The 285,170-nt window shown below is 49.4% G+C and overlaps 7 protein-coding genes and 2 long non-coding RNA genes across 20 annotated transcripts; 3 read left to right on the top strand and 6 right to left on the bottom strand.

Annotated features, from left to right (window-relative positions):
- Nucleotides 1–10,534: 10,534 nt before the first annotated feature.
- LOC119245300 (uncharacterized) lies at nt 10,535–17,722 on the bottom strand. Its single transcript, XR_005125259.2, has 4 exons — nt 17,641–17,722; nt 16,926–17,326; nt 16,297–16,404; nt 10,535–10,909 (listed from the first exon to the last, which is right to left on the bottom strand). It is a non-coding gene; the product is annotated as an uncharacterized LOC119245300 (long non-coding RNA).
- Nucleotides 17,723–18,048: 326 nt separating this feature from the next.
- Nucleotides 18,049–23,287, top strand: FICD (FIC domain protein adenylyltransferase). Of its 2 annotated transcripts, none has more exons than XM_037511021.2 (3): nt 18,049–18,082; nt 19,391–19,755; nt 20,529–23,287. In XM_037511021.2, the coding sequence occupies exons 2-3, from the start codon at nt 19,455–19,457 to the stop codon at nt 21,602–21,604; spliced, it is 1,377 nt and encodes a 458-aa protein (XP_037366918.1). In that variant the 5' UTR covers nt 18,049–18,082; nt 19,391–19,454; the 3' UTR covers nt 21,605–23,287. The 2 variants fall into 2 exon arrangements, with proteins under 2 accessions (XP_037366918.1, XP_054551265.1); XM_054695290.1 differs by lacking the exon at nt 18,049–18,082 and adding an exon at nt 18,988–19,001 and having other exon boundaries at nt 19,415–19,755.
- Nucleotides 23,229–53,746, bottom strand: SART3 (spliceosome associated factor 3, U4/U6 recycling protein). 2 transcript variants are annotated; one of them, XM_054695289.1, is made up of 19 exons: nt 53,410–53,746; nt 49,056–49,182; nt 47,629–47,733; nt 44,477–44,661; nt 43,296–43,401; nt 42,048–42,172; nt 37,299–37,454; nt 35,836–35,974; nt 34,995–35,102; nt 34,207–34,284; nt 34,058–34,116; nt 32,966–33,075; nt 30,899–31,011; nt 30,513–30,589; nt 29,783–29,951; nt 27,822–28,276; nt 27,223–27,375; nt 26,236–26,426; nt 23,229–25,366 (listed from the first exon to the last, which is right to left on the bottom strand). In XM_054695289.1, exons 1-19 carry the CDS (start codon nt 53,719–53,721, stop codon nt 25,189–25,191), a joined length of 2,946 nt encoding a protein of 981 aa, XP_054551264.1. In that variant the 5' UTR covers nt 53,722–53,746; the 3' UTR covers nt 23,229–25,188. The 2 variants fall into 2 exon arrangements, with proteins under 2 accessions (XP_054551264.1, XP_037366917.1); XM_037511020.2 differs by having other exon boundaries at nt 43,296–43,347.
- A 1,415-nt stretch (nt 53,747–55,161) lies between these two features.
- Nucleotides 55,162–61,854, top strand: ISCU (iron-sulfur cluster assembly enzyme). Its single transcript, XM_037511018.2, has 5 exons — nt 55,162–55,306; nt 56,947–57,060; nt 58,044–58,154; nt 59,767–59,845; nt 61,328–61,854. The coding sequence occupies exons 1-5, from the start codon at nt 55,193–55,195 to the stop codon at nt 61,411–61,413; spliced, it is 504 nt and encodes a 167-aa protein (XP_037366915.1). The 5' UTR covers nt 55,162–55,192; the 3' UTR covers nt 61,414–61,854.
- A 16,363-nt stretch (nt 61,855–78,217) lies between these two features.
- Nucleotides 78,218–84,106, bottom strand: TMEM119 (transmembrane protein 119). The gene is made up of 2 exons (XM_037511017.2): nt 84,001–84,106; nt 78,218–80,373 (listed from the first exon to the last, which is right to left on the bottom strand). Exon 2 carries the CDS (start codon nt 80,359–80,361, stop codon nt 79,519–79,521), a length of 843 nt encoding a protein of 280 aa, XP_037366914.1. The 5' UTR covers nt 80,362–80,373; nt 84,001–84,106; the 3' UTR covers nt 78,218–79,518.
- A 14,407-nt stretch (nt 84,107–98,513) lies between these two features.
- On the bottom strand, nt 98,514–108,498 carry SELPLG (selectin P ligand). The gene is made up of 2 exons (XM_037509861.1): nt 108,284–108,498; nt 98,514–100,873 (listed from the first exon to the last, which is right to left on the bottom strand). The coding sequence occupies exon 2, from the start codon at nt 100,866–100,868 to the stop codon at nt 99,696–99,698; it is 1,173 nt and encodes a 390-aa protein (XP_037365758.1). The 5' UTR covers nt 100,869–100,873; nt 108,284–108,498; the 3' UTR covers nt 98,514–99,695.
- Nucleotides 108,499–121,092: 12,594 nt separating this feature from the next.
- CORO1C (coronin 1C) lies at nt 121,093–188,465 on the bottom strand. Of its 5 annotated transcripts, XM_054695287.1 has the most exons (12): nt 185,603–186,457; nt 184,522–184,578; nt 164,038–164,237; nt 145,007–145,129; nt 132,602–132,731; nt 130,017–130,198; nt 128,457–128,576; nt 127,573–127,677; nt 125,478–125,623; nt 123,636–123,693; nt 123,285–123,530; nt 121,093–121,987 (listed from the first exon to the last, which is right to left on the bottom strand). In XM_054695287.1, exons 2-12 carry the CDS (start codon nt 184,547–184,549, stop codon nt 121,868–121,870), a joined length of 1,458 nt encoding a protein of 485 aa, XP_054551262.1. In that variant the 5' UTR covers nt 184,550–184,578; nt 185,603–186,457; the 3' UTR covers nt 121,093–121,867. The 5 variants fall into 5 exon arrangements, with proteins under 5 accessions (XP_054551262.1, XP_054551263.1, XP_037366912.1 ...); XM_054695288.1 differs by lacking the exons at nt 184,522–184,578; nt 185,603–186,457 and adding an exon at nt 188,403–188,465; XM_037511015.1 differs by lacking the exons at nt 184,522–184,578; nt 185,603–186,457 and adding an exon at nt 187,451–187,537.
- On the top strand, nt 188,410–207,891 carry LOC129145800 (uncharacterized). Of its 2 annotated transcripts, XR_008551873.1 has the most exons (4): nt 188,410–188,454; nt 195,950–196,262; nt 206,851–207,092; nt 207,540–207,891. It is a non-coding gene; the product is annotated as an uncharacterized LOC129145800 (long non-coding RNA). The 2 variants fall into 2 exon arrangements; XR_008551874.1 differs by lacking the exon at nt 195,950–196,262.
- A 9,464-nt stretch (nt 207,892–217,355) lies between these two features.
- Nucleotides 217,356–274,136, bottom strand: SSH1 (slingshot protein phosphatase 1). Of its 5 annotated transcripts, XM_037511007.2 has the most exons (15): nt 274,068–274,136; nt 269,037–269,077; nt 247,623–247,726; nt 245,360–245,424; nt 244,798–244,919; nt 240,435–240,503; nt 239,736–239,801; nt 236,108–236,302; nt 234,811–234,904; nt 233,424–233,552; nt 231,010–231,056; nt 229,484–229,630; nt 227,944–228,144; nt 225,615–226,188; nt 217,356–222,570 (listed from the first exon to the last, which is right to left on the bottom strand). In XM_037511007.2, exons 1-15 carry the CDS (start codon nt 274,134–274,136, stop codon nt 221,341–221,343), a joined length of 3,153 nt encoding a protein of 1,050 aa, XP_037366904.1. In that variant the 3' UTR covers nt 217,356–221,340. The 5 variants fall into 5 exon arrangements, with proteins under 5 accessions (XP_037366904.1, XP_037366907.1, XP_037366905.1 ...); XM_037511010.2 differs by lacking the exons at nt 269,037–269,077; nt 274,068–274,136 and adding an exon at nt 252,424–254,442; XM_037511008.2 differs by lacking the exons at nt 269,037–269,077; nt 274,068–274,136 and adding an exon at nt 251,060–252,090.
- Between the last annotated feature and the right edge of the window lie 11,034 nt (nt 274,137–285,170).

Below are 285,170 nucleotides of genomic sequence, written 5' to 3'. Positions count from 1 at the left end.
GAACCGGCAACCACTAACTAGCCTGTCTCCCCGGGTGGCTGCCTTGCCACCCAAACCCACGAAGGCCTCACAAGAATGCAGGCCCAGGGCTGCCAACTCATCTAATTATGACAAAAAGCTGGAAATAGGCGTTGTTAAGTAAAAGTCCTATTTTCAAATTAGCCACTATTTAAATAGACCATGTTAAGCATATACAGGCCCCCAAAGTATAGCCTGAAGCAGGCCCCATGGCCAGGCCTGGATGTCCTAGCTCTGATTTCACATGCGGCATTTTGGGGGTCTCGGGCCAAACTTCAGCTTACAGATATTGTTTCACCATGGGTCAGAGGTCAGATATTTTTCAAAAAATGAAGGCTGGAGCAGTGACAGTCTTGTTTACTGCTGCTTGCCAGCTCAGAAAGGTCCTGGAACATAATATTGGCTAGAAGGAAGGAAAAGAAGGAAGGAGGAAAAGCTGAGGGGAAAGGGGGGGTGGAGAGGAGAAATTAACATTCATGGAGTATCTGCTGTGGATTATGCTGGCATTTTACACATGTTACAGACCAGATCGTGTTCTCCCCCGCCCCAAATTCATGTATTGAAACGGTAACCCCCAGGTGACTATATTTGGATACAGGGCCTTTAAGGTCCCGAAGGTTAAATGAGGCCATAAGGGCGGGGCCCTGATCAGACAGGACTGGTGTCCTTATAAGAAGAGATGCCAATTCTTGCTGTCCCCTCCCTCCCTCCCTCCCGCCCTCCTCTCTCTCCAACCCCCACCCTGCCTGTGTCCAGAGGAAAGTCAGCCAAGCTAACTAATACTATACATATGTTGAAGACTCAGCTAGAAGGCACCATCTGCAAACCAAGGCGAGAGGCCTCACCAGAAATCATCCCTGTCAGCACCTTGATCTTGGACTTTCCAGCCTCCAGAACAGTGACAAAGGAAATTTCTGTTGTCCGAGCCACCAATCTGATATTTTGGTAGAGCAACCCAGCTGACTAATCCAACACAGCCCCATCAAGTTTAAAATCTAGAACACAGACAGGAAATAAATAAATCACAACCCACATCTATGTGGTATTTTACAATTTACAAGCCCTGGAAGGGAAAGGCAAATAATTGCCTCCATTTTTTCAGAGAAAACCAGGGCTCAGAGAGGTTGAGAGACTTGCCCGGGGTCACACGGTGAGCAGAGACACCAAGTCAGTCCCAGATTCTGAGACCCCTTTCCAACATATCCCAGCATCTCCCACCTTGAATCACATCTGCACTGGATGACGCTGGTGCTCCACCCAGGTCGTATGGCCATAACCACCATCTCCCCGCCTTCCCTCCCACGACCAGAAGCTTTCAGTGATCTTTTGAGCACCAGTCTTGGCTGCTGGGGTGGGGGGGGGTCTCTGCTGGCGTTGCAGAAAGGCTGACGTGGCTGAGCTTCTCTACTCTGCCCCTACCACAGGCCCAGCTCCCCTTCCTGGGCATCGCAAACGCTGGGAGGTGACTGACATCCAGGCTCCACCTCGGGGTCGGGCTGAGGTGACCCTTCCTGGGACTTGGCCGAAGCTGTCCTTGTTTGGCTTCCTCCATTCCCTGGCCTGCCTCTCCCACTCCCTCTCTCCTCTCCCCTGGGACACACAAGTCCTGCCTCAGGATCTGGGAAACCCAGCCCAAGAAAGTGCCCTTGAGGACACACGCACACAGCCAGGCCCTTGGCGCACCGGGTCCTGGTGCAGCAGGAGGCAGGAGAGTCCACAGAGCCACACCTCTGGGGAGACCCCTTGGGAAGCAGCCCTGTGGCTTGGGGGTAAATGGGAGGGAGAAGGGGGCTGGACACTCCACAACAACAAGGAGGAACAGAAGAGAATCGGGCTCTTTGGCCCTCTTTGACCTTTATTATTTTATTGTTACACAATTTGCAGATGTTCCATATATAAAAACATGCTTTTTTAATTTATTTATTTTTAATTGAGCTAATATTTGGATACCCCCGTCAAACAAATGTTTCCAATGCAGATTTTTTTAAAAAGATCATCCAAAGATAGAATAAGCAGTAAGCGCATTGGGGTGTCTCCAGCCAGACTGTGTGTGTGCATCACAAACCCAGGGCCATCCCACGGAGTAATGGGGTACAGGAGAGGTGTTAGGAGAGGGGGCTCTGGATGCAGATCTTGACTCTACACTTAGTGGCTGTGTGACCTGAGGCAAATAACTTCACCTCTCTGAGATTCAGTCTCCTCATCTGCATGACAGGAGGATAATAACGTCTGCCTTAGCGGGTGGTGTCAGGGATGAATGAGCTAATGCATATAACGCACAGTCCCCTGCGGGCACAGTAACAGTATGTGCTCAGTAACAGTATGTGCTATCATCATCATCATCATCATCACCGCCTCGGCAGAGCTGTTGTAACTAGAAGCCATAAACCAGCAGCTACTGGCAGGATACAGCCTGCAGATGTGTTTTGTTTAGTCCAAATAATGTTTCCTAAATCTACCCAGTTGCCAACACTTTGAATTCCAGAGACTTCATGTCAAAAAGGCAGATTTCTGGCTTCTTGAGAAGTAAGAAGATTGGGCAACCCCTGGCCTGACAGTCACAGGCTAAAATCAGCTGGGGGCTGGGGGTCATGGCGCCCCAACAGGGAGGCACATAGGCCCCCTGTTTGCCTCGAAGAACGCTGTTCCCTCACAGACAGGCGAGTCCGCGGGCAATCTTGGGCGGAAGCCCTGTGCTTCTCAACCCACAGTGACCACGTCCAGCGAGTAACATGCACACAGCATTTCATAACTCCTGGACACTCTGGCCAGGGGCTCCAGCATCCCTTATTTCACAGGAGTCTTGCCATTGAACGTCAGGGTTATTTCACACACATAAACAACACTTTGATGACCATCCTGAGGTCTAAAACTTCCGGCATGCAGAAGGGGAGGCAAGAACCACTGCAGACACCGGGAGTTAGAAAGATTTAAGATCAGAAAAGACCACATAGTGGTGGTAACAACAGAAGGAACAGTGGTGATAAGGGGGCTGGGGGGGAGGGAGGGGTACAGAAATCCTCAAGCAGTTGGGGCTTCTGAGAGCCATTTCGTTGTTTGTTCATTTCAGGAGTGTTTAAAGAATCAAAACATTGATCACTAGGAGCTGGGTGGAAGGCACTGGGGCCAGATTCAGGGTCCTTGCTTCCAAATACAGGCAGAAGGTTCTAGCACCCAAGTTCTATGTAGAACTCATCAAATGGCCCAAGATAAATAGATGAATAAATCTCTTGATTTCACAGAACCTCTATTTCTCTTTCAATTAATTGAGGCAGAGACCCAAGTCTTCTACCCAAATGGCAACAGCCCTTTGCACTGTTGTGAGAGCTGAATAAAATATTATCTAAAATAAATTCTAGTTGAAATGCTTTAATAAAAAAAAAAAGCAAAGCTACATATATCCTACAAGAAAGGGCTGAAGAATAATTTTATAATTATAGAGTGGAGAAAGATTTTTTTAAGCATGATATAAAGTCCAGATGTGGAGAGAAAAACCCCGACATATTTCACCACATAAAACTTTATAAACTCCTAGCTGACAAAAATACATAAACAAACGAAACATCATGTAAAATAACAAACTGGGAAAAATATCTGCCACATACATGACATATGGATTAAAAAAACTAAGAGTGGGCCTCCCCGGTGGCGCAGTGGTTGAGCGCTGGGTTGCGAAGCTGCCCGCAGCCTCTGCAGCGCCGGTTCGATCCCCGGCTGCTCCCCGGCCACCGGAGGAGGGTCCCACATGGCGCGCAGACCTCTCCTGCCGCCCGCTGCTCCCCTCAGCAGTGTACTTCGGTCCTTCTGCCTGCTCTGCTCCCCGCTCTGGCTCTGGTGAATTCTCTCACCCTCCCGCGCTTCTGACTGTACCCAGTGCATGTATAAACAAACAAACAAAAAAAACCCAAACAAATAAATAAATTTTAAAAAAAAGCAAAACAAAACTAAGAGTTCCCACAGTCCAAAAGAAAACCTTAACCCTCCACCCGCAAATCGAGGCATGGACATCCACAGGCAATTTCAGAAGTAGATAGATGACCTTTAACGAATAATCAAAGATCTAAAAATTGCAACTACTAGAGTATTATTTTTCCCTCCTTCACTTGTCAGACATTTTAAAGGTTAATATTCAGCATCAGGGAAGCTACAGAGTGCAAAGGGCTGCAACCAAGGTGGGCAACTTAGCAACAGTCTCAAATTGGCCGAGGAGCAAGCCCTTCAGCCCAGCCACTATTCTTCAGAGAATTTATCCCCAGAACTATTTTCACAACCTAAAAAGTTTTAGGTCTGAGGAGATTCATTGCAGCATTTCATTATCGATGTGATGATTCATTTTATGTGTCAAATTGACTAACCACAGGATGCCCAGATTAAACATCATTTCTAGGTGTGTGTGTGTGGGAGGGTATTTCCAGGAGAGATTGCTATTTGAACATTTGAGGAGGGACTCATGAAAATCGGTTGCCCTCCCTGGTGCATCATCCAAACTGTTGAGGGTCTGAATAGAACAAAAGATAGAGAAAGGGGCAATTTGCCCCTTTCTGGAGTGGAAGAGCTCATCTCCTCTTCTCTCTGAACTGGGAGTTTATACCATTGGCTTCCCTGGTTCTGAGAACTTTGGACTCAGACTGAATTACACCAGCAGCTTTTCTGGGATTGTGTGGTTTCTCTGCCCCCATAATTGTGTAAGCCAGCTCTTCATGATGATGAGAGACAGACAGACAGGCAGGTAGAGAGGTAGATGATAAGAGTGATATAGGGATGGAGGTGGAAATTGCAAGCAATTTCAGTGTTTTTCCTCTGGGTACTTCATTCAGGGCCATGCACTCAGGGAGGAGAGCGAGGGAGTGGGGAGCAAATGGGAATGGTGGGGAGCCCACACCAGGATGCATTATCAAATTGGCCACAGCCAGCGTGAGCAGGGGCTTGCTCCTGCAGGATCCTCAACACAGCCCTAGGAACCATGTCTCAGAACTGTCCTAGGGGGAGAAGGGAGGACTCACTGACCCATCAGCTCCTACTCCCTCCTGAGAGCCCCACACCGCAGCATCAGAGAAGCCCTGAGCAGAGCTGGCCGAAGCTGCACAGAACTGGCTAGGACCACTGTGGTGAGAATATGTTCTCCATGGCCCCGTCATAGGCAGGATGGACCTGCCCTCCATGTTGACCTGCTCTTAGGCAGGGATGGCTGTGCAGTTTGTGGCTGGTCTTACCTCCATCTGATGGCTTGTCAACGAAGACGGTCCTAACCATGGGCAAGACCCTGCCATGGGGCGGGCTGCGGATCCTGCTGGTGGCTTCTCCCTCTCCCTCCTGCCCTGAGGCCCAGGTGCCACGCTGGGTTAATGGGCTGTGATTACATCTCTGCAACAGTGTCATTCAATTTCTTCTCTCCGAAGTGGCTTATCTTGTGTTCCACCAATTTTCTCTCATTTCCCAGACTACACAACACCATATGTTTTTAGGTTTCTCCTTTCTGCTCACCCAACAAGCATAAAATCCCTCTGCAAAAGGCCTCCCCAAGGTCTTCATGTTTGCTGATACCCTGGGAGGAGCTGGAGTGGACAACTGTGGCCCGGTCTTCCCAGAACACTCTTCCTGGGGCACCACCCTCCATTTTATGAGCTTCCAGTAGCTTCCACAACTTCCACAGCAACAGGTATGGTCTGAGACCAGGATGGTTCAGAGAGAAGCCTGGAGCTCAAGCTGGACAGATCTGAATTTTCCCCTGGGGACTTCTCATAGACCCACATTGTCTCTGGGGTCACAATGCTGAAGGGGTGAAAATACGGGTTTGCCAGTCACATGGTCCTGCTGCTCAAAATGAACCTGGATATGTAAAATGACACATGAAGAGAAACAGTCAAAAAGGGAAAGAGAGCGTCCCAGGAGCGCTGCTCGATCCCTGGCTTCAGCTATCCCTGTCCACATACCACTCCTGCCTTTCCCAGATACACACGCCAACCAAGCCCCCTTAGAGCACTAGCAAGTGTAGCCAAGTCATGTCACTTGCAACAAAAGGAGTTCTGGATTAAGCAGAAATAGCTTGGGGGTGTTGGACAATGAAAAGGAGGTGGACAAGATCTCAGGACCTCTTTACAATCTAATTCATATCTTTTGCTGATCTTCACAGACACACAGGGAGTTGGGCCTGAGTCCCTTCCCCTCACTCAGCTCAGCCCTCTGATTCAGTCTTGAGAGGAAACCCCCTTTTTTGTTTCATCTGTGAAAGTGAGATTACTGATCTCACTTCACTTGCAGCCCCACTATCACTCTTTTATACTCCCTTGTCATAGGGACAAATAACTAAGAATACAGTGGGACATTCCCTAAAGACTCAGGGAAAGTGACAGATAGCTCAGATGAAACTCCGTCTTCACACCATAAAGCCACTGGAGGGGCCTCCTGACAGCGTATCTGCTGACTTTAGGTACTATACTGGCTTGAGGATGGATTAAATCAAATTTCAACAACAATAGTGATAATGACAGACACTAACCTTTACGGAGCACTCACTATGTTATCAAGGACCACATGGTGTCTGACAGGTGCTACCACATTTGCAGCAAGGACCATTATTACTCCAGCAGTAGCATTCTGTGGGGCTGTGCCCCCTCTTTGGAAATAACCTCAGTCCTTATGGCCACAAGAGGAGCAACCCATTTACATGAGATCCTGCCCTCAGTCACAGCTGATTGGCCTAGGGGATGATCACCTGACCCGGCATAGGCCAATAATATCCTTCCCTGTGAATTTTGAAGGTAGAACCAACTCAAACAAGACTCTTTCGGGGTGGCTGGTGTGATTCTCATGTAAGCCCTGAAGAAACACAAAAGCCATGTTTTCCATGGTGTGGTCTGCAGAGCAGAGGACACTTAGAGACAGAAAAAAGAGATCCAAGTCACTGCCCAGAGAGAAGCAGGCAGTGAGGAAGAAGCAGCAGAGAGGAAGCCCTATTGGGTTCACCTGGACTCTGGCTGGTGGAATCCGCTGAGTTCCTGACCTTCCCCTGACTTGATTTCCACCCCGTCTTAATAAATTTCCTCTGTTACAGTTGCTTTTTTGTCACTCGAATTTTAAAAGTCCTAATGAATACAGTTCCCATTAGCCAAGAGAAACCGAAGCTCATAGTAGTTATGATTGTGGGAATGAATCCCACACATTCATTCAGAAGTGATGCTCTCAGCCCCAGAATCTTCCCTGAACATCATAAACATAAGAATTCTAGTCTTCCGAGAGAGCTGCTCACCATCCAAGAGGATGTTTAGAGATAGCCCAATGAGTAAGAACTCATCCCCCGTGGAGAGATTTTCATCAGAGAAGATGCTTTGGGGCCCTCTAGTGTCTCGCTGATTCGTTAGTGAACAGGGCCAGCTTCTAAGAGAACCCTCAGTAGATTTAACATGAAAACTGTCCCTTCCAGTGGTCATTTAAGGCAACAAAGCTTGATTCCTCCCTCTACTTCCCCATCCCACCCAAGTCCTGTTGGTTCTAGCTCCAAAGTGGACCACACCTATCCACATTCCTCTCCGGACATGATGCAGGCTACCTCCCCTCTGATCCTGCAGAAGCTTCTGCACTGGTCATTTGCCTGTTTGCATTCGACTGGGGATAGTTAAAGCCAAATGGGTTAGAGGCAGAGGGGCAGAAGCATTTATCCCCTTCCCACGCTCCTCCCCAACTGGTGAGGAACTTAAGGATCATACATTTCCAGAAAAATAGATTCTGCCAGGCCATGGCAGTTCAGCCATAGACACAGGTGCTGGATGTTGGGGGAGATGCACCCTGAGAGGCAGTGTGATCAGGAACAGGAAAGGGACCCAAGGACATAAGCAGGGAGCTGACTGTGATCCCTACAGAGGCTTTCAGAAATGTGCAGGGGGTGTTTTGTGGCTGGCAGTGATTGGGGGTTGTAGGGTAAGGTAAAAAGTATCAGGCTTTTCTGCCCTCCCACCATTAGGATAGATGATGAAACCCTGCGGTTCCGAACGCATGCCTGATGGCGGGCACCTGGAGTAGGGTGTGGGCCTATGTAGACGGGATTCACCTGGGCTAAGACTGGGCTTTTAAGGGCAGCGTCATGGGGATGCCTGCAGAAGCCAAGAGAAGAGAAGCAGGAGAAGCAGAGAAGCAGAGCAGCAGAGATCACCAGAGAGCTCAGAGTGAAGACTTGCTGGGGGCTGGGAGACCTGCCAGCCTCCTGGCCCCCCCGGCACCCCTACCTGCCATGTACCTGGTAAATCCCAACAAAAGCCTACAAAAGCCACTGAGGGCTCCTTTACCCCGTCTGCTGGATCAGAAAACCTGCTCCGTGGCCATTCCTGCCCCTACAGGGTGATGTTGGCATATGGTCCTCGGGGACCAGGAATGCTAAATGCTGTGCAATACCTCTCCCAGTCCCACACAACTGAAAGTTGTCCCATCCCAAATGTCAAAAGCACCCCCAAGATGAACACTATCTACTTCTAATGCCTCATTAGACAGATGAGATAATTGAGGCCCAGAGAAGGAAAGCGACTTGTCTAAGGCCACACAGCAAAAGTTTCGAGGCTACAATGCTGATGTCTTTACACCAGCCCCTGAGTATCCTCCCAACACCTGAAGGAGAACACCCTAAGCTCCAAGTGCAAAATCGCTTCTGGAATTCTAGAGGAAGGAGCCAATCCCATGTGCTCCTGGGGTGACAGGGTGGAGAACTCAAACTTGAAAACACCAGAGGTGAGTGCTGAAAGCAGATGAGCAAACAAAGATAAGAGAGACAGAGTTTCCTCCAGACAAATTCGCACCCTGCTCAGTTTAGACATTAAAATGAACTAACTTAATTTCATGCCATATGCAAATCCTTACCAGCTGTCAGCTCTGTAATCACAGGAGACTTAATGTAATAACTAAACAAGAACAAAAATGCAGCAAATACAGGCTCTGGGCAAGTCCATTGACAGCAGGTTTTGTGTTCCTGGGAACTCGGCAAGTGCAGAGCATTTACAGCGGACATCTGGAAGCCACGATGTGCCCAAGCTCCTGCCATCTCTTTCACAAAAATGCCGGCAGCAATAATAAATAATGGCTAAAGACTGATCCGAGCCCCCGTGGACTAAGAATCTCTCTCTCTCTAGACCCCACAGCTTCCCTCCAGTTGCTAAGGTTCAGCTCAGTCCAGCCAATTGGATAGAGAGCTCAGGAGAAGCCAAAAGATGTCCCAGACTCACTGCATTTGGGTCTCACCCCTACTTGGAACCAAAGGCTGGGAGGACAGCTGCTGAGAAACACGGAGGAGCAGCCGTCCAGTCCCAGGGCCCCGTGTTTCTCTGTCCAGACTAATAATCATCATAATAGCAAACATTTGTCAAAGACTCACATGGACCAGGAGCCAAGCACACCATCTCCTGCGAGTTCTTTTAACACTTCCCAAAGTGTGGAGGGTGACTGAGGGTTATTCATTCATTCCTTTATTCATTCAACAACCATTCATGAAGTACTTGTGATGTGCCAGGCACTGTGTTGGGGGAGCAGCAGTAAACAAAATACCCAAAAGTCCTTGGTCTTGTGAAGTTTAATTTCTAGTGGGATGAACATTTTTAAGAACAGTTACGATGTGTAGGGGGAAAAAAAGCCCTTTGAACATATAATGTCATTAAGGTTTTAGGGCAAAGCTTTATGTTTAAAAGTTGATTTAAAGAAAAATGTAACAATAAAACAGATGATTCACAAATGGGCAAAAAGTATGATGGGATATCTTTTCCCACACACCCCTGCTATAGGTATTACTGTTAATCCCATTTTATGGCAGGGGAAACTGAGCTCAGAGAGGTGAAGGCATTTGCCTGAGGGCACGCAGCTGGGACATGGTAGAGTTCAGATTTGAACTGGAGTCAGTCTTCAGAGCTGCTGTGTGAGCCAAGGCCATACATCAGATGGGCCATTTCATTCTAACACTCAGCTTCCAGTCACCAGCTACCAAAAGTCACTTTGTACGTGGCCTATTTGCCCTTGACAAAAATCCTGCCAAGAGTTAAGCAACTTTTGTTTGGTCCAATCTCAGGGTTAAGGAGGACTCGGGACAGCCTATTCAGATCTGTTTTGAAGTTCAGGGCCTAGACACTCACCAGCCTGATTCAGGGGCCAATGGAAACAGGGAACACCCCTGGTGACCCACAGCTACTTTCCTGGCCCCAATAGGACCCACCTCGGCTGTAGGGCTTATGACCATGTCTGCAACTGGATACTTCCCATCACCACTGGGATCATTCCCATTTCACAGATGAGAAAACAGGCAGGCTGAGAGAACCTGCCCAAGCCGTACAACTGCCCTGCAGCAGAGTGGGGTCTCCCGCCCCTGAAAGCCCAGCTCCAGAACCCAAGCTCTAAACCAGGGCCAGCAGACTTGCTCTTTTAAGGTGCCTTTGGATTTTGTGGGCCACCGCAATGGTTTAAAGCAGGAGTTGGCAACTACAACTTGTGGGCTGAATGCAGCCCAACACCTGTTTTTATAAATAAAGTTTTATTGAAAGACAGTCATACTCGCTTGCACTCTACAGGCACAGCAGAGTCAAGCAGCAGTCGAGGGCTCAAGAAGCAGAAATGCAGAGCAAAGCATCTACATGAAGTAAAAGAGGTGGGGTTTAAGTGGATCCCATAAAAAGATGGTTTTAATCCATGTGATGCTCCTGCTGCAGTGCCAGGAACCAGGTAAGAGTCCGATGATTGTCTCCCACACTCCAGCCTCCAAAAGGGGGTGTCATGGGAAGGGTGTCAAGCTGGTATGACATCTGGCCAGCTGTGCTTCAAAGGGGCCACTTCCCCCTCAATGGTCTCAGAGCAGGAAGGCTCAAGATAGAGCAGGAATGGTTATGGCCTCCAAGGAACCTGCTGCTTTCCTTCCATCTTGAACCTGTGGGCAAATTTGGCAACTGTGCACCAGGGCAATGAATTGCTCTCAAAGGAAACAGAGGCAGCATCTTCATTAGAGAAACTAATGAGCAGCTTAAGGAGGTAAAGAATAAAAATGCTGAAAGCAGTCAGGACAAAAGATCACAGATTGTATGATTCCACTTACAGGAAATGTCCAGAACAGAGAACTTTATGCAGATAGAAAATAGATTGTCAGGGGCTGAAGGAGAGAGTGGGGGAGGCATGGGGGATAGAATGGGAGGATGATAGAAATATTCTAAAATCGATTGTGGCCATGTGGATATACTAGAAACCTTTGACGTGTACGCTTTCAACAGTGTTATATACCAATCAAGCTGCTATTTAAAAATAAGTTGCCTCAGTTCTAAACATTTCTCTCATTCTCCTAAGATCTCCAAAGCCACCACCATCACTCTGATTAGGGTTGCACTCATTTTGCAATAATTTTTTTAAAGAGCATTTCTTCAACACCTGAAAAAGACCCTTTGATGTCTATCCAAAGCCCTCCCAGGAATTCTTATCATTTAAAAGAGAAATGTGTATTAAAAGCTTGGCTTTCTTAGCTAGGCAGGCACCTGTGTTAATTTCCTTGTCTCCATGTTACTATGGCAACAGAAAGCTTCCACTGAGAACTTGTGGGACACATCCAAACGGACTGCAATTGGGACACAGGATGGCCTGCAGTCCCTCTGCCCAGCAGGTCCCAGGTGCTGGTCACATAAAGGCTGCAGCCAGGGGTAGGCGGGAGTCAGTGAATAGAGAAGGGGAATGCAGGTGGTACCTCCTCCAGGTCTGCACTCCATGCTGCCCAAGTGGCCACAATGAGTCACCATTACCATTCAGAAAGAGAGGGTGTTAGTCACGTCTCCTAGAGACTGTCCTCTCCACCAGCATCCTCAGCACCTGAGCCAGTTTCCGTGTCAACACAGCCATATTTTTAGGTAGGAGTAGGAGTTTCCTGAGCCAATGAGAACAGGTTGGTCAAAAGGCTTTCATTAAACAGCTGCGGGAAAGGCAGTCAGCAACTGGGAACCACTGTTCTCACGGGGAAGTCTCAAGCCTGCAGAATCTGCCTCCTAGCAGGGGTCCTCATCTCCCTCCTGTGGGGCTGTTGGGCCAGAACCACAGGGAAAGAGGAGGGGCAGGCACAGGGGGAATAGCATAAGCAGATCCGTCCTTCTTTGTGAGCCTCCTGTAGCCCCCCCCCAGCCTGTACAAAAGTTGGTCTCTGTAGAGCTCAGCAGAAGACAGCTTTGGAAAAAGCCAGGCCATAAAAGACACTGTTCTTCTATCAACCATACTGGGGAAAGCCCGCCGCCATGTTGTGAGGACACTCAAGCAGCCCTGTGGAGCTGCCCACATGGACAGGAAGAGAAGCCCCTGACCACCAACCAGCACCAACTTGCAGGATGTGCGTGAGCCACCTTGTAAATGGGTCCCCAGTGCAGGCGACAGTAGCCTCACCCCACTGCGACCGCAGTCTTAAGAGCAGACCCTGAGTCGTAATAATCCAGCTAAGATGTTCCTGGATTCTTGATACACAAACTATGCAAATTGATAAATACTTATAGTCTTAGATTTGTGGCATGGCTCTCTCCTTGCCCTCTATCAACTCCAGTTTCCCCACCTAACAGCTAAAGTGTAACCTGTCAGCTCTGAAATCATAGGGTCTCATAGTGGTTAAAACCTTAAGGTTTTAGTCTGGAAGACCACTTGTGACCCTTGGCTCTGCCACTTGCTTGCTGTGTGACCTCAGGGTAATTACCTAACTTCTCTGAGTCTCAGCTTCACCTTCCATAAAGTGGGCTTAATGACACAGTTTTACTTTAATGGTTTCAGTTACCCTAGTCAAGGATGGTTCAAAAACATTCTGAACAATACACTATTTTGAGAGTCTACATTCACATAATCTTTAGAACAGTATATAATCATGCATTGCTTAACAATGGGTATACACTCTGACAAATGTGCCATTAGGCAATTTCATCTCTGTATGAACACAGCAATTACACAAACCTAGAAGGTCCAGCCTGCCACACCTAGACCCTGTGGAGGAATCACCGTGGTAAATGCAGACTGTGGTTGAACGATGGAAGGTTGTTGTGACTGTATTGTTACAACTGTTCATTTTATGACTATTGTTGTTAACCTCCTACTGTGCCTAATTTATAAGTTAAACTTTATCATAGGTAATGTGTACAAGAAAGAACATAGTATATATAGGCTTCAGTACTCTCCATGGTTTCAGACATCTGCTGGGGGCCCTGAATTCTATCTCCCCAAGGTTAAGGAGAAACTACTATATCTACTTCATGGCACTATTACCAAATTCCAGTAAAATAATATGAATCAATTACTTAGTATCCAGTAAGTACTTAACAAGCGTTAGTTACCACTCCCAAGAGTCAGATACCGTGGTAGGTACAATTATTACCATTATAGCTAAGATCCAGGAAGATCACAAAGGACTTTATTGGTCTGGAGCAGGCCCAGTTATGGGTTTGTTTTTTTAAAAAAGCTCCTCAGGTGATTCTTTTAGAAACTCTGCCCTAGAGAAACTTCTGCATGTGTGCCAAAAAAGCACACAGGAATTATACTGCAATACAGTTTTGTAACAGGGAAAGATTGGAAGTTATCCAAATGCCCATTAATGGGTACATGGGAAATAAATTATAAGTGGAGTAGCATGCAGTAATATAAAATGAATAACCTAGAACTTCTCTAAAGCATTGTGCTGAGACAAAAAACAACAACAAAAAAAAACACAGAAAGATGCATAGAACATTGTTATAAAGAAAATGACAGTCCCCAAATGAAGGTACTTGTCTTAAGCCCACCAAAATTTAATATCTAACCTAACTGTGATCCTCCCCTCTCAGGAATGTATTCTTAACTGATTAGTTAGACGTACATAGAAAAAAAACTAATATAATTGTGTATGGGTGATTTTTCTTCTTGTTTATTTGTGCCTTCTACTATATTTCTAACTATCCCATCTTGTTTTTTGGAAATAAAGTTATTGGTTATGTAACAAGAAAAAAGCAGTGATGTTTAAGTTTTTTGAGAAATGCATTTCTCAAATGACTTGCTCTAAAGATAATACTTATTTGCATGTCTGAGATCTAATTGGTGAAAATTAACTTGACCTGTATGGTATGAACAACATCCTGAGTCGGGCCTCCCTGGTGGAGCAAGGGGTTAAGACACAACCTATGAAGCTGTCCGCAGCCACTGCAGCATGAGTTCGATCCCCAGCCAAGGAGCAACCCACTTGGCACAGCAGATCTCTCCTGTCTCGCCCGCTACTCCCTTCAGCAGTGGATTTCCGTAGATTCACCTGTTCTGCTCCCTACCTTGTCACTGGTGAATCATTTCACCCCCTGCAGTTCTTCTATACAAAAATAAAATAAGAAGGAGATGAAGCAAGAATTGGGGGGAAGGGCCGCTGGATGTCCTCTTCTTCTGAAGCAACATGAAGTCAGGAGGAAAAAAAAAGTACCGAGGTGGGCTGGGAATTAGAGGAATCTGGGAGAGAGAATGGGTATGGTGTATTTTCTTCTAAATGAAGTGGAGTCATTCTGGAGCCTTCCCAATGCAATCTGGCCTTAAGTTGGGGAGTTTTGTGTTTCCTAAGCAAAAGAAGCTGCTTCTGCCAGCAAAAAAGTACTTGACTGCTGTTTCTTAAAGAGGCATAAGGTTGTTTTGTTTTGTTTTGCATAATGGACACATTTCCTGTGCAACCACTTTCAGGTTCTTTGTCAAGTGTCAAGGTACGCTTTTAGAAAACTTCTGCGTGGGCCACAGGGAGGCAATTTCCACCAAACACAGGATGGTTAAGATGGAGAAAGCCAACATTTGAATATCGCTTCAGGGACCATATTTTGTGCATTCAACACAACTGAATGCAGACAGCCTCCAGAAAGAAAATTGACTATAAACTCCTGACAAAGGAATTGATGGAGGGATGAGATGCCAGCTGAACTACTGCCCCCTGGTGTCCACAGACTGTGGTGCAATCATTTGCCAAGAGTCATTTGTGCTGGCCTCCTCCCATATTCCCTGCCTGTTCTCTGCAGACAGCTTCCAGAGACTAACAGGGATTACAACTTGGCAGCCCTTTGAAGGGAAGACAGGCCAACTGCTTAAAATCTGTATATTTTCCTTGAAAATCTAGGCCTGAATTTTCTTTTGAGAACTTGGAAAACCTGTCAATTTTTGAACTGTATCACAGCATAATAAATATAGGCTAGAGTTGAGAAGCTGCTGCCCACTTCAGACAAGGCAGGGGTTTCTCATATTCACCACATTCCACACCTCTCCCTATTGTCTCACACTCAGGTAGTTTTATTCATTAACAGTTCTTGTGTAGCACCTGGATTTGCTACCTGTGGCCAAAAGTCATTAAGGAGGTTACACTGAAATCCCAAGAAGGAGAGGAAAGAGGATAGTACCTTGAGAGAAAATTATTACATCACCAAATGTCTAAGAGGGACAGAGACCCACAAATTCTGATACCCTGCTCAGCAGGGTAAGTGACTTACTCCTAGTCACACAGTCAGGAAGCAGTGGGCCCTGCATTTGAACATACATCTGTCTGACCCCAGAGCTTTAGAGTTTTCCACCTCTCTCATGTGTCCGGAGCCGTCCGGAGTATGTGCCGTGTTGCATATGCGTGCCATGAGTTCGCTTTACCGTTTCGCCTTTGGAGAACCACAGGTTTTTCCTGTAAAGCACATGAGACTGGGAGGTATGGGGGGAGGAGCTACGAGGGTATAAGAGGAGAACGCGGGAGAGAGAGGGAGAAGAAGAAAAGAGATTTAAGAGGAGAACCACGAGAAAGGAGAGTTACTGCGAGAGGAGCAGAGAGAAGGCCAGGGAAGTAAGAAAGTCAGGGAAAAGGAAAACATGTAAAAGTAGGAAAAGGATAAAGGAAAAATAAAGAAGCAAACGCTAGCGTCAAGTTGTCAAGCCCCTCATTTCAATCCTCAGCCCTTCTCTTTCCGTGCCTCCGAATCCCGAGGGTCGGGACACTCATGATTAGCTGATAGTAGCCCTTCCTCAGGGGGGAGGTTTTAATAATGACATTACCACTTAGACAATCAAAAATGAAATTCAGGGGACTCTGAAAGAACAAGAATCAAAGTCTTTGTTCAAAAGATAGGAACAAGCAGTCCCAGAAATAACCACCATCCTGATTTTTGTTTCTTGAAAACTCCATGGTTTGTCCCACTTCAGCTATTTAATATTCAGATCAACAATACTTCTTGAGCATCTACTCCATGACACAGGTTGGGAGTTGGGGAAAAACAGGGGCTAGACAAGATATAAAAGGGCGCCCAACGGGCAAAAAGCTGTGTGGTCCCTCACCTCACATTGTTCCCCCGTGTTGTCCTTCATGATCACACATATCTCCCTGGACCTGGACACTTCATTTTGTGCTGTGGATCAGTAGCTTCCCTGGAATCTCACTGAAACCTGCAAAAGGACAAGGAAAGCAGAAAAGTCTTGGTGCAGGAATAATTGCAACATGGATGCTTATCAAGTGAATGCTCTCTGCCAAGATGTGTAGGATGTCACCTCACCCTACACAAAACCCTAGGAGGAGGTACTGTCATCATTGTCAGCCCCATTTTAGGAAAGCTGGGGATCAGGAAGATCAAGTGACTTGCTGAATGTAACTTAGTTTGCAGATGCAGAGCTTGGTTGGACAACCTGAACTTGGCTGGACAATCTGAGCTTGGCTGGACAACCACTGCCAGGCACTGGCTCCCAAGGGGAATGTGTGTCGTGGAGAAGGTGAAGTCCTGAAGTGATCAATTTTTTGCATATCCCAAACTAGAGGGCAAAGGAGAGGTAAGCTTTTTGTTCATTTTACAATGGGGAAACTGAGGCTTAGAATAACTTACCTAGGGTCATACAGCATAGGTGACAAAATCTGAATTTGAGCCCGGGTCTCTCTGACACCTTAAAGATGCTGCTGACATCTTAAAGCTTACCATTTCCGGGCACATCCTAGGTGCTGGGATTCAAAACTTGTGGACTAAGATGGAGGCTTCAGCGCTCAGCTTCAAGGGTTGACAATCTTCTCATAAGGACGACAAAATAACAGTCAGCCCCTTCTTAAGAGGATGAAAATGTAGGGCCTCCCCGGTGGCACAGTGGGTTGAGTGCAGCGTTGTGAAGGTGTCCGCAGCCTCTGCAGCGCAGGTTCGCTTCCCGGCCAGCCAGGGAGATACCCACATGGCGGGGCAGACCTCTCCTGCCTCGCCCGCTGCTCCCCTCAGCAGTGTATTTTAGTCAGTCTGCCTGTTCTGTTCCCCACTCTGCCTCTGGTGAATCCTCTCACCCTCCGGCGCCTCTGGCCTGTATCCCAGCTTTTGTATAAAAATAAATAAATCTAAAAAAAAAAAAGAGGATGAAAATGTAAAAGGGGGGGGGCTGGAATGCGAAAGAAGGAGAGAGAAAGTGTTAGGGGGAAAGGATGTCCTGAGCTAATCCCATACAGGCTTTGTGGACGCCACCCCCACTCCAGACCAAAGCCATCAGGACATTGGGAAAGACAAATCCCGTCACCCCCAAAGGGAAGGTGGCTGCCCTATAACGAAAGGACAGAGTGACCCCGCGGGGGCAAATGTGGAGGTTTGGAACTGGGGTGCGGGTAAGGGGCTGTGCAGTCAGATGAAGCGGCGGAGACGTGGAAGCCATCATAACCTCATCGCACGTCTAAGAAAACTGAGGCCCAGGACAGCGGCGCCGGGCCGAGTCGAGGGGACCCGAGGGAAGAGCGGCACGTTCCGGGGGGGGGCCCGACAGCGCCACAGGCCTCACCACACCGGCTTCTCCCGCCAGTCGCCCAGGCCCCGCCCCCCTCCGCCTATTGGCTGTTGCTGGCACGAGACCGTCCCCGGACCCAGCCAATGGGAGTGGCCCACGGCGCGTCTTTCCCGGGAAAGCAGACGCTGACGCGAGAACCCGGAAATGCGAGGGGCGGACGAGTTGGGGAAGCCAATCCGCGGAGACGAGGATGGCGGGCCGACCAATGGCGAGCCACGGGGGGCGGGGCTAGCCGGCCGGCGACCGCGGCGATCTGGGAGCCGGGGACCGGGAGCCTGCGGGTGCCGGGAGGCTGCGGGCGGCCCCGGCGCCGCGCGCGGTGAGAAGGGGCGAGCCCGCGGCCTCGGCGGGAGCCACCCCGGGTGGGTACGGCGGGACGGGGGCCAGGAGAGGGCCGGCTCCCCGAGCAACCTTAGACCGGTGCCGTCGCCTGTCTGGGCCTCAGTTTCCCCCTCCCTAGAGTGGGGTGAGTCGCGCCCCCGGAGCGCACCCCTTCCTGCCCCGCGACGCCGGCGAGCTCCGGGGCCCGGCCCCGGGACCCGCTCGGCCGTCGGCACGAAGCTGTCATCGCACCCGCCTCCGTGGCCCGCCGCGCCGAGGACCCTGTGAGGGAGAGGCCGAGCCCTGCCGTGCCCCCAGCTGGCGCCGGCAGAGACCTCGGGGCGCAGGCTGGGCCCCTCCAGGAGCCGCAGACCCTGCTTATGAGTGAGGCAGGGATTAAGACCGAGGCCCCCCGGACCCCGGCGCACTGGCCTTTTGTGGGCCTTCTGGAAACTGACTTCTCTGCTCCTTAGTGTCCCTCGTCTGAAATGGGAGCTGGGGGGAGCGTTCCGTGGTGAGGTGGTGAGGATTAGGAGAGATGAGGCTTGGCCAGCAGTCAGCTGGGTGCTCAGCACACCTCAGTTGCCCAATAAATGCTTATTATTATCAGCATAATGGCCTGCATCCCTGACCCCTCCTTTCCCCCGGCCACTCCCAAGTTCATGCCAGTGGGCACTGACAGACAGGCCAGTGGGTCACCGCCTCTCACCCAGAGCCTTACACACTTGTAATAGAATAGGCAGGACTCTGCAAGACATGCCAGGAAGAAAGGCCAGAATGGGGAACGGTGTTGTGGCTAGGAGGTGGCCACCCTGTGGCAATAATCCGAACTACCGAATAGCTGTGCTTACCAAAGGATGGGCCCCGGAACTACCTCGGCCAATCCAGATCTGTGTTATTTCCCAAACACCCAATGTGTAAGGTCAGAGGCCACAGATGTGTGAAGGGAGACCTAAGAGCTCACTGAGTGACTTTGGGCAAGGAACTTAACTGCTCTGGGCCTCCATTTCCTCATCTGGAGAATGGAGTGTGAAAGCATCAGCTCCTGGCGAAGATCACAAGAGAGGAGGTCCTTAACGCAGGACCTGGTACACAGCAAACACTCCATAAATGTTGGGCAGTAGTGGTGTTACTTCTTAGGGAGTCACACTACCCTACAGGCTGGCCTGTCCCCACTTACAGCCACTCCTTGTTATGCTCCCAGTGAATGAAGAGGCACGGGATCACCGTGCCCCGGCAGAAATCAGAAACCTATCCTGAATTACTCGATTCCCCTGCCTCATCTACAACTCTTGGTTCCTTGCAGATCACAGATCCTGCTCTCTCTTAGGTGACTGTGGATATGTGCAAGGGACTCGCCCAGAGTCCAGATGACACTCATGCCGATGGCTTCAGTGATGGCAGTGACCGAACCAAAATGGGTCTCAGTCTGTGGTCGTTTGCTATGGGCGGTGCTGCTGAGCGTGGTCCTGGGGTCCCTGCTGGCCATGCTGCTGCCGCTGGGGGCCATGGAGGATCAGTGTTTGGCCCTGCTCAAAGGCTTCTACCTGCTCAGGAGCAAGCTGGACAGGACGCAGCACACGGCCACCAAGTGCCCCAGCCCTTCCACAGAGCTCAGTCTCACCTCCAGGGATGCAGCACTGCTAGTGGTCAAGACCAAGGCCTCTGCTGGTAAGATGGATTGGCCATCTCTCCTCAGCACTTGTCAATTCCATAGGTTATTTAGAATTATGTCATGTGTGCAGGGCCCAGGGGTGTAGGTGAACAGGTCAGCCCTGAGCTCCCAGCCTAGACAAGCTAACAGGTGTCTGAACTATAGCCATCACCAGTGTAGTAGTAGAGAAGCAGAGTAGTAGAGGGGGCCACAGGAGCACACCAGGAAGGCTCCCTGAAGGAGGGGATGCCTGAGCTGAGACCTGAGAATAAGGAGTGATCCAAGGGAACATGAGGGGAGCGTGCTTTGTGGGACATCCTATGCATGGTAGGATGTTGAACATCCCTGGTCTCTACTTCTGGATGCCAGTAGTGCTGCACCCCCGTCTTCCCCTACCACATACACACATAGAACCAGCAGTTGTCTCCTGGGACAAAATCCCACACACATGCCTCCACCTAAATCACTAGGTTAAAAGAATTTAAGAAGAGCCCAGGGATGGGCCCCCAGACCCTTCCCTAGAGTGGAGGCCTAGCAGGAGCTGTGGCGCAGAGGAACTCAGCCACGCACTACAGAAGGCAGGGGCCAGGTGATGCCTCCCAGAGAATGACTCTGGGGACAGATGGACAGTGACCAGGACGCCAGCCCTCTGGGCTGTGGGGGACAGACTTGTCCATACATGTAGAGTGCTCCAGGGCACATGGCGGGGAGGTAAGCACAGGTGACAGCTCCCCTGAATGCCTTGGCCACTCCCCACCTTCCCTGACATGCTCCCTTGGCTCTCTTCTAGCTGGTAAGTTGGAAGCCAAAGCAGCTTTGAATCAAGCCCTGGAAATGAAGCGCCAGGGCAAGCGGGAGAAAGCCCACAAGCTCTTCCTGCACGCCCTCAAGATGGATCCGGGCTTCGTAGATGCGCTCAACGAGTTTGGCATCTTTTCGGAAGAAGACAAGGACATCATCCAGGCGGATTACTTATACACCAGGGCGCTGACCCTCTCGCCCTACCACGAGAAGGCGCTGGTCAACCGGGACCGGACGCTGCCGCTGGTGGAGGAGATCGACCAGAGGTACTTCAGCATCATCGACAGCAAAGTGAAGAAGGTCATGTCCATCCCCAAGGGCAACTCGGCGCTGCGCAGAGTCATGGAGGAAACGTACTACCATCACATCTACCACACCGTGGCGATCGAGGGCAACACCCTCACCCTCTCGGAAATCAGGCACATCCTGGAGACCCGCTATGCTGTCCCAGGGAAGAGCCTGGAAGAGCAGAATGAGGTCATCGGGATGCACGCTGCCATGAAGTACGTCAACACAACACTGGTCTCCCGCATTGGGTCCGTCACTATCAGTGACGTGTTGGAGATCCACAGGCGGGTGCTGGGGTACGTGGACCCGGTGGAGGCCGGCCGGTTCCGGACGACACACGTCCTTGTGGGCCACCACATCCCTCCCCACCCTCAAGAGGTGGAAAAGCAGATGCAGGAGTTCATACAGTGGCTCAACTCCGAGGACGCCATGAATCTGCACCCGGTGGAGTTTGCAGCCTTGGCCCATTATAAACTGGTTTACATCCACCCTTTCGTTGATGGCAATGGGAGGACCTCACGCCTGCTGATGAACCTCATCCTGATGCAGGCGGGCTACCCGCCCATCACCATCCGCAAGGAGCAGAGGTCCGAGTACTACCACGTACTGGAGGTCGCCAATGAAGGCGACGTGAGGCCATTCATCCGCTTCATTGCCAAGTGCACAGAGACCACCCTGGACACGCTGCTCTTTGCCACAGCAGAGTACCCAGTGGCGCTGCCAGAGGCCAAACCAAATCACTCTGGGTTCAAGGAGACACTGCCTCTGAAGCCCTGATCCTGTAAACCCCTCCTTGGTGAGAAGGGATGTTGGCAGGGGGAGGAAGGGGGTTAGGATCAGACTTAGCATTTCTAGAACGTCTCCCAAAGCAAAAGGAGGCAGATAAGGACCGTGAAACATTCTTTACCTCCAAATTTTTTTTAAAGGAAAAAACTAAATTATTAAGTTTTGTCTCTAAGATAACTTATAATTCAGCCAAGTTATTTATTTTCTTCTTTTGAGCTAGCAAATGTGTGGTGTCTGTTGTGTGTGCTGGTGGCCCCAATCTTGTGGCCCCAAAAGGTTTTGGGGGCACGGGTGCCCCTCGTGTGACCAGAACACAGGTTCTGGAGCAGAATTTGCACTAACGTGAGAGAGGCAGGAGCTGCGGGACGAGGTCCGGAGCCAGAGGATAACTCCTCCAAGTCTCTCTGAAACTGGCCCAAAAGGCTGTGACTTTACCTGGGAATTTACTCCTGGGGAGAAGCCAGCCCCAGTTTTGGGGAATGGTTGGAAGCTGTCTTAGAAGTTTTTGCTCCTTGGCACAGGCGACAGTGCTGGGACTAATTCTTACTGGTAGAGCAGACTTTTGAGATAAGAAATGACTGTTGAATGTTGATGGCACTTCTAGTCAGATAACCTTGCTTATTTCAAGAATTCTTGAGCCATAGTTAGTGTGCAAATCTAGTAGCAGAGGCTATTGTTTTCCAAATCTATTTTTCTAGTGAGGGATAAGGGAATGGCCGGCCTGGTTCTCCTGTGTATTGTTTCTCCCCCTTCATTTACAACAGCTCAGACCCGGTTTCAGTCTACAACTTGTCTGGGCTGATCTGCACCACCAGGCAGCAAACCAGGTGTCTTGCAAGTGGACTCACCTGCCCTTGCTCCCACTCCGAGTGTTTAACATGTCTCGGGAAGTGATGTTCAAGAACACACCTAACACTTTTGATAATGGATTAGCCAGCTTCTACTTTGACCACCTTTGGCCAAGGCATGTCCCTGCTGCCATGCAGTTTTACCTACTGTCTGACCAACCTGACCCCCTCCACAGCCAGTGTACCTGTGGACTGGCATCCCCTCAGGGAAGCAGAAGAGATGGCCCTGGAGTGGCCTTATTTTTCTAAAAGTGACTTGTAAAATGACCAAGTGTTGTAAGTCGTACAGCCAAGCTGTCATTCAATGGAAGCAGAATCTTCTCTTTCAATCACGTGTGGCACAAGTGCCAGCAAGACTGCTGCTACCGAGTCAGAATGGCCAAAATCACTGGGTTCCTTTCCCGGCACGGCCATGGTGTGGGCGCTGTCCTGCACCTCTCAGAGTACATATGACCTAGATGGAACGGTGTTGCCTCTGACTTGGGAATTCAGATCTAAGAGAACTGAGGTCAATGTTCTGATGTAGCCACTAGTTATTCAATTGTATAATCACATTCAGTTTTCTGGAAGATGAAGAAAAATAATGTATGGAATGGTCCCAAGTGATACTCAAAACCTTTCTAAGAGTATTTTCCTACTTGTATGCTGCCATTAAGGTATTAACTTGAACTCTGCTGTTTAGGTCTTGGTTTTATCAGTACACTGAGAAGCCTGACAGAAGTGCTTGCTTTGTACCATAGAAATTTGCACTTTAGTGACATGTGAAGGATACTAGTTTAACAATTACTGATTTTAATAAAGTATTTTATTACATAAAGGCCTGACTCTTTGCTGTCTTATTTAAGAGATATTCCCCATTTATCATAAGGAAAAGAAAGGATTCTCTCAGACCTTCAGCCCTATTTATATTGTTCTGGCAAAAGAACATTTCCAAGATGATAGAGGGGAAAACCTACAAGTATTAAAAGATTTAAGAGGTTTATCAACCAATCATAACTTTTGTGAGGAAAAATGGACATTTATGAAATTGGAAATCTAGATAAAGACACTGAGGTGCCACTGGAAATGGTTCTAGGAATAATGATACAATATGGCCTCTGTCCTCACCTCTGAGGGATACATGCTACATAGTACTGGGTGAGTGCTGTCTGGGGGTGTTGGGGGGAGGTCTTTCAATACAGCCAGGAAGGAGGCAAGGTTAGAGATGAAGGAAGACAGGCTGAGGGGAAGATGCTGATAGGAACACAGGGGTTTATTTTATTTTGTCTACTTTCTTAACTTTAAATTTCCCATTAACAATGCTGAGTGAAAAAATATAAAGCCTAACTGATGCATAATACTTAAAGAACAGAAAAGTGAACTAATTTCCATTACATATGAAAGGATTCAAGCCTCCCTGGCGGCCTAGGGGTTAAGTCTCAGCACTATCACTGCTACCGCTAAGTTCAGTCCCTGGCCAGGAAGCTGGACCCACATGACAAACAGCAGACCTCTCCTGTCTCACCTGCTGCTCCCCTCAGCAGTGTAATTTAGTAGATCCGCCTGTTCTGCTCTCCACTGTCTCTGGTGAATCCTTACACCCCCTGCACCCTATACCCCAGTTATACACAGGGGGAAAAAAAGAATTCCCTGATTTTATTTTCTACCCCCGGAGTACCTTTAAAGTCAATTTCCCTTGCTCAACTGGTGACAGTGCTTTCAAAGCATTAAGTATTTGGTAAAAGATGAGGGGTAAAAAACTTGAAAGCTAAAGTATCAAACTGCTGTAAACTGAAGCTTAAAAAAATTGAAGCTGCATCACAGCTGAAATGATTTAAATCCAGGACAACAGATGTTGACTTACAAAAGTTCTATTTACACATCTATTAGGTAAAGCAAGGTACACCCACCTCAAAATTCATCCATATTTGAATGTACATCTGAGTACCATGTGGCAAGAAATCTTTAAGAGAACCTCAGTTTCATAAACAAAGAGCTAAATGGGGAGAATTTAAATTTGCTCTTGGCATGGTATTTAAAGAAAACCGAAGGGCTGAAATGCAATGTTTCGACAAAGAACACAATCCACTAGTCACTAGGCAAAGAAAATGGTCCACAGCAGCTGGCGCACAGAATTCTCACACAAAACAAATGTCACAAACAGTTTGCTTTTAGGAAACATAAAACAGTGGGTTGACATGTCATTTACAAATACATAATATAAAAACGCACAGCCCCCTTGAACAAAAATCCATCAAATGTTTTATGTGTCTTCTGTTACCCCGCCCCCTCTTACCAAAATAGGCCATTCTGCTTAATTCCTAGCATCTGCCATTGTGTCTTTTAAACATTAAAAGAGTGGCGGGCACGTGTGCTGTGCAGGGTGTGGGAGAGGTGTCTTAGAAAAAGGGGCCAGAGCTGGCCGAAAACAACTGGACCAGTTTGGGTCCAAAAACTGTGTGTGCGAGCTTCACTTCTTTTTCTTACTCTTTAAAGACACAAAAATATCGCAGGAAACTACACCCTATGCCTGACCTGTAGAGTGATCCTTTTCCTCCTATTGCCCTCAATATGAGGGAGCTCTGAAGTTGCTTCACTCGGACAGCCTCTCCCTTTCTGCCTAAACCAGAGGAGGAACTGTGGAAGGGGGCGCGGCAGCGGGCCTTCCTCACCCAGGGTACAGTTGGGCACCCAATGGTCTTCGTGGCCAGCATGACGTAAGGCATTTCCCGACTCTCAGAGTCCTGTTCACTTTCTCAGAAGCAACTTGGCAAAATCTGCATTGGACATCTTGGGTGCCTCAGTGGCCGCTGAGGCGGTGACTGCGGGCCGTGGGCCAGGGCCATTCTCAGCCTGAGGAGCCGCAGTGGCCGGGCGTTGCAGGGCACGTGGCAGCAGAGAAAGCTGGGTCCTTCCCTTGCCCCGCCTGTAAGAGCAAACACAGAATGTACTCTCTCAAAGCGACAACTCCCAGCCCCTGGTTGGTCTGTGAAAATTAGCCACGGCAGTCTTAAACTGCCTAGGTAACAGGTAAAAAAGAAAACTCAAGAAGGGCAAGAAGAGCCCTGTCTCTTTGACTCTAGTTTTAAGGTAAAAATCACTTTAACAAACTTTTTCACAATTTTGGCAAGGGCCAAGCTGTGTGACAGTCATGAATAACCTGGCCATTCTGCAGATTCGGGCTATGGGCGGAGGGGGTCCTAGCTTCTCTGTTACTACAGAGAGAATGTAGCTGGCCAGGGTGGGGCTATCAGGTTTTGAATCTACACACATGGACTCAAATGGCAAAGAAAGGGGGCTTTAAAATAGTCACTGCCTTGGGCCTCCCCTGGTGGCACAGCGGTTGAGCGATGGGCTGCGAGGCTGTTAGCAGCCTCTACCGCGCCAGTTCGATCCCCGGCCTCCAGCGAGGGTCCCACATGGCACGCAGACCCCTCCTGCCGCACCCGCTGCTCCCCTTAGCAGTGTATTTCATCAGTCTGCCTGTTCTGTTCCCCACTCTGGTGAATCCTCTCGCCCTCCTACGCTTCTGACTGTGCCCAGTGCTTGTATAAATAAATAAATCTTAAAAAAAAAAAAATCACTGCCTTGAAATTTTTTAAACCTTAAACAAACCATGATCACAAGTTGGCATACACCAGGAAGAGTTCTGCTTCTGGCCTGCTGCAGACACCCAGCTGGCAGCTGGTCGGGAGCATCCCCAGTGGCACGGGCTTTCTGACTACCTCACTGAACCAACAGGAAATGGATTCATGGTGCAGCCGTGTCTGCACTGGTCAGCATGAAAACACTTACGCTCCGTATATCTGTCGTGGCATCATGGGGCCACCTGGTGTTCTCCTTGCCTCTGGCTTCTCTGGAACTTTCCTCTGAGGGGGATTACTAATGGCCACTTTGATGACGTTCTCTTTGATGGTCATGCCGTCCATCTTCATGACAGCCTGGGAAGCCTGGGACTCATTCTCGTACTCCACATAAGCCAGACCCTGAGAGGCAAAATCCAGAGCAGGGTCAGGTGCTGCAGAGTCAGGACACGCTTCCTCGCTCAGGCCCGGAGGCCAGTACAGGGCAGTCACCCAGCACGGGGCGGCCTTCCCCACAGCCACCATCCTTGGTCTTGGTTTGTTTCCCTACGCTACTACTCTCTGTCTCTGCAAACGACCGTCATTCAGGTAACCTTTTTAAGTTCAATATATCTTGTGCTTACTTGGGAGAGAGGGAAGGAATTTACACACAGACCAGTATAAAACTGGCGAACTGATCAGGTCTGGACATAGGGTAAGCAACCCAGGCAAGCCCTGTCTGCCTCCAGACAGGGGAGAAAGGGCAAGGGAAGTAATCCAAACTCGTGCTGACACCACCACTCAACATGCAGTGCATTTATTTCCCAAGAGCCGCAGGGTGTGGGGAGGACACAGAAACAGGCACTCGGGTGGAGGGAGCTGAAATGGTTAGAAGCCTAGTGGCTCCCTTCTGGCAAAGGCAGAAGACTTCGGGGGGACACCTCACTCCAGGTCCCACAGCCCATGGTCCACACTGTAGCCCCCTACTAATCCACTATAGTTCCCCACCAAATGTTTTATTCCTTTTAGTACAGTAGCTACAGATGAATCTGGCTCTGAGTGCAAGTAGTGTCACGTTACCTATCTTTACATCCACTTATCCTTTGTTTCTTAGCAGACAAACTAGGAACCTATCTGGAACCAGACAAACTCTAAACAAATGTGGAGCTGGGCTGGCCAGAGGCACGGGTGGCGAGGTGCCACCAGCTCAGATGCTGACCTTCGGTTTGCCAGCCCGGTTGGTCACCAGCCTGATGTCCTTCACGGTGCCGTGAGCCTTACAGATCTCTTCTAGTTCCTCTTTGGTGCAGGAAAAGGGCAGACCCGAGACAAACAGCTTGTGTTTCTCCAGGGCAGTGCTGTACCTGAACACCTATGGCAAGAAGGGAGGGAGGAGATCAGGACTTGAGGCCCACCAGCTCTCTACAGGCCCTGTCCCAGCCAGAGCCAGGGCTGGATGCTGCGAATTATTCACTGGGAAGCCTCGCTGTCTGCTCTGTAAAAATAGCACAAAAGAGGGCAGCCATTCTGTTTGGACAACGCTCCAATGAGGCGACAGGGAAACACTTCGCTCGACACCTGGTCACAGCCAAGCATTCAAGAGAAAGAGCCCTTCAGACCACTGCTGACTTTATTACCATTTGTCAACGGATGCAAAAGGGACTGTGCGTCAGACCTCAAACCAGCTAGACCAGACCCCAGTTAATGTGGAAACTTAGCTCTGAACAGAGTACAGAAATTGCCCTGACATTATAAATGCTAGTTGCTGCAGGAAAAAAGTGGCAGCACCCTGAAAGGCATTTTTTTCCACAAACATACCTTAAAATCGGGATTTTTGCTCTTATCCACACAGGGGGAAACAAACATCGGTCGCCCTTCTACATTCTTCCGATCCAACTGCAGCGCCTGTAGGGCCGACTTCTCTTCTTTAAACTCCACATAGCAGTAGCCTCGGAAATCGCCGCGGTTACTGAAGATGGGGCGGACCTGGACCACCTCCCCACAGGCCTCAAAGAGTGGCCGTAGCTTCGCTTCCGGCTCCCCCATGCTGTAGGGCAGGTTGCTGACGAAGACGGTGATGCTGTCCTTACTGCTGTCATGGAGCACCTTGGGCAGGTCCCTCTTCAGGGCGGCTGCCTTCTCCTTCTGCTTTGAAGGGGAGTCGGCATCTACGGGGGCACTTTTCCCAAAGAGTCCAGTTTCCGCTTCTAGGTCTTGTGCTTCTCCAGCTGCAGAAACGCTGTTCTCAAGCCTTCTGCGTTTGGGAGGCTGTTCTAGAGGTTGTCAGGAAGAAAGTAGCAGGATTAGCTGTTTCTTCTCTCCCCCACCTCACCAGCTGCGCCACAACAGCTGACACCTGCCCACCTCTCCACACTCAGAGGGGTGCACACCACACCCTCCATCCTGATCCACCCATTTTTCTTGCTGCTTTGTAGGCCCCGATTACATCTGGGTCAGTGGACTCCATCAAGGGCAACTGATAACACAAGTGCTCATCGTCCACTCTGAATTATATAAAAGGTCAATTCCAGGGCCCTCTCCAAGAAGCCCAGAGCAGCAAGGGAAAAGGTGCTGGGGACCTGCATTTAATAAAGCACCTGTAATGAAGCTGCAGTGTGTGCTGCACTTAGAACATGTTATAGAGTCTACAGTTCTAAGACATTCACCACTGTCTTATGTGAGCCAAGAGATAAACCCCAATATTCTACTCCAACTCACTCTCACCACTGCCACCGGAGCATCGGTACTGAAAAACAACTGGCAGTGACCCTCACTTCCAGACTTCTCCATCAATTGTCCATTGCCTTTCCGATGAAGTCTTAAAGTCCCACATGCGGCACTCAAATGAGCTGGGCACGGCCAGCTGGTCAGCCCCATGCTCCAGCCTCACCCACTTGCCACACAGAGTGGTTACCCAGCTGCTCGGAGAACATACCAGTCGGTTTTGTTTCTCACATTTTGCTGACATGGCTGCTCCTTCCCTCTGTATCCCTGACAGTCACTCACTCCCCATGCAGCGTTCCAAGGTGCGCTCACCCTACCCCATGAAGTCTTTCTTGCTGAGGCTGATCCACTAGAGACCTCCTCTCTGGCCTCTCCCATGATTCACATCAATATCCTCCACCCTCTTTACATGTCACATCTGCCCAACCCTCTAGACCAAGGGCCCTAAAGGGCAGTGAGCTACTCACAGTTATTTCTAAGGCCCCCAAAGATGCCCAAGAAAAGTCCCCTAACAATGGCTCAGTCACCATTTACCTCTGGCTGACAGTTTCAATGTCTAGAAATAATTCTTTAACTTCACTAAAATCAATCTGACCCACACTTGCCCACACCTAAAATCACAGGGGTGATGGAAACACTGGCTGGAAAATTCTATCAAGTCGAAACCACTAGGCAGTGGAGTATGGCAGGCAGGCAGGCAGGTAGCCATGCAAAGGACAGGGGGCAGGAGGTGGCAGCCTCAGCCAGAGTGGGATCGAGGGGGTGTGCAGGGGTATGGCAGCCGAGGGCTGAGGGGCACACACAGAAGGGCCATGGTGGCAACGGCACTGTGTGGGGGGTGGAGCCAGGTGGACAGGTAAGGGTGCTGATACAGGGTAGTGCCAAGGGTGCTGGGGCCCTCAGCACGGCAGGGAGGAAGGCGTGTGAGGAACCAGGGACAAGAGCATGTCTGGGTCTCACGCTGGCAACCACTGGCAAGAGGAAAAGTGCTCTGTGCTACTTGCATCTTCCCTAGAAGGGGGAGCTGGCCCTAAACAAACTGCTGGAAGCTCTACCTCCTTCGTCATCGCCCCACTCTTTCTCATCTTCCTCCTCTGCTTCCCGTTTGTCGGCTCCCCTGGCCTTTTTCTTCTTTTTTAACGCTTTCTTCTCAGCCCGGTTCCTCTTCCATTGTTCAGCCTTTTCTTCCTCTTGCTGGGCAAGGGCTGCTTCCTTCTCTGCGGCCTGGAAAATCAGGAACATGATCCCTGGATGCAGCAGCCACATTAACTGTACTGATGTTGAGGAGTGAGGCAGCAGGAGAGGGGGTGGAATTCGCTACCCGGTGAGGACGAGGAGGACATGTTCATAGCTTCTCCCTGCCAGAGCTTTTTCAGGTTTCTAAAGATGCTAGGTCTGAAGTCTACGTTACGTGTCACAGTATCCCCCATACTTACTCACCAAAAAAGGGGGGAAATTTATAAATCTGGGACAAGAATTAATTACAGGTGCTCATGTTCCAATCACTAGGTTGAGTCTCCTCTTTATTGTTTTTCCTCTAGTCTGGTAAGCTTTAGGGTACAAATTCCCTCACTACCTAGAACATTTACTGTTGGGGATAAAGCTCTAAGCCAATCTGAAAAACATACACAAGTCAGGTTTAAATATTGATTCAAGTTTCACAATTAACACTGAGTAAAAGACACTTCCTTAGAAGACCTCAAAGGTTTTGACAAATCTTCATACCCAAAACAGTCAAAATAGTGCTCAGAAGTTCTGAAGACTTTAAATAAACAGCATGATTACCTTTATTCTCTGCTCGTTAACACGAGCTAGCCGGGTTTCAGTTTTCTGGACAGCTATGTCCCAGTCTTCTAAAGTTCCTTGAGAGAAAGAGAAACAAATGTTCACCTCCTAGATTTCTGAAGGATACACCATAGAACTCTTAACTTCCCCACACCCCCTGAGGAGCTCTCTCCCATCAGATGTTAGGTACTGGAGCGTCAGCTCCCCATTTTCAGAAGCTCCAGAGTGCAGGCCTGAGGCCTCAGGACACACACAGTGCTTCCAGATGTGCTTAAAAGGTCGTTTATAAGAATCATTCTTTTAGAAAAGACTTTCAAACCAAAATAAGGCCTATGGGCGTTCCACGTAACAGACTCAAGGCAAAAGCAGAAGTCAAGTGTCTCCACCTTCTGTCCGCTCCATGGTGAGCAACACTTCACAGACGTGCTCTGGGTAGTCACTGGTGCACTGGACGGCCCGGTGCAGAGCCTTCCTGCAGTGCTGGGTGTCGCCGTGTGCCCTGGGTCAGAAAACAAAGTCACCACCACCAGGAGCAAAGCAGAAGGCACATGAGAAGGGGCAGTGTGTTCACAGGTAGTGCCAGAGGACTGGAAGCTCTGAAAGGGCTCTAGCTTCCAGAACAATCCACGGCTATTTGTACTATCACTACATTTGATTTTTTCCCTTTCCTTTATTCTTAAGAGTACCGACAGTCAAAAACTGAGGCTTTCTTCTAAACCAGTCTTCCCCCTAGTAGGTAGGTGCTCCTGGAATATGCACCTGGACAGTGGTTCTGCCTTTACTGCACTCGCATGTGCAGTGCATATGGGGGATCCGAGAGCTGTCTGTGACCTGACAAGCCTCCAGAGAAACTCTCCGATGCAGTCCTACTCAAGGCGAGTCATGAATCCAGGGGACTGTCAAGTTTCATGCTTACAATCAGACCTTTTGTAACAATATGGAAAGATATACTGTGCTAATCACGATAGTTATAAAACAATCTTCTGCTTATCATGACAGTCAGGAAACACTGTATTCTCTTTTGTTTAAAAAATATATTCAGGGGCCTCCCCGGTGGCACAGCGGTTGAGCGCTGGGTTGCAAAGCTACCCGCAGCCTCTGCAGCGCCGGTTCAATCCCCAGCCACTGGATGAGGGTCCCACATGGGCGCAGACCTCTCCTGCCGCCCGCTGCTCCCCTCAGCAGTGTACTTCATCAGTCTGCCTGCTCTGCTCTCCCCTCTGGCTCTGGTAAATTCTCTCACCCTCCCGCGCTTCTAACTATACCCAGTGCTTGCATAAATAAATAAATCTAAAAAAAGAAAAAAAAAGGCATTCTCTTAAAAAAAAGTTAAAAAATATGTTCAAATATACATAAATGTTGTAAATTCCTAGTAAGGCACTAGAAAAATTTTAGAGCAGTGGCTCTCAAAGTATGACCCAAGTACCTCTGAGGGTCTCTGAGACCCCTTTGCAGTGGGGAAAAACTAAGGATATTTACTAAAAATACAAAACCATGTGATTTTTCTCAATATTTTAGAGTTTGAAAATAATTATTTTTCATGAAAACGTTACTTACACTAAATGTAAATACTTTTTAGTGAATTTTTAAAATTTTTCTTTTTTAGTTTCAGTTTCTAAAATGGTAAATATTGATATAAATCATGTAAACAATAGTTCTCTGGGATTTTCAAATTTTAAGCATGTGACAGGGTCCTGAGACCAAAACATCTGAGAACCACTGATCTAGAGGAATATTCTTCCAGATGACTCTGAGGGGCAGGAATACAAGGAACTTTTATTTTCTATCACCTTCTTCATAAGCCCCACAACTCTTCTCATTAGAGCATGCATTATTTTTTAAATGGGGGAAAAAACAAAATATTCAAAACAGAAAAAAAGATAATGTAGAAATACATATTGTGTAATACTCAAGATATATTTGTAAAAAGCTAGTCATTCTTTTGGAGGCAGGTCATACTCTTTCTATCTTTCTCCATGTTATACTCATCAGCGAGCTTATCTTATTTAAAATAAACTTCGAAGTTTATAACCTGTATACTGTAACTGCATTTACAGTTTTTAAAAAAGTTAAGTATAGAAAAGTGCCAAATAATATACTCAAATCATTCACTAACAGGAGTTATGTCGAGATCTGTGACGGCAGATAACTTGGGTTTTTTTTCCTTGAACTGTTTAGTATTTTCTACTATTATGTACAAAGCACATATAACAACAAATAAATAGCTCTCAAATAAAAATTTATGTCCAAAAATCAAAGCCAACAGACCAAAATAACAAATGAAAGAAAGGCTGGCTGTCAGAGCAGCCCAGGCACAGAATCCTGTGTCTGGGAATCTAAGCCTGTCTAACTGCTAAGGGAGGGTGAAGGAGGAGCCCTCCACGGCAGGCTCAGCCAGGACTGTAGAAGCGTTACCCCTGATGAGCACCACCTCCCCTTCCCAGGAGGGTTACCTCTCCAAGTTGTAATACTCAAGCCACATGTTGGCAAACTTGGCGTTTCCTTTGGTCATGATGTTATCCCAGAGTTCCCGAGCTTTCTGCATATTATTGCACAGTCGAGCCTGAAATAAGCCAGCAGGCTTAGTTAGGAAGGGACACAAACCTTATGACATTGACACCCCTTACAAAACATGATTCAAACAGACATGCCTATACAGCCCCCCACGACTGTCCACATTCCATGATATACCCTCGGACCGCCTTCCAGTGGTAACAATTCCATCCTAATCATTCAGCTTCTCTGCAGCAACAAGTCTCAAGTGATCAGTCTGTCTAGACCTCTTGAAAGCAAAGAGCAGGAGACAGGCACACTTCTGACAGGCCTGGCTAGTTGGTTTTTTGTTTGTTTGTGTTTTTAATCAAGCTTAACCCCAAGTGTTTCGCTGAGAGGCAACGCCGAGACAGGCTAATAGCAGACAATGCCAGCTCTCCCACTGACTAAGGGACTTGGGCAATTATTAAACCTTGATATTCAGCTGCCTCATCTTTAAAAGGGTTACAACACAAACATTCCATCTAAAAACTGATAAATGTTAGTGTCTTTGACTGACCTCTCCTCAGAGCATAAAGCATGATTAGAATTTCATAATTGTATGAGCTGATCAAGGACAGGTCCCAAGTCCTACTGAGCTTGGGGTTCCTGGTCAAGTAGTAGCACCCAACTCATCATCCCCTCTGATTACATGTCAAGCAGCCTGTCTTCCACACTAGACTAAAGCCTGACAAGCGCAGCAGCCATGTCTATCTCATTCCCCAGCACCCAATAAAGTTTTAAGCTAATAGGACACCCTGGGTCACTCTCACAAACATGGCAACAGTGTGTGGGGTCAGAGTGGAGGCAGAGAGGAGTGAATGTCTGGCATTCAGATGTTTGCTACACAACTTCTAGCCGGGAGCTAATATTTTCATTAAGCAATAAAGAAATATCTAGCCAGGGATACAACATGAATCCTTACAGAGCAGACCATGACGCTCAGCCAACTGTTAGACAAAGGTCCTTCAAGGAGGGTGGATGAAACTGATGTATTTGTCAAAAACATTTACCTCAATCCTAGCCCAGTTCTGCATGATCATGCAGCTTGGATCTCCACTCTCGCTGAAACCTTAAAGAACAGAATTAGTTAAAATTAGATAGTAATTTAGAGACAAATAACCTCTGACTGAAAAGGTACATAGGCTGGAGCCACACTTACGCTCTTCCACTTCCTGTTTCAGATAATCCAAAGCACGAGTAAACGCAGACCTCAACTCTTCCAGCTCTTTACTGGAGTCTGTTAGAAATTGCAAAAAGGGTTTGGTTTTGGTTTGTGAAACCACCTAGCATGTTTTTAGTTTTTTTTTTAAATCCTACATCAAAATTCCTGGGAGTCTTTCATACTCCAGGCACAATCCTAGGGACAGAGAAATTAAACAGCCAATCCCTACTCTCATCACACAGTGGCAGAGAAAGGCACAGAACACAGCAGACAGACCGAGGACAAATGTGCGCACAGGGAGTGTGTGGGGGAATCAGAGCAGAGAGGGGTCTTCCCAGGCTGGGAGAATGGCTACAGGCTACCTGCATGAGCCAACACTGCCGTGAGTACACCCAAGTGAGTTAGAGATATTTCTGGTTGATATTTGGGAGGGTGGGGGTGAGATAGGCAAGATCATAAAGAAGCTCAAAGATTGAAAGGAAACACTGCAACCTTACTTAAAGGACTATTGAGCAGATAAAAGGGAAAGAAGAAATGAGAAGACTGAAAGGCCGGCAGGAACCAGCACACAACATAAGGATCGTTACCCACTTCCTTTATAATCAATAGCATGATTTAAAGATTTAATTAGCTAAAATTTCTGGGGGGTAAAGGTTACCCAAGTTACCCATGTCTGGTGTTTTTCATGTGCCCAATCAGCATGTATATGGGCAACTGGGACAATTCACCAAAAAATCTGCTAAGAAAAACCTCAGTTCTGAGGTGAAACACATGAACTTAAATACCTTGTTTGAAATCAACCCTTCTTCTCAGGTAGTCAAGGTAAGCCTGCCAAATCTCCACATAATCAGTGGCCTGAATGAAGCCAGCACTCAGAGCTTTCTCAAACGTCACTAGAATTGGGAAAAAAAAAAAAGGAATTTGTTGCCAATTCAAAAAGAAGCTATTATAAAAACCTCTGCTGACTCTAAAACACTGTAGTAAGCCTTTAAAAATTAGTAAAAGGAGGGCCTCCCTGGTGGCGCAGCGCTATCAAGCTACTGCCAACCACTAGAGCAAGAGTTCGATCCCTGGCCAGGGAGCAACCCACATGGCGCAGCAGATCTCTCCTGTCTCGCCAACTGCTCCCCTCAGCAGTGTATTTCAGTACATCTGCCTGTTCTGCTCCCCATTCTGTCTCTGGTGAATTTTCTCAACACCCACACCTCTGGCTTATACCCCAGTTCTTATAAGCATAAATAAAAATCTTTAAAAAAAAATTAGTAAAAGGATACCACAGGATGAAAGGCTCTAGAGAAAAATGCTCAGGATGAAAGGCTCTAGACAAAAATGCTCAAAAGAAACTGCCACAGCATCATACAAACTGTTCCAGAAAGGGCCAATTCCACAAGATGCTCAGCTTTAAGAGGCCTAGGCCAGGCAAGTTTGGAAAAAAGACCATGACTTCTTAGACAATTAAAATGAACCTTAATATGTCAAAAAGCTCTAAGAAGTCAAAAATCCAACCTATGTATCTCCAACACAGTCTGTTCTCTTACTAATCCTCAATATCCAAAAAACACCCTGCGAATTCTGATTGAATGATTAGGTCAAAAAGCTTAGAATTCTCCCCACAAAACACCGCACCAGAAATCACTCGATGCTCAATTCCGTGTCTTTCCATGGCCAAGAGGTACCGACTCCACAGCGCCACAGTCCAGGGGCAGTTCCGAACTGCACGGCTATGTACAGATAAAACCAAATCCTTTACTTTCAGCTGCCGATCCTGTGGTAAAGAAATCCAGGATTAAGAATTAACACTTTATTGTAAAGCTTCACTTTCCACTAGACACATTCAGCACAATTGATAAGAGAAATTTCCTTTAAAATGTCTCTTGCGGGCCTCCCCGGTGGCACAGCGGTTGAGCACTGGGTTGCGAAGCTGCCCGCAGCCTCTGCAGCACTGGTTTGATCCCCGGCTGCTCCCCGGCCACTGGAGGAGGGTCCTGCATGGCGCACAGACCTCTCCTACTGCCCACTGCTCCCCTCAGCAGTGTACTTCGGTCCTTCTGCCTGCTCTGCTCCCCGCTCTGGCTCTGGTGAATTCTCTCACCCTCCCGCGCTTCTGACTGTACCCACTGCTTATATAAATAAATAAATAAATAAATAAATAAATAAATCTTTAAAAAAATAAAATAAAACAAAATAAAATAAAATGTCTCTTGCAATGTTGGTTTCCTCAACAAAGAACTCCCAACAGGGAGCGGGAGAGAAGAGAGGTAAAAGAGGGCAAACCTTAGAAGCCACAGAAGACTTAGAAGACATCAGTCAAGGTATGGCTCTTTTGACTCCTGATTCAAGCCTTTTATACACACATATTGAAAGATTTACCAATAGAATGTGATTGCAGGACTTGCTTTACAACACCACCAAAGGGGCAGTAGGTGAGGATACAGACTCGCCCACACTAGTACCATTAGGTGTTGCAGCTGCGTGCTATGTGAGGTCTCCTTTTGCTAGTCTGTCTACATTCGTGTGTTCACACATTTTTCTCTGAGTAGCTAACAGAAAAAAAAATGAATGTAGTAGAAAAAACATGTCATGCTGGGGGCCTCCCTGATGGCGCAGTGGTTAAAGACACAGCACTACCAAGCTATGGCCAGCCACTGCAGCTCAAGTTCGATCCTCGGCCAGGGAGGTGACTCAAATGGCACAGCAGACCTCTCCTGTCTCACTGGCTGCTCCCCTCAGTGTATTTCAGTAGATCTGCCTGTTCTGCTCCCCACTCTCTCTGGCACCTCTGGCCTGTGCCCCAGTTCTTGTATGCATAAATAAATAAATAAATCTTTTTTTTTTAAAGTCATGCTAACTTCCTCAATAGTGAAACTATTAGCAATTTTTTTTTTTTTTACAGTGATCAGTTTAAAAAATTTCAAAACACTGGGAGAACTTTCTGAATGAGCCAGCAATGAGGGGAAAGGGAGGATGAAAGGGAAGAAAGCACAGCGAAGGGCTGCACGCAACTAACGCCGGCTTGCTTACTGATTTTCTTTCGATGTATTCTAAACTGGTGAAAACAAAATGAAATTAGAACAAGTGAGTGATCTTACAAGGTACTGACTGTAACGGATCCACAAGTCTGGGACAAGGCAGTTCTCCACCAAGGCGCGCTCAAAGATCAACTGGATGCGAGCAGGATCGCCGACTTTCATCTCGAAGTCGATGTAAGCTTGGTATTCTGCCAGCCTGGGGGCCTCCGCTTTTAACTGCGGCAAAGGAAAAATGCACTGAAGTTGATGTCAGCAACCTGCTACCTCAGGAAGCATCAACCCATCCTCAGATAAAGTAAGACGTGGCAAGACTGGCTGCACTCAGATAAGCACCACCAAGCCCCACTATGTGAACCTCTGTGTGTTCGGGGGCGACCCTTTGGTGGGGAGAATGTATCTTCCCGTCTGGTCCCAAGTGCCTCTTCACTTTTAGCCCTTTTCTAAATCCACTCCTAGAGGACAGAAGTTCACATCTCCCATCCATCGGGAACAGAAAGACAGGAAACACCTTTGCCACTGACCACTGTCAGCCAGCTGTCCAAAACGCAAGTCATTTTCCCGGCCCACTGAGTGGAAGGGAGGGAACCACTGGAGTAATTCAGTGCCTGGTGCTATTTCAAGTTTCTCATTCCAAATATCAGTGCCTGTCAAAGTTCAGGGAGACGAAGATGGAAGAGACTTTGCTGAATGCTTATTAAGCTGAAAATCAGTTCTTTCTAGACACTTTCGTTCAATTTGTTTGCTCTGCAGTCACACTGCTGATTGTACCACAAAACTAAGCCAACTGAAGATTTCATTAACGGGGCTGTATGAAACACAAATATTGACATGTGGAAAGAAAGGGGAGAGAGAGTGCAGGCCAGCATGACTGCACACGCTCTGTATAGAGAATGACGTTTTTGCGCCGCCATTTCTAGTAATTACAATAAATTATTTACCCAGTTATTGAAAAGAACTGAAGCACTGGATTAAATATATAAACATCTTAAATTCATCAACAAACTGGCAAACAAAGAAAATACTAGGGACAAAATCTAGGTGAAGGCAGTTAGCAAGTTAAGTGAAGGTTAAGTTTTTGCAAGCTAAAGGTATATTAAGAATTTGATCTTCACCTATTTGATCTTCAGATAACACCTCTGAGGCAGGTATTATTACTATTCCTCCTTACATTTAAGGCAACTGAAATACTGAGGAGGTTAAGTGCCAGTTCAAAATCAGAGAGTAGATGGCAGAGCTGGAATTCTACCTGAAGCAGCCTGGATCTCACAGTCTCACTATGCCACGCTTGTGCTGTGTTCAGTTACTACGCCAGGAAAGGTTCCAAAACCAGAGCCAAGAAGCCCAGTGAATCTCAAGCCAAACAGAATATATGCCCATCTGGACCCACTGAAATGAAACTACTGGACACTGAACCAAAACAGTGAGATCTTAAAGTCAACCAGAAAAGAAAAAAAAAATTAACTTTCAAAGACGCAAGAGTTAGACGGACAGCTAAGTTGGCACCAGCAACAATAGTAGCCAGAAGATACAAGTGTCAAAATCTAGAGTCTATATCCTGAGAAACTAACTTTTGAGACTAAAGACATTTTTCAAAGACTGAAGATCTGTTCCCAGCAAATGTCCAGAGCAGGAGACGCTGAAGGGTAGACATCCAACAAAAGAAAACTGATCCTAAGTGAAAGACCTAGGATGCAAGGAGGAAGGAAAAGCAAAGAAAGAGAGACGTGCATGTAGTAATGTAAACAACCTGCAGCAGTGTGACACACAATTAATGCCCTGGGAGTCAAAAAAAGAAAAAAAGAGAGAGTTTATGTGTGAGGTATGGGAAATAAAATAGTATTCTAAGGCCAAGAAAGGGAAAGAAAATGTCACAACCATTATCGTCAACACAGTTTTATTGTCAACACAGAAATTCAAAAGAATAATAATTTAGCAAGTTTGATAGATTAAAAGTAAGAAGGAATGAAAACCATTTAGTTGAGGAGGAAAATCAAAGTGTGAACAAGTAAGTGAGAACTACAGGTGGTCTCAGATTATCCCCAGTTAAATAAAAAACTTGCCCAACCTATGTAGAGAACACTGTGAGCTCAGGGATTTTGGATTCGGTTTATAATTCATATAATTGTCTTTAACTTGGTTTTAAAATAATGAAAGGGGGCTCCCTGGTGGCGCAAGGGGTTAAGCACCATGAAGCAATCTGCAGCCTCTGTAGCACGAGTCTGATCCCCAGATGGCCAGAAAGAAACCCACATGGCGCAGCAGACCTCTCCTGTCTTGCCCGCTGCTCCCCTGAGCATCGTATTTCAGTCAGTCTGCCTGTTCTGTTCCCCGCTCTGTCTCTGGTGAATCCTCTCACCACCACCACCACCGCCGCATCTCTGGCCTGTATCCCACCTCTTGTATACATAAATAAATCTTTAAAAAAATTGCAAAAAGATACTATTTTTAAAAAAAAATAAAAATAATGAAAAATATAGATATAAAAATAAATTACATTTTATTAACCAGAAAAGAAAATCTTTAAAAGAATACCATTTATAAGAACATCAAGCATCAGTTAGAAATACAAAAAATACTGACAAATATGTCCATGTCACCAGATAAATTTATAAATTTAAAAAACTGTATAAAAAGATAAGACCTTAATAGCACAGACCTGTACCATGTTCATAGATTGGAAGATTTGATGTTTAAAAGAATTTTCCTACATTGATTAACAGACAATGCAATTACAATAAAAAACTCTAGCTTTTTTATTTTTTATTTATTTATATATATTTTAAAGATTTATTTATTTATACAAGAGCTGGGGTACAGGCCAGAGTCGCAGGAGGGTGAGAGGATTCACCAGAGTCAGAGCAGGGAGCAGAACGCAGACAGACCAAAAGCACTGTTGAGGGGAGCAGGGAGTGAGGCAGGAGAGGTCCGCTGCACCATGTGGGAATCTCCCTGGCCAGCCAGGAATCAAATCCGCACTGCAGAGGCTGTGGACAGCTTCATAGTGCAGTGCTCAATCCGCTGCGCCACCAGGGCAGCCAAAAAAAATTCTAGTTTTTTTAAAAAAGAACCTGAAAAGCTGATCTAAATTCAATGACAGTATTAAGAGCTAAAGAAAGCCAGGACCCTAGTGAAGAGGAACAAGGTGGATGAGACTCAGACTACCTAAAATCAAAACATATAAAATCATTGTCACTCTGATGGCCTCATATAAGCCAGTAGGGCCGAGCAGAACTGCAGGTGAATGCAGAGCAGATAGATGGCAGACGCAGACCACACAGCAGTGAGGGGAGAACAGGTCATCAAAGTCAGTGCCAGAACTACTGGAAAAAGGAGCCTGGACCCTCTCTCACACCACAACATCAAAGCCAATTCTGTATGGAGATCTAAATATGAAATACAAAACTATAAACTTTCTAAAGCAAACACAGCTAGGTATGTTGACTTGGGTGATGGAGAGAATTTTGAAGCATAACAAAAAGCACAAACCATAAGAGAAAGAATGATAAACCCAAACAGATTTATAATTTAGAAATATTCACCACAAGGTGCTATTTTAAAAAAAGTGAAGAGGGCCACCCTGGTGGCGCAAGGGGTTAAGCAATGCACTATGAAGCAATTCGTAGCCTCTACAGCACGAGTTCGATCCCCGGCCAGCCAGGGAGCAGCCCACATGGCGCAGCAGACCTCTTCTGACTTGCATGTTGCTCCCCTCAGCAGTGTATTTCAGTCAGTCTGCCTGTTCTGTTCCCCATTCTGTCTCTGATGAATCCTCTCACCCCCCACATCTCTGGCCTGTACCCCAGCTCTTGTATGCATAAATAAATAAATCTTAAAAAAAAAAAGAAGTAAAGAAACAAGTCACCAACAAGGGGCAAGGGTTGTAAGACATAAAATAAGAACTAATACCAAAAATAAGGATTAAGATGATCCAGGACTCCCACAAATGAATTAGGAGGGAAAAAATGATACACCAAAAGAAAAATGAGTCACAAAAAAGGAAACCAGAATGATGTGAAAAGATGCTCAATTTCATTAGGAATCAGAAAAATGCAAATTAAAATTAGAATTTCAGACTCATCAGAAATACAGGTATGTCAATATCCCAAATTGGAAAGAAAAATGAGAAAACCTCAAGTTCTGTTACTGGGTGTAAATGAGTAACCTGCAACAGCTCAGCATTACCCTGTGATCCAGCGATCCCAACAGTTATGTGCTTAAAGAAATTCTTCGTGTGTACAGGAGACACAATGGCCAGAGCAAAGCTGCTCATCCTAGCAAAAAACTGGAAACGATCCAATTATCTAAGAACGTGGGTTAACAAATCATGATAACAACTCTATGGCACTGATAACAGAGGGGCTGTAACTGTATGTATCAACACGAGTAAAATCCAAAACAAATTGAATGAAAGAAAATACATCATGATTCAATTACATAAAACTTCAAAAACAAACAAAATTAAACAATATATTAAGGATACGTTCAAAGATATAAAACTATAAAGAAAAGCAAGGGAATGATTATCACGAAAGTCAGGAAAGTGATTACCTCTCGGGAGAGGGAGGAGGAGGCAATCGGACAGGGGCACATAGGAGACGTCTAAGGAAGGTACTGGCAATGCGCTATTTCTTAACCTGGGTGGTGGGTACATGATGTTCACTTTATTATTAGTATGTAAACTGTATGTATACATTTATACACTCTATAAATCTCAAAACAAGACATAATTTAAAGACATTGTTTCACTTTCAACTACTAATCAGGGAAAAATTGGTAGAAAAGTTTACTAGGAAAGAAGCTAACACTTACCAGTGACTCTTCATAGGGCTTGTATTTCTCCAACTGCTGTAGTGCTTTGTTATAGTTCTGAATTACTGACTCTGGTATAGGGTCTTCTGACCATTCTTCATACTCTGCAAATGTGGCCTCCATATCTATTGAAAGATGCATTTAGACCCATGGGTCTTGCCACTGGGTTTTATCAACTTGAACACAGATCGACCCATGAAACTCGGGCCACCAGTCCCTCCCACATCTGTGACCCAGTAGCTCTTACTGGTCGAATCCTGAGCTCTTACGCTGAGCTACAACTTGGCCTTAGACTCTGTCTCAAGCATGGTTCCAGGCAACCCTACTAACTAATTAAGTAGTTAATGAAACTAACATCAACCCCAACAACACTCTCCAAGGGCTTCCCATGGCTTAGCATTTCACATCTATTAACTCTTTCTGACCCTCACTACCCACTCTCATGAGGCGGGTGTATAATTTTTCTATAGTTTTGCAGAGCAAGGCTTTGAACCCAGGCTCAAGTGCACGTTCTACTCACTGTGCTATGCTGCCTCATGCTGGGCATGAGAAGGAATCTACAAACCAGCTCAGCTCTAACCTTGTCTGCATGTCACCCAAATATTCAACTGGAGAGTCATTTTATAATTTGTTAAACTGAACGCCAATAATCTATGAAATAAAAAGGGAAAGAGCATCCAGGCTCAGGTAAAGCTGCCCACAGGATCTGAGGGTGTGCAATGCATAACAAGCTAGATGGCAGCGCCAGACTCTTCCCAAACCCTTAGAAAAACTGCCAGTGTGCTCAGGCTTGCGCTCCAGAGCCTCATGAGCATGTCCTGCCAAAACATCCACCCAAAGGAGAATCCTTGCCAAATCCCATCTGAATATTTCCAATCAATGGTACCCCCAAAGCCAATCACTCCACCAAAGAATGATATAAGCACATGTGAAATGCCCACTCTTAGGTAAGAGGTCACTCCTGAAGAGATAATGGTTAAAATATATAAAGGGTCAGCCTCCCTATTCCTTTTAGAGACCTTGTCTACATGAGCGAGCTCAACCTGAAGTCAGGAAGCCTGGTGTCCAGTCCATCCCTGACTCTCATAACCATCTCGAGCATGAATAATTCAAGATAAGCTTTCCCTGGGGCCTCAAGGTGGTCATATCTGCCTCACAGGATGTTGGGAAAGTCCTAGTTACATGACATACCCTCACACATTTCAAAAACCATGAAGGGCTGGCTGCTGACACATCAGTTTCTCTTACCATAGAGTGGGATCGCCAGCTGTCGCCGGAACAGACTGTGGACTTTTTCAAGCTGTGAATCAAAGGTTTGTTCCCGGTCAGAAGGGGAAAGGAAGTCAGCTACAGGCTAAAGAAGCAAATCCGTAGTAAATGACAAACTTTGATTTTTCCTACCTCAAAAATTATTTCAACAATTTTTTAGTTCCAACTGAAAAAATGTGTGACTTTTTAAACATGAAGTATTGTGCCAAATGCTGGAATAGGTTCAAAACTAAATGTTATCTCTGCTTCTGCTTATGATAGGGAGAAAACAAGAAGGAATATAAGCAACAGAGCCAACTGATGATAATAAGGCCAGAAGCCAGGTATCACAGTATCAGGTGTTGGCGCTGAGATTTATGGTTATAAGGGAGGAAATCAGGAGACTCCTGGAGGAGCTGGCTTTTGGGATGCGCCTGCAGGCTCCCCAGGGCCAGTGAGAAAAGGAAATTGATGCCCAGTTGAAGGACCGGCCTAAGTAAAAGAGTTCAGAAAGTGCAAGAACATTGAGGGAACACGGGAGTAGCATCCATGCAGGGGTGAAGACTGATTCAAGACAGAGCCACACGCCAGGGGCACCAGAGTTAGCCTGATGCCTCAGTCAGGTTAAGATTTTTCAACAGGGACTTGGGCTACTTCCCAAGGGACAGGGCCACTTCCTCTCACAGGGCTCCGCGATGGACCAACAATTACTTGTGCACACACAGAAAAGCAAAGTGCAGAGGTGACACTGAGAGGGAGATGCTGTATGAGTTATGGCTTAAATTCTATAAATCAACCCAAAAATGCAATTATGGGGGGCATCAGATGATCTCTCACAGTCACAAAACAGAATTTTTTCTCTTGAAGTGGCATGGTTATTCCTGTACATTCTTGAGAGCGTCATCAACAAGCAACTCAATGCACCTGTACACCCCGATACTACCCACAGGTCCATGTAACCAAAGCAGTAGTATTTTCAAGTAGCACAAAGAAAGGACAGCATCACCTGCCTTTCAGTCAAAATCATTCTTGCCATTCCACAAAGACTACTGATTTTATTTGTTTAACTGCCCAGCCAGCCAGGGATCTATTTGGCTAAGACCATTAACTGTTCTCCCGGACCATCGACAAAAACCATCCTGACTGTTCAAGGGCAAGGTTGTGGGGCCAGAGGCACTCACCCGGGCAGCTTCCACGATCGCACTCTCAAACTCCCGGTAAGCCTCCCAGATGGCCAGTCCTTTGGTCATGTGCAAGCCGACAGACGAGAGGGCCCTTTCAAACACAGAGCGAACTTTTTCAAGGCCACCTTTCTGACCAATCCCACCGACTGAGTACTGGCCATATTCGAGCCAAATGTTAGGACCTACAAATGAGAAGAGTTATTCTATTAGTTCAGGACAGGAAATAACCAAACATCAAAACTGATGCATCACAGAAGGAATGTGCACATCCAGCGAGGACGCATTCATTCGTAAAGATGAGAGCATCATCAACAAGCAACTCAATGTACCTGTACACCCCAATATTGCCTACAGGCCTAACACTGGGGGGGGGGGGGGGAAAGGTACCTTGAGCAACATTCCTAAGTGTGATCACTGAGCCTTACTGCACAGTGTGTGTCACGTGGTAATATGTAACAGAAGCATGAGAATAAAGCTCATTAAACCTGAAAGGATCCCAGCAATGGATTTCAATGGAAATAGCCACAAATCTCACGCAGCCTTAAGGAAGACTAAAATTCAAAGCCTAGAGTTTTTTTATTTTTGAACCTTGGTTCACTTTTAAGCCTTCTGGTCAAAGTGATCAAAATTAAAAGCACCAATCTTGTTCCTAAAAATCTATTTTTAACGGGCCTCCCTGGTAGCGCAAGGGGTTAAGACGCAATCTATGAAGCTCACCTCAGCCACTGCAGCACGAGTTCCATCCCCGGCCAGGGAGGTGACCCACATGGCACAGCAGACCTCTCCTGACTTGCCCGCTGCTCCCCTCAGCCATGTGTTTCAGTCAGTTTGCCTGTTCTGCTCCCTACTCTGTCTCTGGTGAATCCTCTCAACCCCCAAAACTCTGGCCTGTACCCTGCTTCTTGTATGTATAAATACATAAATCTTTTAAATATGAAAAATAAATCTATTTTAACAATACCTATGCAAAAGGAAATCAGACTTGGCTGTCTTGTTTTACTTTCTTTTTAAGCTTCTCACATATTCCTATAGCTTTAAGATCAGATTAACAGGTTAAACTCTTCAGGAATGCAATCGGGTCTTACTGTGCACATTTTCCCTTTCAAGTCCCTTTTCAGAGATCTGAACATTTCAGAAGCCTATATACTAACTTTGCAAAATAAAAATACCAAAATGATAAAGAAGTAAATTTAAGAATTACTATATGTTTTCCTGACATTTGCTTTTTCACTGAAAAATCCATTTCAAATAAAGTCTGTTAGCTACTGTTTCTCTCACCAATTAGCTGCCATATGGGCAGCCAAGTAAAAGATGAGCTAGCTTTTAAAGCTGAAGCCCTTTTGAGAGTCAAGTTTGCAGATATCTAGGAAACTGCTCCTCCAAAGAGAAGAGACTTTTCAATCCATCACATCATTGGCATGGCTCTTCCCAACACTCAAACTAGAGTTAAAATCTCAGAGTATTTTAAACTCAGCAAATCCAAGCATGCAGAGACCATAACTACAAGAGGCAAACAAAAGAATGTGTCAGTAGACACCTGGGTTCCAAAAGAAGCACAAAGCCTCTAGATGTGGCTCCTCCAAAAACCCAGGAGCAAAAGGGACATAGCTACATTCTACTAGAAACCCAGTAAACACCCCCAGATATCACTACCGAGCACAGGCTGAGAAATAAAGGCGGTCCATGGGTTGTCTCTTCAAATATGCAAAGCAAAGCAAAACTGAGAAGCAGACAAGAGGTTTTTAACAGTCAAAACAAGCAGGGACCATTTGCCCACACTGAACTCCTAAAAACAATCCAAGAGCTCCTCAGGTCTTCATCCAGAACTAATGACGAGGCCTAATCTAAACGCAGTTATCTGGTTTCCTTACCACGGTAGCTTGGAGGGGGAAAGGGAAGCATCAGCACTGAGCCTGGCAGCAGGCTAGAAGCCTGAAGGCGGGAGCAGCTGGAAACCATAATAGACCAAAAAAGCAGTGTGAGGAGGGACAAAGCATTCTCAGAGAAAGCAAGTATGTGTTGGTAACTTGGGGACATGAGGGAAGGGTGACAGGGTCATCAGAGAACACGGGCCATCATGTGTCTGGAAAGAAGAGGCCACATGCAGAGGCACAATCCAGCTTTTAAAATCACTTTAATTATATTACTTTATATTAAGAAACACCTATTACTCTCATTATTCAGGTTTTATAAAAATCTGGTCAATTTTTCTTGGCTAGTTAAAAGACATAGACAGTACTCTCCCTTGAGGCAATATATCTTCTAAGACTTGCTGCATCTCACAAGGGGAAAGTCCCACAATGGGGAAGGAGGAAAATCAAATTGGGAAGAAGGAAGTTTAATTCAAGGGGAGTGGGAGGGAATGTCACATCCCCAGTGTATGTAGAAAAGGCATTTGGAAGATGGGAGCACAAACAGGAGAGAGGAAAAGGACCAGAAAGGAGGTAAGGCAGGTACACTTCACTTGCGCTGGTCACATGGCACCACCAGCAAGAGAGCTCTGTGGGGGGGAGGGTTCTGTATCTTGACTGCAGTGGTGACCAGTGAACCTCCATGTGGGATAAAATGTCAGAGAGGATGGAGACGATGGAGACGATGTCACCCAACTCTATTTGATAAAATTGATTGTAGTATACACTTACAATGGATGTGTTTTTACAAAATATAAATTGTACTTTAATAAAGTGATTATAAATTTTAAAAAAAATCACAGAGCCATACACACAGACGGAACCAAATTTCCTGGCTTTGATTTTGTGATCTCATATCTCAGAAAACTGGATGACATGAGTACAAAGGACTTCTCTGTGCTATTTTTGCCATTTTCTTTAAAGCTATATTTATTTCAAAATAAAAATGTTTTTCCTAAGATTTTTAATATTTAAAACAAAGCATACTGAAAACCCCTTCACTGTGTGGTAACCATTAGTCACCTCAAGTGGTAAAATCATGTAAGCTCCCCCTGGCGGGAGAGAGTTGCCGGGTGAGAGTTGTCAATTCCCTCTCTATAAATACTTCTACTTTTATTTTAAAAGCAAATACCCTCAACTGAAGATCCCAGACAAGAAGAATGAGTGAACTCCAGTTCAGAGACTGACGATGTTAAGCACCCGTTCCAGCCACCCCAGCACAGCCCTCGGGGAACTTACAGATGTAATCCTTCACGGCCTTCTCAAAGAGGTCGTACACATGCTCTCGGTCCAGGCCGTCCAGGGCCATGCTGATCTCGTCGTGCAGCCACTCCAGCCAGAGCTCTACAAGACAACAGCACCTCCCGCATTACCACTGCCCTCACCACAACATGCGTTAGCATTTCCTCCATCTTACACACTGGGCACAACTCCCAGAATGCAATTCTGCAAACCCGCACCAAGTACACAGAAGGTCTTATGCTTCCAACAAAGATCAAATCACCAAAATCGTAATAGCCTACACCCCTTGGGCATTTTATATTTTTGCAAGGTAGTTTCATAGATAATTTTCTCATTTGATCTTTGGGAAGATCCTGCAGGTAACAGTACCCTTACAACAAAGGCAACTCTGTAAGCATTACATTGCTTCAGTATCTCACAAGAATGCCTCATGCAACCCAGGCACTACCAGGCAAAAGCTCCTATTATTCCCACTTTTACTGCTGGGAAAACTGAGTCTTAGGATGTTTACATCATTTGCTTAAGGTCTCACAGGGAGTAAGACAGAAAAGAATGAATCTGGTTTCAGCTTCCATAGCCAGCAGGTGTGCTGGAGTGAGAGGGGAACAGAATTGGCTCCAGGACTAGTGTTTTCCGACTCCTCATCAAAACCTCAATTATTAATTCCTGAAAATTTAATTGCAAAGATACTCAATGCAATTATGTGCCAAGTAAGTAGAAATAACTTAAATGTTCAACTACTGTAGAATAAATGAGGTATGAAACATTTACAGTAAACATTGCTTCTAAGGACCTCCCTGGTGGCTCAGGGGTTAAGTCTCAGTGCTATCAAGCTATCACCAGCCACGACGGCCTGCATGTGTTCAATCCCTGGCCAGGGAACTACCCACATGACACAGCAGACCTCTCCTGTCTAGCCCACTGCCCCTCTCAGCAGTGTATTTCAGTAGATCCACCTGTTCTGCTCCCCACTCTGTCAATAGTGAATCCTTTCACCAGACCCTCCCTCCACTCGCACCTCTGGCCTATATCCCAGTTCTTCTATGAATAAATAAGAAATATATCTTAAAAAAAAATGCTTGTAAAAGCTTACTTATAATACATTAACAACTAGTTATAAGAGAACTGGTTAAATACATAAATATTAAAAAGGGAAAGAGAGAGAGAATAGGGATAGAAGTTTAATTACCTCGAAAGATTTTATCATAATGTTAAAATAAGGAAATCAGGATTCAAAATGTGAATCAGTGCTGCGTGATCGCAGCTGCATTTTCATAAACACCATACAACGATAAAAAACAGTCGACTCTGGATGATTTTCTTTTGCCCACTCTATGTTCCACATTCCTTCTAAGGCACGTAGCCCACTTTCAGCAATGAAAAGAACACACGCTCTCCACATGTCTGGCTTACACATGCATTACCTTCCGTCAAAGGGAAGATCTCACTCATTTTCTGACGGGCCATCCTCACTTTGGTGAGCTCCCCTTCCAGCCGCAGCAGCCTGATCAGGTCCACGTGGCAGTTGTAGTCATAGACGTTGATAGACAGCTGAAAGGAAAAGTGAAGCTGAAATTAAGATGCCATCATCAAATAACTTCATTTTTGTCACCGATGGCGACAACCCACAATTGCTTCGGACAAAATAAATGTGTTATGGGGGAGTCACTGAAAAACCAGCACTGACCCTTAGGGGGAAGACAAGTCAATGACAGAGGCCTTTTACAATAAGTAAAAGGATGAGAAAAGTATACCATGTAAACATTAATCCCCCAAAGCAGAAGTGGTTACAGCAGTACCTCAAAAAGTAGGCTTCAGAACAAAGAAAATACCAGACACAAAAGGGAAGATTACGGAATGATGAAAGGATTAACCTACCGGGAAGATTAAACAATCCTAAATGTGTATGTACCAAATAACAGCATCTCAGAATAAGTGAATCAAAATCTGATAAAGAAACAGACACATCCACAATTGCGCTGGAGGCCTCAACTCCCCCCACTTCAGAAGCAGGTAGTTCTTCTATTAGATACAATCAGGAAGGAGAAAAGAGCTCACCACCAACCGCCAAGGTGCTCTAACTGACATATACAGGTCACGCAACAATAATGAATATACATGCCTTTTGTCTAGTGTCCATGGAACATACATTAAGACCATTAAACAGGCCTCCCCGGTGGCGCAGCGGTTGAGCGCTGGGCTATGAAGCTACCCGCAGCCTCTGCAGCGCCAGTTTGATCCCCGGACGCCGGGCGAGGGTCCCACTGGTGCGCAGACCTCTCCTGCCGCCCGCTGCTCCCCTCGGCAGTGTACTTCGGTCCTTCTGCCAGCTCTGCTCCCCGCTCTGGCTCTGGTGAATTCTCTCACCCTCCCGCGCTTCTGACTGTACCCAGTGCTTGTATAAATAAATAATAAATAAATCTTAAAAAAAAAAAAAAAAAAAGACCATTAAACAAACCTCAACAAACTGAAAAGAAATACAGAATATGTCTTCTGACCTTCTGACCACATGGAATCAAACCAGAAATCTGTAACAGTAGAAAAATCTGAGTTAAACGCAAAGAAAATTTTGAAAATCACAGAAATGAATAAAAATGTAGAAAAAGAATTATATGCCATGACTAAATAGGACTCCAAGCACGCGTGTTCAATCTCTGAAAGCCAACCACTGTAACCCACTACATCAACAGGCTAAAGGACAAAAATGATGATTAGCAATTGTACAGAAAATGGTTTTGTCAAAATCCAACAACTGCTCATGGCAAAAAAGTGTCAGCAAGTTAGGACCCGATCAGAGTCAAAACCTTCTGTTCTGTAAAAAGACTCTGTTAAGAGAATGCAAAGACAAGCTACAAACTGGAAAAATTATTTGCAAACCACATATCTAAGAAAGGACTCACATCTAAAAGATTTAATTCCAAACTTAATAGTAAAAAATAAAACAATTAGAAAATGGGTAAAAAAAAACAAGCCAACATGTATATCCAAATAGATGCATACCCATTCACATATTTACTGATGGCAAATAAGGGACATCATATTCAGTATCATAAGTCACTGCAGAAATGCAAGCTAAAACCACAATGAGGGCCTCCCTGGTGGCCTAGGGGTTAAGTCTCAGCACTATCACCCCTATGGCCTGAGCTCGATCCCCCACCAGGGAGCAGACCCACATGGCTTAGCAGACCTCTCCTGTCTCACCCGCTGCTCCCCTCAGCAGTGTATTTCAATGAATCCACCTGTTCTGCTCCCACTGTCTCTGGTGAATCCTTCCACCTCCCCCTCCCGCACCCCACACACACACCTCTGGCCTACACCCCAGTTCTTGTATGCATAAGCAAATAAATCTTAAAAAAAATAAATAAATGAGACATTTCCAATGTCTCATGAGCACTAAGAAACAAGTGCGTATGTGGGTCTACTCTGGTCTCTGAACAAATTAACAAAAGATGCTCTAGAGAGATCTGTGAAATGTTTTCCTAAGCCCCTCACTCCAGGACCTGGAGCTGGAGGTGAGTGGAGACAGCAAGGAGGCCTGGTGGAAAGAATGCAACTGGTACAGCCATGGGAAAGGAGAGTGGAACAGGCCCTTTCGCATAGCACCTACTGAGTGCAAAACTGCCAGGAGCTTTCTGCACATAGTGTCACTTTAGCTTCACACAGGCCTATGAGGGAGGATTATTACAACCTTCATTTTATCAAATGGGACGCCAGGCTCAGAGAGCTGAAATAACTGTCCAAGGTCTTTCTACCACTGAGTAAAGGGTGTGAGCTCACACACAACTCTGTACTGCACCATGCTGCCAGGGCAGCTAGGGCCCCAGGAGGTACCACGAACAGTGTCAGTGCATTAACACAAATAATGGAAAAATCTTTGCTTTTGCTACACAGACAGAGAAAACAGAATTCTGAGATTCCTTAAAATACACTCAAGGATGAGAACTAGAATTCACAAATCTGGGAAAGCCAAGTTATTCACAGGCCTATGAGGAAGTCATTCATCATTATGTTCCACCACATAGCAATTACAGCACGAACTAGAGACTGTGGGATTAGGATGAGACAAGAGGGAGGTTTGGAAAAGTCCCATTTTCAAAACCCCAGAAAATGGGAGATAAAGTCAGAGGTTCTTTGGGTTCTTCAATTCACCATCACCTGCCAGGTCCCATCCTGGGCCAGTCTCAGAGACCTGAGGCAGGGCAGACAAAGCGCAGAGCACCTGTACCGGAGATGCCTCTGCCCTGGCCTCCTCCCTAGTAAGCTGTGTACCCACACCACTAAAATAAATGATTCTATTTCCACCACATCACAGAAGAGTAAGACTCAGTAAGCCAATGGCTACTCGAAAGGCCCAAGGCCAGAAGTCTGAAAGATAGGCAAGAAGTCCTCCCAAAAGGACGGGCACACAGTCAGCCTGGCACCTCCTGTCATGCCGCATTTGCTCGATGAATACAAGACTGAACACCAGCATACTTACCTATAACACCTGCCATGTCCAACTGGATCCTTTGAGAATCAGATGTGATGAACGGGACAAGGTACATCTATGGATGATATCACAACCTCACAACTTAAAAATATCACTGCCAGAGAGAACATTACAAGGAAACTCACACCCAGCAAGGTGATGTGGGTAACCTAGATTAACTACTTCACATCACTGAGTGATTTCACATCCCGTGTGGTCCAAAGACAACCTTGAAAAGTTCAAATGAATGACTATGAGCAAATCCTTCAATCATATGTTCTAAGCCCACTTCCTCATCTGTAAAATGAGAATGTGATCAATCCCTTCCATGAGGCGCCCCCATGTCTCTCTCCCTTCCAGGAGGTTTGCCCAGCAGAAGACACCAACAGATATCTGGAGAGAGGAAGAGAGGGAGGCCAGGGTATTTCCCCCAATCCCAATCCCTTGTGGGAAACTGGGCTGAACCCTTTCAACCAAAGGTTTCAAATCTTCTCATACAACTATTCAGGTAACAGGTCACTCCCCTCACCCCTTCAGGTCTAAGGGTGGACACAAGGTCCAGCAGTTACTAGTCCGAGGATATTAAATCTTTGCTCCTGATTTCCCAGCCCACACCCTTACAAGCAGGCAGTACCTTTATTGCCTTTATTGATCTTTTCTCAAATGATCCTAATTTCAAAGTGCCACCTATTCCTGCTGAACCCCTGAATGACACAGGAGTTAGAGATCACCTTACTCCTTAGGGGGGCAGGCACTGAGCTGGAAGGCGAGAATCACAAGTTAAGAAATTAATCCAAGCACACACAGGTGTGGAAACGCTAGAACTGGAGCCTTAGCCACTGGCCGCTGAAATCTCTCTCTTTTCATTTCTGTTATTGTCGACAGGGTCCGTACTTTCTCTACCACGCCACATTTTATCGTCATCCTTCCCACGGGAAAAATAACTGACAATTAAGACTGTATCCTTACTACTGACATAGTTTAAAGCCCTGGCTAAGAATGGAAGTTCTGCAGTTGGTTCAAAGTTCAAGGCCCAAATCGCCACCAGGAAATGTAATCTTAGGGCGGGGGGGACTTCCCTCCACTAGGAGACCCAGTAACCTCCCGTAAAACACTATTTCCTTCCCTGCCTCGTTGGGAGAGCTCGGGGAGACCAGGCTGGCAAAGCCCGGAGCCAGCAGTAAGCGCATCAATAGGAGCTGCGGTGGCTGATAGCGGTTTTGCCGTCTTGGCGGCTTTATTACCGCCAAGGGCCGGGGAGAACGGGCTGGACCTGGGGCGCACGGGAAAGAGCCAACGCCCCGGCGCACCTGCTCCTCCAGACGCTCGATCTCCAGCTGGTTCTTCTCCTCCTCCTCGTCGTACTCCCATTCGTACTCCCCGGGAGAGCTCTCCGCCGAGGAAGCCATGGCGTACTCATCTCCGTCGCTCTCACTCACGCCTTCCTCCTGCTGGTCCCACGCTGACCCCATGGTCTTGTACGTCGCAGAGGCCACGGCCCGAGATAACACCTTCCTCCTCGTTCTAGCTGCCTTCATCTCATCCTCCTCTCCCTCAGCCTTGGGCGCAGCCTTCGGCTCAGCCTCTGGTTCCGAAGCCGATGCAGCGGCCGCAGTCGCCATCTTGCACTTGCAGCGACTCTCGGGTCTTCACTGGGCCTCCGAAGACCGGCCGAGGTAGAGGCTGCCCGCGGCGCGCGCCTGACCAAAACCCCCCCACACCTGCCTCCTAAAGAACCCGTGAGCCTCAGATGAGGGGGAAACAGCGATATACCTGCGACGCACATTATCTTTAAATACTTAGGGGAGTCCCCGTTGAAATAAAAACTAAATTAACACCGCATGTGTTCCGTCACAACGTTGGACAGAAGTGGGGTCTTTGAACAGGAAGTGGAGGCCATTAGCGGAAGTCTTGGAGGGAGCGTGGTGACAGTAGTGACGGATTTGGCGCCATCTTGAGAAGGTCAAAATGATTCTTGGCATCAATGTCTTCGTTGCCTCCTAGTCTGAGCTGGAGCGTGATTCAGTTTGATGAGCCTCAAACGCAAAGAAAGCCCCAAGTTTTCAGGGAAGGATCGATTGCATCATTCATAAGAAAGCCCCACTTTCCAAAAGATTCCTCCCCTTTATATAGTAGCTGCTGCCTTCTAGGCGTCAACTACGTGGGTTTTCTGGTTTGCAAAATCATGTTCAGCAAACCAATATTATTAAACTACATTACTGAACATTTAGTTAGAAACTCCTGATTGCAAGGCATTTTCATGTAAATTGTGAGTTCGTTTTATATAAAAATAGGTACCAGGGATAGATACTTTTTTTTAATAATCAGGGCATGGTATTCGTTGCTTCTTAATTAAGCTCCCCAGGCTTTGAAGTAGTTAATTCCTGCTGGTTTTGTTCGTTGCTTTTGCTTTCATCAGCATGATGTTAATTACATCAGGAATTGTGTCTCTTTCTTTCCGTTGAATACTCAAACCCTAATTTAGCTGCTTGACACGTGGTAGGTGCTAACACATAACCTGCTCAATGGATGACTGAAGCATTGCCCGTTAGTTAGTCCAAAAGACAAGATCGAGGCTGAAAGAGCCCCACGCCAGGGATCACGCAGCCAGGAAGGTGCAGGACTGAGGTCCTAACCCATCATTGTCCGAATTCAAACCTCAGGTCAACCTCACTCGGGCAACCCTGGACAAGTTACTAAAGTGCTCTGAACCTCAACTTCCTCAGCTGCAAAATAATGTCAAGAAAGGACTGGGTGACCTTCTGCGCCGCATTCTGGCTGTGGGCTTTGAGACTGCGAACTTGAAAGCCCCGGTGGAGGCTGAGGTCTCGGGTCCAGAGCCCAGCACCGGGGAGAGCCCAGCACCGGGGAGAACCCGCCCTGCAGCAACTTCGGACCTTCCCGCTCCGCGCCCCGCCCGCCCCCGGGGGCGTGGCCCAGGCAGGCCCCAAAGGGCCCGTGCTAGGAGCAGGAGGGCGCAGGCGCGAAGTCGCGGTGACGTCAGAGGACGCGCGCTCGCAGCTGGGAGCCGACTAGCAGGCGCGCCCCGCCCCTGGGTCTCGCGCTCGGCCTGCGCAGGCGCAAGCCCGCAAGATGGCGGCGGCTGGAGCGGGCCGTCTGAGGAGGGCGGTTTCGACGCTGCTGCTCCGGAGTCCGCGCCTGCCGGCCAGGGAACTCTCAGCTCCGGCCCGCCTCTATCACAAAAAGGTAGGAGCGGGTCCGCGTCCGCGGGGAGCCGGGAGTGCGAGGAGCGCCGGGGGGGCCCAAGTGTGTCGGCGGCCGGCGGAGGCCTGGCCCCGGGAGAGGGGCCGCCGGGCTCTGCGCGGCCGGGGTCGGGGCCGGGGCCGGGGCCGGGGCGCTCGGCCCTGGACGGAGGCGCAGCCCGCGCCACGACTCTGCTCCGACTCTGCCCCTGACTCGCTTTGCCTCGTTACGCAGTAAGCCTAACCGCACGCTGAATAAAAATAAGAAGCGCGCGCTACAAGCTGACCCCGCTGTTGTCCGAGATTTCGTGCGTCCAACCTTTGAACTCTGGCAGCCCGAGGGGGTCTTGCGGGGACCTGCCAGCCGGGCTCCGGGGACGCGCGCCGGGCCCCCGCCCTCCCTGCCCTGGTGACCTTGGGCAAGGCTCTGCTTAGACCCCCGCACCCCCCCCCTTTTTTTTTGTAAACAAATGAGGCTCTTAGCCCCTTGCATGAGATAGTGTTTGTGGTAGAGCGGACACGGTGCCTAGTACACAGCACATTCATGGTGCTTGATGTTGTTGTTAGTCTTCTGAAAGCTTATAACCTCTGGGTGAAGTCACACACGTAACCAGCAGTCATCATGTTTTTGGTTTTTGGGGGGTTTTTTTGGTTTTGAGCCGGAGGGAGTGGGGGTAGAGGGATAGGGAGTAGAGATAAGTGCGTGGTTGGCAGTCCTGGCCTGCTGGAGGCGCAGAGTTCCCTGGGCCTGAGAGCCCTTCCCTTGGGAAACTACTGCTTAAAGGATGCAGTATGTCAGCCTGGATCAAAAAGTCCAGATTGGATATTGTCGTGCAGGGCCTTGGGCTTGGCGTCGAAGGCCGTGGTCGGATGCGTAGGGGAGGGGCGGGGGAAGGGGACAGGAGGATTGGGACAGTTACAGTTAGCTTGCATGCAGACCTCAAGGTTATCAAGCCATCTGTGTGCCAGTCTGAAGAGGGATTTAATTCTGTCCGGGCTTCGCCTTGGCGGAGCACGTCACCCCTCCCCGCCCACCTCAGGGGTGTGTTTTGTTGACAAGAACACGCTGTTTGAGTTTGAGCTCGCGACCTTTGTCAGCCACTAGGGCGCGCTGCTGTGCCAGGCTTGATTTCAGGGCCCTGAAGTCTGGGTACGGTGTTCTATTAGTGTATGTATTTTTTATTACTATTGTTATTGTGGACACATTCCATGCATTGCTCCTTCTCTGATAGTCTCCTTGAGGCTTCTGGGAACGCCTTCATTTCCTGGGCTGTAGTTATTTTTAGAATTTTTGATTAAGCCATTTTTTTTAATGGATTTTATTTGGAAATTACAATGTTTTTTGTCACTTAGGTAAAGGTCAAGTAACTACCTGATTTTAAAACATTATGGCACTAAGACGTGATTTTCCTACAGTATCTCAAACACTGCTCAAATCTCTGAAGATAGGTGGAGAAGAGATACAAAAAGATATGGGTCACAAATGGTTGTCATTGGCATGAGGGCAGGCCTTCCTACTCAGGTGAAACTTGGTATTTAACAGTTGTCTGCCAAGTACAGGTTGCTGACTGAAAAACTTGCCATCAAGTCAGGGGCACCAGTACCAAAAGAGAACTACGATTTCTTTTAACCCTCTCATTTCAGGTAGTGGATCATTATGAAAATCCCAGAAATGTGGGCTCCCTTGACAAGACATCTAAAAATGTCGGAACTGGCTTGGTGGGAGCTCCAGCATGTGGTGATGTGATGAAGTTACAGGTGCAACTGGTTTTCATCTTTATTTTTGCATAGAAGAGCTGGGATATGGGGGGGTGGGAGGGGGCAGATGAGAGGACTCACCAGGGATCGCACTCAGGCCATAGCAGTGATAGTGCTGAGACTTAACCCTTAGGCCACCAGGGAGTCCCCTGTTTTCATCTTTAATGGTAGTGATGATGATCCTTTTGCCTTTACACTGCTTACTAGTTTGTACAGAAATATTTCAGTCAAGGTTTCCATCTTGATTCCTGGGAAATGAGATGAGTCAGTGTTATAAGTGATTACAGCAGGGACTGAATCCTAGGTCTCTGTTACACTGTGCTTACCCTTCTGACATAGTAAACTGATCACACTTTTCTATGCACTGTGTCAGCTTACATTCCAACTTCAGTTAAACAAAAGGTTTTGTGAATTTTACTGATCAAAGGAAAGCCATAACTGTTCAGCTAGCAGTCCCCAGTGAAACAAGAAATACAGTAAGTAAAACCTTCCCCAAATTGGAGACAGCATGAAGGTGGTGACTGGCCCTTTGGGTAAACAGTAGCTTTAGCCACAGTCTACTTCATGTGGGTGGGCAGCTTTCCAGAGGTTTTCATGCCTGTCTTGGAAAACAGAAACAAGGCAAGAGGGAGCTACCAGTTGTAATTTGGTGCCCCAAAAAAGCATTAGGCAGAGACCTTTATTGCAGACCCTCCCGTGTTTATAGAATCACATCAACCCAGCAGCCATGAGCAAAAATATCGGGCAAAAAAAACAAACTAGAGTGGATTTACTAGGCCGGTATAATTCTCTGTACTTATTCTCATGTTTAACTTTTCGGCTCTAAACTCTTTGAATTAAAGTGAACTCAGTAGTTAATGCCAGGACTGAAAGACTTGGAAGCAAGACCAAAGCTCCTGGGGAGACTCGGTGACCCCTCCATGAGTGCCAGGCTCTGCAGGGAGCCACCAGGAATCACCACTTAACTCCTGTCTCTCTTCTAGATTCAAGTGGATGAAAATGGGAAGATTGTGGATGCCAGATTTAAGACATTTGGCTGTGGTTCTGCAATTGCCTCCAGCTCATTAGCCACTGAATGGGTGAAAGGGAAAACGGTAAGATTGCTTCCAAGTCTGACATTCCCCACAAACCTGGCTCCCAGTTCAAAGAAGGGCCCAGTAAGTGAGAAAAAAAAAAAAAAATCATAATTTTTTCAAAATAATTTTTTTTTTTAATTTTTCCTACCCAGATTTTTATTAAATTCTTCTTCACATTGGGAATTATGGATAATCTTGTTAAGTGATTTTTAGTTTGGAGGTGGTGGTTATTAATGATCATTTTTATTTGTTTGGAGGTTTTAGTGGCATTTTGTTTTTAATTAACTAGAAAAAAGATCCCTATCTCCCCCTATAATAAAGTAGAACTCAAAAAAGCTCTTTGACTTGCTAAAAGGTGCTGTGTTATTTCTCGGGAGTGTGGAGGTAAAATGGTTTGTTGGCTTGTTTTTTCTCTCCCCTCATGTTTCAGAAAAGATCATAGGTGGCTTCTGAGGATTCATGAAATTACAATCAGCCAGTGCTAAAATAGGGGCTAAAACATCCGAAACAACGAGGGTGGGGGCAAAGGGAGCAAACAGAGCAGAGCAGTGACGCAGGTGGCTGCCCAGCAGACCCTGTGAAGGTAGAGTTAAATAAAGCTGGAATGTCTTTTCCCTCCTGTTCTGTCAAAACCTCGTTTCCCAGCAGCTGCAGGGGTAGAAGGTGAAGGGAAACCTGGTAAAAAGCTGAACTCTAAATCCAGTCTTTACTCAGAAAAGCCACGTTGCAGGGTTCTCATCTCTGTGGCCCCAAGGGACCAAGTTCATGGAGCAGCATGCCTGGGGCACTGGGCCACTATAGCAGGGACTATGCCAGGCCACGTGCTGCCTGCTTTCCATGGCTCAGGCCTTCTTCCTGGCAAGGTTCCCTGTGCCCAGAAAGCATGAACCTGACCTGTTCCGGCAGGAGGCGGCTCTGGAGCGATTTGTCAAAAACTGTCCTCAGGGAGAGTGGAAATGAGGAGCCAGTTATCTGTGGCTCTATGAGAGGATGATGATCAGTGAGCAGAAGGGAGAAAGAGGGCCTTTCTTTGACCTTGAGAGCCTCATCTGAGTTTTCATGCAGGCAAAGAACTTCCTGCCCCAGGGTATGCCCTTAGACACTCAACTAAACCTTAGGTCCCTTTCAGTATGTCTGGAGGAGAGATTCTTCCTTGAGGACAGGAGGAACCCAATGAGAGCTCTATTTCCAGGTCTCAGGTGTGCCCCCGCCACCAGCCTGGAGTGACACCGGCCTGTGTGACATTTTTCCACCCTCCCCAGCACCATTCAGCACTAATTGAGGGGTTAGGTATTAGGACCTCAGAGAAACTGCTAATCCAAACACCAGCATAGGCCATAACTGCCTTTTTAAGGAAAACTCATATTGCTGGCCTCTAGTACATCCCTAAGAGATGCAGGTTCTCCTCTGGGCTTATAGAAATAGCTGCTGGCCTGCCTCGCCCACCAGACATGGGAGTGCATGCCTCAGACTGACAATCCCGGCTACAGCCTGACAAGCAGATGGGGGTCCCCTTGTTTGGGGTTCCTAAACAGAAGTCATCCCACCACCCTGCCCTGACGACCACTGGCGTTTTTTATTGTCTGTTGCTCAAGACACTAAAACTGCCTCTCTTTCCTGTGTCTCTCAGGTGGAGGAAGCCTTGACCATCAAAAACACAGATATCGCCAAGGAGCTCTGCCTCCCTCCGGTGAAGCTGCACTGCTCCAGTAAGTCTCCGCGCACAGTGTGCCAGCCAGCCGGACAGCTGGTAGTTATTTCATAATAGTGTCAGTGTGCATCGAGAGAGTGGCGATGAGTCATTTTGGTCACGGAGTCCATCTTTATAACCCACCAGGGTTAGAGCCACGGAGTCCATCTTCATAATCATTAGAATAGGGTGGTCCCAGCCATCTCCAGGAGCCTCAGGACAGGCATTGTGCTGGGCATTGGGCTGAGCTTGTCTTTGGCACCATTTCTAACGCTTAGAAGCGTCCTCCAGTCCATAGAAGGAGATATTCGGACATCTTGAGCCACGGAGGAAATTGGGGCACCCAGCCCTATGGCTCCCTGAACGGAAGGGCCAGGATTTAAGCCCCTGTCTGATTTCAGGATCTGTGCTGTGCCTACCCCTCTAGTAAAATCACAGCCTAGAGAGGAGGAAACTCAGCTTTCTCCTTAACCTATTCTGCGTGCCCTGTCACTTCCTGCCCAGCACTGCTGTGGTCGGGGTGCCTCTGGGTCTGTGGGTTAACCCCACCCTGCTGGGTAACAGCCTCTGCATTGTCTGAGGGCAAGCCCAGGTGCCGGAACTCTTGCACTTGGCTTTCCAGTTCTGCCTGTCTCTGAAGCTTCTCCCAACCTTTCCAAGGTAAAGAAGGAATGAGAAACAGTAACCTTAACTCATTGGCGGAGGTTGACTGGCCAAGGTAGTTCAAATCAGCAGCTGGGCCTCTTGCCAGGGTTAAGGCTCACAGGAGAAGTGCTGAGCACTGGGGCGGGTGATGCTGACGCAGTCCTAAGTCGGCTAAGCCCCAGCTTCTTTCCACTCGAGTTGAAATTTCAAGTCCCGGTGAACACAGACCACAGCTTGTAAACATTTTCAGGCCGTTTCCCAAAAACCCTGGACTTTCCATGAACCTGTTTTTTGCTAACATCTTCAGTGATGCTCCCTGCTGTTAGCTGGCTTTCCCGGATCTCCATTTTGATTTTCCCCCATTGCATCTTTTTTAATATTGACTCCAAAATAAAATTTTCAAACTTGGGGTCACTAGAGTGTGAAGTACCAGAGGCCATCAGGTCAACTAATCGGCATGACCTAAGTGAGGCCTGCTACCTTAACCAGCGTCCTGCATCTGTTCCTGACTTCCATGTAAGCAGATGAGAACTAACATTTGGTGTCCTTACTCCGTGTCAGACACTTTCTGTAAGTCCTCATGCTGCCCTAGCAGGAAAAGCATGAGATTGTCCCAGTTTGCAGAAGAGAAAGTAGATTCCAGGCAGCCAAGGCTCTGACCTAGAATCTCAGGTGTGTAGCCCTCTTCCCGTCTGTCTCTAGCTCCCCCGGCAGGAGTACTCTAGCTCCGGGACCGGCTGGCTCTAGGGCTTGCTGCTGCCCCCCAACATGGCTGCCCCCCAGCCCTCAGAGATGCTGTTCCTAGGGCTGTTTCTTCCAATCCTAGACACTCACACTTTCTTTCCACTACTTCCAGTGCTGGCCGAAGATGCCATCAAAGCCGCCCTGGCTGATTACAAGCTGAAACAGGAGCCCAAGAAGGGGGAGGCGGAGAAGAAATGAGCCTTCAGCAAAGCCCCTAGCAGGTCACTTGGCAGTTTGTCCACCCGCCTGCGAGCATAGATGTTCAGAAGCCCCTCGCGCTGCAATAAATAATAGCCCCCGCACTATGAGATGCGCACTGCTGTTCCTTCGTGGCTCTGTGCCGGCACAATACAGTCTGCTTGTTCTGAATCCTGTGGCCTCTGTGCGCCCACTTCTATCGCCTTACCCTAGTTCATGTATATTTTGAATGGTGGGGCCTCAAAACGGAATTGAACAAGTTTTGCTGGTCCATGAAATGCACAAATACCTAATTTGCCGGACTCTGTTTTGGAGAAGATTAAATCGGGTGCCCTGGCGTGAGTATTCGCGAGGGCTGGTTACTGTCCATCAGGCAGAGAAGCGTGTATGTGATAAATAAAAGAGTGAAGACAGTGTTCTCTGGTCAGCCTTGTCTCTTGGACCCTTGCCTCCAAGTGCCCAGAGCCCATTGGGGTGCTCAGATGCTGGGCCATGGTGACAGCTGCACACTTCTGAGCAAACTCAACAGTAAAGACTGCAGCTCTTCACAAAACCGAATGCGTGATGTGCTGCGGGACACGGGTGGGGGCGGGAGGGCCTGGCGTCTCGTTGCTCCATGAGGGCCAGAGGACTGAGACTCAGGGCCAGCCCAGTTACTGTGATTTCTCTGGTTTTTGAAATCTGAGAGCTCTTGGCTTAAGCGAGTCTGAAGCTGTAGATCAAATATGCTTCACCTGGGGAATCAGTTTTCATGCGCGCTGCACCCAGGTGTGGGCACCCCTGACTGCTGGCAGCCTCCTAGCAGATGAGCCGAGCCCCAGGGAAGACACTTGGGGTCTCTGCCCTACACAGGTTGGTGGTTAAGCAGTTCCTCCTGGCCTATCCGCGTGCACAGTGACCTTGAGTGGCTTAGAAACCACCATCCCTGGCCCAGCCACGAATAACGCTGGGATCACTGTCCTTCCTAACGCCTCTCCCACAGGCGGACAGGCAGGGCGTGCCATTCCGAGGTACCCACAGGCCTGCTCCGCTAAAATCCACTAAAGGAAGCGGGATTTTCTAGTGAAGCCAGGATGCTGAGATCTCTCTAATCGCCAACTCTTCCAAAGTAAGATGTGTCACTGTTTCTGATGGTGGTTTTTGGTTCAGGCACAGACTGACTGCCTCCTAAATATACCTTCCTTGTTAAAATGGCTTTAAATCCTCTGGGTTCTGGTGAAAGGCACAGAACTTCAAAGGCCATTCCCTCCACAGCCCGTGGAGACCACAGAGCAGTCCTTTATAAGAATCTCAAATTAGAGCCACCGGGTGGAACCCTGTCAAATTGTGCTGTGTGGCATGTTCTGTTTAATCCTCGGTCGTTCCAGGCTGAGCTTGTCTCTTCCCCATCTTTATTACATGTGGTAACGCAGCAATTCCCTACCACTGTCTCTGTGATTTTATAAAGGCAGCATTTTTGTCCAGTTGACATCCTTTCAGACTTGAACCTGAATCCTAACATCAGAAGCTTCTCGTAAACAGCCATGGCAATGCTACCAAGAATAGCCCAAGCCTCAGTGCGTGCTTGGACAACTGAAAGACACAGTTATTTGTAATTACGCTGAAGACGCTCCTTTGCCCAGTAAATCTAGTTTTAACCACATGAGGGCATCATGCGCCCTTCTGCAGCCTTGGAGTGGGTCTTAGCATCTCTTACTTAGCAGACCTTGGCATACAGTTTCCCACGTTCTACCGAGCACCCCTGCCCTGTGCCAGGCCCCCTCTCTGTCATCCCGCTGACTCTTGAGCGTGCTCTGTGGTACACATTTCAAACAAGGAAACTAGCTCAAAAGGTCAACCAATTTTGGCCTGCTGATCTGGGCTGCGTGACCCAAAGCCTGCACTTCCCCTGCCTCACATCCCGGCAGAACACACTGAAGGGTCTACCCGGGCCTCAGAGACTCACCTGGGTCCTGAGCATTCACATGAAGAGTGGGGACCAGCACAGGATGAGCCCCAATTCATTGTTTGGCCAACTGGCCACCAAAACCGTGGCCCTCACCCATGGCTGTGTGTCAGAAGCAGTGGGAGCCCAACTTAATCCCAACACCCAATTAAATTGATGGTCTGGGGCTGGGTCCTGGCACTGGTGCTATCTTAAAGCTCCCCAGGAGTTTCGAATGTACACCCGAGGCTATGAACCACGGTGACCACTGTGCCCTTGGCAAAGCAGTTTGCTAAACTATTTCGGTGGGTGCTCACGGTGATGTGTTACTTCCCATTTCCAACAGAGCTCTGAAGCCTGGGCCCTGCCGGGCCCCCAACCCTCCAGGCCCCACCACGACCCACCTCCAGCGTCTGTCTTATTCCTGGCCTTTATCATCCCTCGCTGGGCTCCTTGCCTCCAGCTTCGCTGTTTGGATCCGTTCCCCAAGGGTACAGAGGGGTCTTGCTAAGCAAAACTCTGGCCCTGTTGCTCCTTAAAATCTGTCCAGGGCTTCAGACAAATTACGAATTTCCCGCCATATGGATGGCTACGCCTCATTGCACCAAGCCTCACCTTCTGGCCTTTGCTCATACTGTTCCTCCTCCACTCAGCCTGGGGTTCTTGTACCAGGCATCACACTCTCGGGAGAACCTCCTCTGACTCCCCCAGGCTGAGCTAGGTGCCCCTCTCTGCTGCCACAGCCCCCTAATCCCATCAGTACTCCCCTAATCCCATGTATCGTGAGGTATTGAGTTTGCTATTGTCGTCCTATAGCATTACCCAGAGACTGGGTTGGGGGTTTTTTGGTATATTTTTGCTCAGTTTTAAACAGGACTATAGAAAAAAATCCCAACAGCATGAAGTCGAACAGAATAGGCATTTCCCAGCCACCCCTACTAACTCCCCGGACTCCCTCCTCAGAGCCAATGCCTGATACTTAGGTGCTCCATCAGAAATGTTCTAGGCGTATCCAAGTATGTTTAAATAAACTGCCCCCCTTTTGTCTTTCATACACAACTGGCATCATAGTGCACATCTTTTGCATCTTTTCATTTTCCTCGCAACCATATTTCTGAGGGTCATTCTATAGCAGTCCCCATAGATCTGCCTGGTTCTTACTAACAGCTGCACAGCATTCTATGTGTGGGGTCCATAATGTAGTCTCCTGTTGATGGCTGTGGACATTCTTTTCACTGCAATGTGTTAACTAGGGAAACCAGCATCTTAGTAGGGACTTCATGAAGGCTTATTGGATGGATGGATGGATGGATGGATGGATGGATGGATGGATGGACGGATGGATGGATGATAGATGATAGGCAGGTGTATGGGTAGATGGGTGAGTTTGTGAGTAGGTCATTGGGTGGGCTGGTGAGTGGTAGATGGATAGATGGGTGTGGGAGTGGATGGATGAGCCGGTGGGTGGGTGGGTCAGTGAGTGAGTGGGTAGGTGGGTAGGTGGATGGGTGGGTGGATGGATGGATGGATGGATGAATGGATGAGTTTATGGTTGAATGGGTGGATGGATCAATGGAAGGAAGGAGGGAGAGATGGTTGGAGGGACTAGAGGCCTAGAGAAGCCTCAGCTGACCCAGCTAGGCCAGAGCTCCAGCTGAAGTCGTCTTCCCACCTCCCACCCCCTTCAAATCACACCACAACTATGAATGCATCTCTAATTTCCTCAATGTTATTCTTGGATTTTGACTACCAGGGACCACATCAAAATGCACAGTTTTAGAACCTTATATTAAGCACTGTACTGTCCAACCTACTTATCTATCATGGAGTCTTCCTAAAAAGCCAGGCGAACAAGGGGTTATCTCTTGAGTCCCCTTGAAATTGAGGCTAGAGTGTATGCTCTGTCCCTCCTCGTAGCAGGACAGATGACTTCTAGGTCTCAGGGAGTCTTAGCTGTGCTAGGGAGACCCTGCAGATGAGCTCCAGCCCCAACACAGAGGGGGCGCACCCCTCATCTATAGCTTGCTTTCTCCACCCTCCAAGATGACATCAGCCAGTGCTCAAACGGCCACATCCCCAGAGAAGACCATCTCCACCCAGGGAGGCAGCAGCAGGGCAGAGCAGACTGAGCTTGGAGAGCTGGGGTCACCCTGGGTGGATTCTATCATGTGAACTTGAACTCAACCTCCCCAAACCTTGATTTATTCATCTGCAAGATGGGACAGATAACAGCACCTATCTGGTCAGCTGGACATGATGGTTAAATGAGATGATGCATGTGACGTATGTGGCTCATGAGAACCGTTCATCGTCGGCGTGGTCACGGTCAGGGTTACGTGGAACACCCAGCCCTCAGCTTAGACTTACCAGGCACATTGCTGGGAATTTTATAGAAAGGAGATCATTTAGTCCTCATGGAAAGCCTTAAATACTATGGTTACCCCATTCCACAGAGGAAGGAACTGGAAGGCAAAGTGATGTATCCAAGATCGCACAGCCAGGAAGTGGCAGAGGCAGGATTTTAGCTCAAGGTCATCTGGTCTGGAACCACTCTTGCGCTCTGCTTTCTGCTACTCTACTCTCTCCTCCCTACTGCTATTATTACTATTAGCACCGGGGATTATTACCATTAGTAATAGTAACCACTGAGGCTTGGTAGGGGACCCCTGCAGATTCCTGCAGTCCCTAAGCAGAACCATTAGCTGTCACTACTAATATTACTAGAACTGTTTCTTCCAAGCTATGGTGTCTTTGCCATGGATCAGCCCTTATAGGAAGGTCTCCAAAATTAGGCAAAGCTGTGGTCTGGCTGCACCCACGCAGGAGACACACAGACTTGACTTCTGTCACACATGGCTTGACAGGCAAGCTCACTCCCACGGTGCTTGGCCAACCATAGGGCACAGCTATTCCCCTGCCCAGCCTCAAATACTGCCACCACCACCATCCCTGCAGCTATCTTTGGAAATACCATGTTAGATGCACCAGTCCTTGGCCTCACCTCAGAGGAGCCCAACTCCCAGAATAACTGCAAAGGCCCCGGGCAGAGGACAACGCTCACTACTCAGGAGCTGCCGGCTGGCTGGGTGGGCAGTGGATGCATACCCCAGTCCATGGATGGGTGGGTCTTCCATCGTGCCCAGTGGGAAAATTTAGCTGGACCCCCTCTGCCCAAATACCTCCTGGACTCAGCTCTATGAGGACCTTTGAGCAGGACCTCAGGGCAGTAGGGGACAACCTTGGATAGGCACCCTGGGGTGTGGGTTCTTAACCCAGCTCTGCCATAATCTCTCCATGTGACCTTAAGCAGGTATTTCATCTCTCTGCACCTTGATTTCCTTTTCTGAATAACTAGTAGAATGCCAGCTTCTAAGTGCCAGACTTGTTGAGGAGTAAATGAATTATCACATGTAAAGTTTCATAAAGCAGTGCCAAGCACCCATTAAATGTTGACTGTGATTATCATCAATACCACCAAGAATACCATCACCGTCATTGTCATCATCCCACAGTCATCCTCAATACTGTCATGTCATCCTTGTCATCATCCTTGTCATCACCACCATCATCATCACCACCATCGTCACCACCCAGACCATCACTATCCTCATCACCACCATCATCACCACCATCCTACCACCACCACCATCATCCTGTCATCATCACCACCATCATATCTGCCACCGTCATGGTCATCATCATCCTCATTATCACCCTCATCACTGCTGTGACTAAATCGTGTCCCCCTAAGAGTCACATGTAGAACCCCTAACCCACAATGGATCTTTAGGAGGTGATCAGGATGACATGAGGTCATAAGGGCAGGGTCTTATAAGACGAAGTCTCTCCACACACACTCAGAGGAAAGGCCGTGTGAAGACGAAGAGGCTGCAGACAGGCCGAGAGCCCTCACCAGAAACAGCCCTGTGGGGACCGTGATCTCAGACTTTCCAGCCTCCAGAACAGTGAGAAAAGAAATTTCTCCTGTGGAAGTCATGCAGTTTGTGGGATTTTGCTCGGGCAGCCCGAGAAGTGTGTTACATCCACCACCCCACCATCATCCGCTTCTTCATCATCCTCATCAGCACCACCATCACCATCACCATCATGGCTACAGGTTGGATTCCCCAGGGGCCTGGCTCTGAGGTGAAATTAGCTGGCAGGGCACTGATTGGGGAGGGTTCTTGGCGTCAGCACCAGTGGAAGCGCCGTGGAGAGAGCAGGAGCAGGCGGAGGGAGGAGAAGAGCAGTGACGTCTCAGTCGACCCCATTGGCAGCTCTAAATCCGATGGCCCCTCTTGTGTACATTCTAGAAGAGTCATCACAATGTGACTTGAGACTTCATCTTCCCTTTTTCTGAAAGATTTGCATTTCACAGAAAAAGGCGCTGAGGCCAAGGGTGACTGACGCCTACCACCAGAGTCGTTCATGGTGGAATTTCAGGCATCTGGGGGGCAAAGGAGCTTTGTGGGAGCTTCTCACGCTGTCCCATTTGCCCTTCAGCCCCAGAATCTGGCTCACTTTCCCACAACAGCAAGTTCCCTGGGGACCATCTCCCTTCAAGTGGGTGCTCGTCCATTCTGACCCCAAAGACTAGGGACAGCGTGGCCCTGCTTCCCGGCAATACTTCTTGGGCGGTCTCCCCGGAATCTGAGTCTCCTCTCAACATTTCCCGCTCTGTTTCTTAGGGAGCCGAAGCAAGGGACGGTCTGCTGGTCTGCTCGTGTGGGCAAGTCCTTCTCTGGCTGAGTTAACAGAGCTGAAGGCCTAGAGGAGAAAGCCTGGGGCAGGGAAGCCTGGGGCAAGTCTCTGAGCAGCCGTGGGCAAGCGCAGGCCTCTCATCTGTCCTCCTGGGGACACCCTGAGGGGCTGTTGCTGGGTGAAATGAGGTCACATGGGCACGGCGCCAGGGATACCCCATGGGCGCTCACTGCATGCTCATTCACCCACAGCTTAGGCTGCCAGGAGGCACCACAGGCCAGAAAGAGTCAGGAGGGGGGATCAGGACCCCAATTTATACCAAGCCCAGTTTCTCATCAAACCTGTCTCTCTGGGCCCCAAGACGTGTCCAGCCCAGACTCTGCTCACCTCTCATGTCACTCAACCCTCTGCAGGACTGTCCTCTCTGCTGCCCCTCAAGCTCACAAGCTCATTCCCACCTCAGGGCCTTTGCGCTTGCTGGTCCCCCTGCCCACAGCCCTCCCCAGAGCTTCACGAGGCTGCCTCTTCCATTAGGTCTCACCTCAAATGTCATCTCCCCAGACAGGCCACCTGGCCACCCTGGCTTAAGTAGAAACCCACGTCCGCTCACTAAGTCATCACGCTGTTCTTTGTCTCCACAGCACATGTCATTCTGGACAGATGTTGCTCAGGGAGAGTCTGTGTGAGGGGTCGCCAGTAAGTCTCTGGTGCCTGGAACAGGCACCTGCTATACAGGAGGTGCCCCCCAGGCTTGTCCTGGCCACAGCTGCACCCACACCCTTCAGAGGGCCCCAGGGAACACAGTAGGCAAGAGACCAGTTCCTTATTCCCTGCGCGAATCTTTCTCTCTCTCTGCCTTTGCAGTTTCTCTGCAAAATGATGGGATTGGGCCCAATGAATCCATATTCCCTTCCAGCTCAAACAAAGAGATCCCACAGATTTAGACAACTTCTCATTTTAGCCAGTTACCAGCTCCTGCCAGAAGGTGATTCATCTCTGCCGAATTCGCCTAGCAAACAGCCAGCCCTTCTCCCCACACGCCAACCAACTCCCCGCTCAGGAAAATTCCTCCCCCACCGCACACCCTCCCCTCCCCCTGCATCCTAGAGAGGAATTCAAGTCTTCAAGATCCCCCCATCCGTCTGCCACCAGCATTTTAATGCAACCTCAAAATGTCTCGAGCTATGTCTGGAACAAGTTGGGGGGAAGCTGTCCCCCCAGCCCCCTGGGATTAGCACAGGAAACAGCAGCAGAAGTGAAGCCGGCAGAAAGCGCTGACCCAGCACAGGGAGAGCATGTCTGCCCTGAGGCCTGGCCCTCCCCTGCGCAGCTCCCAGACCCCAGCAGTGTCCGTGTGGTGGGGAGCGAGGAAGAGACAGAGAAGGTGAACCCCAAGGAGGGAGGTTTCCTGCTAGAGACAAGACCAGCTCAGATTGCTTGAAGGGTGTTTTCATCCAAACCCTGGTGAAAAAAAAGAATGATATCGTCTTAGTAGATACTTAAAAGCCTCTGATAAACTTTAATACCGTTTGCAACACAAATCTTGGCAACGCAGGAAGAGAAAGGAATCCCCTTCACTGGAGAAAGGATGTTTACAGCAAACGCGGTACCCACTGGAGAGCCTTGGGAGCATTCCCATCAGGAGGGAATGCCAGCTGCCACCACCACCATCTCTGCACTCATTTCTGCCAACCTCCACCTCCTGCATCACCTCCTGCATCACCTCTACCTCCTGCATCACCTCTAACTCCACCTCCTGCATCACCTCCACCTCCTGCATCACCCCCACCTCCTGCATCACCTCCACCTCCTGCATCACCCCCACCTCCTGCATCACCTCCACCTCCTGCATCACCCCCACCTCCCGCATCACCTCCACCTCCTGCATCACCTCCACCTCCCGCATCACCTCCACCTCCAGCACCTCCACTACCCACACACCTCCACCGTCACTTCTACTACTTCCTCCATCATTTCGACCTCCATCAATTCTACATCCACCTGCACCTCCGCCATCACGACCACGGCTATCACAGCCACCTCCAGCACCACAACCAGCTCTCGGTATGGAATTAGAAATTCCAGCCTTTGCAATAAGACGCAAAGGGGAAATGAAGTGCACACATGAAACGCCACCAACGCCTTGCTCATCTTCCTGAAGCCCCTTCTGGAAGGTGCACTGTCGAGGTTAGGTGACCTGGGCCGTAGCCCTGCCGTGGCCATTACCTTTCTGGGGGACTTTGGGTCTCAGTTTTTCTATTTGTAGTTTCAGCAGTAGGACAATGCCAATTGTTTGCACACTTTCCTCCACAGAGCCCCAGGGTCCATGCAGGGGACCAGTTCTTCTACACAAAAATAAATCAGATCTTTGAGCAAAAAAAAAAAAAGGGAGATGAACAGGTGCCCTCTGGGTATCCTGCACCCCCCCCCCCTAACGATGCCCCTTTACTTCCTTGGGCTGCTGTGCTGGCATTCCTAGTAAGAGTTTATTTGAACAAAGGTTTGTTCTAATGTTAACGGAGAAGAATGAAGACGGGCAATTCTCAGAGAGGAGCTTCGAAGGAAAGCCCTCGTCCCCCCAGCGGTCAAGATCTGAAAACAACCACGGGGTATCATTTCTTACCTATCTGATCAGACAAAAAGTCCCGAAAGCCAGCAGGTTGTTGAGAATATGGGGATAGAGGCACCCTCTTGGGCCACGAAGGGGACGGAAGGAGGTGGCGCCCTTGGGAAAGTGCCTGCCCGCTTTGACCTGGCAACGCCATGGGTGGGGGAGGGAGCTGGCAGGAGCTGCGCACACGCTGCTCAGATGCACAAAGCCCACCCTCGGACGCACGCCGTGACACGGGACCCTCAGCTGGGCACCTGACATCCCTTCAAGAACTCCCCCAGGGCCTGCTCTGCCCCCACCCCTGCCCCTGAGGAACCCTGAGCAGGCCCCATTCTAGAACACTCAAAGCAGGGGCAGAGGTGGGAAGCCTGGGCATGCACCCCAAACTGGTGATGTCCACGTGCTAGTCCCTCATTCAGCTGCCCCCCCCCCGGGGTGCTTCCCCTCGTGGAAGGAAGCCCACAGACTGCAAGGAGGTCCAGCTGCTGGCCAGCACTCTGCTGAGCCCTCTTCCCCTCTCTTCCTGTGTCCCCTCAGGCACCCCACATTCCGGGGAGGCCATACTTATCAACAAGTCATTTGGCGGGGAAGGGCTCCTCACCAGCTAAATGGAGCTGATCAAACTGATTTCAGAGCCACATGAAATTATTTGTGTGGCAAGCAAATTGGAAAATGCTGACGGTATTTACGTGGCAGAACCTTTGCCCACAGGGAATGATCTGGAAGAGCTCTCACTCGCTGCACCGCTGCACCGCTGTAGCACGGGTGGGCAGTGAGCAATTTCCTTCTTGCCATTGATTTCAGACATCACCTGTGCAAACACCCCTGGCCCTCATTCTCGGGCCACACACAGGGGTTTCTGTAGGCAGGTTCCAGAAAAGAATTCCTGGGGTACAGGGCAGGAACAGTTACCACGCGGGCAGACACTACCGTATCTTTCACTCCAGCTCAAAACCAGACATTGTGAAGATCAGATCTGGACAAAGACAAATGTTCTTATCTCACGAGAGGTCGTGGGAAACATCCAGAAGTGTTCTGACTTGGCCCCCCAGTGGCTGGCCCAGCCCCAGCCGGAGCTCCGTGCACCCAGCCGCCCTCACCCAGCCTGGGCAATGCGGGTCAGATGGAAGGAGGGGCTTCCTGGCAGTGCGGTCTGTGGGGGTGCTGGGGAGACACCAAAGGAGCTGGGCGATCCCTTCTAATGCCACTAAAAATCGCTTGCTCCAGGGAGGCCTAAAGGACAAGGAGGAAGCCAAGTTCTCCGAGACCTTCTTGTCCGAGAGGAAAGCGACTTATGTTTAGGGGAAAACAGCATCGTGTGGCCCGTTACTCCAGGGGTGGGGATAACGCCTCACCCAGGAACGCAGAGTTTGGGGCCCACCAGCTCACTGAAATCCCGAGCAAGCCTCGTTCTTCCCTTTGTCAAAGATGCAGGGACGGCACACCCGACCTCCACCCCAGAGCCCGAGACCCAGGGTCACCGCAGCCCTGGAGCCTCCACTGCCAAGTCTCAGGAGAGCTGCAGGGCGGTGGGCCTGGACCCCAGAGTGGTGGGCTCCCAGCATCTCCTCCATGCAGCATTCTGGGCAGGAGCAAGGGCCCTGGAGTCATCCACGGTCATGTGAACTTGGGCACCCGCCCCCCTTCTGTGAAGGCTGTAAATGTGGACAAAGGCAGCCTGGCAGGTGCTGGTGGAGGGGCTGGACTGCTGCCCTCCCGGAGCAAGGGCGTTTGCCCCCAAGCAAGCTGCCTGCGCTGCTGTTTGTGAGCAAGAAGGGCTTGCCCCGGGGGGCTGTGGTCAAAGCCCCTCTGCTGCCCTTTCCTGCCTAGCAGACCACAGGGACACAGGACTGGCAGCCATGACAACCCCCGCTGCTGCCAGCCGACCTGTGGGGCCCCGCGGAGGTTTGGACATGTTGGCCTTGGGCCTCCTCCCTCAACCTGTTCTCTTGCACTCATGCACTTAATCATTCAGCCGGGAATAGCCTCGCGGCCGACTACAGTGAAGGTTAGAGCAGGGGTCCTGGGGTCCAACATCCCAGCAGCCAGGTTCGGGCACCCTCCGGCTGTGTGGCCTTGGGCGAGTCACTTCTCTCTGAGCCTCCCTGTCTTCCTGTGCACCCCTCAGCTTGGTGACGGCCCGGTTACAGAAGTGCTGAGTCCTTAGTACACAGTAGGTGCTCATTAAGTGGTAGAAACAGGACCAGGTGGTGGGAGTTAAACACTGAAGGAGGGCAGAGGTGGGAGATTTGGGGTCAGGGGTTTCTCTGAGCCCCGACATCACAGCCTTCCCCAGAGCAGATGCAGAGACGTCCAGCCCCTGCCATGTCCCCTTCCCTCTGCTCCTCATGCTGGGCTCTCCTTGAAGAGAGCGCAACGCTCCCCACGGAGCACTCACTGAGCACCTACTAGGTACCCAGGGGAATACTATACTCTGAGCCACGGGGCCAGGAGGAGAGGCCAGGGAATATCAGACTTCAGAACTGCCCACAGCGCCCGCTTCAGAGCTTCCACAGCAGCAAGGGCAAGAGTAATGGCATCCTTTCTCTCTCCTGGACGCAGCGCCACGCTCCGGCGGTGGAACTCCAACACTGGGATTTGAACCCGAGTCTTTCAGGGTGCAGACCCTTGGTGGCCTCCCCCAGCCCCACCTGCACCTGCAGGCATTTCCTCCCAGAGTGGGTGCTGATAAAGGTTTGGCTTCTTATCAGCCAAAGATGGGAACACAACAGAGAGGGCTGGGGAGACCGTCCAGGTGGTCTGGCTACTAATCCCACTGGGACCCCTCCCACCCTTCACACCCCCAACTCCGGCGCCTGCCCCAGATGGACCCAAGTCCCTGGCTCCCCAACCCTGTGACTAGCCGTGTCTCCAGCCATGCTCACCCAGACAATGTCTAAGCCCTTGCAGGGGTCATCAACCCCCAGAGGGAGACAGGGAACAGCTGCTGCGTGACCCCTGGTCCCCACCAGGCGCCAAATCCCTGCAGAGGGGTGCACGGCGGGGGTGGCCCCCAAAGGGCAGCAGGAGCCTGTCTCCCTTCTGCAGCCACATCCCGGAGTTTATGGGACTTCCCTGGCACTGGCATCGCTTTGCTTTCTCCGACACTTCTAGGACGCTGCCCTGACCTCCAAGAAAATATCTTAAGACTCAAGTTTCAAGCACAGAAGAATAATTGAACTCACGATTCTGAACCTAAACCTGGAAAGAAGAGGCGACTCTCCGGACCACCAGGCAGTGGAGACAGACGTTTCCCCCTAGCACTTCACAGGCTACAGCTGACAGAAGTTCGCGTTCCTTGCGCAGCCAGGCCCTTGCGGTGAATGAGCGCACCTCCAGCCAGCCCTTCCACGCAGGTGCCGCCGTTTATCCCCTTTCACAGAGGAGGAAACTCAGGCCCAGGGAGGTCAGGTGTCTTACCCAAGGTCACACAGAGGGAAATGGCAGAGCTGGGATTCCAACCCAGGTCATCGGAAGCCTGCGCCCTAACCAGCGCGCACACCGCCCCGCGCTCGGTGAAGTGCGTTCTCCTCCACTCACCTGGACGCCTTCGGAGGAGGAGCGGGGAGTGGGGACAGGGCAAGGGCTTGATCCCGGCCCTCCCAGTTTACAAGGGGGAGGTAAAGCTCGAGAGGTAATCTGACTTACCCAAAGTCACACAGCTCTGGTCATTGAGTCTCCTTGGTCCATATCTGCATGTCCCACTACTGCCGTCTGCCTTGCTCCCCAGTTCTCAGCCCCTATGCCATACAGACCCTCCAGCTGAGTTCAGCCCCCCAAACTCTAAGGGAAAGGGTGGCCACCCTAAACCTGGACCCTCCAGCCTTCCAGGTGCAGGGCCCCAGCAGGCGGCGGGATGCCATTGCTGGGCAGCGGAGAGGCCTCTGGTGTCAGGAACCCTGGGAAATGAGAATTTACGAGCAAGACTATTTTATACTTTGCAGCTGCCACTGCCAACACTGGACCCATCTGAGCAAGAGGGAGCAGCTGTGGGGAAGCCTCCCAGGCCTGGAGCCATCACCAAATCCTTCCTGCTATTCCTGAGCAGCCAGAGGAATCCGAAATTAAACCTCCTGAAAATAAGGCAAATCCCTGTCCCATTCCAGACAGGCCGGGTCCGCCCCCCACCAGGGGAAGAGCCAGGATGAAGCAGAGCAGAGCTGGACACAGCACAAGGCTGCCCACCAGAGACCTGTATTCCTGCCCAGCTCTGGGTGGGTCCCAGCGCCTATCTCGTCCTCAAATGACCAAGTATAAAATGAGGAGCTTGTCTACATCAGGGTTCAGAGGTCCTCTGAACTTTAGAGGTCCCCCCTAAAGTCACCTAGCCCAAGTATTCCCCTGTTTAAGGTTCTGTGCCACAATTCCTGGCTATGTGACCACGGACAAGTTACTTAACCTCTCTGAGTCTCCCTTTTTCTCAGCTATAAAATGGAGAGAACTAACAACCACCTCGTTAAGAAAGTCGTAGGAGTAAAATAATATCAGTTCTTAGCAGCTTTATTCTCTACAACAAGAAACAACCTAAAAGGCCATCAGCAGGTGACTAGATTGTGGCACATCCCATGCAAAGGAATGCTACTCAGCAAGAGTAAGGAGGGACCTATCGAGTCATACAATAGCGTGAACAAATCTCAAAATATTGATGCTCGGCGAAAGAAACCAGACTCTCCTCCTCATCCCCCCAAAAAAGAATATGCACTGTATGGTTCCATTTATATGAAATTGAAGAAACTAAAACATGAATCATAGTGACAGAAAGCAGATCAATATTTACCTGGCGGTTTGGGGAGGGGGGGAGGGGAACAGTACGACGTTGCAAAGAAACTTTGGGAGATGACAGATATGTCCGTTATCTTGACTGTGGCCAGGGCTTTCTGAGTATATGCAGATGTCAAAATCACCAATTTGGACAGTCTAATGTGTGCTTTTTATTGTGCATCAACTATATTTCAGAAAAGCAATAAAAAGCCAAGCGCCGGACACATGCCCACTGAATCCACAAACACCAGCTATGCCATTATATCGTGGTTGCGGCTGGATCGTTGTTTGATTCATTTCCATCTCCTCCGAGCGAACACTGTTGCACGCACGGTGTGCCCCAGTCCCTGCACATAGCGGGCGACCGTCAAATAGTTATGGCTGGAAAACAAAGCCTATGAGCTGGCACTTGCTCCTGGGCCGCCTCGGAACGAGGGGTTGTTATCCCACAGGGAAGACTGGATAATTCCCAGGCTCCGTGAAGGAGACCCAAGAAGGGCCCCACAGCACTGGGGAGCCACTGTCAACACCCCGGGAGGCGGGAGGCGGAGGAGATGCACCAAGGGTCCTCTTGGGAAATGCAGTGACTGCAAAGCTCACATCTCCTTACCCCTCCCTCCCGCTCGCCTCCACCACCCCCTCTTTACCCGGATGGAAACAGAGGCCCAGAGAGGTGAGCTGACTTGCCCAAGGCCACACAGCTGGAAAGGGGTGGAGCTGGCATTCACCCAGGCAGTCTGACCCCAGGGCCTCTACCACCCTCCCCTGGGCAGAGGGCTTGGGCTGTGTCCCACACAGCGCCCGCCCAAGTGAGAGTTTCTCCTGCTCTGGACAGGAGCCCCAGTCAGGGAATGCCCAGCCTGTGGGGGCGAACAGAGCCCAGCACGACAGGGGAAAGAGGGGTCTTCACACCCCCAAACTCTTCACCAGAATCCCCCCTTCCACACTAGCTGCGGGGGGTTCATGTCCGGGCTGGTTTGCCCACCCTCCCCCTCTCCCTTTATGCCACAGCAGGCCCGGCCCAGGACAGACTCCCAGGCTGGGGGCAGCTGTGCTTTTACGAGCCCTGGGACAGTGGGGGCCTGTTTAGGCCCTGGCAGACTCCGGATCCCTGGGAAGAGTGGCAGCCCTTCCCCCACCCCCTCAAGCTTGGTTCTCACACCCCCTTCACCTGGCGCAGCCCACACAAGCCCCCAACCACTCTCTCCCTCCAAAGCTCACCCTCTGCTGGGCCAGTCAGATGTGTGTGCATGAAAGATGCCTCGGGGCACGCCATCGCTGGGTGGGAGCAGACTGGAGGGGCTCTAAGTGTGGGTGGGGTCCTGCTGTCCCCTCCCCCGCAGGATTCACACATGCATTTGCTCATTCATTCATCAGAAAAGCAGTGGAGTGTAGCAGAGAACTCAGACTGAAAGCAGAGGGCTGGGCTGCAATCCTGGCTGTGTGGCCTGGGCTGCACCTCTCTGGACCCGTGTCCTCGTGTGTGACCTGGTGCCCGCCGGTGGGGTTGAGAGTCTCCATGGGTCAGCGATGGCCAAAGTCACAGCCAGCAGTTCCCCTCAGGGTCCGCTCAGGGTCCAGCAGGTCTGCTCAGTTCCGCTCACGATGACCGTGAGCAGGGTCGTCGTCACTGGGCCCTGGGGACTGTGGAAGAGACAGGGCAGGGCTGTTGGAGAAGGGTCCCGGGAGGAGGGGACACCTAGGCCAGAAGCTGACGGATGAGGGGCAGTTAGCAGGCAAGGAGCGGAGTGGAAGAGTCCTAGTCAGAGGGAAGAGCAGCTGCAAAAGCTCAGAGGTGAGGGATAGGTTGATTTCTTAACTTCCCCCAACACACTCGCCAGTCCGAGGGAGACCAGCCATGGCTGAGCCCACACGCCCCATGTCCTCTGGGGGGCCCACCAGCCAAGCATTAAAGGGGAAGCACTGACCAGGAAACAGCTGATTGGGAAACTCCCCCCTGTCTGCTCCCTAAGGACCTCCAACCTCTGCTTCCATCTTCCATGGTCCTTGCCAGTCACGGGGAAGCTCAGTGCCCTTCCTGGCCATTCCCCAGCCCCTGAGGCCCCACGGGAGCTCAGGAAGGAGAACCTGGCACATCCAGAGAGGATGCGCGACGTGTCAGAGACGCACAGCATCGGGTATTGACATTCGGGTATTTGTATTCAGCTCTCCCTGTTCTTGGGCAGAGCCGGGCTGGGCGGAGCAAGGGAGGGCCCTTCCCCGCTGAGCCAGACAGAGGCCATTGTGTGTTATGAAACCCAAACCCTGGCCCTCTCCGGATGGATGTGGGTTCAGCAGAGGCAAGGGGCTGCAGGGGTCTGGCCTCCCTGCCCCCATCACACCCGAGGATCCAGCACATGCGCCCTGCTTGGCCACATCTGGATTCCAGCTGGCAGCCCAGGGCGGAGGGGGAGCAGTGCCTGGCAACTTGCAAAGGCCAGGAGGAGCTGGTGGGTGAGGGGACAAAGGCCAGGGCTGCCTCCAGCCCCGGAGCCAGCCAAGGGTGCGGTGAGGGTGAGCGAGGCCCAATCCAGGAGACCCAGTCCTGGGCCACTCCTGGGGGCGCAGGAGACTGACACCCCACGGGGAGCTCCCCCACTGCTGGCATTTCCTGGATCAGAGTGGGGTGGCTTTTCCAGGTCACAGCAAGCAGCAGAGCCGCAAGGAACCAGGTCTGTGGGCCAAGTCTGGGGCTGGTTTAACCCCCTCCCCGGGTTGCCCACCTCCCGCCATCCCATGCCAATGTCCCTCCTGCAGCATCTGGCCCACATGCCTCCCCCCCTCCCAGCAGACTCAGCTCCCTCAGAAAACAGGCGAGACTCAGCCTGATCAAGGTTTATTGTGAGCTTTGGGTATCTCAGCACCTGCAGAGCTGTGCAGAGGTTGGGGAGAGGGGTGGGGAATGAGACTCCTCAGAGCCTCCCCAAATCAAGACGGAGCTCAAGCTCCCTTGTCAACCACTAAGGAATGCTGTGAACACAGGCTGCTGTGTGAGCGCGAGGTGGGGGCCAGGGACCCCCGGCTCCAGGCTGGGTGTGGAAAGCCCTCCTGTCCCCTCAGACCCCCTCATAGTCAGGCGCCTCACATGCAGCCCTGAAGTTTCTGGGGGTCTGACAAGGAAGGCTGGAATCAGACTCCACCCAGCACATGGGAGGATGAGAAATTCACCCCTGGGCTGAGATGTTTGGGCAGCACTTGAGAGACCCCCACGCCCCACACCCTAACCCTGGACCAGAGAGTGGGGGGCCCCCTTGGGAGCACTTAGGGCACATATTTCCAGATCGTGCCCTGTAAGTTGTCATGCTGTAGCTGCAAAAATATTAGAAAATTGCACTCCACAATCCAAAGCAGTTTGAGAAAGGCTAAGCAAAGCCAGATTCCCAGCAGCCTTCACTGTGGGGTTGTCAGAATCCGGGGTTCTCTCAGGGGGGCACGGGGAGCAGAGAGGCTTATTCCCCCAACTCACTGACCCTCAAAATCTTTCTTCCACAGAGTTCCTCAGGGAAGCCAGTTTGGGAAATGCTCATTAAAGGGCTGTCCCTGGAAGTTTCCTGATTAATCAGGCCACTTCTGTGGCCGCTCTGGCCAAAGACACGGAGACATCAGCCGGGATGGGGGTCCAAAGAGTGGGCCCGCCAGCCGTCCTGAGATAGAGCCGCTGCTTCTCCTGTGCGTGCGGCACCAGCGGGCGCCCCGCCGAAGGCCTGCTTGCTCTGCTCTTGTCTTCTGGCTGCATGGAAACTCGTGAGGTTGCGCTGTCACGGGGACTAGACACATGTTTCGCAGTTGTGCGGCTGATTTTGTGGATCATTTTATGGAGGCTGGGAGGGGCCCCCCCTCCTTCACCATCCCCACCTCCACGTGGAGTTGTGTTGGTCTGTAGCCCTTTGGGGCTGCGGGGCAAATATTTCTGGAACTTGGTGAGGTTCCTGGGCCAGACGCGAGAGCACCATATCTGCCCATAGAAGGACCAGGACACGCTGGGATTTGCAGCAGGGGAGCAGCTGAGGAGGGGTGTCAGGGCACAGTGAAGGACCAAGGTCCTTTCCACACCCATGGGGGTGACCACGAGGGGTCTGACAGTCAGCACGGGCAGCCCCTGAGCCACTTAGACGCTGGGGGTGACACTGCTACAAGCACAGGGGCCTTCAGGGGGACCGTCTGCCCCCCCAGCCCCCTGGGCTAATGAAGGAGTCCCCTCTGGCCCCTCTTGGACTTCGCTGACCCCTGCGGCCACCTCCACCACCACTGCACAGGGGTCCTCTTGCATTGCTGCTTTCTCTGCTGCCACCCCAGCTCCCTGGGCTTCCTGCTCCACCTCTGGGCCGCTCTTGGCCTCTTCCTCTGACTTGCCCTCCAGCCTGGCTCCCTCGCCATTGCCTGTGGCCGCTCTGGCCGGAGACTTGAGGTTCTGGGTGGCCGCGAGGATGTCAGCCTGGAGCTGCTGGGAGGAATCCAGGGCCTCCTCGGACCGGCCGTCGGGAGCCCTGTCTGGGACCTCGCTGAAGGCCTGGGGGCCTCCAGCCCGGTCACTCTGGTCCACATACTTCTTCTTGGGGAAAGATGAGGGGTAGTAGGCCGAGGCCTTGTGCTTCTGGCGCGTGATGAGGGCAGCACAGACGATGAACATCAGCAGGAACGCCAGAGAGCCCACCACAGCGATGAGCATCACGTACTGGCGGAAGAAGTCCACGATCCCATCCAGGAAGTTGGTGGGGGGTTTGGGGCCCGCCAGGGGCGTGGGCGGGGGCCCCACCGATGTGGGGCTAAGTACCGGGGTCCGGGATGGCTGGAGGCTCGGGGAGGAAGCCGATGAGCCCTCAACCTCCCCGCTGCCCCCCAGGTCCTCCAGAAAGGCGGCCTGCATTGGCACGGAGTGGGCCGCCAACTGCAGGGCCCTCGGGAGCAGTAGCAAAGAGACGATGAGGCCAGACGCCACTGCAGAAACCATGTTGCCTGGCACCTACGGGGAACAGAGGCAGGAGAGAGGTCAGGGAGGGACCCGGGCCTAGGGGACCTCGAGGAGGTGCAGGGAACACAGAACATTTCTATGCTAGCAAGTCACTTCCCTTCCCAGGGTCTGAGCCTTCCACTGTTCAGGGGACCCTGATCATTCATATATGGGGTTCACACCTGGACCCCGACTTCACTTTAAGGTTCTAAGTGGCAAGGAACTGAACCTCATTTATTTTGGCATCCTCAGGCATTTGCATCAGACCTGGTATACAGCAAGTGCTCACTCAATGCATCCTGACTGAGTCAATAACTTACTCTTTTACTGTTTGCCAAGAGTCAGATCTATTAGTTTCTTACATGGAACCCTGAGATCCACTCAGTGGGGGAGGTACTATTATCCCCATTTTCCAGATGTGGAAACTGAGGCTCAGAGGGGGTTAGTTATTGGCCAAGAAGAGCTGAGGTCTGGGAGAAATGAGATTGGGGCTAAGTGAGAAACTGAAGGAACTGAGTCGTCCCCACCTCTAGAAGTCCTCCCAGCAGCTCCAGCCCCTCTGTAGACCATCGTCTTCTCTAGAAGATTTGTAGGTTTGGAAAACTCCACACTGAGCTCAGCCTGAATGCCAGAAACGCACTGAGAGGGTCTGCCCTGGGGCTGACCCTCCCTCCAGGCTCAAAGCAGGAGGAAACCCTCCTTCCTGCCTGCACCAGAGATGGAGTCTTCTGGCGCCTGAGTCCTGGGGACCACGACTAAGTGGAACCAGATGAACCCCCAGACCTCATCTGGCCCAGACAGCCCAACTAATTAATAAATTCCTCGTGGTCCATGTTGAAGGAGAAAACAGCTTCTGAAACACTAACTCTCCCAGCCCAGGTGAGAGGCCTGGGCGGGCAGACAAACCCAGGACCCCTTGATGTGCCCGCTGAGCGCCCAGCCTGGCTCAGGGGACAGCCCAGGATCCTGGACACTGGCTGGGGCTGGAAACTCCAAGACAGAAAAGTCTCAGGATGCCTCCTGAGGGGCTCTCCCCCTCGGCTCTGAGGGGACTGAGTTGGGAGACGGCTCAGGGATGGCAGGGGCGGACTTGAGGCCACACAGCAAGTTCCTGGGCTGGAGGAGGAAGCCAGCGCCCCTCAGGCCTATGCCGTGCTCTGCCAAGTAGGTGACAATGCTGATCTGGCAGGTGTCTGAGGTGATTTGGAAGCGGTAGGAGCAACACAGGGCCAATGAGTGACCAGGGCCTCTCAATTAAGTGTCATTTTTTGAAATGACTGTACTGACCTACATTTAGACAAACCCGATCAGATTTCAAAAAGCAAACGATAATTCCAGGACATGAAGGCAGAAGGATTGAGGTGAGCTGGTTACCCCAAAGTCCTTCTCTGAGGGTCCATCCCATAGGAGCTCTGGGGGCCGGGGCTAACATTGTGTCCACTTCACAGAGGAGGAAATACAGGCTGAGAGGTGGACAGTGATTTGCCCAAGGACACACAGCTGGTAAGTGTCAGAGCTGGGATTCGAACCTTCCTCAGTGTGACGCCAAATCTCTCTCTCGTGCTCATGCCCAGGGCTGGCCCGAGAATGGGCTCCTGCTCCCTGGGTGACATCCCCTGTCACACGGGGCAAGCCATGAACTTCCTTCCCAGCCACCCCCTCTGGTACTTGTTCCCGCAGACAGCTCGGTGTGGCCAGTCACTCCCTGCCCTGAGCCTCCAGTTCTGCCCAGAATTGCCCTCGGGGCAGTGCTAAAGCTTCTCATCACAGAGGGAACTCTGGCCAGTGGAGGCCGGAGAGCAGGGGGCTTTCCTGGGGGTCGGCTGTGAAATTCCCGTGGCCTCACTCTGAAGGCAGCTGATGGGGGGGCAGCTAGACTGGATTCAAATCTTCACTCCACAGACTCTAGCTCTGTGCTGGCGCCCCACTGGGCCTCACATTTCCCTTCTGTAAACTGGGGGGTGGGGTGGGAAGGTGACTGCAGGCCCTGGGTCACCCATGTGTAAATCTGCTCATTGCCTCCCCATCTCCAGGAAAAGAGCCACTTCTTACCCCGTTGAGGGAATTCTCAGCGCTGGCCACCGAGGAATCCAGGACCAGACACACACACACACACACACACACACACACACACACACACACACACACGGCAGTGAATTGGACAAAGGACACCTCCCTTCCCCCTGGAGCTTTGGGGTCAGGGTCAGTAGACAGGACAGATGATCACGAGCCATCGCAGGCTTTCAAAGGCCAAGAACCTGACTCACGACCTTTCCACACACCACCACCTTCCTGGCTCCCTGGGGAAGGTGGGGAGCCGGCCTGGCCTGGAAGGTGTTGGCTGTGTGACCCCGTGTCACGACCCCCCATCCCTCTCCCTGCTCTCATCCCCTCTGTAGCCTGGAAGCAGAGACCAGGACAGCTCTGGAATGAGCCTGCTGCCCATCGGCTGCCCCCATCTCCTGGGAGAAGGTCGACTTCGCCTGCTGGTGCAAATTTTTTCCAGGACTCAGAAACCCACAGGTCTTTAAAAGCAGGGGTCACCCCGCACCTTGTGCCTAAGAGGAAACTCCCCCCTGAGGCTGGAAATGGTTTGGGGGTGGGGGGAAGGGGGGTGACTAGGGTTGCACAGTCCCCAGGGGCTGAGCCCTGAACAGAGAGGCGGCACAGAGGACCCAGGAGGGGGAGGTGGCTCCCCAGCTGCATGTCCTGGGGCCCGGCATGTTACCTCTCGGATCCTCAGTTCCCACAGCAGCGCAGTGGGGATGAGGGCCACCTCCCTGGACAAGAAATAGCAAGGTCTACACATAGTAGGTGTCCATTAGTGGGCGCCACATGATAATCCAGGAGCTCAGCTGGGAGCCCTTTGGAGGCCTTTGGAGGCCATGACACTGGGGGCCTGTTGTTTTAAACCATGGTGGCCCCACCGAGGTTAGGAATATGCAGATGATGCAAACCCACCCTTAAGGCCTAGGTACCCCAAGACCTGAGGCTGAGGGGTCAGACACGATGCCCCACCCCCACCAGAGCCTAGCGACCAGAGGGGGAGGGGCAGCTCACAGAAACCTGGCTTCAATTAGTGGTCTTTGGGGGAGGGGGCTGAAGCCCTGCATCCTCTGCCCCAGGGCAGCATCCTCTGCTCTGAGGACAGAGATGGGGACCCTGGAGAAGAGGCTAGGGAGTTGAAGGGGGTCCTGGGGACTCAGAGTGTACACACATCCAGAGAGCAACAACAGTGCGGACACACAACATGGACACAAACACAAACACAGCAGCAGGAGCCCAGACCCCGCAGACACAACGGACTTATGCGGCTGCCCCCCCACCTCCCCGACATGAGTGCATCCGTCACCCCCAGACTGGACAGCCTGGTCCACACCACCCTCCCCCGGAGCAAGCACCCTGGCACCCGGCCTCCACCCACGCACACCCGCCACCCACCGGCCCAGCGCGCACCCAGGACCCTCAGACTCGCTCGCCTTCCCCCACCCTTCCCGGTCACACGGGGCAGGCTCGGCACATCGTGCCCTGGAGCTCCCTCACAGACAGGGACGCCCCCAAAGTGCTCACCCAGTCCCCATCCCTAAACTCCAAGAGGCGCCCAGTCTCCCCCCACAGAAGAGGGGACGCAGGACTCACCAGTCCCCCTGCGCACAGACGGGCTCCCACCAGGTGGAGCGAGAGTGTCCTCGCCGGTGCCCCAGCGGTCACTGCTCCGGGCTGGCGGCCCTGCCCTCCTGCTGTCCGCCCGCCTCCTCCTTCTCCTCCCGCCCAGGCTGCGGGGCCAGCTTGATTTCATTAGGAGAGTTTGGGGTGGGGACAGGGGAGGGGCGGGGCTGCTCTGGGCCACACACAGCCCCCCTCGCTCACACTCTGCCCAGCCCCTCCATGCTTGGGGAAGACCAGATGGGGCACTTCCTCCCCGACTGTGGGTCCCTAGGGCCGCTTGAGGCAGACAGACAGGGGCCCAGAAGGCAGGGGGGCTGGGGCCTGCCCCCCTTCTGAAGGGGCCGAGGTCAGGGAGGTTCAGAGGCCCCTGGAAGCGAGGAGAAAAATTCCCCGTCCTTGTTCCAGTGGTGACTCAGGTTTTCCAAGGCTCAGGGTGCAGAGTGGGAGCTGGGTGTGTGTAGGGGAGCGGATAGAGGAGTCCTGATGGAGGGTCCAGGTCTGCAGCCAGGGCCAGGGTCCTGACCTTCCCTTTTCCAGCCTTAGTTTCCCCATTTGCAGGGATGGGTGGTGGGGAAGATCTCTAGGCTCCCTTCTGGCTCTGACATCCTAAGATCTGTGGCCTTAAAAACCCCAAATGGAGAAGTTAGAGTAGAAGCCGTGACCCCATTTTGCAGATGGGGCAATAGGTGGGGTGAATTCAATGGCTCGGCCAGAGAATAGAGGGTAGTCAGCAGCAGGCCGGGAACCACAGGGTCTCTGGCTGACCTGGGGATCCAGTGGGTCCGTAACCCCTTGCATTCATTCATTCATTCATTCATTCATTCAGCAAGTGAGTAATGAACACCTGGAGTGGGCCAGGTCCTGTGCCAAGAAGGTTTCAGGGGTAAATCAGATACAGTCCAGGGCTCAGTTTGCGCAGACTTCCCGGGAGAAGGGAACCCTAGGATGGGAATAGGGAGAGAACCCTCCTGGAGGCCGTGGCTGTGAAGGAGCAGGTGTGAACAAGAGACCCAGGAGAGGCACTCCAGGAGAGGACAGCCCCGAGAAAGGCCTGTGGCTGGAGTGCCACAGGTGGGCGAGGGCCTCTGATGAGACCCTCTGGAGCATGAAGGGACAAGCAGTTACAGACTTGGAGAAGTCACAGGTGTGGGAGCACGCCACTGAAGGTTTGGGAGGTGTCGATCATCGGCAGTGCCCACCCATCTCTAGGAACCAGGACTATGGGTGACTGCCCCTTTCGATGGTCCTGGCAGGCCCTACTTACCTCTAAAGGAGACAGTTTTTGTTTGGAAAATAAAATCAACTTTTGAGATCACCCCAAACCCTGCATCCTAGAGGGGGGGCAGGGAACTGTTCCCTAGGAGACATACACACACTCACGCATACACACTCATACACTCATGCACACACACCCTCCCCCCCCAAGTCCACATGGCCTCCCACGACATGTTGCAGCAGCTGACCAGGGCATGTCGGGGGCAGACAGCAGGTGGGCAGGGGCAGCCAGACCTCCCCCTGCGCCCACTTCCCATTGATCTGAGGGCTGCAGGGAATCCAGGGGCACAGTCAACCCACATGGAACCTGTGTCCTGCACGTGGAGCCCAGAGGCCCCAGCACTTTGGGGGGAGGGGCGGGATCCAGTCTGTGTTTCTTCTTTTGGGGGCAGAGCAAACCCCACAAGGCCCCCTAGATCAGAGCCCAGTCGGTGCCCTGCCGGGACTGCTCTGTCCTCTGTGCGATGAGAACAGAGATCTCTACTGCTCACATGGCTGCTGGGAAAGACCAGAGGGGCAGGCGGGCGGGCCGGGCTGGATTAGAAATGCATCTGCCAGATGCCAAGTGGATGAGTTTCCTCTTGCTGCTGTAACAAATTGCAGCAGACTTAGTGGCTGAAAACAACACACATGGCTCGTCTTACAGTCCTGGCAGCAGAAGCCAGAGACGGGTCTCGGGGAGCTGACGTCAAGCTGCCAGCAGAGCTGCCTTCATCCCAGAGTCTGGGGGGGCAGGAAATCAGGGGGACCCCTTCTCACACTGCCATCCCTCTGGTTCTCTCCTGATCCCTTTCGCTTTAAGGACCCCGGTGATGACACTGGGCCCACCCTGGCCATCTGGGAATCTAAACTCTATAGCTTAATCATGCCTGCAGAGCCCCTTTGTCACATCAGGTGACCTCTTCACAGTCACAGGTCTCGGGATTAGGGCGTGTTGGGGAAGGGGCGTCTTCCTGTCCTCCACAGTGGCGGGACTCACGGCGGCCCCTCGCCGGTGACCGATGGGGACACTTTCTGAGACACGTGCCGCTAGATGGCCCCATCGTGTGGGGCTGTCACAGGGTGCACCACGTAGGCTGGTGACACAGCCTAGTCCCGTGGGCTCTGTGGCTCAGGGACCAGCTCATTAACCAAATGGTTAGGGACAAGGAGCAACCTGTTCCCTGGGGAGCTGGAACCTCCCACAGCGAGAGCCTTGGGCTGCCCTCCCATAGAGCCCACCTCTGTGCCTCACACCCAGCAGACGCCAGAAGCACTTGGGAGAGGCAGAGGAATGAGCCCATTTAACAGATGTGGAAACTGAGGTTCACGGCAGTGTGAACAGGTGGGGAGTCAGTGCTGATGTTCTTCTGCATCAACCCCGTGTCTGACCTGGACATGAGACTTCCAGGCCTTGGGTGCTCCCCTGCAAGGGGCCCACTCCCCACAGGCAGGCCATCTGCCATCTGCCCTGTTAAATGACTGTCAGACTATCACACACACACACACACACACACACACACACACACATGCTTTCCTTAAGCAAATATCCCAGCCCACAATCTGGGGACCAGGCAGCAAAAATGAGGTCACTGATGGGAATATAAAGACTCCCTGACTTCCAGGCCCAGCACAAGCCTCAGCTGTGGGTGACTGGGCAGATGACTGCCCCTCTCTCAGCTACAGCTAAATGCGGGTGGGCCGTGCTTGGCTCAAGCCTGCCAGTCCTCAGGTTCCAACACTCTCACATTCTGAATGTCATTCATCCTACAGGTCTTTCTTGAGCATTTACTTTACACCCAGCCCAGTAGTCAGGCCCTGGGAGACAATGATAAGCAAATAGGCGCAGAGCTTGCCGAGCAAACGGGAGACCTGCCTTAACAAACAAATGACTATGTAATTGCAAATGGAGCTCAGAGTTGGGATGGGCAGCTCAGAGGCTGTCGGAACAATTGTCAGGGGGGCCATTCTGGTCCCAGAGCTCATGGGGACCTCCATGAGGAGGTGATGATAGAGTTGCTGGTGAAGATGAAGAGAGGGGACTTAGGAAGGCAAGGATGCAAGAGGATTCCCAGCAGTGAGAAGGGTACGTGCAAAGGTCCTGAGGTTGATGGGAACCTGGCACCTTCCGGTAGATCCTGAAATTATTATCAAGTAAGAGTAGATGAACGAGGTCTGTGGGAACCAGGAACTTTGCCTGTCTGTGTACTGCCGTAACTCCAGCATCTAGGACAGAGCCTGGAACACAGTAGGTGTTCAATAAATGCTTCTTCAGCTGTGACTGACCTTTCTGACTTCCACTCTTGCATTCTCAGGTCTTGGTGAGCTACTGCTCCTCGCTCCTCATCCACCAGAGGGGCTCGCATTCTGCATCCTCCATTTCTAGAACCTGCTGTTGGGCCCGGCTCCAGGGAGCCCCGTGGACCACACCACCACACTCTGAGGGGCTCAAGCAGACCTGTGGTAAGGAGCAGGCTGGGCTGCCCACTAGCAACTTGTAATTTCAGAGGCAGAGAGCAGCACCCAGGCCCTCTGCCCAGCCTCAGAGTGATTCAGGGACCTCGCCCTGTGCCCACCGTGCAATTAGCAGCTGTGACCCCCGCCCTGTTGAACAGCCCTGCCCAAGGAGGCGGGAGGATGAGGAAAAACCTCCCCACCTCCAGTCTCTGCCAGGGCGCTTCCAGGCTGAGCCCAGGGCGGGCCGCCGGGCCCACCACAGCCCCCAGCTCCAGTCTCTAGTGGGCTCAGAGCCACTTCTAATTACACAGCCCCTGAGGACACTGGGCCTGCCCTCTGGGCAAAAAATATCCCAAGCTTTTCATGTGGCTGGAGAGGCATTGGGCTGTGGCCCCTCAGCACAGGCCTGGACTTTGGAGGGACACCCATGTAGGGGGCTCCTGTTGGACACTTGAGGAGGCAGGGTGGGCCTCGTCCAGGCAGGCCAGAGCTCCAGGTGTGCTTCTTATGTCTCATTTTCCCCATCTGTACACTAGAGATGTTCACTGTAAACATCTCCATGTTCACTGATGTGTTAACTCTTCACTGAGCCAGAAACTGTGCCTGCTGCAGAGAGCAGCAAACAAGACAGGCATTTGTACACCTTTGCTCAGGCTCAGGCTGTTCCCTCTGCCTAAAGCACTGTCTTGAACCCCCCCTTTACCTGACCACCCCCTGCATCTCTTATAGCTCAGTCATCTCTACCTCCACGAAGTCCTCCCTGAAGCCCCGCGGAGGGAGACCAGCAGCCTCCTCTGTGCTTGCACACTCCCAGAGCTCCCCACTCTTTTATTTTTTTAAGATTTATTTATTTATGCATACAAGAGCTGTGGTGTAGGGCCTCCCAGTGGTGCAGCGGTTGAGCGCTGGGCTGCGAAGCTGCCCGCAGCTTCTGCAGCACCGGTTGGATCCCTGACCACCCGTGAGTGTCCCACATGGCGCACAGACCTCTCCTGCTGCCCACTGCTCCCCTCAGCAGTGTACTTCGGTCCTTCTGCCTGCTCTGCTCCCCGCTCTGGCTCTGGTGAATTCTCTCACCCTCCAGCGCTTCTGGCTGTATCCAGTGCTTGTATAAATACATAAATAAATCTTAAAAAAAAAAGCTGTAGTGTAAGCCAGAGGTGCAGGAGGGTGGGTGAGAGGATTCACCAGAGACAGAGTGGAGAACAGAACAGGCAGACTGACTGAAATACACTGCTGAGGGGAGCAGCGGGCGAGTCAGGAGAGGTCTGCTTGCCATGTGGGTCAGATCCCTGGCTGGGAATCAAACTCATGCTGCAGTGGCTTAACCCTTGAGCCACCAGGGAGGCCCCTGTCTCTTGTAGAACCACATGTGCTGGGCTATAATGGCCTATTCACATGTGTCTCCAGATTGTCAGCTTCCTGGACTAGAACAAGGGCCTGTTCTGCCTCAATACCCCCAGCACTGGGGCCTGGAACCTAGCAGGTGCACAGTAAAGGCCCTTCCTTTACCTGACTCTAGTTCAAAACCCAAGTTACAGATGGGGAAACTGAGGCCGAGGGAGGGAGTATGCTGACTTTAGTTTGCTCTGTACCTGTTCATTCAGGGGAGCATGACAAGTCTGCCCCAGCTCAGGGAGCTCTTAAGGGGAAAAAGACAAGAAACAAGTTGCAAATCAGGAAGCTGGCACAACCCTGAGAAATACTATCAAGCAGATATAAAGGATGAGGAGACAGGGAATAACCTGGGAGGGGACGGGGGCTAGTTGTCTGGGCAGTTATTTTAGAAATTGTGGTTGGAAACAGCCTCTCTGAACTGATGCCTACAGGTTAAGAGGAACCAGGCATGTAATGTGCAGGAGGAAGAGTTTCCAAGGCTGGGGAAAGAGCAAATGCAAAGGTCCTGTGGTGAGTAAGGCCTGGCATCAGGCCTCCTCCAGAGAAGTATGCCTGGATGCTGAGAAGTTCTCACCAGGGAATAACTAGAGTTTGGGAATTAGGAGACGTATATTAACTCCTAGCTCTGTCCCTCACACACTTTGTGATCTGAGCCTCAGTTTCCCATTCTGTAGCAGGAAGGTCAGCAGGCTCCTCTAAGCTCTGTTGTAATTACAAGTAAATTTTCCTCTTATTTCCACTTTTTTGACCACCCCCAGCAAGCAACCCATGACTCACCCACTAATGATGGGAGAGAAAAAAGACACAAACACTTTGGAACATGGTTTGGTAGTTCTTAGAGTTAGCCATACACTTCCCAGATGACCCAGCTACCTCACTCCCAGGTATTTAGCCAAGAAAAAATGCAAACACATATCTGCACAGACAAACATGTCCATAGCAGCATTATCCATAGTAGCTAAAAACTGGAACCAGCCTAAATGTCCACCAACAGAAGAGTGGATAAACAGACTGCGGTACGTCCATACAGTGGAACACAGCTCAGCAATGAACATGAACAGAAGTGAGACATAGGACAAGTGGGATGAACCCCACAGACTCAATAGACTCAACAGAACCCCACAGACTCAACCCCTAAAGAATACACACCGGGTGCTTCGGGTTAAAGAAGTGCAAGAACAAAGGCAATACTGAGCTATGGCGACAGAAGTCAGAAGTGCAGTCCTTGGGGTCCTTCCTGGGTAGAGGTCCAGGGAAACTTCTGGGGCTGAGAACAGGCAATATGCACCTGGGTGGTGGTCACGTGCGGTGCACAGAGGAAAATCCAGATGCATACTTCAGATGTGTGTGTCTTATGTAGATTATGACAGCAAAGTTTTCTAAATAATCCTAATAAAGAACCCAGCACCCCCCTCTATTTTGGGGAGCATCGATGACGGCAGGCTCTCCGGCTCCCTGTGGCCGTGGCGGCCAGCTGCAACTCCCCTGTAAACATTTACATTCCCCAGGCCCGGTGCGAGCAGCGGTTTCCTCAGCGCCACATGGAAGCCATCTCGGCGGGCGGGAATGTAAACACGCCCTGTGCGCTGCGGGCCTGGCCACGGCTCCCTGCCCTGCCAGCTGCCCGCTGGGTGTCCTTGGGCACGCCACTCCCAGGACACCCCGCTGCCCCCACCCCACCCCAGCCCACATCTCGAGAAGGAATTGAGCTGAGGCTTCTGAACTGCCTTTGGGGTACTGCTGGAAATGGGGGTGCGCTGCCTGTCTTTGGGCAGAGGTAGGGCTGACCGAGAGTGAGGAATGGGGATGACCTGGACCTGAACTTTGGGTCCCCTGATACGCAGAGAGGTCATCTCACGTTTCTCCTGCTTCAGCCCCTCACTGTGCACAAAACCCTCCGCTGCTGCCCTCCTACCCCCCCCTTCCTGTCTCTCCCCCCCACACACCTGGTCATCCTCTCCACACGCACTTCTTGCACACACACCATATATGAGACCCTTTCCAAGCACCTGGGCCGCAGCAGAGAACACAGGGGTGAGCCCTGTCCTCGCAGAGCTTGCATTCTAGAGGGACAAGTCACGCAATTAACGCGCAAACTTGGTAGCACACACTCGAGTGGCAGGTGGTGTAAGTGCTAAGGAAAAGACTGACGCAGGGAATGCAAGTCTTCAAACACAGACTTGTAGGATGTGAGAGAGAGTCAGGGACACGGCCAGAGGGAGAGCAAGTGCAAAGGTCCTGAGGCAGAGGGTGCCTGGCATTTTCAGGAATGGGAAGGAAAAGCATCCGATGGGACTGGAACAGAGTGAACGAAGCGGGAGTAGGAAGACGAGAGGTCAGAGGTCACTAGGGCCAGACGGTGCAGGGCCTCTGCAGGCACTGATTCGGGCTTTTACTGAGGGGAGGAAGCCCGGCCATGGGTCCCTGTGTGAACACGTCACGACTTCTCTTCCGCTCCTTGCCTCAAGCCCGCCTCCTCCCCCCTACCCCGGGCACCACCTCCTGACTCAGTGGGGCCCAGAGATTTGACTCTCCGGGTCTCCTCATGAGGAGCAGCTGCGCCAGTCCATCATCCTCCCTGGGAACCTCACCGAATGCACCCGCACACCTGGAGGGTGGGCCTAGGGGTGGGGGCGAGGAGGTAACCCCCCCAGGATGAGCCAAGACCACCTGCCCTTCTGGGGCCTCAGGGCCCCCCTGCTTCAGAGCTGGGTGACCTTGGACTAGGTTCCTCCACCCCCCTGGGCTTGTTTCCTCATCTGTAAAATGGGGGTGATGAGAGCACCCACTTTTCTGGATTATTGTGCAGATGACGTGAGCCTGGGGGCCCGGCATGAAATAACTGCAAACGCTAGGACCAGCATCGCTTGACACCCAGGCCAGGGACGGCGCAGGGACGCCTGGCCGCACCTCTGGGCAGCGGGACACGGACACATAGGCCGCAGACCGCAGACGCCCCACGGGGGAAGGAGAGGGACAGAGCAAACAGCCACCCACCCATGCAGCTCAGTGAGCGAGAGGTGCCCTTCCGTCCTCAAGGGGTGTCCCCCCCTTAGCGGGGTGCCCTCACGGGCTCGATCCACTGCCCCCTCACCCCCCCACGGCCACGCAGCGTGCAGCTGACTGTCTCCTGGCCCAGCCGACCTCCCTGAGCTGGGACACACGAGGGCGCTGGCAGTGGGGGATGGGCCCCGACAGCTGGAAACATCTGGTTTGAATTGTCCCTTGGAAGCACCCGCCAGGCAGCCAAGGAATTTGTGAGCTAATTTTAGGCCAAAAGACAGAAAGCTCAGCAGGGCGGGACTTGCCCCCCAGGCCACAGGGCCGGGCCTTCGAGGCTTGGGGGGCAGACGTGCAGGCCTCCACGGCGCCCCTCAGAGCGTGCCCACCTGGCCCGGAGCCAGGCACTGTCTCTCCCGGGAGGAGCACTGGAGGGGCACGTGCAGCCTGCCAGGCGCGGGTGCTCACTCACCCTCCCAGCGCTGGGGGTAGCAATGACTCTTTTCCCCATTTCACAGGTGAGGAAGCGGAGGCACCCAGAGCTCCGGCTGCCCCACCTGTAAGCAGTGCAGTGGGATCCGAACCAGGCCCGCCTGGCTCCAGGCCTTACACCTGAGCCTCCCTAGACCTCCGCCCCTGGAATTATGTTTTTAGTCAGATGCGTTGCTTAGGTCCTCAGCCTGGTGCAAAGCTTCCCTTGCTCACTCATTCATTTATTCACTCAATGCTTCTGAGGCCCTACTGTGTGTCAGGCACTCGGTAGTGACAAAGAGAGAATGACAGACAGAGGCCCCACGGGCATGGCAAAAATTATATCAGCCCAGGGCTTCCCTGGTGGCGCAAGGGGTTAAATCTCATCACTATGAAGCTATCAGCAGCCACTGCAGCACAAGTTCCATCCCCGGCCAGGGAGCTACCCACATACGGCGCAGCAGACCTCTCCTGTCTCACCCGCTGCTGCCCTCAGCAGCGTATTTCAGTCATTCTGCCTGTTCTGCTCCCCACTCTGTCTCTGGTGAATCCTCTTACTTCCCCTCCCCTGCACCTCTGGCCTACACCCCAGCTCCTGTATGCATCAATAAATAAATATTTTTTAAAAATTGATAGCAGTCCAGTCATCAGGGCCTTGAAGGGAGAAAGGGGGTGTCACTAAGAATAACAGGGGACAGGGCTGCAGAAAATCCTCTCTGAGGAGGTGACATTCAAGCTGAGACCTGAAGGATAAGATGTCTTATCTGTATCCTGGACACCTGTGAGGAGAGACTCAGGCAACAGGAAGTCAAGTGCAAAGGTCCTGAGGCCGGAGCATGTGACAAAGGGGCGAGCCGGCTTGTGGAGCTATTACAGAAATGGGGAGGTGACAGGAGCTTGACTCATCCAAGCCAAGCGTTTGTCAACAAGTGACAAGGGGGTGCGAGCAAGGCAAGAGGTTGGGCTGTGGGGAACAGGGGACCCGCTGTCCTACATACTCACCTGTATTCCGGGATTCGCTGAGGCGAGGCTCAGCCTCCCCGGGAATCACTCGAAGCCCGTCCTGGAGGCTGGCACAAGGCCAGGCAGAGAGCCACCCAGAGCCAGCGCCCAAGCTGGAGGGAGCGTGGTCCCCTGCACGTGGTCGCTGGCGGGGTTCACAGGCTGGGGTCAGGGCTGTGTCTGCTGCTCGCTCTCTGTCGGGGGCCACTTCTCCCCACCCCATTCTTGGGAGGAGCAGCACCCGGGCTGCCCCACCTGAGCCCTGTTGACAGGCCAGACCCCTCATTTGCAGTGGGGGCCGCCCTGTGCCGCCTTAGAGGGTGTTGGCAGCATCTCGACCACCTGCTAGATGCCAGTAGCAGTCCCCCCAATAGTGACACCCCCAAATATCTCCAGATGAAACCACAATGGTCATGATGGCCATTTCCTATTTTTGCTTATCTTGCAAAAACCGCAGGACCAGCAGCAACATCGGGACAAAAATGGCCCTGCCACCCCCGCCCCCCATCCCTTGAGGGGATTTTTCTTTGTTCCTCATCCCCATAAATACTACCCAAAGCCCATTATCGCTTTTCTCACACCATGGACGTGAAGATGTCCACATGGGTCCGAGAGCATCTTTTCCAGCATGAAGGGGTGTCACGTTAGAAACAGCTCACCCCCTCTTCCAGGGAGTCCCACCATGGCTCGGTCCCCTAACCCCTACTTCTAGGCTCTCTTGCTCTCCTAAGGTGCCATCTCATGCGTCTGCTGGGGCCTCTCCCTGGAGTCACTTTTCACCACACCAGCCTGTCCAGTGCCCCCAAATCCATTTCTGGCTCCAGGGAGCTGTCCCTGCAGCAGGGAGCCCACCTGCTGGGTAATACAGGTTACCCACCCCCTTACAGAGGGAAAATTGGGCCCCAAGAGGGTGGCTGCACGCCCGGGGTCTCACAGAGCTGAGCATGAGGCTGGAGTTAAGGGGTCCATCTAACATGTGCCCATCTCTCCAGCTGGTGCAGGGAGGGCCGCAAGGATGGGCAGAGGCCAGTGCCTGCCCCCAGAGCCTGCCAGCACCTCCCACCCACCAGTGCGGTTGGCATGGGCACAGAACAGCCCCTAGAGAGGACGCCTCTCTGCTTGTGGAAAGTCAGGCCAAGGGCATGGCTTTGAGCTTGGAGATTTGGGGAGTTCCCAGCTCCTCCTCAAGGCACCAGTCCCTGGTGAGTGGTGTCCTCAGGAAATCTTACAAATTAAGACCCAGATCTGTGATTTTCAAGCGGTGTGACCTTGACCTAGTCACTGAACTTCTCTAAGCCTCAGTTTGTGCATCTGTGAAATGGGGTTAAAAAAGCACCTACCTTGCAGGGTGAGGGGTAAATGAGAAAATGACAGCAATGAGCTTGGCCCAGGGGGACCCACCAGCAGCGGGTGCGAGTGAGCTGCCGCTGCTGCTTCTGCGGCCTTTGTGAGGGTTCACCGCGCTTCGTCACTGTGCGGGGCGTAGGACAGGCCCCGGTGGCAGACGAGGGCCCCAGGCCCGGACAGGCGTGCAGCCAGGACAGCGGCAGGCACCACGCTGATGGCTTCTGTCTCCGGGAAGAAAACCCACGAGTGCCGAGTCGCGCGAGGGGGAAGGACAGTGAATGGCGGCCGCCCCGGGGTATGGCAGACACGCCGGCTCCCAGGTGGGGAGATGGAGGGCCCAGGGCGAGGACGAGTAACCTGGAGTCCCTCTCGGCACCCAGGGCTGGGGCAGGAAGAAGGGAGAGGGGATGAGCTAAGGGGGAGCTCGAAGGCATGGCGGCATCAAGCCCCAGCTCCCAAAGCTCCGAACCCTCGGGAGTGGCCAGCTGGTGGCAGGGGGCGAGGGCCAGGAGGCCCAGAGCGCGTGCGAGGAGGAACGAGGGGTCAGTCTGTCTGGACAGCGACACATTTACGCTAATGGTCGGTGAATGGCAAGGCTGGAAACTTCTTTTGGACTTGGGGACAACGGGGAGGCGCTGACGGTGCTGGATGGGGGCGCAGCCACTGCAGGTCAGAGGCTTGGACTCACGCAAGACAGAGAGGCGGGGGCCCCCCAGCTGGACTCCCAATTCTTCTGCCTTCGCCGGAGCAGACCTCTAGGCTCCAGGGCTCGTGCACCCACCTCTGCTGCTGCTTCGTGGACTTGCCCCTGGGGGGTCCTTCCCATCGCGCAGGCTAGAGCAGGTCCCCGAGGTCTGGCTAACGCCCCAAGGTCAAGACCAGCACGTTCCCATCACTCCGGTGTCTCTGAGCCTCCTCCTAATCGTCCCCCTCTACCGCTGGGGGAACCTCTGATTTGGTTTCTCTCTCCATGGATTGGGTGGGCCTCTCCCCGCACTTCCCAGACTCGGGCTCACACAGCCCTGCCCGCATGCACAGCCCCGTCTCCACCCAGCCGCCCGCGCCTGCCCTTTCCTTCAGCGCCCTTTGGAGCTTCCTCAGGCCTGTGCGCCCTGAGCGCTGCTCCCCTGCACGGACCTGTGCGGCTTACCCCGCGCAGAGAACCCCAGCGCCTGCCCCTGGGGCTCGGGCCGAGCCATCCTCTGATATTTTTATAGGCGATCATGTGATTCATCTGTGTCTCTCTAGAATACGAGCCGCAGCGGGTATCACAGTCCCTTCCTGCTCACCTCCCATCCTGGGGTCGAGCATGGCGCCTGCCAAGCTGTGGATGCTCCGAAACCATCGAATGATGTGGCTGGCGGAGTGGCCGATGGGGCGGGACATGGAGGGAGCGTTGGGGCTGGGGAGCCGCTGTGAGGATCAGAGACTGGACGAACCACCCATGGGGCTGGCAGGCCCAGTCATAAAGGAGAAGGGACCGGGAATAAACTCAGCAGGCCCCCAGCTCGCCACCCCCCACTTCCTGTCTACCTTCCTTCCTTCCCTGCCGCCAGAACCGCGTCAGCAGTCTGGTCTCTTAGAGGCACAAGGTGCTGGAGCCAGTGGTCCAGCTTTCTGGACCTCAGTTTCCTCAGCAGTAAAGTGGGGTCATTACTGTACCCACATGATGTGGTTGTGAGATCTGAGTGAGATCTTGCTGATAAAGGGTCTGGCAGGGGTCTGGGCACGCAGTCAGGGCCCAACCCCCGCCAGATCCTTGCTGCTGGCCACCTCCCTATGTCCTTGGCCCTGTTCTGCTGTGTCCTGCCCTCCCAAACCTGCCGCCTCCAGCAGCAAGCAGGGGTCCCCAGAGATGACTGGTGGGGGAATTCCAGATGCCAGGACGGGTCAGCAGTGAGAGCTGGGGGTTCCCCAGAACCCCTGTGACAGAGGACAGAGTATCAGAGGTGAGAGTAAGGCCTTCTGCTCCAGCCTGGGGCTCAATCTCACACATGACCTGGGCCAGGTGACTTCTTTCCCTGAGTCCTGGTTTCTTCTTCTGTAAAATGGGGGAGAAAATTACTTTTATTCCCAAGCTGTGGCGGGGATTGGTAGAGCTATGCAGATCTCTGCACGGATGAATGAGGTTCAGGCAGTGCTGTTAGGGGCAGGGGGCAGGCACGCTGGTGGTACGTACCCAGGAGTCAGCCTTGACAGTTGAAGTTTGAAAATTCAAATTTCCAGAATTTTGTGGGCCAGTTGTTTAATAAGTTACACGAAAAACCAAGACCTCAAAACTCAAAACTCATCATTTTCTTGTAATTTTTGTACCACCTTCTACTATCATCTGTGCCCTTGATGTTCACATTTGTTGTATCCTCTGCTCTCTAAACGCTCATTCAACACCGGCCACAGCCGGACATACCCGAGGGAAGCTGGCAAGGGCTACACATCATGGCTTGCACACATTTCCACCCAAGCTGCTAGATGTAAATTTACGGGCGCTCCACTGGTTTGGGGGGCCCTGGAGGAATGCTCTCCTTTGTCCTCAAAGAGGCTGAAGTGCTGGTGTCAAGCGCCCCCCGGTGGCTGCCTCAAGCACCCATGGTGTCCGACACTGACCTGTCCTGCACCTTGGGGACCAACTGCAGAGGGGAGGCCTTCTTCCTGCAGACAGACGGAAAAGCAGCCTGAGCAGCCACCCAGCATCCTCACAGAGGCCCTCTGGGGGCCCTCAGATGAATGTGGAGACCTGCTCCCTCCCAGAAGAAGGGGAGACCAGACCCCAAGGGGACTCACTGACCACATGTCCCTGTGGGTCCCCAAGTCTAGGATGTGGAGCCCCCCAGCTGGCTTCTCTGATCACTCCCAAAGGGGACCTTTCTCCTGACACATCAAGCTGCCTTCTCCAGAGTCTGCTGCCTTCTCCAGACCCATACAGATGCCCCTCTTCCACCAGCCCCCGCTCCACGTGCCTGAACAACCTTCTTGAGTATCAAGCTGATTCTAGAGCTTAGGGGAAGGGCAGCCAGTTCTGCACTTGTCACACTCTGTCCCCCCAGGCCTGCCATGTTCCTCCTGTCTGCCCAGGCCCTCTCTCCCCAGCTATAGTCAATACCTCCCAGACTCAACTCCCTCTCAATTCTTTTGCAGGTTAGACCCTGGAGTGGAAAGAGGCTGCTGGGGGGATTTTTCCCGAAGAGAAAAATAGCCCCCCACTAAGAGGAACTGTACCAGTGTGTACCAGTGTGCCCTTTGAACAGCTGTCTCCTTCTCCCTGAAGAAAATGACTAACAGGCATTGGGAGGCAGAAGGTCAAGGGTTTAAATCCCTCCTCCGCCACTTCACCTGGCTAAGCCTTGGCTTTCGGATATGAAAGGGTCACCGTGGGTTCCAATTGGGGCAAAGTGGTAAGTGCTGCTCACGTCAGGCACCCAGCTTCTTGGGGAGTTTTCCAACATACAGGACCTCCAGGGTGAAGATCAGGAAAGTCCTAGGCAAGTGGGACATCTGGTCACCCGACGCATCAGGGCTCAGCAAACTAACAGAGCCAAGTCCAGTGTGTCGTCTGTTTGTAAATAAAGCTTTATTAGAACTCAGCCACACCCCTTCATGTATGTGTGCCAGTCACCACCTTCACGTTCGGAGGACAGAGCTGACAAGCTGCCACAGAGAACTTGAGGCCTGACAAACCATAACTGCCCTTTAAGAAAAAGTTTGCTGCCCCCAGACTTTCAGGGGCAGCTAGTAAGTCCTCCTGTGGGTATCCCAAGGCCTGGAGGCTGCGGCTGTCCTCGTCCGTGGGGCTTTCATGGGAGACAAGCCTCTTGCAGAACTAAGAGCACCAGGTGGGCTCCTGGGAGGATGGCATTGACATTTAGAAGGGGTTTTAGTCTGAGCTTTGGAGGGCATCTAATTCTAAAGGACAGAACTGGGTCATGGGGACATGTGAATAAATTTCCCGATTTCTCCCTCAGAGCCCTAAACTTCCCCTGGCTGCTCCAGGATGTACCAAGATGCCCCCCGTGATGAAGACACAGCTCTGAAGTCAACCTTGCAGCTGGTGTGGGGCTTCCGGAGGGGCTGGGCCGGGGGGACTACCAAAGGCCCATTTTCCACCTCGCATTTTCTGGGTGCCTGTGCGGTCCCTGACCCCGGGCTGCGCAGTGCAGTCCTTCAGGACAAATGACCCTGCAGAGCCCACCCAGAAACGTGACACAAGGGGCGGGTGAGAGGGCAGGATGGGGGAAAGCCCCTGAGTATACGTGGTGCCCAGGAAGGTCTAGCCTGGGGCTCCCCAGGCCTGCCCCGGGCCCAAGGGCAGGGAACTCGGCCTGGTGCCCAAGCTGCCCAAAGGAGAGAGGCAGGAAACAGCCTCGGGGATGGGGCACTGCTGCCCGAGCGCCCCGCCTGTATGTGCCCGTGGCCACCGGAAGAAAATGGAAGGAGCGTGGAGGCTCCGAGTCCTCCCTGGAGCGAGGAGCAGGGCAGAGAGAGGCTGTCGAGGAAGCCCAGCCTTCGAGGGAGCCGGAGTCTGTGGGGGGGCAGGGAGGTGGGGCAGATGCGGCGGGAGGACAAGCTGCTGCTTGCCTCATGCCAAGTCCTGCTTGATGGCAGCACCTTGACCCCTATCCGTCCCCTGAGGGACAGCCAGTGTCCCTGCCCCAAGACCCCCGCCCCCCAGGGGACCGCGGGGAAGCCCGGGCCTGTGGGAGCTGGACACGGGGTCCCCTCAGCGGGCGGGCGGTGGGCGGCTAAGGGAGGAAGCTGTGCAGAGTGAGGTCGTCCCCGTCTCGGTCCGGCCCAGGCTCCGCCTTCCGGTCCTGGCTCTTGGCGTTGGGCAGGTCCCCATTGGTCGTGGTGGCCGTGGTGGCCGCGGGCCCCTCGCCCCCCTCAGGCAGCACCGCCGAGATGCAGACCATCTCGGTGGGGGAGTAGCTGCGCACGGGGTACATGTGGCGCTTGCGGGAGAGGCGGATGGCCAGCACCACGGTGCACACGAGGAAAACGGTGGCCACCAGGGCCAGGATGAGGATGGCCAGCAGGCACTGCTTCACGGGGATGTAGTCCTGGGCCCTGGTGGGGCTGGGGGTTGTAGGGATCTTAGGGAGGAGATTTTGCCTCTTTCTCCACGTGTCAGGTGACCTGCTGGCTGCCCTGGTGCTCAGACCGCTTGGGGGGGCAGGCTCTGTGGCGAGGGCCTGCATGGTGGCCGGATCCGTGGGCAGGGCCTCCGTGGTGGCGGGCTCTGTGGCTGGGGCTGCTGTGGCAGCTGGCCCTGTGCCCAGGGCCGTCATGACAGTGGCTTCCGCTGTGGCCAGGGCCTCCGTAGCTACAGGTGCCATGGCCAGGGCCTCTGTGTGAGTGGATTCTACGAACAAGGCTTCTGTGGTTGCAGGGAGCGTGCTCAGTGCCTCTGTGCTGGCCGGTCTCGAAGGCAAGACCTCCACGGTGGTCGGTGCTGCGGAGGGAGTGTCGGTGTGGGAAGGGACTGCAGTGGCCGGGTACTTGGTCAGGGGGCCCGGTGTGACGGGCATCCCTTGAGTAGTCAGTGCCCCTCTCTCATTCCCCACGGCAGGCCCTCCAGCCGAACCCACTGTGGCCACCTCCAAAGTGGCTGGCTCCGGTGTCCCAGGCCCTGCAGAACCGCTCTGTCCCGAGGTTCCCATCACCGCCAGGAGCTGGTGGAGGGGCGCTGCAGCCTCGGTGCTATTTTCAAGCGTTTCAGGATCATCCGTGCCTTCCGTGACATAGTCAAAGTCCACCTCTTCGCTTGTGTTCAAAGTCACCTGTCTGCGGTCCCGGGAGAGCAGGAGGCCTGGTGCTTCCATGGACCCATCTTCCCAGGCCTTCCACAGCTGGAGGCTGCTGCCAGGGCCCAGCAGCGTCAGCAGCAAGAGAAGTGGCGGGAGACGTGGCAGGATCATGGCACCTGGAGGGACATATGGACAGAGGGACATGAGGACCTCCTCCTCCGGGGTCTCCCGCACACCCTCCACTGCGACCCTGGACCACCTCAGTCAGCGTGTGTCTGATCTGGGGCAGGCACTAGGCTCAGTGGCCGCCTGGTGCAGAGCAAACACTCAGTGAACAGCCATTACTATTTATTCACAGTAATAAATCCATCCGGGGAGACTTCCAACTCTCTCTATAAGGTACAGAGAAACTTCATTTGCCTTTCTAGCAAAACTTTTGACTTGTGAGCAGCGCAATCCATTGGGGTATAGAAAGAAGGCATTGGAGCTTCTAGTTACAGTAACTAAGATGTCACCCCTTCTCAACTTCTATTTCTGCACATATCTAGCATATAGCGTGGGTCCAGAAAACCTGCACACAGTTCAGATGGATCCGGCACATACGTTGTCCGCTGAAGGGTGTCTACGAATGAGAGAGACCACAAGGGATGATCTTTCGGGGTGCTCTTTGAGGCTCCATGGAGGCTAGTCCTGACCCCTCTCTCCAGGTCCCTCTGTTCCATTTCCAATTATCTTGGCTCCCAGCCCACACAGCCTTGGCCTGCCCCTCGGAGTCTCGTCCCTTCTCAGTGTCTCGGCTTGGGCCAGCTCCTTTGGCTGTGCCCTTGCTCACATGGCGGGGACAACCTGTAGGCTACTATGAGGATAAGAAGAGGTGATGCCTGCAAGGACCTTAGACCTTTGCCTGATCACCAGCTCCAGCAGAGGGCCGCCACTTTGGTTTTGCAGTAAACTTATCGCGTAAGTCTGCAATGGCCCAGAGCTACTAGCTGCACTAGCAGGGGCCAGGAGAAAACTCAGTTCTTTCCAGAACAGCCCTGCTCCTCAGGGAACTGACAGTCATCTTGTAAAAACAGGGAGGGCCATTGTGCATCCTGGTGTCACCTTCAGCCTCCTGACCAGGCAACCAGGAAGGGCAGTGTCCCCCCTAGGCCCTCACTGACCTCCTTCTTGGCATTGTGAACACACATGTTTTCTTTCTCTGTACGTGCCCCCCTGGCACTGGATGGTGTTTGTGGGAGTCACAGAGTTGTAGACCCTGGTGGTGAATGACAGATGCGTTTTGGGGCGGGATTCCAGTGCTCCTGGGAGCCCAGCACATCATACCCTTTGGCAGGGTGCACCTAGCGTGGTGTCTAGGGCAGAGAGAGCCTCAACAGTCTCTCATCCTGTCCTCATTTCATGTGATCAGAAGACAGAGCAATGACTCACCTTTCCTTGAGTTACCGACTTACAGGCCCCTCAAGCTCAATCTCACCTTCTTCTCAAGTCAGCTGGATTTAGAATTTAGAATAGTCTAAAATGACAGCTTAGTCATCTCTGTGTCTTAAAGCAAAGAGTATGATATGTGGTCCAGACACAGTTGGCCTGCACACTGATCCTCATTTTACCGAGAAGGCATGAGGCTCAGAGAAGTGTGTGCCCAAAGACACACAGCTGGTGAGTGGCAGAGCTCAGATATGAATCAGTGACTTGGCATAACTGAGGGAACAGAAGGAGCAAAAGCTTGTGAGTGAGCGTAACTTCATGTGTGTGTGGCCATGGCTGGGGACCCAGTTGGAAGAGGGAGGTCAGGATAAGACTAAGGAGACCTTAAATGCCCAGAAAGATCAGCCCCATAGGTACCAGGTGCCACACAGGACACAGGAGGAAAAGCAGAGACCATGGGGGTCAGACAAAAAGATGCTGAAGTCCCAGCTCTGTCCCATACAAGCTGCCTGACCCTGACAAGGATCTTTGCCTTCTGAGTCAGTTTTCTCATCTGCAAAATGGGATAACAAACAGTGCCTGTCTCACAGGGCAACTGAGAGAGTGTAAAAAGATGATGGATTTGAAAGTTCCAGGCTCACAGTAGGTACTTCATAGATGTGTCACACACACACACACACACACACACACACACACACTTTGCCTCCTAACCTTCCTTACGTCCGCACATAAGCTTGCAGACATAAAGAGTCCCCAGCGGGAAGAGTGTAGGGCCCAAACGTGGCCCTTGGCTGTGCTTTCCTGGGTGGGCGGGGAGGGTGGGGCTTTAGAAAGAAACCACTCATTCAGAACCATATTTCATAATTATGACAAACCTCACACCCCTTTGGCCCGTTCTCAGTTCCTGGAAGGCAGAGCCCTCAGCACTTCCTGAAAGCAGAGAGGGAGGCCCCAAAACACAAGGCCCAGCCTACCCATTTCTTGGGGGGAGGGATCTGGTAGAGTCAGGCTGCTATGCTCCGCAGCCCAGAAGCTGGCTGGGCATTGAGGAGGGCACCAGGTCCCCTCCTAAGGGGGGCTCTCCTGTGGCTGCTGTGGCCTCTCCACCAGGAGACCTTCGTGGGTTGCCCAGACACTATGGGTCACTCCAATGTTCAAACACTTTCTAACGTTTGCTTACTTTCTAGACCTTCATTCCCCGCTGGCTGGCGCGCTGCAGGTGGGCGGGAAGCACAGAAGCCACGCCTCGCGGTGCTTGCTACATGCCGGGTTCGCACCCGTGTCCCCTGGTGCACAGGGGACAGACGCAGGGGTCTCTCCCTGCCTGGCTGGAGGAGAGACCAGCCCACGAAGAGACACTGAGCAGGTCCCTTCACCTCCCCAAGCCTCAGCCTCCTCATCTGTAAAATGGGCACCTCTGATTCCAAGAATGGCCAGGAGGATTGCGTCAGAGGCTGCGGAACGGCCCCCTGTGTTCGCATCCTACAGGGGGTGTGTACTTGGGGATCCTCGTGGGAGATGGTGACAGAGGAGCAGATTGAGGCAGGGAAGAGAGAGTGACCTCCCTACTTCCCTCCTATGCAGTAAGGGGAGCTGGGGCAGCTGTTCAGATAAAACGGGGTACACTGGGGAAGCCCAATGCTCCCTGCCTGGGCCTGGCGAGGGTGCCGAAAACCTACCTGGATGGTCCCCATGTCGGTGTCGAAAATCCCTGGTCCCCATAGACAGGGTGTGGGGTCACCCCAGCCTGATGCCTGCCATCCCATGGGCTTTGAGGGGCCACAGCAGCCTCGCACCAGGTCACCAGCCATTGATAGAAAGTGGACTGGCCCCGAGGCTCGGCGGCTCCGAGGGGCCCACACAGGAGGAGGGCAGAGGGTGTGCCATGTGGCCAGTGGGATAATAATCCTTAATGTTGCTCACATAAATGTAGTATGACAAAAGCGTGGTCTTCCAAAGCCCCAGGGAGGGTGGCTGGTTCCTGGTCCTCTGGGGGAGCCCTCATTCACCTCAGCTCGGGCCCCGCCTGCTAGGAGGCCTGGGCGCTGTTCAGGAAAGCAGTCAGGGTGCTGACGACACTTCCCGCGGGCCCCACCCTTCACCTCTTCTCTCCTTGGTGGCAGAAAACAGGCCTCCCCACGGCGGGGCCAGGCAGGGCCCACGAGGGGCAGTGGCCACATCCTATTTGTCTCACTTGCTTGCCCAACCGTGTAGGTCGGAGACCCGCTGCCCGTTTCCTGGCTTCCACCCTCAAACTACTCTGCTGCTTTTGAGCCCCACCCTTGTGGGTGGGGCCCGCGCCCCAGCTCCAGAGCCTGCGGCGTGGCCGCTGGGGCTGCTCAGGAAAGTCCTCCTAAGTTTGGGGCTCCTGCTCTCTTGGACCCGAGAGTCTCGGTGCTGAGGGTCCTGCAATCTTACAATCTCTTCTCTTTTTCAGAGACGTTGCTGCAACGCCACTGTGCAGAATGTGTTCTGAGATACGCGTGCATGTGTCCCCCGCACCCTGTCCCTAAGGGTCCCCCGCCCCTTTCTCCCTCCTGCCTCGCGTGAGCCCCAAAGCCCTCATTTCACTCCTGATCATTCGCTGGCTTTGGAAGGTATTTTGCCGTGGAGTGCGGCGTCTGCCGGGCTCCGCTAGGTGACTGTCCAGTATTTGCCTTTGTCACTCTGATTTGTTTCCCTGCACACCATTCCCTCCAGCTCCCTCCGTTTCGCTGAAAGCGTCAGCACCGCGTCTTCCCTTACGGCGGAGGGTCCCGCACAGGGGAAAGCCAGCATCCTCCCCTTCCGTCCTCTAAAGCACGGTTGGCTGCTTCCGTGGCCTCGCTGGGGGAAGCAGCACTGCGGGAATCTTAGCATCTTAGACTCAGCTGTCAGGGCGTGGCCTGAGCAGCCACCTCGAGAAGGAAGGAAGGAAGGAAGCCTCCAGTCAACAAGCAGGCTGCCGCCCGCCCCAGGGCACGTCTAAACAACAAGCCAGATCCAGCCCCAGCTCCGTGGCTCCAGGAGCTGAACTCCCCTCTGCGAGCCACGGGCTCCTCGTCTGGAACACACGGACAAGAGTGGCACCTGCCTCTCATGGGGTGGGTGCGGTTGAAGTGAAATGGTCCAGGCTGAGTGTTTAGTACACAGCAAGTGCTCAATAAAAGCAGCTGCGGTCATTGATATTCTGCATTTATGGCCAGGTCTCTGAAATAATCCCAGCCCTGGGGAGCTGGACATACCTCTGCCCTTGACAATCAGAGAGGGCCAGGCAGGGAGCCCTAGAAACTGTCTGCATGGTGAGCCCAGGGCAGGCGTGAGGTCTCGGCCTCGCTGGCTTGTGACCACAGGCATCGAGTGCAGAAGCCATGCCTGTCTACTGCCAGCCGCTCATGCCCCACAGCCTCCGCTTACGAACCTCATATGCAAGTGGGAAACTGAGGCCGACTTGGAGCCTGGGGTCACATGGCCAGTACGGGAGGGAGCAGGAATGTGAACTTGGGTGGTCTCACTGCAGAGCCCCCCATCATCATGACCCCCATCACCCGTGAGCAATACAGTGTCCATCCTCTAGACCAGAGCAGATGCCTCTTCCTCCAAGGAATTGTTCCCCCTGTTTAAACCTTTTTAAAGATTCATTTATTGTGCAGACAAAAGCTGGGGTACAGGCCAGAGGTGCTGGGGGGTGGGGGAGAGGATCCACCAGAGACAGAGTGGGGAGCAGAACAGGCAGACTGACTGAAATACACTGCTGAGGGGAGCAGCAGGTGAGACAGGAGAGGTCTCCTGTCAGCTCCCTGTGGGTCAGCTCCCTGGCCAGGGATCGAATTCATGTTGCAGTGGTTGCGGATAGCATTTTCCCACTAAAACTTAACCCCTGCACCACTAGGGAGGCCCCTGTTTAAACATTTTTAAATGTTAATTACATTAGAAAAATTCATTCCCACTGGCCCATGAACTCCAAGAAGTCTCACTGCTCCTGCTGGTTCCTGGGGCTCTGCAGATGGGGCGGCGTCGGTGGGTGCCAGGATGCTCCCCAAGGCCACACAGGCACTGTGACCCTCATGCTGCCCCACCAGACCCCAAGGTCTTGGAGGATGGCGCATCCACGGGGTCCCCAGCCCCCTTGGACCCTGCTGCAGCAGCAGAGGAGTGAGCGAGGCCCCAAGTCCAGCAGCCGTTGCACGGGGCCTTGTCTTCAGGCCCTTGGGCCATCCGTCACCCGGCCCATCCTCCCCCTCTCACCCCTCAGCCCCACCCAGGGTTCTCTTCAGGCTACTTTTTCTCCTAGTCACCACCTGCCCCCTTGAAATTTCACCACCGCAGAGCTACTGGCTCCCAGTTTCATGTTCTGTGGCCCTTTGCAGGGACACAAACAGGGTGGTGTCTAACAGTTTTTGCATGCCCCCCACCACCCCAAAAACGACTTTCTCCTGTTGGATCCTGAATTTGCTGGCCTGATATGAAGGAGATGAGGGACTTTGCACAAAAGAATTCAGTAAAACCGGGCCTCCCTGCTGGCGCGGCGGTTGAGCGCTGGCTGGGTTGTGAAACTGCCCGCAGCCTCTGCAGTGTCGGTTCAATCCCCGGCTGCTCCCCGGCCACTGAGGAGGGTCCCACGTGGCGCGCAGACCTCTCCTGCCGCCCGCTGCTCCCCTCAGCAGTGTACTTCGGTCCTTCTGCCTGCTCTGCTCCCCGCTCTGGCTCTGGTGAATTCTCTCACCCTCCCGCGCTTCTGACTGTACCCAGTGCTTGTATAAATAAATAAATAAATCTTAAAAAAGAAAGTCTTAAAAAAAAAAAAAAAGAATTCAGCAAAACCTACACCTGGTTATAGCATAACAACCAATGGTTTTCTGAGGACACCTGTAGACAAACTGTTGGATGAGCAGACAGACAGACAAGCACACCCCACACGTGCGCTGCCCAGCCGTCCTGCCTCCCTCCGCGAGGGCCCCCACTGCCGTCTTCCTGCTGAACCTCGGAGAAAGTGACCAAGGGATCCGGGTCTGCGGTCACTACGAGTTCCACAGGGTAAGTCCAAGCTCGGCCACCTCCCAGCCATGCCACCCTGGGCAGCTGCCTCTGCCCTCTGCCCCTGGGCTTTCCCAGCTGTCAAAAGGAGGCACTGTCCACCCGCCAGGATTCTCAGATGTCTCTTCAGCTCCTCTGAAGGCTCTGCTCCCCCTGGCCTGGCTGAGGTGCCCGGGAAATACCCTCTGGGTAGCCCAGCCCTTTTCACAAACCAAGTTTCAGTCTCCCCTGGTTGCCAGCCAGGTCTCATGAGGGAAGCATCTAACACGTAGGGTGTGGCCAGCCTGGGCAACCCCCTCAGGAAGCCACTTTTAGGCCCTGGACCGGGAGAACCACCCCTGAGTCGCCTACCCGCTGAGAGGCCTGATCGCCGGTACTAGAAGGCAGAGACGAGAAAGTATAGAATACAAGGGGTTCCCAAGAGAGGAAGCCCTGATCACTGCGTGTGGGTGTGTGTGTATGTGGGGGGGATGTGTGTGCATGGGGTGAGGCTCTGCTTTAACCATCAACCCCTCATCATTCTCCTTTCTGTTCCCAAGGCACCCTAAATTACAAATTATTAAGAGCATTCTAATTATTATTTTTATTATTATTTCCTCTCTTGCTCGCAACAGTATCCTAATCCTCATATTTCATCTGCTACAGACAAGTGTCATTTTTCTCTCTTATAAAAGACATGAACGCAGGTTTGGAAATGATATTTTTATGGATCCACAGCCTCTGTGGCTTCAGAACTACCCCGCAGCCCGCCCCAGTTCTGGAGTCCCCCAGCCCCAACACCAGTTCTGCTCCTGAGTAAATCCCTTCACCCCAATTTCCCATCTAGGAAAGAGGGGGACAGGATCATTTTCAGGGAAGCACTCGGGATTTATTTTTAATTCAGGATGCCCCAGCCAGCAGCTGCTGGCGAACCCAGGGGGGAGAATGATCCAAGTTGAGGAGAGCAGGGTCCGGAAGAGACAGCCGAGACAGGCCGCGCACTCCAGAGGGACCTCGGTCCCCAGCGCCCCAGCTTGGGCCTGCTCTCCCCGGGGACTGAGCACAGGAAGAGCCCCGGGTCCTGGCCCAGCCTATGCTTTCTGTCAGCCCTCGGGTCCCCAGGGGCCCAGCCACTCCCTGTGGTTTTGCCAGCCGGCACTTACCGTGCTCAGCGGAGCATGGGACACAGCTGCCTCGTGGGCCCCGGGGCGGCTTCTCTGCCGTAGCGAGGACCCAGCAGAGCTGAGACCAGACACTGCTGCGGCGCCCACTTCTGTGGTGCGGACCTGCCAACCCCCAACGGGCCGGTGGAAAGAAGGAAGCGAGAATGTGGTTACTCAGGGCCACGTGACAGGCCCACACCCCCTTGTTTGTAACAGCTTTGGTGAGAGTTGGTGGGGACTGAGCGGACGATGGGAGGCAGGGACCAGCCCACCCTGATGTCATCTTGCATTCCCGTAACCTTGAAAACACCAAGGCTGTGTGGAAACTTTCTTGGGGGAGGGTGTTGAGGGGACCCAGCGAAGAAAGGCTACCGCGTAACTCCACACATGTGCAGAGCGGGGTGAGGGGGACCTCGCCCTGAAAGAAGGGGTGACCACATGCTTCTTGGCCGAGAAGGGAGAGGGGGGTGAAGTACACAGACTGGGGCTTGCACAGATACTGGGGGTTCTTTCACGACCCAGCCATCTCTAGGCACTCGGGCAGGCCCTTCAGCCGCCGTCACTGGCCTCTGTCAGGAGCTAGACGGCCAGTTCCACCGGGGCCAGACCCGCTGCTTTTATTTCTTCTGATTTGTTCATTTAGCCAACGCTGGCACCCCAGCTTGGGGCCCTGAGATCCCCAGGCAGGTGCTCTGGCCCCCCTGAAGCTCTTCATCTGTTGGGAAGCCAGATGAAGCGGGTAAACACAGAAACAGACCGTTAGGGCACCCTGTGGCAATGACGCCCTGGGGTGAGCCGGAAGGGGTGTCAGAAGATCTTTCAAGGAGAAGTGATACCTGAGCCCACAGGCAGCACAGGCAGTGCAGAGAGCGTGGCATGGCCAGGACCAGGAGGCCCGAGGACACGGGGGACTCTTAAGGAGGTGAAGGTAGGGGTCCTCTCGTAGGGTCTGGGGGGTCATAGCAGAGAGGGGGTCATACCCTCCCCACTTTGCACTCTACCCCCAGGCCTTACTAAAATGACAGCCGGAGGCCCAGCGGGGGTTCTCTGTGACAGTCGCCTTAGGAAGCTACAGCTGGAAGGGGCCAAGTCTCACCAATCGGTACAGACAGGGAAACCGAGGACCCAGGAGGGAACAGGAGACTCTGGAAGCATCCTACCCTGTCCCCAGCAGCTTTGGGAACAGCCAGCCCTGAGGGGTAGGGGTTGGGAAGCCTGAGAACCCCAGGAGGATGCTGGAGGCCACGCCCCGTGACAGGCAGTCCAGAGGGGTCCTTGAGCCTGAGCCACAAGCACAAGGGGTGGGACACTGTCTCTGCTGGGGACTGCCCAGGGGCCCACCCCTCAACAGAGCCCAACACCTGACCGGCAGGTCGGAAGCTGACGAGGTCCCCAAGATGCAGAGGACGAAGGGGGAGTGCTGGCCTGAAGGCGGGGCCTGGGTGACCTCGGGGTGTCTCCCTCATCTTACCCGGGTTCTCTGTCTGTCAAACGGGAAGCCTCCGAAGATGGAAGGTTCTCCAAGAATTGGGGAGGACGCTGACGGCCAGTTCAGAGGGTCACTTGGAGGGGAGCTTTCAGGGAGTCACCGATTGGATGGGGAGGAGAGCAACCCCAACTTTGCAGCGGGAAAGACAAGTTGAGAGTGGGGTTCTCTGCTGAGTGAGACTCTGGCTCAGTTTACATGGAGGGTGAACAACTATCCCTGCTGCCTGGGACCGAGGGGGCTCCTGAGAGGCAGGACTTTCTGTGCTAAAACAGGGTAAACCTGGGCAAGCGGGGATGAGTTGGTCACCCTGGAGTGGGGACCTGTTCCAGCCAGACCGTGGGACCGGGGGACCTGGCCACTTCTTAAATTCCAAATGGGGTGTTGGAGGCTGTTCACTCCAACCCTGGGATCTGGGTGGAAGGACAGCTAGGAAGGTCCACTGAGGGTGGACACCGATCAGCACATCCCAGCAGCCTCCACCCTCCCTCCCTGATACAGCCACAGGCCACTTCTCAGGAGGGTTGGGCACAGCCTGGGGTAAGGTAACTGACTAACTGCCAAAAACCGGCCTCCAGGCCACATTGTCCTTCGAGTTTTGAAAAACATGCAGGGTTGGGGCCCTAAAGATGACAACTGGCAAAACCAGGAACCGAAGACAGGCCACTTAGGAGCTGTGTGATGTCAGGCAAGTCAAGACACTGACGCCTCAGTTTCCCCATCTGCAAAACCTCGCAATACAAATGCTTGGCATTTCCTGGGTCCCTGCTCTGTGCTAGACACTGTGCTTTGCATTTATTACTGTTTACAATCCTCAGAGTAGTTTCTGGAAATGAGGAAATTGAGGCTCAAAGTGTGTTCCTGCTTGAGGTCACACAGAGTATGTGGCAGAGCTGGGATGCAAATTCAGGCTGCCAGGAAAAAACCCTCAAGAGAGAGAGCCCCTACTTGGGGAGGTGTGGCTGGAAGTACGGACTTAGCTGCAGGTTGGCTATGTCAAGGCCCGGCTGGCTCAACTAGATGTGCCTTGTGGAGACACAAATACATAGTCCCTACATAAGTGAGTGGCTGTGGTCGTGTGTCCATAAAACTTTATTTACATAAAAACAGGCAGAGGGCCGGATTTGCTCCACAGGTTGCAGTTTGCAGCCTAGAAAAATGGGGGTCACTGGCCATAAGGAGAACCAGATTGGAGTAAGAAGTGACCCTCTCAGTTCCTCTAATGGACAGAATGAAACACAGATCAAGATGTGAGAGCAAGATGTAAGACTCCAGACCTGAAGACAACGCCGCTGCTGCACCGGCTGTAGCCACAAACAGGATACACCCTGTCCTAGCCCTCTTGGGGCCTACAGGTTAGTAAAAAGCCACCAGCCAGGACCACTCACATGGCCAGGTGAGGAACACAGGGCCGAGAAGAGGGAGACCTGGGTCCTTGCTTTGAGCTTGCTGTGTGGTTTTAGAGAATTCACTTGAGTCTCTGACACGGCCTAATCTGGAAAAAGGCTATCGAAACGCTTAGTGCCAAAAAATGCAAGGAAACAGCAACGGTCTGAGAACACCTTGGCCCACGGATGTAGGCAGAGGCCAGTCACCCGCCTCTGACCCTGAGTCCATCTCTCATAAAACTTGAAAGCAAAACTCGCTTACAAGTCTCGGGTGCCAGCCCCCATGTGAGAGAGCAAGCCCGTCCCAATTCCAGGTACAGGAACGCTCCCCCTATGCAGCATTCAATGGCTCCCCAGTGCTTTTAGAAAAAGACTCAAATCCCCAAAAAGGCCACATTGCCATGGACACCCCTTCTCCTCCAGCCTCATCTCACACCGTGTCCCCCTGTTCTCTGCACTGACTCCCTCTTTTAACTCCTCCTGTTTGCTCCCGACACAGGACATTTGCCTGTGCAGCCACTTCTGCCTGGAGCACTCTGGACTGCTCATCCTCCGGTAACTCTTTCTCTTCAGACTCAGCTCATGTGCCCCACCTCAGGCAAAGCCTTTCCTGACATCCTGCCCCAACTCTGTGAGCTCAGAACATGGCCCCTCTCCAGTGAGTTTGCAATGGCTAGGTCAAGCCTTCACTCCCTGGAATCTGCAGGAAAAAACCAGGGCTCTTTCGCTCACTGTTGCATCTCCCGGGCCAAGCACAGTGCTGGCCCAGGAATAACAACTGCTAACGTTTATCAGGTGCTTCCTCATGTCAGCACTCGTGTGTGTCGTCATATTAGCTGGCTGAGTGCTCACCATGGCCCCTTGAGGTAGCGCCTCTCAGTATTGCCACTCTGTGCATGGAAATAACCAGGACCCAGAAAGGTCAAGGAACTCACTGAAGGTCACACAGCAACTACACGGCAGAGCCAGGGTGCACACGCGGGCCGGCTGATTACAGAGCTGGTGTTCCGTTGTAATACATACTTGATGAATAAATGCATGCGCTGTCCCGGCTCCTCCTGGCTGACCTGCTGCTCTGGCCGTCCAACGCGGTGCAGTGCTCCTCACTGCTCCCCAACACCATGTGAACTGCGGGGTGCAGCAGGAACTGCCGTCAGCAGAGCCACTGGGGTGAGGTTCCCCTCGGTCCTGGAGCTCAGTCAGGGCTAGTGCAGGGATCAAGGACACTTATGGGGGCCTCCCCGGTGGCGCAGCGGTTGAGCGCTGGGTTGCGAAGCTGTCCACAACCTCTGCAGCGCTGGTTCGATAGCCAGCTGCTCCCCAGCCACCGGAGGAGGGTCCCACATGGCGTGCAGACCTCTCCTGCAGCCCGCTGCTCCCCTCAGCAGTGTACTTCGGTCCTTCTGCCTGTGTTGCTCCCCGCTCTGGCTCTGGTGAATTCTCTCACCCTCCCGTGCTTCTGACTGTACCCAGTGCTTGAATAAACAAACAAACAAATAAATAAATAAAAAACATGCCTCTAAAAAAAAAAAAAAAAAGGACACTTATGGACCTTGGGGGGTAAATGGGCCCCTTGGTGTGAACTGACACCTGCTGCTGCCAGAACAGCCCCGTCCTGAAGTGACCGGCTCGGTCCCTCCTGCCCCCACTTGGAAAAATGAAGCCATGGTGTGCACACCCCCCCCCCAAGCCCCCCACTGGACACTCCTGCTCGAGGGGCCCTGCTCCGAACGCAGCCTGCTCACACCAGCTGCTGGTGAGCGTGCCGGGGGCCGGGACCACCCTCTCCAGCAGCGGCCTCTCTGGCTGGAGCTTGCCCCTCTGCTCTGAGTGGGGAGCGGGCTGGGAACTCCTCACACCGGCCCAGCTCTAACGAAACCCAGCGCCGTGGAGACAAAGAGGAAGCACTAGGCGGCCAAAGCCAGCCTCAGCCTGGAATCCCCGGGCGCGCCTCGCCCACGGTGCCGTCAGTTATTGAGGGAAACGAGGGGAAAATAGAGACAAGCCCGTGCCGTCGTGGAAACGTGTGGCCGGGCAAGGACTGGGCCCGAGAGGCCGGGGGAGCTGGGACCTGGTCATCGGCCATCCCTGGGAGCTCGCCGCGGTCTCTCCTCCGGCCAGAGACCCGCCTTCTGTGTGACCCACTCCGTTCCCAGACAGGAGGAGGGCTGCAGGAAAACGGGGTGCCGCCTCACACAGATTCCTGCTGGCCCCCGTGGCCACTCTGCTCCCCCGGAAGCTGAGGCTCAGGGAAGGGCCCGTGCGGAGCCCGGGTCAGCCAGGACTCAGGCCGCTGCGTCCCCAGGCCCAGCCGGTGGAGCAGCCGGGGGCGGTGGTGCTCGAATCCCCCGCAGGGGAGGCTTTGCTCCCATGAAAGCCGGGTTCTCGTGGAACAGGGACAACAGAGCTGCCGTAATGAAAGGCCCAGCACAGAAGGAAGGGGGTTCCACCCAGCTGCCTGCCCACCCCTCACCACACACGTGTCACACCCCCGCTTTGATGGGGGGGGGCTCTCACAGACTTTGATTTGCAGCATCTGAAGGGGAAATGGCCACTAAGGAGCCCACCACAGCAGGGGCTCAATTCCCCTTCTCATGTGGGGCCCACGCTTCGGGGAGCCAGCCGCACACTTCGGCTTCCACCCTGGGTGACCCCAGAGCGGGCTTCTGGGTGGGAGACAGCAAGTGAAACTGCTCCAGAACAGCGGCGCCCCACGCTCATGGGCTCGGCTGCAGGAGGCCAGGGCTGGGGCTGGGCCCGGACCTGCAGGCCAGAGGGCGGATCTGGCAAGGTGCTCAGACTCAGAGGGTCGCGGCTGAGGCAACTGCTGCCTCCCACAGCCCCCCGAGGAGCTGGCCTGGCCGTGGCCCTAGCGCTGGAGCTCCCAGACCTCAAGGGGCTCGGATGGAGGAGACGGGCCGAGCCAAGGAAGGGGTCTCGCTTGCAGACAAACACAACTCAAACTGGCTTCGCGCAGTAGGATCCCTGGGGTATGGCGGGGAAGCCAGGGTCAGAGAGGACGCCGGGCCTTAGGCATGGACTTGGGGAGTGCGAGGCGCAGGGAGCCCTCTCTCCCTCCGTGCACACCTGCTCTGGCCCGCACGCCCAGGCCTTCGTGAAGGGACTCTCAGACTTGCGGCCACTGGAGATGACTCCTAGGGCCTATGGCCCCGGCCTGGGGGTGACTGGGGGGAAAGGAGGCGTGTTCCTAGAAGAAAAGCATTGCGGAGCAGACCATCGAATAGGCACCCCCATCCCAGATGTCGCTATCTTTACCTCACTCATGAAACATTTACTGACACACCGTCCCAGATCCTAGGGCAAGTCAACAAGCGGATCTTCAGGGAATAGCATGGCGGGGTGGGGGGTGGGGGCCTTTGCTGCGGGGTGCAGATCCTGGGGATGGAAAGGGTGGGCCGTCCAGAGAGAACAGCACGAGCGAAAGCCCGAGGCAGAGGCCTCCTCCGAAGCAGGAGGGCAGGAATATACAGGCCAGGTCGCCTCAACGAACCCAAGCGCCAAGATCTTGGCTTTTCCTGAGTAGCCATGAGGGCCACAGTGGGCTCTGTGGCGATGCAGCGGGGCGGCACGCTGCCTGTCAAAGGCCGGACTGTGACCGTTTTAGGCTTTGTGACCACAGGGTCTCTGGGGCGACTACGCCCCTCTGCAGGTGCGGGGAGAAGCAAAGATGACGCTTTAGATGACAGGTGTGCATGTTGCAATCCCCTTGGGATGCTAGAACATGCATTGCATGTAGTTTTTACTTCTCACTGTTCCGTTTATCCCCCAACCATTTGAAAAACTATTCTCAGTTTGTGGGCTCTACAGAAACTTCCAGCTGGCTGGATTTAGCAGTGGGCTTTAGTTTACCCAACCGTGAATGGCTATCTGAAAAAGCTCCTCTGGCTGCTGTGGGCATGGTGTGGCAGCATATATTCGAAGGCGTGTGATCCTACACCCCAAAACATACAGTGTTGTAAAGCAGTGTTAGCTCAATTTTAAAATGAAACCATGACAGAAAACAGAAAGAACCGACTAAGGTAGGGGACTCCCGAGAACACGATGTGGAAGTTGTGGTGATCTTTTGTGTCCATGTGACTGGGCTCCAGGGTGCACTGATATTTGGGCAAATATTATTCTGGGGTGTCTGTGAGCATGTGTTTGGATAAGACTAACATTGGAGTCAGACTGTGGAAAGCAGACTGTCCTCCCAACATGGGCCTCACTCAATCAGTTGAAGGCCAGAACAGAAAGACCTAGCAACAGGAACCTTCTTGCCTGGCTGCCTTCGAGAATCAGATTTTTGTTGCCTTTGGACTTGAACGGAAACATCTGTTCCTCTGGGTCTCCAGCTTGCTGACTGGCAATCTTTGGCCTTCTTGGCCTCAATGATCTTTTTTTTTTTAAAGATTTATTTTTTATTTATACAAGAGCCAGGGTACAGGCCAGAGGCACGGGAAGGTGAGAGGATTCACCAGAGACAGAGCGGGGAACAGAACAGGCAGACTGACGAAATACACTGCTGAGGGGGAGCAGCGGGCGAGACAGGAGAGGTCTGCCACGCCTTGTGGGACCCTCGCCAGCCAGCCGGGATCAAACCGGTGCTGCAGAGGCTGCGGACAGCTTCACAGCACTGTGCTCAACCCGCTGCGCCACCGGGGAAGCCCCGGCCTCAATAATCTTGTGAGCCAATTATCAAGCCAATAATCTTGGAGGTGCCAGTGGTGGTTGGATCAAGGAGGCATTTTTAAATGGCAGCCAGTGTGAGCAGCCTGCAGCCTCCGTGTGGGATAGAAGAGACAGGGATCAGGTTGAGGGGGAGGGGCGCCAAGTCGAGGCGGCTTTCATTGAAGACACAAGATGGGAATCATTTGTGTCGCCATCAGAGATCTTGACAGATTCTGTTTTAGAAAACATCACTCTGGAAGCAAAAAAGGGAACAGGTGGGTGGAAGTAGAGGAACCAATTCAAACTACGGTCTGGCGTTGCTCGTAAGGCGAGGTTTCTGGCAGGTGCCCATCTGCCCAGATGGGAAATCACCTGCCTGCTCTGTAACATCTTGATCCACTTCCTCTGGTAGAGACTGGCCTGGGTGATAAGAACTCATGTGTCATTTGGGGAAAGGTAGCTGAGGGCAGCAGTCAGCAGCCCAGGAGTTTGTTAACCATGAGGTGCTTATCTGCCTTCCACAACCAAACAGCATGTCAGCCCGGAAGTGAACCCGCAACAATTTCCTGTTATCTACGGGGCAACTTCCCAGTTGTCAGACCTGGCCAGTGCCACCCAGGAGCTTGGATTTTGTTGTTGAAATTGTGATGGTTGATTTCTCGACCCTCAGGGCACTGCTTTTTAGCCTGTTTTTCCTTGCTGACTACTGGGTGACCCACGCCAGTTTTCACAAGGACCCTTAGTTGCTCATTGCAAAAGCAAGGATTCACCCAGAGGATGCCCAGAAGAACAGAGTGTGCCTGGGGGGGACAACGAGACCGCAAAAGAATGACGGGAAAGCAGCAGGGCTCACACAAAGGCAAGGCCGCTCCTGGGGCACTGGGGAGGTGAGGCTGCACAAATGGGGTAGCCTGCCCCCCATTTTCTCCCCCACCCCAGCTTCTGTAGCACTGCAGGGCCCCCACCCTTTTTGCTGTAATTTCTTTGCGTCGCCGGGACTAGGGGACCACGAGGCGGGGAAAGTGCTGTTTGTATTTGGAGGTCTGGTGTGCAGGGGTGTGTGCACGTACACACACTTGGCACCTAGCACCAGGTGGGCACCTCTTCCCCTTTGAAACACCTGTGACTGCTGGTCTCTTTCAACCACAGCCTTCCCCATGCCTGCAACTGCCTGCCCGGCCTTTGTCTGAATCCCCTCTCCCAGGGCTGCGCCTAACCCACCCTTCTCATCCCTTCTGAAAACAGGCATGTAGCCTTCAGATCAGCGTAAGACGCCATTAAGAAAAAAAGCTGTTCCTCACCCAAACACGCCCCCGCAACCCCATTTACTAACAGGCTGTTAAAATCAGTGTTCGTACCCAGTTTCATTTCCATGCAATAAAGTAAAACTACACCGAATTTCAAAGATCCTGCCAACCTCTCTAAAACTTCTCTTTCTGCACATTTCAAAACCACCCACCCCACAAAATCAGCAGTGACCCGACCCTGGAGTACCTTGGGGTGTGGAGCAGTTTCTCATTCCCCATTTCTTCATTCCACCTGTTTCAGAAACTTGCAATTGAGGAACTTTGACAAAGCACATTATGACTAATGTCTCTTAGCATACTTCTTCCACCTCGTGGGCGTGTGATACACCATTTGCTGTGGACTCAATTCCTAGGGGCAGTCAGGGACAAGGAACACCACCAGCTGCTATCTTGGACTCAAAACTGGTCACCTCCACCAGGGAGGGACGATCACGTCCATTTCAAACAGAGGCGGAGGAAAGAGTTTAAGCAAATTCAAATATATTATTCCTTATACTATTGACATAGAATATATTTCCCAGTTTCCACAGCCTTCTATTGTTTTAACATATTACAGTCTCATGCAATTCAATTTTTATGTAGCCAGTCTCTTCCTTTGTGACTCATTCCATTGCTTTGGGATTTCGTATGTGTTCCCTAGTCTGGAGTCCAGATTAAAAAAAAAATGTTTTGTTCTCATTTTAATTCCTTTTCACGTAACTATTGACTATACTAAGAATCTATCTGGTGTCACCATGAGGTTCGGTGGAGTCCCTGCCCCAGTCACTTCATGTGACTTCACCTGTCCTTCCCCATGGTCAGATGATGCTTGTTTTAATAATGTCATCATCACTCACCCATGTTAATAACTTCTCTCCGCGTATACAAATATTTACAGGAAATTTATTCAGAAAAATCCAATAAAAGGACCCATAACTGCTATTTGGAAATAGCAACATTTGTGGCATTTATTCTACTCATAAATACACGCTTCTTATGCATGCAACCTTTAAGGTCAGTCTGTCGAAAATAATCTGCTCTGGGTAGGTTACCCCGCTTCATTGATATTCAGGGTCGTGGGGCAAAGCCTGAACTTTTGTCCAGAAATTCTGACCTGTTATGTTCTTGAGGTTTAGCGAGTTTTCTAGTGGACTTCACCGCCCCCCTAACTTTCTTTGGAAAATGTACTTTTGGAATTGACTACATTTTACAACCTATTTTTAAAATGTTTGCTATTTCATATCCTTTTAAAATCACTTTAAATAACTACAGTGTTTATAACACAAGTGTGGCAAATAAATTACTCATGCAACCCCCTGCAGCTGGACTAATTTTTATTCTTCTAATTCTTGGGTACCTGTCTGACTAGTTCCTGGGTGGGGCAAAATTCTCAAGAGGTCCAAAGGCCAAAAAGCAAGCCTCTCTCTGGAAAGGTCACACCAGTCTGCATGCACTCCCTCTGGCAGTACAGCCAAGGGCATTTTTTTTTTTTTAATGAAAAAAAAGGAAGAAAGGCCACCATCCTGGGCAGCAATTACAGCTCCTCTGAAGGAAAGGTGTGCGCTCCAATCCTGTGGTGACACAAAGATGGGCTTCGGGTCATCTATATGCTAGCTGGCAGAAAAGGGGCCACTTAGAGTTAACAGATTCCTAAGAGCCAACTGAAAGTTTTTCTGGACACAGAACTCCAAGTACAGTAAGGGAAGTTACTTTTTAAAAAAACGGGAAGTTTCCCCTGGCTGTCTGGGGCTACCATGGTGATTTTTAGGTCTTCTGGCAAAGCAGCAAGGCAGCCAAAGTAAGAAAACCAGCCAGTTGCAAACCCCCCACACCATGCGTCTCCCCGCTGACCGTGGGCACCGAGGGGCAGACAGTGTCTGCCAGCTTCTACTTCCTGCCACAACGGGCTGCCCACGGGCCCGGCGGCCGTTCTCAGGCCACAGCAACTTCAGGAGAAGGTATGGGAGTGGGGGAGCGCCCCAGCTGTTCATCATGTTTACAAATGTTTAGAAAAACCAAACGGTGGGAAATCTTTTGCTACAATCACTGAAACGTCATGAGAAAATGTTTTAGTGCAAAAATGTTTTAGCAGAAACAGAGGCCAGGTCACTCAAGGGACCCTGAAAACCTGCTGCTGGAAAGAAAATCACAGGCGAGAAGTTGCTTCTACTGGAGAAAACCACGTGGTCACAGGCCCTCTCCGAGAATCGGCTCACTGCAGTGACAATAGCACAGGGCAAGGCCGGCAAGGAGAGCTCTCTCACCTCAACTATACGAAATTCTCACCCTCTTTCAAGATTTAAAAGGCCCTCTGCCCAGGCCGCACCCTTAGCGGGGGCAGCGGACAGGCTGGACTCTGGGGCCGAAGCGCTCTGTTTGCTGGATACCCCGACTCCCCCTTTACTGCAGCCGAGCGGCTGACCCCTTCCCCCAGTACTTACCCTCGGAGAGGAAGTCACCTGGCTAGGTCTACGCCGCCAGAGACGCTGCATCAGGCAGAGCAGCGGGGGCTGCCCCTTGAGCCAGCGAGGGGTGAAATAAACACGGACACCGTTTTGTAATCAATGATCTTTTTATCTTTGAAAATGGAAGCAGGTGTTTTGACAGAATACTATGGCCGCTCTATAAGAGCCGATCTAGGAGTCATTCACTGGTTCTCCTCTGGGATAGCATGACTTAAAAAAAAAATAAAGACAAAACAGGAAAAACAATCCACAACGCTTCGGGCACCGGACTCTGAGCCTGGCTGGGCATCCGCTCATTAAATAAGTCACAAGCTACACAAGACGATCAGGACCGCCTCTCTTGCCCTCCCGCTGCTCCTTCTACCACATTCCCATGGTGTCTCACCACCATCCGCACTTTTTTTTTTTACTTAATTTGATATCAGAACCTTTAAAACATTTCTGACTCTTAAAAATGAAGGTCCTCAGCAGATTCCATTGAGCAAGAAACATGTACAGGTCTGAACACAAGTCACGGTAACTACTGCTTTCGTTACAGCTCATGATCCACTTCATTATTAAAATCACACACATGCACACGCACACACCACCACGTCACACGTTCCGATGCCCTGAAACCCTGGAGACAGCGACCCCGGTGTCGGTGAGGAACAGGTACCGTTCCCTGCAGACCGTCCCCCAGCCTGGCTGTCTTCCAGCCCACTGAGCTCATCCCGGTTCCCTGCACACACAGACGCGTCGGCCGGTCCAGCCCCACACCAGCGCGTGCGAGAGGCCCCGGGGGGCCCAGTGGCACTGCACGCTTCAAATTCTGTCCTAGACACTCCGTCCTTTCAGAACAGAGGCTCCTCACACCTTGTTCCACAAGCATGCAAAAGAAGAAAATGAAAGTGGACAGAAGTCCTCGCTAACCTAGATGGAACGGGGAAGCAGAGCTCGGTCTCGGCCCCCGGCCCCAAATCTGGTCTTGTGCTCTGACACAGCTCTGGTGAGCTGGAGGGGCAGCAGGCTGGCCCGTGCGGATGGCGAAAGGGTACATGGTCCGGACACACCGAAGCCACCACAGGGGTCTGCGCTCTTGGTCTCCCTTCACTCTGCACTACTCTCCTCAGTCTCAGCACCCAGAGCACCCTCGGCTCTCTCGTCTCAGCTGAATGCAGTTGGGGCGGACAGGCAGGAAGGCGAGAAGGGAGCCCTGAGAGGTGTCTGCATACGTGAGGGACAGGGAGGGCAGGAGCTGCGCTGGTGCGGGCCGAGCCCCTTCCTTCCCCAGTGCAGCCTGGGCCAGCAGGGGGCACGGGGAATCCCCTCCTGGGTCCCTAGTTTCTAGTCCCCCATTGGGCCGAGAGCTAGGCAAGCCGCAGGAACGGGCAAGAAGGAACACTCAACAGCACGGGTGTCATCCTGTCCCGGGCACCCTTGTCAAGTATTGACCAAAACCAGAAACGTGATGTTTAAAGTGATAACGCGATGGGTCCATGTGTTTAACAAAACTGCAGAAACACGTGCTAGTTTAGGTTAGATTATAATCATCTGAAGCACAAGGTAACCAAGAAGCAAAATTCCATTCTGATACAACCACCTAATTTCTAGAAATGAGAAAGGGAAGAAAGGCAACGACAGGATATGGACTTTTGGATCAAAGGAGAGGTGACAGGAACCCACGTGATCTTGCAAGCCCTCCTCCGTCAGTGCCGCCGAGCGCCCCGGGCGCGAGCTGCCCACGGCCTGGAGGCGGTGGCCGCGCGGATGGCGCGCAGATGGCTGCTTATACAAAATAACATCTTCATTTAGTTTATAAACATACACAGTGCTGTCCCTTTCAAATTAAAGAAAAAAAAAACCACACACAAATACTGCAAAGTAGCAAAATACAAAGAAAAAAAGCTACTTTTGGTTTTGGCAACATTAAAAAAGAAGAAATATAAAAAGCAATGTGGCATTGGTCCCTATTTAAAAAAAAAAAAGTACTTGGGCATGACACTGAATCAGAATTGGTTGGTGTTCTAAAATTGAGAATATCTGGGATTTTAAAAGTAGCACTTTTATCTTTTGAAAGTTCAACAAGTCACATAACACTTAAAACATCAAAAAAGCTTTCTGATAAAAAGCTCAGCTTTTAAATCACATTTTGTTTCTGTAAATTTGGGAGACGAATTGAGTTCTCACTGGAATGTGGCCTATCGCTGGCTGACAGATCTGAAATGGAATGTCTCCAATGGCAGTGCCTCCGGCTCGCCCTCCCGGGACCACACCAGCACCGGCTGCGAGCTCCCTGCGCGGGGTGGTCCTCAGGCTGCTATCTTCGCCATCTGCTGTTCTAACTTGGAAATGCGCTCGTCTTGATTGCAGATTGTGTCTTTAATAGATTTGATCTCTTTTAAAATCTCATCCAACTTGGCTTCATTTTGCTAAGGAAACAAAAAAGGTGGGGAAAAGATGGTTAAAAATCTGTAAACTGAGATGTAAAATGTAGTTTTCTATTTTTCAAATGGCCAGCTGCAGCCGCTGGGCCTTGTGAGGGCATAATTTGGCCCTGGGGCCTGCGTGCCTGCCTGACAGTCTCTGGAAACAGGTAAACGCAGGACAAGACTGACTCCTTCAGGGCCTCCCCGGTGGCGCAGCGGTTGAGCGCTGGGTTGCAAAGCTGCCCGCAGCCTCTGTAGCGCCGGTTCGATCCCCGGCTGCTCCCCGGCCACCAGAGGAAGGTCCCACATGGCGCGCAGACCTCTCCTGCCGCCCGCTGCTCCCCTCAGCAGTGTACTTCGGTCCTTCTGCCTGCTCTGCTCCCCGCTCTGGCTCTGGTGAATTCTCTCACCCTCCCGCGCTTCTGACTGTACCCAGTGCTTGTATAAACAAAACAAACAAATAAATAAATAAGTAAAACATGCGTCTATATAAAAAAAAAAAAAATTAAAAGACTGACTCCTTCAGAGCTTTCCTGCACCCCAAGAGCCCTAGTGAAAGCTCCACCAGGACTAACCTCTCTGACCAATGTGAGGGGCGACCTTCCAGAGCCCCCACCATCTCCAGGGAGGGTCCTGCTCAAGGGTTAATCCCCGGTCTTGCCACTAACCCTTCTTCAGAGGCCCAGGCTCTCGGAAACCTCAGTCACCGAAGTCCTCATGGGGCTGCCTCAGTTGTCATGGCCCAAATGCCGGTTCCTCCAGGCACTTCACCGCTTCATTCTGCTTACCTTCTCTGACAATTCACAGTGCTGGCCCCTAAAACACCCCACAGCCCACTGCCCACCAACGTCCTCCGGGGCTACCCAGCTCTTCAGTGCCAGGTTCCGTTCCCCTCACTCCACTGCCGCAGTCCCCGTGGAGATGCTATGGTCGCCTCTGCTGCTAAGGCCCACACTGCCAACACATGGCAGCATCACAGTCCTCTCACTCCCCTCCCTCCCTGGCGACTGTGACCACAGGCTCCCAGGCTCACTTCTTCCTCAAACAGTTTGAGGAAAGACAGTTTCAAAAACTCAAGAAGCCCTATTGACTCTCAGAGACAGTAGCAGAACCACTTCTATCCCAATCATCGTAAAAGTCAGAGTCAGAGGGCCAATGCGGCACCAAACATGAAGGTGACGTGCCTAGGAGGCTGGTGCAGACAGGACGCACCACTGTTCACTGAAAGCGCCGCTGGAGGACTGGCAAAGGGAATGAGGGGCACAGGCCAAGCACGCCCCTGACCTCCCACAGGTCTTACCACACTAGCCGTGTCCACGGTTTTCTTGGGGGCGTTGATCAGGTCGCACTTCTTGTTTGCGCTGGGCTTGCTATCCAGAATGTTCTTCTTAACAACCTTGAGATCCCTGTTTTTGCCTGGAATGTAACCGTGCCTCAAGGAGATGAGGATTGGGTCTGCGTTCTTCCCCTCAAACCACTCCTCTGCTTCCAGCGCGGCTTCGGGCCCCGCCGTGTCAGGATATAGGTCATCTTGGAAAAGGTCTGACTGCAAAAGACATTGTGGGGAAACCCTTAGGCAAGGAAGAAGAAAGTCAGGGGTTTAATTTTTATCTCTTCAACACATGGGCTGCCTAGAAAGTCAGGCACTTACCTTCCTGGGGACAGTCATGATAATAGGCTCACACTTTCTCTCATGGAGTTTGAAGAACCTTCAAAGGGAAAGTAAAGGCAAGGCTGCATTAGGCAAAAGAGGAGGCCAAGTAACAGTCACAGCAGCTCTTGTACAGTGCTGTGAGGCATGAAATGCTCTGCCTGTCACCTCATCTGACCCACCCGGGGAGCAGGCAGACTTAGCATTCCCATATCTCAGATGAGAGAGCGGAAGCAGGACTCGGCGGGCTGGAGGCAAGAACCAGGAGGAGAGAGGTCTCCCCGTCGTGGTAACAAATTCTGGCTATTTGGGGGCAAATCAAATGTGGTGGAAATGACACCTCCACCGACAGTGAGTCACTTGGGAAGAAGTCACTGAGTCAGTAGAAGGGAACACACGCCTACGTGTCAGATAATATCTGTGCTTGGATGCCAGGTCTGCCAACTTGAGGAGGCTGAACACTTGTAAGTGTAAATATGATCTTTAAAAAGGAAAACAACCCTAGGAATTAAAATTTTGGCTTCCAAGCAAAACACATCATGTCTAACACTCAAGAAAACATTTGGAATTATCCAAAGCACGGACAGAATAGAACACGAAGCACAAAGCCTCTGAAGCCAGCACACTGGCGGAAATGATCGAGCTGGGTTTGACTTGCACCCACCGCAGTGCCTGAGCATGTGACAGCTTCACCCAGCCCAGAGTTCCCCGCCAATGAAGTGGGGATAAAGAGAGCTCCCTCAGGCTGTCAGAGGGCAGAGGGGAATCCACACAGCTTCCAGCACAGTGCCTGACAGATGGTGAAAGGCTGAGGGAGGGGGCATCCTGACTGATTGTGCTTATTACAGTCTCTTAAACCTTGCGGCGGCGGGGGGGGGGGGGGGGGGGGGCAGTAAAATAAATGTGTTCCTGATATTGGGTGTAATCTTAAACTCAGCTTCAATCTGTTTTTAACCACAGCTTGTTAGTCTGGTTTAAACTACAATTTTGAATTATCTGTGACAGTTTTCCTTTATTACTCTCCAGCTATTACAGAGCTATGTATTAAAAAAAATCCATAGCGATTAATATAAAAAATACTCTTATTTTTATTAAGACAGAGATAGGTGTCCATTATTTCATTATGTGACCAGGGCAGACAGCCAGGATGATGTCTGGTGCAAGCACAGCATCACACAGATGTGTGCTCCAAGCTGGTGCCAACTAAGAGCTAATAGTGCTGACTCCTTCGCATTTAAAATGGCCAGTGGTCAGTGAGCCTCACTGATGACCTTTTGTTGACTACTGTGGGAAAAAAAAGGCCTGCCCCTCAGGGAGCCCATTTGCATCAGATGGGCCCATTTGCAAAATCAACAGACAGAGAGACAGGAACCAGATGACACCACAGATTCCCTAAGCCCAGCTAGCAGGAGAACAGGCTGAGCTGGACAGCACTAGCTACTCTAGTTCAGTTTAGCCTCCGTGGGGTCCACAAGCCAGTTTGGAATCTGGTTCACCCTCCTGCATTTCCATCCCAGGACAGCCTCGCCTCCTAGGGGACATGGCACAGTCTCAGTCTGAAGGATGGTGATCTCACTGTTTAAGAACGTGCATCTAACTGCAATCCTCGAAGGTATATAATCTGAAGAATGGAGAGGGACACAGTTGGATTAAAAGATTTTGAAAGTTCTTTACTGCTCTGAAACTCTTCTTTCCAAATGTGGGCAGGAAATGAGATATTAATTCTACACCACAGACAAGCAGAGAAAACTTGGGCACTGGAGAATTACTAGAAGCTGTATTGCTCTTCTACAACTCGGACAATAGAAATGATTTGAGTACCTTCCGACACGGATTCTTTACCTGGCAATCTCACATTTGTTGACATCAAGCCCCCTCTTGGACATGTACCCCATGCCTCTCTGAGGCTCCTTGCTGCTGAACGTATTGAGGTAGTGGACATAAGGGGATTCGTCTGTGATCTCAAAATAGCGGATGCTGCTGTCTCCCTACAAGAAATCAGAAAAGTTTACGTTTAATATCAACTGAAACATCTGGTGTGGATGTGTCACTTCCCTTAAAACCCAGAGTTAACTGGGACTCTGTCACAGTGGCCAACCTCGTCATCCTCTTTAAAAAAAAAAAAAAAAGGCCTGCCGACACCACATGAGTTAAGCTATCACCTAGCGGACCACGGGTGCTGTGCTTCTGAAGGCTAAACTCTGCCCCTCTGAGCCTGGACGCCAAGTCAAGAGTCAGGGCAAACAAAAGTTACCAACTCTGCCGACAAGTGTTCCCTTCCAAAATGGGAGAACACTAGAAGCTGTATTGCTTCTATTCAAGTCCAGCAGACAGACCAAGACCAGGAGGACAGCTGAGAGCGTGACTACGGACCCCACAGCACCATTGGGCTTGCAGAGCCGAGGGCACCACTGCCAGACAAGCAGATGCTGATGAAAAGTAAGACTTTTCTAATTAAGAAACAATTCCTTTCAGTGAGTATCCTCTAACTTCAGAAGGCAGTGCTGCCTCGTCACACATAAAATTCTATGACAACCTTGCTCACAACAGTCAGATTGTTTCTGGAGAGCTGAAGCTGATCCTGGTCTCCTTATGCACAAATAATCATCACACGGTTGCAAGCTGAACAGCGAAGGTGGCCCTGCCTGGCAGAGCGGGAGGCACGTGTATGCTCCATCTGTACCTCTGAGAAGTAGCCAAACCATACTGCATCCTAACATTCCTCTCAGTTCTTATGATGCGGTCTTGTTCAATGATTTATATATCTAAAGCAAACGGGAGGAAGCTAAACACATAGCAGTTGTTTTCTGCATATTCGAAATAATGTTCTACCTCGTGTGAATAATTTCTGGGGAGCCTCTGCTTGATGGTGTTGACGCAGCCATGGCAGCACTGGCCAGGGGAGGCCTGTGCACTCAACAGCTGTTAACATCAGAAGCAAGATGACTTTCAAGGAAACAGACAAGATCTTGGTTTCTAAGTAACTTTACATAAAAATGTAAAGCAGGTGCGCAGCATGCTCAACCAACTGTGAAAAAAGTGAAAACAGCCCCAGCTTGATCCAGCAAGGGGCAATCCTAACGGCTCTGAGGCAACACATCAAAGCTCCCTGGTTGTCAATTCAGCTGTCTGAACTACAAAAATTTCTGAGGAACACTGAACCTGTAAAAGAATATGGAATATTGAGGTCACCACCCATCAAAGGGGAATAACAACAACAAAGGCACCAACAGTTAGGCAGAGATCATGAGGCTGGAAAGGAGTGTTGAGTTCAGCACGGCCACGTCTTCCTGCAATAACTGTCACCTCTTGAAACGTTAGTCAGGCCACATATTTTAAGGTCCTGGAACAAGGACCTTCTAGAGAGTCGCTGAGGTCCTGAAAAGCTCCTCCACAAAGCCCTTCTCTCCTCACAAGTCCAGGCCACGCATAGTAAGTAACTTACTGCCAGTTGTAGGCTACCTGATCGATTTTAGCATGATATATGGCAAAGTGGTTATTTGTCCCTGGCACCAATTCAGAGCAGCCTAACACCATCAACCACACAGCACCTGTAGGTGAAAACACGTCAGCAGCCTGTACTCCTTCTCACTGAACTGAGTGACGATTCCCGTCAGCGTTTGCCCCAACACCCTGACCCAGCTTCCATCAAAAACACGGAGCACGGTACGTTATCACCACACAAGCGGCAGGCCACACACAGTCCAGTCTGAAGACCGAAAACTAAGCCATCTGCCCTTATTCTCGCGCCACACACACAAATAGATGAATTAAAATATTAAAATGCAGTGTTATAAACCAATGTTACCTCGTAAAAAATGATACAATTTAAAAACAATAATAAGAAAATGATTTAACATCCTGCTCATCTTCAAAAGCTCTGAAGGATAAACTCAGCTTCTTGAATTTAATGCCAACCATGAAAACCACTGTTTACCTTTCCACACAAGTAAATGATACTGGTGTCAGGGTCGTAGAAAGGCAGCAACACCCCATTGCTCGTGTCCATTTCATGAAGAGCAATCGGTTCCTGCATGTTTTTCTGGAGAAAAATTAAAATACAGATGGAGACATTTTTTAAAGATGAATTTCTATAACATTATTATACATTCTTTCATCCTGTTAAGTTAGCCATTTCCCTGGAATAATGGAAGTCTGGGCAATGCACATTAACATTCTGGCCTGTAAATAGCAACAGTGACATGAAATGGGCTCCAGCCCACTGAAAATCATGTTCACTGCACACGGTAATTACGGCAAATGTCACTGTGATTTCATGATGGAAATCAGAGAGGCCTTCTCCTTTATGACTCCTTTTTTAAATCTTTTTTCTTATTATAAAATAAATATGTTCTTTAAAAGATATAAGAAAAAAACAACAACAAAAATTCCATAATCCCCAGCACAGTGAGTAGCAGAAATAACTACCATTTTGGTCCGTTTGGATCTTAGTGTATCTAGTTCAGTATTTTTTATACTTATGCTGTTACGATCATTTTCCCAAGCATAACTATTTTGATGTCGACACTGGATCACATTCTTTATAAAAGAGAACCAAGTTCATTATTTTCCAAGTCTAAAACACACAATTCTTCCTGCATTCTTTTTAAAATATACAGTCAACACACACTGCTTAGGAGTACCAAGAATGTGTTTCTGAAATACACTTAGCAATGTTTCCAGTGAGAATAACAACTTCACATATCCAATTTAAGATATGCAGGAGTTCAAAAGAGTCAACCAAGAATCCTCACTCACCCAAAGACCCATCATAAAAGAGAAAGCGCAAGTGTGAGCAAGTGGGGGCTGGGGAGGACGTACCGGGTTCCAGAGAGCCAGCTGCCGCTCGCTCATGCGGCTGAAACCAGTGGTAAAGACATTCCCATCTGCCAGGAAGATGGCCCTCATGGGCCTTGCTCCTTCATGCGCCTTCTCCTTCTCCTGGGGGCAGGCACATTACACATATTCAAACAGCAAGAAGGAAAAGAGGGGGCTCACAAACTGAACCCAACCACACCCCACATGCCATTCATATGAAAGTGAACACACGTGTGAGCGTGCATGAGAGAGAGAGAGAGAACAGACCACTTCCCCTTCCCAGATGAGGAAACAGACACTAAGTGACTTGGTAAAGGCCCCTCAGTGAGTGAGCCAAGTAGCCAGGATTTCACTTAGAGTCTTACTCCTTCCACAAGGCCCTGCTGCCAAACTCAGTTCTTGCAATGCAAAAACAAACCAACCAACCAACCCACACACACGAATGAGCTCTGCCAAATGTCTGTATCCTAAGAGCATAACAACATGCAGGCTGGACACCCCTCCAGTTTCTAGCACAATTCCTACTTCCTAGGACAGAAAGTCTGGCTAAGCCCTCCCTCTGCCTCATCTGCTCAGTGATGGCACAGCAGAACCATCCTCAGAGGTTCCAATGGGAAAAGCACGTCGTTGTACGGGGCCAGGCATGATCCTGCTGTTCAACAAGCCCCAGACACGACTGGGCCCAAAATCTTGAGAGGCCACAGGGCAGAGAACCACCATATCTCAGGGAAGCAGGCTCAAGGGAAGCATTCTTGGCTTTAACACTTGTCATTTTAAGCCTGACTAAAGTTCCAAATGTCCACCTCCTGTCATGAAATGTGGTTTTGTTGTAGTCTAGTTTGGGGGCAGAAATTAAAGACATGGAGGGCCTCCCCTGGTGGCGCAGGCGGATGAGTGCCGCGCTGTGAAGCTGTCCGCAGCCTCTGCAGCGCCGGTTTGATCCCGGCCGGCCAGTGAGGGTCCCACATGGCGCAGCAGACCTCTTTGTCCCGCCTGCTGCTCCCCTCAGCAGTGTATTTCGTCTGTCTGCCTGTTCTGTTCCCCACTCTGTCTCTGGTGAATCCTCTCACCCTCCCGCGCATCTGGCCTGTACCCCGGCTCTTGCATGCATGCATGCATGCATGCATGCATAAATAAATAAATAAATATTTAAAAAAAAAAATTAAAGACACGGAGCTGCTGAGAGGACTTACGACATTCTCGTAAGGCATCTTAATGGTTTTTGGAACAGGGTGGGGAACCAATCGATATTCAGTACTTAAGTCAAGAGCTGATCTAAACGGCTAAACTCTTAAGGATTCTAGTGCACTGATAAAAACGTTTCTTTGTGAAAAAATGGTTACCATGTAAGAAATAGGACTTGGATACAGGCAAGAAACAAACATCCCTGAAAAGAACTGATTTGAGATAGTCAGAAGTCCCACAAGCCCTTCCCGATGCCGGTGTCTACACACCGAGGGTCCACTGGTGGCCGCCAGCCTCGCCCGCCCACCTTGATGCGTAGAAAGTTCACACTCACCAAAGTGCTACACATAGTCAGGGTTTTGGCCAAACAGTACTCACAGCGACAATTTCTTGTTTCCGAGGATCGATTACTCGCACTTTCTTGTCTTTGGAAGCTGTGCAGATCAGACTGCCATTCCTGTTCCAGCTGACGTTGTAGATCATGTCCGAGTGCATGTCGTCCAAGTTAATCAGGGCTTCCCCTGTTCCCACGTTCCAGATGATGATGGCATTATCACAGCCTGCAGCAAGCACAGCCCTCCAAGGTTAGAGACACGTATACGGCAACAGTCCTGAACACTACAGTCAGGCTGTGCACCGCCAAGAAAGGGCTGGGTGTCACAAACTGAAGTGATGAGCAGCAAAAGACACTGGTGTGAAAGAAATGCTTAGTATGGGCTCATGAAAGAAACAAAGAACTATCAGAAAATTAAATTCTGTGTTTAAGAGTTGGGGTTGGTGGACCCCAAGTGATTATATAAGTTTCTTTTTCTAGTAAAACAAGCATCAGATCAAATGAAGCTTATTTTCTTTTCTAGGGGAACCAAAACACCCGGGTTTCAGTAAGTGTTTAGGTTTAGGACACGCTACGAAAACGCCGGGTGGCCAGTTACTCAAGTCAGTGACACACTGCGGACCATAGGGCTGGATTAATGCAGGGAAAGCACACGGTGGAAGGAAGTGCTGCCAAGACTGGCCTCACCGCCTGCTCACAGCAGATCTTTATCTTTAAAGCGGGAGAAAAATGGGCCAAGACTGGCCTGATTTGAGAACCCAAACTGGAATCCAGCAGGCTTGTGGATTCAGAACCTGACCCAAGAAGAGGCCAGTATAGACACAGCCACAACCCCTCAGCTCATTAACTCCATTCTCCCTTCCTCCAAGTTCACAGGACCCTTTAAAAAGACATGCACTTGTTGTGCCAGGACACTAGTTCAAGTTGAAGCAAAACGAGGACGGACACTTGGAGAGTGAAATTCCCACCCATAAACCCATCTTGCAAGTACTGTAGGAAAATAAGCCACTAACATCCAGGGCACCTGTTACCTAAGATTAGAAGTAGGAAATTTGGGGAAAAAATTGAAACAAAAACACCTGCAAAAGGGTATGAAAAGATGGAGCAAAATTCTGGGATGGAGACGCGACCTTTCCTCTGCGTTGCTCATCACCAGCAAATGGTAACTTCAGTCACAGTGGATAGATCACATCGTCTTAAAATATGCAGAACCATGCGAGCCATCACTCTCCTCCACTTGTGAAGGGAGGAGAGTGAGGATCAGTCTCCTGATGAGACTTAATGTCTGACCTAGATGAGAAGGGGAGGAGGGAATTTTCCATGATGGAATTCCATCTCTGGAAGTTTTTTCTCTCCTTGTCAGATTGTGGTCTGAGGACATCATCTGAAGGATTCCCAGGTACAGCCAATTGGAATTTAAAAAGAATCCTAAGTAATATCCTTTTCGAAAAGTCGTCCCTGGTTTCAATAAGTTCCCTAGCATTTAAGATTTAACTTATATCATAAATACCCTCTATTTCCAGTTAAAAACTGACTGCACACTCTTCTTTTTTCTGGCGAGAAAAAAGACCTTAAAATCTACCACTAATGTTAGTGTTGCTTTTTTAATAAACCACTTTATTAAAGTGTAATTTACATAGAATGCAACGCACCCACTTGACGTATACATTGGGTAAGTTTTGACACATATACTCCCATAGAAACAGAACATTTCCATCACCTCAGAAAGCTCCCTCCTGCCCTTTGTGTTGCTTTTATAAAAGAAGATAAAAACCTTCAATTCTGACAAAGGCAAAGAATTGTCAGACAAAATCTGGAAACTCCTCTCGTGGAAAAGCAGTAAGAACACCAGGGGGTTCACAGCAGAGCTGTTTAATAGCAAAAAAATCAGAAACTTCAATGACTAGAACTAGGGATCTGATTAAATAAACTCAGGAACACAACGAACTCTAATGCAGTCATTAAAAATATCACAGGAAGAACATTCAAAGGTACACGAAAAGGACCACAATGTGTCACTAAGCGCAGAAAGCAGATGATGTGTAAAATGTCTGAACCCATCTTCCTGTATAAAATTATTTATGGATGTGCACAAAACTTGCTTCTGGAAAAAGCCATGGAAATGGCAGGAATGATGCTCCCTCTGGAAGGTGGGATTTTTATTTTCTTCCTTTTGTTTATATATACTCTCTGCAACACACATATACTGCTCGCTAAGGAGAAAAATGAAAGCATTTTTTTTTAAGGGTGGAGGATATTTGCCTAACACGATCACCCCAAATTGGAAACACCACCAGGGCAGGACCCAGAGCCTGGGTGCAACCCGTGTTCCTCCTACTATGTGAGGAATAACTGAGCCTCTAGCACGAATCAAGAGCCCTCAGGAACCAGGAATCTGCTGAAATCGCGGGCAATATGATCCTGCTCATTTTCCTCTGTAGGAGATCTATGTTTCAGTCGGATTATCAAAGCGCACTCGAACTCGAGGGTTAGGACACCACTCCCAGGATTCTTAATGATCTGCTTAAAACTGTAAAGTACACAATCAGAATGCGTTTGAAGGTCCCTCAACACAAAGGGAGGTGAGGACCAAAAGCCAGGGCCCAGGAGAGGAGTGCTTAGCTCTTACCTGCGCTAAGAAGCACGTTGCGGGCTGTCGGGTGCCAGGCCACGATACCAACTCTCTTTGAGTGGCCTTCTAAAATCACCACGGGTTCGGTCAGGGAAAGGGTGAGTCCATTTTCTGGGATCTGCCACACCTGTTGGAACAGGAAGACAGATAACCTGTGTGAATACTGTCACCTTTATCACAGCTACTGTGACCGTCCAGAATACGCGATGGTGCTTGGGTGAGGCAGCATATTGTGAAACAACTGTGTAAGTTTGTTTATAAGATATAAATAGGATATTAAAAGTCAGAATAACCATAAGCCTTTACACAACGTTACAGCTCCTCTGTTATTTAATATTAGTTGAGATTTTAAATTCCCCGATAAGTTCAAAACCAGCCAGTTAGAAGCATGCAAAAGACTGAAAGATTGAATGACGAAGTGCCCAGGCGAAGCAGCACTGGGTGAGAACTCCTAATTCAGTCCATGGTTCCTAAGAGAAGTGCAAACTCTACCCACCAAAAGCTCTTGAGGGATGCTGTTGTTTCTAACACATCAATATTTTCTACGACTTTAACTTGGAGAATAAAAATATACCTAATAGCTTTGTAACATGTAATATAGAAATCTCACAGAAGAAAAAATTAATTGAATCTGGTTGGAACTAAAAACGTTCGTGTTTCAAAGGACACTATCAAGAAAGGTAAAAGACAAGAATGTCTTTAGAATGAATTCAGAACAGAATGAGAAGAAATGGTTTGCAAATCACATGTGATCAGGTCCATTATCTAGAATATACTAAAAAAAAAATCTTGCAACTCAACAATAAAAGAACAAGTAACTCATTTAAAAAATGAGCAAGGGTTCTAAACAGACATTTTTTCAAGACATACAAGTAGCCAGAAAGCATATGAACATAAGCTCAACATTTCAGTGATTAGGGAAATATAAGTCAAAACCACAATAAAATAGGAGGTTGGAATCAAGGAGTCACATAACAAGTCCTGGTGAGGATGCAGAGAAACCAGAGTCCTCACACGCTGCCAGTGGGGATGCGAAGCCACCCCCTCTCCCCCAACACCCTTCCTCAGGGCTGCCAGCTGACCGGCAATACTGCCCCTGCATACCTACCCAAGAGAAACGAGAAAGCACTGCATGAAAACGTGTGCACACATGTTTTCAGCAGCATTATTCACAATAGCCCAAAGGTGGAAACAATTCAAATGTCTAGCAACTAAAGAGAAGATAAGCCCACTATGACAGGGACTATCTGGCTACAAAAGGAAATGGAGGACTGACACGTTACATCATGGCCTGGAAAGAGTACACTAAGGAAAAAGAAGCCAATCATACAAGACCACGTGCTGTAGGATTACATGTACATGAAATGTGCAGAACAGGAAAGCACACAGAGACAGAAAGAAGATTAGAGGTTGTGTAGTGCCTACTGCTGGGGACCAAGGGGGTGACAGCTGAAGAATATGGGGCTTCTTTCTGAGGTGGCGAAAATATCCTATAGCTATCTCTGGTGACGGCTGTACATGCATATTCAGCCAGTGATAGCTGAATATACTAAAAATCATTGAAATGTAAACTTTAAATGGGTGAACTAATTGGGAATATTTCAATAAAGCTATTTAAATCTTGATGACTCAAGAGAAGATTTACCATATCTTATCTGGGGATGTGCCTGGGTGGTGGGGAATGACAGGAATAGGAAAAGCAGCAGAGTGGGAGAAACAAGAGACTTCAAGGCTAACAATGCAAGACCAAGCCGGCTTCAAAAAATAAAAGGACCAGGTCTTAGCTAAGCCAACGAGCACCAAGAACCCTGTGGGAGGTCAGATACTGAGTAATGTTTAAAGTGATCATCTTCTTATATATGAAGATTACAGTATGTTAATTTCTTCTTATATATGAAGATTACAATCCATGAACTTACCCCCCACACACACACAAAAAAAAGATTTTAAAAACTACTTCATGAAAAATTTAGAGCTTGTCAGTGAAAAATCATGTTCAACAGTGGAACAAGTGAGAAACAGAATTTTCCTTTGTTGGGGTTTTTAAGAAGGAGACAAACAACTGTCTGTTTTCAATTGCTTGGTGGAAGGCAGAGATCTGGATTAGATGAGTGTTTACGGTTCAGTCAGTTCTGTTGTCCTGCAAAAAATTAGAATGAAAACTTTGCCATCCTGATAATGGGAAAAAGTCACGGATTTTTTATAGCTAAATTCTGCCCTGCTAAATATAACCCGCTAGGCAAATCGTGGCAAAAGGGAGCTGCCTCTTGAGGGTCCAAGTTTAGGGTATCACCTAATTTCCTCTGAGCCAGTCTCATCCTTCAGCAAGCATTACGCAAGGCAGATGGGAACAATCACAGAAGGCGCAGAAGGAAAACCTACCTGCCTCCTCCTGCCCCTCACCCGGACCAGTCTCGCTGGGAGCACAGGCAGCTGCTCCTCATCTCCCAGCATTACGTGTTTGCTTTCAACTTGACATGTGCTATTTTTATTCAAGGGTTTATGACAGTGAACAGCTCCAAATTGAACTTGGCTATATGCACATCAAGGAGGGCTGAAATTCTGAACAAAGGAACAGAAAGCAACTGCTGATAATGATCAAAGCGTGAATGAAGTCATCAGAGAAATAATTATGAAATGAGACCTTAGAGACTCAACAGGAAATGCACTTTGCACGGAGGTCTGACAGGCATAGAAGCGAAGAGCAGCAATACCACCCGCCATCTCCAGAGGGCACCATAACCATGGGGTGTGGCGGCGTCTTGCAAGGACTGTACAACCTTCTGTGCCTAACTCTGACAGGACCAAAGAGTGCATTTCCACACCGCCAGAGAGGCATGGTGTGATGGGAGGCTTTGGTTCCAATCAGCATTTCCAATCTTAAACAGTGTGAAAACAGAACTCCTAACAGAACTTCATCTTTCCCTTGGATGGCAATAAACTTTAATGATGAAGCAAAGTATTTATTGTATTGTTTTTTAAATGAGAAAAACTCTGTTCCTTTTTTATCTCATTTTTGGCAGATTCAATGGTTCCTTCAACGAGGTTTATGCATTTAATTCAGTCACTGAACCAACCGTTTTACTACCGTGGTTACTCATTCATGCTACATGTTTCTGAGCAGCCACTGTAAGGCAGGCACACTAGCAGGCAAGGAGGGAAACAAAAGTCTAGCAAACAGCAGGCCCTGCCTTCAAGGGGTGCACGGTCTAAAAAAAGGCAGAGACTTCTACTAGATTGAGAATCAAAGACAGCAAAGACAAGTGGTGTGACGCAGTGTGGGAGCATGCACTCTGGGGTCAAACTGACCCGTGCTCACCTCCCGCCCGGGACACTGACGTGAAGGTGCTGGGTAAAGAACCTGACATCACTGCACATAGGAAACGCCAGCCCTGTACTTTCTAGGGCTACTAGGGGGATTAAATGAATCAATAAGGCCCTCAGAACAGTATCTGACACAAGTCAGTGTCCCCCCAAAATGTAGTGACAGTACAGTGCAGTGGTTAAGACAATGGCTTTAAACTAGAACAGATTGTCCACTTCCTAATTTCACCGCCTGTCAGCTGCATGACCATGGGTCTGTTCACCTGAATTAAACCTGGGCCTTAAGTTTCCTCAACTATAAAATGGGAGTAATAATTGAATGCACCTTCATGGGGGTTGTCTTCAGGTCCAATGTAGCAATATGAAGCTGAAGCTTTTAGAACAGTGTTTGGCATATGGCAGGATTTGGGTGAGTGTGAGCTACAGTTAGTGCTGCATATTCACCAGGAATCCTCATGGCACGTGACCCGCACTATGCCAGCACAGAAGCTGAGCGCCCATGGCATTGCGAGTGCCACGAGATCGCATCCACGGCTCCATTGTGGTATGTTCGGGGAGGCTCCCCAAGGGCACCACCTCTGAGGATGAACAGGAGTTGGGTGACAGGTGGAAGGGAGAAAGGGATGAGGAGGAAGGAAATCAAGTATTCAGTTTCAAAATGAAAAACACAGATTCACAGAGCAATTTGCTAAAAAGCACAGCCCCAAAGAGGCTGGCTGAGGGACTGACAGGAAAAGGCACCCGAGGAAAAACGCCAACACAGGCAGGAGGATTTACGGTGAGAGGAGTAAGTGACCGGGAAAGTCTGTGAAACTAGTTGAAAAGACGACGGCTCTTTCTTGTCTTTGCTGGTAAATAAAGATGGTGTTGTTCTCCACTGTAGACTGTGCAGAGAGCTGGGAGATGTGTAAGCCTTTCCACACTGGGCAGACACACCCCCTGGCTGGTGCTGCTGCCCGCGCTCACAATGAGGCCCTCACTATTCGGCTCTCTGCCCCTCTTCGGGCTGGGTGCTCCTTCCGGGCGGCGGCTTTCCAGTGTGGACTCAAGGGGGCTTGCCTCCGTTTCAGCTCCAACAACAAGCGCCAGTCCTACTCGACACAAAGGAAGTTTCCTCTTCTTGTGCATAACCTGGGACATGCCCTGGTGTGGTGGGAAGGAGGCTGCCCTGGAGGTGGAAGACATGGGCTCCTGTCAGAGCTGGGACACATACTGGCCATGGCGGCCTAAAGAGCTCACTCTGGGGAGCTTCGACTTCCTTGTCTGACACAAAGGACAGCGTCAGCTCGGCTTGCTCGGGTCACTGGGAGGGTGAAATGAGCTCAGATGTTTTGTATGCACAAGCACTACACCACTGTGAACTCGGGAGAAGGACACGGGCTTTGGAGTTGCACAGACCTGGGTCCCACAGGGCCCTCATCCACTGTGTGCCCCTTGTCCCCTGGCCTGTTTCCCGGGCTGCATGATTAATATAACCAAGTACATTACGACTTAGAACACAGTCCTTGACACCCCCCCTCACCCCTTGCCAAAGTGATTACTCTATGTTCATGATTGTTTTTCTTGCTGTTACTATAACCTCTAGGACTCCGTATATAGGTCTATATATCAAGGCTTCTGAGTCTTATCTTTAAATATATTTAGCCCTGTACCCAGCTACCTAAATGGCATCATGTGTGTAAGTCTCCAGTTCATGCCTTGGCCAATGAGCACAAATGAGAACAGGTTTCCTCCCCCTGCAGGCCTGTCAGCTCTGCTCTGCTCCCTGGCTGCAGGTGAGGGAGAACTGTAGCAACTGCCTGCTTTTTCAAAACCATATATAGTGAGCAGAGAAGACGACAAGGAGCAGCATCTTCTGCTGTGCCTGAGCAGCTTCTCAGTGTGGCAGGAACGGCAAGTCACCTCCCCATGCACGCGCAATGTTTGTTTTTTTTTTAATGCTGCCATGCGGCTCCTGAAAATTTCTATTTGGAAAACACATCACTATGGCAATGTTTTGTTTTGAAAGGAAGGGGAAAAAGGCAATCAGTCCCAAGGCTTTCCAGATGAAAGAGTGAATCAATCAGTGAAAACCCATCGTGGTTCTGGAAAAAAAAATCAAAACAACTTGACGTTCGTGCTAGAACTACAGCATCGTGACATCGATCTGTGCGTGAAATTCTGGAATGTGGAAATTGGACGGCTCAAGAGAATAGTTCCAATGATGAAAAAGCGAGGAACATTAAGAAACTTGGGTTTCTTTCAAGTAAGTTTTAAATCCATTTGTCGGATGGTTTTGTTTCTCAAACAGAGAGAGCTAAAGACAAAGCATTTCCAGGCACCGCTTCCCTGTCCTAAGGGCCCATCATGAACTGGCTATCAGGTTGGGCACTCTCATTACAGCCACAAAAAGGGCCAAAACCCCTCTGCCCTGAAAGGTTTTATTTTTAAAGTGCTAAGGAAACCAATTCCAAAGGGAAAATGAAGGAAAGGGACGCTCTTAAGAGACAGGAAGAGGCATGAAGACCCTGAGCAGCTGCAGAAGAGCATGCTCTCTACGGAGGCCTTTGATCCCCCAAGCCAGGGGGGACAGCCAGGACATTCCCAAAGAGCCATGACATGTGTGAGTGACAAAACGTTTGGGGAAATCAAAAACCCAGTACTGGGTGCTGATCTGCTAAGGGCACAATACCCACGGGCACAGGGCCCAAATGCGAACTGCACAAGATGAAAACAACAAGTAGCCAGCACAGGACTGGAGGGACGAGAGCCTGAGGCACACACGCTCATCATCCACTACAAAGGCACTTTGGCTTTTATTTCAAGGCAAAACTGTATTAGGAAGTTTTACAATGGAAGCAAAAAAAAAAAAAAAAAAACCAGTGTAAAATCTGTAGTTTTTTTTTTTTTTCATTTGATTTCCATAGGAGGGCGAGGCTGAGCTGGGAGAAGAGAAAAGCATCCATTTAAAACTAATTTGATCATTATCCTCAGGCACAAGTTGATCACCACTCAATACCTGGACTGCTACTCTCTGTATTTTTAAAACACTTATTTACTTGGAGCTAAAATTTCCCCACATATATCTTAGTAGTCACAATCTCAAGAACTCTCTCTGAGAAGTATCCTGGAGGAGAAAGAACTCACAGTACCAAACGTTGGAAGACCTAGGAAGAGTACAGTTTCTGGGAAGAGAGTTTATATTAACTGTTATTTGCTGGTATAAAGTGGTGCTTCAAAAAATAGTAAAGGTAAACAATGCCAGTATAATTTACTTTGCAGCTGCTGAAAAGAGCCTGCCTGCTCTAAAAGATGAAGGCGCATACCATCGAGCTGGCACCCCCTCTCCGAAGACTGCAGTCCAAGTGACCTCACTGTCATGGGACGATGCTCAAAGTGAACAAGTCAATGCTGCATGCCTGGATCCCAAGAGAATTATAAATACAAAAAGCAGCTTCAAGTGAATTTAATCATTCTGCAGTTCCTTTGGTAAACGGGTTCTCCTGGAGTCTTTGCACTGATGGCTGCTAAGGCAACAATCCATTCTCGCTGCCATGACCCGCTCCACATGCACACCAGAAGTGGCAGAAATGTCGGCTCGTTACACATTTACACCTTCCTTGCCCCTCGCGACTAGGTTTTTGTTTCTGACATGTAAGGCACCTGAGGCTGAGGCCATTGAAGTGACCTGCATGTGCTCAGCCCTCCTAGCCTCAGTCTCCCTTTCTGTCCTCCAACTTGGCCTTGCTATGCTCTCTACTCTACCTCGTGTGCCACGACCAACACCCCAGAGTTGGGAAACTACAGAGAGCTTTCCTGTTTGGGGTTTTTTTTTTTTTTTTTTTTTTTTTTTTAAGGGAAGGAAGTAATGGGAGTGGAAGGAAATGGTGTTTAAAACCATTCAATCTACTGTACGGTGTTCTTTTACCTTCAGGAGAGCAATGTGAAAAATGAGGCATTAAGAAACAGGTGGGGTAAGAGAAAACCAAATATTTCTTTGAAACATTATTTTAATTGCTAAGCTATAAAAAGCTTCTTGTAATTACCCAATAATAATATGTGATTGGTGGAACATTAAGTGTTTAAAATATCAGTGCCAGCTTTAAGGGCTTTAAAAAAAGGTAACAAAACTAGGAGGAGGACTTACCCCAAAGCACTATTTAATTTCCAAGATGTTCAGTCTGGCAGCCCCAAAGAGGGCCGACATTAAAGGAACAGAGTAATGTCGATGGCAGCGGAGTGTTCAGATCTTCTCAAATTCCCTCCATAAAGATATAGAACAAGTGGGTAACAAAATAAAGACCCCGGGAGAATATTCACAGAAAACTAGGTGATTACCCCAAAAAGCAAGTAGGTGGAGGACAAACTAGCAGCCTAACCCAGCTATTACACCTCCAGGCATGGGGAACTCACAGGGCAGCCATCACCCTCAGGGACCAGGAAGGGCAGGCTCCCGCGGGAGCCAGGAGTGGGGGGCGGAAGCCCGCCCTCTCCAAAAGCAGGTGAGCTGGGGGCTGCTGCAATCTAGACCTCCATCCTCTAGAAGCCAACCAAGGATGTTTCCCTTACACCCCACAGAGAGGACCCATGTGAGGAAATATTCCAGGGGTTGGAATCAAATCTGAGCAGGGTAGAAATAAGAGGGACAAAGGAATGAAAAAGGCCAGGAACTCTCAGAAAGCAAGTCACTGTGTCTCCGAACACTGCCTGACAGTGACAGAAGGGGGAGCTCTGGGAAGCTGGAACAACTGTGAACCAAGTCAGCTTCTAAAAGCATAAAACTTGAAAACCATAGAATAAAAATGAGACATGAAAATTACTCCAAGGTGAAAAAGAGATGTGGCTCAAAAAAGTCATTACAAACAATACAAGAGTGTTAACAACAGATGCTCAAAAAAAGAGATAAAAATTCTATTTCAAAACAAGATAAAAGATATCAAGAAAATAATACAAGACAGGGAACATTATAAATCAGAATTTGAAAAACTCAAAACACAGAAGAGGCTAAGAAAAAGTTAGGATTAAAAGAAAAGTGACTACAGAACTGAACACTAGCCATGAAAGAACCCAAGGGCAAATAAACTTGACAAACAGTGCTCCCCACTCTCCAGGTAAAAAGCAGAAAACATTCCATCTATAAGAAATGAACTAGAAAAAAAAAGGTTTGGAGAGAATCTGACAAAGACTGAAGACAGGTGACGAGGATTAAGTGTATGGATAACAGGATTCCCTAAAGAAAAAAAAACCAGGGCCTCCCTGGTTGCGCCAGGGGTTAAGACGCAACCTACGAAGCTCTCCGCGGCGAGTTTGATCCGCCGGCCAGGGAGCAACCCTCACGGCGCAGCAGACCTCTCCAGTCTTGCCCGCTGCTCCCCTCAGCAGTGTATTTCAGTAGATCTGCCTGTTCTGCTCCCCACTCTGTCTCTGGTGACTCCTCTCACCCCCCACACCTCTGGCCTGTACCCCAGCTCTTGTATGCATAAGTAAATCAATCTTGGGAGGAAAAAAGAAAAAAAAAACAAGGCAAGGACACAGAAGAAATACTAAAACTTTAATTTGAGGCAACTTTCTGGAAAAATAAAAACAGGGCTTAAAACTATATTGAAAGAGCATACATTGAACCTAGGACTACCAACCCCAAATGACAATATTCTGGTAAAACTACTTTGTTTAGGGAAAGAAACCTCATGAACATCCGAGCGAAAGCAGCATCTGATTTGTACTGGAAAGAAAATTAAACTTATCATCTGAATTTTGTCAGCAACAGTTAATGCCGAAAAAAATATGGAAAAATATATTTAGATACTCAAATATAAAACCATGAGCCAAGGATTTTATCCCCAGAAAACCTCACCTTCAGAATAAGGGTCACACACAAGCTATTATTGGTACTAATTGACAAGCTCGGGTCACAGAGAAGAAATTTCAGAATATTGTTCCCATGAGCTTTTCCTAAGCAATCTGCAAACGGAGTTTCAGATGATTCAAGTGACTGCAGACCAGCAAAAGGGCTGACAGAGCACTCAGTGCGGTCACTTGTACACCAGGCTAGGAGAGGCTGTTAAGTAGGTACGTGACCTTGAAGAGAGATCCTGAAGAGCGAGACGCACATCATTTTAAAATAGAGGACAGAGATAACATAGGTTTACATGGGTCTTTAAGTAGTCATAATTAGTGATAACAGTATTTTTACTCTGAAACTATTGTAAAGTACACTATACTAAAGCAAATGAGATAAATCAGGATATGTTTATATCTTTTATATCTTCAGTCCTTGAGAACCAGGATTCTCAGTGGAAGGAGACAGATAAAATATTAAATAGGTTAAAACTCTAGACCTCAGTTTGAACTAGAAATATTAAGATAAAGCCTTAATATTACGAAGGCATTATATCTTTAAATATATATGTATATCCTAGCCCCTTTTATTGCAAATTCTTAAAAACATATTACACTGGAAGAGTATACCATGAACCTAGGACTACCAACTCCAAATGACAATATTCTCGCAAAATTGCTATGTTTAGGGAAAGAAACCTCACGAACATCCAAGCAAAAGGAGCAATGAACATTCCCAGCACCCAGACTAAGATCCAGAAATTCTATTTAAAAAAATATCATTTCTGAGAGAAAGGACTGGTCTGAGGTGTAGGACAAGGCTGTGCAGATGACCTGGGACACCACAGCACACCAGCTGGCGAGGAAGCTATAGGACCATGTCAAAATGGCTCCAGAACCTTAAAAGGCTCTCACTGACAGGCAGAATGATCTGAACTTTGAGAAAGGAACTGGATCAAAACCCATGGACTATGTTCAAATCCATAAACTCGCAATGAAATAAAGGGGGGAGGGGCACCTAATCGGTCACCTTCTGGGGCTGACAGAGAATCAACTCGCTGCCTTGAAAACTGGATAAAAGAAAGAGTCGAGCGTTACCCTGCTTGCCTCTAGCGCCGGTAAATAAGAGAGAGTATCCTCTTATAAAATTTTACCAGTTAAATACTGAAAACAATAGAATTCAATATCACCATTTTGTGACCCCTAAAGAATTGCAGGGTCTAGGTATTGAACATTAACAGCTACACAAATCAAAAGAATAAAAACCAGCTGTCCTGACATCCTATGCCTTGGACAGAAGAACCTAAGCCAGCTTCATTCAGTCTTGTCAGAGGAAAGGAACCTGAATCTGGTGGCCCTTCAGGATCCAGCTGCCCATTCACAGGGAATTCAGAGAAGAAAGGAGCATGCTGGACTGCACCACAGAGTGATCAGTAAAATCCAGATTGCTGAAAGATACAGGTGAAGGATCAGACTCCAACAGATACACTGCCAGGGACAAGACAGGAAGACAGGATGGAAGAGGAGCCCAGGGGTTAAGAAGAAAACTTAACAAAGGAATAGCCTCCGTCAACCCGAAACAAACCCGTGGACTCTGATGGCAGAGCTTAAGTTTCCAGGAGGGCACATGGGAGCACAGAGGAGGAACAAGTGTGGGTTACTGTGCTGTGGTGGGCACGGTGCGGTGACAGCCGCATCTGAAGAGATGTGGACCCATACTCCTAAAACTATATAGTGTTAAAAACCAATGTTACTGCAATAAAATCTACTTTGAAATTGACAAAACTCAGCTAGAGTGTCCAAAGATGCACAGAAAACCACAAAGAAAGGCAATGGTATATATATACTAAAGCCGTGGGGACACTGGTTAGCTTTAGAGGGAGCTAGAGGACAAGACAGGGCACACGAGGGTGTCGGCGGCCAGGAAAGTTCCATTTCTTGACCAGGTTGGTACAGGTCACTTTGTAATAAATCACTCAACTTCTTAATTAACATCTTTATGTAACTGTTTAGTGCGCTTTATAATACAGATTTTTTTTAAATGTTAATGCTGGAAACAAAGATTAAACCTGCATTTTCAAGAAAGGTTAAAAATGGAGTTGGCATCAATCTAACTAAGTAATGTTCCTTTTCCTTAGAAAAATATGTCTGCCACCATTAAAACGATCGATTTAGCAAGGCACATTAAATGGAACAATTCCTTTTAACAGCAGCATATTTCTTTAATATGCTTTGGCTGCCAAAATGATGAGATTACAGGAGTTATCCTCAGCCAAAAGTCCATGAGAAAAAATGGATAAATGTTTAAATGACATATTTCAGGAATTAATTTGTTTATGTAAAATAATTTTAATTAATCAAGCATTCCAAACAATGTTTTTCAGTTTGGTTCATTCCACAAAAAAATGAAAAGGGAAATAAAAAGCAGGGTAATCCCCCAAGCTGCCCACCTGTTGTGTGAGACTGCTGGCAAGTGCATTAGGGACCGACTTCACTTTTTCAGCACCCCAGTCTGTGCTGTGCCTAACCATTTCAACATATTTCAGGCTATGATTAAAAACTGATCTAAATGAATGATTACATTTTAAGGCTAAGAAGACGAGCAGCTTTTATATCAGAAAGTCACCCAAAGCCTGGTTTCACACACAGCTTGTTTTTGGAATCTAAACAAAGGAATGTAAAGAACTTAACTTTAAAAATCTTCAAGCTGTTCATGTACCTGCATGTAAGGGACTGTCTGAACCAGGGTCCACTAGACAGAACACACCTTCTGATGCAAGCTTGGAGATAAGCACTTACAAAAACTGGTCACTATCTCCGTATCAGTCACACATTCCATTTTATCTGTATAACCTTTGGCATCCTACCTCACTAATATACTATTCACGCGAGCAGTGTTTTTCTCTTTGGTGGTAGTGGTCTGTGGGGGTGGGGTAGGGAGAATATGGTCCCAGGGCATTCACAGAATTATTGGAAAAGTCCTTTTACTTTCCCTAAAATCTTCCCACAGAGTACATATTTCAACTGTCAAATAGCATGTACACACACACAGTAGAAAGATAATATAGTACCACTCAATGTAAGAGGTTATAGAAGGCTTGTCTGTAGTTAAACTTTAATGTTGATAAAATCCTTATACATTTCAATGGTCAATTGAAATTGCTATGATTTTCTGCTTTTCGAGTCTGTCCACATACACTCTGGAAAGCATCAGGCAGCCTCACTGGCCTGGTGCAACGCCCCCCAGCCCCGGGAGCTCACCATGACCGTGCAGTCCTCCGAGCCACTGGCGATGACCTGATCGTTGTGTGGGCACCAGTCTATATCCAGCACCGGTCCTGTGTGGCCACATACTGTCGGGTAGGATTTGTCGATACGGCCAGTCTGAAAGAGAGAACAGACCTATTACGCACATCAATGCCACAGAGTTTGTGTGTTTTCTCAGGCCCGTTTCTCCTGTATTCCCACCAAAACTCTTAGGCGTCCAATGTGGTGGCATTCATATTGGTCGATGTCAATTCTAAGAACTGTCACCTTTCATTTCTGGAAAGAGCTATTATTAAGCTCCACCAAGTTAAAAGGATCCAAATTTACAGAACCACTGTATTAATAGATATAGTAAAAGAGACTACAAAAGTTTTTTTTCCCCCAAATTCCATGATTATATTTTACATATGGCATGTTACAGTTGTTTTTACTATAAAAAAATTCATATTATAACGCAGCATTATAAGTCAATGTTATCTCAATAAAAAACAACTCAATGTAAAAAAAAATTGGTATTATTCAATATGTAAAATATAATTTGTAATACACTAATATCCTTAACTATATAAAATAACACTTCTGGAAATGAATGACACTGTGAACAAGCAAAGTTAAAGAAAAGTTTTAGCTATTGCTTAAAAGCTAAAGGATATTCTATATTTTAATCTGTTGGTCTCTACTGCCCTCGATTAACAAAAATGCCAGTCAGACCATGTGGTCAACACCCACTTTGATGTCAGTCATTATTCAGTTCCATATCTCATTAATACAGTTTTTATTGCTGGTGATAAGCAACCTTCAATTTGCTCGTGTTAAACATTTGACTCTAATAAGCCAATCTGGCTTATCAGAATAAGTGAGTCAAACAAAACAACTGCTATTGTCCAAGTGCACAAAGGCTACTTCCTCTTTTAAACAGGTTAGGGTCAGCTGATGCTCAGGTTCTATAAGCTCTAAAAGCAGGCCTACAGAAAGGCCCACTATACCACACCCCCAAGTCCATCTGTTGCTGCTGCTGCTCTCCTGTGATCTGTTGCTGCTGCTGCAAGTTGTCACACTGGGGTGTTTTCTGGCAATTTTTCAAGGTCAATAAATTCTATGATATTTCCACTTTGACTCAACTGTGGGAATCTCCAGGGAAGGAGCGTGCTAACATGCCACAATCACAGGCCCCAGAGCCAGAGAGTTATTGGTTTAAATTGCTTGAACAGTATGTGACCTTACAAAATCAGGTAATCTCTCTGAGCTTCAACTCATCATCTGTAAAATGACACTTCTCTCCCAGGAATAATGTGAAAACTAAAAAGAACATTTTTAGGCAAATCATAACTTAGTATTATAATTATTTGTATACCTGCATAAACAATTTAATCATAGGACTTAAAATGTAGTGAATACTCAATAAAAAACTCATTTATTATTCTTCTAGCATATATTAATTGACTTCATGATTAAGAACTAGCAAATATGTATTATTTGTGAACATTTACAAACTAGACACTGTGCTGAGTGGAGATAAGAAGTGAACGGGGTAGCCATGTGCTGGCTGAGCAAGGAATCTATTTCAACTGTCGGTTACACTGCAGCCTGAGACACGCTCTGCCAGCACAGGCACAGGAGTGGCGGGAAGACAGAAGGGCATGCGACCATGTTTCTGGGGCTCGTTGTCTTTGCGAGCTCTTTTGCTGAGAAAGGTTACATCTAAGCTGAGATATGAAGATGGTCCTATCTGGAGAACCGAGGCCTGAGGTTTTTCCACATGCTCCTTTTTCCCCTTGCAAAACTAATTAAAGTCAGCTTGGATCTCCTAATTTGCATCACTAGAAAAGGAATTAATAAAAAGAAAATGCCAATAAAACACAGTATCATATAGGATCCAGGTGTTATAAACAGGGGCAACACAGGTTATTTATAGGTGGTGAAGCACAAATCAAGGAGAACCAGCCTGTCTGGAGCTGAGTTTGTGCTGCTTTCTACAATAGCTAGGAAGCCCCTGCCAAATTACTGCATCTTTCAGCCTTAGCTCCTCAACTGTACAATGAGAACATTAGAGTTCATTTTTTAAGAGCTTATGTGAGAATTAATTGAGTCAATCAAGGTAAAACACCTGGTACAGGCCTAGCACTGGTTATGTTCAATAAGTGCTAGTGAAAAATTAACAACTTCTACAATCCACTCTACTATATCCTGATTATGTCTTTCCTTTAAAAAGGAACTGCTACTAAGCACCTAAGCTAGGTGACTTTACCTAGTTCTCTTACTTCATCCTTATAAAATTCAGGTGTGTACTCTACCCTGGAGCTAGTAACCCTGGTAATCTGTGATGGCTCAGCTGCTGTTGGTGAACCCATTTTATAATGATAATATTATAATATTATATAGTATATTGTTATAATGTTATATATTAATGTATATATTATACTATATTATTACTATCTAAACTATAGCTATACTCTTTTGAACATGTGCTATTTCATAATTTAAACCTGAAACAGGGAGGCCAAGATGAGGCCTGACATGCATTTAGATTGTTCTTTTTTTTTTTTTTTAATAGAGGCATGTTTTATTTATTTATTCATTTATTTGTTTGTTTTTTGTTTATACATGCACTGGGTACAGTCAGAAGCGCGGGAGGGTGAGAGAATTCACCAGAGTCAGAGCGGGGAGCAGAGCAGGCAGAAGGACCGAAGTACACTGCTGAGGGGAGCAGCGGGCGGCAGGAGAGATCTGCACGCCATGTGGGTCCCTCCTTCGGTGGCTGGGGAGCAGCCGGGGATCGAACCGGCGCCGGAGAGGCCGCGGGCAGCTTCGCAACCCTGCGCTCAACCGCTGCGCCACCGGGGAGGCCTCTGACATGCATTTAAATAGACGTTTTAGAAGGAGAAAATAAAGAGACTATAAGAGAACAAAAAACTGAGGGGACAGGGCCTCCCTGGTGGCGCAGTGGTTGAGCGCTGGGTTGCGAAGTTGCCCACAGCCTCTGCAGCGCCGGTTCAATCCCCAGCTGCTCCCCGGCCACAGGAGGAGGGTCCCACATGGCACGCAGACCTCTCCTGCCGCCCGCTGCTCCCCTCAGCAGTGTACTTCGGTCCTTCTGCCTGCTCTGCTCCCCGCTCTGGCTCTGGTGAATTCTCTCACCCTCCCGCGCTCCTGACTGTACCCAATGCTTGTATAAATAAATAAATAAATCTTAAAAAAAAAAAAAAAAAAAACTGAGGGTACAATGGTTAGGAAATTTTCCAGGTTCAACTAACGTCATAAATCTTCAAATTTAAAGAGGCACAGTATAAGGAAAAGTAAATCCACATCTATTAACATCCTGATGTAATTTAGAACACCTAGAGAAAAAAGAAAAGTCTCAAAAGCAACCAGGGAGAAAAGACAGATTACCCACAGAGAGAATAATTTGGCTGGCTGTGGGCAGACTTCTCAAAAGCAATTACAGAAACAAAGACTTAAGAGGAAATATTTCATAAATGCTAGGAAAAACCACCACCCTTGCGTTCCATACCCAGATAAACTATTATTCAAAAGTGATGGCCAAAAACAAACAAAAGATACTTCAAACAAAAAGAGAGAATTTATAGACTTTAAAGAAATAAAGGACTTATTTCAGGAAAAGAAAGTGAACTAGGGCCTCCCCAGTGGCACAGCGGTTGAGTGCTGGGTTGCGAAGCTGCCCACAGCCTCTGCAGCGCCGGTTCGATCCCCGGCTGCTCCCCGGCCACAAGAGGAGGGTCCCACATGGCGCGCAGACCTCTCCTGCCACCCACTGCTCCCCTCAGCAGTGTACTCTGGTCCTTCTGCCTGCTCTGCTCCCCGCTCTAGCTCTGGTGGGTTCTCTCACCCTCCTGCGCTTCTGACTGTACCCAGTGCTTGTATAAATAAATAAATAAATCTTAAAAAAAAAAAAAAGAAAGAAAAGAAAAAGAAGTTAAAAAAAAAAAAAAAAAAAGAAAGTGAACTAGAAGAACTGTGATACCAAAGCGACAGGGAACCAAAAAAGAACTGTAAATGAGGTTATTTAAGCAGGCTATATAAAATAGAGGGAATTATGACTAACTGGAGTACATGTAAAACAAAGCAGAACAAATTACTAATATGTAAGATAAGAGAGATAATCAGTGTTCAAAGGTTTCAGGGTCCTTCTCTAGAGAAAGGTAGAAAGATAGAACTGGCTTTAGATTAAGTCATGTGAGTATATTAAAATAAGAGTAAAAACACTAAAGGGAAAGACAATGTTTAACTTCTGAAAGCATGTGGAGTGAGCAGGAGGTAGGCAGAAATTACAGAGGGAAAAAAAACCTCATTCAACCCAATAGAAAGAAGAAATACATACATATGTATAAATATATACACATAGGTAGCTGTAGTAGAACAAATATACTTTTTTAAAGATTAATGTCACCGTGCATAAAGTTAAGCTTACAAAAAAAATTTAACATCACTCTATAACATTTACAGAAACAGTTCACCAGGCCCGCAAACCACCGAAGTGGACGACTAGCAAAGGTGTGAGCAGGGGAGTCCGGGGGGCACTGAAAGCTCAGCAGATACATGAAGAGCTAGCCATCTCTCTGGCAGCCGGGGAACTGCAAATGACACAGGTAACATTTTATAACTAAGAAAACTGGTGTAAAAAGTAGAAGTCCAAAGAAACAGAACACAAGTGGAGCTTGGAAAAGAGGAACTCAGAAAAAGCATTCATGGCAGACTACCCTGCTACAGCTTCTTTTCCGAGAAATCTGGAAGCAGAGGTGAGGATGCCCGCCCGCCCGCGGGCCTGTGGTCTGGTTAAGAGAAACTCTCCCACATTTTGCACCAGCTGGAGATTAATCACAGTTCTGTTGGGAATAGTGAGTGAAAAAAGCAGAAGCTAACTGTCCTTTGTTACGGGAATAAATATCACATGAAAGTTTCACACACCAAAGTAATAGTTTGTATTATAGATACAGATGTAGTAAGGACAAAAATATGATCTATACTCACTTCGAGAAAACAATTACCTCTGATGAAGGAGAGAAGGAAAGAGGGAATGGTATTTTAGCTACATCTGTTATGTCTTAGTGTTTTTGAAAAAGACAGATTATGAAACAAACACGGCAAAATATTAACATCTGTTTAATCTTGTGGGTGAGTACATGAGTGTCCTAGGTTTGATTTGTTTTTTCAATTTAATAAAGTTGAGAAACATCAATATGGTGTTACTAACCTTACATTTAAAAAGTCTTTGCTTCCAAGGGGAAAGGTTTTTCTGTCCGAATTGTTTTATTTTTTACTCTCCCCAGCAAACTTCATATGGCATTTCTTATGGTAAAGCACAGTCACTGAACTCTGAACTTCCCAGGACACCAAAGAATTGTGGTTTTTTGTTTTGTTTTTTGTTTCTTCCCCAATCTGGGCTAAGAAGAGCTTTTGCTCAGACATAAGGCAATTCTGAGGGGAATCTGGAAGTATTAATACTAGTTGTTCTGAATTACATACTGAGAGGCTTACTGCATGGTTTTCTCCTTAGGTTACAATTAAGCAACCCTGGCTAAAAGTTAATAGTTATTCATCAGTATTCTTCTGTCAAATAAGATATCTAACAATAGCAATCAGCAGTTCTGCCACTCAAGGGGCCCCCAAAAGTGTATGGCATGAAAGCACTACAATCAGAACATTTCCTTGGGCACATGAATGTCATTTAAAGGCAACTGTCACCTTCCCTTGCTCTGTATCAAAGACAAAAAAAATAACAATAGCACATACTTTTAGAGCCCTTACATTACATACTAGAAACTGCAGATCTTTTTATCTGCCTTCTCACTACTTTTATGATACAGCAACTTTATTATCTTCATTTTCTAAATAAACTGAGGTACAGAAAAATTCAAGAAGCAGAGATCTGAAATATCACTGACCATCCATACTAGATTTTCATAGGGAAATAAAATCTCCACTATGCCCCTGGGTCTGCATGAATGCCACAGAAAGTAATGTTGACATTATTGGCAGTTGGTCATGAGACACACAGAGTTAATAAAAAAAAATCTTGCAAACAGCTGCTTCCTTTGGCTGTGACATCATCACAAATCCTTACAACAAATCAAAACAGGGAGAGCAGCAGCATATTACAGTACAACAGAAAGGGACCAGCTAAATGTCTAGTAGTGACAAAGGAACAAAAAGGAGAAGAAAATGTGAGGGAAAATTAGAATTTAAATATACACTGATCGTTTGACACAGAGGATGCTCACAACACACAGTCAAGATCAGCAATCTTGCTTTCAAGGGCCCATACCTCCGATGTCTTCTTACCCACCACAAAATCAAATCAGAAGAAAGGCACAAAAACACATTTCACCCAAAGACTATATATTATTAAAAGGTAGGAAGTGAGCAATTACAAACGGCCGAGAGTTCAAATCCACTGAGACTGAAGGCGAGCATTCAACAACGACCTTGTGTGACTAAGACAAGGACACATCATTTCTGAAAGACTCTGCAGTAGGATCTAATGAGAATGAATTTCTCATTCATACCCAGGACATAGACTCATTTATCATCCAGTGAATAAACCAAGGAGTCCATAGCTGACCCTCTCAGCTGCGAGGGGGCCCTCAGAAAGAGCCACCAAGACCTGCTGCCACAAGGGGTACCTGTACCTCTAAGCAGCAAGGGTAGATGATGCTGAGGCTGGGAGGAAGAGTTACCAGCTTTTAATGCTGGTCTTTATGATCTTCGTTGACTAAACAGTGATTTAAGAACATTCATCAATTTTCAAGACTTATATACAGAATAATTTCATCTCTTAACAAGTCAGGCCATGGTTTCATTAAGGAAGTGCCACCTCACTTGCATCATGGGGAATGTTTCGACTTTTCTAGCATGGAACTGGAAGCTTAGCTGAGAACAATTAGCCATTTAGACTAAACTTTTAATTTATTGATTACTTACTAGTCCCGGTCACATGTCATGAAAGAGCTTTACTGTACTTCTCTAGCAAAAACTCCAAGTGGTGGGAATTACCTGCAAGTCAATACAAGTGCCGAAAATGGCCACCAGCAAGGTGCCCAAAGGTTCTGGCCTAGAGCTCAGTTCCTAAATGTGTTGGACTTTAGACAAACAGGTCAGGGCGCTGGCTCACAGGCATCATTATCTAAAATATCCAGTAGCTCGCCAGGGGCCAAGCAACATGAGCCAGGGGGATAACTCGGCCCCTGGGAGCATGTGCAGCTGGCACGAGAGACGTGACGGCACGATTTCCATGGGGTTGGTCTGCGCTGAGGTTGATGCTTTGACGTGATCCAGTTAGCCACCCTCTCGGAGGCAGAAAATCTCCTAGATATCAGCACTCTCATTTGCTTTGGGTTTGGGGAAAGTCCTCAAAAACTTCAAAGCAGCCAAAAATGCTTAGTTAAGCTCCTGAAGACTGAAGCTGCCACTAAACCCACAGAGGGAGGCAGCCCTTTCCTCCAGTGGGCAGGAGGTTGAGAGAGAGAGAGAATCAAAACATCGGTGAATACATAACTTTATCTAATTGCTCTAAAAAGGAAAGTTCATAATTTCAAATAACTATAAAAACACTCCTCCTTAAACAATTAAATTCAGTGAACTCTTATGAAATGACGTGTTTAGTTGTAAGGATATTTCTCAACAGTTTCAATGGAAACCACAACTGCTTCCACATCTAACAGTATCTTGTTTATTTCTCGCACCTCATTTTGAAAAGGAATCCCTATGTAAGAGGTGCATTCGCCCTACATGCAGAGGCAGTAAATACTATGCAATTAAAAAAAACAACTCTAAATATATACAAACAAATAGATACAGAACATTCCTCACAGATATGTTTCTACAAAGGGGTTCCACTCAGATATGCTTTTAGGGAACTAATGTTGTTGCAGGTGTACCTGGAGACATTTTCATCTTCCCAAACCCACAAAATTCACACTGAGATCCTGCCAGTATGACCTACATGTTAGATTCAAAATCATGCAGAATGACTGTTTCTTAATGTAAGAGTGGCCCCTTCATGCAGCTTCCTCAATATTAGGAGAAGGTGCTACTGGCCCTCGCTAAGGACTAACCTGGTCACCTGCTCACTCGCCTGTGAAGTCCCAGCCCTTCTTGCGCTTCCTCATATGCACCTTGTTTCCACAAAGTGAAACAATTTATCATTCAAAGCAAATGTTCCTTTTTTTTTTTTTTTTTTTTTTTATAGAGGCATGCTTTATTTATTTGTTTGCTGGTTTGTTTGTTTGTTTTGTTTATACATGCACTGGGTACAGTCAGAAGCGCGGGAGGGCGAGAGAATTCACCAGAGCCAGAGCGGGGAGCAGAGCAGGCAGAAGGACCGAAGCACACTGCTGAGGGGAGCAGCGGGCGGCAGGAGAGGTCTGCGCGCCATGTGGGACCCTCCTCTGGTGGCCGGGGAGCAGCCGGGGATCGAACCGGCGCCGCAGAGGCCGCGCGCAGCTTCGCAACCCAGCGCTCAACCGCTGCGCCACCGGGGAGGCCCTCCTTTTTTTTTTTTAAAGAGTTATTTATTTATTTATACAAGCACTGGGTACAGTCAGAAGCACGGGAGGGTGAGAGAATTCACCAGAGCCAGAGCGGGGAGCAGAACAGGCAGAAGGACCGAAGTACACTGCTGAGGGGAGCAGCGGGCGGCAGGAGAGGTCTGCGCGCCATGCGGGACCCTCCTCTGGTGGCCGGGGAGCAGCCAGGGATCGAACCGGCGCTGCAGAGGCTGTGGGCAGCTTCGCAACCCAGTTCCCCTTTAGGATGCTCAAGACAGTCCACATGTAATTTCTTTCCAATTTATATTCTGGAACCTAATCGGAGAGCCCAAACTCTTCTAGGACAGCAAGTTTCTATTGCTTACTGCGCGGTCTCCCCTATCCAGTGCAGCACAGCGGCTCCCCGCGGCTTTTTCAACTTCTAACCTGCAGCCATCGCAGTACAAAGCCATCTTCTAATCTCTATTAGAATCTGTACTTATTACCCAGCTGGTTACCCCACTCTCAGAGGTAAGAGCCTAAACAGCCCTCACCGCATCCTGACTCAAAGAACAAGGTATAGCTGAAGCCTTTCCTAACTGCTCACCCCTACTTCGTATTCAGACACATTTTCATTGGAGAAAGCACGCTCATGAAAATCACTTTGTCCAAGTTCAATGTGTTCATTATACGGTCCATAAATTAAAATATCTTTTTTACAGGCATTGATAATTCTTGACCTCTCAGCAAGAATGGCTAAGTTAAACATGTGCTTGGAAGCAAAGGAAAAGTTTTCAACCCAGGCATAAGGGCTCCATTCACACTGTGCACAGTTCAAAGACATCCGAAAAGGCTGAAGTGGGTTTTCCTTTTTTTGTTTTCAATGTCTTTTCCCTGCAGCGGTGCTATTTTGGCGACACATCTTTGCCGCTCCACAGGGAGGTGCTGTCGTGACTGCCCGCGGGTGGTGAGCGGGGCACAGATGCCCCGACCACGGATCCTGAGCAGCCAGAGACTGAAGCCCTGCGTGTGCCTTGATGGCAGGGTGGACACCGAGACTGAGGTTCAAGGCCCAGGACTAGAACATTCTGAGGTGGTTTTACTTTAAGGGAACCGAAACACCAAGCTGGGTGTAAGACAGGATCCGTGGAACAAGGAGGACAGATTGGATCACCTGCTTCTGTAAAGCCAGTGGCACGAAAGCTGCCGGGGAGAGGCCACATCGGGGAGAGGCAGCATCAGTCTGCACAGACCTCACCTGCCCGAGCGCAGAAGCGCAACAGACTCTCGGGGCACCAGGGGAAAAGCCAAGCTAATCATTCTGGTATCACAGGTTCCTCTTTAAAATCTGGGTTCCATGTCAAATTGACTATTTTTAAAGTCCAGTCAGAACCTGAGGAAAGTTACTGCAAAAATACGAATATTTTGTTATCAGAAAATAAAAAAGTGAGAGTTAACATTTTCTCACTGAAGTAAATGTAATAGCAACCAGAGAGACCATAATATTTCCGAACTTTCTGACTTAAAAAATTTACAAAGTAAAAATCTCATCAATACAGACAAGTAAGTCCATGTGATGCTTCTGGTGTCAGAACAAACAAAAATTGGGGACCTAAGATGAGGTAGAACCCAGTCAAAACAAAATTCAGCTTGACAGCAAAAACTGGAAACCAAAAGAGCTATAAATAATTGTGAGTGCAAATATAGGATATTAAAGCAAAGCATTGGATATCAAATCAGAAAGGAGTCACCGGTTGCTGAGCCCTTGTACACTGGAGGTTGCTCCCAGGTGGGCCCTCTGTGAATGAATCAGAGACACCCCCTCCAATCCCCGCTAACCTGATTTACCACAAGATTCAGAGTAAAAACCCACCCTCCTTGAAGTGGGGACGAAAAGCAAACTACTACAACATTTCTTTAGGTAAACGCCTTGGACTGCAGGACCTCGGCATCTCACATCTTGCGGAGGTTGTAAACAAGCGAGAGGACCAGGGGGTAGGTCCAATTCAGTAGCATATCATTTACCCAAGACTTAAGCTCAGCCAGCAAAGAAACCCAAGTCACCATTCCTCTGTGAAAGCCAACACGTGCTCTCGCTGCCCCCCCAGCTCAGCCCTCCCCCAGGTCGGCTCAGGCCCCACCCTAACCACACAGGCAGTCCAATGGATGGGAGCAGAAAATGCACAGAACAGGGTTCTAAGGCGAAATTCTCCAGCAATCTGTATTCAGAAGCCTTGTCTTTGCCACCTTTCCAGACGTGGGCCGTCAACGTTTATACACTGAGGGCCTGCAAGCACCTACCTGTGTGCTCAGTGAGACTCATGCTCCAGGAAACCAGGAAAGAGTTAAACGTTCTTTACACTTGACTCAGTGGCTTCCCTTCACCACACATTCCCAGATCCCACCATTCTCTGAGCTGTGCAGCCAATCAAAGCAAAGGAAGGAAATGATCCTGGCCGGCTGACAGCCCCAGAGCTCTGATGGCCATATATGGTAAAAACCACTGTCAGAGCCCTGTCAGGCCTGCGGGCCGGCTGCTGTGGACATATCAGTGAACTGCAGCAGCAGCAGAAGCTGGCCGAGGAAACGCACAAAGGACAGGGAGCCTGCTCATCTCCAAGGGGGAGGGGGAGGGAAGGGGGAGGGAAGGGCGTGTGGAAGCCATCATCTGCCAGGGCACACTCTGAGTCACAGCCACTGTAATCAAAAATAGCCCCGGGGTACATTGTGAGGTTCCTTCTGCCAGGACTTTGTGCTCCATTGTTAATTGGGGGTGAGTAGGGTGTCCCCCTCCCATCCCCCAGCAAAACTGTGGAGACACAGTCACTGGGAGAAAATGAAAAGGCCCTTCTGTGGCACTTCATGTGGTAATGAGGCCGTGCAGTGCTCGTGTGGCTGGCAGCTCGTGACATAATTTGGAAGTCATTGTTCTGCACCTGGTGCCCTCCCTCTGCACCCCCCCCACCCCCACCCTGCCTCCCAGTCTTTCATGGCCCATACAATTGACAGTTTAAGGTGCCAGGCATGGACTACAGCATCTATTTGAGGAGGTGGGGAGCAGCGTGCAGGGACGCATAGGACACTGGCACGGATTAAATCCCCGGCCCATAACACCCAAGCCACTATGTGCCAAATGTCCACATCTGTACAAAGGGCCACTGGCATGGCTCTGCTTGTCCGGCACGGAGCACCGCTACTTGTGGGAGGAGATCGCCTGTCAGCAGTGTACAGTAAGGGGGAGATGCAGCCAATGCAAATCCAGCAGGTGCTGGCAGTGACTGAGGGTCACAGAGAAAAGCACCATCGGGAGACTGCCATTCCTTTTGAACTAGTCCATGAAAGAAGGCACTTATCAGCACGGCGCCTGGCACTTAAAGGAAACCCTCAATGATGTGAACTGCTGCGATGCCACCATTGGCGCTGCCTCCTCACAAGGCATGGTATAGAGCAAGTACTTTGCAAGCCTGAAGACAATTCTCCAAGCTGACAGACTCAAAACCCTGACAAGCGAGTGTTTTTATTATTAAGCCTTCTAATCCAGAGAAAGAATGCAAAGGATTAAGTGTTGTCAATTAGACCACAGTTCTAAAACTTACACATTCAGTGGGGGTTGGGGGTTGTTAATCAAAAATACACATGCACAAATCAAATAAAGACTAAGAGACCTACGTTCTAATCCATGAAAGACCCCACAGCTCTGGGCAATCACCCCATCTGAGGTTCAATTCCTGCAAATGTAGGACAGCAACCTTATTGTGTACAAAAAATGGAGATTTCACTTAGAAGCGGACTCTCCAAGCAGATTCTGATGTCATTTTGGCATCTCATTTTTACCAATATGACATGAAGTCACTTTCTGGAAGATAAGCCAGAGAAAAGATCCAGTTATAGCAATAATCTGAAAATATAGAACGCTGCTCATACTGGTTCTTCTTCACCTAACAACCAAGGAAAGCACCAATTCTGCATGATACACAATGGAAGTGAACAGGGTGGGGAAGAGCGAAGAAATGTGATTTTCTACCAAACAGCTATTCTTCAGTTCATCAGAGACTCCATTCAATATCCCATCTCTCCAATAACAGAAAGTCATCTAAACTCCCAGAGACCCGCGAGTCTGAAGGGGCAACAAGGCTTCCACTTTTAGGAACACAGCGCCGCTTTCGACTCATTGGTGTGGTGAAATGGAGGCCCCTCTTCTGTCTCACCACTAGCTCCTACAGACAGGGGAAACCTCAACTGCAGTGGAACATTCTCTGTGATGTCTTGCATGACTGTAGAGCCTCCACTGGAACTTCTCTCTCACACAGTGGTGCCAGAGCACTTCAGGCACACACATCATGCCCCACTGGAGAGATTAAGGTCAACTGTTATCAGAGCTTTATAAGAGCAAAACCCAACAGAGGTCCTGGCACAGGGCAGGCACCCAATGGTCTAAGGAATGAGCATGTGAACAAAGGAACACGGTTTTTTAAATTTTAGATTTCACTAAAGCTTAATCAGCTCTTTATTATGCTTTGGTAGTATTACTAATAATGCTTTTTTAATATAATTTTTACATGTAATAAGTTGATTGTAAACAATTTAAGTACAGATAATTATAAAGAAGAAACTAAAACCACCTTTAGTCTCACCATCGATGCTAACATTGCAGGCTTTTCCAAAAAACCAGTAACATAATTTAAAGATACACATAAGATGGTGATTATGACCTCATAACATTTTTAGGCCATATGACAGTATCAGGAAAGACAGAATAACCGTATCTTGCCATTTCATTTAACTTTCTTTTGCTACTGTAGAGGATGCCTCAATTATTCATTTTAAGATTTATTTAAGGACGTTATACCTATATGAATTTGTATATCCACATAATTTTTTTAAAGGAGAGATGAAAGAATATTTAAAAACACCAGAAGACATTTTAAATGCTCTTCGTGAATTATTTATGAACTGTGTGACCTAAAATAATTAAGTTACTTTATTCTAAGAATACATGTATTACATGATTAGTTATCAACTGCAGCTTAACAAGCCACCCTGAAACAGTAAGTATATATATATATATATATATATATATATATATACTGCTTAAAACAATAAACATTATTATCTCACAGTTTCTGAGTTTCAAGAGTTCAAAAGCAACTTATCTGCACTGTCCTCACCCCAGGTGTCAGCTGGGGCTGTGAGGATCCACTTTTGGACTGGCTCGCTCACAGGCTAGTAAAGTGGTGCTAGCTGTTAGTGGGGGTTCCTACGGATCTCTCTGCAGAGTCATCTGAGTGCCCTCATAACATGGCAGTCTCAGAAGTCACATTCCATCGGTTCTACACAGGTCAAATTTCCTTAATGTGGGAGGGGCCCCAGAGAATCATGAATACAGTGAGATTCACAGGAGACCCTTTGGAGACTGCGTACCACACAAGGTCAGATTTTGGTACCAAGATTTTACCAGATTTGGTACAGACCCTGTCCCAAGAATCACAAATACCCATCCAGTTTGGTTCCTCCATCCAAGGGAAGAATGTCAAGAGATTAAGAGCACATCACTCTTATCTGTTAAGTGGCTAAAGATAATCATCATAATACAATGTGATTTGCAGCTTGTGGACTACAGACACATGGACAGGCAGCCAGAGGAACCCACAGGATGATTTCCTCTGTCTCAACAAGTCAAAGGGAACACAGACTGGATACCGAACGGTAAGAAGAGACATTTAAAATACTGACTCAAATAAATCAGGAATTTCTTTCTCAATAAATACAACTGAAAACACTCTGAAGCAGCTGTTGTCAACTCTGATTTCATAAATGAATTAAATCCTCAAGCCCTAAGGCAGTGACTGTGCATAAAGAATTAATTTCTCTCCTATGCATCTAAAAGGGAGAGCTATGTGCCATGATTTTCCACAGGGCTGAATTCTCTCACAGGACCCAAGCTGAGAAAGACGACAAAACTGAAAAGGTAGTTCACAGACATAAAGCAAAACTCCAAATGGTTCCAACACAGTTCCTGTAACAAATGGTAGAAATGCGACTGTGTAGAAAAAGGACTGTACAGCTATACCAGTGAAGCCAGGAGGAGGAGGGGGAAGCAGATAGTGACCCAAAGATTAACAGAGACCTGGCCACACCCATCCCATTAGGGCCCAGGGCAGAGATGTGCTCTCCAAGGCAATTACTGGCAGGATGAAATTAGCCATCACTCCAATACCCCAAAGGAAGGGCAGCCAAGGGAGAAAGCAACCAGAAGAGAAAGGACCCTCCAGTGTGTATCCTCCATCAAGAGAATGTTAAGAGATCAAGAGCATATACTCTAACCAACTCCCCCACCCTTATTGTTTAAATTAGGATTGATAGTTTCAGTGTGAGCTGACGTTTTGGAGTGTGTGCACATGCATATAAGCACCTACCCACAATCCCTGTGGGTGCTTGTGTGAGCCACCACCGTCATTCACAACAAGAATGGGGAGGCCTCAGCCTCACATCACGAGTGTGGCTAGTCTGCACAGAAGAGGCTTATTCACGCCCACGTGGTAGCCTGCACAGGGGGCTGAAATCAAGTGCAGTTGTGGGAAAGGAAAAAAAAGAATCCCTGGAGCCAAAACCACAAAGCCAACTTCTGCTCAGCAAGACTGCTATTATTCATCCTCTGAAAGACCAAAGAGTAAGAAAATGTTCTAAGCCACACCTTGAAAAATCATGACAGAACAGCATGCCACAGCTTGTGGGAGCAGCACAAAAGATCCTGAGTCACACCACCTCAGGGCGAAGTACTCCCCATATTCCTCTAGCAGTGATTTCTTAAAATCCCACTTTCTCTAATAAAGCCTTCCTAACAAAAACCTCATAAACCATACACTTAAAATATACACATTCCTTCCTGACTTACCTCCTGCTGTGTGTGTGCTTAATGTACTTGTCCCCACTCTCCTTCCACTTTCAATTCCAAGTCCTGGAAGACACAGACCATGACTGACCCAGAAACTAACCACAAGTCTCATGAGGCTGCACTAATAAGAGCTACTTACTGTGGACACTAGCTGGCTTTGAAAAGAAATTCATGGTAGGCCATGTTTGCAAATGGCAGCCTTACATCTTAAGGCATTATTCATATCTACAGAGCCCCCAAGTATCACCAAGACAAACCTGCCAGAAAGAAAAACGGGAGGGGGGAAGTACTACAGAAGTCTCTGATGTAGTCCTTTAAAAACCAGCCAAATCTCCTACAGTTCATGTTTGAAGTAATCCCAGACCGCTTGTAACACATGCTGGGGTCTAACACACACCTAGAGCGTTGCCTCCTGCAATCTGATTTCAAGCATCACTTTATATCATATCATATGTGGGAATAAGGCTTTTTTTTTTTTTTTTGCATTTAAGCAAAAGCAGGATATTATTATAAAACTATTTCAAAGTTGCCAAGACACTGAAGTTGTAGAAATTTCTTTTCCAGGACACAGTCTTGTATTAGGATTAATGGGTTCACCATGTACTTAGAACACCTATCACATTTCTCTTTCAAGGCAGCGCTTAAAGAGGAGACAAACACCTCAGTCCCGCAGTCTTCTGGGGTAGATTGGGAAATGACCGCAACAAAAACTAGAAGCAAGCGCTCTTGGAGGCAGAGACCCACCCGGCAGACCCAGCACCTCCAGAGGAGCGAGCCGCCTGACCACATGCCAACAGTAGGAGAACAATGAAGACTTGTATGTACAATATCACCTGTAAAAATGTAAAACTTATAATCCTTATCAAATAGTCTTGGTAATACCACAACCATGAGGCAGACGCAAACACAGGCTTCTTGACAATGGAGAACGTGGTTCTATTTTCTAGAAGTTACCGATGCCCAGCCTAGGTAGTAACTAGTCAAGAGACAGAGTCCCAGGAAGAAAAGAAACAGGAGTGTCACCTGTCACTCCAGAGGTTACGGGCTTCAGGCCCTCCCACCACACCAGGTCCTCCCAAGAGCTTCGCAGGCACAGAACTGCCTAGATGGGCCACAAGACCCCCTCATTCCCTTCCTGGGCAGGGCTCAGCCTTGACCTTGGTGGAAAAGCAGCCATGAGTAAAAACTTTCCAAAGTTATGTACTGGCACTAAGGAAGGAAAAACTAGAATGACAGTATTTCCTTTGCTGAATTTTGGGTACCAAACCAGCTGCACTAGAAGTCATTTTATAATTAAGAATCATAGAAGATGAAAGATATTTCTGAGATATCCAATATTTCCAAGGCAGAAACTCACTTTAATATTCCACCTCTAGAGCAAGGGGAGAGAGTGACACATAAATGTCCCACTACTGATCAGTGACTCAACCAGAACTGAACATCGCAGGCTCCCCAACTCCTAAACCCAAGTTCTTTCCTCTATGCTACACTGACCCTCAGGACTACATACACACATTTTACAACCCCACACAGTATATGTCAACCTGTCGATTAAAAAAGCCAACCGCCCCACATTTTGACCTTTTTTCCAATGGGTGTAACCTAGTTTATACGCCAAGGTCACCTCCAAAACAAATTAGTATTTAAGGAGCAAAGTCACACAGACAGGATGCAGCCCAGGAAAGACAGCCCGTGGGGCAACTCAAACACCAGTACTTTATCCAAACATGATTACATTTAAAGCAACTTACTCTACCCGAGTTCCTGCACAGCTGGTTAAAGAACAGAATGCTAAAATCTATTGTCTGCAGGCCACTTAGTGTGAGTGAAAACCAAATCATAAGATCCAGTTAGCTTGGGGTCTCCCTTAAATGGTATAAATGAAACTCAAAAGTTTCCCAGGGTTTGTAACAGCAAAGATGGACTCCCACAGCCTTTTGTGGAAGTGGAACTTGAAGAGAACTGTCTGAACTCAGAGATTAGCCATTCAAATGTTTATTTTGGGCTTCTTAATTGACTTGTTCCATGTCTTTGAAGAAAAAAGGTCTTAAATTTATCCCTCAGTCTATAAAAAGGGGGAATAAAGACAACTCCAAAACAGATCACAGTGCTCCAGTGCCTGGTCTTGGCTGACAAGCTGAGGCGCCTTGTCAGTCATAAAAACCCACCACTAAAAAGTCAGTTTTCCATATGCTCTTTGCTCTTGATAACAAACTACAGAGTTGTGGGAAACAAATACAACAGGCATTAAATTCAAGCTCCCACTCCAAAATCAGGTAAACACAGCTATTATAGTGTAATGTATTATTCTAAGAGCATTTTTCTCCACAGACATAAAAGTATCCAAGTAGAAAATTAAATTTCAATTTAAAAATGATCAACAACTTTATCAGTAAGATGGCACATTTGAAAACACTTATCAAATGTGTTCCTTGAAGGCCTCCACCTCCCATTTCTACAACGAGATGGTTCTATTGTGTAATATCACGTGAATCCGGCCACTAGAGTAAAAATCAGATGCTAAATTAAAACAAGTTAGTCGTGAGCATCTGAGAAGAAAGAAAAGTACAAGAGAATTGGAAGTTTTCCCAGTGAGAGCTTTCCTAAGGAAAACACACCAAAATATAATGGGAAACAATACTCTGACAGAAATTCACTTTATTGTAATCCCTTTCAGAATCACATGGTCCCATTATGACAAGACGCACCCTAATATGCATGGCTCGGCTGCAGGGGCCCCACCGTTCTCAGCAGATTGGAAACGGCTAGAACATGACCCAACATCTGCATCCTCACCAGCGCTGAGCCCTTATCACTAATTAGCACTCAGGACTCACTCAACTCATTTTCCTCCTAAAAACTAATGAGAAAGTGACTCTTTTCAGATCTCTTCACAGCCCCTCACCCCCATTATCCGCAATTCTGGGATTTCCTTTTGAAGTAACTACAGTTTTCATCTACAACATTCAAGAACAGTCAGAAAACCACAGATTTCCCATCTTCTCCCCCATTTGGAGAGGGCGGTCTAGAAGGCTAACATTGGGAGGAGGCCTCGAGGATTGGGAAGTCTATGAAGTTGACGGTCACAAGGAACCACTTTCAGTAAGCTCCTTAATTTCGACCACTTGCTGACACTCCTTAGGTCCCACGCTGGAACTTACTATTGTCCGGGCTAGAAGCGTGCATTGTTTTGGAACATTTTCTTGAGCTCTTGCCCTATTTACCATTCAAAAAACCAAAAAGTCTCAGTTCTCATGACTTCACCAACAGAGAGATTATATTACATATTTCTGCCCATTTAAAAACATAACTTTTTAAAATTGCACATTTTGGGAAAACTTTGTGAAAACTGGAAGATTACTAGCCAAATCATGTGTGCTTGCTCATGCTCACAGCATCATTCTAAGAGTCTTTTTCATCCACAGAGGACATGCCCAGAACAGAGCTCACCATTCTGTTTACTGATCGCTGTTACAGAAAAACCGATGTGGTTAGTAAGGTGTGTGGGACTTAACCTCAGTTACATCAGAGTCTGACGGTCTGGGCGTCACCGAGTTCTCAGCGAGCTATCAGTCGCCAAACTCAATCTATGAAGGAGCAAACAGAGACAACAGATGTCCAACAGGATGGAAAGTCAGATTACTTACCTTGTGCAAAGGGAGCACAAGGAACGCTCCTCCCCCACTCGCTTCTATGATTATGGCAACAAATCTGGGATTGACAGCGCAAAAGGAACTATCCCAGGTCACACGCGAAACCCGGATGTCATCATAACACTGGTCATTTTTCACCGCTTGTCCAAAGACATGCCGAAACTTGCTCTGTCGTACCACTCGCCTCATCGTGTCTGTAGAAGAGCAAAGATTACATTAAAATTATACACCTACCTGCAAGCTTTACTTTTACAAATGAAAAGCTCAAAGTAGGAAAAAACAGAATGCAATGGCATTTTGTCTGCTCTCCTAAAAAGTAGCCAAATAACAAATCCCAATTTCCTTTAGCAGTGCATACCCAGAGAAAACTACAAAATGCGTCAGGGAAAGAATTACAGGGAAATGAGAAATTCCTAATTCAAGATTCAGAAACAGTTCATCAGTTTTAATTTCAGGAATAAGATCAAGGCAAAAATTAGCCCCTAAAGGTAGGGTGGGAACTGAAAGATGATTCACTTCAACCCTTCCCACTCCGCGTACAGATAAGAAAATTCCAAGGTGAAGTTATATGGGAGATGTGAAACTAAAGAAAATCCCCATGCAAGTTATGAAACAGTGGCTTTTTCCTGTCTGCCAAGGTAATTTCTCTGTTTTTAGACATTTTCCCCAGACATCAGCACTCTGCCTGAGCACTGTGCCTGCTCACAAGCGTATCCACAAGCCCAACTAACAACATGTCGCAGAGAACCCAAGGGGAGAAGCTAAAAGTGAGGCACAGAGAGGCCGTGACGACCACGGCAACAGCAGCTAGACAGTGGGAAGAAGAGCTTAGAAGGGGGACAAAACCAGGATGGGGGTCATGAGAGAGCTGCTCATTCTCCACAGTTACTTTCCAAGTAAACCAGGGAACCTGGGGCGGGGGGTAGCGGGGTGACACTGAACTGATGCTACCTGGGCTTCCTCAAAGGTCATTTCAGAATAGTCCACTAGATTGTCTGATACCCACAGGCAATGAAAGCTTCGTGCTTTGGGTAACCAGGCCCCACCTGACGGAGGTTTCCTAGACTGTGCTCGCTGTCATTTGCCTGTCTGCTAAAGCAGGACATCTCTGCTCACACTGACTAGGAGGGAGGGACCTGGAGAAAACATAGGTGAAAAGGAAATCTGGTCAAACCTTGATGACTCAGCTGAACGAACTCCAGTCCTTCTGACCCTGTGTGCAGCAGAGAGCTAACACCTGTCCACTCACGCCAATGGGACATATGGTGGACTGCTGCCAATTCTCTGATTTACTTCCTCATGGCCCTGAGCCTATTGCTAAATGCAAAGGGAAAGAATTTATTTTTGCCAGAACCTCCTTCTTCCCTTCCAAGACATGTGCTAAAGTGGCCTCTCTGCAACCCTGGGGCATGTGGCTGGGCTGAGGCAACAGACCCTTGGCAGGCAGAGCTCCTAGCCCAGCTGCCAGACCTTTCCAGCTGACTGTCAGGACCATACATGCAGAGTACTAGGTACAGAGATGCCTGCACTTGGCCGGGGTCCTGCATTTGTTAAACAGTATGAATACCTCCCAAGCACAGTAGGCAAGGCAGCTCCCACGAAGTGGGGAAAGTCAAAAGGAAAGCACATCCATATACAAGCCAATGTACAGCCAGTAGTCTCAGGACCCCTTTCCTCACACAACCATCTGCGGGAGTTAGCAAAAGCTACAATCTCCACTAGTGAGTGTTTCAAAAGTAAGTTAACACAGAAGAAGAAAGGACTGTATCATATACCAAACAGTTAATATCCTGTATATACAAAAAGTTTTACAAATTCAAAGCATGAAAAACCCCATGAGAAAATTACAAGAAGGACATGAAGAGGTAATTTACATATGAAATCCAGCGTGTATCTCCACTCTACCTTGAAACCCTAGTTAAATGACTGCAAAGGAATAAAAACAGGTATCAATACCAAAGGACAAAAGAAAACGGCCTAGAAAGAAGCCTGCAAGAGAGCAAATGTAACAACAAAGTCTGGAAGACTTATAGCCACAGTGTCTGCGTATGTGTGACTGTCCTGTCTGAAGCGTGAGCGTTTACCCGTTCGGTTCACAAAGGATGGCCAGGCCTACTGTGAAACCCCAAGCGCTGAGCAGAGAAACTCTCCGAAGACAAGGACGTGGGAGAGGGGCTGCAGAGAACTGACTGAAAGCTGAATTAGGAGCAGTTGACATGCAGGTCCCCTCCTCCAGTGTTGCACAATCAGGAGACTACCAACACCTTCCCAGAAGCCACACCAAAGGGCCCCTATACAAGACAACACCCAGCACAGGTGAGCACAGGTATAAGCAGGTGCCACAGTAACCACCTGGTTCTGTAAAATGGAACCTCCAGGCCCCTTGCTCCCAGGGCTCCCAGAGCACTGACTGCAGGCCTAGATGCCACCCACCCACCCTGCAGGAGATCAGACCTCACTGCCCTCTCTGAGGTCCACCATTCGACCAGTCACCTCCACTCACACAGGGATCATGCTGGCTTTCTGCACCTCACTTCTAATTGCGAGTGGACATTTGCGGCTAGCTTCTAACTTGAAAATGAGAAAAATTTTCCTCTTCATTCAAATAGGCTAGATAATATGTAATCTCACCAACAATATGAATATTAACATAAACTTGTAAAGAACTTTGAGAGTCTTCAATGATCACACAAATTACTGGCTCATTTATACACAAAAATAGTGTTTTTTTAAGCATTTCCATGTTACACCTAGTGAGAACTTATTTTCCTCCTAACTGCATGGGGTCAGAATGATAGGCCCTGATGCTACACCCATGGAGTAGGGTGCCCACTGCAGAGCAGAGCGGTGAGAAAGGCCAGTGCTTCTACGGCACTGTGCTTGCTGAGCAGGGATGTCCAAGTGGAGCTGGAAAGGCAGTGTGAGACCATTCAACTCCAAAGTGGAACCTGATCTGGGCTTAGATGACTACGTGTGACCTCTGCTTTGGCTACACAGTGTCTTAGGTTCTCCAGGTACACAACAGGGAAAAGCAATTAAGAGGGCAGGTTCGAGAGTCAGGCTGCCTCATGAGTGAGTGAGTAAGTGATTGAGAAGCACAGCCGGGCCCTTTACTTCTGGGCCATGGTTCAGTAGGGCGAGTCACTGATTCTCCATTTAGTGTTGGATTCTCTGCCTGAAAATGGGTACAATACACATAAAGCTCAAGTAATCATTAAATGAGCACTTCGTGATGCGATTATGGCAGGTTAATATGCTGAAGCTTGTATGGTTAGAAACATAACAAATCACACAATAAAGTCAGCTACTGTTACCCTAGTACTTGACATAAGGTAATCTATCTGGGTTCAAATCCAGCTCTCCAAGGGGCCTCCATGGTGGCGCAGGCGGTTGAGCATGGCACTGTGAAGCTGTCCACAGCCTCTGCAGCACAGGTTCGATCCTGGCCGGCCTGCGAGAATCCCACATGGTGAAGCAGACCTCTCCTGTCTTGCCCACTGCTCCCCTCAGCAGTGTATTTCAACAGTCTGCCAGTTCTGTTCCCAACTCTGTCTCAGGTGAATCCTCTCACCCTCCTGCACATCTGGCCTGTACCCCAGTTCTTGTATAAAAATAAATAAATCTTTGGGCCTCCCCGGTGGTGCAGCAGTTGAGCACTGGGTTGCGAAGCTGCCCGCAGCCTCTGCAAAGCCAGTTCAATTCCCAGCTGCCGGGCGAGGGTCCCACATGGCGCGCAGACCTCTCCTGCCGCTCACTGCTCCCCTCAGCAGTGTACTTCGTCAGTCTGCCTGTTCTGTTCCCCATTCTGGCTCTGGTGAATTCTCTCACCCTCCCTCACTTCTGACTGTACCCAGTGCTTGTATAAATAAATAAATAAATCTTAAAAAAATTTTTTTCTGAAAATAAATAAATCTTTAAAAAAATAAAATAAAATCTTATAAAAAAACAAAAAAACAAAAATCCTAGCTCTCCCATGTTTTAGCAAATTATTTAATCTTTCTGACTCTCAGCTTCATCATGTATAAAATGAGAAAAATGATACCTATAATAAAAATTAAAAACAGATGGCTTCACCACTAAAGTCTAGTAAACATTAAAAGAATGTCAATTCTTCATATTCTCCCAAATATTAAAAGAGGAAGACACATTTCCAAACTAACTTTATGAAGTATTACTGATACCAAGATCAAAAGACATCACAAGAAAACGAGGCCTATATCACTAATGAAAAGATGCAAAAATCTTTAACAAAATACTAACAGACCAAAATTAGCAACATAATCAAACGAATTATACACCATGAGCAAGTGAACTTACCCTAGGAATACAAGGTTGGTTCAATATCTGAAAATCAACAATGCAACATATTAAATAAAAACACAAAAATCGCATAATCATCTCACACACAGAAAAGGCATGACAAAATCCAACACTCTCATGATAGAGAACATTCAACAAACTAGGAAGAGAAGTGAATTTCTTCAACCTGATTATGAAAAAACAATTCCAAATAACACACTATTCAGTGGTGAAAGATGCTTTCTCCCTAAGATCAGAAGCTAGACAAGGATTATGTTCTTGCCATTTCTATTCAGCAATGTACTACAGATTCTAGCAAGAATTAGGCAAGAAAAATACATGAAAGACACTCATATTGGAAAGAAAGAAGTAAAACTATCTCTGACTGCAGATGAAATGATCTTCCATTTCTATAGAAAAGACCAAGGAATCCACTAAAAAACTGTAATAAACAAGTTCAGCAAGGTTGCAAGAGATCATTATGCAAGAATGATATATGTATATTTATAGCAAGTAATATGAAACTAAAATAATTCTATTTATAGTAGTATAAAAAGCATAGAATACTTAATATAAAAAAGTCAATTACTAGTCAAGAAGATGAAACAGTTCTACAGTAAAAACTATAAAATAAATAAATGAAAGACCTTTGTGGTCATGAATCAGAAGACTTACTAGTAATATGACAATACTCCCCAAACTGAGCTACAGAATTAATGCAACCCCTGTCAGACTCCCAGCTGATTTCTCATGAAAACTGACAAACTGATTCTAAATTCATATGGAATTATAAGGGATACAAAATTAGCCAGAATAACCTTGAAAAAGAAGAACTGGTTAAGAAGATTCATGCTTCCTGATTTCAACTCTCAGCACAAATCAATGGTGATCAAGACATGGAGGCTCCTGGACCAGGATAGATATATAGATGAATGGAATAGAACTGAAAGTCCAAAAATAAACTCATACATCTTTAGTCAAGCAATTTTCAAAAGGGGCACTTAACCCATTCAATGGGGGAAAAAACAGAATTTTCAACAAATTCTACTGGGACCACTGGATAGATAGTCCACATGCAAAAGAAGTTGAACCTTGATCTCACACCATACAAAAAATTAACTCAAAATAGATCAAGACTTAACTGTAACAGCTAAAACTATAAAATTCTTGGAATAAATCTTCTTGACCTAGGATCTGGCACAGGGTTCTTAGGATACCAAAAGTATGAGCAACAAAAATAGATAAACTGGACATCATCAAATTTAGAAAGGATACCAAAAGCCCAAGTGATAAAAGTAAATAAATTAGACATCATTATCAAAATGAAACTTTTGTGCTTCAAAGGTCACCATCAGGAGAAAAGGACATCCCACAGATGAAAGAAAATTTTTGCAAATCATTTATCTGATAAGGCACCTGTATCTAGAATATATAAAAAAAGTCTTACACCTCAATAATAAAAAGACCAGTAATCCAGGGCCTCCCTGGTGGTGCAGCGGGTTGAGCACAGTGCTTTGAAGCTGTCTGCAGCCTCTGCAGTCCAGATTTGATTCCCGGCCGGCCAGGGAGAAACCCACATGGTGCAGCAGACCTCTCCTGCCTCGCCCACTGCTCCCTTCAGCAGTATCTTTTGTCCATCTGCCTGTTTTGCTCACCACTCTGTCTCTGGTGAATTCTCTCACCCTCCAGTGCCTCTGACTGTACCCCAGTTCTTGTATAAATAAATAAATCTTAAAAAAAAAGTCCAATAAGTACATGAGAAGAAGCTGGACATCATAGATCTTCAGGGAAATGTCAATCAAAACCATAGTGACATACTATCACACCCACAAGGATGGCTAGAAAAAATCAAAAGGTTGGAGAATAACAAGTGTTGATGAGGATGCTGAGATATCAGACCCCTGCACACTGCTAGTGGGAATATAAAATGATGCAGCTGCTTTGGAAAGCATCCTGGCAGATCCTGAAAGGATTAAACACAGAGTTACCATACGTCCCAGCAATTCCATTCCATCCAGGAATAGAAAATAGGTATTCAAACAAATACTTATAAGTGAATGTTCACAGCAGCATATTCACAATAACTCAAGGTGGAACCAATCTATATAAGTTATCCAAGGGCATTCATCCAATATCCAAGCAGATATATCCAATGGATATTCACTGGATGAACAGATTTTTAAAATGTGATACATCTATACAGTGGAATATTATTTGGCAATAAAAAGGAATGAAGTACTAATATATAGTACTACTTGAATGAATCTTGAAAATAGTATACTTACAGAAGCCAATCACAAGTCTATGATTCTAGTCATAAGAAAGTCCAGAAAAGGTTAATCTATGGACATGGAAAGTAGATCAGTTGTTGCTGAGGGGGAGGGGAAAGAGAACAGGAGGTTACTGCACAAGAAGACAGGGCTTCCTTAGGACGTAATGAAAATGTCCTAAAATTGACTGTGGTATTGCACATATATGTGAATATACTAAAAACCACCAAACTGTATACTTTAAATGGGTGAATAGCATGGTATATGAATTATATCTCAATAACTCTGTTTCTAAAAACCTACAAGGCGCCTAGAATAAAATCTCTCCAATAAATGTTAGCAATTATTATTTAATAAGAGTCCACTAATAGGTAGATTTCTTTATCTACTCAGAAGGGAGGGGGGAACAAATCAAATCCCTACTTACTATGGGACAAGAACATAATTTTCACATGAGAGAACCAGCATCAAAAACCCTTACTATCAAGGACCTTTTACAAAAGTTTATGTTCTCGCATCTCAGCACAGTACTTACTACACTTCATATCCCCTCAAAGGGAAAACCTGGAACTATCCCAAACAGAAAAACTCTTCTCAAGAGAATTGCCTGCATTATTAAATGGATTATTTTCATGAATTTAGTTCATTTATAAATTTTCAAATTAAGATGTCACATCAAACTTTGTTCTTTTATTAAATAAACCAAAGCATTCCCCCAAATTAAAGCATTTTATAAATAAATGTAATTCAATAATATTTTTAAAAGCAAATGAAAAAATTCTAAACTAATAAACAGACCGAAGTGGATGAAAATACTAGGTACACCTTTAAAAGTCCTGTCAGAGTTCAACTCTGGAGAAGCTGTCTGCTCATTAGGTCTTTCAAGAACAAATTCTTAACACTGCATAGGGCCTTTTATTTGCAATTATAGAATCACCTCTGTAGTAAAAAAGCGAGATAATGTAGAATAAGTCATTCACTAGGCAAATTAAAGAACTGTTTATAAATTTCAAAATAAACTGACTTTAGATGGGAGAAAATGCAACATGCTCTTTAATTTCCACAAATTGTGGGAATAACAAACCTTACCTAAGCCTCAAAAGATGTCTACCAGACGGCAACTACTGCAGGATGGTTTTTAGAATAAGAAAAACCGACACAGGTGCAACCATGAAACCCTCTTTCTGGGGTTTTATTTTACTTTTTTAATTTTATAAACATGGACAGCCATGGCCCTTGCCCAAGTTTCCAGGTGATATTGAAGGTCCCCCCCCAAAAAGATGAAAGTTTCAATCTTAACTTTCCAGAACCATAATAAATTTCTAATTTATAGATAATATGCTCCAGTTGTTAACTTCAAATATTCAAATAAAGAAAATCTAAAAGTTGGGCCTCCCCTGGTGGCACAGCGGTTGAGCGCTGGGTTGCGAAGCTGCCCGCAGCCTCTGCAGTGCCGGTTCGATCCCTGGCCCCCGGCGAGGGTCCCACATGGCACGGACAGACCTCTCCTGCCGTGCCCGCTGCTCCCCTCAGCAGTGTATTTCGTCAGTCTGCCTGTTGTGTTCCCCGCTCTGGCTCTGGTGAATTCTCTCACCCTCCCGCGCTTCTGACTGTACCCAGTGCTTCTATAAATAAATTAATTTAAAAAAAAAAAAGAACAAACAAAAAAAAAAGAAAGAAAAGGCTGCTCTCAGAATAGAAGCTCCATCTCACAGTCAATCAACAATCCTCGACCTCTAGGAGAGCATGTAGTTTGTTTCTTATGGAACTGCTATATAGAAAATTTATTTCATAGGGCATGCAAGATATGTGCTGGGGTCTTAGGAGGAAAAAATGTAGACAAGACAGTGTGTTTACACAGCAATGGCACCAAATAAAATACACTCAAAACACCTGAGTAAATGTTACTACATTTTCTCTATTCTGTCTACTTCCATCAATCTCATTAAAAATGACCACAATTTTGACATTTTCCTGTTTGTTGAGAAGTTATCTGTTTAAAGATTCCAGCATATGGTTCATACGAAAGGAAACACATCCTGCTGGAACACATACAGGAAAACCCCTACTAGTAGCAAAATCCTGCTCGGCACATTTGCTGAGTCTGTTCCAGAGCGTCAGTCACTCAGAGTGCTCAGTAACTAAGAACAGTCTCTCAGTCAGCAGCCACCACAGGAAGACTCCAGAATGTCCCAACAGGGAAAGAACATGTTCCCTCTAAGTTGCTGCCTTTGTGGCAGGCATTTTTTAATGTGGAAGGATTTTATGCATTATTTAATAGAAAATGGTAAGGAAGATGGCAGATGAGGAAACAAATGTCCTCAAATCATCTGTTTAAATAGCAACGCCAACTGTTAAAAGCTTATTTTAAGAAGCTGGAAATGTATGTAATGTATAAGCCTACCTAGAATACATGTTCACAAGATCAGATACCCAAGGTAAATGGGGGGTGGGGGGGGTAAATCTAATTAAATCAAAAATTCCACATTCATCAGTTCTGACTGAGATGCTAAGTTTTGAATTTTTAAAAATAAAACCTACCAGTGACACTGAAAGAGTTCACCTAACAAATCATGTTCACTGCATCCAAGTCCTTAATGGACAGATTCATACATGGGATACTCTTTAAAAAAAAAAAAAAAAAAAAAGATGTATTTATGCATACAAGAGCTGGGGTACAGGCCAGAGGTGCGGGGGGTGAGAGGACTCACCAGACACAGAGTGGGAAGCAGAACAGGCAGACTGACTGAAATACACTGCTGAGGGGAGCAGCAGGCGACACAGGAGAGGTCTACTGCGCCATGTGGGTTGCTCCCTGGCTGGCCGGGGATGGAACTCGTGCTGCGGATTGCTTCATAGTGTGGTGTTTAACCCCTTGCACCACCAGGGAGGTCCCTGAAAACCCTTAGGTTTAAGCCAGAGAACAATGTGCTAAACTGCACAAGGAGAGAACAGCATGAAAGGACAGAAATAAAACATTGGAAAAACATATCAAGGACAATTTCTCAGAGGTGAGGCATAATGAATAGATTTATGCTTTTTAAAGCTTTTTAAGAAGACAACTCCCACTTATACATTGGGCAATTTTGTACCCCGTATAGCAACTTGTTACAAAGAGAAGTGGGGACCGCCTGGGGACACCAGCAGGAGCATTCGCTGATGGCTGAGAGTAGACTGCGAGGCTATGAAAACGATTGCTAAGAAGGAGCCTGACAGGAAATGAAATGCCCTCTCCATAAATCAAACCATCACAATGTACACTTTAAATATTTTACAATTTTGTGTCAATTATATCTCCATAAAGCTGAATATTTTTAAAGAAACAAAATAAACATGATATAAATAGCAAAACAGCAACATACAAAGATCCCAAGTACAAAAGATTAAAATATTCAAATTAACTCTCACACTTGTATTAAAGAGACCCTTCATAACTAAAAGATGCCTAAGATGACCCATAACTCATTTTAATTATAATAAGGTGGGCAGTAAGTTTTGCAGTTACTAAAACATGAGATTATAAGATTTAAGGGGTGATCTCTAGCTCTTCAAGACAGAAATACATAATTTTATTACACTACCAAAATAAGAACAAAATCTTCCCGAGATGATATACAAGGATGACACGTTTACAATCTCTTGTGGCTGCCAATTTACTGCTTATCACACCACCATCTTCATAAACACAACCACATCTACCCATCCCTGGAGATATGAAAAGACATTGCTGAAGAAACCTCAATCGTGAAGACAGAGGCAGGCACCACAGAACACTGTGGAACCACGTAAAGTCGTCAGAGGCTGGAGTCATCTCCCTGGAGTGCCACCACAGGAGACCAGGTTCAGAAGCTGAACGCTGCCAAATTAATCCCAAGAGTTTTCATACAACTGCAGAACTTTTACAGACATTACTGACCCAACAATCTCACTTAAAAGTTAATGATGACTGTGTTTATAAACATGTTTTCTGAACAGATGACCTACTTTTCTTATCAACAACTGGTTAAAAAAAAAAAAAAGCACACCATGTATGACTGTTCAAGCTTGCTAAATCTGTTTCCACTATTTAGTCAGGTGGAGTGTCTCTTAGAATAAAATTTTAATACTTCTTTGGCAATATTCTTATACCAGGAAGTGAAATTACTGTATTCCCAGGTCTTTCTGCTTTTAACGCAAATATTTTTATGACCCTCATAAGGATAGTCACTGATAAAACTAGCAATGTCAAAAATCAAAGTAATCACCTTCAACTGAAGAATTTCATTCTTCCTTTTTGAATATCCTCTACCTAGGCAAGCAGTGATTAAATAAACATAAACTGCTGGCAGCATGCAAAGGAACATGAGGCAGAGTAGGAAAAACTCTGGCTTGGATGTCAGACACAACTTTATCCTGACAGTCACCTACCCACGACATCATTTTGGTCCCATGGTTGTTGGTTTCTTCATCGATAAAATGTGAGAACTAAAATAAATGGTTTCTAGAGTCCTATTATAATCTAAAGCCTACTAGTCTACAGGGAATACTTCTTTCACTGGGATCTTGTCCACGACTACCCAATAAAATACACACAATCCATGGAGTACTTACTGAATTAGCCACCAGCACTCTCAGAATTATACATACAACACACAAACTCAACTGTGAACGCTGCTGAGATCTTTAATCCAACTCATTCATCATTCATCTACCCAGTGACTATTTATTGAGCTTTGACCGTGGCTGGCATCATGCTAGATGCAGCAGACATAGTGGTGAGCAAGCCAGCTTAGCCCTGTCCTTGCCCAGTTTAGTCTACTGAGGAGACACACCAAACATAAATAGTCACACAAACACTAATGAGCTGCTGTGACAAATGTTGGGGTGCAGAACTACACAGGGGAAAGAAAAAACTATACAACAAGCAGGGCAAAGAACTACCTCTTAGCAGTAGCACCAAATAACCTTCTCTTTACAAGTACAGTGTCTGAAAACAGCCTAAAACTTTGGGGAAATAATTACTGACTGTATCTTTTCTGATTAATAACTGAATCTTTGACTTTAAAATTAAGGTGTTTTGCCTTAGGTGCCCAGTTTTGAAGGTAAACAGACATGCTGAGCATGCTACTTAAAAATAAAACATAGATTAGAATAAAAATCTTCCTATGTTTCCAGAATTTTCAGACATCCCAAAGAAACAGTAGATCTCAAAATCTTATTGCACCTTATGACAAATCATCTTGACTGTCTGATCCTTTTTGGTAAAATTTTAATTTCCTTAGTAACACATCTCTCCTCAGAGGAGGAAAAATCAGAATATCAGTATCTACAACAGAGTACAAGAAGCTGTAAGAATGCAGCTCACTGGGGAAGAAGTAACTACCATGAATACTTTACCACCGTTAGCTTCCAAAGGTCTCAGGTCTTTAGAAAGTAAACACCATGCATCCTATTTTGCCAATAAAATGAAAATACCTCTACCTCTATAGAGCCAAAGACACACGGTCCACTTTTAGGAGGAAACATCTGGGTTAAGTATTTGGGGAGTGAAAGTTTTCACCAGCCTTATCTACTAAATCTGTAGCCCTAACCATTCCTAATCCATTTTCTTTCCAAACTATGATGATTTGAAAAGAAAATCTTAAGTCCTTATATCAACTGGACTGCACAACAGTAATTAAAATAGAAATTCTATAGGCCTCAAATGAAAGTAGGAAGAAGCTTTTAATTTTTCTTTTAAAGATTTATTTTATTTATGTATACCAGAATTGGGGTGTTACCAGAGGTGTGGGGGGTGAGCGGATTCACCAGAGACAGAGTGGGGAACAGAATAGGTGGATTTACTGAAAGACACGGAGGAAGGGAGCAGCGGGCAAGACAGGAGAGGTCTGCTGCGCCATATGCATAGCTTCCTGGCGGCCAGGGATCGAACTCATGCTGCAGTGGTTGCGGATAGCTTCATGTGCTGAGACTTAACCCCTTGCACCACCAGGGAGACCCACTACAGTCAGCCTTAAAGGACAAGAAATTCCAAAAGAGAAAGACAGTAAAGGGAAACTCAGCTTTTCCAATGGCTACCTTAACTTTAAATCCTTACTTTGATACAAATTATGTTTCTCCCTTTATTTGTTGTGACAAAATTCTCAAGATGAAAGCATGCTTTCCCCTTAAGGATGTTACTTTATTGACTCTTTCTGAAGAAAAAGTTGCTAATCAGACTACGAAACAAGAGTAGTAAGGACCCCATGCCAGTATGTGCAATTTAGTCAAGAAGTCAGGTAAGGATATATGAAATGTAACATCACACTGCTTTTTGGACAAAATAGGTTAAATAACCACAAGTCCAAAATTGCTTTACAAATAAAACATGTTTCATTAATTGGATGTATCCATATGTGTGCAGGCACACCCCCCCCAACATTTATGAAGAAAATTATGAGGTTAGCTTACCATAAGATAATAAGCAAATGTTTATGACAGTCATTCTATACCAAGCAATTTCCTCCTAATCCTTTCATCTTCTGGGAAAATGGGAAGGCTGATCATCTATCACAAGTATATCAGGTAAAACTAATTCAGTTATTTAACTAACATTTATTAAGCACCTACTGTGTTCCAGGAAATATACTGAGAAAAGAAGGCACAAAAAAATTGGAAACATCTCTGCCTTCAAGGAACACAGAATATAGCAGTACTGGTGTACGCTTCACACACTGGAAAGCATGAATCCATACTTACACTTCATTTTAAATGTTTAACCATTGAACCCAAAACATAATTACATAATTACAAAGAGATCATTAACACTATGATACCCACAAGTTCCACTTTCATTTACCTTTATTACTCCACATCTAAACTATACATGTTACTCAAGTACATTGTATAACTGGATAGTCTATTACCATAACCTTCCACAGCCTAGGCCTTCTCACCTACTCACCTTATACTGCTCTGCCCCAATCACTCCTGGGCTGAGTCAGCCCAGTGCTCTCAGGCACACCCCTAGGCAGGGCCTCATCCTCAGTGGCCCACAGACATGGACTCTCAATGCCCTGTCCTCTCTGCTCCCACCGAGCTCAGCCTCAACACACAATTCAGCATCAGGAATTATATACTTGAGGGCCTCACTGGTGGCCCAGCACTAGCACCGTGAAAGCCTATCACAATGGCCTCAGTTTGATTATCCGGCCAGGGAGTTAACCCACATGGCGCAGCAGACCTTTCCTGTTTCGCCCACTGCTCCCCTCAGCAGTGTGTTTCAGTGAAACTGCTTGTGTCTATTCCCTACTCTGTGCCTGGTGAATTCTCTCACCACCCCCCGCCCCCACCTCTGGCCCACATCTCAGTTCTACACAAAATAAATAAAAATCTCACAATATCACAATAAAGGAATAATCCTTTTTAAAAAATGAATTATACACTTGCAAGCTAGAGGGACTTCGTAATGTATGTGTATGTTTTTTTTTAACTACTGCACATTTTAAAAGTAAATTGAAACATTAAGCCTGCCATTAACACTTTGTGAAGACTTTATAAACCAGGAAAATCAAGTCTCTAGTCATAAAACGTTTGAATGAGAAGAGTTCTTGAAAACCAGATAGTCTAAACTCTTCAAAGAAGCAATAACAAAAAGAGAGAGAGAGAGAGAGAGAGAGAGGCTGATTATTTCCCAGTGCCTGAGGGGGAAAAAGGGGCTTTTCGGTAAAAGTCTATAAGGAAATAGAAATAAGATGGCCATGAGCACCTGGCTCGACCAGTACAAGCTGCTGTCCCAATTTATAACCACTAGTTTGTCCTGATCCACTTCTCAAAGGTCAGAGGAACCAAGTCACTTTGATAAAACCTAAGATCCTTCAAGCTATGGTTTCCAAATGGAAAGAGGAGGGAAAAAAAGGATCATGAATAGTTTGCAGGGGGAGGGGAGCCTTGACAGATTCACTGTTTGGGAGATGACAGGAAAACCCGGTCAGGCTTCTCCCTGACCCCAGGTGCCAGGGGCTACTCCTCATATGGCTCTGCCTTATCTACCCCAGTGCCTTTGCTTCCACTTTCCCCTTGAAATCCTGTTAGGCTAGCTGAATGCCAAAATTTCACAAAGAAAATCTGTTTATCAGTAAGGAACCTCCTTTTAAAATATATTAATATTATACCTCTAAAAGAGTTAAGGGATGTTAGCGAAGTAAGATAATATCAATAAAGTCCACAGTCGCCCTAGCACTAAACAACAGTGATAGTCTTCAATTGTCATCAACCAGGCACACAGCAGTGGAAACGAATTTGAACCATTTGCTTTGCTACCGCTATTTAAAGGAGATCAGCTTAACCAGGAGAGTACAAGCTTCAAATTAAGAGAGAACAAGGAGGAAGAACTTGGTGGGCTGCTGTGGCACGAGGCCACTGGGTGCCACAAGGCAGGCTGCCTAGCAGTACTTGGGGACAGAGCATATGGTCCCTTATGTTTTACTTCCAAACACCCAGCATTCTGCTATCACCATTAACAAGTTTCAAAAGTTATTCTGTAAATTAAACAGATCTCTTCAGTATAGGCTGGGAACTCTCCCACCACTTACAATAACGAATCTATGCCCACCCTCCCAAAATGCCATCTGAGTTCCAAATAACTAAGTTAGACTTTGGAGCACAATTCATTCCTGAGTTGGGGCTGAATGTACACAATGTCTCCAAAACAGAACCTGTGGTTCACTTGTAGAGACCCACACAGCTCACAACTATTCATTGTGGGGAAGGTGTCCCACTTGACATCATCTGTCCCACTTGACAATGCAGCCCACCCAGAGCACGCAAATGTCTATCCTCCATAAAAAGATCACGCCAGGAACCTTATGGTAAAATTTTTTTTTTTTAAAAAAGCCTTCCAGTTCTCTTTCTCTACTGCAGCACTGTAAAGCAGTCCAACACACAAGAGCCTAAAGGACAGTCACTCAATTTCTAAAACAGACAACACCCATCTTATTAAATATCACCCCAAAGAGCTGTGGCCAGCACTTGTTGGCTCCGGGCTCTCTCTTGCCGGCCAAGAAAAACTAGGATGACAATGTTAAGCTAAAGACACAACTAACCACAAAATTATTTCACCATCTAGCTTATAAAGTGACTAGTTTCCTAATAAATCCTTCTGCTTACCAGAGACGATAGCTCAAGTTTGCATGTGTTTCTCAGTCACCACTTGAGCAGCATTTGAGTTTTTAATAATAAATCAGCCTCAATTCTTTAAGTTTCTAAGAATGAAAAGAATTAGAATCTTTAACCAGAAAAGAATGCTTGACCATTATGAAAAGGAATTTAAGTATCTTTTATGTGAAGTAAGCAAATAATGGAGATTAAACATTTGTCCCAAGGAGAAGGTTCTTGTGAGTTTTGTCAAGAACCCCTACAATATCAAGAGTAGAAAATACATGCCCCTCCCCTCACAACAGTTTAACTCCCCCCAACACTTCCTTTCTCACTTGTTTATGGCCTCTCATGAAAATGGAAAACTACAGCTTTATTCATCCAGGAGGAAGATATCAGCAGTTGTTGGAACATGGGGGTGGGGGAGGGGAAACACATCTGATGCCTGATGGGGAAAAGAGGCTCATACACCAAACTGCCAAGCACCCAAATGCTGGGTCTGTCTCAGTTCCCAGAGATGGAAAGACCATACTGCGCAGCAACGATCAATTTCCGCTAATGCTAAGGGGTTTCGTTTAGCACCATCTACGCAGTTTCAGGGCTGGACTGGGGTTGTTCACGTCAAACTCAGTGTGTTCATATACAGACGGCTGAGAGTGCCAATGATGATGGCAAGACGCAATTCTAGCGGCACCTCTGCAAGATTCATGAGTCTTTAATACTTAGAGCCACAGCTTATATTAACAGATAACAAGACTGAGGGAAATAAAAAGAGATTGATAAAATATGATCAAGGAACTTTACATTAGAATAGGAACAGAAGTCTCCCAAGGCTTATCTAAGAGATTCCCTGGATTTGCAAGTGTCCCAAAAATGCAGTCTAAAAAACCTTCTGAGGGCTTCCCTGGTGGTGCAAGAGGTTAAGACACAACCTATGAAGCTGTCTGCTGCCTCTGCGGCACGAGTTCTAAGCTCGGCCAGGGAGATAACCACATGGCACAGCAGACCTCTCCTGACTCGCCAGCTGCTCCCCTCAGCAGTGTATTTCAGTCAATTCGCCTGTTCTGCTCCCCACTCTGTCTCTGGTGGATCCTCTCATCCCCCCCCCACACTGCTGGCCTGTACCCCAGTTCTTATATGCATAAACAAATCTTTTTTTTTTAAACTTTTTTTTTTAATAGAGGCATGTTTTTATTTATTTATTTATTTGTTTGTTTGTTTTGTTTATACAAGCACTGGGTACAGTCAGAAGTGCGGGAGGGTGAGAGAATTCACCAGAGTCAGAGCGGGGAGCAGAGCAGGCAGAAGGACCGAAGCACACTGCTGAGGGGAGCAGCGGGCGGCAGGAGAGGTCTGCGCACCATGTGGGACCCTCCTCCAGTGGCCTGGGAGCAGCCGGGGATCGAACTGGCGCCGCAGAGGCCAAGGGTAGCCTCGCAACCCAGCGCTCAACCGCTGCACCACTGGGGAGGCCCGCATAAACAAATCTTAAAAAAAACAAAAATAAAAAATCTTCTGAAAATATGGATCAAATTTCAGTTTAATACATGCATAATTTGAAGATGTGAGAAAAACAAACAAATATAGGTACTAACTACCAATTGTGGTGATGAACTGAAGATACACGCTATGGAAGTAGGCTCAGTTTATAGATCTGGCAAGAGACCACGGTGTAAGGTTAGGAGAAAACTGCTGCATTGGGTAAAGGACTAAAAAGAGAAAGTTCTATCAGGTTCACACTGTAAAAAATTAAAAATAATTTTTTTTAATCCACACAACACTATAAATCCACATCAACAAATAGGAGAAGGTGAAGGGGGTTGGGCGAGGAGGGAAGGAAGGACCCTAACTCCTGGGACCACAGTCCCCTCATCTAGAAGGCAGGTACTCCCAGCCTGGCTGAGGCTCAGTCACCCTGGAGCTCAAGCCCAGCTAGTATTTATAAAGGTCTCCAGCTGATCCTCAGGGACTTCAAGAATGAGGATCTCTGAATCAGAGATATCACCTCCCAATCCCCCTAAAATGAAATGTACTTTTAAAAGTTGGTGAGACGCTGGTGCTATGATCCATTATTCGTTAATTTTGTAAAAAAGTAATGTGGATAACTGCGTGACCTAAGGGTGAAAAATTAAATGTATATTGTGAAATCACTGCTTTCAGTCACAAAATATAAGCCTTCCTACTCCCATTTACAAGCCAGCTTCTTTCTCATTCTGACCTTTGAATTAATTTAATTTCTCTTTTCTGTGGCAAACAGGAGGAACCATTTTTGTTATTAATTAATGTAAGCCTCAAATGACGGGCCCAACTGAACATCCCAGGAAGCTGCTTTTCCCACACAGTGTGTCACACCTGACCACAAAGCTGCCACGCATGTCACAACCAGATGACCATCTCGGGCACTGCAGTGCAATCTCCCTTCAAATCCTAAAAAGATTAATTTTTCCCCCCTGGACACTAAACCTTTTTCTTTAAGATAGACCAACAGATTGAATACAAGGATCACGCCTGATTAAGAGAAGCATGTCTGAACAGATAGCTCCAATTTAGATAAGTGGCAAAGAAGTGCCTCATTTTTTGCCAACACCTCTCTATCCTAAAATTAGACATTTTTTCCTTTTCAGTGATTCAACTTTGATTCAAAGTCTAAAATGCTGTGGTAAGAGTGGGACTCCATACATTATTTCTAATGTTAAGCTATCACATAAAATCACTTTATGGGATCTTCTGCAGTTCCTCTCTTTACACAGTGAGGGGTGAAAAGCAAGAGCTTACATATTTAGCCAGAGCCTACTCATTATTAGGCATGTTACATATTTTTTCTCATTTAATTTTGACAGTAATGCAGCAAATGCAGCGATGACCACTAGCAGCACCATGCTACACTGGGGGAAACTGAGGCTCCAGGAGATGAAGTAATTAATTGGAAGCAAGAGTAACACCCCGCCTAGTCCGGTTCTGAGGGTTTCACTACCTTGGTTTTTCTAAACACTAAATTCCCTGAGAGCAAGAAACTACATACGGTAAGGATAGCTCATTAAGCCTAATGAGACAAAAAAAGAAATCTGATGTTTATTTTTTCTTCTCTTCTTTACTATCTTGCCACAAGTCAACCACTTTAATGAGCACAAAAAAAAAGGAAAACGTTCCCAAAATGGCCAAGTGATTTCTTTCAATTCTCAGGAAGATACTTAGTTTAGCATTTTTAATTAAAGTATTAAAAGTGAACATAAGAACACAAATTATAACTAAAGTATACTACTTGAGTCAGAGGCTCCAGGAGAAGAAAGAGAGCATGCCCAAAAGAACGAATAGGAAGTATTCACCCTTAAAATCCAATTTCCCCCCCATTATCAGATGTGCATAGGGGTGGCTCCAGTAGTGGCTGATTGATAACATCAATACCATGACCAGCCCGCTGTGTCTGGTGTGGCTAAATCCTACCAAACTAAATATGCTTCCTGGCCACCAACCCCACAGAGAGGGCTGTGTGCCAGCCGCTGCTGTAGATTAAGGCGAAAGAACCTGAATGAGAATGTTCTTTCAGACTGTAATATCAAAGTCAGGTCCAGTTCCTTACAGCAGTGATGAATGTAGGATGTCCGAGGACAGGACAGGTATGAGGACAAGGCAGGGCTCGTGGAAGATCTCAAAGAACAGAGGGATTCAACTCTTAGAGAGATGGCAGAGTAACAAGTGCATCACCGAAGATCTAAGGCAGGGAAGCTTCAGGAAGCGGCAATGGAGATGAAAACATAGGAAAGAAAGTACTGACAAATGAGGCAAGTTGAAATCAGAGACTTCTTGCTTCACCACTCCATTAAGAAGTCTGAACTTGAACTGCAGACAATGGGGCAGGACACCACCCGAGGATGACTTGCTCCTGGATGTATACTTTTGGATCTCGAGCTAATTCCAATCCTTCCCTAACTCTTTCACATTTGGCTTTTAATTTATGTAACTAAAATACTGGCGAAGACATGATTTAAGGTCTAAATAATTTCCAACTCCATTATTATCAATTTCAACTTTACTATGCATAAATTAGACTTCACCAAAATTCAAAATTTCTGTGCTTCAAAGGACACTATCAAGAAAGTGAAAAACAACTCACAGAATGTGATTTTTTGCAAATCTCTTATCTGATAAGGCATTTGTATCTAGAATATATAAATAACTCAATAACATTAAAAAGATAACCCAATTTTAAAATGAGAAAAGCACCTACATAGGTCTTTCTCCAAAGAAAATATACAACTGTCCACTAATCACATAAGATTGTGCTAGACTTCCCTAGTCATTAGGGAACTGCAAATCAAAGCCACAATAGGATACCACATCACACCCACTAGGATGGCTAGAATCAAAAAGTCAGCAAATAACTAGCTTGGCTCAGGATATAGGGAAAATTTAAACCTTTATACATGGCCAGTAGGGATGCAAAATGTTACAACTGCTTCAGAAAATAGTGTAGCTGTCCCTCAAAAGGTGAAACAGAGTTACCATATGACCCAGCAATTTGATTCCTAGGTCTATACCCAAGAGAAATGAAAACATATGTCCACACAGAAACCAGTACACATGCTCAGAACAGCATTGTTTAATAATTGGCCGAAAGGGAAACACCGAGATATCATAATTGATGGTTAAACAAAACATGGTATATGATACAATGAAATATTAAATACACATATAACAAAACACCTATCAATGGTACTACATAGATAAATCCTGAAAACATTATACTTAACAAGACATATCCACAAAAGATCACATACTTAACGATTCTATTTACCTGAAATGTCGAAAACATGCAAATCCATAGAAACAGGAAGTAGACTGGAGCCTAAAGCTGGGGTGGGAAGAGCATAGTTGGGTTGGGGGTGGGGAGGAGGACCTGCTAATGGGTGTGGGGGTTTTTTGTGACTGATTTAAATGTCCTAAAATTGTGGTGATGGCTGCACAAATCTGAATATGCTAAAAACCTCTGAATTGCACACTCTAAATGGGTGAATTGGATAGTGTGTGAATTATAGCTCAATAACATCGTTATAAAACAGAAAAGATTCCATTATGCACTGTTGGAAGACAAAATAAGCTGGCAAAAGGGAGTACAGAATCTTGTTCCCTCACTTTAGAGCATCCAAACTAGGGCACTGAAAACCCAGAGAGATTCTATTACTTAACATTCTAGGTACTAGGTCATACTGAAATATTCATGAGGATTTCCATGTTTTAATACAGAAAAGGCATCTTAAGTTTAAAAAGACAAACCCACAAATGTCAGGAAAGAGTAGGATAACAAAGGGAAGTCATTAAATGAAAACAAATATGTATTTGTACCCTGAATAAGAAAGTAGCACCCAAATTTATTACTGTTCCACTTCTGAAATAGTCAAAGGGGAAAAGACCAGTTAAAATGTTTTTAAGGCACAGTATTAAGAACTAAGTATTTTACCATCATAAAGAACTGAATTTCCACATTTCCAGTTATATAACTGAGAACCAATAATTTATCCTTTTGAACATTCCATTTCAAAGGCATTAGAATGACTTTCCTCCTCATAGCTGGATCCGAAAGTAAGAGATGCATTAAACATAAAACTTTAGTTGAAAAAAATCTAATAATGTTTTAAAAATGCTATTTGTGAACTCTAGTTCTAAACTACATATCAAGTAATATACGTAAATACTGATTAGCACAACCTACAAGGCAAAGCAACAACTGATGGTGAAAAATTCAATACTGTGTGCAGTGATATCTCATTGGTATTTGTCTGTTAAAATTCATCAGGCTTTAAGATAACTTCCACAAATATCCAAAAGCAAATAGAAACAAGGCACATTCCAAATTTGTCAAAAAGGTGTGTACTGACCTTTACACCAATCTTTGTTCAATCCTCAGTACACATGACTATCACCTATCACAAAATATTGTGCCCTGAAACCTAACCTACAACACAATTCCCAGTTTATTTCATATTCTTTTCCGATAAATGCAACTTCTCAGACCCAACGATCACTCTAAGGCTTCATATCCAAACACTGTGACTCTGAAATTTACTTCCAAGGCAAAAATATTAGTAGTCTGAAACATACAGAATCAATTCCAAAATAGATTTCCCCACTTCTTCAGTTTTACAAGGAACGTAAAAGTGAAATAGTATAAACAGATAATAGTATAAACTATTTGCCTTCACCACTGAAAAGACGGTATAAAGCAACTGCTTAAACTTAATCGTGTTTCTTTCTGTCTATTCTAGCTCGCCCTGGTGTCAGGATAGAGTTCTGCCAGATAAGGACAATGAAATGCATTATGATATAGAGTGACTGAGAGTTCCACAAATACTGTTTTAGAATGCAACCGAGCAGGAAGGCTGCAGGGTAAAAGGACCTAATATTTGGGGAAAACTGTTTCCAGAAGTAAATATCCTCACCACCCAGTACTAGTTAAAAAAAAAAACAAAAACACGCACTATAGTCAATTCTTTTTAAATGCTATATAGGAAAGAAAGGCCTTTTATTATCTTGCTTTCCTGGGGGAAATGAACAACTTGCAATTTGCTTCTCACTCGGAATCCCACGTTTGCAACATGTAGAGCAAGGACTTCAGACACCACAAAACAAGGGCAGCCTCCATGAAGGCCAAATATAGGGTGCGATTCTAAACCATGATGCAGTAAAGGCTACGTTTCCTTTTCCAGCAATCAAAACCCTTTGAGCACTCCCAAAAAAGGACGGCAGGGCCAGCGCCTCTCTCTAAGAGGAAGCCCCTTTCTTCTTGGCTCTCCCAGCAGCCAGCCTGCCACTTCCCCCAGCGCATTCAGATCGCTGGAGAGACCGAGAGCTCGTGTGTGCGCCTGTGTGGACCCGCGGGCGGGCTCGGCTCCTGCATTTCCAGCCTCAACATCTGACCTCATCCTCAGTCATCTGGGCGCTGCGGAGCCCCACCTGCACCTCTCCTTTTCCCTGCGCCCCCGTCCAGCCGCTCCGCAAATCGGGGAGCACCTCTCGGGACCACCCCGTTCACGCTGCCCTCCAGGCCCCCGGCCCTGCAGGGTCCCCGCTCGGCCCTGCCCCTGCCGGCCCCGCCAGCCCCAGCCCTGCGCGCCCCCGGCGGGGCTCATCTTCCTTCCGAGCCGCCCCCCACCCCCGGCGCTCCAGCTCCAGCTCCGCCCCGCCCTGCCCGGCCCGCACCCCAGATCTCCCGGGCCCCGAGCTGGCACCGCACTCGGAGCCCGGCGGCCCCGGGGCCGGCGGCCGCCCGCGCCCCTCCCCGCGGGCCCAGCGCGCCGGCCGCACGTGAGCGGCCCCGGCCCGCCCCGACCCCCGCCGCCGGCTCCCCGGGCGGCTCAGACCGCGCCCCCGGGCCCGGCGCCCCGGCCCGCAGCGCCCCTTCCCGCCCCGCGCCGCACCCCGCGCCCCGAGACCCCCGGGGCAGCCCCGACCCCGCGCGACCCCGGCTCCTGCGCGGCCAGGAGGGATCGGAGCCCGGGCGCCTCCCCGGGCCGCCGCCTCCCACGGGGACCCCGGCTCGCCCGCGCCCGGACAAGGGCGCCGCCCGGAGCCCCGACCCCGCGCCCCGCAGCGGCCCGGACCCAGCCCCGCACCCCGCGCCGCCCCGCACGGCGCCCGCCCGCCTGTCAGCCGGCGCCGGCACGCGGAGGGCACCGGCCCTCCCGCCGCTCGGCCCCGCGCGGTCCCGCCCGGCGCGCGCCGCTCACCAGGGCCGAGGTGCCTGTGGCGCCGCCGAAGTCCCCGCTGCACAGCCCGGCGAAGCTCCAACCGCTGCCGCCTCCCGCCTGGCACTGAGCGCCGCGCGGGGGAGGGGCGCGGGCCGCCGCCCCCGCCCCCGCCGCCGCACGCAGGCCCCGCCCCGCGCCGCGCCGCGCCCAACCAGCGCCCCGCGCGCCGCGCGCCACGCCCACTTCCGGAAGGGGAAGCCCGCTTCCCACTCTCCGTCCGTCCGCGCCGCGCGCTCCCTAGCGCCGCCTCTGGCCGCGCGGGGCGACGCAGGGAGCCGCGAGGAAGGCGGTGCCCGAGCGCACGCGTCGCCCACTCGTCGGCTGACCGGCCCGCGCCACGCCCACCGCTCGTCGGAGCCCGGGGCGGGATTCCTGGGGCTCCACCAGCGGACCACCTGGGACCTGCAGGGCCGCGCCCCCGACTCCTCAGAGGGGCCCTCAGGGCCCCTTAAAAGCGGAACATGAGCTCCTGCGAGCCCACCCTCTGCCCACCCAAGTCCTCAGTCAGCCTCCCGGCTCCCTGGCCCGGAATCCCCTCTCGAGGCTTCAGAACGGACCCACCCGCACCACAAAGCCCCGCCCCGACTTCTAGAAGCCCCGCCCCCGGGCCGACCTCAAGCCCCGCCGAGCGCTTGTACCCCAGGCCCCGCCCCCATCCTGGAATCCCGCCTCCGGCCGAGGCCCCGCCCCTGTGGGCCTCCTCCCCAGGGGCTCGAGGCCCCGCCCCCACCCTGGAATCCCGCCTCCGGCCGAGGCCCCGCCCCCACCCTGGAATCCCGCCTCCCGCCCGAGGCCCCGCCCCCACCCTGGAATCCCGCCTCCGGCCGAGGCCCCGCCCCCGCGGGCCTCCTCCCGAGGGACTCGAGGCCCCGCCCCCTCACGGCCCGGGCCGCCTTCCCACAGCCGCGGCTGCGCGTGGGCCGGGCCGCACCCGCGAGTCACCACCACGCGGCCGGCGGGGCTCGCCTGGCCCCCGTTCGCAGGTGAGGAAATGGAGGCTACGGCGCCCTCCCTGCTTCTCCGTCCGGAGCCCCTCGGCGTCGGCCTAACAACCGGCCTGAGTCGGCGGCCTCTGACGTCACAGACTGCCCGGGGCTCCCGTCCCCGCCCCGCTTCTCCCGGGCCCGGCCCGGGGGGGCCCCGGTGGCCGCTGTCCCCTCCGAGATGCCGCGGTTTGGGTAACTGGGCGTGAGAAGCCGAACTAACAGCTGGGAGCGGGGCCCGGGCGGCGATGTCTCCTCGGAAAGCACCTTTGCAACTCACAGGGGGGTTTCCGTGTTCAACGCCAGCCTCAGAAGTGTTTTATGTAAATCGAGGTCCCCCTGAATCCAGGCAGCTCTCAGGATGAATTCATCTTGTGTAGGCCTCAGTTTCTTAATCTGTGAAAGAGGGATGGTAGCAGCTACCCCTCAGTCCTTCCCCTCAGGGGTCCCCCGAGTTCTTGGGAACTGGGGCGCCTTGGGTCTGAGAGCTGCCCCTGGTGCTGCTGCTGCTGCGGGGATGATATGGCAGGAGCCCTGGTTTGGTTTTGCCTCCAAGCAGCCACCGCTGAGAGCAGGGACTGAGCGTCCTTTCACAGCAAGACCTTGGCACTCATTACATGTAAATGAGGCTTGGGGGTGAAGTGCCTGCAGTGTCCCCCATTTGGTGATTTACAAAAGACTGGCCATTATTAGGATTCTGAAAGATGGGCTCCCACGGAGATGTTCAGAACAGACCCCCCCAGATCTGCCGCTTTGACATAGGGATTGTTTCCAGCTGAGGTCCATGGAGGGCCTGCAAGCTCTTGAGAAACTTCTCCCTTAACAACCTGAAAGAATGAAAACTAGTGGGGGGTGGCCTTACCCAGAACTAGGTTTTAGCAGAATTAGGTTTTTATTTGAAAAACCTAACCTATATGGCAGGGCAGACATCTAATTACAGAATACCTGTCCTTCTTCATGTGAATCAGCCTGTGGTCCGCCTGTGAGTTCCTCTCCCCTGGAAGCCCCGGGTTCCTATCCCATTCCAGAGCCCAGCGTGTTCCTCACACTCCCTTATGTCTATATGGGCACTTATGGACAAATTTAAATCTGTATTTTTATTTCCTGTTATTAACCTGTCTGATATTAATTTGTTTGCCCAAGCTGAGAAGAACCCAGAGGGGTAGAGGGAAATTCCCCTTCCCCTCCCCACAATTCCTATCTTTAATTAAGCAGGGCATTGACAGCATCAAGCTCTGAGTGGTTGCGAAAAAATTAAAGTGCTTGGAGATGGAACTGAAAATCAAGTGGCCCTTACTTCTTGGAAACAAATTAATGCTGACTTTTATCCATTGTTTATTGGCCAGGCACACACTGAGTGCTTTGCAGACAAAAATCTCCTGAAATCCCTGACCACAGAAACAATTCTTAATCCCCTCTATAGAAAAATGAAGAAACCGAGACTCAGAGAAGTTAAATCACTTGCCCACAGTCACACAGCTCGGACAACCCCCATCCATCTAACTGCAGTCTGCGCTCTTAACCAATTAGTCATTACAGGAAACTGCCTCTGGACTTTGGATTCTGAAAGATTTGGCTTTAAATTCCGACTCCACTAAGTAGCAGTTGTGTGTCCTTAAGGGCAAATCTCCCTTCTCTGAGCCCTGCTGTTCTCATTTAGATAGTGGGGTTCATCCAAATACTTAATTCAGTGAGTGGTTTTGAAGATTCAGGAATGTAGATTCAACACATTAAGGCATAACAAAGCATCCAACATCATCCCTGGCAAATGGTAGGTCTGTGAAACATGTGATTCCCTTCTCCCAATGTAAATGATGTAATTTGAAGTAAAATTCCCCATGATTTCCCCTGGATGACACTACCATAGAGAAGCCATGGACTGCTCTGGGGTGGGGGCTGGCAGGGGTGCGGGAGGCAGATCTCAAAGCCACCTCTTTCCAGTTGCCTGTTTCCGCTTCCCAGTTTTATCCCTGGGCAGGGGGAGGGGAGTCTTTCACAGGAAGCATGGAACACCAGAAGCAATGCCATCTCAGCATCCCACCCCACACCTGCCCCAAATGTGGTCAGCTGAGAGCAGCTACTCCCAGAAGTATCAGGAAAAATTACAAAACCCTTTGCAGGAAGAGAAGTTCTGCAATCTCACTGTTTTCCGATCCACAGCAACTCCTTCATGGGCCCAGAGGAAACCTTGGTTTTGTCCAAATTAGCCCTAAATGGAAAGATTCAGGTCCAGAAAAAATGCTGGATTTGAGTCTTTTCTTGTTTTCAAAAGCCAGTAATTTCTGAAATGACCTAAAATAGATGCTAGATGAAGAGGAATTTAATGATCAGGAAAAATAAAGAGTTATTCCAAATCCAATGATGCAGATGCCAGGAAGAGGAAGAAAAAAATTGTGGGACCTGTATTCAGAGGCTTCTAAGCAAATCATTTTTCTAATTTCTCTTAGTAGCAAGTGGGGACATTAGTCTTAGGTTGCCAGGGCAACCTGAAAGCTGAGTGAATTCACCCTGTGGAAGCATTAACAAATAATAATAGTGATAAATAGATGAAAGACCGGAAGCCCCTAGAATAATCTCAGTAGACCCCCTAATTGAATGACAGAAGAGGACAAAGCTAGGAGAATATTATTAACATTCAGCCTTACATTGGCAAATCTTGATTCTCTTTATTCTCACTATTTTGACTGCTTCTTTCTACAAAGTAGGAACTGGAAATGATTGATCAACTATAGACAGGATTCCCTTTTTTAATTAATCTTTTAACTTTGAGAGATAATCATAGATTCACAAGCAAGAAGAATAGAACTCATAATAGAAACTCATCTATCCTATATCCAGTTGGCAACATCTTGCAAAACTCTACTACAATATAACTGATGTTGACATTGATACAGTCAAGATACAAAATATTTCCATCACCCAGGACCTCTCACATTGCTTTTTTTCTTAGCGGAGTCCATGTCCCTTCCTTAACTCCTGGCAACCATTCATCTGTTCTCAATTTCTATAGTTTTGTCATTTCAATAATGACAAGTGAGATCATTGGGGATTGGCTCTCTGTTCAGTATAATCTCTGGAGGTTGTTGCACTTGGAAGAGTGTTTCTTATTATTGCTGAGTAGTATTCCATGGCATGTAACACCAGCAGATTTAACCATTTACCCACTGAAAGAAATTAGATTTGTTTCCAATGTAAGGCACTTTGTTATTAAAAAGAAAGAAAGAAACCTACTGGGGCCTCCCTGGTGGCGCAGGGGGTTAAGACACAGCACTATAAAGCAACCCAAGTTCGATTCCCAGCCAGGGAGGTGACCCACATGGCGCAGCAGACCTCTCCTGTCTCACCCGCTGCTCCCCTCAGCAGTGTATTTCAGTAGATCTGCATGTTCTGCTCCCCACTCTCTCTCTCTGGTGAATCCTCTCACCCCCTGCATCTCTAGCCTGCACCCCAGCTCTTGTATGCATAAATAAATAAAAATAAATCTTTAAAAAAAAACCCAATCTGCTACAAACATTGTGACCTTTGAACTACAGATAATTGTGTGAACATAGGTCTTCATTTCTCTCTGAAAAAAATGCCCCCAAGTGCTAGGTCATATGGTAGTTAGGTATTTAGAATTTTAAGAAGTTGCTAAACACTCTCCAGAGCAACAGTATCATTTTACATCCCCAACGACCCATAATCTATGAGTGATCCAGTTTCTCCAGATCTTCACCAGCATTTGGTGGTGTCACTAACTTTTTATAGTCATTTTGATATGTATATATTATCTTGTTTTAATTTGCATTTTCCTGCTGACTAATGACGTTGAAAATCTTTTTTTTTTTTGCCATCTGTATGTCTTTTGCACATTTTAATAATAATAATAATTAATAAGTTAACAACTATTATTTAAAAGACTATAGTTGAATTTTTAATCTATTTCTCTACATTCTACATACTAACTCATGGGTGGATATGTGGTTTTCAAATATTTTTCCCAGTCTGTCGTTTGTTTTGTCATGCTCTTACTAGAGTCCTTCACAGAGAAATGTTTTTAATTTTGATCAAGCCCAGTTTATTAATTTTTCCTTCTATGGATTATGTTTTGGAATTAGATCTAAGAATTCAGTTATATCCAAAAGAGTTTCTCCTATGCTTTTACTAAAAAGTTTATAGTTTTACTTTTCACATCTAAGTTTTGTGATCCATGTTGAATTAATTTTTTATGAAGTTTGACATTTGCATGAGGTTCATTTTTTTGTCTGCCAATAAACACTTGCTTCAGTATAATTTGTTGAAAAGGCCATCTCTATTGAATTATTTTTACAACTTTGTCAAAAGATTGGCACATTTATGTGGATCTATTTTAGAGTACTCTATTCTGTTGCACTGGTCTACATGCCTGTCTTCTGCAGTTACCAGCTGTGATTATTGTATTTATATAATAAATCTTGAAATTCGGTAGATTGTTTCTTCTCACTTCGTTCTTTTTAAAATTGTATTCAGGGGCCTCCCCGGTGGCGCAGCGGTTGAGCGCTGGGTTGCAAAGCTGCCCGCAGCCTCTGAAGCGCCGGTTCGATCCCCGGCTGCTGGGCAAGGGTCCCACATGGCACACAGACCTCTCCTGCCGCCCGCTGCTCCCCTCAGCAGTGTATTTCGTTAGTCTGCCTGCTCTGCTCCCCACTCTGACTCTGGTGAATTCTCTCACCCTCCCGCGTCTCTGACTGTACCCAGTGCTTGTATAAATAAATAAATCTTTAAAAAAAAAATTGTATTCAGGGGCCTCCCTGGTGGCGCAGCGGTTGAGTACCGCAGCGGTTGAGTACGACGCTGCGAAGCTGTCCATTGCCTCTGCAGCGCCGGTTCAATTCCCCGCCGGCCAGGGGGAACCCACATGGCGCAGCAGACCTCTCCTGCCTCGCCCGCTGATCCCCTCAGCAGTGTCTTCAGTTGCTCTGTTCCTCTGCTCCCCACTCTGGCTCTGGTGAATTCTCTCACCCTCCCTTGCTTCTGACCTGTGCCCCAGTTCTTGTATAAAATAAATAAATAAATCTTTTTAAAAAATTGTTTTCAGCTATCCTAGCTTCTTTGCTTTGCCATTAAATATTACAATATTCTTGTCTGTATCTGCAAAAAAATCTTTCTGAGATTTTAAAGGAATTGTGTTAGATCTATCCTTCAATTTGAGTAGAATTGATAGATTTATTATGCTGTCTTCTAATCCATGAACATTATGTCTGTTTAGATCTTGTTTGAGTTTTTTATTGTATTGTGTTTTACAAGTTTTATTAGGCTTACATCCTTTTTTCCAGCAATTATAAATAGGATTATATTTTAAAATTTTTGAGTTTATTGCTAATACATTGAAATACAATTGATTTTTGTTTACATAGCCTATATCATTTTGTATCCTCAAACCCTGCTGAAAATATTTGTTCTAGGACATGTTTTATAAATTTCTTGGGGTTTACTATGTGGACAATCATGTTATCTGTAAATGGAACAGTTTTATTTCTCCCGCTCCAATCTTTATGCCCTTATTTCCTTTTCTTACCATATTACACTAGCTAGAACTTCTAGCATGGTGTTGAATAAGTAGTAAGTGCAAATATCCTTGCCCTGTTCCTGACTTTGGAGGGGGAAGGGTTCTTTCTTTTATCATTAACAATAACATTAAATATAGACATTTCATTTTGCTCTTTATCAAGTTATAGAAGTTCCCTTTATTCCTATTTTCCTAAAAGCTTTTATCGTGAATGGGTATTGAACACTGTCAAATATGTTTTCCACATCAAGTGATATAATCATGACATTTTTCTTCTTTATTCTGTTATTATGGAAGATTACATTGATTGACTTTTGAAGATTGAGCCAATTTTGTATCTCTGGGATAAACCCCAATTAGTTGGGATATATAATTCTTTTTTATATGTTAAATTCTATTTGCTAATATATTGCTAAATATTTTTGTTGCTAAACTAATGAGAGATATTGTTTTGTAGTTCCCTTTTTTGCATGTCTTTGGTTTTGATGTCAAAGAAACACTGTTCATAAAATAAGTTGGGAAGTACTTCCTTCCTCTATTTTCTGGAAGAGATTGTGTGGATTGTTGTTGATGCTTTAAATGTTTTGTAGGCTTCTCCAGTGAACCACCTAGCAATTTCTTTGGGGGGAGCTGTTAAATTACAAATTCAATTTCCTTAATAGTTATATTGCTATTGAAATTACTCCAATTTGCATGAGTTTTGGTAGTTTGTGTTTTTAAAGGAATTGGTCCATTTCACTGAGTTTGTCAAATTTCTGTGAATGGAATTGTTTGTAGAGCCTCTTATTATCTTTTTTAAAAAAATATTTATTTATTTATGCATACAAGAACTGCGGTACAGGCCTGAGGTGCAGTGGGTGAGAGGACTCACCAGAGACAGAGTGGGGAGCAGAACAGGCAGACTGACTGAAATACACTGCTGAGGGGAGCAGCGGGTGAGACAGGAGAGGTCTGCTGCGCCATGTGGGCTGCTCCCTGGCTGGCCGGGGATCACACTCATGCTGCAGAGGCTGCGGACAGCTTCACAGTGCTGGCGTAACCCCTAGTGCCACCAGGGAGGCCCACTTATTATCTTTTGATATATCTGCAGAGTCTGTAGTGATAGATCCTGTCTTACCAGTATCAGGAGATACTGGTAATTCGTGACTTTTTCTCTTAGACTTAGATTTGTCAATTGTGGTGATCTTTTCAAAGATGATGGTTTCATTGATTTTTTTCATTGTTTTCAGTTTTAGTGATTTGTGCTCTTACCTTTATCATTCCCTTCCTTCTGTTTGTTTTAGGTTTGTTTTGCTCTTCTTGTTCTATACTTTTGAAGTAGGAGATTATTGATGTGAGACTTCTTTTCTCATATATGCATTTAGTGCTATTGATTTTTTTTTAAATGAAATGTATTTGCTTTTACATTTATACTTTTTTAAAAGAACTGGGGTGTTAAAAAATAAAAAATAAAAAAAAAATAAAAGAACTGGGGTGTTGGCCAGAGGTGTGAGAGTTGAGAGGATTCACCAGAGACAGAATGGGGAACAGAACAGGCAGACTGACTGAAATACACTGCTGAGGGGAGCAGCGGAACAGGCCTGAGGTGTGGGGGGTGAGAGGACTCACCAGAGACAGAGTAGGGAGCAGAACAGGCAGACTGACTGAAATACACTGCTGAGGGGAGCAGCGGGCGAGACAGGAGAGGTCTGCTGCTCCATATGTGGGTTAGCTCCCTGGTCAAGGATTGAACTCAGGCCATAGCAGAGATAGTGCTGAGACTTAAGCCCTTGGTCACCAGAGAGGCCCTGGTGCTATAGAGCTCCCTTTCAAAACTGCTTCAGATAAGTCTATTTATATCTATCTATATCTATACCTATATATCTATATATATAGATATATACAATCTACTGTTACCATTTTACCAGTTCAAGTGAGGTTCAGCAATCTATTTCTCCTTAAGACCTTTGTAATATAATTGTCTTACAGATTTCTTCTGCATCCATTTAGAGCCATACTGGACATATTTTAGCTTCAGCTGTCAATCACTATGGTACAAATGTGTCCTCCTCTGACAGCAGAGTAAGGTGTCCTCAGACAGTGTGAATGTCCTGACTCTCCAGTGTATCTCCTTTGATGCCAGCCTAGAAGAGACAGAGAAAAGCCTTTCACTTCTGCTGGGTGGGGTGGAAATTCCCTGCTCCCTACTCAGCTTTCTTTGATACTTCCTCATGGTGGAATGGGTGTATCCGTGATGAAATGCAAGCTGCATTCTTGGCTCAAGGACCAGCATCTTCTGGAGGTTTGTAAAAATAAGCCCCGCTACAAAAACTGACACTTCCACCCCCCAGCTCTGAGATCTTGAGTGAGTCACATCACCATTCTGGGGCTCAGCTTATCTCATCAGTGGATAGAGATGATACTCACCTCAGATTGTGTTTGTGAGCTCACCTGCCACAGATCCTCACCTGCCACAGATCCAGATAAATACTGTGATGGAAACTGACTATTAAGCATATACTGCTCCCCAGGCTTAGTGTTACCAATAAATTCTCATGCTAAGCCAATAAAAAATAGTATGCCCTTTTTAATCCCAATTTTACAGAGAAGAAAACTGAGGGTCAAAGAAGTGAAGCTGCTTCCCCAAGGCCACACTGTTGGCCAGCTGTGTAGGGCCTACTTCCTGCTTGACTATGCTGCCAATGCCATGTCTCTGTGTTAGCAAGGATCAGTGAGAGGCCCTTTGGCTCTTGGAGGGAGATTCTGTTTGCAGAAACATTCCCAAGTCTTCCTCCCTCCCTGTAGCCATGCCCTGTGCAGTGTGATTTTGCAGTTCTTTTCAAGAGCTGGAGTCTATTCTTGAATCTGGATTTGGTCTTGCTTTGATCAACAGGATGCCACAGAAATGATTTTTGTGACAGCTGTAGACCCAGATCTTAAGTAGACTTGACCATTTCCACTCAGTCTTCTGGAACTCTGATGCTGCCACAGGGACAAATAGAGGCAAATTTCCGGAGGATGGGAAATATTAACCCTCACCTGTAAGAGAGGTCGTCCTAGGCCAGCCAGCCCCGACCCATCCACCATCAGACCATACACATCTGCAAACTCAACAGAAACCTGCGGAGCTTTATCCCAATCAACAAAACCAGCTACCCCCTAAACTTGTAAGAAATAAAAAGTGCTATTATTTCAAGCCACTGAGCTGGAGAGAGGTTTGTTTCATAGCAAAACCGATACAAGACTCCAAAGAGGTATTCTACTTGGACCCAATTAATTTTGTTTCCAGGAATTTATTCTAAGGCAATAATCATGATCACATGCAAAGAAATGCATTGATTCTTCTTATGTGCAGTAGTCATGTTCTATAAAGTAGTCATATTCTGTAAGTCATTCATTTTGTCAACTGAATTAATCATAGTCACTGCTCCTAGGCCCTAGGAGAAATATAAGGTTAGCTTCCTGCAAAGCTCTGGTCACATTTTTATCAACATTTTATCAACACATTTTGGTCACATTTTATCAACATTTTTATCTTGTCTTATGTGTGCTTCTGTTTAAAGACACCACATTGTATAGACACACACATATTTATATAATATATAAATATATATATTTATATATTTGATTCATTAACACTGAACTCACAGCCAACAGCCCCATGACTCATGCCTGAAGGAAACTTACTGAACACATGTATTTCTTAGGAACATTAGACATGACACCACGTCAGCATGACATTTGGGAGCCATTGTAAATAGCAAAATCATGCCTAAAAAGCACTTGCATGCTAAAAATGTGCAACTAAATATACCATGAAAGGACACGTGTTCACAGTACGAGGGAAACAAGAGGGCAGAGCTTCCTTTCGCTGGACCTCAGCTGGGAATGCGAGCATCGTACGGGTCAAATGTTTCACCTCTCTATGCATGCGCATGCCCACGACTGCCCACCAGAGCACCACAAATGTCTCTTTTGGAGTTACAAACAAACGTTAATGGTGGAGTTTGAAATATGGCATCCACAAGTAATGAGGATGGAATGCCTATGTGTAAGGACGTTTATCATGGCACTCTTTGGGTTGGAAATGGCCCCTGATAAAAATGACAAGAGGAAATGAGTAAATATATTCCAGAGCAGTAACTGGAAAGAATTCTATAAATGACGGATACAGTCAGAAAAACAGACTGAGGCTGGGCACTGGAGAGAAAGAGCAGCAGCCAACAACATCTGCGCGTCATCCTGGAGGCAGGAGTGACTCCCCAAACCCCGTCTCTGCCCTCTCCCTCATAAGGCCTGTGGTCCCAGCCTCCCGTGCCCGGGTAACACCTGTAAGGGACTGTGCTTCAACACAAACCGTGGGCTGCAAGATACATTGGCCTCAGCCAGTTCCCCTTGTGAAGTCTGACTGCTCCCAGGCCTTCGGAAGCCACAGAAGGTTTTCAAGCAGGAAAAATAAGAGAATTTTGTGAAAGAATATTTGTTGCTTAATGATATGTAAAGATGTTCCAGATGTGCTGTTAGATGAAAAGGGAAGGTCAGAAAATGGTATGTTCCCTTTTAAAAACACATACACATTCACACACCCATATAGTGTAATAGAAACATATTATAATAGAAATTCTCTCTGAGTGATAGGGTTTGAGTTCTGGGCTTCCTCTTTATATATTTCCTGTTCTGTGTTTTATAATGTTTCTGCAAAACACAGTCTATGGCTTCAAATTGTATTTATATTTATTTATGTATGTATGTTTTTATGTATGTATGTATACAAGAACTGGGGTATAGAACAGAGGTGCAGGGGGTGAGAAGAATCACCAGAGACAGAGTGGGGAGCAGAACAGGCAGATCCACTGAAATACACTGCTGAGGGGAGCAGAGGGTGAGACAGGAGAGGTCTGCTGTGCCATGTGGGTCACCTCCCAGGCTGAGGATCGAACTCGTGCTGCAGTGGCTGCAGATAGCTTCAGAGTGCTGAGATTTAACCCCTTGCACCACCAGGGAGGCCCAATGGCTTCAAATCTTAAAAGGCACCTTTTGCAGGAGAAGGGAGTCTCTAAATTCAAGGCATTATATCAAGACCTCGGGCCTCCCCAGTTGCGTAGTGGGTTGAGCACAGCACTGCGAAGCTGTCGTAGCCTCTGCAGCGTGGGTTCAATTCCCGGCCGGCCAAGGAGATACCCACATGGCACGGCAGACCTCTCCTGTCTCGCCCACTGCTACCCTCAGCAGTGCTTTCAGTCTGTCTGCCCGCTCTGTCTCTGGTGAATTCTCTCACCCTTCTGTGCCTCTGGCCTGTGCTCCAGCTCTTGTAAAAAATAAATCTTGTAAAAAAAGAAAAAAAAACCTCATGTCCAAAGTCATCCTGGGACATCCTCAACAGAACCCCAGCTAGAAAAATTTCCAGACAATCCTCCTGGGAAGATTTTTCAAAATTTCAACATAAATCTTAGCCCCCAAAGCACTTACTCATCATGACAATCTCATTATTGAGGAATTAAGCCTTGCGGCTTCCCATTGACCGTGCCACCCACTGCAGGCCCTGGGGCAACCTCCAAAGCCTGACCCAGCCAGAGCTCCCTTTGACAGGCACCTCGGTCTCATAGGAGAAGGGAATCATTGTTAAGTAATAACAATCCAGACTGTCCAGTGGTTCTCTACTGGGGGCAATTTTACACCCCACCCCTACTCCAGGGGAGCTTTGATTACCTGGAGACATTTCAGGTTGAAACAACCAGGATCTTCTCTGGGGAAAAGCAACGCTGATGGTGGCTCTGAGCCAGCGCTGTAAAGGAAAAGGGAATGAATCCAGCTACCTGAGATGGGAGGTGGGTGCAATTTATCACGGCCAGTGCAGGACTCTCGGTTCTGCAGGAAACCCTGACGCCCACGAGGTGTCACGTGCCGCCCTGGACCCGTGGAGGCAGCTGAGGTGGGTTTCCTCACTTCTCATTATGTCTGGAAGTTTCCACAAATCATAGGATCCAGTGATTCCACTCCTAGGAATCTACACAAAACACTAATTTGAAAGGAAACCTGCACCCCTACGTTTGTTGCAGCATGTAAGGGGCAGGAATGGGCACTGAGCAGGATCTCTGTGATCTGAGTAGACAGGGTAAGGGGAAGAGAGAGTCCTGGAGCCCTCAGCGGCTTTTCAGGCTTTCATTGGGATTTACCAGGTGCACGGCAGGCAGGGGTGCTGGGGGGCCGGGAGGCTGGCAGGCCTCCCAGCCCCCAGCAAGTCTTTGCTCTTTCTGGGCTCTCTGGTGTTCTCTGGAGTTCTCTCTGCTTCTCTCGTGGTTCTTTTCTCTGCTCTCCCATTCGTTCTTCTTCTGCTGGTGTCCCCGTGACGCCGCCCTTGAAAGCCCAGTCTCAGCCCAGGTGAATCCCATCTACCTAGGCCCACACCCTGCTCCAGGTGCCCGCCATCAGGCATGCGTTCAGGACCGCAGGGTTCCGTCATCTATCCTGATGGCGGGAGGGCAGAAAAGCCTGATGCTTTTTATTTACCCTACACAGCACTATTCACAACAGCTAAGATATGGAAACAACCTAAATGTCCCAGGACACGTGAATGCATCAAGAAGATGTGGGCGATATGGGATACTGCAGGGTAAGGTAAAAAGTATCAGGCTTTTCTGCCTTTTACCTTACCCTACAGATAGGAACAGGGCACTGAGCAGGTTTTCTGATCCAGCAGACCGGGTAAAGGAGGAGTCAGAGTCCTCAGTGGCTTTTGCCACTGGGGTTCACCAGGCATATGGCAGGCAGGGGTGCTGGGGGGCCGGGAGGCTGGCAGTCCTCCTAGCCCCCAGCAAATCCTCACTCTATCTGGGCTCTCCGGCGTTCTCTCTGCTTCTCCTCTTCTTTTGGCTTCCGTTCATTCTTAGCTTCTGCTGGTGTCCCCGTGACACCGCCCTTAAAAGCCTAGTCTTAGCCCAGGTGAGCTCCCTTTGACAGCAGCACCTTCTGGCCCCCCAGCACCCCTGCCTGCCATGTACCTGGTAATCTAAATAAAAAACCTGCAAAAGCCACCGAGGGCTCCAGGACTCCTCCTTTACCCGGTCTGCTGGATCAGAAAACCTGCTCCATGTCCTTCCAACACCCGCCCCCCCCACACACACCCCCCTCAGTGATCAAAAAAGATTTGCCATCGGCAGCAACATGGATGGAGCTAGAAGGGATTATGCTCAATGAAATAAGTCAGAAGAAAAAGAAAAATATCGGATGGTTTCACTTACAGGAGGGAAACTGAACAAAGGGTCAGGAAAAAGACAAAATTTGCAAACCCATGGTAGATCTGAGGCATCCAGCAGGGGAGGGGGCCAAAGCAGGGCAGGGAAGAGCCCAGGACTGTGGTGACGGAGTGAAGGGAATGTGGGGGGGGGGAAGGGGGGGAATACACCTGAGGGAAGAACTCAAATGTTGCACAAAAATGAGCAATGACGTAAGAAAATAAATAAATAAATTTAAAATGAAAAACAAACCCATACTTGAAACTTACTTAATGTTATAATGCAGCGTCATTTTAATTTTCAAAAGAGTAACCCAGCAGCTGGGGCTTGGAGCGTGGGGAGGGGCCTGCGCAGGCTCTGAAGTCAGGAGGGTGACGTGACCCTGATTCTGCAAGCTCCGGCTCTGCCGTCTCAAGCCCCTTCCCACCCCACCCTCAGTTTCCTTTCCCGTAAATTGGGCCTCTGAGCAGGCCACTGTGAGAATCAAATGGGATCTCTAGCTTTAGCTCCCAGTCCAGTAAGGCTCCCTGTGTGTGAGTGAGGGCTCCTCAACCTTGCTACTGGGGGACATCTGGGACCACAGGGCAGCATGGAGACTGTGCACTGTAGGATGCTGGGCAGCTACTCTCGCCTGTGTCCACTAGATGCCAGGAGTGCCACTAGCTGCCACTCTATCCTTGGTGCTACAAATGGCAAATCTTTTTTGATCACTGAGTTGTATTCCAGTGTGTGTGTGTGTATCCCATATCTTTTTTTTTTTTAAAGATTTATTTATACATACAAGAGCTGGGGTGCAGGCCAGAGATGCGGGGGGAAGGGTTGTGTGAGAGGATTCACCAGAGACAGTGTGGGGAACAGAACAGGCAGATCGACCAAAATACACTGCTGAGGGGAGCAGCGGACAAGGCGGGAGAGGGCTGCTTTACCATGTGGGTTGCTCCCTGGCCGGCCAGGGATCGAACTCGTGCTGCAGAGGGTGCGGATTGCTTCATAGTGCGGTGCTTAACCCCTTGCTCCACCAGGGAGGCCCCCACATCTTCTTGATGCATTCATTTGTCCTGGGACATTTAGGTTGCTTCCATATCTTAGCTATTGTGAATAGTGCTGCAACAAACGTAGGGGTGCAGGTTTCCTTTCAAATTAGTGTTTTGCGTAGATTCCTAGAAGTGAAATCACTGGATCCTATGATTTGTGGAAACTTCCAGACATAATGAAAAGTGAGGAAACTCACCTTAGGGGCCTCCACGGGTCCAGGGCGGCGCGTGACACCTCGTGGGCGTCAGGGTTTCCTGCAGAACCGAGAGTCCTGCACTGGCCGTGATAAATCGCACCTACCTCCCATCTCAGGTAGTTGGATTGAGTCCCTTTTCCTTTACAGGGCTGGCTCAGAGCCACCGTCAGCGTTGCTTTTCCCCAGAGAAGAGTGAGGTGTAAGGTCATCTGTGCTCTCTGTCCCCCAGGAAGCGTCACCTTTTTTTCTGAGATACAAGAAAATAGCTTTTCCCCAAGGAAAACTGAGACAGGAGAACGAAAATTGTTTGCAACAGGCAGGAACTATTTGCGATGTGCTCTCCCTCCTCGTCTGCACGCATGCATAAACTCTTATGGGTGGAGGTGACAATATCTTTTATTCAAACAAATGCTCTCTGGGGCCTGCTTTGTGCCAGGCTAGACTGCGTTCAACCTGGAACAACAGATGACAAAGTCAGCTGGCTTCAAATGAGGCCAGAACTTCATGGTGGGATGAGAAAAACTGGGTTTGTAACCCAGATAGAAGCTTCTATTAGTCCCCGTTAATGTTTGAGCTGAAACGGTGGGAGAGCAGCAGAAGGGTTTGAGCTGAAAGGCAGGGAGAGCTGATTCCAAAGCTCACAACAGTGCATGTGAGCTTTGGAATCAGACAGCCCTGGGTTCAGAGTCCAGCGCTTTCACCAACTAGCTGTGTGATCCTAGGGAAGTGATTCAACCTCTCTGAACTTCTCCTTGACCTCACAAGTGAAGGCTCTTCATTCAACATGTTTTGATCAGCTCCTATTATGAGCTGATCAGTGATTTCTATTATTTTAATTACTCCTTAGAACCGATGACCACAAATAATTGATTTCCATCTGGTCATGCCCTTGGAGTTGCTCGCCACTCTGATCTGGCCTTGACCGTGTGACTGGTCTTGGTCAGCGGACACCAGCAAACATGAGGCCAGTGTGTGGGCTTGTGCTCTGTTGCTGTACTAGTCCCCGTCACCATGGACAAGCAGACGACACATGAAGAGCACCTGTAGTCCTGTCTCACCCCATTCCGCCGTCACAGCTGCCACCACCAGACATGCGTGCGTGAGGACATCCTATTAGTCCCTATTAGCTGACCAGGAGCTGACCACAAAGGCAAGAGCAAACCCATAGCCAGGCCAGCTCCCAAATGGTTATATTGTTTGAAGCCACCAACATTTTGAGGAGCAGCACGTAACTGCGATAGATCCCTCTACTCTCTCTTTATAGACAAAGAAATTGAGGCCCAGAGAAGCTTACCCTGGTCACAGAGGCAAAGCTGTCTCTTTCCCCTACTCTGTGCAGTGCGGAGCCTCTGACGCCCCCAGCCCCTGAAGCAGGGTCAGTTGCTGGTAAGACAGGGTGAGGGCTGTGCTCCCTGCCTCAGCTCAGTGACCTGCTTGGAGACCCTGGCCTTGCCCTTGGCCTCATTAGCCTGGCTGACTGTAATTGGCTGCTCAGGGAGCTGTGGAGCTTCTGGTACATGAGGCGGAGACCCATACGGTGAGTTAGAGGAGGCAGGCTCTGTGAAAACTCGCCACTCACTGGAACACTCAAATGGCCATCAGTCCCTTGCCAGTGCTGACCATCTGCTGTGTATCTGATGGCCAGCACTGGGGGGAATGACCTTTCTAAAATATGTATGAGTGTAAAAACACTCTTCAGGGATAAGGTGGATCAAGAATAGCAAGAAGTAGCCAGTAGCTCCCTTTACGGAGCACATTGGTACACCCTGTACAGCAGACTCTGAGTTCAGCACTTTACAAGTGTTATCTGATTTTATTCTCCTCCAGATCCCATCACATGAACAGAAAGCTGCAGTTAAAAGTTCAGAGCACTGGCTGGGGATTCGACTGGCTGGGTTTAAATCCTGAGCTGGCCATTTACTAGCAAGTGACCCCCTGCCATGACTTACCCTTCTGTAAAATGGGACTTTGATAACAGTACTTCTTCACGTATGAATACTAAGTGAGCTAACAAATGTCAAGAGCTTCAGCAAGGCCCAGCAGGTAGCTGGGACTCAGGGCATAACAACTGTCCTCACTGACACTACTTTCCAGATGAAGACACAGAGGTTTAAAGAGGTGACTGCTTTGATTCATTTTACTTAGCTAAGTTGGTGGTAGAGCCAAATTCTGGGCCCTAGCCTGAAAGGCTCTTAGTAACAACCCACCACTCCTAGAAGTTCCAGGACAATCTGTTCACAGGACACAGGGTCCTCCTGCCTCTGCGGTCAGAGTTCCTGACCCAGCATCAAATGAGGACTTGCTTAGGCGGATCCTAGCACACAATGGATTGCAGGCTGGCTCCCCGCAAATTACATCCAGACCTCAAACAGTGAAGACATTCTCTGTAGCGTTTATTCCACTGTATTGTAATTTTCTACTTTTCTGATCATCTTTCCTATGAATGGAAGCAGCTCCTGTGATTTGTGGGTCTGCTGCGTGCTGAGCTAGCATCCACTTGCCTACCCTGCCCTTCTCAACCTGCACAACCACCCAGCAAGGTAGATGGATTAAGACTCAGAGGGCTGAAGGTATTGGATGAGTGGCACACACTTGGGATTCAGCTTCCGTTCGTGTTATTTTGTGATGTGCCGCATCAGAAGCGTCATGGGACCTTTAACGCTAACAATAAGCTCAACGGTTGGTAAACAGGCTCTAGGCCCAGTACTATCTCTACGTAGCTCTCAGTTAATCCTCCAAGCATCACAAGTGGGAGATACTATTATTATCTTCTCCTTTTAAAGGAAGCAGGTTCAGAGAGGCACAGAAACCTGTCCTGGGTCCACAGCTTGTAGGGGGTGTAGCTGGGATTTGAACTTAGTAAAACAACATCTGTGGCCTTTTTTCTCCATTTGCAGCCTCTGGGAACCACCTCAAATACAAAGACCATGATTTACACTCCTCTGGATTTTCACAAGGCCCAGCCAATTCCAGGATGCTGACTAAATATTCATTGACTGTATTAAAGCTCGAGTAGACGTTTCGTTTCTCCAAGTGCCCACGCGGATTCCCTCAATCTGTGCATCACGTGGGGGATCTTTTGAGCGTGTGAGCCAGAGAAATGGAAACTGACCCTCTCACCATAACCCTGACCCTGGGCATGTGGCCTCTGATGAAATATTCATTCTAAAGTCAGATTTTTTGCTTGTACTCCTAAAAAACTTGTTGAGAATGCAGAGAGAAAAGGAGCAATTAACTTACAAAAGTCTGGGCTTTCTCTGCTGCCAGCGTGGTTATTAGATGGTTGAGCTGGGCACAGAAGCAACTGTGAACCGCTCTCCCTGGAAGGGTTCACTGCCACAAATCAAAACCCAATCTTCCTGTGGGAAGAGCATGGAAAGGGCTTTCCAAATAGACTCCACGCCCCCAAGCCCAGAGCAGCTCCTAAGAGGAAGTCATCTTAGATCATCAGGCCGGTTCCATGAAGAGGAAAGGTGGCATCTCCATCCCAAGTCCTAAGAATGCTCTGGTCTCTGACCCAGTGTGCATGTTATCTATGGCTTTGAAACGTGCTGCTTTGAAACAACACAATCATTGACGGTCACTTGTGGGTCAGGAATCTGGGAGTAGCTGGGCTGAGGATTGGGGATCCAGGCCTCTGGTGAGGTTGAGGGCAGATGAAGGCTCGGGCTGCCATCATGGATGAGATCCACTTCCTCTCCAAGTTGGTATCTCAAGAGACCCAGGCAAAGCTGCAATGCCTTGGATGACTGAATCTCCCATGTCACACACTGTCCCACGGTCATTGTACGCGACTGTCAGCTCAGCCCCGATTCGGTGAGGAAGGTGAATACAGAAGGTTGTGAACATTAGGGGGTGTGGATCACCAGGCACCCCTTGGAGGTAGGCTGCCATTTCTGGGAATCCTGTCAAGGGAAAGATGCCAGGTGCTACAAATGCATTAGGCACAGAGAGGTTCCTCACAGTGTGTTAATCATAGTAAGAAACTGGAAATAACCTCTAGGTCCTTCTGAGATTGAATGAGTCGACTCTAGCACAGCCACCCAACAGAAAAATGATGAGAAAAAAGTGGAAAATCATCATCACACTTTGAACAGTGGTTATTTCTGTGGACAGCAATGAGTTTGAGTAGTTCATGTTGAAAATTGAGGTGCAGGGCCTCCCTGGTGGTGCAGGGGTGAAAGACAGCGCTATCAAGCTATTGCCAGCCACTGCAGCATGAGTTCGATCCCCAGCCAGGGAGCTACCCACATGGCACAGCCGACCTCTCCTGTCTCACCCGCTGCTCCCCTCAGCAGTGCGTTTCAGTAGACCAGCCTGTTCTGCTCCCCACCCTGTCTCTGGTGAATCCTCTCACCCCCCCGCATCTCTGGTCTACGCCCCAGTTTTGTATGCATAAGTAAATAATCTTTTTTTTTTAAAAGGAAAGAAAATTGAGATGCAGAGTGTCCCAAGGTGGAGCCAAATGAAGGAGCGACAGAAGTTGACTCTGTAAATCCATCTGGCTGCTTTGTCCTCAGCACCTCCAGAAAACTGAAGCTGAGCACTTCTGATTTCTGAGGGCCCACGTTGAGACATCCCTCGAAGCAGGCTGTGTCTTTTCAAGCCAGAGGCTCTGCAGCCACCTGTGAGGTTGGATTCCAAGTCGTAGCTGGCGCAGCTACAGGTCAGGGATCAGCTTCCATCTGCCTCTCTAATCCTCTCTGCCACCTCCACCAATGAGGACACCGAGGTCCTCTCCAGCACCCAGGGCTGGGCAGGGCCGCGGGGCACTCCTGCTCCTGTTAATTAGAAACAGACGTTTATCCCCTGCCCCCTTCCCCGCCACCAGTTCAGTGGGAAGTGACCAGCCATTTTCTTGACCCCAACACATTAATTATCCAGGGATTGCAAAGAAAATGAAACCGTTTCTGGAAGAAATCTATGGTCCCATCTGTCGCTCTTTCCCTAAGGCTCCCAGGTCTCAAGAAGCTTTTAGTAGATGCAAATACAGGTTTCTCCCTGCAGATTAAACTAAGACCTTTCCCAGGGCCTGGGACAATGATACCCTTAAGGGAGAACAGGCTAACTGGGTGAGAAAATTGGATGCTAATTCTTCCTCTGTCTCCCTCAGAGAGTGGGAGATGACGAGAAAAAAGAAGGCCGCTTTTCTGCTATCATTTTAACACCGATGAAGCAGTTTGGCAGAGGAACACAGACTTTGGTAACAAATAGATTCTATTTTGATCTCCATCTATCCCAGAGCTTTGCTGTGTGGCCTCGGGCAAGTCACGTTGCTTCTCTGGGGCTCCATGTCCTCTCTGTCAAAAGGGGACAGTAATAAGGCCTACCTGTCCTGGTTGCTGAGGGGTTTACCCCTGGGAGGTTAAATTCTTTTTTATTTTATTTTATTTTTATATTCCCCATATAATTGCAACCCCCTTATTTTGACCCCTATCCTGCCTTTCCCCGCCTCCCCCATAAAGTGTCTCTGGTTTACAGTTGTTTGTTGATTTTGATTTTTTCTTTCTTAAAGTTATTCTTTTTCCTGGTCCCTTATTTAAGTTTTCTAGATTCCTGCTATGAGTGAGACCATCCGGTATTTTTCTTTTTCTTTCTGGCTTATTTCGCTGAGCATGATCCCTTCCAGCGCCATCCATGTTGCTGCAAATTGCATGTGTTTACCTTTTTTGAATGCTGAGTAATATTCCATGGTGTATATGTACCACATCTTCTTGATCCAGTCATCTATTTTTGGGCATTTGGGTTGTTTCCATAGCTTAGCTATTGTAAACAGTGCTGCTATAAACATAGGGGTGCAGGTGCCCTTTGGAATTACTGTTTCTGTGTCCTTTGGGTAAATCCCTAGGAGTGGAATTGCTGGATCCTATGGAAGCTCTATGTTTAGTAGGTCCAGAAATCTCCACACAGCTCACCACAGTGGTTGGACCAGTCTGCACTCCCACCAACAGTGCACAAGAGTTCCTTTTTCTCCACACCCTCGCCAACATTTGTTGTTGCTACTTTTTAAAATATGTGCCATTCTCACTGGTGTGAGATGGTATCTCACGGTAGTTTTGATTTGCATTTTCCTGATTGCAAGTGATGTTGTCTTAACCCCTTGCGCCACCAGGGCATCTTTACCATTTTATGGAAGAAATTTCTTTCCCCTCTGCCGCATCTCCTTCAGCCCTGAACCCTTTCACCAACAAGCCCTTCAGGAGCTACAGCCACAGCTGCCTCCTCTCCTCATGTCCAGTCTGCCTGGCCAGCCGTTCGTAGCTGCTTCTGCTCCCCATCCCGCGTCTGCTCTTTCCAAGGTCACTGACAGCATCCCCCGGTGGCACCCGGGCCCTTCCCGTGACGCTGTCTCTAGCACCTCTGCTTGCTCCTGGTTTGCTCCTGCTCCTCTGGCCATCTCTCCAATGAGAGTGTCCCCAGGCATACTCCTGCACCCCTTCTTCTTGATCTACACCCTCTCCTGCGTGCACCCACCTGTTTCCGAATCTCTGCTCAGCCCATACCTCACAGCCGACCTGTAGGGACCAAGACCCAGTCGCCTCCTGGGCTTCTCCATGTGGCCCCTGCACCTCAGACTGTAGCTCATTTCCTCCCCACACCCACCCGCCTCCCTCGTGGGTTCCCACCTGAGGTGACGTCCTCCTCATCCACTCAGCTGCTCGCTGCAGAGCTGAGGTGCCTCCCTTGACTCTTCAGCCCATCAAGTCAGTCTCCTGAGGTGCTCCCAGGTCAACCTCCAACCCAGGCCAGTCACCCTTCAGCTGTCCATCGCGGAGCACCCACTGTGCATGGGCACACAGTAGGTGCTGGCCTTCGCACCTGGATCTCTGGCACCCCATCTTTAGTGGTCTCATCCACGAACACTTTCCGCCAGACCCTGGGTGATCTCTCCAACACAATGTTGTCCACGGAACTTTCTGCCATGATGGAAACCAACACTGTGCCATCCAGCAGGGCGGCCACACAAGGCTGTGGAGCACCTGGAAGGTGGCGGTGGGACTGGGGTGCTGAATTTTTTATTTCATCTATTTAATGATGTGTACATTAGCTTGAGCGACCACAATGAAATGCTACACTGGGTGGCTGGAATGAAAGAAGCTGATTTTCTCACAGTTCTGGAAGCTGGAAAGTACAGTAAGGTGCCAGGCTGTTGGGTTCTTGGTGAGAACCCTCTTCCTGGCTTGTTGAGGGTGTTCCTCACATGGGGGGACAGCAAAAGGGGGGCAGGAGGGAGACAAAGGACTCACTGGTGTCTCTCTTCTTAGAAGGGCATCAGCCATATAGGGTTAGGGTCCTACCTTATGACCTCACTTAACCTTTGTCACGCCTCACATTTGCAAACATTGCCTCACCTTGGAGTTAGGATGTCAGCTTAGGGCTCGGTGGGGGATGCAAACCTTCAGCTCCTAGCAGCGTGGCCTCCCTATTGGGGAGCAAGGAGCCATGTGGCTACTGCAGCCCTAGAGGGAAAAGCTGACCGTGTCCCTCCACAGTTCGCAGGCTTTGCAAGGCTCCGATGCCCTCAGCGAGGACAGGCACCCCTGCCACTCTCTGAGACACCAGCCTTTGTGGGGTTCGAGGGAATGATCTAAGGGGGTAGCATTTTTTGTGGAAAGAACACGAGGTTTTGAAGTCAGACAAGGTAGGGGAGCTCAAGCTCCATTTCCACAACTCTCACACTTTCATCTATGACCCTCAGTTTTGGCATCAATCAGATGGGGTCACAGCACCTCCCTGGGCCGGTTACTGTGAGAACGAGATCTTGTGCCGCTCTGGCGGCTCCAGATGGGAAGTCTGGGGAGGCGAGGGAGGCTCCTACAGACGAGACACTCTGGCTGCCACCCCACAGGTAGGGACTTCCTCTCACAGAAGCCAGTCTTTGAGTTTTGGGGGTGGAAGATCAAAGTCCCTCCCATGGTAGCAGGGAGAAGAAACGGACGGTGAGCAAGGCCCAGAGTTATCCTGTCACTGGGCAAAGGGCAGCAGCACTGGCAATGTGGGTCTGCAGACACCCCAGGGAGACTCCGCCCCACAACTGGCAGTTCCCGCAGTGGGGAGGGAGACCCCCAAAGATGGCGGGTTCTGCCTACTTCCTGTGAGTCTTTGGGACTAGCAGGTCCTTCATCTGGAATTGGAGTCTGAGGTGCCTCCCAGCCTCCCCTGGGGGGTATGCCCAAGATGGCGTAGCTGGAGGTCCGCAGGAGGCTCAGAGGGCTCGCACTCAGCACCGGGTGGGTGCCAGGTCATAGGGGTATCGCCTACATTCATTCATTCTTTCACTCAACACAATGGTAGGCATAGGGCGAACCACAATAAACCTGACCCAGTCCTGGCCCTGAGGGGGCTGGGAGTCTTGAGCATGCCCTTGGGGTACCCACACTAAGCAGCCATCTCATCCAGATTGGGGCGGTGCTGGGGTGCTTTCTTGGACTTAGTTCTGTAATTCTATCCACCTTCCAGGCCGCCCGGCCAGGGATTCCTATAACTTCTGAGCCTCTGGGCCGAGAGGGAGAGATGTGATGGCCCTGGAGGAGACGGGAGGCCCTGGGAGGGGACATGCAGAGTGCAGGGAGCTGCGCTGAGCCCACAGTCCAGGGAGACAGTGCAAGGAACGCCCAAGCCTCAGGCAGGGTGTGGTTCGCTGAGCCTCCAGCCAGAACTGTGACCTCAGTCAGACCCCGGAAGCCTCCAGCAGGAACGAAGCCTGGGCTTGGGGGGCTGTGACCCAAAGAGAGGAAGGCATCTGGAGAGGCAGGCAAGAGCTAAGAGAAGCAGCAGCAAAGGGGGCCATGGTGGGAGAAGATTTTGAGCTTCTACTTCCAGAGCTGGTGAAACTTGAGTTCAAATCCAGGTGGGATGTGCATGGGGATCTTCAGCAGGTGATGTCAATTCTTGGGGCCTCGGTTTCTAGAAAACCTGTCACTAACACTTTTAGGTGACTTGAACAACTACCAAACACGCACAGCACTTGCACAGGCAATCTGCTCCCAGGACTTGATGTGCGGGTGTGTTTTTTTTTTTTTTTTTAATTTTTTTTTTTAAGATTTATTTATTTATTTATACAGGCACTGGGTACAGTCAGAAGCGCGGGAGGGTGAAAGAATCCACCAGAGCCAGAGCGGGGAGCAGAGCAGGCAGAAGGACCGAAGTACACTGCTGAGGGGAGCAGCGGGCGGCAGGAGAGGTCTGCGCGCCATGTGGGACCCTCCTCCAGTGGGCGGGGAGCAGCCGGGGATCGAACCTGCGTCGCAGAGGCCGCGGGCAGCTTCGCAACCCAGCGCTCAGCCGCTGCGCCACCGGGGAGGGTGTTTTTAATGAGAGGTGTGTGGCACTGGCTCGGCCAGCACCCGGGAGCAGCACACCAGCTCCTGCGCTTGCCGCTTTGTTACAGTGACTGTTTCACTTTCTAATCAGGAATAGCAACCACAGTAACAATCAGCAGAGTGAATTCCATTTTGGGAGCTGGATGGCTCTGGATAGCCTGGGAGCTTGGCTGTGAGCTAGACTAGGAGGACGGTTCAGGAGGGTCTGGTCCTGTGGGGGCTGTGCCTTTGGGATTTTCTCCCAGAACCCCCAGGAAGAAAACCGAGAATTAGAACTCCCTATGGGAGATCTGGGTGTGTGATGTGTGTGTGCCTGCGTTTGTATGTACATGTGCTGGCATTTGTTGCATGCGCTTGCATTTGAGTGTGTGAGTTTGTGCGTGTGCGTGTGTGTGTGTGTGTGCACGGAGCGGGTCTGTGGGGATGGTTCAGAGAAGGTCTCTCACATCACAGTCCTGCTCAAGTCTCTTGTGCACGCTCCATCCCAGCCTCCCCGGCCTGTCCAGGCCCTCCACCGTCCAAGCCCAAGCCCCGCTGCCAGCCTCCAGCCTCAGCGTCTGTTGTGGCAGATGTTTGGCTGTGCCATGGCAACACCAGAACAGGATGTACCTCTGGATTGCAGCAGGGACAAGCCCACGCTCAGGGCCCGCCCACACTGCTCCCCTCCCCAAAGGCTGGTCGGAAGGATCTCTAGGGCCCAGGTCCAGGACAAATGGTGTTTGTGTCTACAGAGAGGCAGAGCCAGCCAGAGCACTCTGGCGGGTGGATAGTGCAGGGGAGAGGGGCCCATGTGCACATCCCATGTGCATCCTGGCTCCAGCGAGCTTGTGTTTGCTTCCCTCTGCCCTTCAGAACAATTAATGGTGGGGTGAGGAGCTGCCAGCAGCAGAGACCAGTCTGCGAGTGGCCGCCCACTCTTACAGGGGCTGCTCACCCCAGGGTAACTTTGAGCCCAGGTGTGTGCTGAGTAGTTTATCTGACAAGCAATATCCAAAAAAATGCCAGGGCAATATTTTGTGCTATTTACACTATGCTAGCCTTTATGATAACATTGTGAAGTTATTCCTGCTTTTCAAATGCAGAAACTGAGGCAGAGAGGTTGTCACCTGCTCACAGGTGTTGGGCATAGAGTTGGGCAAGCTAGAGAAGCAGACCCAGGGCTGTCTGGCTCCAAAGCTCCTGATCTGTGGTTCCAGGCCCGGCTACCTAATTTGCAGCATGAGAAACACAAAGGATAGACCCTTGTTAAAGAGTTATTAGGGAGGTCCTCCCCGGGTGGCGCAGCGATTGAGCAGTGGGCTGCAAGGCTGCCCGCAGCCTCTGCAGCGCTGGTTCGTTCCCAGCCGCCAGCGAGGGTCCCACAAAAAGGAAAAAAAAAGTTATTAGGGATTTCAAGATAGCTACAGCACTCGCCCGGTCCCAGGGCCCTGGCAAGTTCAGAGTCCTGTGCACCAGGCGTGCGGCCAGCCCGGAGGCTGCACTTCCATCATTATACCACTGGCTCCACTGCCATCCCCTAAGATGCTCAGAAGGGTGGGCGCGAGCACCCCGGGCAACTCACTGCTCAGGATAGGAGCCCCTGCCTGGCACCCCAGAGCCACAGAGTTCTGAGAGCTGTCCTCGTTTCGTGGAGCCAGGCTACCCCATCACAGGCGAGAGCTGCTGAGTTCCCTTGAGTGATGTGCCTGGAAGCTTAGACTTGCGAGTTTTAGCTCAATTTCCATTTACCAGTTTTATTATGTGAGAGCTTTTGGGATGTGGGTAAAAGGCAGGGGAGGGAGGATGGAAAGCTCAGATCTGACCGGCCTACCCCACTGTGTTAGCAGGTGTTGTACTTTCTTGCCTTTTACAGAAGGACTTCCTGTCAGGACCCTCGCGGATGAAATGGGCGGCCCATTCTGTGTCCCAGTGCGCACGGGTGCATGTTGTCAAGAGACAGGCTTGGATGGCCTTTCAGACTCTTTTGGATTCTGGAAAAAATTCAGGAGTCTTAGATTTATGGCAAATACTTGGTGTTGACCTGGGTTTCTGTCCAATGTCCCAGAGGTGACAGACTCAGGCCTGCCTCACAGGAACACAGTTAGGTAGTCATGGGTCTCCCCAAACGCTCTAAGCCCTGATGAATGAAACAAACTTATTTTTGTGGCGTATTTTACCCACTCACTCCTTCACTCCCTCATCAAATGTTTATTGAGCACCTACTGCATGCTAAGCACGGCACTAAATACATTAAGGGTTATTTTCTTTGGGATGAAGGTTATGGGGTAAAAAAGTGCATGAATTTTGAGTCATGCACCCTGGGCCTTTGTCCCTTCCTGGCTGTGTGCCCTTATCGAGGTTGCCTAACCTCTCTGTGCTTCCAACTCTTCCTTTGCAAAACAATCACGTCTGCTGTGAGGATCAACTTGTTAATATATGTGTACACTTGGAACTAGTAGATGCTCAGTAGAGTCTACTTCCGTTACTGCCCCCCAATCTCTCCTGCTGGTACCCACATTAACAGCCACCACTGATTGAGTACTGGTAATTTTCTGGGCTTTGCACACATTATCAGCTAATTCTCAAATAATTGGCCCCAGGAGGTAGTCAGCATTGTCCTTAGCCCGTTCTGATATCAAATATCACCTCCAACTACCACTTGTGGGGGAATTTCTCATGCATCCTCTTCTGGGCTGGAGGATATGCACAGGTACGCCAACATTTTGTTTGCTCAAGCAGTTTACAAAAATAAAAGAACTTCAGGCTGAAACAGGACCCTATGCAAACATACTTCAGGGAGGAGGAGCATTTCCCTTTAGAGGTGAAACACGGGAGCATGGTTGGGGGAGACACCTTGCCTGGTGGGAGTAGCCTCTGGAGCATGATGTGCTGCATTTCCCAGGGGCTGGCGGCTTCAATCATCTCTATTTCCTTGCTGATGCCTCAAGGGAGACCAGACACACCTTCAGCTTGTTTCCTCCTGCCTCTGGGTGAGAGACGGCTCTGGGAAGGGCACAGGTGGGGAAGGAGTTGCCCCAACCTGGCTGCCCCATTTTTTAGGAGTAACCTTGGGCCAGAGACTTCATACTCTGCAGGCCAGTTTCTCCATCTGTAAGCTGAGGATAACGTCCCCAGGGCCGTTTGGAGGACTCGAGGGGATGTAAAGTGCCAGTGCACAAGGCAGGAGGTATAGAAATGCTCCCTGCTGTGGGGGTGGCGAAGGGGATAATGGTGTTTTCTGGGCAGGTCTTGCTTTGTGCACTGCTGTGACCAGCCCCTTTAGACAGGGCTTCCCTACCAGGAAGTGAATCTTCCCGATATGCCCAGTCTTCCTCCCAGCTCTACTTTCCGGAGCATCTTCCAAGCATCTTGCCAAGAAGACTTTCCCAGGCAAACACATGCACGTGGGTCCTCCCCTGCAAATCACCCCCACTGGAGGTGCATCAGGATCACACTCAACCTCGGGGTTGCTACCCAGCACGAAACCAGGGTAAAAGCAGGAACATTCTCCCAGGGCCCTGTGTAAGCATGTATCTGCCAAATTTTGGGAACACCCATATTCTATTAGGCTGATGTGGGTGTTGTCTCCAGAAAGCATGTGTGGAATGTGATCGTAACTAGCAGAGAGGAAGCCTACTTGATTGCATCACATTCTTTTTTGGATGGTCTCTAAACTTGGCTATCAGAATCCCCAGGGAATTCATCAGAACCACTGTGGGCTGAGCCCCAGCCCCTGGCTGATTCATGTTTGCATCCTGAAGAGTTTGTTGGGTGTCCCTGCCAGGTGTCCCTGGCAGCAAAGCCATCCTGAACTGTGACCCTCAGTGGGTCAGCTTCAAAACATCTTTCAGCAAGGGCTGTGTGACAGCCAGTCAGCTCTCACCACAGGATTATCCCACTACCTTGGCTTTGACCTCATACTCAATAAGCAGCCCACAACCATAATTGGGCTTCAGGCGTAGATTTATCTGGAAAAACTCAATGCACTATTGGGCAAGGATGAGTAAGCTGGACTGCTCGCCTGTTCTAATTCCCGTGTAAAGGGAAACACTTGCATCTCGCTTTATCCATCAGTTTCCCGTGAGTCCAGGTGAGACACAGCAAGCCTAGGTGAGCTGTTCTGGATCCACAGGAACTGGCCTGTAGTGTTCACCCAAGGCACCTGAGTCAGTGTGTGCTCACCACACTGGGTGCACCCAACAGGTCCCGGGCCCCCTGGCGGCTGGGGCGGGGCCGTGTGACTCAGCTCCCATTGGAAGATGAGGTGTGGGAGGGATGGAAGAGAGAACATGAGCCGCACTCTCCTTCCCGACTGCATAGGTGGGAGAAAGCCAAGATGGCAGGGTTTGGGATGCAGCAGCTTGGCCTCCTAGCCACCGAGGAAGGGAGCGGAAGCTACCTGACCTGCAGATGGTGACCGAGCACCAGCTAGTTTCTGATCCTTTTCTGTGGATCCCCCCTGGAAGATGCTTTAGACTTGGGGCAGGCTTTGGGGCCTTGCTCTGGGCCAATCCTGCTTGGGTGGACTTTTACCCACGTGGGGACGGGGAACTTTGGGTGCTGGATTTAGAAACTAGATTCCTTGCCTTTCCCGCATTGTTTCCTAGTTGTATTAAAGTTCCTTCCCATTAAAGTCTCCTATGTTTTGTGTTGATGTGGCGGATGGCAGAACCCATTTAGAGCAGGCAGGTTTGCGGGGTCTGGGCTGCCCCTCTCCCTGCCCTGTAAGATTCTTGATCAGGTGCAGCGACTGACACTCCCCAGAATCCCTGTCCTGGCGTGGCCATAAGCAGCCCCACAGCCCCCTTCTCCCACCGGGTCGGGTATGAACAGCACAGGTGGCCTCTCCAGCTTTTACGTGGCATGGGGGGGGGTTCACCCCGGGGCCATGTCCCACCCCCGTGAACAGGAGACAAGCGGGCCTGCCCTTCCTCACGGTCAGAGCCAGGAGGGAAGATGACTCCTGGCGGGAGCTGACATTTGCTCCCTCGGCTTTTCCTCTGGGGTCCTTCATCCACGCTTTTCGCCTGGGCTTAGCCCACGGAAGTTGCTCAGAAAAGACCGGCCGTGAAGCGGAGGAGGAGGAGGAGGAAGGGGCATCCCACTGGCTCCACAAGGGTGGAAGAGGCAGCTTCCTTTCGCACAGACTCGCCGGTCGTCAGGCACTTATAAACGAAAGGTTTATTTCCGTCACAAGAAGCACAGACTATATACAGTACACATCAACCAAAGTAAAAAAAAAAAAAAAAAAGTGCGTTATGCATCTTCTACTGCAAATTCACAGTACAAAAGATACTGCCTTTTAAATATATAATATAAAAACGAAAAAAATTAAAAAATATGGGTATCATAACGCAACACACTGGATCTCACTGGCAGCTTCTGAAAACCAAAGGGCAGTTTGCCTCGGGGCGCCAGGGGCTGTACCTGCATTCTGCTGCAAAGAGCTCAGGCCCCCAACAGGAGAGAGAAAAGGGTGGCCGAGGGGGTAATAAAATCTCTATTAAACGAGAGTAGACGGTGTGATGAAGGGGGCGGGGCCCGGACGGCGCGCCCAGCTTGCCCGCAGACCAGAGGCCCTGGGACGCAGCGAGCAGGCTCCGGCGGGGCGCCCGGGCCGCGGGCGCACTCAGGACGGCGTGGCCAGGACCACAAGCAAGGGCCGGGGCTCGAGCCCTCACACCAACCACCACTGCCAAGGCAAGGGATCCAATCACAGAAGGTGAGAGCTTAACAGTTTCCCATAAATACACAGTATTTGTAAACTATTATTAAGGCACTCAATTGTAAAACAATAATTACAGTGTAGGAGGGAGGGAGGAAGCAGCCATCTTCTCGGGCGGCAGGGCCAGCAGAAAGGACAGCAGAGGACTGGCCGCCTGGTTAAAAAGACTCCTGTTTAGGAGGCGGAATGAAGCCGGGGCCGCAGCAGCTACTGCAGGACAAAACCAAGGCAGATCTACGGAGGGAGCGTCAGCTCCTGGTGGTTCCCGGGGACCGGCTTCGAGGTTTGGGTACCACAGCGGGCATGTGGATGCCGGACAGGGGAGGCGTGTGATTGTTGGGCTCAAGTCAGGTGGGTGTCTGTGCAGAGCGCACTCATGCTCATAGGTTTTCCATTGCAGAGCAGACGGATGAAAAACCAAGCGGCTAAACACAGGGCTCAATGGACCGTGCTCGGGGGCACCGGCCTCGGCCAGACACCCAGCTCGGCAGCCCGGACGCACCTACTTCCAGCCTCGCCCGGCGCCCTTTGTGTGCGTCTGGGGAAGCCCTGCGAGGAGCAGGACGCATTCCGACTGCAAGCATTTCCCGTCAGTGGGCAGCAAGTCCTTCTTTGGGCACCTAGGCCAGGTTACTTACATGATCTGACCACATGACGCAGCACTTTTTCCCATGAGGGAGAACTGGCCCCTGGGGAGCAGGGGAGTCACCGGCCTTCTGGGACCCGCCTGTGCAGGAGAGAAGACTACGGAGGCTAGCACTGCTCTGAAGGTGTTCATTCTATTGCCTGGCTCCATCCTGAGGCTGCCTGGTGGCTTCTCGGCAGGGGGAGGACTTCAGAATGGACTGGAATGCTCTTTAGCTGAAGAGGGTGCAGAACTGGGGTGGGGGGGGGCAGGAGAAAAGGCAGTCCTCTGTGAGCCCTGGCGAGTCTGCATGCCCAGTGGTCAGTGGCACTGTCCAGCAGAGCGCTGCTCAGGAGCCAGGAGATCGACATGTGTTCCCTCACTGAGCCCACGGAGACAGGGAAGACCAGAGAAGAAACCTTGCTCTGACGCTCCCCCGGGGAGGGGTGCTGCTCTGAGACCCTGAAGTTGCTACAAGACAGAGAAATGGAAACGGGCATCGCTCAATCATGATCAGGCCACAGGGCATCCCTTTGCTCCACGGCCAGTCTCCCCCTTACACTTATCACTTACACTTATCACAAAAAAGGGGGGACCAGAAGGTGTCCCTGTGTCCATGCAAGACGAAGATCTAGTTCGCTCTACCTCCAGCCTGCCGCGTGACCCCAGCGACGGCTCAGCGCCGCCGAGCCCTGGGGTATGAGGAGTGCCAGGAAGGTGTGTTTTCTCCTAATTCAACACAAACACCCCATGAAAATGGCAGTTACCAAACCACGGCTGGCCCGGCAGACCCCTCCCTCACATTTGTGCCGCTCACGCTCGGGATTTCCCCCGCAGGCCAAGATTCCGAAGCACACCTCAAAATAGGGCGTATCACGGAGGAGGCCCTCTCCTCGGACACCAGCATGAGTCTGTCCTGCCAGGGTGCCAAGGAGCCTGTCTGGTCAGTGTAACATTTTGAGCAGCAATTCACCTGATCTGGGTCACAAAGAAAAATCACCCTTTTCTCCAGGCCGGAGGGTTAACCTGCACCTCAAAAACACTTTGTTTTGCGCTGCTGATGAGGACCTGGGCCCTGGTCTGTCTCCGTGTTGATACGCTAGCTGTGCTGCTGAAAATGAATGGGTAAGTTTGCCAAAAGCCGAATAACCACTCATATTTGCAATTTTCCTCCCACCCTTTAACTGGATAAGAAAAATTATGGCTTTCAAAATTAAAGTTTTCAAAAATGTGTCACCTCATACACAGACATGGTTTAAAAACCAACAGAAGCCTGTCATCACCAAATCTGAAGGATTATTTTGACACAAAAATTGATCTACCACATGAAATTTAATTTGGCAAAACATATTGAACTTGGTATTTTTTTTGAAGACTCTGCTTTTCTTGGCGGAGGGGCAGGGGAAACCCATAAGGGTTTCGGAATAAGTGGATAATCACCTTTTAAGGTGATTTCAATTGACAGTGGTAGGAAAACAAAATGCTTTAAAGAAAAATACTGTATATTAAAAAAAAAAAAAAAAAAAGGTGGTCAGGGAGAAAAAGTTCCTGGAGAGAGGTTTTTGCAAAAACTCTGCCCACTGGTAAAATATGGAACGGCCTGTCCCTAAAAACCCTGCCGGGGGAGCACTTGGCAGGGGCGGTGGGCAGTGCTGACCAATGTAAGATGGCAACCCATTCACCTGCTTCCAGAGCCCATCTGGCCCTTGAAGGACTCCTAGTCCTTTCACTGAATTCATCTGGCTGACCCCGCTGAGGGCAGCGGCTACTGGGGAAGCCTCAGCCCCTCCTCGCACGCAGCTGCCCTGCCCTGCCCTGCACAAGACCCCGGCCGGGGCTGCGCTGGCGAAGTCTGGGTGGGAGGAGGGAAGGGCTTGCCTGGGGTGTCTAACAGGGGGCTCTTCAGATGGGGCCAGCTTTGTTTAGAGGGCCCTGAGCCGCCCGTGTTGTCAAATAAAGCCAGGAGTCAGCTGGCTTTTTCTATGGCGTATTAGTTGATTTTTAAAACAGCCCCTTGAAAATGATCTTAGCTCATTAAAATAACATTTTTTAGGTCATGGGGCCATACACTGTCATTACTAACCCCTGAGTTAAACCCTCTGCCCTCTTCTAAGCCTCTTCTCTTGCTTCAAAATATTTTAATGTCTTCTGGCTGCTGGAAACCAGGCGAGTCCCTCTACTCGGGCCCAGAGCCCAGGGCAATGTGCCTCCCAGAGGGCCCGGGTTCCTGACTCGGCTGCCCATGGAGTTCAGCTGGGGAGACCAGCTCAGCCCATGGAGACCTGCCTCTCCTTGGGGAGAGCCAGAAAGAAGCAGGAAGCAGTGTTTTCAGCGGAGGAAGGGGCCACTGTAAACATCTGTGACGCTTATCAACAGTCTCGTTTCCCTTGGAGAGGCTGCCACGGAGCTGCTCCTGCAGAGACTGATAAGAGCTCACTGCTGAAACCTCCTTTTCCTCCCCGAATATGCATGGACGGGAGCTAAAGAACCTGAGTTCGGAACCACTGCCAGACCCACCAGGTCCTCCAGCGCTTTCAGATCCTAAACACAACCTCTGTGGGGGCAGCAGCAGATGAGACCCAGAGGTGCACCGGGCAACACAAACTTCTCATCAGCAAAACTAGGACCCCCATACACAGCGCCCCCACCCCACCCCATGCCGGCCAGACACAGGCCGCGCGGCGGCCACGACACAGGCCAGAGACCTGGCGGCACAGGGGTCCAGGCAGCGCCCGACGCCCGCGTGGAAGGTTTCCCAGCGGTTCTCGGCGCAGCTGGCTTCGAAGTCCTTACACCTGTTGGGGGGCCCAACCCAAACAAAACAATTCTTCTTTTGGAAAACCCTTTCCCGACACAGCTTGATTCCCTGGAATGAGCCTTGGTCATGACTGTATTAAAAAAAAAAAAAAGCAGAGCAAGAACAGAGGTAGGACTTCTATTGCCATTCAAGCGTTTCCGCGACGTGTGTGCGTGTCCGCTGCGCTCTTCCCCAGACTGGATCCTCCCTGACCACACGACTTGGGGACTGAGTTGTGTCTCCTGGCCGACAGCTTCTGGGTCGCGCAGGCCACACAGTGAAGCCCCCTCTCTCCTCGCGCTGCCCGTCCTCAGTCTTGCTTCCCCTCCTCACTCCGGCAGGCGGGGGGCAGTCCGGAGGCCGCCAGCTGTCTGAGACACCTGAAGGAATAGGGGCGACCAAAACCCACCGTGCAGTGCTGGGCGGGTCGGGTGAACGTGGAGGCTAAAGGCAGCAGAAGGCGGGTCAGCTCTTGCTCATCCACAAGGGGCTTTTCAAGTTTTCTGGGGCAGTTTTCCCTGACGGTTGAGAGGGGGCGGCTGGGACTTTCGGGGTGGCCTGGTGCTCCTGCAAGAAGGAAGACTCGCCCGTCCTGGCGTCCTGGGAGTCGGCGATGGTGGACACGTCGGCTTCGCTGGCCAGGTCTTCTGTGGAGAAGTCGAGGCTTCCGAGCTTGGCGAGAGAGTGCGAGCGCTTCAGCGGGGATGAGATGGTGAGGCCCGCCAGCCGCAGACGGGTCTCGATCTCCTGCGTGCGCTGCTTCACCAGCCCCGGCTTCCCGCGGACGCTGTGGATGCTGTCGCTGCTGGAGCTCCGGGTCAGGTTGGAGCTCATGGAGGACGAGGTGGGGGTGTAGCAGATGGTCTTCAGAAAGTCTTTTGAGAAATGAGTGGTGTGGTCCAGGCGGCAGAGGAAAGCAGGGGGGCTCCTGAGCGAGGCTCCTTCCGATGGAGGGGGGGCGGCCTCCACCTTCTCATCGCCCCTGGCTTGGCCAGGCAGAGCCGGGTCCTGGCTCTCCTCAGGGATGCTGGCCTCCAGCCTGCCGGCGGGGCCGTCCCTGCATGGAGATGCGGGGTCTGTGGGCGCGCCCTTCAGCCTCTCGAGCTCTTTGGTGTGCTTGCGGACCAAGCCCGCCTTCTGCAGCTGAATGATGGATTCCTGGTGCTGCATCAAGTAGCTGCTGGCTGTGGGCTTCTCAGACTCTTTGCTGAACAGAAGCCGGAGGTCCTTGGCTGGCTTCAGGTCTTTCTTGGGTGGTGATTCTTCCTTCACTACCTCCATGCTGGGAGGGTTCTTATCACAGTGAGAATTCTTCAAAAGGAGTGACTTTGGCAGGGTGACTTTTGGGGTCTCTCTGGAAGATTCCAAAAGGCTGGCTGGTAGCTCAGGGGCAGCCCCGGCCCCAGAGCCACCGGTGTCTGACCTCCGGGAGCCTGCTGGTGGTAGGAACGGGGCAGTTTCGGTTGGGCCCGAGGCCAGTTTTTCCAAAGCTCGGGACCTGCTGGACATGTGGGCCACAGGGGAAGATGTGAGGTGGGGCAGGAAGGTCGGCTGGGTGCAGATGGCAGGAGCACTGGGGTTCTGGCATCGCTCCCCCGAGGCCTCAGGAGCCCCGCCAGCTGCAGGGTACATGCAGTCAGCACAGGATTTGTAGGAAGGTTTCACTTTGTTAAGGATCCCAAAGATAGCGTCATGCTGAAAGGGGACAAGAACAGGGTCAGAGTGTCATCACGAGCCAAAGACGGGAGGGGCGGCGGCTGGGCAGGCCAAGGGGTGTGGGCTCCTCTCTGTGCCCACCTGACCGTGGGTAACATCAGCTAGAGGAGATGCTCAGCCAAACTTTCCACCCGTGACGTGCCCCAGAGCCACGGCAAGCCTCCCTCGGCCACATGGCTGCTGCTGGCCACGGCTGGCCAGGAGCAGGACCTCCCTTTCACCCTCCTGCGCTCTGGGGTCCTTTCTGAGTCTTGGGCTCATCAAGAAAGGAGGAGACTCACCCTTGTGGCCCTGTGAGAATGAAATGAACCCGCATGTCTGGCACGCAGGTGCTTCTCCCTTCTTTCCCTTTGGGAAGAAGCTGCATTTGGGGAGGCAGCAGCCTGCACAAGACCCCATCCCGTCTGGCACGAACAGCTTGGCTCCAGAGAAGCATCGTTGAGCTGTGGTCTCCCAAGGGATGGCAGAGGTGGAAATGGCTTTGGAAAGACTTGAGTACAGCCCCCACCAGGGGTGCCACGGCCCTGATGAGGGAATCCAGGCGGAGGGGGGCTTATCTATCAATGGGAACTGCCTGCCTCTGTCACTGGGTGGGGGAGGGGGCCAGAGAGGGTGGAGGCTTGAAATGAATTGGAGCCTCTATACCCCCACCTCTGAGGACACGTCCCTTCTATGCCAGCCAGGTGCCGGGGGTGCCCTCTGGGCTGACACTGGGTGGAGAACAGCACGAGTGCAGGCAAGGGGGTCGGCCACCCCCAGAGCTGTTCTGCCGTGAGTCCTAACACGGAGCCTCTGTGCACAAGGCTGATGTGGTAGGTTGCTCCAGCCAAGTGAAACCTGGGGGATCCCCTGACCTTGACTGTCAGAGATTAACAGCATCTTGTGCGGCTGACTTAGTTTCCCCCAAAGTAAGGCGTCGTGGGCCGTCCAGAGCTGGAAGAGCCCAGAGGAGACTCAGCAGTATTCCGGGAGCCGCGGGCCAGCGTGTCAGGAGCACGCGCTGCGGGAGGCAGGAGGCCCGGGCCTGAGGAATCTTATCATAGTCAGGATTCCTGGGCTGGCTTCCAGCTGGACCAGTGAAACAGGTCACCCTCGTGGTAAGGTCTGAACTCTTGACACAGAAACTTTCTGAACTCTGACCACACCGTCTGCATTTCATTTCTTGTAAAACCTTTAGAACCTAAAGTCCTGAAATATGCTGAAGTTACCGCAGCAGGAGGCTTGAGAGCACCTTCCAGAGCCTGCGGGCCAGCCTGGTGGGAGGGGATCCTGCTCGAGTTCAGGGAGCCTCTCCGGGCTGGGATGTGCACCTGCCCCCAGGAGGCCACCCCACTGGTGGGAACAGGTCAGGAAATCGTGCACAGAGCTCAAAGCCCACACAAGGGAAGGCCTCCTGGAGGAATCACACCTCTTCTGAGGTCTCAGGGACAAGCAGGCGAGGAGGCATAGGAGGAGAGAAGAGCCCACACACAGGGGTACATGGTGTGCAGGACAAGGCAGGAGGGGTGGTGGGCTCTGCTCTGCATGAACCCCAAGCTGTGCATTTCTGTCCTTACCTGTGCTCACTCCACCTGCCTGCCTGCAACCCCAGCCAAGGGCCTTGTCAGCCCCTCCCCCAGTGCCCTCCCATGGCCTAGTACCTCTGGGACAACAGGCAGAGCCCCGCCAGCCATCATGCTGGGGGGCCTTGCAGGCCCTGATCACCTGTCCAAGCACACCTGGGCCCACCACCCCACCACCATGGGGCTAGCTTCCGTCCTTCTCCCCACTCTTCAAGCTGTTCTCTCCAGCGTCACACTGAGCACCATCTGCCTGGTTTTGTTAGGTTTGGTGTCTACCCTCGGCCTCCATGCACTGAGACTCCCTGCACTGAGTTATCCACAGCTGGACCCCCTCACCAACCCGGCCCCACAGCTAATAAATACGAGCCAACGCCCGTCTAAGGTCCCGCTCCCTACATGCTGTCCCCGTGGCAGCTGGGGCCAGGAAGGAAGGCTGTGGGCTCCAGCTACCTGCTCATCCCCGCTTCTCTCGGGCTTCTCGTCCTACAGCTCGCGGCTTTACCATTTCAGACTAAGGAAGGCACCACTGTCCTCACTTAGGGGTTTTGCATCACTTATCTCCACAGGTATTTACTCCTCGAGGGAGGGGTGTGTGGGTGAAGTCATGAAATTAGTATTTGCTTTGGAACATGTTTCAGATCTAATTTGCAGTTTTGCCCGCATTATCACAAGACAAAGAAGCCCTCTGCGTGGCTCAGATTGTATCTGCTGAGGCTTCTCACTTGAGAATGGCAGCTGCAGGGAGATGGGGGCAGGGGTAGTGGAGGGGATAGGGAGAGCCTTGGCCGAGGCCACGGTGGGCCAGGGCAGAGCAGGTGGCACAGCCTCCACCCTGGGCCATCCCCTGGCAGGAAGGAGGCGGCCAATGAAATAATGCTTTTATGAATATGTGCCAGACTGCGGCTAAGGCCTTGCTGCAGATCATCGACCAGATACGACAGCTGTAAGGGACAAATGGGGTGAAGCATTAGAATCTGAATTCAAATCCAGACACTGGATGATGCTGAGGAATTACTGTCAGCTTTTCAAAGCTGTCAATGGCCCTGTGTTATGTGAGCTCTGAGAGCGCGCGCGTGGACGGCAGGGTACATGTGGGATTTGGTTCGAGATAATCCAGGGTGTGGGACAGTGGGCGAGGGGTGAGATGAATTAAGAACAGCCTCATAGTGATAAATGCTGAAGCCAGGGGGATACGCTGGAGGCTTGATGTCTCACAGGAGACCGAAGAGCTGGAGTTCCCGCCTGAATAGGAACAAGGTACGTGGGGAGACGGCAGCTCTTCCCTGGGGGACCCCGACCCACTGTGTCCACCTTCCCTGGTGCCTGCAGAGTAGGTCCCGGAAAGAACCTGGCCGCGGGGGTGGGAAGGGCTGAGCAGAGGCGGCCAGGGGCGGGGTGGGGGTGCTCCTCCAGTGGGGCCACAGGGCGTGGACTGCTGCCCCACAAGGCTCCCGCGCCTACCTCCAAGTCTTCGGGACAGCTCCTCTTGCTGTTGTTGTTATTGAGGTTCTCCCGGTTGATCGGGCTCTGCTCGAGCTGGCTTGGAGGCCGCCCCCAGCACTCTGCTCCGGGGGCCTCCTCCCTTCCGCTCTCCTCCACCGGCGCCTGCGGCAAGGAGCGGCTCTGGGCCTTGGGGCTGCCGAACTCAAGTTTCTTCTTCACCTCCTTCTCGCAGGGCGCAGGGCCCTCCTGGAGATGTCTGGCTGGCCTGTGCACTTCTGCTGGCTGGGCGACCTCCTCCAACAGGGCATCCCTCTCCAGGTCCTCCAGCTGGACTGGGTTGCCAGTTCCATCGCTGGGGGAATGCAGGAAGGGGTCCGAAAGACGCCGGAAACAGCAGGGGAGGCTGGGTCCACCCGTGGCCCTGCCGCCTGGGAGCGAGGGCTGGGTGGGGTCACTCAAGCAGGGCAAACGAGGTTCTGGGGTGTCGTCCAGCGTCTCTGGCAAGGAGTCCCCAGGTCCCACGGGGTCACCCAAGGGCTGCTGGAGGCAGTGCTCGGTCTGCTGGCGCCACAGCTTGTTGTGCCGTTGTTTGCTGTGGGGAAGAAGGGCAGAGGGGGGTCAGCAGAGGCCGGCCTGTGGGTCCTGGGACAGCGAGCCAGCCAGGTGTGGCCCAAGGCTTGGTGGACATCAGGATCTCACTGAGGCAAAGCCAGGTCTGTTGATTTGTCCCCAAGAAACTCCAGGATGAGAGGAGCAGCCTAGGAGCCTCAATCCCCACGGCTCGCCAGCAAGGCCTCCGGGGACCCCGTCCTGGGCGGCGCCGGGGCAGACCCGCGCAAGGACGCCAGCCTGGAACCCTGGCCGTGGGCCCGGAGGCTGGCGCGTCTGTGAACGCGGTCAGGCCACTGACTGTTCCCTCTCTCAGCTTCTCCGTTGTCAGCTCAGAATGACCATCCTCTCCTAATCACGCCTAGGGAGCAAAGGGGATCAAAGCGGCGCGTCGGTGAAGATCCACGCGCCGCGACGCTGCCACGTGAATGTGTGTCGCGCCGAATTCAGTTGGGAAGACCCCGAGAATTGGAAATGGTTCAGGTCAGAGATTCCAGGTTAGTTTTAAAGTGTCTGTCGTGCCACGGCTACTTTCATGACGCAGTTTGAAACCACGCCGAGAGAGAGAAACGCGGAAGGGCTATCAGGGACAAGGCCAGTCAGCCAGCAGCCCGCGAACCGCCGGGCAGCACCAACAGGGTGGGCTTGCGAGGGCGATGGAGGGAGGCGGCGGCTCGCGCTCTACGAGGCAGAACCACACGCCTTCAGCGCTGGCTCCAAGGGCACGACCCAGGTAGGCCACGAGGGCACTTGCGTGGGGCTCATTTCAAGGTGAACGCCGTGCTGCTGTGAGCCCAGTCTGGAAGCCCCTGATGGCGGCAGTGAGTGCAGGGCTGAGGAGAGGAGAGCAGGATGGCAATCTTCCTGTCCTCAGCCCTGCAGCTGCCCTCTGGTTGACAGTGAAGGGGTCCAGGGTGTCCAGAGCTGCTCTCCAGATGCCATTCAGCCCTCCAGGGGCGCTCGTGCCCTCCCAAACTTAAGTTAGGGAGCGGGTGGATTTAGCTTGTGGCTTTTTCACACCAGCCAGAAATGGTCCAGCCGGGCCTCATCCAAACTGAACAGAAAGGGGACAAGGAGCAGGTGGTCCCGACACCAGTGGGGACGCCCTCCCTTCCGTGGCCTGCCGGCTGTGTGGCGTGGGTAAAGTCATCGCCAATGGGGGTGACGGGTACTTTGCACACCTTTTCCAGGTGGGGTTTGAGAATTACAAGGCAGCTATGTTATTATTTGCTGTAAGCAAGGACTAGCAAAGCCCCTGTAAAAGTATGTAAATCTCACCACAACCCACTAGGTGGGTGTTCTCAACTCAGACGAGGAAGCTGAGACGGGCCCCAGGTTGCCCAGCTCCTGGCTCTGCCTCTGCAGTCCTTGGAACTTCCCTGCAACGAAGTCTGGCACCAGCTCAGCACAAAGCAGATGCCTGGGAATGGGGCATCCACGTGCCCAAGCCGAAGCTGTGCCCCGGATTAGAAGTTAGGCACCATTCCCTCCGGCAGCAAAATAGCTTTCTGTGTGTGCCAACAAAATCAAAACAGATCCCTTCTGGAAACCACTAATCAAACCTCAAACAATAGTTGTTTTTTCAAAACGGCTCCCCCAAGCAAGGCACGGTTATGGCCGTGGGAGCCCCCTGCCAGGCCAAGGCGGGCAGGTCTGAGATGCAGACTGCGCCGGCCAGCTTGGGGGGCAGGGTTCTCCAGCTCAGTCCTGCCAACCTGCCCTCCAGACGGTCACCCACCTGGCGTCCAAGATGCCTTCATACTCAGACAGCTGCCTCATAAAGCCCGCGTTGGGCCGCGTGATGCTGCGCCTTTGCTTCACGTAGTTATACGCTTTCTCCAGCGGCCAGCCAAATTCCTTCATCGCATAGGCTATGACCGTGGAGGCGGATCGGCTGACGCCCATTTTGCAATGTACCAGGCACTTGGAACGGTTCCTCCTACCAGGGCAGGAGAGAGTGAAAAAGCTTCAACAACTTCATTTTCTCAGGTTTTACCCAAGGGATTTTTTTTTAAACCCGAGTTATCTCATAGCCCAGATCCTCCCATGTCCTGGTGTTTATGCAGCAGATGTCCACACACCCTCTAAAGGAAATACTTTGGCTGCAAAATCAATTAGCACACAATGGGAAATCGAGATAAATCTGTCTCCTTGTCCAGCCAAGTTTTGCAGGGAGAGCCCCCAAATTGGGCTGCCTTTGGGGACAAAGTGGTAGTCCTTCCACACCCTGGGATAGGCCAGGAGTCTAAGAACTCTTTTGCCTGAGGCAACTGAGTCAAGGAAGGGATAGCTGTTGAAACCACTAGCCGTTCCAGCATAGGGTGACAGCGGAGGGTGCCTGTAAAAATAAAATGGGCTCAGCAAACCTAACGCTGCAAGGCCCGGGGAGAACAAGATACTTGGAGACAGCAGGGTCCAGGAGTCCAACTTGGCCACAAGAAAGAGAAGCCTGGGAAGACAGGCTGAGCCGTCACAGGAACAGCAGCCGGCAGAGGCAGCACCTGCGAGACTTTATTTGCACAGGAGGTAGACGCCTGCCTGTTTACACCAGATGCAGCCTGCCCACCAGGTGGGAGCAGACTCACTTCTTATACCCCATGCTTAAAACGCACCCCCAGTCACAGAGCTCCCTCTCCACAACGCCTGATCTGAGTATATTCCCTGGGAATGCAAACAAAGATTTGTAAGGACATGTTATGTGGCTTTGACCTGGAGGGGTGCAAAGCCAACAATGGTGTTTCTCTTGATTGCATTGCCAAAGGTTATCTCTGTCTTGATTTCAATAAGGCAGAGTTGTTCTACAGGAGAGTAGGGTGAGGACCAAATGGGGGGGAGTCTGGGACAGGCTCAGGGGCAGGGGACCTCTGATGGTCTGTCCCTTTCCATTCAAACAGGAACACTGCACAAGTCAGGCAAGAAGGCAAGTCATGGGCAGGCCCCTCTGGGGAGCAAAGGTGCTCTGAATGCCAGGCCCTTCCTCTTCCTCCTTCAGCTCAGCAACTCCCAAGAGTGTCCACTTGGGGTCAGATTCTCACCTGCAACCAGTGTTGATGGCAAAACGGGGTGTCAAATGTCACAATAAGCTCATTTGTGGCCCCCACGCGGAGAAGATCAACAACCTGACCCCTCTGGTGTTTGCGGTGCTGGGGTCTAAAATAAGGGCCATCAGACATCAAAGCCTCCTCAAGCCAGGAGCCTTGTCTGGGACTGCCATTAATTTCTGCCCTCCCGGCATCTGCCAGTTTTTCCCTGTGTCTTTGGTTTCTCCTCCCACTTACTTGGCTTTGTTTATAAAATGGTACGCTTCGTTCCAGTGGGCAAGGAGGTCTGTTGTTTCTTCATCGTAGACTCGGATGTTATGATATGCAAATAGGCCAGGAAAAAAATTGTCTATTTCTCTAGTGACATTTAAAATGTAGTCAACACTGTGATGGGAAAAAAAGAAAGAACAAATCTGGAGAATGAGAACAAGGAACTACAAGAAACGAGTGACAAAAAAAGTTGGGTAGAGAAAAATTAAGTCCACATTAACAGACTACATGGTTATAGTGGGACTTTCATTTTTCCTAATAATATATTTTGTGTATATTCTAAATGTCCTCTATATGGTGAGAATAGCAAATTTATAATTAAAAAAAACCACTTGAGACGTTTTCTTTCTAAAAGAAAACTCGGTTCAAATGTTGTTAAGCAGTGTCAATTTTGGAAAGTAAATGTAAATATCAAATGCACCTTCAAATTTGCTTAAAGTTTCAAAATTCATAACTATTATGAGTATACAGAGGCTTGAGAAATCAAAGTCTCCACTTTTAAATAGTTAAAGAGCAAAATATAGCCATTCATTATTTATGCCCTTGGGAAGTGACTTAAATCCTTGTTGAAACAAGGAAGACTGTAAACAAATATTTGAGAGGGTCTGCTAACCCAGGTTCTGTAGTTCTCTAAACTTAATATTTATATTCCTGGAAGACCATTTAAGGAGTTATAAAATACCTCAAATAGAGTTCATAGAATACTTAAAAATGCTTTTGAAATAAGTACTTTTAAAAATTATTTCCAGCACAAGAGAAAGCATCAGACAGTAGCACCCTACATTTTAAGAATACTTTCTGTTGGAAGAACACATCTTAACCAGTAGTTCTAAAGATATATTTTAAGATTTGTTTAGTCTTGACTTTCAAATGCAGTAATTCAAGAATGCCAACATGTCAGATTCACAGAATGGTGATTTTGTGGTTGTATTGGTTTAAAAAAAATGTCCAGACATCTGTTCTTGAAGGTCTAGATTTAAACATTTTTTTTTTTTTTAATTCCTGTTGCTGAGTATTTCTCAGACTAAGGAAGCCATATGTTTCTGGCCAACACTGAGGATTTGGCTGCAAGACTCCCACCAGGCTCACAAGTATCATCTCAGGTAGAACCGGGCTAGTCCGGGGATCAGAGCTGCTGCCTGCCCAGAAGGTAGGACACGTGTCCCCAGGACTCTGTCAGCTCTACAGGGCAGGGGGCAGTGGGAGGGGCTTGTGGCCCTAGCAGCACCGGGCTGTCCTATACCATTTGAGTGTGATTTTAAATCATTCTCCCTAACACAAGCCATCACACAAAACCCCAGAAAATCTAAAACTCCATGAATTATTCAGGATGTGGCATTTTGAAGCACATCTGTTTAGTTATGCAAATCAGCCGGGCAGCAGCCCCAGGGTGCTGGCGGTCACAGGCAGGCTGCAGGAGGGCTTGCTTGCTCGGAACTGGGGGTTTCTATGCTGCCGGAAAGGAAGAGGGAAGACAAGGGGCGCAGACTCACCCTGAGCCCTGCAGTTCCTCCAGATTGGATGCATTCCATTCAGAGCCCTGGGGGACAGATCACACAAACCCCATAAGTGTCACATGTTAGCCTCAGCTGCTCACTGAATGCAGTGTGCCCTAGGCCTGATGTTGATGGTTAGTCTGAGGTGCTTGGCCACAGAGAAGTGGATATCAAAGCCAGCTCCCAAGGCATTCACACTATGTCGGCATTGGTGTGGAGGCCCTCACCAGCCCCCTGGCCTCCGGGGAGGAGTAAGTTCCAGAAAACCTGCTCTCTGTCTCAGCTCTTCCTTTCCTAAGACCCCAGTAGGGTCCTGTAAGCAGGGCCAGTGACCTCTGACCTCCCACACAGGAGAGGACACTTTCACTCGAATTAAAGCAGATACCAAGCGACTTCTGTGGCTTCCCTTTCAGCGATATTAGAAAAGTTGCCACCCTCTGACCTAGCAATTCTACTTTCAAAAAGCCACCCTGAGGAAGTACCCAGAATTTGCAAAGGGATTTGTGTACAAGGATATTTGTGGCTATTTATGGGAACAAAACTGGAAACAGCTCAAAGATCCAACAAGAAATTGGTAAAATAAATGATGGTGGATCCATAAGATAAATTGTACTTTTGGAGGTTCTTGAATGACACGGGGAAACATCACATAATGAAAAAGACTTTTCTTAAAACAGCAGAACACAATCTATATACCCAACATACAGATAACTATACATGTGTAACTACATATAACTATATATAAACCATATATATAGTATATGTAACTAAATTTATATAAGCTATATATATATATGGTTTCTTTCCTTTTTAAGAAGCTATAGACTCATTAAAAAAAGCAGATGGGAAAATACCATCTGAACACACCAACATATTAACATTTGACAACTTCTAGATTTGTGAAGCTGGGAATGCTTTTATTTTCTTCTTGAGACTCACTTTTATATTCTTTTAACTTCTCATAGCATGTTTTTAAATGTTATTAAAAAAATGACAAAAAATTTTCTGGGCATGCGAACAACACAGGAAGGGAAAAAACGGAAGAAACAATATTGCTTTGCACTTAGGACATGCAAACGAAGACTCACCAAGAGCACTGACCCCTGCCTAAGTGTCCCCATACACTCCCTTTCCTGAGAGGGGACCCCTGGATGCAGTGACTACAGGGGCCCTGACGCAGCTGGCAGTGCGGGTGCGAGCTGGATTTTCATACTTGAGGGAGAGGCTCAAACATAAAAATTCCTTTAGTATCTCTCATGGAAAAAGTGACATAAAGCACCAAACCATACTGAAAACATAAGGACAGCGCCACTAAGGCTGTGACCACCACCTAGTGGAGAGACAGACAGGAAAGTTGTTCCCACACAGCTTCCTCTAGATAGACTTCACTCATCTCTGCATACGCTTCCCCTAGATGGGTTTCACCCACCTCTGCATATGCGTGCATGCATGTTAGATAATATATGCACACATGTGGATTGATAAGTGGAAATGCATTAAATATATATTTATGTCCTCTCTTTAGCATGTTAAAAACCTATCATGACGTCTTGGAGAATTACCAATGACTTCCAACAAAAATTGGAAGAAACAAGATCGTCATGCCTTCAGCAGCAGACGCATTTGCTCAACTTTCCCAGCAAGTGATTTCTGCTCTGATGAGGACCCCCATTATTAGTGCCTCGGAAACTGCACCCAGTGCTTAAAGACATACTGTACTTAATCCTCGCCATCACTCCAGGAGGGATCAGGTGACTCATCCAAAGAAGAGAAGACAAAGACTCGCTCTAGTCACGCTGCTGGCTGGGCTGGGGAGCGGGGACTTGGCCTGGTGGGTCTGATTTCCATCACACCATGCTACCTCTCTAATTTTAGTAACATGCCTGCCTTGATAGTCTTTGACTTTGAAACCTTGCCAGTTGCCTTCTATGGTGATTTACAGCATTCAGAAAATCTGAGCGAGAGATGGAGAGACCTGCGTGGCCTGCTCGCAGCTGCAGCATCAGGACGATTCCTGCCAGGCCCTGGGGGCCCTGACATAAGCAGCAGCTGCCGGAACAAGCTCGGAGGCTGCATTTCAGGTGAGGGATCTGTTTCAGGATGCCCAGGCATAGTGGATTTTAGCCCACGTGGAGGTAACTGGATGGGACTTCAGGTGTTCGGGACTGAAGGTGACAAAGGCCGGGGGAGAGTCTGAAAATGCTGCCAGTGATAATGCCGAAGAGCTTTCAAACAACTCCCCTCGGTTCAGCTGGGAGCCACATCACAGAGAGAAGGGGGTCAAGAGGGGAGTCCCCGTGAAGAGTCAGGCTGTAAAATTCAAGTGTTCCCTCTCTGACTTACAAGCTTTAAACAACCGAGTCTGACTTATGTTCCCCAAACCAGACCCTGCCACATGCTGAGCCTCTTACGAGATAGAGGTGATCGAAGATAAGGGAGGGCTTGTCCATCTGTCCCAAGATAAGCAGCATCTCGTTGTCTATGAATTCCTTGAATTCTTTCAAGTTACAGTTCATCTGTTTTTCTAATTCATTACGGATCTGTGGAATGGAAAATATTAGGAAATATGATCTGTTAAAGAGAACAGCTGTCAACTGCAAAGTAGTCACATCACAACATAAATTCCCCATGTTTTCAAAAAAGGTCCCTTCCCCCAGCCCCCGAATAAGCACATGTCCATTAAGACACAGAACAGAAGTGCAGGTGGCTGGACCCAGTCTCAAAGGCAATTCGACTGGGGGAAGCTTATTATTATTATTTCAAATCCAAAGCTGACTTCCACGGGACCTTTCCTACTGAGTCTAAAGCACTCACCCTTTTACAATTATGTATCAAACATACCACAGTGAAAAGCTAAAATTGCTTTGGAAGTAAAAAGCTAAAATCACACCACAGTATTTTCTAAGTGCATAAATAAATAAAACAATTGCATATGACTTTTCAACTGACAATTTCAACCTCCTAGATCTACCTAGTTTAGGCTGTTACAATTCTTTGCTTGAAAAGGAACCAAATCAAGAAAAAAAAAAAAGTGATTCAGAGAAATATGAAAAGGCAGGTGAAAGACAGTCCAGGGTTAATAACATGCTTGTAAGTTATGATCCGAGAGAAGTAAGAAATTTTCGCATTTCGATTAAAACACATGGCAAGGTGGGGCTAGCAGGCAATCTATGGGTCACCTGCAATTCTCAGCAAAGGTCTTACAGGCTCAGAGAGGTCAGGAAAGTTGTCCCAGGCCACACAACTGGTAGGCAAATGGGATCCAAAGGAGATTCTGACTCTAAGGCCCACGCTTTTTTTGGCCAAGTCCCACTGCTATTTAAAAAGGAGGCAAGCTCCCCGGTGGCGCAGCGGTTGAACGCTGGGTTGCGAAGCTGCCCGCGGCCTCTGCGGCGCCGGTTCGATCCCCGGCTGCTCCCCGGCCACCGGAGGAGGGTCCCACATGGCGCGCGGACCTCTCCTGCCGCCCGCTGCTCCCCTCAGCAGTGTACTTCGGTCCTTCTGCCTGCTCTGTTCTCCGCTCTGGCTCTGGTGAATTCTCTCGCCCTCCCGCGCTTCTGACTGTACCCAGTGCATGTATAAACAAAAACAAAAAAAACAAATAAAGAAAGAAAGAAAGAAAACATGCCTCTATATAAAAAAAAAAAAATAAAAAGGAGGCAAGGAAAAGGCTGGGAGCAGGTGAGCCCAGTGATGAAGAACAGCAGGTGCTGGGCCTGTGCCCGTTAAGCTTTGGGCAGCAGGACAAGTGACTGCCTTGTGGCCTGTGGCCTGCTGAGAAGGCTAGAGTTATCTTACTTCTTTGGAGGTCACGTTTTCTAGGTCCTGGCTCATCATGATGCTCCGGAGTTTAGCTTTGATGAGGCGCTCGGTCCTCTCCCCTTCGGTTGGCCTGGAGAAAATCGCATTTAGGGAAACACAGGGCTCTCAGAAGCCTGAGATCAGAGCTGACCGAAACACCAGATGCTTCTGGGTTAAACGGAACCCCACTTGAGCACAGAGCTCACTTGGACGTGTTCTCAGCGGGAAGGGGAGTCCTGCTCTGTGTCTAGAACCCCCAGGAGTCAGCAAAGTGGAGAGTGGATCATAAGGACAAACACTGGTTGGCAAGCATGTCCCTCACTGTGGACCTGCAGAGTACCAGATCCCAGGGTGGGATGCCCGAAGGGCCAGCAGGCCTGGCAATCTCTGTCAAGGATGTTCCTGCAGCCGCAAGGCCCAGCTCCCAGGACCTCCCAACACCAAAGCCCTCTCTATGTATTCTCCCTCCCTCCTATCTATGTAAACTCCCTTCCACCCACCTCAGCTTCTGAACATCAGCCCTAGTTCTCACTGGAGGCCACATGGACTAGGATGACCCTTCTTCCACAGTTCCCCTTCACATCCTCAAAGGCGACCAGCATTTCTCCCCAGCTGGCTTGTAATTTCTGAGGCCCTGCAGCATGTGGCTTCTGGTCCTCTTCTGGCTCAGGCTGCTCCCCTCTGCCTGTGGCCCTCTTCGTGTGCTGTGTCCCTAAATACCACACTCTGAAGGTGAGTCCCAACCACAAGAGAAGTGGGGAGCTGTCCCCTTTATCTGGAAGCATACTTTAATTCAGCGCGGCCTCAGGCCCGTGAGTTCTGCTGGGGCCACAGGACAAGTGCGGGTAGGTGCCCTTGGTCTGTGTTGGTGCAGTTGTGTTTTGGGATCCAAAGGACCAGGGAACATGTCCATGACACTCCTAAGGGTACCGGGAGAGGTTCTGGAAGCTAAGTCTTTGGCAACCTCAAGGGGACAGGCCAGACCACAGAGCCCTGCTCAAGAGCCAAAGAAGTAATGGGTCACATCTTCCACTGAGAATCTGATAGAAGTTGGGCCCTTTCCTTGGAAATGCAAGACACCCACATTTGTCAGTATTTTTAAAAGGGAGCAGTGGTCACAGACCCTCCCCCTACCAAAAAGACCATACAAGGGCAGCAGCTTAGGAGCCCCTGCTTGAGATGCTGAAACAAACCCATGGGAGAGGCAGCCCTCAGCCAGAGGAGCACAGGGGGCCTGTGGCCCTGTGTGGGGCGAGGTGGGGGAGGCATGTGGGTGAGGAGGCACTGTACTTACTTGTCCACAAACAGGGCCGGGGAGTCGGGCCGCGTGGACTCCAGGTCCTGCATGGCGTTCCACTCGTTGAGGCAGCTCTGCTCCGAGCTGATGCAGCTCTCGTAGTAGGTGGCCCAGATGAGGGCCACACCCCCGGGGAAGTAGTTGTGCCTCCGAGCGACTTCACAGGCCTTGTGAAGGACCTGCAGGGCAGACCTGGGGTGAGGAGGGGGAGAGGGTCAGGCCTGGGGGGCACAAGGATGCTTGCTGGGCTGCCCTAAAAAAGGGTTTACCAAGGGGGCAGGGGGAGGGTGGTTCAGAGACCTTCCACAGAAGGTTATGTGGGGGGCATGAGGCAGCCTGGAACTGACAGCCACCAGGCAGCAGTTACTCTCTGAAAGGCGCTCTGAGCCCAAGAGTGGACAGAACAGCCTTCACCATTGCAGAGAGGGACACCAAACAGCTTCCTAACCATCAGGCTAGCTCAGTCCTTTGCCATTCCACTGAGAACCCTGTTAAGGTTTACTTCTGTGAACAGAGGAACCACGATTAAGCCCAGCAAAGAAAAGCACCAGAAACACTTTTTGGCATGCTGAATACTCAATTTCTGACCCCCTCATCAACTCTGAAAGAGCTTAGATGCTTAGATTTCCTAAGGAAATGAGTTCTAGAAACTCATTTTAATACAGGCTGCGGGGACGGCAGGGAGCGGGGGGTGGGGGGGGGTGATGCGGGGAGGGCAGGTATGGCAGAAGAAACAATATTGAAAACATATATGGTCATGGCCAACCTAGTCATTTTTTACTTCCTTTTACAAAAATACAGACTGAAATTTCTCAGTGAATGGGCTGAGTCAGAATCAAGAAAGGGTGGAGGAACGAAGCCTTGGACAGAGCTAGAGCTGTGGAGACGGGGAGCCACGTCACGGCTCCCAATTGTACATATTTGTCCTATCTCTACGCTGGCTGAGGGAATGAAGTTACACTGAGCGTTTACTAAATTTAGCTCTGGTTCTGAAGTTTTAGAAAAACATGTGGACCTATTTTTTTATTTGCCTGTAGAGAGGGAGATAGCAAATTACCCAGGGACACGAAGAAACAATCTGAAACATGGACAGAATGATAATTTCACGATTTTCCCCAAAATGATCCAGAATTGACTGCAGTGTGCAGTGACAGAGGAGGGGGAATGGAGGGCAGTGTCAACGTATGGTCCCTGGGAGAACGCTGCAGAAGTCTCGCTGTCCCAGAGAAATGAACATTTATTTTGAAACACTGGGTGGAACTCAGTCTTTTCAGGAATCACAGCTTCCTCCTGAGTCTTTTCCAGATTACTTTCAAGATGGCTGTGTCTGTTCTTTGTCTCCCAGGTGCTCAATGCCCTGCAGAACCCAGTGCTTTCAGGGAGCAGAGGGCCTGCTGTGCCCTGGCACAAGCAAGGGAACTGGTGCCAGAATGACATTTTTACATTGTAGATATGTAAAGACAAAGTACTTTCAACAAAAACAACCCACTTAAAAGCTGACCAAAGGACTTGAAAAGACAATTCTCCAAAGAAAATACAGAAATGGCCTATTAATAAGCACATGAAATGATGCTTGACATTAATTAATTGGGGAAATGCAAATCAAAACCATGATAATAGCGCTCACACCCATTACAATGGCTATTACTTTAAAAGAAAAAAAAGGACAAACACAAGCTTTGAGGAGGCTATGGATAAACCAGAACCCTCACGCACTGCAGGTGAGGATCTAAAATGGGGCGGCTGCTATGGAAAAGTTTAGTGGCTCCTCTGAAAGTTAAATGCAGAATTTCCATGTGATCTAGAAATCCTACTTTTAGAAGTAGGATTTCTCAAAATATTAAAATATTAATATATTAATATTAAAATATTAAAAATATTAAAAATAGATGTGACACGTGATCCAGCAATTCCACCCTTCGGTATCTACCCAAAGAACTACCCACTAGTTCAAAGGGGTATATACACCCCTATGTTGGCTGTAGCACAATTTACAATAAACAAGCTATGGAAATAACCTAAGTTTGCAATGACAGATTTGTGGAATAAGATGTGACATATGCACACAAATGGAATAATGCTCAGCTATGAAAAAAGATGAACTCTTGCCATTTGTGACAACATGGATGGAACTGGAAGGGATTATGTCAAAAATGTCAAAAAGAAAAAGACAAGGGCCTCCCCGGTGGCGCAGCGGTTGAGCGCTGGGTTGCGAAGCTGCCCGCAGCCTCTGAGGCGCTGGTTCGATCCCCGGCTGCTCCCCGGCCACCGGAGGAGGGTCCCACATGGCGCGCAGACCTCTCCTGCCGCCCGCTGCTCCCCTCAGCAGTGTACTTCGGTCCTTCTGCCTGCTCTGCTCCCCGCTCTGGCTCTGGTGAATTCTCTCACCCTCCCGGGCTTCTGACTATACCCAGTGCTTGTATAAATAAATAAATAAATAAATAAATAAATAAATCTTTAAAAAAAAAGAAAAGAAAAAGACAAATACTGAATGATTTCACTCATGTGGAATAAAGAGAAATAAAACAAAGGAATAGGCAAAACTAAATCAAAACAAGCCCTAGACTATGACTGCAGAATTGAGGCTACTAAAGGGGAAGTCTGGGTTAGGACAGAAAGGGGAGAAGGAGCCCCAAGGGTTATGGTGACCTGGTAGTAGGTGTGGTAACACCCACCTGAAGAGGTGTGAACCTACACCTCTGTGATGCAAAAATAATAAAAAACTTCCACTTTTAGTGATATACCTAAAAGGACAGAAAGCAGGGACTCAAACAGATACTTTATTCCCCAGGGTTCATAGCAGCCAAAAGGTGGAAACACCCCAATGTCCATGGACAGATGAAAAGATGAAAACAAACATGGTTTATCCACACAATGGAATATTATTCAGCTTTAGAAAGGAATGAAACTCTGGCACGTGGTACAACACAGGTGACTCCTGAACGCATGATGCCAAGTGAAAGGACCCAGACAGAAATGATTCTAATCACAAGCAGTATCTAGAATAGGCAACTTCATAGAGACAGGAAGCAGAACAGAGGTTACCAGAGGCTGTGGGGAGGGGAAAAGGGAAGTTATTGTTTCACAAGTACAGCATTTCTGCTTGGAATAATGAAAAAGTTCCGGAAGGACAGTGGTGATGGCTGTATTACATCATGAATATACTTAATGCCCCTGCATGGTACACTTAAAAATGGAAAAATAGGGGCCTCCCTGGTGGCACAAGGGGTTAAGATGCAACCTATGAAGCTATCCGTAGCCACTGCAGCACAAGTTTGATTCCTGGCCAGGGAGCGATCCACATGGTGCAGCAGACCTCTCCTGTCTCGCCCGCTGCTCCCCTCCGCAGTGTATTTTAGTCAGTCTGCCTGTTCTGTTCCCCACTCTGTCTCTTGTGCATCCTCTCACCCCCCACCCACACCTCTGGCCTGTACCCCAGTTCTTGTATGCATAAATAAAATAAATCTTTTAAAAAAATGGATAAAATAGTAAATTTTATGCTACATATATTTTGCCACATATACAAAATTGGCACATCTACATGAGTTTCCAAGTAGAAGAGGGTTTTTCTATATATTCTTGTTGGCTAGGAAAGTGTTTCTAAGGAAATAAGGTCCTTACTTACCACATGGCCTGGACGGACACAGGCTTAAAGACATGCATCCTTCCTGCTGTGCTGACGCTGAATCCGCTGGGAATGAAAAGCAAAGAGAAAGACACTGTGGTTAGAACTGCTGCTGACTGGTCACCAAGGACCCAGGAGCAGGCCCAGCGTGGTACCCAGGGCCTGAGTGTCTCACACTGTCTGGTGAGGGCCTACAGGCCTGCTGCCTTGGAGACAAGGTAAAGCAAAAGAGCCAAGATAAGCTCTCAAATCTGTAAGACCTGCTTTTAACTCAGCAGTGCCAGGTATTCCAGACACTAAAATCCGCTAACGGGTGGAGGCAACGAGGGCATCTGAACCACCATTTACCTTGGTTCAGGCAGCAGCCCTACCCCACCTGCTACCTCCCATCCCCCACCTGCTATCTCCAATCCCATCTATTTGCTTATTTATTTATTTTATAATTGTATGGAGACTGTATCAGTGGAAGACAAAATTTAAAATGGAAAGCTATAACCACAATTCTGCTTCTTCAATCCAAATTTTATATCCCCCCTCCCAGTTTTATGAGGCAACAGGACCTTCACAGATGGACACCGAGGGTGGGGTCAGTTTCCTGTCCTGCTTCTTCCACTCACCCTAGTATCTTTGTCCTCCCTGCCAGGGGAGAGGAACCTGATGGCCCCTCATCCCATCCACCTGTTAAGGGGCTTTCCTTACCCGTCTCCATCAAGGTGGATCTTTGTGTCGCTCCAAAGTCGAAGAACCATCCCGATGGTGCAGCTTTTACTGCTCGGTAGGAAAGAAGAGGGTCCAGAGTCAGGGCCTACCCTCAGGCATGCAATCCGTTCCCTGTCTCCCCCAGAGGGCCGAGCTGACAAGGGTGACCACCCCCTGCCTGGTTGCTGTGCATCTTAGGTTGTCTGGGTAGGGGCCTCTCTCCACTGAATTCCAGAAGACACAGGTCTGGGATGGCCCCACTACAAGGAGCTGCCACAGGATCCTTTAGTGGGGACAGTCACAGGCTGCTCTGACCCCTTCACTAGGTGTGGACGTGGCTCCGTGAACACCGGGTCTCAGCTGCAGCTCTCAGGAGATGGGGTAATCGGCTAACTGTGCAACCCACTGCAGCAGAGGTGAAGCCACAGATGGGTGCACATAGGGCACAAGGCCACCCTCACTCAGGGGGACACAGGTGCCTGGAGTTCACTTCCTGTAAAGACATGCATCCTAGTCCAAAAGCCTAGTCTGCTTTTGCTTTGCCCATCCTAAACATGAAATGATACTATCGATTTTAGAGGCTGGCACCGCTGAAAAATACAGAGGGAAAGACAAGGCTTTATCAGAAGGTCTCCTTACATTATTGCAAAAATTCTTCAGGCATTTAAAAAACAGTCAGCTTGTGAGGAGCTGCTGTCACCATGCCAGGGGCCAGCTCTGCCCACCTCCAGGAATCTGGAGTTTGCATTTCTGCTTCCACTTAGCAGTGCCCCTAGGGAGCAAGGCTAGGTGTGCCACCTTGCAGACCGAGTGCCCTGGGCTCCGGACCAGCCCCTGTGTCTGTGGGGAAGGTAGTGAGTTCTCCAGGTGATGTCAGAAAAAGCCTCCTGTGAGGCAAATCCCCAAGCCCCACCCACAACCCCACCCCTCCTTCTCAGGCCAGTTGTGTTTCCTCTGTTGAGCTGAGAAATAACATTTCCACTGAGACTCAGAGCTCCTGAAGCTTGTTGGCTAGGTCAGTGCTATGGAGAAACGATAAGGTGGGGGGCCCCTCAGAGCCCCAAACCGACATGCGGACAGTCCAGGTCCCGGGGCGCCCAGAACAAGTGGGCAGGCCGGGGAGACGTGCCCTCCTCAGCACTGATGACTCCTGCCCAGGACTGGTAATATGGGAGGAAATAGCGCAGAGCTCCAAAGGGCAGAGATGGGGACAGAGGCCCAGGCCAGGGCAGAGGGCGTCCTCCTGGCAGGCAGAGGCTGAGGGGGCCAGCTTGACACTGTCCACAGGAAACGGGTAGCATCTAACCAGCCTCCCCTAAGCGCAGACAGGCAGAGCCAGGCGAGGGCTACCCGCCGGGCAGACATCCACATCCACAGAGGACTGGCACCCTCGGTCTCTGCCCGAGTCAGGAGCAGGGACTGGGGACCATGATGTGCCTGTGACAACTCTGAAAATTCCAGAACGCCCCCTGATGTGTGACTCTGTGAGTTTCGAGCAGTCCTACAGTGTCTGCATCAAAGGCAGGCTGGTGAGTTCTCACGCAGGGGAAGCAGAGAGCACGCAGTAAGGGAAATGGGGGGGGGGGGTGGTGGTGGTGGTTCTTAGAGGAAGAATGACCTGAAGGGTAAAGAAGGTGAGGGTGATGGCAGGACAAGAACATTCCATCCGGAGCCCTGAAAGATGGAGAAGAGAGGCCTGCACTGGGACTGGAGCCTGCGGGACCCAGGCTGCATGGGGTGCTGAGTGTGAAACACCAGCGAGCGAGCATGTGTGCTCCTAGGCTCGGTGGCCCTGGGCCTAAACAAGAACCCCAGACGGGGTGTGGGGGGTAGCTGAGCCGCGATCCCCAGGAAGTGAGGATGCAGAACTCTGAAAGGGACTGAGAGCCGTGGCCAGTCACCTGCCCAGCCCTCTCCAGACACGCTGTGGTCTCCCCGGGGGGCCACTGAAGTCTGTGGGGGGCAACGATCCCCTCTCGCTATCTCTTTCGAGTTCTCTCTTTTGGAGTAAGGAAACAAAATCTCAGGCAGGAATTTAGAAAAACAAGCCTATCTTGGTCTCAGCAGACCAAAGGCTGCAGGAGAAGCCAGGAGTTGTTTGCAAGCCAGGGTGAGTAGAGCACAGCAGCGTGGGAGCTGCAGAAAGGCCTGCCCCAGCACCCCCTCCATGTGAAGAGGAGAGCTGTCTCAGACCCCCGCAGGGAGGTCCACCTTGTTTCTGGTCCCCTGCCCACTCTCTGCCACCCTCCACCCACCTGCCCTACCCCGGCACGCCAGCTCCAGCCTGGGCTACTGGCTGCACACAGGCTGTGGCTCAGGGTTGGAGAGCAGCAGGGATGCTGGCTTGAGAGCCAAGTGAATGGTGGAGGCCAAGAGGACCCAGGGGCAGGGGCCCCAGGGAGAAATGGAGCCCCGCGCCAAGGGGAGGCAGAGGCTGGGTTCTCTCCCTGGTGTGGGCCCCCACCCTGCCAGGGCCCCAGCACAGGGATAGTGCCAACAAGCGCACACATGGCAGGTCTCGAAATGAGTTGCTGGACAAGGGGTATAGAGGGGAGAGGGAAAGAATGAGCAGGGTCCAGGCTGTAGGGCCACAGTTACAGCTGCTGACAGTGGGACCAAGCACACCAGCCTCCTGAGGCTCTCATCTCTGAAAGGAGTTAGGGCACCTCCTTAAGTTGCCTCACAGGGCAACTTACGGGTTCAATGAGACATTTTGGGAGCACTCTGTTAAGTGCACTGCACTCTCCAACTAAAGCAACAGGAACAGCCAGAGAAGGGACAGCCAGCCAGGAGCCACCAGCAGTTGAGGCTGGGTGGGCTGCCGTGGAGGGAGGAGGCTTGAGTTTAGGATCAGGTATGGGACGGGATCCTCCGTGGGGAGGGAAGCCCTTGGCACAGAAAGAATCCAGACAGGCTGGAAAATCACTAGAAGAACAAACCTAAACTGCGACTCTGTTGAACACTAAATGCTTCTTTGCATCCCGGCCAAGCTAACAAGGACAAGAAGACGGGGTGCTGCCCTGTCTGACAGCATCTGCCTGCTAGAACCTCCATGGGAAGCCCCCAGCCCTCCATCTCCACGGGGCTTGGCAGAGCCCACCTGCTCAGACAGACCAGATTTCCAGAGCAGCCCCAGGCCTAGACGCCAGCTCCGACTGGCCTCCTGGAGTGTGCTGCAGTCAGCTTTCCTGCTGCCACACGCACGGGCAAGAAAGTCGCCAGTGAAAGTCCTCCCTTTCTGTCCATTTACTTGTGACAAGCAAATGAGTCCTAGTGGCTGGCGAGTGACTCACAGCGGTGCTCTCCCTGAGCAAGGCAAAACGGTCACCATGCCACCCAGCCACTGACTCAGTGACTTCCTTGCTGTCAGTTCTGCCTGAAAGGCCCTTCAAATGCACCGCCCTGCTCTGGCCCCACCCCTGAATTTGCCCAACTGCCCACTGGTCATTGAAGACAGCTTAGTCATCGCAGGCTCCTGAAGCTGTGCTAGGCCACTCCTCTCCTGTGTTCCCCAAGCCTCTGTTCGTCTACTCCTCATGGAGCTGATCACCCAGGTGCCCAGCTGTGGCTTTCTTCCTCGCTAAGTTCAGAGGCTCCTTGAGGTCGAGACTGGTGTGTACTGCTGCTTCTTTGTTAACCTGGGCCCAGCCTATTGCCTCATACATGGGAGAATGCAAATAAATTGTTTGCTTAATGAATGATGAATTAAGGGAGTCTCCTTTAATCCAGTTTTAACAAACCCTGGTTTTGCAACAATCTCACATGCACTAATTCACCCTAGATGTTAAAAAGCTGTTCGCCCTCAATTCACACACACAATAAGGGCTAAGATATAAAGAACTTGGCCTCCAGTTAGTGGGAAATTCTAAACCTCTCTTAATATCTCCTCAACAAGTCCTGGGGAATCCACAGAATATTAATGTGGGATGAGGCTCTTGAGAGGGTGCCATCAATCACACACTCCACACAGGCCCATCTGTCTCTAGGGAGTCCTCTCTATTTCACTTGGTTGGCTCCTACTCATCCTGGGGTTTCACCACAGCCGTCACCTCCTCCAGGAAGTCCTCCTGGTTATAGAGCCCTCTTCTATTTTAACCCTGACAGCACCAGTGTTAAACCTCTCAATGTAACATCTCTGGCCTCTCAGAAGAGCCTGGGATGAGAGCAGAGACTGAATCTACCACAGTCCCAGCACCTGGGAGCTGAAATGGCGTGATTGGCAGTCCCCACTGCCTGATCACCACCTACCACCCACCATCACACATCCCACTGTCCTCCCCTGGATGGAAGGAGCATGAAAACCCCTTTCTAACAGCAATTCTTGCCCTGATGGCAGAAGGGAACCAGATCTCATCAGACTTACCTTTCCTTACTGGAAAAGTCGACTCCCAGCAGGATGCTCTCTTCTGTATCCTGGCGTCCGCTGCTGTCCACCACCACCATGTACCGGACCCGCTCCGCCCAGGCACTCTCCAAGCGCACGGCCTAGACAGGCAACAGTGCTCTCACTGGCTGCCCTTCAGGGTGGGGGCCCTTCCTTTACCAAGTCAAGAGGAACTTCTGCTTTCTACCCTCCCTGCCCCTGGTGAGTTTAGGGATTAAGATGAGATTCTTACAAGCAGGCGCCAAGGCTTGTTTATATCCCCAGCATGAGGGCCAGTGCCTGGCTTGGAGGGGCCCCCAAAGTTTGCTAAATGGGTAAGCAAATAAAAATCCACAGAATGAAGATTCCAACTCAGGACAGACCAACAGTGAGACATGATCTTTTCTCTGGATCTTCTGGGTTCAGAGGGAGGACAATTTGGAAGAATATGCTAAGATGCAAGAGCTGCCCCTGCCCCAACTCCCCACCCATTGCTCATGCATAACTCCCTACCAAATTTCACAATTAAAAATTAAAACTTGCCACTCTCATCTCTTCTTACCAGCTTGATTCTATCTTCACAACGCAGGAGGTTGATCATTACTTGAAGGTGTTGGGGCAAGTCACCTGTTGAATCAATGAGGGAAACTTTAAAAGGTCTCCCACCTTTTAAAACAGACAGAAACCCACGAGCAGCTGATTTGAAGGCCCTGCTTGTCAGCACCTCGCCCCTCTCAGCTGTCCTCTCCCAGGAGGCCACAGGGTAAAGCTCCCCACGCTAGTGCTAGAATAACTGGAGGCAATGGTTCCCTTTCCTCTGCTTTGCGACTCCCCATGTCAGGTCACCGATGACACCACAGCGGTTCTGTGTCTGCCCGGGCCCCACCACCCTTGTTCTGAGTCAGAGAGGCAAAAACAATCCCCTTTGTCTATTGAGTGCCTGAATGAAAGGGACCTTCTCCACACACACTCCTTTCAGTGGGCTTGTCTGTGGAGTGTGGAATTGCTGACAGACAGAAATCCCAAGCCCTGTCTGCCATCCACACAATGTCACTATATGTTGAAGTGTTCACTAAGCATTTGCAGAAAAAATCAGAGTGCACAAGCCTAAAGTACAAGCCCTAGAAAGACTGAGTGACAAGGCTGGCTGGAACAGGTACTCCTGCATGGACAGAGTCACCCTCGTCTCAGCTCTGTCTGGTGGCTGCAGGAACTGTGCACGTGATGGAAACTCTAGGTGAAAACTCTAGGTGACTTTATTCTAAAGTCAAATCTGAGCCTGCCCCAGGGTGGTTTACATAGCATCCTTGCACAGCTGGCCACCTTCCGCCTCTGGGAGCTCCCAGACCATTCCAGATGCAGAAGCAGAAGCAAGCCAGGCTCTCCTCCTGCTCCTGCCGGAGAAGCACGGGCCAGTCTGACTCTGGGTTTCTACAGAATGGTTTTGCACTTACTTCCCCAAGATTTCTCACAGGATGAAAATGTTCTTTGAATTAGAGGAAGGAGATGTTTTATACTTAGTGAACAAAGCTTGAGCATTCGTTTGTTGTATGTATTATGGTTAAGACGTGAACAATAATTCAATGCCTAAGGGGGCAGTACCATGAGCAAAGAAGAGAGTGTTTATAGTTTTATTGTACTAAACGTCATTGTCCTAATAACGGCCGCTACCACACATCCAGCACTGATGAGGAGGCAAGCATATGACTGGCATAAATTTAAACCCCATATCCTCCAAGGGTGGGAATCTGGTGCACAGTGGATAGGAATGGGAGGCTCAGCAAGCTGCCCATGACCCTTGGGGAGCTGCAGTCCTGGGACCAGAAGCCAGGTCCCTGTGACTGCAAAGCAATCTGTCTTTCCATAAACCCCTCAGCCTCCTGGGGCAGGACAATTATTTCCTTAGCTTAAAGCAGACCTAAATTTGATTATAAATATCAGAATATGAGAAAAGATACTGAGTCTTGGTGTTTGCTGTCAATGGCTAAGACACAGAATTCTAACCGAGGCACTCAGGTTTAACATGAGGCTGATGACTTGAGGGGAAACCAACAAAAGGACCAAAAGTGACAAGAAACTGGGCTCCGCTGCAACCTGCTGTCACCTGTGGCTCTACGGGGAGGGGCCTCCCCAGGTCGCCTCGAGAAGTGTCCCAAAGATCCACTTTACACAAATGATTTTTTTAATTCCTCTTTTCAAACTGCCATTGGTTTCAAAGTCAAGTCACCTAAGAAAACTAGCCTCATTACAGGCATTTCTTAGTTGTTTGCTTTTGGACCTAAGTCAGTAGGTTTGAGCCCTACTTCACCACCCCTGCTACTTCCCCAAACCAAAGCCACCATTAAAGAATAAAGCCTCCTGCCCCCACAGTGCACCCCAAAGGCTTCTGAAGAAACGCCCCGATGAGCAGAGAAGTAACAGGGTCTCCAGGGCCCCCAGCCAGGCAGACAGCCCCCCACAGGGTAATTTTCAAGGGGACAACATCTGGCTATGACACATTCTGGTGCCTAGTTAAAAAGACAGCAACTTAAAATCCGCAGTTAACTGACCAACTGTGAGCAGGAAATCTTTCCATCCAAACAGAGTGTCCCTCATTTCTTGTGTAGACATGTGTGGTCAGAAGGAACAGAGTCCCCACTGCCACCCGGGAAGTGTGAGGCCCGCCCATGTCTGCTTCAGATAAGAGCTTGATCAGCACCAGTCCTTACAAACCCATCCCCACCCCGTTTCTCTGGCCTTGAAAAGCAGCATGACGCTCCCCGCAGTAGCAGAAGGTGCCTCGGTCACACAGAAAGCAAGTTCTGGTGTGAGAAACGTGGGTTTACCTGCATGCTTGTGGGGGTGCTGAAGACTCCGCTGGCCTTGAGGGCTGTTTCCCTGTTGTAAGAAGAGGGCTGCTCCTTTCACCATGAAAAAGCTCTCACTTAAGCTGGAAAGAATAAAACCAGAGTAGTTAGGCTGGAAATCAGAGGACAGTGGGCAGTCACCAGGAAACGCTGGGAAGCCAAGGAATGGCACGTGAGAATCAAATGGGACAAGATTGCTCCTACACTGTCATTTCTCAGCGTTCTCCCCAAGCTTGGCCACACGCTTACTGCTGGAGTCTGAGTGATGAAATAACGCTTCTGCTCAAACACCCTGGGTTCTATGCGCCTCTGCCGGGGCCAGGAGTCCCTTCCTATAGGGTACATTAAAGGGACGTCACTGTAGTACAATAATTTCTAAAAATAGAGGACAGGTCTGATAGGGAGCCGTGAGTCACTGTGTGCATGCTTCATAGTGTGACCTTTGACCTTTGTTTCTAACTCCCTCCTTTGCCTACGTCACTGCTTCCTTCCCTCAAGGTAATAATACCAGGAGAGGATGAAAGGATCCTTTCACTAATTCTTGCATCTTAAGAAGAGCAGGTGGCTGTTGACCTGTGACTTGACATCGTCAAGGTCGCTGTGTCCACTACTTCTGCAGAAACCGTCCAGTTGAGCCAACAAATTTCTCAGCAGAATGAATCTTTGTGGATTTTTTTTTTCCTTTTTGGTTGTTATTTTAACTAACAATGACATTCACATTCAACCTAAAGATTCTTTTAGTTACAATTAATGATTTGGCTATCAAAAAGATCTTTAGCTTATACAGAAAGTAAGACTAATGAAAATGAAATCCTCAGATATTAATTGCTACCAATCATTCAAAAGTACTATCAATGCTGAAGATTACCCATAAAATACCAACATGATGGCAGGGTTTTTCTGGGGGGGTGGAGTATCACATGTGATCATTTTCTTTGTATTTCTTACTATCTCTCAAATGTCTCAATAGAGCAAATATTAATTTTTAAGTGATCATTTTTTGTTTGTTTTTCAAACTAATATAAAACATACATGTTATGATGGGAAAATTTTATTTTCATTAATTTGGTGAAAGAAGATGACAGTTCAATTTACATGGAACTGCAAAAACCACTTATCTTCTCTTAAGCACCCAATTAACACACGATAAACTTAAAGAGAAAAATCTCTAAGAAAAAGCAACACTTTTCTCCTGTTTTAATGGAAAGCAAATCAACTCCTGAAATACAAGGATGTCTTCAGGAATGTGAAAAAAACAAGATCACCTTTGCCCCAGATACCTAATACAAGTAGTCAGACATTCTCATCCTGGAGAAAAACATTCAGCTGAGTCTAGTACCTAATTCTAGGAGCTAAGAAATGCACCAATGACCTGGCATCTAAGTCAACAGTTCCAGGAATCAGCAAAACGATGATCTTTTTTCTATATTATTAAGTCCACTTTGAAATCTGTTCATTTTTCTGGGTGAATTCTCACGCTAAAAAGAGTGACTGCTGGGCCTCCCTGGTGGCGCAAGGGGTTAAGACACAACCTATGAAGCAGTCCGCAGTCATCACAGCATGAGTTTTCAATGCCCCGGCAGGCCAGGGAGCTGACCCACATGGCACAGCAGACCTCTCCTGACTCGCCCGCTGCTCCCCTCAGCAGTGTATTTCACTCAATCTGCTTATTCTCCTCCCCACTCTGCCTATGGTGAATCCCCTCACCATCCACGCCTCTGGCCTGTACCCCAGTTCTTCTATGCACAGATAGATAGAGCTTTAAAAAAAAAAAAATAGTGACTGCTCAGATACCAAATAAGCAGCCTGGGTTCTGCCTCTCCAATTCTGGACTTTGAATCACTGACAACCGGTTTTGTATGTTTCATAATACCGATACTTTACATCCTCCTGGTCCTATTTTTGCCAGTGGACAGCCAGCTCACCCTCTCCACTATTAGTCATATATTTGCTCTGCAAGTTTCAAGTGCTAAGGAGCCAGGATTATAAATAATGGAGGAAATGAGAATCATCTCTGTTCTGCAATCTCTCTCACCCGCCAGTGACAAAAAGCTCTTTAGCACCCATTTGAGCAACTAAAGTTCAGGTCATCTTATGCAGAGTCACCCACCATTTTTCTACCCCTAAAACTCATCACCCTTACCTTCCTTAAAAGCTGATGACTAAGTTTGTTTTCAGAACTATTTGGTTTTAGATAGACACAGGTCACTTCCTACTTATTCTCATCAAAACCTGAAAGAGCTACAAGGGACTCCAATACCCATGAAGTGTATATGAGCAATCAGATCATCCAAACTGCTGGGGCAATCTTTGCAAGGCAACAGCAACCTCTTTTGTTCATGAGTTATTAACAAAAAAGCAAAAAAGAACAAGAAAGAGTCCATACTGACCAGAAACCCTAATGCTCTGGAAACAACCAGCCATGAATGATGACCTTTGCCTTGGAAATCAGGGGCAAAAATTCCCCTTGGTTTCCCTTACATTTCCTTTGGAAAAATTTTTTTGAAAAAGGAACAATGCAAAAGAACAGGCCGGTTTTATCCCTGTTCGCTCACAAGGCTGGTTGTTCCTCTGTGTTTCTGAGGCTGATGAAGAATCAGAGCTCCCAGCTACACACGGAGTCAGGGGTTGCACCCACAGGGGTCGGGACACTTCACCTCTGTTCCAGGGCGACCAGCAACCAGCAGCACAGGACTGTGTGCCGCGGGCAGCCAGGGGTGCGTAAGCAGGAGGATAACCACACAGGATGACTTGGGGCCGAGAGGATTTATGAAAACGAGCCACAGATATTCCTCATGACCCCATTTCCTGTCTTCTGTGCTGAGCTTGCTGCAGGCCCAGGCCCACTGGTGAGAGCGCAGTCCTGCTGCTAGGGCTGGGGGGCTCTGCACCTAACAGGGAGCAGTGCAGCCCCCACTCACCAGCCTCTCACAGTGCCGTGGTGGGGAAGTCCTTTATGCAATCCGTGTTGGTGATGGCACATTTCCTGGCCCTGAGAACCTAGTAGCGCAAATCCACAAATCGCCCTTCTCAGCACCCAGGATGGAGTCCTCAGAGAGCGACTCAAGTCACAGGAGGTCGGACTCAGACCAAGAAAACTGAAATGTTTTCCTCGGCGGCTTTAAGAAAAATCTTGGGTGGTGGGAGGTGAGGGGGAAGGTTAAAAACAAGTTCCACTACTGCCCTCCCTCCCCCCACCCTCAAGGCTTCTCTCTCCACAGAACAAATGTTCTCAGACACTGGTTCCTGTCATTTGAAAAGATGACACAAGATTAAAGTTTCTACAGGCACTGCAGACAGACCAAAACCTCAATCGATGCTCCTCGAAAAACCCCAGCCCTCAGAGAATAAACACCAGTGTCATCCCGAAACCGACACATGGCTGGAAAACAGAAATCAGAGGTGGTGATACGTACTAATTTGGGCTGGAAACCTCTGAACAGCAGAAGTAGTGAGCTGGCTGCAGGGAGATGCAGAAGTCAGTGAAATAACAAAGGCTCATGACGGCAGGGCTCACATCTGGAGCGTCCCCAGCTCAGGCCTGCATGCCGGCGAGGAGCAGCTGGGTCCGGGGAGAGGCCGGAGTCTCCAGGCAAGGAGCCTCCTGGGCGATGATCCCACCCTGAGCGCAAAGGGCTCTGGCGGAATTCTTGTCTTCCCCTGATATTTGGGTTTAAAAAGGCCCTTGTCCCTGCATCTCCTGATGAAAGACGGCCATTCAGAGGGAGCAAAACAGCTGAAGTTCCTCTAATCACTTTACTCCTACGGCTGTTTTGTGCAGGCCCCAGGAACAAGCAACAGGGTGTGTGTTCGAAGTGGAAAGGGAAAACAGCTGGCCGCCGAGGCACGAATGCCAAGCGACCAGGACCCCCTTATTGGTGGAATCGACATATTGAAGGATTTCTATTTCTTTCAGCTAGCCATCCATTCACCCCATGGTGACCGTGGGCAGCTGTCACAGTTACTCAGCATTTTCAAAGCCTTTTTACATTCTAAAAATTCTTTAGTCCTGCTAATCGCTATCTGAGAAGGCAATTCTGGAGGGGGGACTCCAGGTAGAGGGACCAGCATGTGCCCATGGGGCCGGGGGAGGGGGGGACCCCTTTGAGAAGCTACCTTGACAGGGGCAGGGGAGGCAAAGCAACCTCAACATCCACCTGGCAGGAGCAGCTGAGAGCTATGTTTTCATTCCTCTCAAAAGATGAAATAAACTAGGCCTCCTCGGTGGCACAGGGGTTAAAGGCAGCACTATCAAGCTATGGCCAGCCACTGCAACACGAGTTTGATCCCTGGCCAGGGAGCTGACCCACATGGCACAGCAGACCTCTCCTGCCTCGCCTGCTGCTCCCCTCAGCAGTGTATTTCAGTGGATCTGCCTGTTCTGCTCCCCACTCTGTCTCTATTGAACCCTCTCACCCCCTCACCTCTGGCCTGTACCCCAGTTCTCGTATGCATAAATAAATAAATCTTTAAAAAAAAAAAAGATGAAATAAACTAAAGCTAGGAACAACCATAAGGCAGGGCAGGATGGGAGAGTATCCTACAACAGGAACAGAGAAGAGAGACAGCACCTAAGCAGTGGGTTCTGGAACATTTGGTGAGGGAGGCGTCGCCTGGAAGGTTTCCCCAGTTCCCAGAGGATCGCTGCATCCTCACAAAAGGATTAAGTGAGACACATACTGCCACTGTTCTTATTTTGCAGTTGAGGAAACCCCAGCTTGCCCGGGAGCACACACCTCAACAAGATGGGACTAGCCCCAAATCTCTACCCCACACCCACCTTCCTAACTCCAGCAATGCCCGTAGTTTCTGCTGGTCCAGAGTGAAAGTCAGAGCTGGGGTCCCGCATCACCTCCACCCATGCCTGCACCGAGGGCCACCTGCAGCATGCGGCTTGGTTCCAGGAAAGCACACATGGCCGGGAAGTCAGGGCTGGGATGAGGCGTCAGTCTTGCTGCCCAACATCGTGTGTAGGGAAGAGAGAAAAGGTTCAATTCTGGGAAACAGAACCTCAGGGAGAGAAGCGGAGTTCTTCCGCCATCCCCCTCCACTGTCAGCCTCACCGTTAGGACACAGGACACACGGTCAGGACTTCACGGGAATCCAGCGGTGCCGGGGCGGCCAGCCAGGCTGGTGGAGAAGCTGCTTCTCATCAACGGTCTCTCATCTGCTGAGCACCTGCCACGTGGCAGAGACTGTACCAGCCACTTAGCTATGCCAGGGCGTCTAATTCCCACAGCACTGCAGGGTAGTCATTATTCCCTCCGTGTGACTCAAGAAGGAAACCAGCCGAGTTTCTGAAATCATCTCCAGGGACAGCCTGGGCAGCCACGTTTTCAACACACTGCCTTAGGGATTCTAGTGCAGTGTGAACTTCCAGAAAATATATGCACTGGTGTGGGGATCACACTTTTGGGATCTAACTTATGTTCTACTATATGAAAGTTCTGCTATTCATTTGCAGGGCTCTGCTCATCCAAAATAATCAAGTACTCGCAGACCATGGAGAATAATGCCAAGCCATGCCACCCAAGCTTCAGCAGGCAGACACCATAGAGACTCTGCTCACAGATGGACATGGTTTGGGTGGTTTAGGTGAGGGTCATGCCACTTAGAAACATAACTCCTTGAAGACTGGAAATACAGCGGTAGAAAATATGATGTTAATGTCCCTGATTTCCAATTTTGGCTGGCCATCTAAAGAAACGATGAACCTTCTAGGACATATCCATGCCCGGGTCTAACCTCAGTTGATTCTAATTCAGAAGGTCAATATGGGTCCTGGGGAATCTGCTTTTTGGAATGTTCCAGAGGTGTTTCTGATGCAGAGCCAAGGTTAAGTTCAGGGGTTTCCTGGATTTAACCATAATAAAAGACACAAAGAAAACCCATCTCAAAAAAATGCCTTACATGCAGTAGGCACACAATGAAAGTATTTTAATCGTATCATTTTTCAATTGCGGTAACGTTGGTTTGTAACACCGTATATGACTTAGGGGTTCTCACCTCTTCAGATGTATGTCACCACTCCATGCCCACCATCAAAACACCAGAGATCCTCCAGAATAGCCCACTGGGCCCCCTGCCCGCTTTGCTCCCGCCTTTCAACCTCCCCTTCTGATAGCCTCAATTCTTCAGTCAGATTTCTAGGATTTGTTTTGGTTTAGCTTTGCCTTTTCCTTTGTTTTGTTTCTTCATATACCACACGAGTGAAATCATGCGGTATTTGTCATTCTTCCGGCTTACTTTGCTTAGCATAATCCCTTCCAGTTCCACCCACGTTGTCACAAATACCAAGATTTCATCTATTTTTTTTAATAAGTGAGTAATATTCCATTTTGTACATATACCACATCTTTTTATCCACTTGTCCGTTGCTGGGCACTTAGGTTTCTTCCAGAGTGTCCACTGTAAATATTAGCATTGTAATGAACACAGGAGTGCATTTATTTTCCAGTTATCTTCCTGCATTCTTGGGACAGACACTGAGGAGTAGAACTGCTGGACCATGTGGTAGATCTATTTTTAATATTTTGAGAAACTCCATACTATTTTCCATAGGGAGTGGGCCAGTCCACAGCCCCACCAACTGAGCATGAGGTGCTTTTCTCCTCACCCTCCACAACACTTGTATCAGAAAATGTTTTCTGCCGGTAAAAGATAACACCAATAAAAATGTGAGGCCCCCCACAGGAGAGTAACACAATGAGGGGCAATGAAGGGAGAGCACGCTAGGTCAGAAAACAATGTAATACTCTCCTCAGAAGCGGCAAGACAGGTTAGCGGAAAACTGCAGGTGCACATCTTCTGCCAAACACCTGCAGAGTCACAGGTGTTCCTGCCTGTTAGGCAGCCCTGGGTTACAATGACACAGCATGACAATAATGACGAGGACAGGGCAGACCTCTGATACTCTGCTGTTGACAAGGCATTCCAGCTCCTGCCAACTCATTTATCTTCACAAAACCCTTCAAGCTAGAACTGAGCAGTCACTATGACGCTCACTTTATAGAGGAGGAAACAGGAAGTCAGGTAAGTGTCTGGTTTAGGATTGCCATGCAGCATCACGCAAAAATTCAGACACTCTGAGCTAAAGTATAGAATCTGAAAAGGGTCCCAAGTCGACTGGACTGGTTGAAATGAATAGACCTACATTTATTTTTAATTTTTCAAATAGACCTACTTTTACATGGTTAGAATTAACCCTGGATTGCACTCGGCTCTGCAGGGTGATTACTGAGGGGGCAGTAGTTCGCCCAATGGACTTGTTAATTCTAGAAAAGGGAGAGTGAATGTAAAGTTGTTACCACTGAAAATGTGGGGGCCAAAGAGCTGTCCCAAGAGGTTTCGTTAATCCCATTTAGATGAATGGATATTTGCTGGGACCCTACTGTGCACAGTCAGTGCTAAGACTGCAGACTTCAAATGAGACAGACAGGGTTCCTGCGGGCCCTGGAGTGACATTACAGTCTAGTGGTTGGACAGACACAGGACAGTTAACTGCAACATAGTGCAATGGGGTTCCCAGCAGAGGGGTGACTAGGGAGCTGCAGATGCACCCCTCCACACATGCACACACATAGGAGGGACACCTAGCCCAGAGAGATTCGCAGGAAGAAACCTCAAAGGATCATCAAATAAAGAGGGGACAAGGGGGCAGGGAGATTGCGTGACATGCACCCTACAGAGAACAGGATTTAGCTTCTGTTTTAAAGGGCTCCACTGTGAATTCACAACATTCTCGTTTATAAATCAGTTCCCCACAAGTCTGATTAGCAGAAACTGGTTCTCAGAAAGTGATCACCCCTGAGTGAAGAGAGATTCAGGTCTCAGAACGTGCAAAGCTAAGGAGGAGCCTTGGGCTCCTTCCTGGCTGAGCCATCAAGTGTCAGCACAAGCTTTCAGCACCTGAATGCCCAGTACACAGCAGGCGCTCAGTGTGGGGTCTTTTAAATAATTAAATGACACCTTTCGTTTGAATGGTGCTTTATTGAGCGCTGGCCCCTACATTTTTTCCACTTACTTCTTAACAATTTCATTCTGATGAAAGAAGACAGAGAAAATAAGTGGACTGTCTGTGGTTATAGGACCAAGAAGGGGCAGAACTGGATTGAGAGGCTTCAACTTTGCACTCAGTCTGCAGAATGCTCCCATCAGAAGGTGGGATGGTCTGACCCGTGGCAATAGCATTAGCAGGTGAAGCCGGACGGACACAGATCTACTTCCCAACCACCACTGGCGATGTCAGATGGACTCAGAATCCCACGCCTGGTAAAGTGAGGTTTACAGAGACGTAAAGGAGACTGAAGATTTAGTATCCGAAGTAAGCAAAGAAGACTGAAGGTGCAGACAGAAAATTCTTCCAATTTTTCTCCCAAAGGTTGATCCATCATTTTGAACTTACTGGGCCAGAAGTCACAGGGCCCCTGAGTTACACCAAAGTCTTGCCTTTTTTTTTTTTTTTTTTTTTTTTTTTAAATTTTGTGCTTCATGGTGTAATTGGGCAGGGTCTTGCTCCAAATAGCATTCTTCAGAACATAAGAAAACAAGGAACTCATCTGGCACACCTATCAGCTAAAGCTCCAGACTGTTCCTTGACACTGTGAATGGGGCAATTTCCAAATCTGCAGAGCACTAAACTTGGGGAGAGGGTGATAGGCAAGAAATGTTGGTGGAGCTCACTACAAATGTCTTTGCTGCTCGGGCAATGTATTGTTTGGCTAGAAAGCGTAGGCTTCTCTCAGAGAGAAGGAATGTCCAAAAGGATTTCAGACAGTAAGAAACATTCTCTAAAGCCAGTTACACAGCTCTCCTCCATACCAATGGGTAAGACAAAGCAGCTGAATATACCAGTAAACTCGCAAAAGCAGGATATTGCCCTCACATAAATAAGACAGAAATGACACGCCTTGAATCGCCTGAACAGCCCTTAGGATAGTTCCTTGATGGCCTTCAAGAGCCCTCAGGCCGGTTCTGTGAAAGTTGAGCTAGTGCTCCTTCCTCTGTACATCTGGTCTACCAGGATCTAAGCCCCCTGAGTAAGGGCAGAGGCATAAAGGCTGCATTGTGCGGGAAATGCAGTGGCAGCAAAGACAACCCACCCAGCCAGAAATAACAGGCACATGAAGGAAATGTTCTTGAAACAACTCAAAAATTCCAAGAACAAATTGTCTCAATCACCCCAGGTCCTTAGTTCTTTCTTTGGTTTATAGTCCCATCCCATATTTTTTACCTGCCAAGTCCTAACCTTTCCAGGGGCCCCTTCCTTCCCGGTTCTGCAGTGTGCGCTCCAGTTCTGAGCCTCCCCACCCCTGCATGCCATGCTGGATACCCAGCGCCCGGCAGGGCAGTACTGTCCAAGAGAACGGACAGGTTCTCCACCTACACAGTCCAACGGTAGCCAACAAACCATGCCTACTGGACGCTTCAGATGGGGCTAAGCGTGACTGATAAATTTCTCATTTAAATTATATCTGGGGCCTCCCCAGGTGGCGCAGGCAGTTGAGTGCTGCACTGTAAGCTGTCCGCAGCCTCTGCAGTGCCAGTTCCATCCCGGCCGACCAGAGAGGGTCCCACATGGCGAGCAGACCTCTCCTGCCTTGCCCGCTGCTCACCTCACCAGTGTATTTCGTCAGTCTGCCTGTTCTGTTCCCCACTCTGTCTCTGGTGAATCCTCTCACCCCCCACATCTCTGGCCTGTACCCCGGTTCTTATATAAAATTAATAAATAAATCTTTAAAAAAAATAAATTACATCTGAATTATCCACACATGGCTAAGAGCTAGGGCCAAGGACAACACAGGGAGGAGCTTTCAGCCTAAGGAGAGTCAGGGCTGGGCCTCTGGTCTTATGCCTACTCTGCACAGGTGGTGCCCCCCATGCTCACCACACCCCTCCCCAGCCCAGGACTTTCAGTGATGTGACACTCACTATAGAGTCCAAGCTTGTTACACCAGCTTTCCTGCTGGCCACTGTTAGCCATTCTATGTCGCTATGCTAATTTCAGGACACGCCTGGCCTCAAGGAGCATATAATACCACCAGAACAATGCTTTATAATAAAAGCCTTTCTTGTTACAGCTCACACTACTTCTCCCTTCTCCACACCACATGTCCTCGCCACACTGTCCCCACCTCTGTCACTGTCCTCATCAATGCTTCTACTCTGCTCTCAAGCCACAGCCTCTCCCTCTCTGTATCCCCACTTCATGCCTGCATTACAGGGTCCAGGCCTTCTCCAGGAGTCCTTTCCTCAGCTCCCCAGCTGCAAGCCACAGCGCTTCCCTGCCAATGTTTTTCCCATCTCCTCTCGTTTTGTAGGTGTGGAAACTGAGGCTTCAAGGATGTCATAGGAACGGAAGCCCCCCACTTCTCCGATCACATTCCTGGAATTATTTACCTACAAACTTGTGGCAAAATCATCACCACACCAGTAAATTTTCACTTCACAATGGGACTCAAGGGCCAGATCACAAAATTTTTGAAATCTCCTCCTTTTTGTGACACGTAGCAGAATTTTCAGGAAACACTCATGAGTAAACTGAGCCGGCCGGCGGCCTTGCTCTCCACCTCTGCGCATTTCATGACTAACCTACTTGGGTAATCTCTGAGCAGCTGGGAAGGGGTGCTCCCCACACACATAATGCAGCGGACAGGTAAGACTCCCCACATAAATGCTCTAGGTCTGGTGTCAGTCACATGGCAGCTGGGTCCTCCTGGCAACCAAGTGCTTCAAACAACACGACCATGCTCTCCATGTCACCCTGGGCATGGAGAGAGCTGGTCATAGCAGCTTCTCCAAGTCAGAGTCCCTCCCAGTGGGAACACAGTGTCCACAATGCTAATAACAAACATCTTTGTTGACACCGTGCTAAGATACATATGAATTAACCTAATTCTCAGCATCCACCTGTATTTCATATATGGGGAAACTGAGGCTCAGAGAGGTTACATCTCTTGCCCAAGGTCACACGCCATGAAATGGAGAAGCCAGGAGAGGAATCCAGGCGTCTGACTGAGGCTTGCATCTCTGCAGAACTGACTCAGGAAAACAAGCCAAGAAAATCTACTTCTCCCAACAATTCAGACTAAAACACAGGGTGGGCAGAGCAATGCCGGCATTGTCGCTGGGGCAGGGGTGTGGTTCTCCAAACTGGGGCGTCTGTGTGAATAGGGCATCCATGTGGGGGAGAGGTGGCTTCAGGGATTGGGGGTTAATTACAGACAGGGGACCAATCAAAGAAGTAAAATTAGGTGGGCAACTGGGAGCCAAGCTCCTCACTGTCAGAGAAGGAGTTACCAGTTGGGAGAGAAAAGGAGAATGAACCCTGAGCGTTTGGACGAGAATTGAAGGTATGAATCTGAGCTCTTGGTTTTCAACATATTTAAATTGAGAAATGAATACAGATGCGTGTGTGTGCGTGTGCGTATGCACACACATCCACATGCGCCCCAGTTGGGCCCCCCCCCCCCGAGAGGGCCCGTGGGGAGCAACACAATAGTGACAGCAGCACACAGCAGCACAACTACCTCAGTTTCTAAGTCCCATTCTCCACTAAAGGAGCCAGGGCTCCTCGGAGAAATGATTGATTCCAGAGACGGACATGGAAAGTGCACGATGAGGCTGGAACATCTGGTTCTAGAAAGCAAGGCTGTGCTTTCAGGGTGATGCAGACATGCCAAGGGGCACGGAAGCCAGACGTATGGGATCCCACTGGCCAAATGGGGGACAACACAAACTCCAAATTCAAACATACTACCGGCAAAGTATGAGCCACTGAATAACAGGCAAACATGAGTCCACAGGTGTAAGTAATTCAAAAAGTTGTTTTGGGGGGTTAGTTAGTTTCTAAGTATCCCTCCAAGGACTATCCCTTAGTTTCTAAGTATCCCTCCAAGGACTATTTCTTAATGATAATGGGGGAAAGAGTCCAGTCCATTCAAGCAAACGGGCAAAATCCTCGCTGGCGACCAAAGTGAACATCGCCAGAAATGGGACAAACCAGTCACCACCACCTGAAAGGACGCAGAGAGAGGGCCCCAGCATCGCACCCGCCATTCCTGCCGAAGATGCATGACCCCAAGGTATTCTCAAGGGAACATCAGACCAACTCAAACTAAGAGACATTTTACAAAATGCCTAGCCTGTCCCTTTCAAGTGTCCAGTCCAGAGAGTCAAAGAAAGACTCAGGAATGTCCCAGATGAAGGAGACTGGAGACAGAGAACAATCACACACAACAGGGGGCCCTGGGCGGGGATCCTGCTACGACAAAGGACATTGTTGAATCAAACAGGGCACCCTGAATGGGATCAGAGAATTAGATGGCAGTAATGCATTGGGGTCAGAGGTCAAGGGTCAAAGGTCTGGCCCGTGGGAGAATTCCCTGGCCTATATTCAAAGCGTAACAGGCATGAGGCAGGCCGCTTGTTCCCCGATGCTTCAGAAAAAGTCCTCGGTACTATATTTGCAACTTTGCTGTAAGTTTATAATGTTTCAAATTTCATTGTGTTTTTAAATTTCCTTAACTGGATTTTGGTAAAACACTCCGTGTGACTTTACTGGCAGGTGATAAAAGCTTATGACTATTTTACTGATCACTGTCACTGGCATACTGAATGGCTCTCCAGCCACCCTTTGGAGACTTTCCCCCAACCCCAGCGGAGGTGTCTCTCCCCGCCCGAGGGCCCTCTTCTCTCTTGGCAACTTCCAGAACGGGAGCAGCCCTCTCGAAGGCCAGCTGGAGAGGGAGGGGGGGGATTTGCTTTCCCAGTTCCTCTTGGCCCGTGTGTGTACAGACTTTGAGGCCTCGTGCACACACAGCCCTGGTCCACGTAAGATCTAATTTTAGCATTTCCCTGCCAGGGAGACCACTCTTGCAGCGGTGGGGGGCCAACCTGCCCATGCGAGCCTCCCATTGTGAAGGGCAGGCAGAGTCAGGATGCTGCAGGCCTGCAGGATGTGACTCAGCATCCTGTTTTCAATGTTCGGGGCGGCCAGCAGGGTTGGCACCAAGCACTGCCACTGACTTCACCTCCCAAGACCACAAATACCCAGGTTAATTGGTGGGACGGGCCACAGCACCAGCTTTCCCTGCAGGCCTCAGGGCCCAACCGAAGACAACCTGCCTGCCCGCCCATCACACTGGGTCTGTTTATGAGAACCCCAGACACCCATCCGAGTTCAAAGGAACCGACTTGGCGGTGTTTTAAGGACACCAAGAATCCAAGCAGCTGCTCCTGTTTCTCTCTTTGCTTTTACTCCCAGGAAGCGCGACGTCAGATCTGTAGCCTTCTTATTCATCTTATTTTCCTCTACTTCTCCATGTCCCACTTTCCTGATTTAAAATCACACTGTTGTCTGTGAATTTTATAGGCTGCTGCAAATCCCTTTTGGACAAAGCGGTGGCAGACACAACACATACATGCCACCTCTGGAACATAAGGACTATTTTTTCCACTAAACATGGACGCCCCAGAATTTGGCACTGAATGCAACACACGTCTAGGCCCAAAATATGCACTGACTGAGCTGGTCAAGGAGCCAGCCTAAGACTAAGTAAGAATCGCCTCCACTGCCTCCCGAGAGACACTTACTTCTTCCTCACGCCCCATTTGGGGGGCCTGCCCAGGGGTACCCAGCACTGGGGTGCAGGCTCCCCAGGGAGCTCTTTTATTGTCCAGTGGCCTCACTCTCAGACCCAAACTCTCACACACAACAGGCCAGGCACGGGCCGGGCAGGCTGGACCTCAGGAAGTGGAAAGCAATTTCCAGGGCAGCCCAGCTCTCCCCAACCCACACCAGCCCGACCTCCCTGCGGGGATCCAGCGCGCTCCCAGATTTGGGGAAACCAACTGAGAACTCATGGCCAGCACATGCTGGGCCCTGACTGGGAATTATTTCTGCCAGCAAGTGTGGGGACAACACGTTTCCCAATACCTCGGGACCTCCAGCAGCCTTCTCTGCAACAAAGTCTTTTTAAGAAGACTTCAAAAGTGGCCATTCAAGAAAATAAAGAAAGAAAGAAATCAGTGAAAATAACGGATGCAAGACAGGATGCTTCCCAGGCCCGGCGGAACTTGGAGGGACACAGCCAAGCATCGGAGGTTCCTCCTTGGGTTCCACTTCGTGAGCTGGACTGTTGTGGTGCAAGTACCTGGAGTCTATGTGGAGGTGGGGGGGCAGGAGGGGCAGCGGGAGGGGCTTCGCGGGCGCCATAGATGGAGATGACAGAGCCACGTGTCAAGCGGGATCAAGTGAGGACCAGACCCTACACAGTGTAAGACTCTCTCGAGGCCTCGCACGGGCCCTGAAGTAAGGACTCAGTTGTGGGAAGGGCACTTGGCTGGGCCAAGGTCACGGCCAGCAGGCTGTCAGGGGGCAGGAAGACCCCTGCTCGGGGCCGGCCCAACTCCATTCTCACCAGCACGCGTCCTCATCAGCTCACCACCTTTGCCACGGGAAATACCACCAGCGCTTACCAGAACCCCAGGTGGGAGCCCCCCAGGCCAGATTCACCCCTAGCCCAATCACTCAGGCATCTTGAAAACAGCTCCTCCCCACCTTGATTAATCCTATTTTGATTAATCCCATTTTCTGGCTACAGCCTTCTTTGAAGCAAGACCTCTGTTTTGGAGGTTCCCCTGGTTTAAGGAATTTTCTAATCAGCTATTCAAATCCAGATACCTGGCCGCAGCACTACTTCAGCTGAGGAGGAGTTCAAAAGGCCGAGACTTTTCTTTTTAAGTCGAATGTGGGCAGCTCAACCCTCAGTCTAGAAGGAGGCTGGTACGAGAAGAGGGTCCACTGCCTCTCACTGGCCAAACTAGTTCTCTCACCTGGGAGTCAAACCCTAACCCTGACCAGGCCAGACACTCCCAAAGTATCTGACCTTGCTCTCACTCAGTATGGGAAAAAAAGGACAAGGCTTGACAGTCACTAATCTACGGTGAATGATGAGAAGCACAATGGGACACAGAACCAGATGGGGAGGGGGGCTGAGGACTCTCATTCTTGGATCTGGAAACCATAATGTGGTTGTGCCTCTTCTTACAAAGGTGAGAGTGAGAGGGCCTCCCTGGTGGTGCAAGGGGTTAAGCACAGCACTATGAAGCAATTCTCAGCCTCTGCAGCACGAGTTCGATCCCCAGCTGACCAGGGTAAAACCCACATGGCACAGCAGACCTCTCCTGTTTTGCCCGCTGCTCCCCTCAGCAGTGTATTTCAGTCAGTCTGCCTGTTCTGTTCCCCACTCTGTCTCTGGTGAATCCTCTCACCCCTTGCATCTATGGCTTGTACCCCAGCTCCTGGATGCATAAATAAATAAATTTAAAAAAAAAAGGCGAGAGTGAGGTTCAGAGATGTTTAGTGACTTGCCAGAGGTTGCACAGCACATCACACATCTCAGAACAGAAGCTAGGCTTTCTGACTCCCTCTCAGAACTCTGCTCCATTTATCAAGGGGGTGACCACCAGCACCATTGTCACCTACGAAGAAAGCGTGAGTGTTTCTGGTGTGCTAAGCGTGGGTCCCACAGCGTTCTGCAGACATCTAAGTACCGGTATTTCCAAAGTTTAATGAAACCTACTAGACTCCAAGCAAAATTCATTTTAAGTTACCTTAATAATACGTTTAATTAAACTCCAACAGGATCAAATTAACTCTTCACCTCTGTCCTCATTTCTCCCCACCCGTAGATGAGTTTTCTGATGAGAAAATAATTTAACACATGCCGAAGGCAAGTTCTCATTTTGAAATCAATCGTTCCAACAAATGCCAGGAATAATACCTGAATGAAACCCAAGGGAACAGAAACACAGTATAATGGCTGCAGGATTCTAAAAGCTTATGTTAACCAATGTTTAAGCCAGTGAAGCCCAAGGGGTGGGGACGGGAAGGGGCAAAGTCAAACACAAATCTGCATGCTTCCTTGAGGGAGCAGAAAGGAAGCACGCGGGTCTCTGAGTCAGAGCCTGCTTTCACCCGGCGCCCCCTACACACACACACACACACACACACTTTGCTGGCTTGTGGTGACAACAAAAAGAGATCAAGTGCACAAAGTGCCAGCGCCGGGGCTGCACCTACAGGCACCCGAAGCTGTAACAGACAGAAGCTGCTCTGTGAGGTCCTGGTGCTTTGCCCAGGCACCGCTAGGGGAGAGGACACGTGACATTCTTGCATTACGCAGACCTCAGATAAGGGACAGGACTTGCCTGGAGCTCGCAGCTCACAGTGGAACCTCCAGGGTTTGAGCAGAAAAATGGGCAGCAAAGTTCATCAGGTCCTCCTGGAGAGAGGTGGTGAACCGTCAGGGAAGGGGGTTCCCAGAGATGGCTCTGGAATTTTGGGGCTGAGAGTACACGTTTAGGAGTCAGAGACCATGGAGCATGGGACCTTGGCTCAGGACCTCCTACTATGTGGCTTCAGGGTCATTCCCTTTCTGAGGCTTAGTCCCCTCATCCGCAACATGGGAATTAAAATGGGCCCATTCATGCAGGATTTTTGTGTGGATGAGATGAAATAATGTACAGAGGAGAGCATGTTTGAGGGGTTCACTGCCATGTACCCATCCTTGCTTCACTTTTCCTCCTTTGCACTTACTCACACACCAGCACTGTACTTATGTGTCTTACTGTCTTCTCCCAACAGAACATCAGACATGAGAGCAGGGATTTATGTTTGTTTTGTTCATGGCCATATTCCAGCAACTAGTGCAAAGCTTGGCACATAGTAGGTGTTCAAAAAAAATGCTGAATAATTGGCTCAAAGGCAGACAGATCAGGCCAGAGAGGTCCTGGGATTGGTCTAACAATGCCTCTGTGGCCAAACTGTAAGAAACTGCAGGAAAAATCTCTATCCTTTGTATCTCATTTGTCCTCTAAGACACTTTTGAGTTCCTCAGTGTGAAACAGAAGACAGGGCCTCCACAATATTCCTTGTAGGCTCTACAAATTACGTAGCCAGCCCTGACAGCAGGGAACATTTATGTACTGAAGTGAATATTCTACAAAGCAAGGCCCAAGGACATACTAAGGAGAGGAAAATGCCCAAGGAAAGAAAAAGGAAGAGTCGTGAGTCACTTCCTACCGAAGCCAGGCCCAGAGGAGGGACGGGCAGGGCACATTTGCTGAGTGTCTGCTATGGGAGAAGAGAGTTGTGAGACTATCACATTTAATTCTGACAACAACCCTACCAGCTGGGCATGACTTTGCCCATTGGAAACTGAGGCCTGCGCTTGGTCATGGAACAGCCCAGAGAGGTGACAGATGATGGGGGTGGGGGGAGGGAGGCAAACCCAGGCTAGTCCCTGCCTCACGGGGAGCTTGTGGAGAAATGACATAAGGGACAACAGAGGTGGTATTTCAGAAGCCAAAATGAACAAGGATGTGGGTGCTGGCTGGAGAGAACATGGCGGCTCTGGCATGGTGGTCAAACCCGGTGGCCTTCCCAGTGCTCCTGGTCTCTTCCCATGAGGACGGAGCACCCCTCAGCTGGCACCACCTTTGGGTAACGCACCCCTGCTACCTTAGTAACACTGAACAGAAACCTATTTCTATGAACATCTTCTCAACAGCAGACTGGGGCAGATGAACATCTTCTCAACAGCGGACTGGGGCATCTCAAGGATGCCCAGACTGAGGCTGGGGGGGGCAGAATTCTGAAATGGCCCATGATCTCGGTCCCTGGTGCAGGCAGGGCCCTGGCTGAAGTCCCTATTCTGTGTGTGGTGGGACCAGGGAATGGGATGGGGCAGCAGAGTCTCCTGCTGGGCTTGAAGAAGCCACGTCTTCACAGTGGCAAGGAGGCCTGGGGAGGACCGGAGCCTCTGGTGAGATGGGCACTGCAGGCCAGCAGCATCTGCACACGCAGAGGTGGGGAGGGAGAGCGAGGGCCGGGCCTGCCTCAGCCAGTTTCCCTCTGCAGGAGAGATCAGCTCCCATTTGAGATGCGTCCCAGAGGCCTTCAGAGAAACTCCCCAAACCACAACACTGACTGCACAGTGAGTCTTCCTTTGCGCACCTCAGGAGGTGCAGGCTCAGAGCACACCCCAGGATGCCCTCTCAGGGCTGGACCTGGCCCGACACAGCACCTGCGGGGAATCAGACCCTCTAATTCTAGGCTGTGAGCCAGGGCGACGGGAACCACGAAGACCCAACAGGGCCAGCTCCTGGCGAGGAGCTTCACACAAGCTATTTGACAGCCCCGCAAGGTCCTGCAGGTGAGCCCCACACAGCTAAAGGAACTCAGCCACTTCCGCAGGAGCCAGATTCTGAAGCCAGGTCTGCCTGGTGCCGAAGCCCATGCTCGCGCCCCTACACCTGCTCTTCTGCGTACATGTCTGCCATTTGCCGCAGGCTCCAAATTAATAAATTTGCACTGTTGAAATGCTACGTGTGGGCAGAGAACTAAGGCCCTGTTGTAAAGAAGTATCAGTGGTCCAGAGTGAGATGAAAGCGGGGTGCCTGCTACATAAGGCAGGGGTGCTACCTGCTGGAACAGGGAAGCTGTAAACGACTGGGGTGAGCCAGCAGTGGGGATTGCTGGGGGGTGAGAAAGGAACTGACTGGCTCAGGAAAAGAGCATGGTGAGGCGGGAGTCACCCCATGTGAGAAGCAGCTTGAGCCACAGGGCAGAGATGGGGGTGGTGAGCAAGGGCTGTGGAGGTCTGGAGGAAGAAGCGGGGTGCTGTGAGATGTCAACCTGGGAGCAGAAGAACACAGGTAAGGTGAGGGCCGATGGACCCTGAGACCAGGCAGGAACCAGGACCTGAGCGGTGCTGCCAGGGGCCAGGAAAAGGGCAAGGAAGACAGAAGAGCCAGTCCCTGGGGCTCAGGACATCACTAGCTCTGGTTGAGCCAAAGACAACTTCTTGAATGACCTGAAAGACAAAACTATCAATTAAGGGGAGACAGAGGGGAGACCAGGGGAACAGCCTACTGTCCCTGGTGGTGCTGCTGCCGGCAGCCTTTAGAACCAGGTCCTGTCCATTTACCTTCAGGATCAATCAGAGAAACCTTCTAATGCTTGTCCCCCCAGACAAGCAAAAACACTGGCTGATCCCATATATTTTTCTCCAGAAGCTTAGAGAACAAAGAACTGAAAATGCAAACTGACACAGGAATGTGAACGGGTTCCGGTGAAAGCTCAGCCCAGAATGCCAGACATTTCACATTTGTTCAGAAAGGTAGAAGGCAGGACGGTGTCCTCTGCCTAACACGGGAGTGGGCATCAAGGTGATGAGGGTCTCCTGGCTGTCACAGTGGCACTGGGGCTCCTGAGAGCAGGGGAGAGTCACAGAGATCATCAGAAGGCTGTGACCCCCAGGGACACCACCAGAGTTAGTAGAGGTCTTGGCTCTGGCCTGGAGCTGCCTCTGACCCCAGTGACTCAGGTCAGCTCCCTCATCTGCACCCTGGAGACAGATGACTCCACTGAACCACCAAATGGGTCTCCAAAAAGCCAGGGGCACGGGGCGTCCAGGTGTTACAGGCAGCACAGGCCTCGCCTCCATTCAGGGGCTTCCATGTGCAAGCTTGGGGCTCGGGCTCTGCACCTGTAACTGGGAAGATGCCCCTTGGGGCTCTTGTGCAGATTCAAAGTGGCCACATACAGAGCAGCTGTGAGTTCCCGCCCTTCCCTTTGCAGGTCCTCTCCAGCTCCCTACGGGGCCGAGAAAGGGCCTTTTCTGGACCACAAGGACACACACAGTTCCTATCACTGCTCTTTGCAAGTTCTCATGATCTGAAACAATTGCCAGCACTATGCTGTGAGCCATGTAAAAGCGACTGAAAAGGGCCTCCCCTGGTGGTGCAGCAGTTGAGCGGTTGAACCAGCAGCCTCTGCAGCACCGGTTCAATCCCCGGCCACCGGCGAGGGTCCCACATGGCGTGCAGACCTCTCCTGCCGTCCGATGCTCCCCTCAGCAGTGTATTTCAGCAAATCTGCCTGCTCCGCTCTACCCTCTGGCTCTGGTGAATTCTCTCACCCTTCCGCGCTTCTGACTGTAACCAGTGCATGTATAAATAAATAAATAAATAAATCTTTAAAAAAAAAAAAAAAAAAGTGCTACACCCTAAAGACCAGCTGAGTGAGAGCTGAATGCCAACTCCTAGGCAGGAGTCCTAAAAGAGGGGCAAGGCCAGAGCTCCAGGGGAAGGCTAGAGAGAAGCTGGGGGGCGGGGCAGGGGGTGGGCAGAAGAGCCTCCTGCTGCCGTAGCTGCTCTGACCCAGGCGTCCAGCAAGGCCTTCTCCCCCACAACTTCCACTTCTCTCCCTCCAAACTGCCCCCACACGGGAGTCTGGCTGATTCGGACCTTCAGGTCCTGACCTAAGCCCGGAGGAACCAAACACCCCAGGCGAGAGAATAAATGTGTCATGGCAGCTGAGGCTTCCTCAAGCCATTGCGGTAGGACATGTCCTTTGTTTTTGCAGGCTGTGATTTCTCTAAGCACATCACCTACAGACACAGTGCCACACAGTAAAAGAGGATGTTTTCCTGTCCTTCACCACACACAGGCCCTCAAAGCCAGACTGCGGATCCTGCTACCCCTTCTGCCCCTGAGCCGAAGCCAGGGGACATCCTGGTCTTGGTAATGAAGCGCTGACCCCAGTTTCTGACACATATTTCCTTTTCCAATTAATTTTCCTCCCCCTCACAAGACCAAACAGACATTTTTTTTTTTAAAAGAAGAACATCCTTGAAATTTTGTTTACTTTTTAAAACTCTGGAGAGTCAGAGTTTAAGACCAGTCCCTTGGTGCAAAAGATTACATTCTATATAATGTGCTAAATCTTCTGTAAACCAACAAAATACCAAAGGAAAGGTCTTTGTTTTTAGCAAAGAAAAACAAAAATGGTGTGGGTGTCCATAGACGAATATAGCAACTTACAACATAAAGATTAAGGAATTTTTTTTTAATGAGCATGGCTAAAAATTTTTCACAAGGAAAATCAAAACAAAAAAAAAAAAACCCTACACCTTGAATTAATAAACTTAGGGGTCGAATGTCTGTTTCAAATCAGCAATGTGCTTACCTCAAAGGGAATACCTTCCCAGAGGCAGGATGGAAAAGTGAGAGCCTATTACGACGATTATTTTTTTTTAAAGGAGAGGTAAAATCTGGAAGAATGTATATAAAAAGACTCATAATGGCAAAGCAAGGCGGTGAAATGGGAATTACTTTCCTTCTTTTCTCAATGTTCAGTGTTAGTAAAGATGCTTCTCATTCAACGTATGCATACTTTCTAAAGGCTACTTGTGAATATGCTTTTGGTATAATTTTTAAAGCACTCCCAAAAGAAATGCGAATATTCCTTTTGGAAGGTTCTTCTCCCCAAGAGTATTTCTTACCTGATTGGAAAGAAGCCTCGAGAAGGAAATGAAGCCTCCTTACCTGAGGTTTAATTTTCGATCTTCATCGCTGGCAGCCTCCAACTGCGGAGAGAGAAACAGAGGGTCACACCACAGACACCACCAGCAAGAGCCCGAGACACGAGTCTCGCATTTTCTGCTCTGGTGTCTGAAAAACACACAGATGTCCAGGAAGCCCGTTTTAAACAGCCACGCCCTTCCCGTGCCCATCCTGCTCTGCTGCTCCTTTGAGTGACTTCCCGGTGGAATTTTCGGGTTTCCCAGCGCTCACCCACATTCCCGCCACAGTCCGTGGAGCGATTCCTGCTAGCTGGCATTGTTACACAACCCACTTTTAGCCCTGAGTGCTCCACTTTCCAGGGTGGTTTTGGATCTTATCCTGTTTTTCTTTTTTAAGGGGAGGGGGCTGTTTGAAGACATTTCCTCCTTCGAGCTGGGCAGGAGCTGAGTGATCAACACGATTACAAGTCCCAACATTTGGGTTTAAAAACACCATTCCATGCAAGTCTTTCACCAGGGAGGATGGCCAGGATTAGGCCATGTGTGTGTGTGTGTGTGTGTGTGTGTCAAAAGCTCCTGATGGTTCTTAAATGTTCTATATAAAACTTGGGAGACCAATGGTTTGTTTATAAAAGGAGAGAAAGTGAGTTTGCTATTTTCCAAAAGTCAAAAGGTCAAGAGATCAGGCCCCAAAAGCAACTAGGATTCAAGCCCCCATCACTATTTTTTTTTCTTTCAAGAAAACCGAAATGAGAAGAAGTCCCCTCCCCAGCCCCCACTGACTGTGCCGCTGGGACTTGGCATGTGTTGTATGTTACACAGAGGAGCCCATTGAATGGGAAAGAGAAACCTGGAAAGCAGTGATGGCTGGGAGAGATGTGAGGTTGATCAAGGACAGAAACCAGACAGGAGCCCAGGCCAAGGGGCAGGGGCACCAGACGCACGCAGGAGGGGCCAGGCACCAGAGCTGGCGATTTCAACAGGGAATGAGCACAGCAGAGGCTCCCGAGTGCCTACATTTATGATGATGATGCATGACAGTGTGGCAGGCCGTGAGTAATGCTGTTTTGTTATGACATTGATGAGAAAAAAACATTAATTCCTGTTGATAAAAAGAATCAACTGATTCCTGCATGGGCCACTCGCTTGTGGAGTTTGCATGTTCCCCCAGGGCTGCGTGGGTTTTCTCCGGGTTCCCGGGTTCCTCCCACATCATAAAGCTGTGCACGTGAGGTTCCCTGCTGGGTCTCAAGCGTCCCAGCATATGTGCTCATGGGTGTGTGTTGCATGTGGTCTAGAACAGCGGGGTGTCCCGTCTAGGACTGGATCTGACCTTGAAGGCTCTGAGCACCCTCGACCCAACTAGAAATAAGTGGGCTAGAAAAAGAAAGAAAGAAAGAAAGAATGAATGAATGAATGAATGCCAATTATTGCTTCATGTCAGGAGTGTTATGGGTCTTTATTTAGATGTTTTGGTGATCAGAAATTTGCTGCAGGTCCACTCTCGTTTCTATCAGCCTATGGTAAAATCGGTTTCCTTATATGTCATTTCCCTTAAAGTCTCAGTTGCCAAGAACATGTTCACATCGCTGGACTCACTGTACTATGCAGAGACACACTCTGGAGACCCATCGATTAGTTCTCGCGCTCCCTACCCCACACTGAGGGAGCGACCCAGGCCAGGCTTTGCTGGCCATGGGGTCATGAGCTTCGGTCCCAAAATGAAGCAGCAGCAAACCAACTTACAACAGCAACAAACTCAGAAGAGAATCTCAGCTGGTTCTCAATAAGGGACAGTGGGCAACATCTGGAGCATTTTTCTGGAGGGTGCTACTGGCATCTAGTGGGTAGAGGACAAGCTGCTGCTACACATTCTACCATACACAAGACAACCCCCACAACTGAGAAGTTTCTGTTCCCAGAGTCAGCGGTGCTGAGGTCAAGAAACCCTGATCCAACCCCAAAAAATGTGACTGGAGATCTGCCCATGAAAATTAGTCACCATGAACATTTGTCAAAAATAACAAAGTTACAATCCATTCCTGAAAATTACTGATTTATCTATTCTGTTCTCTCTGCCTGTTCTCATAAAGGATGAGATGAGGTTAACAGCAAAGTGACATAAATGAGAAAATAAATGACTGAAAAGAAGAGGGAAAACAAAAGGAGGAAAGTCACTGTGCTGGCCAGGCTGTGATTTCCCTCGGGCCCCATGCGCGCAGCAGACTGGCGGGGGCAGAAATAAGCTGCCTAAATATCTCTGCATTTGGATGAGCAAGGAAGTGATCTGGGGGGTACAGAACTACAAAACCATCTGAGTCTCAGTCACTCTGAGATTCTCAGGATAAAAGGCATGCAAGATCAGTCAAGAGAGCAACCTGTGCCAAAGAACACACATACAGAGAAGCCAGCCCTTTCAGACGAGCTGAGGCCCAGAGTGGGGAAGCAAGCCATGGACGGTCAGTCCAGAGGCAGAGATGGCCTGAGCCACATCCTCAGACTCTGAGCACTTGTATTTGTATGCTCAGTTCCATCTTGCTTCTTCATGTCTCACCCCAGCTGGGATAAAGCCTTTCCTTTAAGGGACTGTCCCAGGCCCTACCTGGACAACTGATTTACTAAAGTCAAATAAAAGCTGGTTGAGTTTTATTTTATGTTTATCAGGTTATTGATGCTTTGTGAAATAATGCTTTATCTAAAAATTTAACATTTCTCTAGAAGAAACCCAAATGTCCAACAAAATGTGTAACAGTCCATTCAGTGGAATATTACACAGCAATGAAAAGAATGAAGTACTGATACATGCTACAACACAGGTGAACCTTGAAAATTTTATACTAAAAGAAAGATGCCACAAAAGACCACATAATGTATGCTTTTACTCATATGAAATGTCCAGAATAGGCAAATCTGTGGAGGCAGAAAGTACATTAGTGGTAGCCTAGAACTGGTAAGAAATGGGTGGGAGACTACAGGAGGGAGTCTGCAGATAATGGCTAAGGGTTGGGGATTTTTTTGGGGGGCTGATGAAAAGGTTCTAGAATTAGAGAGTGGTGATGGCTGCACGAGCTTGTGAATGTACTAAAAACCACTAAATTGTATGAATTTATGGTATGTGAATTATATTTCAGCTTACAAGTAATAAAAATGTAGAGCTGTGTCTAAGACCAAATAGTTCAAGTGTAAGTAAACACAGGCTACGCAGAGTTTAGAATCCGAGCCCTCAGCTGAGAGGCCTTCTGTGTTATCCCTTCCTGAAACCAAAGTGCTCGCTCATCTCACATACTTCTGGGAAGGGAACATGAGATCAAGCGCAAGGAAGTACTTTGTAAACTGCAAGACAGCAGTGATGGGGATGATGGAGGAGAGCAGATGTCTCCACGGAGAGCAGAGAAGCTACCGCAGCCTAACTTCTCAGGTGTCAACATTGACTACCCATGTCCTTCTGCCCCATTCAGCAAGCAGAGGGGCGACTAGAACCTTCTGCCTGTAGACAAGATAACTATTAATGGCATCCTCAGCCACTTTGAAAATGTCCCTGCCAGTTCTGGCAAAATAGGTCAAAGCGCTACCCCATTGGCAGCCACAGGACAGACAGTGCTGCTAAACCACAGACAGGCCCTCATCTCTCAGAGGCATACACAGACCTTTGCTGCTGCTGTGTTATTCTGTCAACTTCCCCCTTGCACCACCCCCTTCCTGCCCCAAAGGGGCCTAAATCACCCAGAAGCTGGGGCCCACTTCCTGGGCTCCTCCCCAGCCCTCTCTCCCTTCTCTAAACAGTTCACATCTCCTGCTGCTCGGTCTTCAGGTTAACACTCAGTCTGGCTGTGGATATGAGTTTAGGCCAGGACCTTAACTGCCCCAGCACAGACCCGCTCCCCAGCGAGAAGCCAGCCAAGCACAGAAGGGTGCTACGCAGAACCACACAGGGCAGCCTCAGAAACCCAGACTGGCCTCAGCTATGCAGTTCCAGACACAGGCACATGCATCCCTGAGTGAAATTACAAAAAGGAAAGCCCCTGCCTGAGCTGCACACGCATGAGACACAGTCACCTAGTGTTCGGGGGTCATTCGGTCACTGTCGCATGGCGACATGGCAGCCACGCACACTGAGAAGTCCCTGGGTATGTGGTCAGGGAAACAATCGCACACTCACAGGGGCAATTCAAGCACCCACTCTCAGCACCCCCGGGTACAGTTCCCTGCAGACAGGCCGCAGTCCCGCACAGTGAAAGTCACAGGCCCCCAGCCCAGCACCTGGGAAGGGCCGAGTCAGCCAGCCAAAGGGTGACAGATCTCAGTGCCAGTGTCACGCAGTCACCCAACTAGGAGTCCCAGTGGGACATCCAGTTTCACCTCCAGGAAGGGGTCACACCTGCACATGGATCACACCCAGAGGCTCACTGAGTCACCCCCAGACAGGGGGCATACCCATACACCATCACCCCCCAGCCTGGGGTCACTCACAGTCTCCTGGATGGGGGTCACACCCACACAGTCACCTCGAGACACCCGCACAGACACCCCCAGGCAGGGGTCACAGCCACAGTCACTCCCAGAAGGGGGTCACACTCATGCAATCCCCTGCACAGTCAACCTGGGATGGGGGTGACACCCGCACAGTCACTCCCAGAAGGGGGTCACACTCAGTCTCCTGCAGTCACCCCCAGATGGAGGTGACACGCAGTCACACGCAGACGGGGATCACACCAGCACACACCATCACCCCCAGACGGGGGGCACCCCCAGACCGGGGTCAAACTCACACCCTCCCGCACAGCCCCCCGCGGCGGGCATCGCAGCCGCCGTCACCCGCACATGGAGCCACAATCACAGCGTCCCGCACATGCACCCTCCGCCGGTCTGACACCCCGGCCCACAAGTCTCCCACGCAGCCGCCCGGCCCCGCTGCCCAGGCGGGGCGCCCGCAGGCCCCGGGCACCTCGGGGTCCAGCCCCGCGCCGCCCCCGCGCCCCGCGCCCCGCACTCGCGGCCCAGGCCCGGCTGGGCGGCCGCTCGGCGGGGCCGGGGCCGCGGGCCCGGGGCTCACCTCGCTGTTGCTGGCCGAGGAGGAGGCGGCGCTGGGCGTGGGCGAGCGCTGCAGGGTCACCAGGGCCATGGCCGCGGCGCGGCGCGCGGGCGACGCGCACCCCGGGAGCTCGAGCCGCCGCCACCGCCGGGGCCGGGCCCGGGGCGCTCCAGCAGCCGCGCGCGGGCGGCCGGGCCGAGCCGGGCCGGGCCCGCCCCTCCCCCTGGGCGCCGCGCCGCCCCGGCCCCCGCCTCCCGCGCCGGCGCGCGCCCGACCTGCGCGCGGGGGGGCGGCCGGGGGGAGGCCGGGCGGGGCGCGGGCGCGCGTGCGCGGCGCGGGGGGCGGGGGGGCGGCGGCCCGAGCCCCGGGCGGCCAATCACGGCCCCCGCGCGCCCCCGCCCGCGCGCCCGCCTGCGCGTCCCCGCGCGCCCCCGCCTGCGCGCAGGCCCGGCCCCGGCTGCAGGCGCGCTCCCCGGGGCTGGCGCGGCCGCCCCCAGGCCTGGCCGCTGCGCAGCCGGGGAAACTGAGGCCGGGCCGCTGGGCAGCCGGAGCGGCAAGGGAGGAGCAGGGGCCGGGAAAGCAAAAGCTGCCGCTTGCGCCGCCGTGCCATTGAGACGCGCGAGAGCCCAGGACCATGAAGGGGGCTCCAGTCCCTGGATCCCGGGGATCCTGGAGGCTGCCTGGGTTTCTGGCTGGGCGGGGACATGGGTGATGGAGACACGGTGGGGGCACCTGACAGGCAGCTCGTGCGTGCATGCCAGGCCTGGAGTAGTCTGCAGCGAGCAGAATAGATTGGGCCTGTCCTCAGGGACTTTGCAGAGGTCAAATTATTAGGCAAATTTAAAGATTGTTGTTTTGGTTTTTGTTTGTTTTTTGCTAATATTTTTATATGAATTACTCCTATGAGTCCAGAAACAAAGCCAACTCTTTGGGAAGCAAAGGAAGGCTTCCCTGTGAAAGGGCCATTGGCTCTGAGGCCCAACTGATGAGCAGGATTGACCAGAGCAGGGAGGGAGGTCAGCTCTGCAGGGAGAGTGTTGCAGAGACAGTGAAACTGGAAGAAGGTTGTCCATCAGAAGCTGGCGTCTAGGAAGCGAATGTTGGGGTACCCTTTAATAAAGTCAAAAACCAAGCCCCCACTCCTTGCCCAGCAGGCTGGTTTGGGAGACTTGAATAGATAAAGGATATTGGTGAGGTTGCCTTGGAAACAGGACCACAAGGCCCACCACCATGACCAGAAACACCAGCCTTGCTCCAGGAATGCAGAAGCAGGGCCAGGGCACACTCTGTGTCAAAGGCCAGCGCTGAGGCCAGACCTCCCAGTGGATAACTCGTGCAAACTCGAGCCCCAAGAAAGCCTGTAAAACAGTATAAATAAGAGCCTCAAATTCTTTTCCCCCCTGCACAGAGGTGTATCACCCCTCTCACCCCCTGCTCCCGTGCAGAGTACTTCAATAAACCTTCCTTTCCTGTTCTCTACTCTCTCTGGTGAATTATTTCACCCCTGCACCTCTGGCCTCAGCCTGATATTACGCCCCCACAGAGGCCAGGGAGGAGGCCACTGCTGCCATTTTCCTAGGTAGAGGTGATCAGTATGTTATAGGGCAGCCCCGATATTGAATGGGTTGCCTGGCTGTGGGTCCTCACCCGCACGCTTACAAGGGACTTATTACTACTCCACTACAGACACACACAAAAGGTTAATAAAAGGTTTATTTACAAGGGAAAAGGAAATAAGGAAACTGTACAACTCAGGGAGAAAATAGGGAAATAAAGTCTTTAATGCGTCCTACCCGATCCGCCGACCTGGAAACCCAAAGTTACTCTCAGAGCTGGCCGGACACTGCGAGCTGGCGGGGAGCCAAAATGGGGGACCCCCCTCCAAAGCCCACGTGTCTGGCTTTATACCAACCTGACTGCTTAACCCCACCCGCAGGTCCCAGCCACCTTCCCTTTGGTGGTGATGGGATTTGGAGTTCCCAGTGTCTTTGGCTTTGGCCTGGGGTGGGGGTGGAGTCCACAAAGCCTGTATGGAATTAGCTTTAGGACATCCTTTTCCCCCTAACAAGTACAGGGATGGAGTGACATGAAGGCGGATATCAAAGAAAGTGGACTGACTTGATTTGCTAATAGAAAGTTTCCTATACCTGAAATTCCCTCCCTCACCTGTTTCCACACACACCTTGCACAAGCACCCCCACAGGCAGAGGTCCAGTCCTGTTCTCCATCTTAACAAATGGCTCCACCATCCACCTCACTGAATAACCAGAACCCAGGCAGGCTTCTGGGTCCCATCCCTGCCTCCCCCAGATCCAGGGACTGCCTTCGTCTTCCTGGGGTGTGACTCGGCACCATTCATGTCCGAGGTGGTTCTCAGTGGGGCCACTAGAGCTTTTCTGGCAAGAGGGAATTTTGCGGAAATATTTTCGGCTGTGTCTCTGTGATGAGGGGGAGCCTCTAACCTTTAGAGGGGGAGCTAGGAATGCTAATGCCAGGCAATGCTCAGGGCAGTGTCCCCCCCAAACTATTCCATTCCCATGAGACCTGATTCTCTGAAGCCAGAACCTGACTCCTGTACCAACACAAAGTATCTATTGCTGAATTTTCAGAAGTGCGACTTTGTTTAAAGCAAGAGAATATTATACTTTGTTTTGTTTGATCTGTCAGGAGTTGTTCCCATTTAGGAAAAGGAGTTGTTAATAGGACTCCTTACATTAAAACAAAAGCACTTGCCTTTGCTGATGACTCTTAGCGGTCAGACGGCCATATTTATTTAGCACTTAGTTTAAAATGTCAAGTGTAGGACAAAATCGTGACAAAATTCAGTTGATTGGAGAATATCTTAGTTCTCAAATCCAAACACATTCACTATAGACAGACACAGGCTTCGGTGATGCACCGTGTCCCTCCAGGGAGTGTCCCCAAGCACTTACAGAATGACATGCCTGTCGCCTCTTTACGGTTATTCTCTCCTGTGTATTACAGTGAGATTATGAATTGGAGGCTTGTAGATTACAGATTTAGGTGGGTTTATTACCTATGAATTTTGTCTCTGGTTGGTAATCACAAACTCAGAATTTGTAAAAGTGGTGTGAGTTTGTAGGACTGAGAACCTCAGGCCAGTGGTTTTCAAATATGCATGTTTGCTAATCCCCAGGAGAAAACACAGACGTCTAGGCCCAGCTCTCCAGAGTCTTTAATTTACTAAAGTTTTTGGTGAGGCTGGAAAATTTGCATTTTGAACAAGTCCCTGGTGGTGCGGATGGTCCTGGTCTGAGGACCGTGGCACCTACACAATGCTGTAGACTCCTGCTGCTCTTCCATTGTAGGGTAAGGTAAAAGTATTAGGCTTTTCTGCCCTTCCTCCATTAGGATGAGGGAACCCTGTGGTCCTGAATGCATGCCTGATGGCGGGCACCTGACGTGGGTACACCTGGGCTAAGAGACTGAGTTTATAAGGGTGGCATCATGGGGACGCCAGTAGAAGCCAAGAACGAACAGAAGCTGAGAGAAGAAGAGAAGCAGAGAGAACACCAGAGAGAGCCCTGATAGAGTGAGGATCGGCTGGGGGCTGGGAGACTGCCAGCCTCCCGGCACCCCAGCACCCCTGCCTGCCGTGTGCCTGGTAAATCTAAATAAAAGGCCTGCAAAAACCACTGAGGACTCTGATTCCTCCTTGACCCGGTCTGCTGGATCAGAAAACCTGCCCTGTGTCATTCCTGCCCCTGCATCCATCCACTCTCTTCCTTTCCAGGCCATCAAGAAACCTCTAGCAAGATCTGATTCTGCCATCTGGACAGCACTAAGCCCAAATCCTCCTGCCCTAGCTCTGACTGCCTCTCCACTCCCGCTCCCACTTTTCCAAGCTATCTGCATCCCTTCTCTCTTCCTCCTAGAGCTGAAAGCCCTTTTCTTGCCACAACTAACTCTTGCCAGACATCACCTCCAAAGTAGCCCTCCTTACCCCCTAGCCTGGACGCATTGTCCTTGCCGGGGCTTGGTAGCGCCCTATGCCCATCTCGCCCCCATTGCTACCCACAACCACAGAGTGTTATTTGCACTGTCATGTCTGTTGGTCTTGTCACATGGTCCCTGGGCAGGGGGCAGGGACCTAGGTGAGGGGACAAAATTAAAAGGACCACCAGCAAAATAAAAACTAAACTCAGTAACCAAGAGAAATAATATTTATTGATTTTTAAAAGATTTATTTATTTATACAAGAACAGGGGTAGAGGCCAGAGCAGCGGGAGGGTGAGAGAATTCACCAGAGACAGAGTGGGGAGCAGAACAGGCAGAAGGACCGAAGACACTGCTGAGGGGAGCAGCGGGCAAGACAGGAGAGGTCTGCCGCGCCATGTGGGTGTCTCCCTGGCCGGCCGGGAATCAAACCCACCTGCAGAAGCTGCGGACAGCTTCACAGTGCTGCGCTCAACCCGCTGTGCCACTGGGGAGGCCCAATATTTATTGATTTTTTTAATTGAACAAACATTGGGTTAATATAGTCTATAGGCCTCAGGTGTAGAACACTGCAATTTGACATGATGATTACCACCAAAAGTCTGGTTTCCATCCACCACCCTGCAATTGATCCCCTTTATCCGGTACACCTACACCCCCCATTCCCTTTTTCTCTTCTGGTAACTACCATTTTGTTCTTATAATCTAAGAGATTGTTTTACTTTTATTTCTTCATTTTGTTCACTTCTTTATCTTCCATATGCATGTGAAATAATACATTTTGTCTTTTGCCCTCTAACTTATATGATCAATATTTTAATGCAATATATTAGAGAATTGAAATTAAAGCCAAAAATCCATGACAAGCAAAATATCTACATTTGAAACAAAGCTTGCTCAATACTGTCTCACTGACTTTTACTCTCACTTCAGGCTCCACTGTGACTCAGCAAGGCATTTTTACCAATCCTATCTTGATTTGATGCTCATTTTATTGAAAATTTTGGTCAGTCCAGGGCATCCCTGGTGGTGTAGGTGTTAAGTCTCAGCACTATCACTGAGATGGCCTGAGTTGGATCCCCAGCCAGGGAGCTGACCCACATGGCGCAGCAGACCTCTCCTGTCTCGCCCGCTGCTCCCCTCAGCAGTGTACTTCGGTCAGTCTGCCTGTTCTGCTCCCCATTCTGTCTCTGGTGAATCCTCTCACCCCCATGCCCCAAAACCTCTGGCCTACACCCCAGATCCTCTATGCATAAATAAAATAAATCTTTAAAAAAGAATTGTCATTCTAAGCCCTTCTGTGCAAATGATCTGTGGGCTTACCCATGGCTTGTAAGAGGGCTGAGGCAGGAAAAGGAGAAGTAAGAGCCCCAGGCCTCAGCCTGCAGACATCTGGGAAGTCCAGGCGTGGAGGAGGGCAGCCAGCTGGAAGAGGCACTCCCAAGTGGTGTTGCATCCAGTAGGATCCTTTTCACTTGATATTCTAACTTGTGTTTCATCATAATTTATTTGTCAAGTCATCCTTGACTTCGTTCTTATAGTCTCAGCTCACTTTTACAAGTATTAAAGATGACAAGTTACAGAGTTATTTGCTCTCCTGCTAGGTGCAATGCAAAGTGTGTTTTTGAATTTGTTGGGGCCATGACTTAGGAACATGTGAATGTCCCCCACTCTTGCTCCAAGGTCACCTCCTCCAGGAAGACTTCTCTGACCCCAGGTGGCTCAGGTGGACTGTGTCTTCTTCTATGGCCCTCGAGCCTGTTCCTGGGCTGGGCCACTTTACTTCTGTTGTGATTCTCTTTTCATGGGTAAGAAAATTGAAGCACAGAGCGGTTAAGTCACACAACCCAGGTCATATAATTAGGGGGTATAAAGCCAGGTTTTTCTACTTTGGAAGTCAGGCAAAAGAAATTTTTCCAGGCCAGCCTCAGAAGGGGGATGGGAAGAGAACTTGACTGATAGCTTGCAATTCCTTCTTAACTATTTGGAAGTGAAATGCAGGGATAAACTCTGATAGACTGAAAAATGGAAACCAACAATGTCTATATCGCAGCCCTGGAAACTGCATGGGTGTAAGGGCCGGAATGGACACAGTGCAGGTTTTCTATGATCCAGCAGACCGGGTAAAGGAGGAGTCAGAGTCCTCAGCGGCTTTTTGCAGGTCTTTTTATTTTGATTACCAGGTACACGGCAGGCAGGAGTGCTGGTGCCCAGCAAGTCTTCACTCTGGGCTCTCCGGCCTTCTCTCGGCTTCTGCTTCTCTTGCTTCTCTCTCGGTTTCTCTTTTGGCTTCTGCTGGCGTCCCCGTGACGCTGCCACTAAAAGCCCAGTCTCAGCCCAGGTGAATCCCATCTACCTATGCCCACACCCTACTCCAGGTGCCCGCCATCAGGCATGCATTCAGGACCGCAAGGATCCATCATCTATCCTGATGGTGGGAGGGCAGAAAAGCCTGACATTTTTCCTTACCCTACAGTCCACCCCCCTCAGGGTTTTCTGCCTTATAGTCTTTATATACACAATTTTCTTAGCAAACATAAACAATGCAGCCATGGCCCACAAAAGCAAATACATTACAATATAACAACAAAATACAACAGAACACAAATAAGTCCAGGCAGGGCCCCAACCTAGTGGCAAAAGACAATTATTGGTACCAGCAGATGAGCCACCAAATCTGCTGCTGAAGGCACTGCTCATACGAGGGAGGGGAACCACTCATGGCATCTACTGTAACACACCAGGAGCTGTCAGGCTTCCTGGCCTTCTCTGGCTGTAGTCTCGGCTACAAGCCACACACCACATCCACCCCCAGGATGCATTCACTTTGGGATTGGGGATTCTATTCTACTGTTGGGGGTAATCGCCCAACCCTCAGGGTTTGTCTGCAGTCGCTCCAACATTCGGCTTTCATAGTCACCAATGCGACTCGCAGACCCCTGCACTCAGGCCAACCCACTGCACAAGCACATGGGTCGGGGATCCAAACTCTACATTCGGCTTGGGCTCCACCCCAAGCTACGTTCCCCACCCGTCCCCCAAGGACGGGTTCCTCAGCAACTCACCCTGACTCAAGAATGAGCAGGGCATCACCCACAGGTGATTTTACGAGACTCACTGGTCTTCAGCATACTCAGGCTGCTTAACAGCCACTCAGGGCTTCTCAATTTAGCATCAGAACCAGCTTTTGCCTTCTCAGTTGGCTTTTCTCCTCTGCCTAGCTGCTGGGCATACACAGGCTGCTTTTGTCCATCAAGGCCCACTGCCCACCCCCAGATTCTCAAAAAAACATAACCTGCCAAGGTCCTCTGCCTTCTGGCGGGATAGTCAGTCCAATTCCATTAGTCCAAGTCTGTTGGCCTCTCCCTGAGTCAGCACTGGCGAGCTCCTAATCATGGTCCTCTCCTCCCCAACAATTCTGCTGCCTCAGGGGTTGTTGGCTGGTCCTTTCGGGTGTCATTGGCTGGTTCTCTTGGGCGTCTCCTCCTCCAGGCGTGGTCTTATTCCGTAGCTCCCAGACCTTGTCCACCCTCTGTGCCACCATAGCGCCTCCAGCGTCATCACAGGCAAACATGGTCTGTAACTTCTTAGTCCCTCCAGGTCTTTGGAGGGCTCCATACCTGTCTGCACGGATCATCTTGACGACTTACGTCAATTGTAAGGGCCAGAATGGACACGGTGCAGGTTTTCTATGATCCAGCAGACCGGGTAAAGGAGGAGTCAGAGTCCTTAGTGGCTTTTTGCAGGTCTTTTTATTTTGATTACCAGGTACACAGCAGGCAGGGGTGCTGGTGCCCAGCAAGTCTCCACTCTGGGCTCTCCGGCCTTCTCTCGGCTTCTGCTTCTCTTGCTTCTCTCTCGGTTTCTCTTTTGGCTTCTACTGGCGTCCCCGTGATGCCGCCCCTAAAAGCCCAGTCTCAGCCCAGGTGAATCCCATCTACCTATGCCCACACCCTACTCCAGGTGCCCGCCATCAGGCATGCATTCAGGACCGCAAGGATCCATCATCTATCCTGATGGTGGGAGGGCAGAAAAGCCTGACATTTTTCCTTACACTACAATGAGTATGTTACTTGATGTGGGAGGAGGGGTTTTGCAGACGTGATCAAGTTTAGGATGTATAAGTGGGGAGGTAATTCTGAGTTATCCGTATGGGGCCAATATAATCCCTAAGGTCCTAATGACAGGGAGGCTGGAGGAAGGCCTGAGGAGTAAGAGATATGGCAGTGGAAGCCAGGGTTTGGAGTGATGGAAAGAAGCAGCCACAAGGCAAAGTATGGAGGCAGCCTCTAGAAGCAGGAAGAAGCTAGACACTGAATTCTTCCCTCAGAGCCTCCAGAAAGAACACAACCTAGATGACACCTTCATTTTAGAACTTCTCGCCTGTAGAACTACCAGAGGATAAATTTCTGTTCTTTTCAGCCACTGAAATTCTGGTAATTTATTACAGCAGCTATGAAAGGTGAATGTAAAGACTGATCTAACATATACTGTGAAATAGACCATAACAATGCATAGTACGTGCCAGACACTGCTGGGACATTGTATTATTTTCTCATTCACTCACCTCATTTCACAAACGTTTTGCTGGATACTAGTCTAGGAATTTGGGGTCCATCATGAACAAAACAGAGCCACTGTAGCAAGTGGGGGGCAGAGCCAAACAACATACAAATAAATATATTTAGTATATGCTGAATATGTGGTATTTCAATGGATTAATACAGGTGAAGTTCCTAGACAAGCACAGTAAGTATCGAATAAATGAAATGCATTCGGTAGCTTTGAAAAAAACTTGAGAGGGGGCCTCCCTGGTGGCACAAGGGGTTAAGTCTCAGCACTATGGAGTTAAGTCTCAGCACTATGAAGCTATCTGCAGCCACTGCAGCATGAGTCCGATCCCCAGCCAGGGAGCAACCCACATGGCGCAGCAGACCTCTCCTGTCTCACCCGCTGCTCCCCTCAGCAGTGTATCTCAGTCAATCTACCTGTTCTGCTCCCCACTTTGTCTCTGGTGAATTCTCTCACCCTCCCTCCAGCATCTCTGGCCTGTACCCCAATTCTTGTATGCATAAATAAATAACAAAATCTTTAAAAAGATTGAGAGAAAACAAAGGTAAAGGTATAGGGACTGGAAGGGGCTATTGACACATAGGGTGAGGGGAACCTCTGGACAAGGGGACTTTTTTAAAAAAAGATTTATTTATACAAGAGCTGGAGTACAGTCGGAGGCGCAGGAGGGTGAGAAGATTCACCAGAGACAGAGCGGGGAGCAGAACAGGCAGACAGACTGAAGACACTGCTGAGGGGAGCAATGGGCGAGGCAGGAGAGGTCTGCCGCGTCATGTGGGTTTCTCCCTGGTGCCTGGGAATCGAACCCATCCTGCAGAGGCTGCGGACAGCTTCATAGGTGGCGCTCAACCTGCTGCACCACCAGGGAGGCCAAGGGGACTTTTGAGTAGAGGAATCACCATGACAACCCCACCAGGAACGCATGGAGACCCTGCTGCTGGTTCAAGGGGTGGGGCTCCTGGCCAGCCTCTTCCTTTTTTTCAAGCTCACTTCCTTACTCTGTGTTGTTTACCCAGGGGCAGGACTGGTTGTGCTTATCAGCTGGTTGGTTGTGAGGCTGGGATGTCATAGTGCTTCTGAGAGGCATTGTGTGCTGTCCTGATCTTTAATGTCACCAAGTGTAACTGATTGTGGTCCCCACTGAAGATGTTGTGTCCTAAGCCCAGGACCTGTGCATATGACCTTATTTGGATATAGGTCTGGGCAGATGAGCATACTGATATGACGTCATGAGGGAGGGGCCTAGTCCAACATGACTATGTCCTTACAGAAAGGGGAAATTTGGACCCAGAGACAGAGACACAGGGAAGCCACCACACTGCCACAAGCCAGAAATGTCCAAAGTTGCCAGAAACTGGGAGAGAAGCATGCACCAGATCCTCAGACCCCCAAAGGGAGGACTTACCAATAGGTTGTTTTGGGATTTCTGACCTCCAGAACTGTGAGGCAACACATTTCTGTTCTTCAAACCACACAGTTTGTGGCCCTTGGTTATAGCAGCTCTAAGAAATGAATAACTAATGTTATCATTGCTTTGGATGCAGGAGCTGAGGCTGAAAGCAAAGCTCGGATTAGACCCCAGGGGCTATGCATAGATCATCACTCTTCCTAGCTTAGATGGGGGGCAATAGTTTGGAACACCATTTTCAGGGTATGGAGGTTCTAAGGACTCAAAGCCTTGGCAAATCACTGGTATCCAGGAACTCCTGCCAAGGTAGCTTACTGTACTGGTTGATGGGCACCAGCAGCCAGGTCTGGGAGCTCCTCACCCCTGTGCGGAGTTGGCCAGAGTCTCCCTTCCTCTACTTACCCTCTGATCTAATCTGGTTCTTGTTTCTGGGAAGTCGGAAGGCTCTGCCTCTCCAGACCGCTCCTCCCTGCTCCAGTGATTATACTCACTGGACCTGGGCTAGCTTGACTCTGCCACTGCCACTTGCTGTGTGTCCACAGGCAACACATTAACCCTTGCAATTCTACTGAAAATCCCAACCTAAATTTTGGGGGTGTGAGGGGTCTTGATAAGAGATAACTGAACAAACCAGCATTTATTAGGCACCTTCTGGGCACTGTGTCCTGTAACAATCACCATTTCATATATTCCATAATAGAAGAAAGTACCTCACTATTTAATGTTTCCAATAGTCAGGAATTGTTATTACCCTCTCCCCAACTACACATATAAGGGGTGACTTGTTTGAAAATCTGGGGACCTTGAAGAGGAGACCTGGGGTTGACAGTAAAGTGTGTGCTCTTGGACCTCCTGCAACATGGCCTTGATTACAGTCTAGCTTCCTTAAGTAGCAGCCCAAGACCACACAGGAAGAGGGGCAAAGCTGGGGTACTGACCCAGTGTGCTTGAATCCAGAGTCCATGGATTCATACCTTAATAACTAACCTGTCCAGAATGGTAACTACAGGAGAAGAGTCAGGCAAAAAAGAAAAAAAAAAGTAGAGTGAGGAGAACAGATCTATTTTACCAGATATTAAAACACATGACAAAGCTACAGAAATGAAAATGGAATGGGCACTGGCTTAGAAAGCCATGAACACATCAAAGGGGTGCAGTGAAGAGCCAAGGAATATACTCGAAATACA

The sequence above is a fragment of the Talpa occidentalis genome, unplaced genomic scaffold (assembly GCF_014898055.3).
Source record: "Talpa occidentalis isolate TD23 unplaced genomic scaffold, MPIMG_talOcc4v2.1 talOcc4.14, whole genome shotgun sequence".
In the NCBI taxonomy this organism is placed as follows: Eukaryota; Metazoa; Chordata; class Mammalia; order Eulipotyphla; family Talpidae; genus Talpa; species Talpa occidentalis.
Note: the sequence above shows the minus strand (reverse complement) of the source record. Positions and strands in the feature narration are given on the sequence as shown.

Coding starts and splice junctions, on each gene's coding strand:
- SART3 (XM_054695289.1), bottom strand. CDS start 53,721: ATGGCGACTGCGGCCGCTGCATCGGCTTCGGAACCAGAGGCTGAGCCG. Junction 47,734..49,055: donor GATCTTCCCTTTGACGGAAG/GTAATGCATGTG, acceptor GTTGTCTTGTAG/AGCTCTGGCTGGAGTGGCTG. Junction 30,590..30,898: donor CACCATGGAGCGGACAGAAG/GTGGAGACACTT, acceptor CTTTCTCTCAAG/GAACTTTAGAAGACTGGGAC.
- TMEM119 (XM_037511017.2), bottom strand. CDS start 80,361: ATGGTTTCTGCAGTGGCGTCTGGCCTCATCGTCTCTTTGCTACTGCTC.
- SSH1 (XM_037511007.2), bottom strand. CDS start 274,136: ATGGCCCTGGTGACCCTGCAGCGCTCGCCCACGCCCAGCGCCGCCTCC. Junction 269,078..274,067: donor CCTCGGCCAGCAACAGCGAG/GTGAGCCCCGGG, acceptor CTCTCTCCGCAG/TTGGAGGCTGCCAGCGATGA. Junction 226,189..227,943: donor GAAGGCATCTTGGACGCCAG/GTGGGTGACCGT, acceptor TCTTCCCCACAG/CAAACAACGGCACAACAAGC.
- CORO1C (XM_054695287.1), bottom strand. CDS start 184,549: ATGGATTTGCATGTTTTCGACATTTCAG. Junction 127,678..128,456: donor AGCTGGCTCTCTGGAACCCG/GTACGTCCTCCC, acceptor ATTTTTCTCCAG/AAAAACATGCAGGAACCGAT. Junction 123,694..125,477: donor AACAAATGTGAGATTGCCAG/GTAAAGAATCCG, acceptor TTCCCTTTGAAG/GTTCTTCAAACTCCATGAGA.
- SELPLG (XM_037509861.1), bottom strand. CDS start 100,868: ATGATCCTGCCACGTCTCCCGCCACTTCTCTTGCTGCTGACGCTGCTG.
- FICD (XM_037511021.2), top strand. CDS start 19,455: ATGACACTCATGCCGATGGCTTCAGTGATGGCAGTGACCGAACCAAAA. Junction 19,756..20,528: donor CAAGACCAAGGCCTCTGCTG/GTAAGATGGATT, acceptor GCTCTCTTCTAG/CTGGTAAGTTGGAAGCCAAA.
- ISCU (XM_037511018.2), top strand. CDS start 55,193: ATGGCGGCGGCTGGAGCGGGCCGTCTGAGGAGGGCGGTTTCGACGCTG. Junction 55,307..56,946: donor CCCGCCTCTATCACAAAAAG/GTAGGAGCGGGT, acceptor CTCTCATTTCAG/GTAGTGGATCATTATGAAAA. Junction 58,155..59,766: donor AATGGGTGAAAGGGAAAACG/GTAAGATTGCTT, acceptor TGTGTCTCTCAG/GTGGAGGAAGCCTTGACCAT.